This window comes from Micropterus salmoides, unplaced genomic scaffold (genome assembly GCF_014851395.1).
Source record: "Micropterus salmoides isolate LMB-PRFRI ecotype aquatic unplaced genomic scaffold, ASM1485139v1 Ms_hic_scaffold_2, whole genome shotgun sequence".
In the NCBI taxonomy this organism is placed as follows: Eukaryota; Metazoa; Chordata; class Actinopteri; order Centrarchiformes; family Centrarchidae; genus Micropterus; species Micropterus salmoides.
In genome coordinates, this window is record NW_024041150.1 from 24,864,738 (window position 1) to 25,147,686 (window position 282,949).

General features: G+C 40.9%; 19 protein-coding genes and 5 long non-coding RNA genes across 40 annotated transcripts; 10 read left to right on the plus strand and 14 right to left on the minus strand.

The window, feature by feature from the left end:
* Positions 1-2,582: 2,582 nt before the first annotated feature.
* On the minus strand, positions 2,583-13,614 carry LOC119913110 (carboxypeptidase Z-like). 4 transcript variants are annotated; one of them, XM_038732439.1, is made up of 11 exons: positions 13,596-13,614; positions 11,145-11,174; positions 10,211-10,585; positions 6,621-6,848; positions 6,302-6,534; positions 5,585-5,746; positions 5,282-5,440; positions 4,782-4,917; positions 4,453-4,592; positions 3,983-4,082; positions 2,583-3,561 (listed from the first exon to the last, which is right to left on the minus strand). In XM_038732439.1, the coding sequence occupies exons 3-11, from the start codon at positions 10,545-10,547 to the stop codon at positions 3,194-3,196; spliced, it is 1,863 nt and encodes a 620-aa protein (XP_038588367.1). In that variant the 5' UTR covers positions 10,548-10,585; positions 11,145-11,174; positions 13,596-13,614; the 3' UTR covers positions 2,583-3,193. The 4 variants fall into 4 exon arrangements, with proteins under 4 accessions (XP_038588367.1, XP_038588366.1, XP_038588365.1 ...); XM_038732438.1 differs by lacking the exon at positions 13,596-13,614 and adding an exon at positions 11,631-12,114 and having other exon boundaries at positions 6,621-6,845; XM_038732437.1 differs by lacking the exon at positions 13,596-13,614 and adding an exon at positions 11,631-12,058.
* Positions 13,615-13,709: 95 nt separating this feature from the next.
* Positions 13,710-23,550, minus strand: LOC119913111. Its single transcript, XR_005446374.1, has 8 exons — positions 22,156-23,550; positions 19,793-19,867; positions 19,638-19,676; positions 15,580-15,731; positions 14,660-14,753; positions 14,246-14,370; positions 13,925-13,971; positions 13,710-13,741 (listed from the first exon to the last, which is right to left on the minus strand). It is a non-coding gene; the product is annotated as an uncharacterized LOC119913111 (long non-coding RNA).
* A 4,372-nt stretch (positions 23,551-27,922) lies between these two features.
* gpr78b (G protein-coupled receptor 78b) lies at positions 27,923-34,727 on the minus strand. The gene is made up of 3 exons (XM_038732913.1): positions 32,962-34,727; positions 32,731-32,844; positions 27,923-30,952 (listed from the first exon to the last, which is right to left on the minus strand). Exons 1-3 carry the CDS (start codon positions 33,630-33,632, stop codon positions 30,715-30,717), a joined length of 1,023 nt encoding a protein of 340 aa, XP_038588841.1. The 5' UTR covers positions 33,633-34,727; the 3' UTR covers positions 27,923-30,714.
* Positions 34,728-56,697: 21,970 nt separating this feature from the next.
* Positions 56,698-73,022, minus strand: trmt44 (tRNA methyltransferase 44 homolog). The gene is made up of 11 exons (XM_038731722.1): positions 72,459-73,022; positions 72,258-72,375; positions 70,368-70,587; positions 70,191-70,259; positions 69,697-69,804; positions 68,207-68,278; positions 66,426-66,532; positions 65,911-66,094; positions 63,718-64,066; positions 58,434-58,550; positions 56,698-57,332 (listed from the first exon to the last, which is right to left on the minus strand). Exons 1-11 carry the CDS (start codon positions 72,793-72,795, stop codon positions 57,097-57,099), a joined length of 1,917 nt encoding a protein of 638 aa, XP_038587650.1. The 5' UTR covers positions 72,796-73,022; the 3' UTR covers positions 56,698-57,096.
* Positions 73,023-74,729: 1,707 nt separating this feature from the next.
* tnk1 (tyrosine kinase, non-receptor, 1) lies at positions 74,730-90,068 on the plus strand. Of its 3 annotated transcripts, none has more exons than XM_038731528.1 (13): positions 74,730-74,871; positions 78,484-78,684; positions 79,750-79,937; positions 81,922-82,074; positions 82,208-82,485; positions 82,597-82,723; positions 82,896-83,042; positions 83,167-83,261; positions 85,817-86,050; positions 86,822-86,886; positions 87,802-88,280; positions 88,366-88,461; positions 89,569-90,068. In XM_038731528.1, the coding sequence occupies exons 2-13, from the start codon at positions 78,528-78,530 to the stop codon at positions 89,743-89,745; spliced, it is 2,196 nt and encodes a 731-aa protein (XP_038587456.1). In that variant the 5' UTR covers positions 74,730-74,871; positions 78,484-78,527; the 3' UTR covers positions 89,746-90,068. The 3 variants fall into 3 exon arrangements, with proteins under 3 accessions (XP_038587456.1, XP_038587457.1, XP_038587455.1); XM_038731529.1 differs by having other exon boundaries at positions 74,808-74,937; XM_038731527.1 differs by lacking the exon at positions 74,730-74,871 and adding an exon at positions 75,791-76,223.
* Positions 90,069-92,626: 2,558 nt separating this feature from the next.
* On the minus strand, positions 92,627-103,082 carry LOC119912262 (phospholipid scramblase 2-like). 2 transcript variants are annotated; one of them, XM_038731371.1, is made up of 8 exons: positions 102,925-103,082; positions 102,141-102,238; positions 98,799-99,100; positions 98,033-98,075; positions 97,581-97,801; positions 95,766-95,927; positions 94,548-94,709; positions 92,627-94,417 (listed from the first exon to the last, which is right to left on the minus strand). In XM_038731371.1, exons 2-8 carry the CDS (start codon positions 102,151-102,153, stop codon positions 94,358-94,360), a joined length of 963 nt encoding a protein of 320 aa, XP_038587299.1. In that variant the 5' UTR covers positions 102,154-102,238; positions 102,925-103,082; the 3' UTR covers positions 92,627-94,357. The 2 variants fall into 2 exon arrangements, with proteins under 2 accessions (XP_038587299.1, XP_038587300.1); XM_038731372.1 differs by lacking the exon at positions 102,925-103,082 and adding an exon at positions 102,364-102,481.
* Positions 103,083-112,173: 9,091 nt separating this feature from the next.
* On the minus strand, positions 112,174-116,865 carry phf23b (PHD finger protein 23b). Its single transcript, XM_038731045.1, has 5 exons — positions 116,322-116,865; positions 114,986-115,017; positions 114,776-114,868; positions 114,054-114,669; positions 112,174-113,868 (listed from the first exon to the last, which is right to left on the minus strand). The coding sequence occupies exons 1-5, from the start codon at positions 116,347-116,349 to the stop codon at positions 113,675-113,677; spliced, it is 963 nt and encodes a 320-aa protein (XP_038586973.1). The 5' UTR covers positions 116,350-116,865; the 3' UTR covers positions 112,174-113,674.
* Positions 116,866-117,047: 182 nt separating this feature from the next.
* On the plus strand, positions 117,048-119,546 carry elp5 (elongator acetyltransferase complex subunit 5). The gene is given in 9 exon segments (XM_038731046.1): positions 117,048-117,320; positions 117,323-117,340; positions 117,445-117,505; positions 117,613-117,693; positions 118,091-118,302; positions 118,553-118,728; positions 118,819-118,914; positions 119,008-119,108; positions 119,229-119,546. Coding segments are annotated over 9 exon segments (888 nt in total). The 5' UTR covers positions 117,048-117,286; the 3' UTR covers positions 119,338-119,546.
* Positions 119,547-120,601: 1,055 nt separating this feature from the next.
* Positions 120,602-135,042, plus strand: LOC119912072 (CTD nuclear envelope phosphatase 1A). Its single transcript, XM_038731047.1, has 8 exons — positions 120,602-121,327; positions 124,398-124,464; positions 129,872-129,990; positions 130,085-130,156; positions 130,492-130,608; positions 130,710-130,821; positions 131,559-131,643; positions 133,762-135,042. The coding sequence occupies exons 1-8, from the start codon at positions 121,223-121,225 to the stop codon at positions 133,820-133,822; spliced, it is 738 nt and encodes a 245-aa protein (XP_038586975.1). The 5' UTR covers positions 120,602-121,222; the 3' UTR covers positions 133,823-135,042.
* A 3,493-nt stretch (positions 135,043-138,535) lies between these two features.
* On the plus strand, positions 138,536-141,586 carry gabarapa (GABA(A) receptor-associated protein a). The gene is made up of 4 exons (XM_038731051.1): positions 138,536-138,754; positions 140,177-140,255; positions 140,356-140,474; positions 140,589-141,586. Exons 1-4 carry the CDS (start codon positions 138,665-138,667, stop codon positions 140,667-140,669), a joined length of 369 nt encoding a protein of 122 aa, XP_038586979.1. The 5' UTR covers positions 138,536-138,664; the 3' UTR covers positions 140,670-141,586.
* A 741-nt stretch (positions 141,587-142,327) lies between these two features.
* gps2 (G protein pathway suppressor 2) lies at positions 142,328-153,808 on the plus strand. 5 transcript variants are annotated; one of them, XM_038731040.1, is made up of 12 exons: positions 142,331-142,500; positions 142,896-143,013; positions 144,375-144,545; positions 145,061-145,170; positions 145,289-145,404; positions 145,540-145,619; positions 145,732-145,811; positions 145,975-146,146; positions 146,414-146,491; positions 146,637-146,713; positions 147,184-147,279; positions 147,595-148,769. In XM_038731040.1, the coding sequence occupies exons 2-12, from the start codon at positions 142,920-142,922 to the stop codon at positions 147,685-147,687; spliced, it is 1,167 nt and encodes a 388-aa protein (XP_038586968.1). In that variant the 5' UTR covers positions 142,331-142,500; positions 142,896-142,919; the 3' UTR covers positions 147,688-148,769. The 5 variants fall into 5 exon arrangements, with proteins under 5 accessions (XP_038586972.1, XP_038586968.1, XP_038586969.1 ...); XM_038731041.1 differs by having other exon boundaries at positions 142,332-142,500; positions 145,289-145,401; XM_038731044.1 differs by lacking the exons at positions 147,184-147,279; positions 147,595-148,769 and adding an exon at positions 152,619-153,808 and having other exon boundaries at positions 142,328-142,500.
* LOC119912073 (eukaryotic translation initiation factor 5A-1) lies at positions 149,292-157,378 on the minus strand. Of its 2 annotated transcripts, none has more exons than XM_038731050.1 (6): positions 157,014-157,378; positions 154,773-154,942; positions 154,163-154,267; positions 152,653-152,784; positions 150,482-150,554; positions 149,292-149,528 (listed from the first exon to the last, which is right to left on the minus strand). In XM_038731050.1, exons 2-5 carry the CDS (start codon positions 154,938-154,940, stop codon positions 150,492-150,494), a joined length of 468 nt encoding a protein of 155 aa, XP_038586978.1. In that variant the 5' UTR covers positions 154,941-154,942; positions 157,014-157,378; the 3' UTR covers positions 149,292-149,528; positions 150,482-150,491. The 2 variants fall into 2 exon arrangements, with proteins under 2 accessions (XP_038586978.1, XP_038586977.1); XM_038731049.1 differs by having other exon boundaries at positions 154,773-154,945; positions 157,014-157,377.
* Positions 157,379-161,265: 3,887 nt separating this feature from the next.
* LOC119912351 (Y-box-binding protein 2-A-like) lies at positions 161,266-165,383 on the plus strand. 2 transcript variants are annotated; one of them, XM_038731499.1, is made up of 10 exons: positions 161,266-161,419; positions 162,403-162,466; positions 162,604-162,637; positions 162,714-162,803; positions 162,899-163,141; positions 163,375-163,463; positions 163,555-163,756; positions 164,093-164,229; positions 164,329-164,402; positions 164,782-165,383. In XM_038731499.1, the coding sequence occupies exons 1-9, from the start codon at positions 161,341-161,343 to the stop codon at positions 164,387-164,389; spliced, it is 999 nt and encodes a 332-aa protein (XP_038587427.1). In that variant the 5' UTR covers positions 161,266-161,340; the 3' UTR covers positions 164,390-164,402; positions 164,782-165,383. The 2 variants fall into 2 exon arrangements, with proteins under 2 accessions (XP_038587427.1, XP_038587428.1); XM_038731500.1 differs by having other exon boundaries at positions 161,267-161,419; positions 164,093-164,224.
* A 684-nt stretch (positions 165,384-166,067) lies between these two features.
* On the minus strand, positions 166,068-177,945 carry LOC119912349 (solute carrier family 2, facilitated glucose transporter member 4-like). The gene is given in 12 exon segments (XM_038731498.1): positions 166,068-168,012; positions 168,123-168,181; positions 168,184-168,325; positions 168,415-168,516; positions 169,428-169,532; positions 169,672-169,859; positions 170,641-170,803; positions 171,059-171,174; positions 171,309-171,433; positions 173,064-173,224; positions 175,545-175,640; positions 177,616-177,945. Coding segments are annotated over 12 exon segments (1,509 nt in total). The 5' UTR covers positions 177,649-177,945; the 3' UTR covers positions 166,068-167,793.
* On the plus strand, positions 169,404-173,052 carry LOC119912352. Of its 2 annotated transcripts, none has more exons than XR_005446140.1 (3): positions 169,404-169,544; positions 169,686-169,897; positions 172,552-173,052. It is a non-coding gene; the product is annotated as an uncharacterized LOC119912352 (long non-coding RNA). The 2 variants fall into 2 exon arrangements; XR_005446139.1 differs by lacking the exon at positions 172,552-173,052 and adding an exon at positions 171,011-171,141.
* Positions 177,946-180,347: 2,402 nt separating the features above from the next.
* LOC119911877 lies at positions 180,348-183,830 on the minus strand. Its single transcript, XR_005446060.1, has 2 exons — positions 183,694-183,830; positions 180,348-181,176 (listed from the first exon to the last, which is right to left on the minus strand). It is a non-coding gene; the product is annotated as an uncharacterized LOC119911877 (long non-coding RNA).
* tp53 (tumor protein p53) lies at positions 183,717-190,110 on the plus strand. Of its 2 annotated transcripts, XR_005446058.1 has the most exons (11): positions 183,717-183,859; positions 183,954-184,038; positions 184,160-184,345; positions 185,734-185,908; positions 186,035-186,147; positions 186,821-186,930; positions 187,108-187,232; positions 187,316-187,404; positions 187,495-187,565; positions 188,631-188,804; positions 189,113-190,110. XR_005446058.1 is itself a non-coding variant. In XM_038730857.1 (10 exons), the coding sequence occupies exons 1-10, from the start codon at positions 183,774-183,776 to the stop codon at positions 188,725-188,727; spliced, it is 1,137 nt and encodes a 378-aa protein (XP_038586785.1). In that variant the 5' UTR covers positions 183,717-183,773; the 3' UTR covers positions 188,728-189,109. The 2 variants fall into 2 exon arrangements, 1 of the variants encoding a protein (XP_038586785.1); XM_038730857.1 differs by lacking the exon at positions 189,113-190,110 and having other exon boundaries at positions 188,631-189,109.
* A 267-nt stretch (positions 190,111-190,377) lies between these two features.
* LOC119911874 (receptor-type tyrosine-protein phosphatase eta-like) lies at positions 190,378-212,220 on the plus strand. The gene is made up of 15 exons (XM_038730855.1): positions 190,378-190,606; positions 191,777-191,865; positions 193,720-194,269; positions 195,701-195,949; positions 196,093-196,350; positions 196,706-196,829; positions 200,720-200,859; positions 200,990-201,244; positions 202,538-202,795; positions 206,033-206,156; positions 206,779-206,918; positions 207,049-207,303; positions 207,965-208,228; positions 210,798-210,895; positions 211,589-212,220. Exons 1-15 carry the CDS (start codon positions 190,561-190,563, stop codon positions 211,661-211,663), a joined length of 2,925 nt encoding a protein of 974 aa, XP_038586783.1. The 5' UTR covers positions 190,378-190,560; the 3' UTR covers positions 211,664-212,220.
* On the minus strand, positions 192,155-193,920 carry LOC119911876. The gene is made up of 2 exons (XR_005446059.1): positions 193,785-193,920; positions 192,155-192,888 (listed from the first exon to the last, which is right to left on the minus strand). It is a non-coding gene; the product is annotated as an uncharacterized LOC119911876 (long non-coding RNA).
* Positions 212,221-214,167: 1,947 nt separating the features above from the next.
* si:dkey-219e21.2 (nuclear factor 7, ovary) lies at positions 214,168-220,289 on the minus strand. The gene is made up of 10 exons (XM_038732721.1): positions 220,163-220,289; positions 219,683-219,732; positions 219,294-219,448; positions 219,060-219,158; positions 218,069-218,194; positions 217,750-217,881; positions 217,337-217,465; positions 216,410-216,488; positions 216,057-216,083; positions 214,168-215,939 (listed from the first exon to the last, which is right to left on the minus strand). The coding sequence occupies exons 2-10, from the start codon at positions 219,714-219,716 to the stop codon at positions 215,407-215,409; spliced, it is 1,314 nt and encodes a 437-aa protein (XP_038588649.1). The 5' UTR covers positions 219,717-219,732; positions 220,163-220,289; the 3' UTR covers positions 214,168-215,406.
* Positions 220,290-224,621: 4,332 nt separating this feature from the next.
* On the minus strand, positions 224,622-237,318 carry capgb (capping protein (actin filament), gelsolin-like b). Its single transcript, XM_038732692.1, has 9 exons — positions 237,171-237,318; positions 232,077-232,270; positions 229,832-229,986; positions 228,843-229,001; positions 228,577-228,726; positions 226,134-226,220; positions 225,895-226,027; positions 225,184-225,275; positions 224,622-224,992 (listed from the first exon to the last, which is right to left on the minus strand). Exons 1-9 carry the CDS (start codon positions 237,287-237,289, stop codon positions 224,927-224,929), a joined length of 1,155 nt encoding a protein of 384 aa, XP_038588620.1. The 5' UTR covers positions 237,290-237,318; the 3' UTR covers positions 224,622-224,926.
* Positions 237,319-240,513: 3,195 nt separating this feature from the next.
* On the minus strand, positions 240,514-254,218 carry polr2a (RNA polymerase II subunit A). Its single transcript, XM_038732691.1, has 29 exons — positions 254,132-254,218; positions 253,260-253,392; positions 253,013-253,149; positions 252,716-252,889; positions 252,315-252,596; positions 252,066-252,227; positions 251,667-251,887; positions 251,419-251,551; positions 251,174-251,298; positions 250,731-250,941; positions 250,439-250,648; positions 250,181-250,349; positions 249,968-250,062; positions 249,640-249,843; positions 249,318-249,540; positions 249,053-249,236; positions 248,674-248,845; positions 248,470-248,575; positions 247,784-247,989; positions 247,407-247,670; positions 247,098-247,305; positions 246,893-246,993; positions 246,683-246,787; positions 246,375-246,557; positions 246,063-246,266; positions 245,770-245,956; positions 245,548-245,661; positions 245,289-245,438; positions 240,514-244,127 (listed from the first exon to the last, which is right to left on the minus strand). The coding sequence occupies exons 1-29, from the start codon at positions 254,216-254,218 to the stop codon at positions 242,977-242,979; spliced, it is 5,901 nt and encodes a 1,966-aa protein (XP_038588619.1). The 3' UTR covers positions 240,514-242,976.
* Positions 254,219-256,920: 2,702 nt separating this feature from the next.
* Positions 256,921-261,152, minus strand: LOC119913296. The gene is made up of 2 exons (XR_005446432.1): positions 260,775-261,152; positions 256,921-260,685 (listed from the first exon to the last, which is right to left on the minus strand). It is a non-coding gene; the product is annotated as an uncharacterized LOC119913296 (long non-coding RNA).
* A 2,945-nt stretch (positions 261,153-264,097) lies between these two features.
* zbtb4 (zinc finger and BTB domain containing 4) lies at positions 264,098-282,389 on the plus strand. Of its 3 annotated transcripts, none has more exons than XM_038732696.1 (2): positions 264,098-264,250; positions 273,802-282,389. In XM_038732696.1, exon 2 carries the CDS (start codon positions 273,818-273,820, stop codon positions 279,299-279,301), a length of 5,484 nt encoding a protein of 1,827 aa, XP_038588624.1. In that variant the 5' UTR covers positions 264,098-264,250; positions 273,802-273,817; the 3' UTR covers positions 279,302-282,389. The 3 variants fall into 3 exon arrangements, with proteins under 3 accessions (XP_038588624.1, XP_038588622.1, XP_038588623.1); XM_038732694.1 differs by lacking the exon at positions 264,098-264,250 and adding an exon at positions 267,977-268,133; XM_038732695.1 differs by lacking the exon at positions 264,098-264,250 and adding an exon at positions 268,140-268,282.
* Positions 282,390-282,949: the final 560 nt, after the last annotated feature.

The following is a 282,949-nucleotide window of genomic DNA, read 5'->3' on the forward strand; positions in this document are numbered from 1 at the left end:
CAACTTCAGGATCTTTTGATACCAGATGTATGCTCACAGCATTAGACAGCACATAATATGTTCACTTCATTTTTAAGAGCATTTCTTCAAACTGAGGCAAATGGCGATGGCATTTAAATCAAGAGTAAATCCTGTTCGTTCCTCTCATGTAATCACTGTCTTTACATTTGAGACTTCTGAACTGATGATTACAAATGAGTCAGATCTAAGTTGTCTAAACTGTGAATCAATGTGCAAAATGTTGTGAGTAAATGTTGGGCTGATCTGTAAAATGACCATGTGCAAAGATAACATCTGGTTGTAACCTAAAAACAGTGTCCTAAATTTCCAATAAATATCTCAACCTTCTAACTTTAACTTACTCCTCACCTGTACAGACTCTATATATCATGTCCTGTGTTAGGTATGTGAACAGACACTACTGAGAAAGAAAACGCAAAACAATGGACCTAGATACTGTAAGAAAAACATCTATCCCTGCTACTATACAGTGAGCGATCTACCTACATATAGCCTACTCTACACTGTCAGCTCAGCCTAGTACTCTGTGCCAACTTGCATTTCCCAATCTGGCCTTTTCAAACGGCCCAACCTACACCTGTACCACACTTCAAACTTAAAGTTGCACCTCATCAAGTCTCACCTGTAAAACCACTTTGGTCATACAGTTGATTCTGAAGGTTCAATCTTCAGCTTGAAAAAAAACAAAAACAAAACTCAACACAAGTTGTTACTTGTTGTTTCCAGATCTTTGAGCCACATCTTGTGTCTTTCCTCCGTGGAAAGAGACGCTTTGTTGTCATGTAGATGGGGTTACTAATCAGAGTTTACTCTCACCCCATACGCAACTTGTGTACTGTCATACTTTGGTCACATGATAACACACCAACTCAGTAAGCTGAGGAAGACCACAAGATACACTGAAAGCTCCAGAAGCTAAAGTAAATTAAAAAGCTATATTCCTAAACCGTTGATTTATTTTATATTTTGTTTTATTAAATACTGTAGGAATTGCTCCTTGATCAAAGAAGAGATATTAATTTGTCAGTGCAAGGTGTAGTTTACCATTCAACTTGACAGGGAACCTTTGTACCTTTTTATATTCCCTCCATTGCTTCACACTGAATACTAATACGGACACTGTCCTCTCAGCCATGACAATACTAATTTTAAAGGCACTACGATGCCTGTGCAGTATATAATGAATAGTAGTATTTGAAACATACTTGTTTCTCATGGAAATTGAACAATGTTGGTGCCATCTGACAGTCCAGAGTGGGTTGTCTGTTACTGGGACAATGTACAGTGTTTTCCAGATCTACTGTAGACGGAGGTCTCTCTTCCGCTATTTGGCTGCCAGATTTTGATGCCAAATCACGTGTTTGTGTTTTGTAAATCCCCTGAGAAGCCTGGTATTTTTTCACTGACTTGTCATGGGTCAACTAGCTCACTAAGCAGAGTTTTTTCTATGGATTCTGTAATAGTATTCCTCGGCCTTTATGCAGGGGTAGTTTGCTTTTCCCATGCTTCTTTCATGACCTTACATAAAACATTCTTAAGAGCTGTTTTGTTTAAAAGATTTGGGACCTTACTTGACCCTGGGGCTGGAAATGCTCTTGCACGCTTTACTCCATTTTGTACTTTTCATTGTTGTGATCTCATCTACATTTGGTGCTTTATTACGGTGAATTTGTCTTGTCGTGGTGGTGTATTTTCAAAATGTGACAATTTGCCTCAGCTTTTTATACTTTCCTTTATTATTTCAGTTACAAGCAGTTCCTCGAGTTTGGTTGCAATACAACACACTCACACCCTCTTTTTCACCGAATTGGCCAGGTCTCCATTGCTGCTGAACTGCTTTTTCAACTGCACAGCTCTTCTTTTCACACTAATGCCTTGACTTGGCGGCTGTTCCGCCAGTGTATGAATGTGTGTGACTGGTGAATGCAGATGTAGCGTAAAAGCGCTTTGAGTGGTCAAAAAGACTAGAAAGGCGCTATACAAATACGGAGCATTTACATTTGTTAAGGCTTTCAAAATAGACCTATTCTACTTAATCATATTTTATATCCCAGCGTTTTGTATTTAGTTCCTTTCTTGTCTGTTATTCTATAGATGACATGGGTTTAAGGCTATAGAAGGATCATAGAAAGTCGAAACATGCCACATGAGCTCCATGGCAGGAAGTATTTAATAAGGCATAGATTAGCTCCAACTGACTGTTGGAAGACAGAAATTAAGTTTAATTTAAACATCCTTCCTGCTTAGGTGTGTGGGAAGTGGGTGTGTAATGATATACTGTGAAAAGGTTTGGTGATTGTCCTGGATTAATCAGGCCATAAAGGGATCGATGCTGAGTGCAAGTTGTAGCTGCTTTAAAAAGGAATTCAAAAATCTGTAGTTCCCAACCTGGTGGTCGGGACCCCTCTAAGCAGTCACAGGATGAAGGTGAGATAAAGTTGTTTTGTTTTCCAATCTTTGTTTTGTGGAACAACTGCATGCTTATACATCTCCAAGACTCTAAAAAGAATCAAAAATAAAACATTCAGTGAAAGGATGACTCTTCGATTGGACTACTCACAGGTTATTGACATGTCACATTTATTTCAACATTCAACACTGCAGTAACTTAGACCAGAAGTTGATTCAGCCTGCCCCCTAGTGGCCACCTGGTTTCATTACTTACTAAAAAAGTAATAACTGAACCAATATTACATATGGGATATACATTATCTGAGTACTGTTTTTTCAACATATCTATTTTCCTTTTTATTGTATTTTTTAAGTGTTGTTCTGATGCATTTCTTGTTTGAAAGTTGCTGTACAAATAACATGCCTTGCGTGCTTCGGTGCAGCTGTAAGGACTCACATTGTGACTATAAATCCCAATAATTTTTATTGACAAAAAGCTGTTTTTCCTGCAGTAAAAATTGTAATAAAAGTATTTAACAAACTTTCATTTCATCATGGTCATGAATTGAAGTTCTTTCATGTCAAGGCTGTGAGGTGCTTACATTATAATTTCAAATTCGGCCTTGGGACCAAACAGACATGTAGGTAAAAGCATGAAAGCTAACATGAAGGCCAGCCAGCTAGCTGTGACACTTTACTGCAGCAATAAAAAGCAGCACATTCATTACATGACAGCTCGGTTTGTATGTATACTGTAGAAAGAGATAATTCCGTTTTCCCATTAAAAGCTGTAATGGTGTTTGAGTAGCCAGGTTGGCGCGGGTCCTCCCGGCAGGACAAAGTAGTTCCACCACCAGGGCTTCTCTGCTCTCTCCTCACGGTTCTGGCTCAAATCGGCCATCAGGGTGTAGCGCTCGTACTGGTTATAAGGGTCAAAGCGCTCATAGGTTCCCATGGACGGGATGGTGTCATCCTCCTCTTGCATGTCAGGCTCCAGCGCAGCTTTCTGCAGCACGAAGTCCACCCGGCCTGCTGTGAGCATTCGAGGAGGCAGGTGGACTTTCTTCATAGCTCGGGTGTAGCCCGGGGCCGAGGCGGTCACGATGTGGATGCCAGGGGTGAGAAGGCGCCAGTAGTCTCCGCCTTCAGCTGGGCAGGGAGAAGGATGCTGAGCGTTTGGAATTATAACATTACATGATTATATCTCTGAAGCACTGCAGGTGTTTGTTTTTTTTTTTTGTTTTTTTTTTGAACGGGCACTCCACCAACTTTACACATGAACATCAGTTTACTCAGCACGAGGGGAAGACAGTGGTACAAACGGGGGCAACACAGATGTGTACTGTACCAGGCAGGCAGGGTCTAATGCACCTTTCATGACATATAGGATGATGCTAAATGGCTGGAGCGTCCCTTAACAGAACAAAATATGGCCACAAGAACTTGGAAAGTAGACAAGAAAACAAAACTAATGCCATAGCTTTGGCTAAAGCTTAGCTTGTTATACAATTGACAACAAGACTTCATCTGTGAAAAATGGAACATGTTGTTAGCAGATGGTATTTATTACCTGTGGTAACATCGTGCCGTATTCCTCTGACTGATATTCGTACACCTTTGATTGCATTTCCCTCCACGTCTTTTACAAGACCTTTGATGCCTCTATGGCCCTGAGGAACAACACAAGACAAGTTGTTTACTCAGAATAATACTCATCCCAACTAAAAGTTTACCTAATAATGACAGAGGATCAGTCATCATCCACTCATGGTTTTGTGCACCTCCATGTAGCCAAACTAGGGGTACAGTGGATGTATTTATGTCACTACATAAGTAGTAACTGATAGCTTCCACTTGTGGTTAAGAGGTGATGTGTTTGTAGTTTGTGTGTGTTTTAAAATGTGGTTAAAAAAAAAAAATCCAAACACTGGCATTGGATCGGTACTCATAAGAGAAAAGGTCAGCTCAGTGCATCCCTGAGCCAAAACACCACGCTATCAACAAGAACACAGACACATATAAGCATGATCATGTTCTTACTGCTTCCATAAATGCAATCAAAGCCTCAAGGTTCTCATGCCAGCCGAGAAACAGTTCCTCTTCAGGGGGGAATTTATCACAGCCCAGCTCCACGGTCACCTCAAAGCAGTTGGTGTGAAGATAGTTGAAGTCTTGCATGCCTGACCAGAGACAAAAACAAAACTGCTTTACCCAGATATCCTCGACCTTTCCCCTACACCTCTCTGAGGTTCAACCTCACTGCTTCTGGGCTTACAGCGACCTCTAGTGGCACCATCCAACGTTTCCTTTTTTTTATTTCAGAGTCAGATACCACAACTTTGACTGAGGAACAAATGTTTTAAACTCACTGCCTGCTATGCTGGACCACTGTGCCCCATTAATGATTCCTTTCTGACTGTGAGTACGAGATGATCCACACCGGGCATTTTCATTGGACATTCTTTCATGGGCACTGGCGTATGTTCTTGCGAGAAACTTGAAAACCTTCAGAATAAAAATCGGAGGGTTATTGTTCTCTTCTTTAAGTTCATTACAGATGAGACGATGACCATCAATTAACATTAAATTTTGAAATTTGTCCAAAAACTGGAGGAGGCACGGAAAATAAATATGACTGTACATGCCTTAGGTATGTTTTATATGTAATCATTTATATAATATATTCACTTTTATTCTATTTTTGCTATTGTTTACAGCTATTATTCATTACAGATTATCAAGGCAAAATTATGTAATCTTTTTCTTCTTTTATTTTGTGGATTCAGTACATTTTTGACTGATGACAAATGACACTTAAAATCAATATTTTTCTCTTCCAGAGGTGAAGTGTTTCAAGGAGCCCGTTCACCTGATCGTCCGGTGTTGGGGAGAACATGCTACGCTCCAGCGGGTGTTTGGACAGGTCGTAGGGGTAGGACACCACCAGGTCCCCGCCGTGGAAGTTAGCAGAGAGCACAAACGGGATGGAGCGGATCCATTTCATGACAGCGTAAGTCTCTGGTGCAACCTGTATTGCAGCATTAAGAGTTATTCAGACCAAGAAATGAGTTTATTCAATGTCAAGTGGAGAGGTTCTTCATTAATATGACCCATTAGGCTGAAAATTATCATTCACTCACATGACATATATGGATAAAGATTCATACTGTACCTTACCAAACCAGTAATAGTCTGGGATTGGGACGTGGTCGGTGCGGTAGCCCTTTTGTCTCCGTCTGCTGTAAACAACGGACGTCAAATCGGGGAAGTTTCTGTTCAGATCGGTGTTCTGAGCATTGTTTCTGCCCATGTTCCAAGCATCATGTCTTTGACCCTGTGTAATTCACAAATTTGATGTTTTTCGAAATTTTACAATGACAAATATTATTTATTAAAGTAATCATGTAAATTGATATGAGTTTTTATTTTAAACAGCATTTTCCAGCTTGCTAGGGCTTTCAAAACACTATTAAATCTCAGCACACTGCCTCGCTAACTGCTAGTGTGTCATTACTCCCACATCTACATTTTAATCTTCTTATTCTTTGGATTAGTGGGAATGACAAAGAAATCAGATCACATTTTAGGCACATTTACGAGTGTCCTTTTATTGTGGCCAGCCTAAGGCACACCTGTGCAATACCCATGCTGTCTGATCAGCATCTTGATATGCCACACCTGTGAGGTGGATGGATTATCTCGGCAAAGGAGAAGTGCTCACTGACACAGATTTTGACAGATTTGTGAATAATATTTGAGAGAAATAGGCCTTTTGTCTACATAGAGAAAGTCTTAGATCTGTGAGTTCGGCTCATGGTGAATGTGAGCAAAAACAAAAGTGTTGCGTGTATAATTTTGTTCAGTGTATATGTAACTGTGGAGAACTGACCTCCCCCTCATCATCCCCGTAGTTATTGTCTTGGACTCCAGAAGAAGCCATCTCGTATCCGTCAGGGTTCATGGAGGGCAGAATGTGGACGCGGGTGGTGTTGATGAGGGTCTGGATGCGCTCGTTCCCCAGCAGATACTCTGAGCACAGGTACTGAGCCAAGTAGATCAACAGCTGGCGGCCCAGGACTTCATTTCCATGCATGTTGCCGACGTACTTTATCTCCGGCTCGACTACAGAGGGCCACATTTACAGTAATTAGTCTAACTTCCTTGATAATGAAAAAGGATGCAGACTATCTACACAGAGTTTTACTTACGTAATTCATGTTCGCCGGGGTTGTTTGAGAACTCAATCACGAGCAGCTCCCTGCCTTCCATACTGCGGCCAATGCTGTAGGTTCTTGCTATGTCAGAGCATCGTTCCTCAGTTTTCTTCAAGACACTGATCATCTGAGCGTTGGAATGGTAGGTGAACTTTATCGTGGTAGCAGCCTCCTCTGGAGAAAGAACTTCCATGCTGTCAACCGTCTCTGCATTCTGCTCTGCTGTAAAGAAAAAACAGCATGTCTTATCAGCTTCGATCAAGAGGGCTTTTAGCTCTAACGGGTCACATTTTAGATCTATCAAAACAAAAAATGTTGTCTCCATTCTTGTTTGGCTGCCAGGCCATGAATACGAAAAGTCCGGTATGTACATCAGAAACAAAAAACAGAGCGTGGAACATACTCATCCTGTTAAACAGGCTGATGTCTTCCCTTATTTTATATTCACATTTATCAATAGCTCCAAAATCACATGAAAGACACATTAAACCTTCATGCTGCACATGGAAGACTATCTGTCAAAACCATCACTACTAGTTTAAATGCATACATGTTTTGTACAAAATTATTATAGGTTCAATCTTCATCTTTAATAAGATCTTACATGTACAGGTGCATCTCAAACATTTGAATATCACGTAATAGTTTTTTTTCCTTCCATAATTTAATCCAATAAGTGAATATTTCATATATTACACATACAGTGAAATAATCTAAGCCTTTTTTATTATAAATGTAGGTGATTGCGGTGTACACCTACAAAAAACTCCAAGGGTTTTTTTCTAATACAGAAATGTCTATCTGAGAAGAGCTTTAATCAGCTAATTAAGTCAAAACACCTGCAAAGGTTTCCCGAGCCTTTAATCTCTCAGTCTGGTTGTGGTGCTAACAATGAATTTTACCACAATTTTCAAATTTTTGGAGATGCACCTGTATACGTGTATGCGACCCCTTCACATTTAACAGGATTTACTCTGCACACTCTAGTATATGGAGGCAGCAAACAAACCCCTCTTCATATTTTATAGATCTCCAAGACACAACGAATCTAAGGGATGACACATTAAAGCAGCATTAATGGTCATTTTCTGGCCACTTGGGGGCAGCAGAATAAGCTGTAACCACACCATCGTCAGTTCGACTCCAGCCGAACTCTCGCTCGCTCTCCCTCCCCCCATTTCTTGTCTGGCTCTTGACTCTCACTCTGCCCAATAAAGGCGGAAAAATACTCAAAAATATATTTTAAAAAAACTAAAACATCTGACTCTTTATCAGCTAAATGCTCAAAAGTAAGCGACGGGCTATTGAGCATATACTGCTAGTAGCTAACCTTGTCTGTCATTTGGTGCTGGGCAGGTAGCGTAAAAGGTGAGGGCCATAAAACCAAAACAATCAGCTTAAAGAGGCTAAAATGCTCCAAGGAGCTGAGGGGAACTGCAGAGGTGGTTAATAATTCTCTGTGGGTTTGTCACTATGAGTGACCCCTTTCACGCAGTCCTTTGTATATACTGTAAACATTGATTAGTGCAGCTTTAAAGTGAGATTATTTTTTTGGGTCCCAAGATGTTAAAAACCAAGCCAGACAAAAAAAGATAAACAATAGAAATCTTTAAAACCCAAATTAACACACAAAAAAAATCTATAGTAAAGTGCTAAAAAACAATAACAAATATCTAACTGATGTAATAGTGTCAAGCTGACATAAGTTTATTATTTTCATTATTGATTAATCTGCCAATTATTCTGGTCTTTAAAATAATAAATAATTTTTAAAAAAAGGTCAATATCCCGGAAACCCATAGTGACATGTCCAAATTGCTAGTTTTGTGTGAATAACTCCAAAGATATTCAGTTTACTTTCAAGTAAGACTGGAAGAGAATGGAAGCACACATTTCAAACGCTGGAAGCAGAGAATTTGGGGTATTTTTGTTTGAAAATCGACATAGACCAGTGGTTCTCAAAGTGGTGTCCAGGGGTCCTTGAGGGGGTTCCAGGGGGTCCCCAGCAAAAAGGGAAATCATTCATTTTTACTATAATTCCATCCATAAGTAAGATAGTGACTGAATGTATAACTATTTCGGTCATGGATTTCACACACTTTTTGGAATAAAATCCGATCAGATGGGCGATTCTGGGACAAAATCTTATCAAATGGGTGTCCGTGGTCTAATTTGTGTCAGTTTAGGGGTCCTTGACATGAAAGTTTGAGAACCACTGACATAGACAATCAAAATAGTTGCTGATTATAAATTATTAATGGTGATTGTTGCTAACAGCTTGATATTTAATGAAAGGCTGCTATACAGTGTGGCAAAACATTTCACACATTTCACTAAATTGCCTTTTGCCACATGTGACGGCAGAAAATTGTTTTCTTCTTTACTTATCTTTTATACAAGTACTTATAAGATTTTTCTCTCTCTCTCTCTCTCTCTAACCTGTTCCTTTTATTATTATTCTCATCATTCTAGTCTGTCCACATGTTTAGGGTTTAGGTCAGGGATGTGGAGTTGTTTTAGAGTGTACTTACTAGCTGTTCCTCTCCTTGCTTTGACTGGGACCAGTCAGGCCGGAGAGAGGATCTTTTGTTGCCCAAAACATAGAAACCCATACTTTGTAAATGATCATGCAGCCCTTTGCTCAGGGCCAGACGTTAGTGATTGTCCTAGGAGACAGAACCTCTGGTCCAGCTGATTTGTGTTGTAGAACTTCTCTGTTTATTCTCTTTTGTTAAATAAATTCTTCAAAGACAACAGTTGTAACTTAATTATTTGCTCAACCCCTCACCAGGAATATAATTCCTACAACACTACATATGTACATACTGTATAGCAGCCCAAGTTATGTCCAGATTGAGGTCACATCACATCAAAACATGAACATTAGTTTGAAATGATCATGAATAATCACACGCGGCCGACCTGCAGCTAGACATCTAATCCTCATTCTACATGGCAGAAAATGTTTTGCCTGACAATAAAGAGTGAGACACTGATAAAGCATTACAGATTAAGAAGGTGTAGTTTGTTCATTGGTTGACTTTTAAGACTTTTATGACCGTGTACACATTTCACTCCACACAAATGCTAAATATGACTAAATGCTCAAAATCAGTTCCTCCTGTTCATGCTCTCATATGTCTCACACATGATTTCTGTTGTAAGCGGCAGCAGAATATCTATTATCTATCTTTGGAAACCTGTTTTTGAGAAGCATTTATAACAGTTTTAAGAAAATACTGTCAGACAATGTGTGCATTTCTGTGGTGCATGACGCTGTTTATAAGGACTGGCTGCTTAAGAAACTAGCCACAGGACCCGTGTAAGTGAGGGTTTATGTGAGGAAATAAGGCGTTCCAGTTGGATTTTATTGTGCAGTGAGCCACATGAGCATGTGTGTGAACCAGATGCACCACATGAAAATGCCCTATTGAAACTCAATGGAATAGTCTTACTCTTGAAGATGAAAACAAAAGGGCAGAAACCAAAATGTCACATATCAATATGGACATGATTAGTAACAGCCAAAACTAAGGTCAGATCACTAAGGTTACAATACAGATGATGTTGTACTTAGCTCTCACCTCTGAGGCCCTCCAGAGGGTCATAACATCCCTCTTCGACACTGACAAAGAAGCGGTCACAGTCCAGGAAGTAGGGCCAAGCCATCTCTATCGCTTCGAAAGCGTGGATGCATCTTTTACGCACCGCCTCACAGGTGACGCGGCAGGGCTTCAGCACCGTCTCCTTCTCGCAGCGCGGAGCCAACACAGAGCAGCCCAGCATTCGGATTTCAGGGTTGCACTCTCCCCTGAGCAGGGACTCAACCACACTCATGAGGAGGTACTCGGTGCCAGCCTCGGCATCTTCGCGGGTCTTGTGGCCGAGGATGTTCGGGAACATGGTCTGAGTGTAGGCCATGTCGTCGCAGTAGGACAGCAACACATCCGTGCATTTGGCTGAGGCAAAAAGAACATTGAGATAGGTTAGGAACATTTTAGAAACAAACGGTTACTCAAATTGATTAGAGAAAAGTGCAGGAACCAGTAGGGAACAGTTATTCACACCAACAGCCAATAACTAACTTTATAAATCTTATTTCGAGGGTTCAAGACTTAATCATGAGCCTCACTGTGCCGTCTTCAATCATCTGGCCCTAAATGTTTCTATTATCTCTGGAAATTAGAATTTGAATATTTCATAGCGCCATTGATCATCTAAAAATACACACGAGGGTCTTATGGCTTTCGGGGCCAGATTCCATTAAGACTACGCCCAGTGTGACTTATGATCTCATCCTTTCTGTTGTTAAAAACACTGACTCAAATCAAATCCACGGCGATGTAACTATACAAACACTCAAGGGCAGTTTGGAGTCTGATCTGATGTGAAAATGTGTTTTTTTAGGCTCAAAAAGTCAAAGAAAAGCTACCACTTATGAGTTAAACAGTGCAGAGAGGCGATCAGCTGCTACAATATGAGCTAGATGTGCTTCCTCCAGGCCCAAAGGGTACTTACGTTTTTCTTCCACTGTTGGCTTGCACAGTCCTGCAAGACACATCAGTATGTCATTAGCTGACACTGTGGCTGACACTAGATGGCAGAGTGGTTTCTGTAAATGTGGCTTACAAAACACTCTGGTCAACCTTTCTAACCTTTATAAAATGCCTGTCTGTCTATAAAGTATCATTAAGTCACTAGAGGTTACACATTTTTTTACAGGATTACAAATCTTAATCATTAAAATTGAACGGCATCCTTTCATCTGGAATAGTAATACCATTTCAGAAGCTATAAGCCAAAAGCTAATCATTCCCAGTCATTTTGTGGTTTTAAGTTTCTAAAAGTTACATAAAAAGCATTTTTCACAAGTTTTACAACACGTGAGTCAGCTGCTGGGTCTAGAAAACTAGAGTCTGCACATGAAAATATGCCATGACTAATTCATGGAGCAGGTCCGGATGCACGTCTAATAAGTATTCAGATGAAGCTGAAAAACTTTACCCCGAAATCCTGGGTCACACCGTTGAGGAGCACACGAAGCAAGGACCAACAACTGCAGCAGGAACAGCAGCATGATGCGCATTTTCCGCGGTTTATATTCCACTTCGATGTGGCACCTCACACACGCAGCCAGAGGGTGTGTGCGACTTTAAGCGACTTTATTAGACGTATTACGGTCAACGATCAGGTTACAGAGGAAATGGCTCTGAAGTGAAGTAGGGACGCGAGCATTAACATACGACGGTAGATTTTGCCGATATGATGCTCATTTACGAATATTTAAGTTAACAAGGCAGCGTGCAGGTAGCCTATATGTTTCCTCACTTTTGAGTTTAGTCATTGATATTTGTTCCAGGAAGGTTTTGACTCTGTATTGCACACTAAAGTGTAAGTACCACCTTAGATTTATAATATCATATTCTGGCCTTTCTCAATTGAAGACTGGTCCCTCGCCTTCTCCTTTAGTCACATGACCATGATTGGCCAATAGTGCGCGTTGCAGGTCCTTAATTGGCAGGAGAACAATGATTGGCACCACACCACGTCTAACCACTTCACTTCAAAATGTCTTATAGATCATACTTAAGAAAACTAGAGATAGAATTTAACTGTTGTAAAGTAGTGAGGTGCGATACCACTTAATTCCTTTACAATCCAATACCAAGTAATACCCAGGCTGGTATTGATAGCGATACCAATACTTTTAACATATTTTATTTCTAGTTTAAAGTCACCTCCCTCCTCCCGTTTCTGTATTTGAGAGAAATAAGGAGTTGGCTGTAGCCTTACCAATTCAAAATAATAGCTGCATAATTACAAGACATCAAACTACTGTCATATTCTTTAATTATAATAAAAATTTCCTGCTCAGAACTGACGCTCCATAACATCATCATATTATTTTGACTTAATCTCAGATGTTTAGCAAAGTTTGCAATGTTGCCAAAGTATTTCACTGTCAAGTCACATTATTACCTTCACAGCTAAAATATAGCCAGACATGGAAATGGCTGCAGTGAATCACTTCAAAGAAGCTCCGTCACAGAGCCGTAGCGCAAGCATGACTCTGACAGGCGGAAGGAAAAGTAGTTCTTATCAACCAAGTAGCCTATAATTAGACCATCCTGGCGACAGTAAGATACTTATGATAAAACACACACTCACTCCAAATTACTGATTTTAGATATCAACCCTTTTATATGAGTATCGATCCTAGAGCAGGAGACATTGGTATCAGAAATATCAATACTTTAGGATCGATCCGCACATCACTATTGTAAAGCTAATCTAGAAGGTTTAACCTTAAAGCAACTTCAAATATACACTCACCGGCCACTTTATTAGGGACACCTGTTCAATTGCTTGTTAACACGAATAGCTAATCAGCCAATCACATGGCAGCAACTCAATGCATTTAGGCATGTAGACGTGGTCAAGACAACTGGATAAAGTTAAAACCGAGCATCAGAATGGGGAAGAATAGAGATTTAAGTGACTTTGAGCGTAGCATGGTTGTTAGTGCCAGATGGGCTGGTCTGAGTATTTCAGAAACTGCAGATCTACTGGGATTTTCATGCACAACCATCTTACAGAGAATGGTTCAAAAAAGAGCAGCAATTGTGTGGACGGTTGGCTACAGATGGGCTACAGCAGCAGAAGACTACACTGGGTGCCACTCCTGTCAGAGCTGTAAGAACAGGAAACTGCTACAATTAACACAGGCTCACCAAAACTGGGCAATGGAAGATTGTAAAAACGTTGCCTGGTCTGATGAGTCTCGATTTCAGCTGCGACATTCAGATGGGTAGGGTCAAAATTTTGTGTTAACATGAAAGCATGGATCCATCCTGCATTGTATCAACAGTTCAGAATGGTGGTGGTGGTGTATTGGTGTGGGGATTATTTTCTTGGCACACTTTGGGCCCCTTAGTACCAAATGAGCATCGTTTAAACACAACAGCCTACCTGAGTATTGTTGCTGACCATTTCATCCCTTAATGACCACAGTGTACCCATCTTCTGATGGCTACTTCCAGCAGGAAGAACATGACAATGCGTTCACTGTACTCCAATGGCTTCCACAGTCACCAGATCTCAATCCAATAGAGCACCTTTGGGATGGGGTGGAACAGGAGACTTGCATCATGGATGTGCAGCCAACAAATCTGCAACAACTCCCCTAATTGTGACCTTAACTTTGCTGACAAACACTAACTACAGTCCGATCCTGACCTCTGCGTATATTGCCACACAGCATTCCCTATACAAACCTTTGGAGAAAACTTTTGTTTTACCTGTTATCCAGCACCAAGATGCGACTCAAAAGATATCTTCTATATGCCTGGAAACATAATGTAAAATGTTTGCTGTGGGTGAAACAAACATTAACGTCCTGCACAACAGACTTAACGTAAGTTACAGCGAAGAAGAGCAGCAGAAAGCAGACATCTGTGTGATGCCATAGCCATAAGAAAAGGTCATTTAACTGAATCACATAGTAATGTTCAAATGGGACTAAGCTTATAATAACTGTTATAAGTCTGTCCGTCTTTGCCCAAAGATATGTGCAGATTTTATGTGCAGACAAACTATAACCCAAGTTCAGTAAGACATACTTATATTATGCATTGTAGATAGGTTGAAGTTTTTTCTTATACTGTGTGTTCAGGTGCGTATGGACTTGGGAGGCTTAGTCTGGGAATCCTCGTACTCCTCCGCCAGGGCGAACAGGTCGCTGAACCTGCAGGAGGAGGAAGTGATTATCAGCCGCCGCAGTGATGTCACAGAAAAAAAATAAAATTTTTCATGAAAGGAGAAGAGTGGGTTTGTTCCTAATTAAGAACAATTTGGCCATGCCTATGAAGGGGATGCTAATAGCCAACAATAACCTTATCACTGTACACATCATATTTTAGCATTTTTCTGAGATAGACTACAAAAACCCCCACAAATAGTACATTTCATTACATTAACATTTCATATTACTTGTTGTTGATATTGACATTTCTGTGAGTACACTGAGTACTTACATTGCAGGTTTTGAAGACATCCGTCATCCGCTGGCAGGTTCACTGGGAGGTCACGGAGGGCCGGATAGCATCTCATGTGTACCTCGTGTTGTTCCTAGATTGACAATCAGAATTAATTATTATTATTCAAATATTTTTACAGCAAATCCAGCCATAAAGTGTAACAGTTCTACCAATGTAATTCTAAAATAATAATAATGATGGCAATAACAACAAATCCATCCAGCTGCAACTACTAGAAGACAAGTCAAATTTAAACAAACACAGTGACTCAAACAATGGGTGAGAAATAGAAGCTAACTATAACCTTAAACATGACAATAGAAGACATTTGGAAGCCAGTGCAGTACGGCTGGACCCAAATATTCGACTATTCATTGGGTTGGTATTCAGTTTTCAATTTTGGGATGTGGAGATTCGCACAAGCACCTACAGTTCTGTCCCGCACAATGCTGCACATGCACCAGCTTGCACCACCCTTTTCAGTTTCTTTGTTGCTGTATCATACAGCAACAGACACATACAGGCTGCTATCTGTCCGCTTTCAACTTCCATTGTCAGACGTATGTTTTACTGCACAAAAACACAGCTCGCGTTTTGAACTTTTTCACACATGATTCTGTGCTAACAATCGCAGGTGTGCTGCTTGTGGAGAAGGCCTACAGTACATCTCTCTCTGTTTGCATCTCTGCAACTGTCATGTACCGGAAAACTTACAAAATTAAATGCAAATGAGAAATGACAATTGAAAGTAGATGAGAGTGTAGATTTTATCCAAAGTGACTTACAATTGCTATACATGTCAGAGGTTGCACACCTCTGGAGCAACGAGGGGTTAAGTGTCTTGCTCAGGGACACAATGGTGACTGACCATTATGTGATTAACATTGTTGCTACGGCAAAGGTAATCTTAAACTCACCTGAAGGTCATAAATCCTGAGGATCTCTGCAGGGCCTCTGCTCTCTTGGCCTTCTGCCTGTACAGGGCAATCAGTTGTGGTATGTAGCTCTCAAGCTCGCAGTAGAATTGGTTGCATAGGTTCAACCTTTGTAAAACAAACTCAGGAAACACCTGCAAACACATAAATGTATGCAGATTAATGGTTTCCAACTTGGGCCTTGCGAGAAAAACATAATGCATCAATTAATTGTTTTAATCTCCTAAGACTTGAGCTTTGATTCTGTGTGCATTTTTAATTTCTCTTGGTTATTTGGGATAAGTAGGACCTAATAAGTATAAAAAACTAAACATCGACTTTGAACAGGAAGTACTTTTTGAAAAAAAATTATGTCCTCGTATGGGACATTGGGTCTATTTTACTACAAAATGCAATAAAGTCACCAATGTGTAATACAGTAGAAAACTGTTTATTTCAACAGAAACATGTTTCCAATCACAAAAGAACATGGCTGTGCAAAATTGCAAACAGTATGAGTTTGAACGTGTATGTTTTCTGATTTGCGGGTAAGGCAAAATTAAAATAAAATTGATGCAAAAAAAGTTATACATTTCATCAACTGTAGCGTTGAGAGACTGTTTGCAAGGGACACAGCATTTGTACAGTTCGAAAGAACTTATATGAGTGTCCATGTACTGTTCTACATAGTCCAATGGTTGCCAATTTTGGACCTCATGCAGCCTTTCATCTTCAGCCTTAAATGGAACCACGTCTGGACCGAATTGAGCAGATTTACAGCGCTGTCCATGCTTATGTTTGCACACAGGTCTGCTGGATCTCTGCATTTTCAACATTGCTTTGCTCTTCACTTCTTTGCTTTCTCTTCTCTTCATTGCTTTGCTCTGATCATTTTTGCTCTCCATTGCTTTGCTCTTCTCTCTTCACAAACTACACACAGAACGTGACGTGGGCTGGTTCATAAGGGGAATATCACTAGAAAGATCCAACCTTTACATGTTACATGGGCTCGCCCCCACTTCACTGTGAAGAGCTTTGAGTTTCCATGATAAAACGCTATATAAATGTAATGCATTGTTATTATTATTATTACTACTACACTTGGTAAGGGTAGTAGTCAAACACACTAAGAGACAGTGAGTTGCAAGCATTTCACAAATGTGTGAAAACGCAACCCACATACAGTGGGGAAAGACAAGTATTTGATACACTGCTGATTTTGCAGGTTTTCCTACTTACAAAGCATGTAGGGGTCTGTAATTCTTATCATAGGTACACTTCAACTGTGAGAGACGGAATCTAAAACAAAAATCCAGAAAATCACATTGTATGTTTTTTAAATAATTAATTTTCATTTTATTGCATGACATAAGTATTTGATCACCTACCAACCAGTAAGAATTCTGGCTCTCACAGACCTGTTAGTTGTTCTTTAAGAAGCCCTCCTTTTCTCCACTCATTGCCTGTATTAACTGCACCTGTTTGAACTCGTTACCTGTATAAAAGACACCAGTCCACACACTCAATCAAACAGACTCCAACCTCTCCACAATGGCCAAGACCAGATCGCTGTGTAAGGAGATCAGGGATAACATTGCAGACCTGCACAAGGCTGGGATGGGCTACAGGGCAATAGGCAAGCAGCTTGGTGAGAAGGCAACAACTGTTGGCGCAATTATTAGAAAATGGAAGAAGTTCAAGATGACGGTCAATCTCCCTCAGTCTGGGGCTCCATGCAAGATCTCACCTCGTGGTGCATCAATGATCATGAGGAAGGTGAGGGATCAGCCCAGAACTACACGGCAGGACCTGGTCAATGACCTGAAGAGAGCTGGGACCACAGTCTCAAGAAGAGCCATTAGTAACACATTACGCCGTCATGGATTAAAATCCTGCAGCGCACGCAAGGTCCCCCTGCTCAAGCCAGCGCATGTCCAGGCCCGTCTGAAGTTTGTCAATGACCATTTGGATGATCCAGAGGAGGAACGGGAGAAGGTCATGTGGTCTGATGAGTCAAAAATAGAGCTTTATGGTTAACGCCACTCACCGTGTTTGGAGGAAGAAGAAGGATGAGTACAACCCCAAGAACACCATCCCAACTGTGAAGCATGGAGGTGGAAACATCATTCTTTGGGGATCCCTGCTGCAGTGTGTGCAAACCTGGTCAAGAACTACAGTAAACGTATGATCTCTGTAATTGCAAACAACGGTTTCTGTACCAAATTAAGTTCTGCTTTTCTGATGTATCAAATACTCATGTCATGCAATAAAATAAATATAAATTAATTATTTAAAAATCATACACTGAGATTTTCTGGGTTTTTGTTTTAGATTCTGTCTCTCACAGTTGATATGATAAAAATTACAGAACTCTACATGCTTTGTAAGTTGTACTCCCCACTGTAGGCTAACTATAGTATATAGCACTTAGAGCACAATATAGTGTATATATAGAGTACTCCCTAATTAACAGCATCTTCGCTTGTTACTTTTAAAAAAGTTTTTGAAAAAACAAGTTCCAACCATAAAATTTTATTAGGATTTTTACCTTTTCCACTTTGCTGCAGAAGGTATTTGTTATTGACGCGATCTTGTTTTTCCACGAATTAGTGTATTTTGGTTTTGCTACCACTAGATGGCACAGGCAACTGTCCACTAAAGTGCAATTTATACTTCTGCGTCAAATCGATGGCGTAGATGACAGCGTAGGCTGCGGGGCTACGCCGTCGCCTGACGTGCACCTCCACCAAAATGTAACTACACGTCGAGTCAACGCAGACCATAAGCTCTGTGATTGGTCGGCTGGGTAGCCTTGCAATGCCTCCGAGCCGACCGGAAGTACCCCGTGCTTTGAAGTAACATTTACTAGCGGCCAAAACGGCGGCTGTAACACAGTGAATCAATATATTAGACCGCCGCAACCCGAGCGAAATGACTCGTTTCGCTATCAGAATGTGATCCATTTGGTCGGTAACATTTGAAAAGACTACACCAGCCGCACGTATACAATTTTACCCCCATTTACGTTAACGGAGCGCCTGCTCGGCCGGCAAAAGTCCACTGTGTTGACAGTGGATGCTATAGCGCTACTGCCGACTAGCGTTTGGGGGTGTAATTGCAGAATGACGGACACACCTACGCACAAGTATAAATGCATGGCTACGTGCATAGCCTATGGCGTAGGTACGCACATAGACCCTACGCAGGAGTATAAATGGGCCTTAAGAAGGAGTATAGGTCTCAGTAGCTGAATTAAGTATAAAGTGCAGGGATCCCAAGATCTAATATCCCCATATGAGGACACAGGGTCTCATGAGCAGCATGGCTGGCTAAATGGCAAAAACAATAGTTTTTACCTGAGAAATTAACATTGACCACTGCATTGACAAGAAAAGAAAATGCAGGGTCATTCTGCAAATTTCTTTAACATAACTTTTTTTTTGTTTTTTCGTTTTGCTGCATCAAAGTGAAAGATTATGTTGCTAAGAAATGAGTTAGCAATCAAATATATTTTAAACTAGACTAACTGTATAATATTTCATCATTTAGCTTCTATCTGAAGCAACATTCCCACACCAACACAGACCCTTGTGTTTTTTTTCTCAACAGTGCCATTTTTGGTCTGAACAGGGTTGAGACAGAATTTCAGTCAGGTACTAAATAGTTTAAGAACCATAAAGGAGTCATTTAACCATCTCATCATAAGTTTATAACAGCCTTTAACAGAGCTTACACTTAATGATGTAATAGATCTACAGTTTTCTCGGCTTTTGATCACTGCCAATCATTTCTGGAAGAAATCTGAGAATTTTAAATTGCTAAATATACATATTCATTATAAAATCTCACAGTCATAGCTGGACTAATGCACTTTTCTAAAACAGTACAATATCCCTCCTACGTCTCAAGTCAGGGCTAAAATATCTTCTTTCATGTTAAAATGTCATCCACTGTGAAATGTTGCTGGCTCCAATTCTAGCAGTGTAGTATTTTTTATATCCTCAGTATGTCTGATTAGCAAGCCAGCAATTGACGCAGAAATATGCAAATTGATAACATACCTTGGATAGCTGTAGTGCCACTCAATACTGTGTTTGATTCTGTGAGAGCAAATATAACAAACAATATAAAGATTTCCCATTAGCCAGTCAACAAGAACATCATCAAATGCTGATTTTCTTAAAAAATACAATATTTTATAATTTATCTGACTCACAAATATCAGAGCTGCTTTCGCAAGTCAGGTGATTATGGACATGATGAAATTCCTTCAGCAGCACTCTCTACAGTCCTTAATGTTCACACAAAATATGAACACCAACTTTTGATTAGTTTACAAAATAAAGGCCATGTAAACACTTCTCACAAACATGTGATATGGACAGAGTTTATTGTTGTGATAAATGTATTTAGTCTTTAAGACTTAGTTACCAGTTTATTTGGTACATCTAGCTAAATTTAAAGCAGTCTAATCCAACATTTCTGCAATAAATCCTCCCTTCATAAAAATGTCTTGTTCAGTTTTTGTTGCAACTGTATGATCGTTTTGGATCACATGGACTGGTGTTTCTGATATTTTGTCTATATTTATATCAGTGAGGCCATGCTAAATAAAAGAGACTCAGCTGTTTATAACACAATACAGTACAGACCACAAACTAAATCTACCAAAATGAACAAATAATAATATTAGATTTAAATAAAAACTGAACATTCCTCAGCAACTTTCATTACCACAGTGGAAAAATATTCCTTTACAAATACATATTACAGCCACTTCAGATGAGGCAACTTGTGTCTGCAATTGAAGGGCTGAGCGGTTTATTAGGTTCCCCGCTGACAAAATAAAACATTCAGCCATGCGTCAACACTATATCAGGATACGTCTTACAGAAATGTCTTTGAAGCTCGAGGAAACACAGCGCTCAGGTTTACTTGACTTTTGGTCTATTTAAACAGATTACAACAGATATAAGTTAAATATAAAACATATTAAATACTTATCATACAAACATAATTACACAGTTCCAACTGATCTGACTTGAAAATCTCCCAACTGGAGGGGTTTTCATATCAAATTTAACCTATATCAGTGAAAGTAGGTGTAGAGTTATCTGGGGTGTGGCTTCAGTGATTGCCTTAAACTCGAAAAAGGCTTAGGAGATGACAGAGGACACTTTGACAACTCGTTCCTTAAAATCTTCTTTCTTTGCATTTATTTAGTTTTCCACAACCATCAGTTGTGATTCATTCATTATCAATGGAGTTTAATAGGTTGATAACCTTTAAATGCAACCAGAAAAAATAAATAAATAAATAATATTCCAATTGTACACCGTCAGCATTTGTGACTCAAATTAAACACATGATCAATAATAAATGTATTAATCACATCCAAATAAATAAAGCAGTTCTTCTAAGAATAAAGATTAATCCAAATAAAAATTCAACTTTAAACACAGCTCTTAAATAAACAAGTTAATTATGCTTCTCCAAGTATAACCACTATATCGACTACTAACTTAATTGAATCATGTTCACATTTCCACTCTGAATGACGTAATAATGTAAAGAAACAATATCCTCCGCTATCATGACTCACGACCACCAAGCACATTAAACAGTCACTTAAACTAATGTTGTTAAATCAAAGCAGACAAAATAAACAAGCACACAGCACGATCCCAAAAGCGTCACACTAATCTTTTTAAACAAACCATTATATCTTGCCGCATTCAAATCATTAAAAAATACCGGAGTCCAAATACACTTAAAAAAGAGATCATTCGCATACCAATAGCATCTCTGAGATCTCCTGCACACTTTTGCACCCTCAGCTGTTAATCTTCGTTTCCTTCTCTTTCTTTGTCTAACTCGACCACATTTGCCGGAAACAGACCATGCTTGTGGGTCATATGCATGCGCAGAAACCCTAAGTAGCACATCTCGATAGGTAGCATAAATCGACAGAACACCTGCCCTAATTCTGGCTGCAGCGGAAACACCTCCGTGAACCTTCACCTCACACGAACTTCTCAGCTCAGGACTTCCCCTCCAGGTGATCTCCCAATCAATCAATGCCGCTATTGGTATTCGAGGAAATAATTTAATAATTAAGCTACGAAAAAATGAAACCTGAATCAGTTTAATATTTGACATTCGTCTCAACAGTCAGTATTGTTCCACGTTATTATGTTTTTACTTTTTGAGGAACCATAAATCTTACTACAAACACTGCGTTCAGAAACAGTTTGTCAGCTCTCAGCCGGCCTGCAGATTTTCAATCCCCCTCTCTGCCTGGCCCTCTCCACACAACGCTCTGAAGCCTCAGTGACATACGGACAATCTCAACACCAATAGGCTATCGCGATTCAGCGTCATGTGTCTTCTTCCTTAGCGTTGCCTTCGTGTCGCTGGCCCCGCCCCCTTACTAGTAACGTTAATTAAAGTAACGTTAACTAAGTTACAGCAGTTCAGTGCAAAGTGAACGTTAATGTTACCCCAGCTAACTTCAAGTAACATTAACATTAGCCTTTCTGTTAACATTACTACGCCTTAAAACAGAACTTTTTCACTTACCAGACCAGAGCGCATGTAACAAGGAGCAGCCCCAGATGAAAAATCATAAGTGTTGACGACTGTCTGGAAAGGTTTCAGCCACTGCTGATAAGGTACGTTAGCTTACGCTAGCTAACGGTTGCTAACGTTAAGGAATGAGGCAAAAAGCTGGGTTCTCTTGAACTTTGTAAATGAGTTATTAATTAACAGTTTTTCAGTCAACATTGTGCAATGTCGGGCAACATGTGTGTGCAGCAGGTGATGATATCCCTTCCTCCTCCTGCAGGTTCAGCGACCTGTTCGCCCTGGCGGTACAAGGATTCCCAGTCCAAGCCTCCTAAGTCCCGCCGTAAGGCTCTGGCCTCCTGCAGCGCCTTAGTACATAGCCCCACCTCCACCTGCTCCTCTGTGTGAGGACAACCTGAATTTGCATCTCGTTCTTTGATTGGTCCGTTTCAAAACCACAACGGAAATTAGATATTTAATGTGTCTGATTTGTGAAACCAGGAAGCAGCTTTGTGTCTTCACCAAGAAGGAAACGCCAGGTTTGTAAAGTGAAGCCTCAAACCTGCATTCTCTGTAACAGCCAGCAGGGAGAGTCTCCACTGGATCGTATATGGTCTCTTCAACACAGCGTGATGTTCATTTAGAGGAAAAAAGACCAGAAAGCAGGGGAGGCTTTAGGGCGGGGCTACCTTGTGATTGTCGCTATGTGACCCAAATATTACCATAATGGATGTTCAGTCTATGTTCAAGACAGAGCTGAACACCTGGAGTAGGCTGGAATAAAATACAGCTGCTCGTTACTTTCTATAAATTGAACAAAAAAATGTTCTGTTAGCTTCCTGCTCAGCTTCCAGTCTGAAGGGGAGATGTTTGTTTTCCTGCTTCACTCTTCCAGCCGTTTGGGAAAAGACTTTTGTTTTGTGAAGCTGAAGCATTTATTACCTGACACACCAACACCGTACTTTTACTGCCAGAATATTTTCCTCCTCTGAGATTCAGTAACTTCCTGTCACTCGGACAATCAAACACTGAGACCTCCAGATTAAAGGAGCTGCTCTGATAACAGCACCTGTCAGGTAGACATCCTCCTGGGTTTCGGCGGGGTCTTTCAAAATCAAAATTTATGGCCTTAAAGTCCTAAATTCGCTGAAGTTTCTGTTCTAGGTCTTAGATCATTTTAAACGGGTTATTTTTGTTTTTTCAACGTCCATGTAACGCAACCTCTAATGCTCATTGAAATACCCCCGCAGCGCTCAAGAATTGTTTGTTGTGTTTTGTTTTTTTCCTCCCGTGGTGTTGTAGTTGTTTGTCGCTAGTCCAAATCGGTCCAAATATTCGCTGTATTACAACTACAAAGACTAATGGTGCTTTCAGACCAAAAGCGAAGCGAGCGTTCGGGGCGGTGAGTTTACATACAAAGTCGATGCAAAGACGCGTAGAGCCGCGATTTCCTGTTGGGCGGCGCCAGCAACCTGAAGGCAACGCTAAGGAAGAAGTCACATGACGCTGAATCGCGATAGCCTATTGGTGTTGAGATTGTCCGTACGTCACTGAGGCTTCAGAGCGTTGTGTGGAGAGGGCCAGGCAGGGAGCAGCGCTGCAACCTTTGGACAAATAAACCCCCGCAGTCGGCCAGATTCTGGTCTGACAGCTACGCCGATTACTGGGAGGAGCTCGGAGTTAACAGCTTTTATTAAATTAGCTTTTCACTTTAGTTTTTGGGATTTCAACGTTGATTTATCTTCACTGGAGCTTCTCAGCAGCTACCTTCCGTGCACATACGGTTCAAGTGTTGTTGTTAGCGTCGTTAGCTCTGTCAGACTACGACTTCATATTTATATAAAAACTGGACATTGCTGGGAGAAAAGAAAGCGAGGAGGTTGAACTACCTAGTGCGTTCAGAAAACATGTGTCTGTAACTTTATTCCAGCTATCATTGTACTTTACTGTGACCAAGTTAGCATAGCATAGCCCTGATCGATCCAAACTCCATTCAGAAAACAAACATTTTAGAAGTTGTTGTCCTGCTGTCTTGCTGACAGACCTGACAAAGCATGAATTCATATGTTTAACAAATCTGTTTCATATTGTAGTTATTTTGGCATCAGTTTAATCTGTTTTATTGCTATTTAATCACAGCAAAATGTTTACTTTGGGTTCAAACAGTTGTAGTAATGGCGAGTTGTGTTTATTCACATTATCGCGTTAAAATCGCTTTCTCGCGTTGTGTGCGAAAGCACCATAACAGGCAGCTTTCGTGTTATTGCCGCAAGTCTTCCGGATTGTACCACAGATATAAAACAGATTTATTCTTCTGCTTCTGCTAACCCTACTCTGCAAGTAATTTTGTGACTGCATTCCCTTTGTGCGTTTCTTTTTTTTAGTCATAATATAGTTTTTAAATTTAATTCCTAATGGTCTTAAATTTGACCAGGTGAAACCTGCAGAAATCCTGATACTGTTCCTTTACCACGTCTACCTGAATTAAAAATTTGCATAGTGTGGGACTTCTTATTTTAAAAAATCTTTATTTGCTTATGATTCCATAAAACTACACATTAAAGCTCCCTTTTATATTATTTCAGTAAAAGTGCTGCTCATGGAATAAAGTCGTTTTTTCCACAAAACCAGTTCTTGAAGTGGGGCGGGACAGCTTCTCCCAAGCTGCCGGTACTCTTCTCTGCCCTCTCCATATCAGAAGCTCTGGGCGCTTCGTGACGCTCACCTGTTCCCGTTATCTCCTGCCTGCTAAACTCATTTCAAGAGATGAGGGAGCTCGTTGCACAATGTAGCTCGTCAATGCCACTTGTCATGAACCGACCAATCACAGTCTGGATGGGGCGGGACATTTAAATATATTAACTGAAATATATTAACTGAAAAGTGTCATTTGAACTGGGGACGCTGAAAGTTTTTTGGGAGTACTGGCACCTATTTTTGTCCACTTCAAGCACAAAACACAGTAAAGTAAGTAGTAAAAGGAAATTTTATTAAGCTCAAGATTCAAATTATCATCGCTTAATACCAAAAAAATCTCATTAAGAATCTGGAAATAGAGAATGTTCAACATTATTGCGAAAAAGAATGAAAACAAATTGATTATCAAAATTGTTGCTGGTTAATTATCTGATCAAGCAGTCAATTACTTAGTCTATTCAGCTTTATGCAAGATGTGCCTTATTTTGTGTCAAATGTAGAAGATGTGAGAAGATGATACTAATAAAGAGAACTTGAATTGTAATAATGGAGTTGTATTCGTATTTTTCAGGACTATCTGAAATGGGCATTTTGTAAATTTTAAGGTGACTAGTAGTAATTTTGTTGAGTGAGTTTCCATTAGTATTTGAGTCTAGCATACTAAGCATCAGTGAATTCAATGTAATTTAGTATGCAGAAATTACATGTTATTTAAAAATGTATTATATTTAAGTTAAGGTTTACTCAAAAATATTATTACCACTACTATCAAAGTTTGAGGTAATCACAAATATTTTGAGTATTCTGAACTTTGGGTTTACAGTGGTATTATAGTATTTTAATTATCTTACTGTTATTGTGAATTGTCTCCGTAAAAAATGCGCATATATTTGAATATTTTTAAATGCAAATTTGCAAGATGCATCTAATTCATTGATATTAATTAATTTTGTAATATAATCCTATTGTTGAAATTTTATTCACCGCCACATGATTACACACCTTTTCTGATGACAAAATGTGCTTAAATTGTAAAACACAGAATTCAGAAAACATTCAGCATTTGGGAAAAATTTAAACAGAATTCATAGCGCTGTATCGATGGTTTCGTCGCCCTAATATCTGAATGTAGCAATGGAGCTATGATTCTCAGATAGGCATAAGATGGATCAAAACCTTTGATTGTCTCAAGAGGAGACTTAATTTGCATCAAGACACAGAGGAGGTGATTGCTACCTGACCTGATTTCTGTTCAAATGCGCAAAGAGGGGGAAAAAATCCTTGGGACTATTACACACAGAAGATTTTGTCACGGCTACTTACATTTTCTAAGTGAGCTTGTTTTACTCATTCAGCTAATTGTAGGGTCTTCTCTCCTTTAAGCTGAGCTGATCTGAATTAGCATAATGGGAAGCATAATTATTCATCATGAAAACAGGCGCAGGGCCCCTGGGTTGAAGACTGAATAGAGTATCCTGAGATCGAGTGTGGCCCTGCGGCTGTAATGGGTGGAGTGAGCAGGGTGGTGTGAGCAAGAGTAAAAAAATAGAAATACTACTGTATCCTTCAGCTAAATCAGGAATATGAATTAGATCCTTAATGTGGTCATTTATTATGCAGATTATTGCCCAGCCCAGTGAATGGACATGAAGCCTTCTGGGAGAGATGACACCCTGTGGGAGTGAGTTTCATCAGATTTCTCTGCAAAAACTGATACAGGTTTTTTATAATAAAAAAAATTGTTAAAACAAAAAAATTTAATAATAATAGAAAGATTACACAATCATAAGCCTGGCAAATAATAAAAGCGCACTGATCTTTGTGCAAGCTGAATGACTGAAGAGCACCCAGAGAGAAAGCATGCAGACACAGGGAGAACATGCAAACTCCACACAGAAAAGCCTGGGACGACAAAGGTTCAAACCCAAGACCTTCTTGCTGTGACGTGACAGTGCTTGTGGGCATAAATGCCTTCACATTCAGTCTGTAAAGGTTAGGAAACTTTATGCTATGCTATATTTCTAGTCACTTTAGCAGCAAAAAAATACATATCTATTGGATGGATCACTGTGAAATTTCATTCCTGGTCCCCAGAGGTTACAACTGACATAATGATGAATGCATTGATGGATACATTTCCATCAAACTTGGTAAAGATCTCCTCAGGATAAATTATAATAAAATTAGTGTTTAAGCTGCTGTTAGCAATATTTTTGTACTAACAATGTATCAAATGACAATGTGAAAACAATGCAACATGTGAAAGGGGCCTATTCGTAGTGATGAACCTGTAATTATCACGCAACTTTACTGTTTTGTTCACTCTCCTAGCACCAGTTGTGGCCGCAGTAGGCAGCTGTTTTCAGTAAAGAAGCTCTGAACACTTCCCACTGTGAACTCAGTGGAGCATTTTCCCCTGGTGTGGAGTGGTAGAGAACAAAAACAGAGCTAAACATCCACATGTTGTCATTCTAACATTTGCTAACATTAGCATATAGCTCAAAGCACTGCTGCGTCTACGTACAGACCCTTAGAAACACTAGCATGGCCGTCTTTGTTTTATTCCTTGCAAAAGGATGATGATACAAGATGTCATCTTCAGTAGGCTACTTGCAGACTGGGGCATGTTCCTCTGAAGTGAACTATGTTTAAATTCTCCTTGAGCTCATCATAAGTTTATACTGAAGTATGAAGTAAGAGTGTCAGAAGAGTCACAGAGAAAATATAGTTTGAAGAGTGGTTTGACACTCTTTGAACTCACTCAGTTGACTTAGTTCTTCAACATGTTTTGCTCAGCATACATTTTCATTTCATAATCACCAGTTTCTGATGATTGTGGTTAATTAGATGATGTTTTAATATAGCCAATTTCACTAACAAGGACAACAATCAACAGATACGATTAAATGATTTATTGATGAGCAAAACAGAAAGATGAACAAGGCTTGCGGTTGCTGAATAGATTTTCGAAAGCACGATAGGGAAATCTGCCGTAGCACCCGGGCACGGACTCCCCTATGGTCGCCCTATGGAGAGGAAGAAGGAGATGAGGAGACCAAAAATTATATTTGACCTGTCTGTTTAATTGCACTTGGCAATAATGCTGCTGAAACAAAGATTGCTCATGTGACACCACAGTCAATTTTTATTCCATGTATCATCTGCGATATAATTAGGGCCACGGGGCAGATGGATGCAAAACAATGTAATGCAGAAAGAGGTGTGTAGCTGGTGGTAAACAAGGAACCAAAACAGTTTTATTTCAGGATAATTATGTTTCCTTACCTGTATCCATCAATTTCATCTACTGAATATTGCCTATAATCTTCCCATAATCCTAATAAAACTATTTCCCACTTAGTGTCCTAGACTTCTAACTGTACTGCTTGAATTGGATTTACAGACTTACAAAAGAAATTGAAGGCCATTATCTAGATTCACTGACATTACTGTGAAAACATTAATATCTTTAATAGCTTTATAATTGACAGATTTTATTGCACAGATTCCACTAATAGCTAATCACACTGCCAAAGAACAGCAAGTGGCTCACAGCAGGAGAAATACATGTGCATAAAGTACATCCACAGATAATAAAGCAGCTATTCTGGTTAAAGTATAGAACAGCTGGAGTCACATATTCAAATCTGGCACAAACACAAAACGGTGTATTCACTAGCAAGGACCACGCCACAACAATGTGTGATTTAGAGGTATATGCAAATATGGAGGATGAATTAATGCATGTAGAGGGGAAGGGTGATGGTGGAAGAAGGATGTCGTCTGATAGGCTGGTCTGAGAGGGTGTACAGGAGACCGGTCATAGAGACTCAGTGTGGGGGTTCCGTCTCGGAGGTGTTTTCGCCCAAGCTTATTTCAAGCCCCCCAGACAGTACCTAGATGAGACATGAGAGAGCTGCACCCTGATTGAACAGGAAGAAATGAGGGGATGAAAGGATGTGGGGGTGAAGGGATGAGGGGATAAGGGAACAGAAGATGAGCGGATGTGTGTAGGGATGAATAGATGAAGGGAAGGGAAAGGGAGGGTGGGTCGAGTGATCTGAAACAGCGTGCTGTTGAGCGTGGATCATTGTCTGTCTTGAGTCGAGCAACCTGTAAACAAGTGGAGCAGGCTGAGCAGTATATGTAGCCTGACACGTGATTGGAGGTGTGGTTGAGGCGTGGCCCCGCTCCCGAACCTAAGTTAACAAATTAACTTCATTTTAAAGCACTTTGAAAGCATTCCTATGCTACATCACATTGCTCCCCCTTTATCTAGACAAAAAGGTGTTCCTGGACAATGCAAAATATATAATAACATCATGTAAATATCCATAGAAAGACTTTCTCCAGTCCACTGGCAAAACAAACAGCAGTTGTACAAACGCATTTCAGTCAAAAGTGGGCTATCTCTAGTACATTCAGTTACAATCTGACACTTTAAAGGATAAGTCGGGTGATATTCTGTGTTTTCCTTATTGTCATCAAATTCCATGAAAAGAACAACACCAATAATGAATGGATCCTACTGACAAGTATGTGTAGCCACCGATCCCAATCTTCAAATAAATTCTCAATCACATCATCCCTTCCTCCTAGACTCAGGGGTGCGCTGGTTTAATTCACAAGAGAGTTGGATTTAATTAAATGAAACAAGCGTGAAAACAAAGATGCTTTGCAGACTAAGTGGCGTAGACCAGACATTCAAAAGTTCTGTTTTATATACTCTGTACTGCTGTTATAAATACTCACCTGTGCACCAAAATGTTTAATAATCTGTTTCAGAAACTGGTCCCCAAAAAATGCACAGTTTGAGTAGCATTTGCTAAAAACTACAGTATGTGTCCAAGTCTGTTGTCCTGTCTGTATTTCTACTGTCAGTCTCAAATAAAGGCAAAAAATATACATAAAAAAATAAAACACACTAATCTTCAGTAGGAGCCAATGGGCTTGGAGAAATCAGGAAGTATTGTGTAACACATTGTCGATTTAGTTTTTTTTCAAAGTGTGTTGGCAATAACATCAAACAAAAATACAGAACATCACCAACCTTATCATTTATTATCAAGGTGTAAATGTTATTTGCCGTTGGCTCCCGTTACTAAAGTAGCTCTGAGAGACTTAGACAAAGTGCATCAATACTCAGTGACTGTCGTGAAACTGCAAAGTAGTCTAACATAGTCAATACAGAACATGGCAATTATGTGCTGCAGTGGAGTCTCCACGCATTTAGTAAGAGTACATCAAGTCTCTGAAGCAGGAACAAACAGTCTTTCCCTTCTTCATATCTTCACGCCACTGCCTATCGACCATCAGCGTGTAGCTCTGTCCCCGCGTTTTGTGGCGGCACAAAGGTCACTACATGTGGATTTGCCAAAATCATTAGAAAGTGGTTGGTACAACACAAAAGGCCACTTTATCCATGTCTCTCTAAGCGAAGAAAGGGCCCCATCTCCAGCAGTGTGGGCCTTCAGTTTGAGATTAATCTGAACCCATGACTTATTCGATGAAATTGATTTGTCTGATTTGTGTGGTTTTGTCTGTTTTGCCATCGGCGATGAATCACAGATCCCTTGTTTACCAATGCTGTCTGAGGCAAACGTCTTCCACATCAGACCTGTCGCTCCCTATCTATCGGCCCCTTCGCCCGTTCATCCTCCCCCTCATTGCTGTCTTCTCATTCTCCTCCACCCACTCTGTTCCTTATCCCCCCCCCGCCCACAATCTGTCCCCTCTATCGGCTCTCTTTTCCCTTCCTAACAATATCCTGCCCTCATCGTCTCTCTCCTCATTTCTCTTCCTCCACCCACTTTCTTCCAAGATGCAACCTTTATTTTTGGCCTGCAGTGTGTATCTGTCATGTCCGCGCGATTGCCATTAGCTGATCCTCTGGAGACAGTAGTCGTTCTCTGTGTCTAAAGAGCTGTTGTGGCCAGACGAGGGGTACAGGTCGCGGCGGAGCAGCCTGTTGACGACAGTGACCAGGACTTTCTTGTACTGCTGACGTAGGAGGGAGTAGGCGAAGGGGTCGGACGCAGCCTTGCTGTATGTCAGGCACTTACTGATGATTCCCCAGTGGCGGTTGATGTCCACGAAGGGTAGAAGCTCGGCCAACCTGAAGGGGCGGCAGCAGAAACATGACTGAACAAAGTACATTTCAGTCCAATTGCCATTCAGAACTCTTTTGTTCTTCAGTTTTTCAAATGTTCAAGAAGATGATTAGGTAAGACTGAGCCTATAGAGCTTTTAACACATTAGGGACAGCATGAAAATTATTAGGGGTGCCATGTGGACAATATCCACACAGAAAATTCACATAAATCACTGCTCCACTAACAAAATGGTACTCTATTTCAAATCGTTTATGCACCTTGTTTATGATTAGTTAGTATGGAAGATTCTAAGTGCCTACATAAAAACAAACCAAAGAAAGTTCAGTGACATACAAGTCACATTGTAATATGTATTTCCCTTATAAGTTTCCATTCACTATGACATAATTGAATGAAAAACATTACTTAAAAGGACACTTATTAGCTCTTTGTTTCTAATAACTGAATGAATTGTATTTCATTGTGACATGAATTTTCAATGTCACCTTAAAATCACAGAAAACAAGGTGAAGAGGTGTACTGCATTTCATTGTTGTCCAGCAGAGAACATCTTTAACCTGCACATTAAATGCGCAGCACTATCATTTGTTTTCACAGGGAGGTGCAGGGGAGCTTCTTTTTTTTTTGAGATAGCATTTTAAATCTTTCTCAGAGAATACATAAAAAGGAAATACCTTTAGCTTAATACCTTTAGCGAAATACCTTTAGCGATGCCTACTGCATTTCACTTTATTTCTTTGATTTGTTGGTATAAAGGCATTTCAAGTCTTATCCATCAAACTTGGAAAAAGATCTCCTCAGGAGAAATTATAATAAAATTAGTGTTTAAGCTGATATTAGCAACATTTTTGTACTAACATCTTATTCAACACTGTTATATATGTGTTTTATATGTTTTAGGGAAGAGAGTGCTACAGTTTTCTTAAGTCCAGAGGAAGATTAATAGAAAATGTTAATAAGGCTGCAGAGGGCTTTGCCTTTTAAAAAATGTAACCCATCAATTCACATTCCAATAATTTACATACAGCACCTTGTGTTCTGCTAATTAAAGTAACATTATGAAACAAAAATGTCATGGAAGCACAGAGTCAGCAAATGATGTGTATAAATGCTCATTTCAAAGCAGAACAGATACATGAGTAGGAATTATCATAATTAGTCATTCAGGATGCTTCCAGTGGGTAGGACTGGTCATGAGGCTGCTCCAATTTCTCAGACACTTTTTCCTTGTTAATGTGTCTTGCCTACTCCCTCCCACAAGTGCACGTATCACAAATATCAAAGTGATGGATCATCTGCATTCTGCACCACATCTGGCTGACAACAAACAGATTTGTGGGCCCCTGAGTCTTTTCCTCTTTTCTCTAGGAGCCACTGTTTGTTCCCTGTACTGTATCTATTGTCTTAAAACTGTATTGTGTGTGTATTTCAGTGGAAGCAGCATGGCAAGCCACCTGTTCTGGCTATCTCCTGGTTCAGAGAAATTAAAATAATTAAAATGATCAGGTGAAAATGTGCAGTGTGGTGTTAGCCAGCTGTTATGGGACTGTGCACTCCAGGTGTTGAATTGTCTCTAATCAGATCTTGTGGTGTGACAGGTTTGCATCTTACTGGTCTGCAGAGGACGACAACTCCCGTGAGTCTGGATGCAGAGATGATATTCAGGCTAGTTTTAAGCTCATCAGGCCACTCAATTGCTCAGGCTGTATTGTTATGAACAAAAGTTGTTGCACAGGAGTTTTGCAGTAAATTAAATGATTTATGAGTGAATTCCACTTACCTTGTAATTACATAAGGAGCAAAGCAGATGATGAATGAGCCGATGAAGATGCTGATCTTCTTTGTGGCTCTCTGCTTTCTGCTCTTTTGCTCAGCTAAACATCTTTGTTTCACGCTGAAACAGCAAAAGGCTTTCAGGCTTTTTTTTTCTTTCAAAATACTGACAAGACAATGAATTATACAGTGAAAAGGAAACATGCGTATATATATATAAATGCATTATGTGACCTACCTTGGGTGAATGTCGACCAGTAGGAAAATAGTCTGCATGGTGATGATGTCAATCCTCTTGCAGTGAAACCTGGCGACTTTCAACACCTTCAAGTAGGTGAAGCACAGGATGAGCAGGGAGAGCATGAAACTAGTGGCGTGGAAAACGACTGTGAAGATTGTGAACTTAATCCTGTCGCTGCCTTCCTCGCTCGGCTGCAAGGTGCAGGACGCGTAAACGTCGCTGTAGTCGACCCAGGAGAAGAGCAGCGCCGTCAGGGAGAAGGTGAAGGAGTGGAGCCAGGAGTAGCACACCATGATCAGCGCGTCCTTGTAGCGCATTTTAGTGGAGTAACTGAGCGGGAAGACCACCGCTATCCACCGGTCTATGCTGAGGGCTGCCATACTCAACATGGTGTTTGCGGTCAGAAAAGTCTCCAGAAAGCTCACCGTGTGGCAAACGCAGTCGCCAAAAGGCTGCTGGTTCCTGATAATCCCCACCAAAGTGGCCGGCATGTTCAAAACGGTGATGAGTATGTTGCAGAAGGACAGGTTCATGGTGAAAACACCGGGCACCTGCCGGCGTATCTCGGTGCTGTGGACGAAACATAGCAGCACCAACAAGTTTGACAACAGCGAGACGACCGCGACCACGACGATGAACAAAGCGAAAATGATTTCAGCAAAGTCCATGTCTCACTCCAGAAAGTCCACCCTCGGGTTACCTGCGCCTGTTGTCGACGATGAGCACTTACAATCAACCATGGTCACCCGTCGCTCATCCCTCCAGAGGCTCCCAAAATTCATTTCACTTAAATCCCCGCGTGTCCGCGCGCCGTCGTCCTCTCCAACTTCCACGAGCGCTGTCCAGCGTGCTGAACGGAGCATCCGCCGCCACCATCTCCCTCATCAAACTTGCTGATTAATTCCCATTAACGTCCGACAAGTGCACGAGTGAAGCTTTGAGAAGTGAAGCAAGTAAGGCGTGCGTGGCAAAAAGAGCGCAGGCTACCCCGCTCATCAGAGACAGGTCTATAGGGGACTGAGGAAAGCAGCATGCCAATCCTGTTGCTGATCCTTTTTACATATGACGTGAAGAATCACAGCTAGAGGCAAGAGAACAACTTGTCCTACAATCACAGAAGCATTTAAAGTCTCACCTTATTCCCTACATATTGGAGTACTTCTATGATGAGATGTTTCTCTCTGCCCGTTGTTTGATTTCCTTGCGGAAACTTGTCAATCATCCCGCATGAGTTATTCACGTGCGAGTTTCTGGCGTCGTGCGCATTGATCACACCTTGCCTAAAAATCAATGTGGATCTGGAGGCGAGAGGGCGCAGAGAAATCCAGGGGTGTGCAACTGGATAATTAGAGACGCTTCTGCCGTGACCAAATGGCACCAGGTGGACCCGCGCGCCTGAGAGGCACGGGGGCAAATAGATCCTTTTCCTGAAATGAATTATTCATAGACCCACGGCTACTGTAGATTCACAGGGTGCTATAATAATTTGTGTTTGGTATGCAAAAATATATAACAGGACTGGCATTTAAAAGATAACCTGCTGTTGGTAGACTATGACTGAAATCAGAGTAGGTTTGTATTTTTAAAATATGATATAAATAGGCTATGAGTTTGTGCTCATGAAGACTAAAATGTCTGGGAGATTTTCAGAAAGCAGAAACACAGTATGTTCTAATAGGGAAACTTAGATGTCTTGTTTTATATTTCTACCTAAATTTCTACACTGAGACTGATCAGTGCCACAGCCAACTTAAATCCCCGTATTTTCTAAGATTCCTGGTTTACTAATTTGTTGAACAATCAAGCAAATCACCAATCAACAAAACGACAAATTCACATAGCAACACCCGATCTCATATTGCCGCCCCTGAAATAAACTAAATAGTTAACAGGGGGGAAAAGCGCGTTTTAGAGTTTTGTCTTTATTTCTTTCTTTTTTTTTCAAGTTACTCATAGAAAGAACATTTGAGCACAACGTCTTTCACGTCCACTGGTCCATCCGTCCATGAACCAAAAGCCTTGTGGTAGAAGTAGATGCATTTAACATTGTAGCTGATATTTATTAAAATATTAGTGAAACGGTGTTTTAGTGTCACATTTTGTCAAGATAAGAATCACTGGATCTTTACTCATTTATTAGGTTTTTTTTGCAGGAGTACCAGCCACAATGTATGTGCTTCTCCAGGAGGAGGAAGTAAGTTGGAAAACACCTTTGTACTTTTTCACAAAAAAATAGAAGCTGGATTAAATTTATCATGTTTTATAGATCAAATATAAGCTATTAGCAAGAAGAAGTTTGGAGTTGCCTGGTTGTGAATAATCACTGTGTTTGGTTTTTAATCCTTTCTGCTGTATTTGGTAATAACACAATTATACATTTTGTTAATCCATTAATAAATGCTCATGAGTTTCTCACTTTCTAATAAGCCATCATGTCAGTAGTGGTAAATGTGGGCAATTCACTAATGACCACTTTTTACAATAACCCAGTTAGTAAGCTGTTGGATTTTGATCCAAACCTTTCCCAGAAGCTAAGGGATCTAACAGTTCTTGTTAATAACTGTAAAGCATTAGTAAAGCATAGGTGAATTATTTATTAACCATTAATAATTATAATAATAACGCCTCTACTTACTACTTATTTACCCTTTATAAAGGTTAATCTATCAGATAGTGGACCCCCACACACACATTCTTCCTTTCTATGTCGATCTTTTTTCTCCTTTGAGAAAGTAAGAACATGTTGCAACTATGTCCAAATAAGCTACCACCTTGAGGTAATAAGACTAAAACATAAAGGATTGCATTATAAAAACAAATTTGCTCTAGGAATTGAAAACCATCGGTGTTTGTTTTAATACAAGGCATTAAAATGGTACCTACTCCAAATTGGAGCTGCATACTGTAGCCAGCAACAAAAGTGCACTTCAGAAATGTTTGTGCTCGTTACTGAGTCATGCCCGATTCTGGAGAAGCTCGTGTAGACAGTGACTCACTGGGGTCAGACACAGCCTGCAGGGGGTTTGTATATCTTTTCTCGTTTTCATTCGCTTCATACTCCCACTTGTTATGAGGCTTGTGCTGGGCTGAATCCCCTTCCCCTCCAATTATGTGCACTATTTTATGTATTGAAGCGCGATACAGTATCAGAGAATTCACTTTACTCAGACCTGCCTCGCTCGTGGCACTGATAGTTGAGTATTTAAAGTGATTAGGTGAGTCATCATTAAATGTAGTTTAGGGAAACCCTCAGGCGAACTGTATTCTAGCAGTAATGAAGCTATTACAGCACTGAGGGTGTGTTTGTGCCAGTATGTGTTTCAATGCGCATGTGTTTTTTTGTGTGTGCAGGAGTCAGAAAGTCAGACAGACAAAGCAGCAGTGGGTGATGTCAGTCACCTACAAACAAGTGATCAAATGCCCGAGAGAAAGCTACAGCTGGGCTCCTGGGGGACAAGTGCAAAGCTATTTATAGGCCTGATGCGGTGTCACCTCCAATATAACTCTTAGTGCCGGTGTATTACCTAACCGAGGTATCAGAGCGAAGCACTGAACACAGCTTTAGAACCGCAAATGAGATTGCTTTTACAGGATGCTTTGATGTGTGTTGAGTAACCAGCCAATGCAGTTTAGGTATCCACTAAAATGCCTCAAGGAAGTATAGCAGTTTAACAAATTCATTCGAACACTGCGACTGCAAAACAATTATTTGGACTTACAATATCTGTGAATTGTTTAGTACATTAAATGCCAGTGAAGAGTGAGAAATAGCCCATGGCAATTCCCCAGAGCTAAAAGGTGTCACATTTAATTTGCATTTTATTTCGGACCAATATTCCAAAACACAAACACACTCAATTTACAAGGCAAATCCAAACATTTCAGAAGCTGGAAGCAGCAAATATTCTAACTGATCAGGCTGTACATCAAAGTGTTGGTCAACTCACCTATAGTGCTGAAAAGATAAGTAAACAAGAGTCTACAACCATGCTAGCAGCTCTGCAAGACTGTACGCAGGCAAGGTGGCATATCAGCATGCTAATATGCTCACAATGACAATGCTAACATGCCAGAGTTTAGCAAGTATAATGATTACCATCCTAGTTTAGTGCGTTACCATGCTAACAGAATAAGTCAAAACTGAAAGATAGTGGCTCTGTGAGACCGTACTTGTTAATGCTAACATCAGCATGCTAATATGCTTCTTGTGATGGACAATTGTTTTTACTATTTTCTGAAAATTTGCAGACTAAAGTTATTGATTAATATTGAAAATAATCGTTAGTTGCAGGCTGACTTATCTACTTGAAGATGAAAAAAAACAGGCTTATATTAGACAACTCAGATTGTTAAATTAAAGTGAATCATTGAGTGTACAGTGCACAAATAGAGCAGCACAATGAGTGTCATGTTTTTGCAGCAAGGGCCAGACTGGAACAGAGCACACTGAGAGCAAAATGGATCTTTGTGGGCACCTCACGACCTCAGCCTTATAACAAAGACTGTTCTGAAAGCTTTCAACTTGCCATTCCAACCAGAGATCTTACATAACAGCATCTGACCTTCATCCAAACCAACATCCTGATCGCCTTCAGGCAGCAAGAGAAGTGCCTTAGATGTTCAGAAAAAGTGTGATCTCAGCACAGTAACAAACCCTCCCCGCGGCCCTCCTTCCTACCTGGAATGTCACTTGGAGCTTGTACCTTTTTTAATTCACTGCCTTTACAGTGTCCCAAGAGCACAGAGTACCACCTCAGGCCAGGAAGGAGGGGGTGCAGGGGTGATCACAGGTCATGCATTAGGTAGCTTGGCGGTTGGTATGTCTTGTCTCTGAGTCACAGCACAAGATACAGTAGTGGGTAACATGATGCCTTTGGACATACTCAGAAGCAGTGTGCAAATCCTAACAAGACTTTATCATGCGCTAGTCAACCACTAAATCATTCATAGATGAGACTTTTTTTCTGCATATTTTAGCCCATTTACTAATTGTATGTACTAATTGAATTTTTGATTGATTTCCCATCTTTAAGATACTAAGATAATCCAACAAAGTGAGCTTTTAGTCATCTTCATTTAGTTAGACTTTATTTATAAGAGATGTTGTTATTGGGTGATAGTAAAATTGGACAATGATGCGCTAAAAAAATAAGATGCACTAAGTGAGTGGGGACTTCTTGAAAAAGAAAAATGAAACTGTACTTGTGCTCTGTTTTCGAAGACTTGTGTCTTTGGTGGGAACCAAGCTGTAACTCCAGATCTGAAAAAGGGAAGCCAATGCCGAAGTGTCTGAAATCTGCATTTTTTCTAATGGCTGGCAGGGGGCGACTTCACTGGTTGCAAAAAAAGGTCAGACTCTATAGAAAGCTGATGATACACAGGGCAACTTTTTGAGCAATATTGCTGGGCAATCTTGCAGGTGGCAAGTCCGACTATGTTGCGAACAGATAGCGGCGGGGCGGGGAAGTGCATTTTGTTTTTTAAGCCTGTTTTCACTAGCCAAAATTAGCATCCCTGTTAAAATCACAGCTAACGTGAATTAGGATGCACCTTGCTAACCAAGCTAGCTGGCGCCACTCTCTCGTCCAAATATGGTCACATCCGTTTCCAAAAAACAAAGATCTTGACCGTCAAACTGCTAAACTCCAGGCTTCAAAACGGTGGTCCGCAAACCAGTGAGTGACATCACAGTAGGTACGGCCACTTCTTTTATACAGTCTATACTAGAAACAGGCTTGGAGCTGAGAAGCACAGAAAGGGAAGCAAAGATGTGATGTATTGACATTAGGACTAACACATTGTCGGTTTTGGTCTTTTTGGAGGGATTTATGGACAATAATAAATAAATGAAATAGCATCAGCTTCATGCTTTTAAGTCTTTATTGTTGCAGTTTCCCACAAGTAACGCACCTCTAACAACTGCATTACAATGTCTGGATAACATAACTTTGCTAGAATACTAAAAGTAACTGATGTGATGGATTGTCTGTTTCAAGCAAGTTTCAGTTCTGTGCAAGTTGATTTCCCATCATATGGAAATTAATTTAACCACAGGTTGCCCTGAAGGTAGGATATCAATTTAAAATCTATTCATAATGCGTTGGAAAATGAACTAAAACATGCAAAACCACCATTTCCTAATTCAGCACACACTTTGTCAGCTTGTCTCTCTGCTCGGTTGCCTCCAGGTTTGCATATAAATAACTTACAAAAATAACTAAACGTCAGTCTGCAGGTTTGCGAACATATAATCACACTGAATATAATAAAACTTTAAATGTTGTTCCTTCAATCCAAAGACAACCAAATACTGTCTATACATCAGCATGTATATTTTTCAACTTCAAATATTGTGCAGACATATAGTTTTAAAAATAGATTTTACCTATGATATTAAGGACACCAATATGTCTGGCAACAAACTATGTGTAGATCCTTGGATATGTCAGATTGTAGTCTGAGGTTCTAGTTTCTACTGGCTCTTTCCAAAATGTATCAGAGATGCGATCAGGTATTTCTTGCCTATCGCTCAACGTCAGCAAAACCGCATGGCTGATTTTTCATTCTAGGAAAAAGGAGGTGAAGACACACACTCCTGTCTACTTCACTGGAGGTGAGGTGGAGCAGGTGATCAGTTTTAGCTTTCTGGGAGTTACACTCTCCAACCTGGTAAAGAGAGCTCTGGAATGGCTGTATTTTTTAATGAAAAGGAAGTAATGCCCTTTTTCTATATTTTGTAAGTCACTCTTATGACACTGTTTTGTTCCTACATTCATTTTTTGTGCTAAAAAAGTGACATTTTTACTGCTTCTGTTGTGGTTATATGCACATGGTAAGTTGGTGGATCACTGGTAAAAAAAAATGGTGCCTTTTATGGTTGGAAAAATACAGCATGATATAATTTGTTATCTGCTTTTGTGGAGCCAATTATTTGAGACTGTGTTCATGTTACCATAAGTCAGCTCATGCTGAGTCAGTATGGAGATACGAAAAGGGCTTGAAACAAGGTCAGAAGTCATTAACCTTTAAAGCGTTCTGTGGTCAGACTCAATCTGCCTATGATCCATCAGGCACAGATCAATAGCTGATCTTAAGGTTAGTGATACCTTGGAAAAATAGTCCCCAGCAGTAAGCCCACCTGAAGTAACGTACCACAGCTCCTACCTTGCACATCATAATGTAGGACACCTGCCTCAAACAGAGATTTTCTGCAAACTGCTTGAGCTACGATTTGTACTACATTTTATTTTAACTGAGGCTATGTCTTACCCTCACCAGAGCAGCCTGCCAGGAAGTAACCTAACCATTGAGGATAAAAATACGTGGGCCTGTTGTGAATGACAGCTCAGGATTTTGTTTACAAGGTTAGTAGTGGTGTGATAAATGGGTCTCCTCCACACTTCTCAGTGTACAACAACATATCTACAGCACACAAAAACAAAACTGAGCTTAAACATCTGCCAGGCATTTACTGTGTGTTTCATGTTCTTATATCTTAGTGGATACTTTAGCCTGAATGCACACTAACCGATGTGTGTCGTGTCACCGTGGGGACAAAAAATGAGGACCCCATGGGTAGAGACTGCTTTTTGAGGGCTAAGGCGTGGTTTTAGGGTTCAGGTTAGGGTTAGGGTTAGGCATGTTCGATGGTTAATGTAAGGGTGAGGGGCTAGGGAATGCATTATGTCAATGAGGTGTGTGTGTGTGTGTGTGTGTGTGTGTGTGTGTGTGTGTGTGTGTGTGTGTGTGTGTGTGTGTGTGTGTGTGTTGTATGTTGCACAATCAGAAAAAAATGACAAATAAAAGTATGACATTAAAACCTGTTCTCATATGTAAGGAGATGAATCATCATGTTGTCTTGCTTGATATTATTATTTGCATACATTAGCATAATGTGTTTTAAAAAGCATTTTCGATTAACATCTTGATTTTACCAAAACAGTTAAGTAAGTAAAATTGTGGCAGACAACTTTAAAACCAAGCATACTGTTTAGCTAAACGCCTGTTTGAATAACAGTTCACATGTGAAATGTTGCATAATTGTTTGTAGATGGGTGATGACTCTCTTACTGATAAATGTTTATTAATTATTATGTTTTAAAAACAATCCCATATATTTATTTAGATTTCAGCATATAATGTATTGCAGTCTATGGAGACCCATTCACTCCCATTGTATTTACAATTCAGCACCTGTATACAGCACAAACCTCATTCAAACTCTGAAGTGCTCAGCATTGCACACTGTACAAATACTCACTATGATGAAATGTATATTTTGTTAAAATGTTATAATGCATTAAAGTCTATGGAGACCCATTCACTCCCATTGTATTTATAAATCAATAACTATCTACAGTATCTAAAGTGAGTACAACCCTCACATTTTTGTAAATATTTGTTTATCTCTTTTCATGTGATAACAATGAAGAAATGACTCTTTGCTACAATGTAAAGTAGTGAGTGTACAGCTTGTATAACAGTGTAAATTTGCTGTTCCCTCAAAATGACACATCACACAGGCATTAATGTCGATGCAGACGGTGTCAAGCATGTGTGGCGGCAGCCAGGTGTGTAGTACAAAGACAAGTGTGTCTTGCCTATAGTCAAGCATGGTGGTGGGAGTGTCATGGTAGCATGAGTACTGCCGGTACTGGGGAGCTACAGTTCATTGAGGGAACAATGTAAATGCTCTGTATTTGTATAGCGCCTTTCTAGTCTTTTCGACCACTCAAAGTCACCATTCACTCACATTCATTCACTGGCGGAACGGTGAACAATTCGGGGTTCAGTATCTTTCCCAAGGACACTTCGACATGCAGCCAGGAGGAGCCAGGGATTGAACCGCCGACCTTCCAATTAACAGCCAAACCAGTGTACCTCCTGAGCCACAGCCTGCCAACATGAATGCCAACATGTACCAAGACATACAGAGGAAGATCCCCTCCCTTCGGAGACTGGGCAAGGCAGTATACAACATAACAACCCCGAATACACCTCCAAGACGACCACTGCCTTGCTAAAGAAGCTGAGGGTAAAGATGATGGACTGGCCAAGTATGTCTCCAGACCTAAACCATATTGAGCATCTGTGGGGCATCCTCAAACGGAAGGTAGAGGAGCGCAAGGTCTCTAACATCCAACAGCTCTGTGATGTCGTCTTGGAGGAGTGGAAGAGGACTCCTGTGGCAACCTGTGAAGTTCTGCTGAACTCCATGGCCAAGAGGGTTGAGGCAGTGCTGGAAAATAATGGTGGCCACACAAAATATTGACACTTGGGCCCAATTTGGACATTTTCACTTAGGTGTGTACTCATTTTTGTTGCCAGTGGTTAGACATTAATGGCAGTGTGATGTGTTATTTTGAGGGGACAGCAAATTTACAGTTATCCAAGCTGTACACTCACTACTTTACATTGTAGCAAAGAGTCATTTCTTCAGTGTTGTCACATGAAAATATATAATCATATATTTACAAAAATTTGAGAGATACATTGCAAACAAATTTCCAAACGCTCACTGTTGTGCACTGATAAACTGTATTTAAGCTCATTAGGACGGCATAGAAAGTTTATGAGTTATATATCATATTCTATTAAAGCCATATGCTGAAGTTTAAAGCCTCCATTATCTCCAGTTGAATCAATAACTCAGCCAATACATATACAATAGTCAGTTTTTCATCCAAATTCATTCAAATTAACAATCACATGCATTTTCTTTGGGAATTGCTTCTATGATGTTTTCTGTGTTGTTACTCACACAATCAAGTGACTGAGTCACAGACCCACTCTGTTAAAGCTCAAACTCATGTCCTGAAGTCCACAAAATGTTTTCATAAATATACACGACCTCCTGTGAAAAAAAACCCCAACAACAACTTGCTACAAAAGCCTTTACAGCACCTGTGTTTCATTGCATTTTCTCAGACATCTGATATGATATGTTATTGAAAATTGAGGCTCAGCACTGCTGACTGGCAAACAAAAGGAGCATGAAATAGCTTTCATGGGTACTGTGCAGCTGCCACAGGTAAAGCAGGACGACTTGTGATGAGTCATGTTCCCATAGCAACACCCCACTGCGAAGTTATCGCACCATCTCTGGCAGCACATGCACTCGATGCGGACGTAAATATCATTTACATGGGGGTTGTTATTGCCATCCAGGGAGATTAGGAAGCTTCCATTATCTGCTGTGTTTTAGTTAATTTACACATCAAAATAAGCACAGAAATTGTTTTCTTTTTATGGCATCTCTGCAACTGGAGGAATATTTTGACAGCGTTCAAAGGCTCAAATGCAGATCCTGACGCACTCGTAAGCTGGCAGTGACATTTCTCATGGTCCTTCTTCATCTCTCCCATAACCGAATGGTCTCTCCCACCCTCAGATAGCCCTTGTTTTATCGAACCTGAGCAAACAGAATGGTTCGGTCCGCTGCAGGTGTCCAGAGGTCTGTCAGACCCTTTGCTTTGTTCACAATGAGCTCTCTTTTATCTGGAGACCTATAGGAGTGGCTGGAGAGCTAGCAGGGGTGAGGAGGAAGCATAAATAGATTGCTTTGACCCAATGAGGACAGACCACATAAAGCCGCATTTGAAAGGACTCCTTTAGTGTTTTATTAATGACTCAGTAGGCTATGCCCAGCCTATTTATTGATTTCTTCATCTATCCTTTCATACAGTCAGACATTCTTTATGAAGCCTTGAAATATAAAGAACAATGCAGGAGTTCAGCATTGCAACAAGCTGCTGACTCCAGTATTTGCATTGGATTTAAAGAGCATTCCTCTGATTCAGACCACAGGGTCACAAACACATTGTTATTGCAGAGGGTTCATGACCACAAACTCAGATCATCCAGCGAGCAAACAAACTAGGAAAAGTGTCTTTCTTGGCAGCGGTTGCTCTTGCAGAGAGAGCAGACTGTAACCTGAGTCTGAGTGAAACAGATTGACAGTGAGCCACTAAGCACATTGAGCAGACACACTGCATTCATTATCATTAGGCGACAGGAGCGCTTTGAAGCCAGCCGAGGATCCAGTGGGCAGACAGAGCAGGCCAGCAGGCATGGGATGGAACATTGTAGCTTCTGCAGCAAACTATGAAAAGAGCTTCATAAAGCGTGCAGGCACACTGATGAAGAACACACTACTTCACAAGCCTTTTACAGGGAGGAACAGCCCAGCCCCATAGAAATGATGATGTGCAGAGACCACATCTGCTATCTAAGATTAATGTGCCACTGCATATGAAAGCTTTGATAGTGTTGCAATACATTATTAAAGTAAAACAACAGGCTTCTATTGAAGTTGATGTATCAGTAGGCTGTCTTAAGAGTGTTTGGCAAGAATATTATAAAAGAGCTTTTTGTTATTGAGCATGAAAGGTTATTGTTGACAATATGACTAAGTTTGACAACAATCTTGACTCAACATCCCCTTATTAGCTTTTACCAGAGTTCTCAAACCCTATCTCAGGGTCTTTCTAATTATCTCATCAGTTGTTCATGGCGACTTAGCAAAACTCCATGTCCTGGTGAAGGCCATGAGATGTGGTTGAGAGGACAGTAAGTGGACTTTGAGCTGAATAACTGTGTTGTGAGTGAAATGTTCATTCTCAAATGCTGATTCGAGGAGTTACTTTGTTAAATAAGTTCCAGAAAATGCCATTAAATGGACCTTGAGTTAGGATTTTTCGTATAAATTTAACTTTTGATGTTTTCATGATGCCTATATTTTAATTATATAACCAATTTTCATGAATTCATGGAATTCTTTCCAGTTGTCTAATTTTCTGTAGAGGATATTATTACTATTCTTGAACACTAAACATATAACTTACTCAAATAAGGTGTGACTGTAAGAGAAATAGTTTTGTCAAATTAAATGTGAACATTTCAAGACCTAACAAGCGGTGTTTATCAAGGAAATCAGCTCAAAGGGACCAAACAGAGCAACTGTAATTTTGGCATCCACACATCACTTCCAGTATGAGTGGAGTTCCACCTTATGGTGCCCCGCATTGGGTGCAGAGAGTACTATGCAGAGTACAGTACAGCTTTGTAAATTATCCATCACATCAGAGCCCATCACTGTCACCCATAACAAACCCCCACAGTTTAATGACCCTCTGCAATTACACTGTACTATTACATCATTAGATATTGTGACACAGATGGATTTCATGGTGTGCATTTGAACAGATAAACGTTCATTGTTATTCATTGCAAGAAATATATTGGATGAAAAAAACTGTACATGGGCAATGTTTTGGAACTGAGAAAAAAAATAGGTTTCCTGGTCAATTCAAAAACATACAATGTGTTTTGGGGTTATATAAGTCTATGCTTTGTGAAACTCACTCAGTACTCAGTACAAGTAAAAATTATGACGTTCTCAAACTAAATTTTCACAAAGTGCCATATGAGAATTAATGGTATAGCTTGGCAAACATAACTAGGCCGGCTGGACTGTCTAGCTCTGCATTTTTTTACACGTGAGGCTGCAGTCCGCGCAATGCTCTGGTTATCAATAATTATTTTTTCCCTAAACAAAAACGATATTTGTAAACTGCACATTCAAGAGCAGAAAACCTGAGGTGTAGCACCTCTCTAACCAAGGAGGGCGGACCTTAGCTAACAGTCAGTGGGAACCAGGGTGGATGGCTAATTATTCCCTGTCCTGTCCTATAATAAATTAAATAAAAAAATAACAAAACGTACACATGTTGAATGTTTGTACGTCCTGGCTCTTAAAAATAGTACTTAGCCTAGCTATTTTTCCTGTCTGGCAGCAATGGCTAACCTAGCACTTATGAGTGCTTGAATGTTGTTTTATTAACATCCTAACTCTACCGACAGCGATCTGTTGCTTTTCACTTTCTTCTGACAAATGTACTTGTTGTCACTTTGGATAAAAGCGTCTGCTAAATAATGTCTGTCTCTCTTCACTGTCAACTATCACATAAAGCATAAGAATATTCATACAAGTATGATTTCCCGATTATCCAAGAAAATTAACTCTGAGGCAGAAGAAATGTATTACAAGAGTTTGTGGGTTTTAAAGTTTGTGGAGATGAACAGTTACGGCAGCATTTTCCCTTCTGCCAGTGAATATATTATGAGATCTATAATTTCACCAGCTGTCTCCCGGTTCCCCAGCCCTTTGCTATAGTAAATACATACAAGTGTTGACTCACTCCTCTTTAGCTCTGCCTGTTTTCTCCTCTCGCCCTTGCACAGGCATACATTCAGAGCGAAAGCAGAATCCCCAGTGGTAGCAGTTTGTCCTGCCTGTGCAACTCACAGTACCTCCGCTCTTACTTATTCGTGTCTTAAAGACAAGACTCCCCCAGAACAGGCTGCATTCAAAAACATCTGCTTCGACCGTCCTTCAAGGCATCTTCCAGGCTTGCATGCTCTTAAAGGTGTGGACTGCAGTGTAGTGACTCATGCTAATAAGTCACGGAGGGCTGAACAGGAAAGTAGTCACCACACACACCGCTCTGGGTCAGGACAGCCACTTCAAGCCTTCTGACACAGCAGAGGCACACAGTCATTGGATATTCATAAGGATTTCAAGGCTGCATAGCGGTAGCTTGGATCGGTATGTTAGGTGTACAACAGGAGTGAGCAGTGGAAACATGAAGACTGCAGAAGTCACCGGATTGCACCGCACAAAGGAAGTGTGCTCTCCCTTCCTTGAAAACTACCGTTAACGCACCGCTGAGCGAGCTTCACGGCTCAGTTGTCAGAAGTACAAGACAGTACTTGTACCAGGCAGCCAAGTGTGTGTGTGTATGTGTGTGTAATCTTTCCTTTCTACAACTGCTCCCACTGGCTGTGCCCAAAAACAACTTTGTGTTTTTAGTGAACCTGAAGGTGCTGTCCAGTCTGGGTGAAGAGATGATAGTGCAGTGGGTTTGTTGTTTGTTTGTGTTTATGTCTTCTAGTGTTGTTTGTTTTGGTTTGTGTTGCTTCTTTAAAACAGTATTTTACCTATTTGTTAAGACACAATTAAGCAGTGATAAATTATTATTAATTTGTGAAACAGAAAAAGGCTTTGTATTGTATTTGTATTCATCAGTGTGAAGCTTAAAAATAAAAAGATTATATTTATTTAGTCATTTGGCACCGCCAACCAAAGGACCAAACTACTTTCCAATTTCAAACGATACCCAGCCCTACGGAAGACTTTGTTGAAATAAAATAGCTTGAGGCTGACTAAATAGAAAAGATATCAGGAAAATTCTCTGTTGTTTTTATGGAAATGTGGAAACTGAGTCAAAAGATATACAGTACCAGTGAGCTCCTGCAATCATTCAGTGTGGCAGCAGCGTCGCTTTAGCACTCACTCACAAAACCATCTGACAGTGCTTGAAACAAATACCTGAATTTGGCATAAATTGAGGTCCACCATTTGGACCTTTTCATGGGGGGTTCATCCGTAATTCAGAAACAGTTTGCACAAATCAGTATGAATTAATTGATTTAGCAGCTAATTAATCAATGTCTTGGCAACCTACCAGCTTCAAAGTTTGCGGCCTGTCATGACAGGATTGATTCTGCCACACTGGCAGATGTCATTACTGTTTTAGTGTGGTCCATGCAGTATTAACAAGTGTTACATAACCCTAATCAGAGAAGTAAAGTGAGGCTTTGAGAAACCTCCACACCAGCGAGCAATTTCTCGTTAATCTTTAATTAAGCATAAGGTGCAGCGTCAATTCAACCTTTCTCGACGAGTGCTATTTTCAGCCTGCGTCGCCCACTCTTACTCTCTCTGGGGAGACAGAGGGAGTCGTTAAAAGCAAAGAAGAGGCTACCAAACATTCCTGTCAAGGCGCGATTAGATTGAGGAAACCCATTTTAAAGCAGATGTTTGTTTTGATTGTGGACATACAGGCTGGTCTGAATAATGAAAGCTTCTGCTTTATGTGGCTTTTGGTGTTTGATATCATGCTGAAGATTTAGAGAATCACATTAGCGATGAGGCTGGTGGGTTTTCAATCAAACCTCTACGGTTAAAGTGAAATAGGATGATCTGTTTTGTCGCTTTATTATTTTGATGTTGCCACGGCCACCAAGCTTACATTGTGCACTGAAAAGCCATGTTTACTGTCATTACATGGCCATGTTTCTCACAGTAACATTATGATGACACATAATCATAATACTCTCAAAGACTGCTGCAGTAAATATTTTAGGCCCATTTGTTTCACTACAGCGAAAGTGCCTCGCATAGTACCAAGTAACAGTTGACATGGTCCAACATGAACTAGTCTGATTTAAATCTACCGTAGCTGGAAAAAAATCATATGGCATTAATAATCTGTCTGTAAAAAAAAAATTTAGAAGATCTGCAATTTAGAAGATCTGCACTAGTTTGCATCAGTGAAACTTAAAGGCTTATATGTAGCCTACATATACCAGTACGGTATACGCTAATCATCACAGACTGAAAAGTAAAAGAATAGTTTGACATTTGGGGAAAAATGCTTTTTCACTTATTTGGCAAGCATTACATAAGAAGGGCGATACCTCATCTGTGCATTAAGTGAGGAGCTAGAGCCAGGTAACTCTTAGCTCAGCTTAGCATTAGCTGCAAATGGGAAACTGTTAGCCTGGCTCTGTCCACAAATACGGATGCCAACACGTCTAAAAAAAAGTTTGCTCTACTCAGGCAACTGAGGACAAGCTCTGGTAGGTCACTGAGCTGCACTATTTTTAGCCATCATGTTAAATCGTGTCCCTGTAAAACTACATATTTTCATTTTTACATTTCTTGTTTGTGTACAGATTAAATAAATAGATAAAAATGTCTTATTTGTGAACATTTACAGAGCCAAGCTAGCTGTTTCCCCCTGCTCCTAGTCTTTATGCTATGCTAAGATATGCTAATTGCCTCCTGGCTCTAGCTCCATGCTTATTTTACTGTATGATCTTCTCATCTAACTCTCTGCGAATTCTTTCTTTAAAGGTGGTTATTACTTACTTTGTAGTTGCTTTGATTTAATTCTACTGTAGCACAAAAAGACCTTTAGGCGAATAAAACCCAAATCAAATGTGTGCTCCGGTGGTCAGCTTTAATTAAACAAACAGCACAGCAGCAGCCACATCTGTGTTTTGACACTGTTTGCCCTCCCCTGTGCAGCCACATGTATCTGTTGAACTGTTTAACTTTTCCTTATTGGCTGCCACCGGTGCCTGCCTCCAAGCAAACACAACTACTACAGCGCTGTATTTGGAGAGGCTGTGCTTGATGAAAGGTAATTTAAATGCAGGATTATGTTAATCTGTCATGCAAGAATACAGTTTACCTTCAGTCGAGGTGGGACCATGGTTTGACAGCAGACTTCTGGGTAATGCAGTGTCAGCAGCTTTTTTCTGGGTGATATCAAACAGACTGAGTGTAGCTGTAAAACTACAGTGGTCCAGTAGCCTCAGCTTCTTTTGTGCCACCAGGGTCACCCTGGCCCGTAACCCATAGTAACAACACCCTCTGTCAGGTCTGCCTCTGTGATAACTCCCATTTTCACGTCACATCAGAGCTGCTGCTCTTATGTTGGTCAGACACATTTTCTTTTTTACCTCACGGGGACTGGATGCTCACAGCACTGTAACGTTCTTCACATAATGATCAGCTAAAGGTGTGAATTCATACTAATAGCAAAAAGAGCAGATTTGTGTGTAATACTGCGACATGTTTGCTGGAAACAGAAACAGAAACCAAAATTGAATATACTTGTGTCCAACGAGAATGGTGGCCAAAATCATCTTGAACTACTTAAATGAAATGTGATTGCCAATATGTCTATGTGTGTGATGCCTTGTTTGTTTTTTCTACTGTAATAATGCAATAAATACTTGTTTACTTGTTGAATTTTTTACCTTTACTACCAGCATCTACCCTAAATTCTTCATCTAAATCTGTGAATTTGTAACAGAACCTGTGGGTGAGTGATGAAATGATACAGTGAAAGCTGAACCAACAGTGAAACCATTAGTTTAGCATCTGTCCTGAGCTTCTAAGCTAGCTGTCCTGAGCTAGTGTGAGTTTGTTGTTGTTATGATGATTCGTTGCCTGGGTCACAAAGCGTTTCTTTAACTTGAAGAAAGTTAGAAATAATTGCTTGCTTTGAAACAGCAATCATAGTTTCTGTTTTTTACACAGACAAGACTCTGTGTTCTTATGGAGCATTTTACTTAATGTGAACACCTAAAAGGAAAAACATGTTTAATTCTGTTTCAAAAAATGGAGTTTGAAGCTTTTTACAAATGAAAAATTTGTCATATAAACATGTAACCTCATTACTCAGCATTTTCAAACCTCATTACTCAGCATTTTCAAACTCCCCAGAGACTACAGTTGCTGAGATTGAAACATGCAGCCATTTTAATAGTGCATTAAAAAGAAAATCTTTATTATATTTTTCTATTTCTATATTTTGATAGGATGAGCAGTGGGGGGAGGAAAGGACTGGTAGGGTGGGAATCCACACTCTGTGGGGCATCGCATTTTGTGCAGAACACAGTGTTAGATTAACATCTCATCAAATATTAATTCAGTGAATTGGCTCCCAAGTGACATTTTCAACAAGCAAAAAATATATATTTTGATGCTGTGGATTAATCTGTGGTTAAAAGGTTTTGTGTTCACCGATATTCTGCTGCAAAAGATATCTCCAAGTTCAGGTTTAATAAATGAGACAAATCAGTGACTATATGGTGGATCCGAAAGCTTTACTCTTGCAAGAACTCATAAACTTAGTTCTAATTTTAACTCCATGTAAATCTGAGTGAATTGGGTAGATGCCAAGGCACAGCCCATTGTGTATTTCCATCTCTGTGTCAAGAACAAGCGCCATGCACGCTTGGCAGCTCTCCACTGGTGATGGCACAACGCTAAACTTTTTGAATTTCAAATGAAATGTCAAATGGAAACATTTCGAAAAACAAACCCCCTCCTCCCACGTCTCACTCTTTCAGTCTCTCTGCGGGGGACATTTCATGCAATGCCACAGTGAGAGAGCTCCAGGTGTGACAGCTGGAGAGCCTAACACCTTTATGCGTCACCCAGGTCTGAGTAGGTGATGAGGAAGGTTGAGGCAGAGGGGGTAGGATGGGGAGAGGTGAAGTGGGTAAAAAGGGGTCTCCTGCAGGTACAGGATGACACTTTGTGAGTAGAAAGTAAAGACTGGAAGAGTGTTATCTGCTGTGACCATCCACTTGTAAGCTTTTGAGATAAGCTTTGATCGAGTGCCTGGATGAGAATATATTCCTCGAGTTATCAAAGCTCAAGCAGGAGAGGATTTAAGATGTGTTGTGGACTTTTCTGTGGTTATAAAATCCTCCTAAGAGATCTTCTTTTCAAGTTAAAGAACAAAGTTAGAAAAAGTTTGTATGAGTGTTTTCACTTTATTTTAATAATTTACGTTATTATTGTTATGTATGATTTTATTGTACGTTGTGTTACCACTATCTGCACCATCAAGCCAAAAGCAATTGCATAATGAATGGAAGTTCAGTAAGTGAAAGGTGCGCATGTGTAGCTTTATAGCACAATAACATGTTTACAGCCATTAAGTGCATAGACTCCTTAACAAGGTGCTTGTTTTTACAACTCAACCACCAAAAAAATCAGCAGGACACAGCATTTTTAACCAACTTGTGAAGCTAACGTTAGCCTAATTTAGCTATAGCTAATGAAATCTGATGGCAAACAACACCTAAGAGAAGCCTGCTCCAACGTCTGAAATGAAGGGTTGTTTAGAATATTACAAATAATTTCAAATGGCTAATCTGACTCCGTTTTCATTGCAACAACAAAAACAACTATTCTCGCCACAAAACAAAAATAGAATAAAAAAGTTTTTCTAAAGCAGCAACAGTCAAACAAAAGAATTTACTGCAGTGACAGCTGTCAGCAATGCAGTCCTACATGGCTCGCATTGCTGAGAAAGTCCAAAATAGTGTATTGGAGACGCTACATTACATCTGGCCCCATGGTGCCACAATGAATAAAGCATGAGGGGAACACAGGGAATGTTGTTGGCTTAAGCAAAGAGATGAAGCCACATCTCACTGACCTAGATTTCAGGCATGGGGAGTAATTTTGTCAGTCTGCTGATGTGTTCCCCACTGTCCTGTCTTTTGTTTTTGCGTCTCTACTGAGACTGGAAATCTTCAGAGCTGATGGACGTGATTTAAACATTGTAGGGGAATAGACATGTATATGGGTAAGAAACCTAAAAAAGAAAAAGGTTTTCTGCGTTAGCTATTGCAAGAAATCACTAACATGAGGTACCATTTGCAACTGGAGCTCCTGTTCAGTATCAGACATTGCGTAAGACAGATCCACTTTTAAAGGAAACAGTTTGTTTACATAGTTTTCGACTGGAACAGCAACAGAATCCTAATATTTTGAAACCAATTCCACTGGACTCATAGGAATTCATGTTGTGACATGCAGCTCCTATATCAACAATCTCATGTTACTTCTTATACAACTGTCTTTTTCAGCTAATCGTGACTTATTTATGTATGATGAAGACGGTGTGATATTCATGAAAGCCCCAGAAAAAGCAAGTAACTCTAAGTTGGGATTGTTTTGTCAAACTGACTGGATGAGAGTTCCTAAAAATGTTGTAATGACATAACAGTAGAGGTTGCATGTCAACACACCATGACAACTGAAATCTATCCAATAATGGGGAAGTGATATGGTTGAAAGCTCTGGGAAAAAAAACGAGCAGGTGAATTTTGAGTTGGGATTTTTTTGTCAAAGTGGTGAAGCAGGTTCTTATGATTGGTAATGGTTTGAAGTGGGCGGGGGGAAATGCAACGTCACATACTTCAATGCACTAACCACAATTTAGTCAAAAGTGTCAAACTTTTATAAAATGTTTTGGTTGTTGCTGTTCAACAAGTGGCATTGCACTGTAAAAATAAAAATGTACACAAAATCCTGCTGTTAATGAGTGGAGAGTTTGTAGCAGGCCAAGGTTCCAACTGCAGTAATGTAACATTTACAGTGGATAGAAAAAGTCTACACACCCTGTTAAAATGCAAGGTTCTTATGACGTAAAATAATGAGACAAAGATAAATCATGTCAGAACTTTTTCCACCTTTAATGTGACCTATAATGTGAACAATTAAATTGAAAAACAAACTAAAAATCTTTGAGGGGGAAAAATGAAAAATAAAACCCCTCAAATAACCTGGTTACATAAGAGTGCACACCCTTAGACTAATATTTTGTTGAAGCACCTTTTGATTTTATTACAGCAGTCATGTCTTTTGGGGTAGGATTCTATTAGCAAGGCACATCTTGACGTGGCAATATTTGCCCACTCTTCTTTGCAAAAGCGCTCCAAATCTGTCAGATTGCGAGGACATCGCCTGTGTGCAGCCCTTACCCCACTAACCGATGCCTGAAGGTTTTGTGCCAAAATTGCCTGGTATTTGGAAGTGTTCATAATTCCCTCCACCCTGACTAAGGCCCCAGTTCCAGCTGAAGAAAAACAGCCCCGAAGCATGATGCTGCCACCACCACGCTTCACTGTGGGTATGCTGTTCCTTGGGTAATGTGCAGTGTTGTTTTTGCGCCAAACATACCTTTTGGAATTGGGGCCAAAAAGTTCTACCTTGGTTTCATCAGACCACAACACATTTTCCCACATGCTTCTGGGGGACTTGATGTTTGTTTTTGCAAACTTCAGCCGTGCTTGGATGTTTTTCTTTGTAAGCAAAGGCTTCTGTCTTGCCACCCTACCCCATAGCCCATTCATATGAAGAATACGGGAGATAGTTGTCACATGTAGCACGCAGCCAGTACTTTCCAGTAATTCCTGCAGTTCCTTTAATGTTGCTGTAGGCTTCTTGGAAGCCTTCCTGACCAGTTTTCTTTTTGTCTTTTCATCAATTTTGGAGGGACGTCCAGTTCTTGGTAAAGTCACAGTTGTGCCATATTTTCTCCACTTGATGATGACTGTCCTCACTGTGTTCTAATGCTTTGGAAATTCTTTTGTACCCGTCTCTTGACTTATGTCTTTCAACAATGAGATCTCTCTGATGCTTTGAAAGCTCTCTGCGGACCATGGCTTTTGCTCGGAGATGCAACTAATAAAATCCTACTAGAACAGCTGAACTTTATTTGTGATTAATCAGAGTCACTTTAAATGATGGCAGGGGTGTAATGACTTCTAGTTAACCTGAGTTTGAATGTGATTGGATGATTCTGAACACAGCCACATCCCCAGTTATAAGAGGGTGTGCACACTTATGCAACCAGGTTATTTGAGGGGTTTTATTTTTCATTTTCCCCCCTTGAAGATTTCAGTTTGTTTTTCTATTGAATTGTTCACATTATAGGTCAAATTAAAGGTGGAAAAAGTTCTGACATGATTTATCTTTGTCTCATTATTATGTCATAAGAACCTGGCATTTTAACAGGGTGTGTAGACTTTTTCTATCCACTGTACGCTTGGTTCAGACTACACAATATCAGCCTGACCCGACAGCCGTGATCCTTTTATCCCGTGTGACACTAATGTGTCATAGTAGAAGATGACAACAGACGCCACATCTGGGACGCCTAACTGGAGCTGTGAAGCAGAGGAAAGGTCACGCCATTGCTTGTTTACACTCTTGTTGAAGGAAGTCAGTCCCTAGCGCCTCCTTCCAGATTACCTGATGCAGGTCGTGAAAGATGGCAAGCTATTATTGGCTGGGGACCAACGTGTAGTTGTAATGTAACTTAAAAATCCAGATTTAATTTTATAGTTTTTTTTCCCACCTTCGCTATTTGAAGTCCACCTTCAAGTGTCACAGGAACAGCTTTAGAGAAATGTACTGTATCTACTACAGCTTTAGGTAGCTACATTTCCTCTAATGCGCTGAAGAACACCTGGTCATTTGACTGGTCAAAATGTGAATGGTTAAAGATGTTCAGATTTTGTAAACGTCATTGTTACATGTAATCATTGTTTCAACAGCGTTTTAATGACTATACTTCAATGTGTAACAGGTTCTAACTACATGTTAAAACAGTCGTTGCAATAATGGCTGTATGTATCCTTAACATCTAACAAATATTCCCTTGTCAACCATATAAAACAAGGTTTAACCTGACCAAAAGTAGGCTCCTTACTACATGTATTATTCCCACGTACTGTGCAGAGAAACAGCTTTCTTGTTTGTCAGTTGTTGTTTTTGGCACGATGATGCATTCTTCAGATGGGTGAACAGCAGACCACCTATGATGCGTTTACGTGAGGGCAGGGCGACTCACTCAGCGTGGGCAGAATGGGGAGGGGTGGGTAATTTTACTTGCTCTGGATCTCTGCTTTGGTCTCCAGGGCAGCGGTGAGAGGCAGACATAAACAGAGTCATAATGATGGCTTATCGGACAGCAGTCAGAAGGGGATGGGACCAAAAGGTCATGACAAGAGTGTAGAGTTGGGGATCGGGCAGGTGAATGCCTCCGCTCCCCGGCCACGCCACACTCCTCTGCAGTGAAATGTAGGGCAGCAGGTCAATTGGATTGGATGATCTTTGCAGGAGTATTTTAATGATTTTATTTCTTTGTGGGAAGCATAATGACACATGGGGTGTGGGGGGCAAGAGAGGGAGAAATTATTTAAAAAGGTCATAAAAACCCACACATAGCTGTGCACATTATGACTGAGTACTGCCTGTCTAAACACAACCACAATCACTTTCAGCTCGACTGAAGTTTATGTCCACACAGCTGAAGCATCATTTATGTCAAAATGGCCTTTCATTAATGGTCAATTATCTGTCATCACTCCAAATTATCCAGAAAACAATTAAGATGCTTAACCTCCCTGTGTTGAACCTGTGTTCTGAATGAGTAAATGCAAGTACATCTTCATCAATATTCAGAGACACAGCCATTCAGCTCCAGGGGACGTGGGGGCATCAAGAATCCAAAGTCTTTTTAAGTCAAACAGAAATAACAGAAATTCCACAAGTTACCAGTGGAGATGAGAAATGTTTCACTTTTTGGGCAAACCTTCCCTTCAGTAGCTTCAGTAGTCAATTTGCACATTACTGGATTAATATGGGATTAAAAAGAGAAAACCAAGATATGTAATGTCCAAAAACTGAACACAGCACACTCTTGAGCGACCTGTGTGATAGGTAAAACATGTCGAAAATGATGCCAACAGCAATATTCCAAGTCTTCTTTGTAACTTCCTATTCTTCATCTGTATGTGACTGCAAAATTGAGTAGATTTAAATAGTCTGCCCTTTACTGCATCAGTGGTCTGATTGTTGTCGCTCACACAAACAAACAAACACGGAGGAAGCGCTTCTCATCACCCCGCTGCCGTCCCCGGGTGGGCCTTAGTGTCTTTGACATTTGAGCCACAGGGTGATGGCAAACTGCGCTACAGAGACACAGCAGTGAGCACACATCCAGATGGGATGAGCTCACCCCTCAACTCCTGCCAACAAATAATTCATACCACCAACATTTACTTTGTTCAAACACTGTCCGGTCTTTATCCACCGCCCTGTCTGTGAACCTCAAAGTACCTGTCTGAGGTGAACTAACTGTCGAAGTGAGGGATGTAGTAGAAGCTTTTAAAGTTTTGCCGCAGTGGAGTGAAAAGTTGACAAACACCCTGAGTGCCCGACAAACCCCTCACCGGGATGAAATAAAAGTCCATGAAAGACTTGATAATCTTTAAATAAATAAAAAGATGTAGCTTTAAATACACTTTAATATACAGTAAGTATGCAGTTTTCTGAGCTTTACAAAAGTCCACTTCTTAAAACAAAAAGAAAGACTAAATAATCCTTTGAAATTAAAGTTCAGCAGTCAACATGACCCAGAGATCCAACAGATAAGCTTAAAACTGCACTACGAAACATCGCACAGAAAAGAGAGGGGATACTGTCAAGACCTCAATCCCCTGAAATGATGCAACTCCACATCAATAATATATAACTGCTTGGACCTGAGCTTCTTCCTCATTGTGGCTGCACGGCTGGACGTGGGGACTTTTTACAGCAGGTTCAACCATTGATGGACAGAGTGAATACTGTTAATTAGAAAAGTTATCCCTCAATTTAAAAAAAAACAAAGAAATAAATGAGTTCGGTTAAAGAAAGGCATCGTTTTTTATCCACTTCAGAGGTCTGGTTGAGGGTCGTAGGTCATCAGGTCCGTGTGCGAAGGCGCAGTGTTCAGCCTGCAGGGGGCAGCGCTGAGGGTGGTGGTCGTGAAACCAGCAAGGACGAGTTTTCAGGGCACCAGGGGCAACGGGCTTCCTCTTGGTATCCACTCTGGAGGACTTCTTGTCCCGCCAGTCTCTTATGTACACCCGCCCTCCCTCCACTGAAAGAGAACGAACGAACGACAGAAAGATATAACACCTCTTCAGAATAGAGTGCTCCCTCCGTATGTTATAAATAAATCTGTTCCTGCAGAGGAGCGAAGTGGAGGAGTTATTTCAGGGATGTCCCGAGGTAAACAATCTGTTTATTTTCTGCACACGGTAGACAATAACAGGTGACTGGCAGTTGGAGCACACTAAGGCTTGAAACCGGTTGAATCATCCATACAAAATATGAGTAACTGTGATAGAAAATATCTTACTTTTATGGGGGGGAAGGGAATTTGACTGGAGACAGTAGAGAGATGACAGGAAATGAGAGGAGACTGAGAGGAACGGCAGCAGCAAAGGTCCCTGGCCGGAACCGAACAAGGCCACGGCCAACAGTCAGCTCCCAAAACCCCCGGGGCACAGGCCTCCAGGGCGCCCCATGTCTTAACTTAATATATATGAAAACTTAAAAGGAAAGTATAACTCCCATGATGCATTTCAGCAACAAATGGATGACAGTTTAGACAGTTCACTTTAGGCTTTGCTCACTTTGCTCTCAATTCAATCAACAGAGCATTTTCAACGTGCTACAGCTCTGATTTGTGCCTGCTACTGGCTGCTTCTTCATGGCAACAACAGCCAAGGCTCACGGACCATTCGATACACCAAACTGACGGATTCTGACTTCTCGGAGACCAAGGTGAAATATTTTTACTGATGACCATATATTATTGTTGAATTAACCAAGAAACGTCCTCGTGTCTATGCTGAAGAACACGGAGTACTTGATTAAAAGAAAAAAACTTGCAAATGGAAATTCGAAGTGGGAAAAAATAATTTTCAAACTAGCAGGTTCTCCCATTTCACTAGTGCTGCGTCAAATTGAAGCAATTAAAAGATGTTTTAACATTTCCATCAGAGAAATTTGTTTAAAACCAGCAGAAGTTAGCAAAAAAGGGAACTTTAGGTCAGTAATTATTAGGATTATCTTCTGGATGACATTTAGCCATGTCAGTGCCTTTCCTAATATTTTGCCCATTCAATGAAAAGTTACATTTAAACACATCTGAGAAAAAGCTATGAAGATGTTTATAAGCGTGTAGTCCAACTACCTCTAAAGACTTGGTGGTTGTTCTTGAGCAACGTCTGAAGGCCTCCACATTCCTTCTTCAGGAGCTGCAGGGTTTCCTGCTCCAACAGCCCGGCGACCTCGCTCACGGAGAGGCTGCCTGAGGAGGAGGCAGAAAAGGAGGAAATATAAGAGAAATGATCAGAGCGACAAAGGAGCAGGAGGAGGTGCATGGATATTACATTTATCAGTATGTTAACACACTGCTTCAGGCTTGCACAGATAGAATGTTTCTCCAGCTTTACAGAGTCAGAAAGAAACATCAGCTGACTGGCTTGAGTCAGTGTCACCAGTTGTTACGAGAGAGACTGGCTGCAGTCTAACATCCTCTCAGTGAAAATGGGTGATCAAAGCCATTTATAGAACATTTTACATGGGGGGGTAGCAGAGCACCCCAGTCCTGTCTTTTACCGTTAGTCAGGGCTGTGAGGTGTGCTCAATTAAAGCTGCTCCAAAAAAGCTGTCAGAACAACCAGCATGCATTTCACCGCTGCATCTCCCACCGGCCACGTGAGAGCAGCGTGAGTCATTGTCGTCACTCCCCCACTGGGACAGTAATTTTAGATACCAAACAGGAGGGGGGGACGAGGATATTGGAATACACAAACTCCTCTGCTATGAGTTTAGCGGATAGTAAGCGGGTAAATGACGTACCGCTTTGTGTTCACAACACCTGCCTTTGGGCAGCGTTACATGAGATTTTCGGTATTTCTGGCTTTGCCCTTTTTCTCCCAGAAGAGAATTCAATCAGGGCTGACCTTTGGTTTGTGCAAATGACAATCCCCCTCCTCTTCCTTCTCATATTGGAGAGACACACACCAGAGGATTTCTAATGCCCCTTTTTGCCTTTTCATAACAATGTTTGACCTAAATCTGCCGACATCTTAACGCGATCTCCATCATACTTTTACTCCAAATCCCAGGGGGGCACTTCAGGCAATCCCGGTTGGCTTAGAGATGATTGAATATGAGAGAATTTCGCTGTGAAATATGTTGTCTTTGCCTCATATACAAGTACAGCTGGTCAAAGTTGATATATGTAAACCTACAACTGAATTTAGAGCTATGATGGTTAGCAGTTTTCTAAAACTTATTTTTCCGCCACTGAAAGTCGTGACAAAACATATTGTCCAGCCAAATACGTCCTATATATAGCTGGTCAAATCGCTGAGCTAATAACTAAAATATGCAACACACTCCCACATTCACAGACACTCGCAGGGCCAAACACAGTCCTGTGCTGCAGAATATGAAACTGTGCAGACTGCAGTCCTACAGCCCAGACGCCAGGGAGCTCCAGGCCATAATATAATATCAATACAGCGTTTAGAGCTGCCCTTTACTGCCTACAGTGTTAATGAGGATTAATGGGAGACGGTCAGTATTGACGATGTAGACTCAGTTTGGACTAAGATCAAATAGGCAATTATTAATGGCTTGGCTTGGCGTACAGTTGGACTTTTTTAAGGTTGAAAGACCCCCTGTGCAGAATGTATAAGATGTAAGCGATTGACTTGTGGTGTGGTGTGATTTTTTTTGCTGCTCAGCCCAATTCAGAATCAATCCAAGTGGAGAAAATGAGTTCTAAAACTGCTGAGAGGTGAATAAGACATTTGAAAGGATCACGTTCAGCTACCAGGAGCACAGCTGTAACACAGAAATGTTTTTATCTTTTTTTGCATAATAAGACCTTAAAATCATCAAAGATAGTTTACTATATTTAACTAACCTGCATTTCCGAACTATCCAAAGGGGTCACAAGCCAAAAACATTGGGACAATCCCACTCATTATAATAATAATAATAATCCATCCATTATCTATAAACTCTTATCTGTGCAGGGTTGCGGAAGGGCGTGAGGGAAACCCATCTGCCACTAGGCAAATGCCAGAGTACACCATGAACATCACAGGGCTGACACACAGAGAATCATTCACAGCCATTCACATAATAATAATCGAAAGAAGTGGCTAAATCTACTACCTCTAACTAAATCACTCTATAATGAGAAAACAGGAACAAAACAAACTTTTTTTAAAATTATTAAATTGGTTTGGTCTATAAAATGTCAGGAAATAGTTAAAAAAATAAATAATGAATAAAGCCAGCTGCCGATTTGGCAGGTTGGTTGTAAAACAGCCAAAGCTGGCTGTTAAAAGCTGGCTGTTGTAAAACACCTGTTGCTGATTAACTGTCTGTTGACCATCTAATCGATAAATGGGCTAATCGGTGCAGCCCTAATTTTATGAACAAGGTGTAATCTTATCCTAAGTGCGGGTGTGAAGGATGAGGATGATTTAAGGTTAACTACATAACTACATGAGCCCAGTCAGCAGTACAGCAAGCATGAATTAATAACTTGACAGTAGCCAGCCAGTGCTTCTGTCTCCACCACCAAATATCTGTTTGAAAATCTACATAAGGTGCCCATAAAGGTGGCAGGCTGTTTTTTTTAAAAATACACTGAAGAGATGAGTTTGTCCTTGGTAGTTTGTTAGCTAAACGTGTTTTATTGAGATATGTAGTTGCTATTTTTATCTTAAAATAACAGCTTCAAAATCATTTTGATGGTACGCTGACTTCCAATAGGGTGAATGGCACCTGCTATTACGCTGTCACATTGGAATCCCGGGCAGGAAATCTATCACAAGAACGATGAAATGTTTTACAGCACCACATCACACCAACAAACTGTTCCGCAAGCAAAAAACTAGAGTGACTGAGCTAAAGCGAGCGAACAAGAGTGAATGTCGGACTAGCTTTTACTCGTTGGCGTTAGCTAAAAAAGCTAAAAGGATGCAGGACAGATGCCGAGCTGGCCTTCTTGCTGTTGGACAATTCAGAAATAACTTATTAACTGGCTTGCTATGTCTAGTGTTGAAAATCAGCCAGACGTTTTACAGACAGAGGTTTAGCGGCTAGTTATAAGTTATAGTTATAGTTAGTTGTTGCACTTGCTTGATGTTTGGCCATTGTTGACAAGCTAGTTTTGATCATAAGTAACGTACTCATAACAAATACACATGTACTGCTGTCCTTATTTACGACAACGGTGAGTTACACTGAAATTGTAGGGGCACCATATCGTACAAAAAAACAAATCTTACATAATGTTGCTTTAAATGTCAGATAGATAGATAGATAGATAGATAGATAGATAGATAGATAGATAGATAGATAGATAGATAGATAGATAGATAGATAGATAGATAGATAGATAGATAGATAGATAGATAGATAGATAGATAGATAGATAGATAGATAGATAGATAGATAGATAGATAGATAGATAGATAGATAGATAGATAGATAGAGAGAGATGTATAGATATAGATAGATATTGATATCGATATCTATCTATCGATATGTATATATCTATATATAGATATAGATATATATTATCCTCTTACTCTTTGAAGATGCATTAAAAATGGAAAGAAACTGGATCTCTTCAATATAGGCTGGCTCACCCTGAATTTACCCTTTGTTCTTACACAGCAGATAACTGGTAGGAATACCTCAATACAAATGCATACTCATGCATAAATCATAGACAGTGGTGCATTATTCATCCAGTCATCTCTATACAGAGTCACAGACTCCCTTTATTCGCTCTCCCTTATATTTTCCACCTCTAATATCAGCACTGACATCCTGACGGAGAGTTTTCTGTTATAATCACAGTATTCCTCGTGTCCTTATCGCATTCACATTGTGTGTCTATGTGGCAGCGGGGGTGCTGAGGCTTGACAAAGGTGATGCGTGGGCGGTGTGTGTGCGTGTGTGTGTGTGAGAGAAACTGTGTGTATATGTGTGTGATGCGTGTGTGGCACTCTATCATGCGGTGCAGGAAGTGGCTGGCGTAGGGAAGAGATACAGAGTTCAAAATGGCATTGCTCTGTGTCACGAAGGTCCAGTCAACTAATGACGAGAGAGGAGGAGGGTTAGATAGGATGATTGGGGGAGGGGGGGGTTAGACGAGAGGTTCAGGCTGCAGAAGCTGCCGTGACACTTAGCACCTAGAAATATATTTTACAACAACCTCTTGACAAGAAATGTGAAGTGATTCATTCGTGTTGTTTTGGAGGTATGCAGGTTACAGATATAGCTGCCCTACAAAAGCAAACACAGTGACTAACTCCATTTACACTAAATGTGTCAAGAAATAGTTTTGAATATGCTAATTAGTTTTCTGGAGGAGAGATAGATCAGATATCAGCTAGTTAGCTTAGCACAAAAACTAGAAACAGGGAAACTGCCTGACTGTCCAAAGGTAACAAATCCACTTGCCAGCACGTCTAAAGCTCACATTTTATATCTCGTGCTTAAATTTCACAAAAAGAGAAGTTTAAAATACAACTGTCGGCCAGGCTAGCCGTTTCCCCTTTTCCGGTCTTTATGCTAAGCTAAGCTAAGCTGTTTTAGCTGTAGCCTTATAATTAACATACGAGTTTGATCATCTTAGTCATCTCCCCACCAGAAAGCGAATAAGCCTTTTCCCCATAATGTCAAACTACTCCTTTAAGACCTGAATCTCACTTTTTGACAAATGTGTTCTCCGAAAAATCAAGCCAAACCACAGTAACTGTACTTTACCTTGGCTGAATGCAGTCACGATCCTGCTAAAGCTAACGTCACTAGCCTAGCAGATCAGCTTTTGACTCTAGTGAAATTCATGCCATTTCAGCTTTAAATCACATATAACGTGTTAAATTGTAAATATATTTTTATATTTATTTCAATATTAATGGTAGGAGGACAAACACCTAAGAAAACAATTAAAAATTAATGAAATAATCAAAATAAGTTTTTCTTAAGCAAACAAAGCTAAATGAACACATTCAGTCAGCAGATCCTACATTTTCCCCTCGCAGACTGTAGTATCTGCATTTTTAAATATTATGTTGGTTCTAAGGCTATTCTTTTTTTTTTTAGGGGTAAAAAATACCCCAAAAAAGGCATAAAATGAAGGCACAACCTTTGTAACTGTTACACATTTTGCAAGCCAGCCTAAATACTTCCTTTGTTCTCAACTTCACTCCTTCCGTAGAAACTAATCTCATCATTTGCAGTATTGCTAACGGATATTACAAAGTAATTAATTCAGAAACTCCCAAAGTACACAATAATGAGACACAATCAGTGAGCTTCACAGATACTCTGGATTTAACCTGAACCTGTTCATCACTTTGGTGGCAGCTGGTGTCCAGGGAGACTTGTGTGATTTGTTTGTTTATCTCACGTGTTTTGTGGCTGTTGCCGTTTACCTCCTCGGTTCCAGCCACAGGACGACCCCCCGCCGTCATCCTCAGTCATTCCTAGAAGAAAATTAGCCACCCGCAGGACAACACCGTCAACAAAGTCCCGCGGGAGAGCAGCACAGTTTCGAACCGTTTCAACCCTGTCTCTGGGCTGGAACCCAGCTCCCCAGCTGCTCCCGGGGGTCCTGTCAATTCCTTTGTTCCCAGGGCAACAGTCTACGTCATTTCTGACATCTGATTCTTGAACTGTGACCCCAGAGACGGTTTGGCGGCCCTGGATGTAATGAGCTCTTTGCTGCTCAGCCTCGGCCTCATCAGATAGCTGGTAGTTTCTTGACTTCCCCACCAGACACACCTGCAGAAAGAGGAGCTGAATGTCAAGGCGACTCCCAGGGGTGCTGAGGCTCAAAACTGTAAAACCAGAAACTCGCAAGTAGAAATGACAATACAAATCCTCATCATCCTGTACCGAACTATTGGTAAGCTTTTGCTTTTATGAACAAACTGATTATGACTGATTCCAGTACATAAAAAGTAAAAATACGAACAGTAAATAAGGCTTTATTTATTTCTGTCCATCTGTACAAAACAAGGCTCAGAGAAAGCAGGGATCCCAAGCTGTACCTGTTTGAAGAACATGAATACATTTCATGATAATGTTGCAGAGAGATCTAATGACCCCCATGCAAGACGGTCTTCTTGATTAGAAAGTCACAGTGAAGAAAGATTGGGAAACTCAAGAGACGAAGTAAGAGGTGACGTGCGACAAAAGTCAGGAGCTCATCTGCGACTTCATCTGTATGAGATACGTGCGCATTAGCTAATCAAAAAAACAGCGTGCTGCTGAACTTTTTACCACCCTCTGATTCCATCTGCGTAGTCTTTTTACACACTGACAGTACTGTGAAAAGTTACGTATGAACGTGCAGAACATATATCAACTGATTAGACCTATCTTTTTTATCACTGTGCTCATTGCTAAGAGGTTGCCTGTCCAGGTACAATGCATGATACAGTTTCCAACTGAAACCTTAATTATGTGGTGTTTTCTATGTTTCTACTGACAAACAATGTAATAAATCCTTGTAAAACTATCAAAAAGTCCATTTGTTTTATTATTTAGGCAGCCAATGCTACTGGTAAAGTGTTAAACGAGCACTCTACTAATTTTATACATGAAGTTTTATTTGTCTTGTACTACTTATCCTGGGAACAGTTGTATATTGTCTTCTGTGGTTTTGGAGGGAGCTTGAGAAAAGAACCCTTAAACTGTGTCAACTTAGTTTCAGCTTGAGGCCAAGACCAAGTCGGTGTTACAAACTGGGCGTGTGGAGTGTAAAAGATACACTCACTGGCCACTTTATTAGGTACACCTTGCTAGTACACTTTTGTCCTCAGAACTGCCTTAATTCTTCGTGGCTTTCAACAAGATGTTGGAGACATTTCACAGAGACTTTGGTTTAGTTGAGATGATTGCTGCAGATTTGTCGGCTGCACATCCATGATGCGAATCTCCCGTTTCACCACATCCCAAAGGTGCTCTGTTGGATTGAGATCTGGTGACTGTGGAGGCCATTGGAGTACTGGCCTACAGCAGCAGAAGATCTGCTTCAAGGTTCAACGTGTTGTGAGTTCAGAGATGGTATTCTTTCATATCTTGGTTGTAACGAGTGGTTGTTTGAGTTACTGTTACTGACTTTTTGTCATAGAAGTAGAATCCAGGATCTTTTGCAGATAGTCAGGATATGTTGGGCTCTAACAAGCCCCTCAACTTTATGGAAGTGCAATACTAAATTGATAGGGTAACCTTTTAAAAGGATCTCTGTCTTTATTTCTTTCTGGTTATTTGATAGTTGTCAGTGGAGACGGACAGGAAATATGGGGAGAGTGTGAGATGACGTGCAACAAGGTCACCATCCATAATCAACCAGGGCAGCTGCAATCACATTTTACTGATCTTAGACACACGGACGGTCAGGTTAAACAGAGTTAAAGTTATAAATTAGTTATAAGTATTTAGGAAAAACCTTAAACAGAGCTTGGTAAGTTGTTATAGAGCATAGATTTAAAGGAATTAAAAAGATGTCAGCCACACAATATTACAAATGTTTTCAGATAAGACAAGTCTACTAAAATCTACATAGTCAAACACACATACGCTGTAGAGTACAGTTCTGACTCTGGATTGCGTCAGCCTACCCGTTTGGTGGATGGTATTCTCAGGCAGTCCTCTTCTGTGTTGAAGCCACTGATTTGACTGACCTCAGTGATGAAGTCGATGTATTCCTTATACTGAGACTTCTTACACTGCCGCCGCTGGTATTTTCCATAGAAGTCAAAGAAACAACAGGGGAGGACGAAGTACCGGCAGGAGTAAGAAGACCTGCAGTGAGAGTAAAAGACAAGTTCCTACCCAGTGTGCCAAAGAAAAGGATGATTATAAATATTCTGTGGTAAATGTAGAGTTTTTGTAGAGTGTGAAACTGTTCAACAGACAGGAAACAACCATCCATGACTTGAGATTATCATCGGTCACGTTAGAGAAAAGACAATTTTGCAGACTGAGGCTCAACATCGCCATCAGGTGGACACAGATAAAGGATCAAACATGCACGTATTCACACATCCTCCCTCTGCCCATAATGTTATTCCCAATTGGAGAGATCAGCTGGCACTTGAGCTGCTGAGTGAGATTGTGTCTGCTGATGACTCGCCTGGCTGCTATAACGGGGATCCACGGTGTGAGCTCGTCTGAGTGGTTCCCAATCAGCCAGTCCGTACCCGGGAATAAGAAGCTCTCACTGGGGGTAATTGCGTTTTCCTGAAATAGCAAAGACCCACAAATCACAAGAGGCCCTCAGAGGAGAGAAGATGCATGCCGGCGTGATTTGACACTAAATCACTTTATGGAAACTGTCTAAAAGGGAAACTTTTATTAACTTTTATTATATCATAGAACACCTGTCAATATGTGTGAACACTCTTTGTTCAGACTGCAGGCAAATCAGAGCTTTAAGACAGACTATCACTCACTGTTGTTTGCAAGTGATCAGATTGGATTTCTGTGTTCAGACATCACCAACCTGCTGAGACACATCTGTAGAAATGTGATTGGAATCGCCTTTCAAACCACCTCTAAATGTGGCTTGGAGCCGATTAGCAAACATTTTGATTTGGTTTTTCCATGAGTTCCATGTGTAAACTTGCTAAAATCACTCTGGGTATGCCAAAAAAAAAGGATTTGGGCTGGCAGTCTTAACAAGGCCATTGGGCTGGTCAGTTGTGTGGAACTACTTTCTCAGTTGATACACTCAGAAACAATGAAATATAGGTGCAAATATATAGGTGCAAAATAACACAAATCCAGCTGAAAATGTATATATCTGCCCATTTCAACAGGCAGGCCTATCACCACCACCACAACAACTGATGTAGGTTAAGGGCACCGAGGCCTGTGAGGTTCAGAAGAGCTTCTAAATGAAGATCCAGGACTGAGTACAGCACCCCTCGGGGCTCCAGAAAGATTGGTCTGCCCCGTCTGCTCTGCAAAAATCAGTCAATAATAGATGACCTGCAATGGAAGCAGTCAGCAGCTTATTGTCAAATGAATGACTGAAGCTAGGAGGCAGACAGAAAAGTGCTGTGTTTATTTGGGGGGCAGGTTTCCCTGCAAATGTGTGTCTGAAGTCAGCGTTAGTCCCTGGGCAGTAGAAGTGTTTGTAGAGATCATTACAAGAAGAGTCTAACACTGCCTGTTCCGTGGAAAAACATCACTGTTCATTAAAAGGTACAACTGAAAATAAATCTGTAAATATATCATCATTTTTGTATTATTGGATGTCTATTCTATTTGCAGCTCAAACTGAACTCTCAGTGTTTGAAACATGAAAAGAACGAGTTTCAAAGTTAAATCTCAACCCTTGAAATATCTGTTGACAAAACTATTTCCCCCCCAGCTCCATTAGCAGCTGTTCTTGAGCTTTCCATCATATCACGTGATCTTCATCAGCAGACGGCGTTTGCAGCGTACTGTCTCCAAGTTCAAGACTGAACTTTGAAACTCAAAGCCAACATGGACGAGAGAAATTTGAACATTTCCATGACTAAAGGGCAAACTCCATTGGCAGATGAAGATCATGTGATAAAATCGAAATCTCCACAACAACAATTAAGTGGACCTTGAGGTAAGTTTTGTGAGCAACCTGATTCACATTTTGTGCTTTAATAGAAAAGATTTTCTCGTTCTATCAATCTAAACTGTGTATCTAACTCCTACTAACAGGAGAATAAATCGTTCAACCTGTTCTCTCCATTGAGCACAAAAACGCAGCAGCAGCAGCAGCAGCAGCAGAGAGTGAGGGGGCGACGCCAGCTGAAAAGACACCTACAGCATGTGATATGGACTCCACTTTTCATGTGAAAAGATAATAGCACTCATTACAAAACCCACATACAATTACAATGAATCTGCCTTCTTCGTGCTCAGCTCGCTCACCTCTAGCAGAGTCTGGGGGCCGTACATCTCCCAGATCTTCCTCTTCCGAACATCGATGCCTTTTCCAGGATGCTGCAACACAAGACGGCGTGACGGTCAGTTGCTAATCGCTCTCAGGGACATTCACATTCTGACTATCGACCGCTGTGCGTAATTTCAATTACACCTGTCCTAGTTTGTGATTGAACATTAAGGTGGCATGGTAGATTATGGAGCTAGAGTCCCCTTCGACTCCCCGCACCATGTCATTGATTAAGATACCAGTGAAGATTTGGCTAACTGAAAGACCTCTGCTTTGAGGGGCCAGTGCTAATCTTTAAAGATGGTCACGTCAACCAACAGTAAATTCAACAGCAATTCATTATACATCTGTTATTTCTTCCTGATTCAAAAATCAGGTAAATGCATATTAGAAGGGTGCAATGAGTTTTAGACAGTTAAGCTAGTAGCATGGCTCATGCGATTAACTGATTAGCTGGTCGATAGAAAATTCACCGGCAACTATTTTGATAATCGATTCATTGTTTTTTTTTTTCTTCCAAGTAAAAGAAGCCAAATATATGCTGAAATGAAACTCTGAGGGTTTTGCAGCTCATTCTTATCAGATATGAAGAACTTAAATATTTTCGGTTAGTCTGCCAAAACAATTTTGATAAACTAAACAATTTAACGATTAACCAGGAAGCTAATCGGCTGATTAATCAGTAATGAAAATACTAGTTAGTTGCAGCCCTAGTCTAGACTGAAACATTTCAACATCTATTGGACGGACTGCCATGAACATTCATGTTCACCTCAGGATCAATTGTAATCACTTTGTGGGTCCCTTAACTTTTCCACTAGTGCCATCATGAGGTGCAAGCAGAAGTTTAATACTCTCATTTATTACCTACAAAGCGAATGACATTCCCATCAGACTCAGTTGGTTTACTGCTCGTTAACACGTTAGCTTTGTCATTCTAAGCACATGAACATGTCTCAGTCTAGTTAAAATAAATGTCTTATAATGATTTCAAGTCATTTCCACAGTGAACTGCCATGACTAGCAAACTATATATTTATATATGTATTGTTATAAGTTATTAAGTGATTCTTTTGTCAAACTGTTCAAATATGAATTATTAAAGTCTGTGTTAAGGTATTATTAGGCATGATACAATCTGTTTGGTATTGTAGGTGCTCTATTTGTTTTAATCTAAAAAACTGCATCCCCGCACATTAAAAGATTGTTTGGTCGTTCATAGCACTGACGTTAAGGCACTGCTTCTGAGTGCCCTTCATTCAGTTTCTAACCAAATTCAGCCTGTTGCAGGTTGAAATGTTGCACTCAGTTCAGTACAAAACTGGGCCTCTATATAACCACCACTGTTTCTAATGTTATCAGGTCACAAACAACCTGTCTACATCAGATTTTGTCACCAGTGAGAGGAGCTCCAATGCAAAAACAAAACAAGAGATTGAGCTTCAAGACAGTGTTAAACCTAATTTACCCCTTCATTGGCCAGAATGTGAACCAGGAGGCCATTTCCACAGCCCAGGTCCACAAAGGACTGTCTGGCGGTGAGACCTTTCTCTGCTCGCTCCTCAGCCCACAGCACCTGCAGTACAGCAACAGAGACTCGCTACTAGTGTGCGTTTGTAAGAGCTTTCAATCAGCTGCAGTGTGACACCTGCACGCCTGCATCTGACTTTAAATTGATTTACTGGGTCAAAGCCATTTTTCACACTCACACGCACTTTGGTTGTGTGACCCGACAACACGACGACAACAGATGAAAAAAGGTGTTTCAACTGGACACACGTGTACGGGAGTCAGACATTTTTGAGTTTGAGTTAAAATACAAGTGCAAAGAAAGACACTTGATGCATGAGGACTATTCTTCAGTTCACATATCAATCTTCAGGACCAAATTCAAGTCATCACCGATCAACCAACCATGGATTTTGGCATTTAAACAAAAATAAAAACCAGGTTTGAACCCACAAGGAGATACGTAGCAATGGCAACATCCTCATAGACAAACTTCTCAGGATCTGTAACCTCAGGCCAAACCTGGAGAGCATATGGAAAGAAAGTATCAGCACTCGGCAATAAAGATCAATCAGCATTAAACCAAAGGTTTGAATACAAAACAACAGCCTTACACTGAGCTGACTCTACCTTCACCATGGCCTTGTACTTCTCCTTCAGCTGCTGGTACATGAGGCTGTACTTCTCCACCGGCAGCAGAGACAAGGTGCTCCTGAACTCGCTGCTCTTGCACTCGGCAGCCCAGCGCACCAGTTTGGGTAGCAGATCAGTGGAGAGCCAGGGCAGCTTTGGGTACGCCACGCCATCAGAGAACCACGCATCTGGAGTCAGCGCACGCAGCTCCAAGGCCCTGCAGATAAAAGGCAGAGCCATCTGGATTGTTTTATTTTTCCTTTTTAATGCCAACTCATTTTCCATGTCACAACATAGCAACCGGGCAAAGCGGGCAACTGAGCTCTAAGTGCCCAGAAAGCTCCCGGCGTACTGCGGGTCAACTGGTCTGTGCTAGTTTAGATGACAATTTGTTGGGAAGTATGTGCTACTAAAGCAAAGATAAGAGCCCCTAATCTTAAAGGGCCTGCTCCTTAGGAGTCCCTGTGTCAAAATCAAGTAGGAAGATCTTCAGTAGTTAAAAATTTGTGATTTAATGTTGCATATTCCAAAATGAATATGTTTAATCGCAACAAATATGGACCCCGCAGTGTTCTAGCACAGAGTGGGAGTTAACGGAGCTAATTTTTGCTCCCCTAGCAGGTAAATCAGGACATGATGATAAAGACTGCTGAACAATCCGTTTCTTTTCCCCTTCTCACTACATCAATTTCTGTTTATCTACCAAACAGATTTCTTACAGGCTTACATGTTTAATGTTTTTCTCAGCTCTCTGTTCTGCCCACACTGTCCTGTTTTAATCCATCAGATTTCATCAGAAATCTGCAAAACTTTCCACAAACCCCTGAGCATCAAGGACTAAAAGAAATGTTCCGGCAGAGGAAGAAAGACAAGAGTCATCACTGTTACTTAAATCAACCTCCGCCTTCTCATCTTACTATCTTCATCTTGTAATACATGATAATACAGATCATGTTCTCCACACTTAAGAATATCTGTTCCAATTATAATATAATTGGTACTCTGGTATATAAATATGCAATGCTCTTGTTCTCCAACAACCACACTTTAAAAACGCTGATATCTCAACATAAATTCATACTATATATCACTACTACTACTACTACTACTAGTGATACAAACAACACAGCACCTCCATCCCATGTTAGGGCTGTGCACAAGATTGTATGCGGTTCAAACATTCCTAAATACTAAATATTTCACTGTGATAGAAGAACGCATTTTCTTCTGTATGTGTCAGCTTTCATCCATGTTAAATTGTCATGAATCTCTGTCCCATTTCGTTTTTCACCATTAGTAATATTTTATTTTAGTCCACATGAAGGCATAAAATACTTTAATACCAATACCGGAGGAGCATTCAGTAGACTTTCCACGTTGTTCAAAATGATTAAATGTACTGTGAGGAAAAACAAAGTGTATAAGAACTCTTTCAGAAGCACATGGTGATACACTGATACAATATTTACAGTTTGTTATGAGACTAGATATCATCTTGAATTTTGGTTATTGTATCATCATTGTATTGCTGACTTTTTGCCCCTTGGGCTTCAAGGCGGCTTTGCAATTAGTCCTTTTTCTAACTAATCAGCTTGTTAACAAAGAACGCTGATTGGATTTATTCAATATTTCTTTAAAATGTTGTTGGATATCATCTTGACTTTGGTGGACTGTGAAAAACACAGAGGAAAACGATGGAAATGGAAATAAAACTCGTTCTATCCCTGAAAAAAAAAAAGTGTTATATTTTATGTTACTAATAAACCAAACAGACAAAGAAAATTGAGAGGTATACTGTAAGTATTTCTGTGTCCTTGCATGCATTCATCAGTTAATATTAGGACCAAAACTATTAGCTGGAAAGATTGTGCACAGTCAGTCACTCACCATCCCTCACGGTCCTGATGGAGCAGCTGAAACTGATAAATGTTGCCTCTCTTTAGAGACACCTGCCCTTCTGAATCCTCTTCAAATGGAAGAAACGTGACTTGTTGTCTGCCAAAGTCTTGAACACACAAAGAAAACGTTTAAAAAACCTATTACAGAGAAGAGAGTTTGGCAGAGCCTTTCATTCAAGTCAACTCTTACCTTTGAGTATAACCTCTTTATGCCGGGTTGTCCCGTAAGAGTTTACTTTCGGGATAATTGTTCTGACACTGGAAGACCAGGGTTTTTCCTTGTCGTGGGTCTGTGCCGGTGAAGGGCCGCTGGTCAGGAAGGACAACACATCCTGAGAGAGTTCAGGATCATCCAGCAGGAAAGGCAGAGCCTCTCTGCCCACATCTTCACTCTCCGTCTCTCTACTTCCGCAAAGACGCTTGTTTACAACGTGAGGTTTCTTTATCCACACGTCTACGGCTGACCAAAAGCCCTCGGGAAGAGTCGTACATTCCCCTGGAAACTTTATATCGAGGAGTTTTGGCATAATTGAGTTTCAGACGCGACAACGAGCCATGTGTTTACAAACGGAGAAACGACTTCCTGCGACTTTTTATTTTTTAAATTGCTTTAAGATAAAATTTGCATGTAAAATTAGTTCGCATAATTTACCAAATCACATCATAGCATCAAAAAATAAATGTTGAGCGTTATTATCAACATTACCATAAGAAGACATATGTTGTCGCATTATGATGACGTTTCCACAGTGGACACGTTCCCGTTATTACGGTGATACAGCAGAGGGCGGTGTTTCTCTTTGTCTGGACATGATCACCAACCAATATGTGATAACATCGATCCTTTATTAGAGAAGGATACATTTTATATTAGTACTCTTTTTTTCCTAACCAATAAACAAATTACTAACAACATTAGCAGGATATTTACTATTGTGATCAGGATGATTATTACTTTTTCAGGCTGCACCATCACTGATGTCTACAGTTGTCACTATTTGGAGTCCAAATTAATAATAATAACATTAATAATATCAACTATCAGTAATTAAGTGACATGTAAACTCAGATTGAAAAACATCATAAACGCAATAGTCACATTATTTTCACATTATGTGTGATTATAGCTCATAAAAATACAAATTTATATAAAAGTGTGTATTTAATGTGTATCTGCTATGTCACATTGACATTTGACATTGGTCTAGGTGTGATGTATGTGCTCTGTATAACTTTTTATATTTATTTCAATATGTTTTTTTCTACTTATCTGTATCATGTTTTTACTTACCTTTCCTAAATTTCCCCTAATGGGATCAATAAAGTTTCATCTTGGCTTGTCTTATCTTATTCTCATCACTTTGCCTGCTCATGACATACATTTTGAGAATTACAGCATTAGCTCAGCTTAAATAATGTTTACAGAGGGTCAAATATTCTTAAAATCTTTGTTTGTTTGTTTTTAATGGCTAAAAATGTGGCTTTCAACAGTGTTTGACTGCACAACATGTGCATTTAATGACTAACCCCTAGCTAGCTCAATGAAGTTTAAGGGGTTACCTCCTTTCCTATAAATCCAAAACAGTCTCAGTATAAGCTTTTATGTTAAAATTAAAGGTTAGGTTAAGTATATGACAACTGACACTTGACCTTTTTGGCAAATAATGCAAACAGATGGATCAACTTGCCTAAGAAATGTTCACCCTTTGTTCCTCTGTCATATGTCATGTATCAAATTTCTTGTCCACAATTTGAATTTCTGACTGTTTTGTCAGTAACGTCCCATTCCTTTGACATTGTTGGTTCTTACCTCTCTCATACATATATGAACAAGACAACTGTAATATCATATTTCTCATTCTCAGTATTGCCTCTGCTCAAAACAATACTGCATTTTCCCAGCAGTGATGTTTCCTCATCAGCCAGGCATGTCTCTCAGTGACAAGAAACATGACAGAGAGGGCTTCCCACACAGAAAATGATACTATACTTCAGCATCACACAGCAAAAGGAGAGTAAGCATTTATCCCACACACTCCTTGTTAGCCCTGAAGACTCAATTGCTCAGAAAATCCTGGAAATGACAGCTTGTCAGGTGGGTTAAGGATGAGTTGCTTAAGTTGTGAATTTTTCAGAGGCTTTAATTCGTCACCCTGTAGTCATTTGTGTTTGTAATTTTTGTATTGTTAAGCTCATGGGTGTAGTATTAAGTAAGTAAGTAAAAAAAAACTTGTGACAAAAACAGTATAGTCTATAGGAGTGAAAAGTGATAGTCATAAACTGCTGATTAAAAACCTAAATTTATTTCTGCAATAGGTCGTTCAATCTGTCTCTTAATCTTGTTGGAAGTGCATGAAAGTGGTGTAAAGAGATCTTTACAGTAGCTCCGGTTTGCAATGTCACTTGAATGGTTGATCCACTGAAATCTATTGTGTGTGTGTTATGTAATTCAGGAAGGCAGGCGGGAGGAGCGACTATGGGAGATACTGTACCAGGAAGTGCAAAGTACAAGCAGGTCCTCCAGAGTTCTGCCTGGTTTGCATTCAAATTAACAGACACATGGCAGACTAAAAAATCCTGTCGAACGTGTTCGGCAACAACAGGTATGAAAGAGAGAAAGACTGGGACAGAAAACCACACAAGTTTCTTCATCTGACTCTTACGTCATGGCAAGTTTCGTTAAGCTTTAACATGACCAATGGAGAGACTTAATAGTGTTGTGTATGGTTATAATTACACTTCAGCCATGACTAATAGGAAGTTTTAGGCTAGGCTACGTCATATGTGGCAGTTAAAAGGTGTTGTTGTTGTTCTCTGATCAATTAAGACAAACACACTGCATCATAACAAATTAGGCTGGATAGTCACAGGATAACCAACTTTTTTTTATTGCTTTAAAATTTCCATTTTATTACACTCAGTTTCCAGTTTATTATGTATACCTAGCTAAAACTAATGCCATCTAAAATAACAACCCTGCAATAAATCCTACCTTCATAAAGGTTAATGATCACTTTTTATTGAAACTGTTTTATACAGAGTTGATTCAACTTTATTCTCGTTTAGAGGCAGTTTACATTTGTATTGCTGTTGACTGAGGTGTTTCTAGTCTTCCAACATTAATATGAATATAGTAAGAAAAAAAAACATAGAGCCTCCAAAATCATCATGAAGTTGAATTAACCTGATAACTGTTTCAAAGATTAAACATAACGTTTATGAAGGGATGACCTATTTATTTAGTAAAATTAAAACTAAAGCAGGCGTTGGGTGTACCCAATCAACTAGCATTTAGTTTTAGCTTGGTAAGTTGGGAAGACAACACTGGTATAACTAAAGTTAGGTGTAATTGAAAAAAAAATAAGTTTTAGCTAGTCACAGCAAGTTGAAACTATTCTAGCTAGGTGTAACTAAAAATAGATTTTGCCAGGTAAATTAGCTGCAACTATTAGCTATAACTTGAGTCCACTTTATTGTATGACTATGTTGAAAATATGAATCCACTTTCCAGATAAACCACATTGCCACGTGGTTATTGGTAATTAGTGACCTGAATTGATTGCTTGTGGCAATTATCAGGCTAGATATGTGCAGGTAATCTCATGCTGTCTGGGGTTTTGTTTTAAAAGCTCAGGTGAGAAAAGTCAGGAAGGAAGGGGTGTGGTCTGAAGAGGCAGAGAAAAGATCGGGGGGGAAAACAGGTAGATCACAAATTGATCGCTCATTGATGGTATCATTAAAACACAGAATATAATAGACTACAATCTTTGCCGATGCCGGTCAGATGGTGAATTATTGAGAGGTAGTTTAAGATTCAGAGAAGAGGTGTGATTTTGTGGAAAAGTCCTCCGTCGACGTCTGTTTCAATGTCAACATGGATCATTTGTCTCGGGTCGTTGGTGGTTAAGAAAAGCTTCCAGCTACGGGAGTAGTTACTGAGTTATTTTGATAAACGGTAAGTATCAGAGGTTATATCTGTGACCGGGTTTATGGGACGCTGCAGTCTGGGGAAATGTCTGAACTGTGTATGAAATAATCACAATCTAATGAAGTTCTAATGTTAAAAATTGCACGTTTTATTTTAAACATTGACAAAATGGACATTTAATCGTGTTTAGCCTACAGGGATTTTGACCTTAATGTTTCGCCATTTCACAGAATTAATGAGAATAATGTCAAATATCCGAGATTGCTTATTTTGTCTCTTTAGTACTCAAGTAGGCTACTGTACTTTTTAAGGTACTTGTACTTCTACTGTACAAGTTAAATTTTATGCTTTTATTGTTTTCAGATTCAGGTTATTTATACAAAACATGGGATCATTTAAATATCATGCATTATTGCATATAAATAAAACCAACAATTTTATAAAGTAGACCATAGACCTTCAAATGCTGCTCACACATTACTCAATCAATGATAACAATCCAATTATATATAACACCACACTGAGAGGGGCTTATACAAATAATACTTGTACATTTGGCTGATAATAGCCATGTCATTTTAGTTTTAGTAAGATTTTGAATGCAGGAAACATTTTACGTTGCAGTATTGCTATATTGGCTTAAGTAAAATATCTGTCAAATAATACTTCTTCCACTACTTCTCCTGACTGTAGTCATTTGGTCTGTACTTCTTTGATAATAGATTAGAATATTAGTGGCATCCAATATTATAGTTGTGACTGGAAATATGCACCTTTTCTCGGCAAATGGAGCTTTCGTCAGAGCTGCTCTGCCAATGAGGGTGTCAAGTGTGTGACTTTGGTTTGACAATGTTCTTAGGCTCAGCAGGAAGAAGCCAGCATCACCAGTGTAAATAAATGCTCTCCAGCAGAAGTGCTGGATCAACAAAGCTGTTGGCCATTTGACGCTGCAGATAGTGGCTTGCAAGAAAGAAACCTCAGAAGTAGTTGAACACTTCGCGCATGCCATCAGGCCGAGAGGATATTTTTTTTAGCAGCTGGGCAGGTTAAAGATTGATCACTCTGTACATAGAGATAATGATCACAGAGCTGTCTTTGTTTAGCAGTGTGTATCTCTGTGTGAGTGTTTTCTGTTTGAATTTGAATGTGACTTGCAGAGAAATTTGCTCATGTTCACTCAAGCTAGGTGCAAATTAATTGGGAGTTTCCCCTGGAAATTAATGCAAGCCCGGGCTAGTGCCCTCATGCAGTGGTTTTTGAAGCATCAGTTGCCTCATTACTTAAAACAGTGTAGCTCTGCTAGTTGTTCAGTGTTAATTATTTTCCCAGGGTAGCTGACAAGGGGATATTGAAGGCCTTCCCTGACTCATACCTGCTGGGCTTGGTGTGCTGATAAGCAGGTGATTAATGGCTGCACAGCCCTCTTGTAATATTGAGAGCACAAGCCAGACGTTACATCCAACAAAAGAAGAATTTGCTGCGTTTTAACTTTATTTTATTGGCAATAAGGAAGTTATGCAATCTTAAACATCCTTGTTATTGCACTCATAGCTCAGGACACTGTTGCACTTGCTTAACTGTCAAGAAAACATTCAACAGATGCATGCCCCAATCAGTCTTCAAAAAGAGCTGATTCAATGTCATGTTGCTGTCAACACATGGTGCACTATGTGAACTAGATCCCGTCCGACAGGTCTCCCTCACCCACCAACAAGTTTGTGTTTCCACCTCTCAGTATTTCACATTGCTTCAGGACTCCCTGCAGGATCGCTGTCTCTGAGGTTCAAAATGAGTCACACAGCCTGTATTTTGTTGTTTTTTTCCTGTCCACCTATTCCTCTTTGTGGGCCTTCACTTCTATGCTTCTTGTGTCATATTTCACCATTCACCTTGTTTGATTTTACACTCATTTGGGTAGCTAACTGCCTGTTTGGACATGTGAGCATATGTAAATGACACTGCTGCCTGTTTTTCTGCGTTATAAAAAGCTGAATGTTGTACTTGTCTGTCCGTTGATATAGTAAACATGATTAGCAGAAAGTTAATTAGTTGCCAGAATGAGATCCCTAAGGACAAGCTGGCACACAGCTAAAAGCTGAACAATCCCCCTTCGGCATCTCACACCAAGGGCTTTTGGTTAGGTCTCCATGGTAACCTCACAAGACCTGATTGGGAGCAAAGTTAACGTTTAAACAGGCATTTTAATGAGGTGAGAGAGTCAGATGAACTGAATTTAGATGCCCAGGAAAACTAACCAAAACTGTATAAATTCTCTTTGACCCTGAAGGGAGGTTGGCCGTGTCATGCTGATGGACCAGGACCTGTCCCTCCATGGCTGAAGACACTCAGTGGCTGTACCAACTCCTGGCCGACGTCCAGTTGGAAAAGTTTTACCTGCACGTCAGAGATGGCCTCAACATCACCCGCATCGAGCACTTCTCTTACGTTAAGGAGAGCGACCTGGAGCAGATAGGAATCAGCAAACCTGGTGAGCCTGATCGTTCCTTTGATCATCCACGCTGGGTATAAATCAACACATATGTATCTTCTCAGACAGGGAGGATTTCCCCTTTTGCTCAGTTACTGATCTTTGATTCATCACAAGACAAAGATAGGTTAAAAGGACTTCTTCTGTTTTCCAACAGTAGAGCTAAGTAAAAAAAGAAGTGTGTGTGTCTTTTAAATGCCTTCAATCTTTGGATTTACAGTATTGATGGATATTAGAATAAATGAACTATTGTTTGACAAAAAAATCTTATTGCAATTTCCACTTACTTGTTTAATGCAAAGCTTTCAGCAACATCTCATGACATTCGTCAGCAGATCAGAATTTACTCAATATAAAAAAGGTAAGTGTTCATTTTAAGGGACGGCACTATTTTCTTGTGCACATTAATCATATACTCATGAGGAAATTATGAGATTAATTGTAGGCGCATAATTCATCAAAGATGTACAGTGTAGATTTAAAGCTCCCATGAAAATCAGAAATACCTTTAATGCTGCCTTGTATCATGGTGTGTTGCTACTTTGTGTATAGAGAAATGCATTTTCATATATTTATGTACTAAAACACTGTCAGTTATTGGATGCAGCTTTATTTTGATCTAACAGAGAGTAAAAACCACAGATCAGAACAAGTAATATTGAGCTCACCACACAGGTGGTTGTCTTCTGCCTGATTACAAATCAATCTGGTAGATTAGATTAGTTAAAAAAAGGAGCTACAGTGCATATCTTTTGTCCGAATCCCACCCGTTTCCTGCAAAGCACTGAAGTATTATTCGTTGACACACTGAACGCTCATGGACGGGTTTAAAAATGTCATCCAGTGGCATGTGATCGTATCTTTAGGGGCGACTCAGCAGCACAATATAAAACCTTTGCCTTTAAGCAAATTTGCGCTAGCAGCAGTAGGAAGTGCACACTGTGTTTGTGAGCGTGTGATATCAACGGCAGCTCTGCCCACTGCTAAGGCTTCACTAAAGGGATAAAAACTTATGTGTAACGCTAAGTATCATTCTATTTTCTTTTTTTCCCTCTTTTCTTCCAGCACAGAGAAGATTATGGGACGCTCTGAAATGCCACAAGATAAATTCCCGATCACGGATGCAGGAGAGTGGTGGCCGGACTCTTCCTTGTCTGATCCAGGACAACGAGCTGCTTCTGGGAGAGAAGCTGGGCTCCGGGTCCTTCGGGGTGGTGAAGAAGGGAGAGTGGCACACGCCCGCTGGGAGAGTGGTAAGGGACTATTTTACAAGTAATTTTTTTTTCTTCTCACAGCTGCTGTTATCATTTGCTATTTCAACAACAGATCCCCAAAACAATCAGCATGTACTATAACATAGATGGTACATTCTACTTTTGATTGCTGAGTATATACGTGCAAATCAGAAACATTTATCTAGGGAGATGTTTATTTTACTTTACTACACATTATGTGATTTTGAACCCACCATGAAAAGTGTGTGTGTGTGTGTGTGTGTGTGTGTGTGTGTGTGTGTGTGTGAACAGCAAGATGGAACTTAAAGTTGCTATAATAAATATTTTATATCAACAACAGATTAATTTACATGTATGCGAGAGGGGTCACTTACCCACTTTGGACATCCCCTCATGTCTACGTAGCATTTTAGCTTCTTTCAGTTAATTGTTTTGGTTTTACTGCCCACAGCGTTACTGTTTTGGTTCACTCTCACTTCACTTTTAGTAGCAGCCGGCAGCTGTGTTTGGCTAAAAAGCTCTGATGTACATACACAGTCAGGGGCAAAGATACATCAAAATGTATTTTAAAATAAGAAGATACCAAATATTTGAAGTGTATCAAAATACAGCAGCCACACCATGTACGCAAAATAAACTACTCTATTTTTGTATTTCAAACATATTAATACTTTTCCAAGGAACAATAAAATCACTTCTCAAATCTTCCATCAGTCTATTTGATCTATCATTTCACCAGTGCACTGACTCAGTTGATTAACTGTTTGAGAGCAACAGCTTTTCTCTGCCTAATGAGTCATGCGATAAACCTGTTAACAGATCAAATATTGACATATCCCTTTAATCACCCAGATAAAGGTAGAAACCAACAGTTTAACGCTTTGCTAATGACTCATAATTTCAATTATGGAAAATGTCGATCGGTGTTTCCCAAAGCTCAAGATGACGTCCTCAGATATGTTGGTTTGTCCACAACCCTAAGATATTCAGTTTCCTGTCATATATGTTCAGAAATCATACAAAACATATTTTGAGAAGCTGGAATCAAATCCTTTTTATTTAAAAACTCAAATAGTTGACGATTAATTTAAAATTCGACAACTAATCGATTGTTCGATTAATCGTTGCAGTAAGTAACAAGCTAACGATAACTGTGAGGGATCCTACTCGGGTCAAATAGTTAGCAAGAATATTACATAAATTGGTAAACGATTTAGCTTAGGCTACTAAAACTAAACCGTTAAGAATAGTTAACATTTATGCTAAAAATTTATGGAAAGCTGGCGACCTACGTGTTTCTCACCTCGATCATCTTCTTCAGGTCTGGATCAATTTTCTGCTATGATCTCACCAAGTCTGAGCAAATTACTGAGTAGGCACCAATCAGAGGCAGCGTTTTTTATGTCATCACATAAACTTCTCATTGAGTATTTTTAAACCACAAAATATGAAACCATTTTCATTGACTCTATCAAATAAAAATGACAAAATCCTATTTTGTATTTGATACATGTATTTAAAATAATCCCTCCCCTGCCCTCAGCATACTCACTGCTCAACACCAAACAGCAGACAGAAAGTAGTGTAGAATTTAGCAGCTAAAGAGCCAGATGTTTCCCTCAGGAGTTGGTGGAGACTAAAACAGAGCCACAGAGGAGAGTGAATATTGGACTCAAATCCATCAGGTGGCCAGTAACACGACTCCACATGAATGCCAATGTCGATCTGTTTCTATTGAATATGTAAAAAGGCGACAGTTTGCTTAAAACATCGTTATCTCAACTCTTTAAGGTGATAATATGTCGATGGTGTCTTTATAGCTTGTTTCTGCTGCAGCCAAGTGGCCAAGGAAATCAAGCCACTGCACCACTTTCCTCCATTCGTGCTTCTTAATAGGTTACTGAAGACTGTCAAGTCAGCACTGGTGTAGACTTGCTGTCAGAGGGTTTTACTTCCTTAAACACTACACACACTCTTTTTATTTTTATTTTTCTCCTCTCAGGTGCCTGTAGCAGTAAAGTCACTAAGGAGCAGCATGTCCAGGCAGACGGACACACTGACGGACTTCCTCCAAGAGGTTACCACCATGCAGTCACTGGACCACCCGAACATCATCCGACTTTATGGCGTGGTGCTCACACAGCCCCTCAAGATGGTAAGATGTTTTGTTGTATTTTGACGTTTGAGCATTGCGAGCAGGGCCTAATTTGGGATAACGTATGGATTCATTTAAACTAAGATGCGTTTAGGAGATGGAATACACAATGACCTATTGTTCCCTCCTCTAGGTAACAGAGCTGGCCCCCATGGGCTCACTGTATGACACCCTGCGCTCACGTCAGTATCAGTACCCTCTGGCCCGCCTCTGGCTCTTTGCTAACCAGATCGTGGCAGGTATGGATTACCTCGAGACCAGGAGATTCATCCACAGAGACCTGGCTGCGAGGAATGTGCTGCTAGCATCCAGGGAGATGGTGAAGATCGGGGACTTTGGCCTGATGAGAGGCCTGAGCCAAGAGACGGACCACTATGTGATGGGAGCACACAGAAGGATCCCGTTTGCATGGTGAGTGCTGTTGGGGGGGGGGAATTCAAAGATGGAGGAGGATAATAAAATTGTAAAATTACTCACTAATTACTCCTTTCGCTGTGGTCCACCTACCTGTTTCTCCTCCAGGTGTGCTCCAGAGAGCCTTCGTATCGGCTCCTTCTCCCATTCCTCCGACGTGTGGATGTTTGGCGTCACCCTGTGGGAGATGTTCACCTACTGTGAGGAGCCCTGGTTCGGTCTGTCAGGCAGACAGGTACACGCTACAACAACTCGCTTTGTGCTTTCAGTGTTTGTCTCCATGCCAATCAGCGTGTTTGTCTTCATGTTTGGAATGTGTGTCCCCGCCCTGATACCCTGTTTGCTTTCGTGATATGCTCTGTGAGTCAGAGGTTTAATATCTCTGACATTCACTCTCTTACATCCAGATTTTGTATCGCGTAGAACGGGAGGGTGAGCGTCTAGAGAAACCTCCGGATTGCCCCCAAGAACTGTACGCTGTCATGAGGAAGTGCTGGGCCTGCAATCCTGCTGAAAGACCCAGCTTCGCTCAGCTCACAACAATAGTGGCAGAGGTCTGCAACATAATGTGAAGCTTTTAATGTCCCTGGTGATTATATCAGAAGAGGGACTATTGATCAAGAATGATTTTTCAGTAAATCTGTGTAATTTTCTCCTCACTTCTTTCTGCCTTTGCAGGCTAAACCAGCAGAGGTGCAAGCAACAAGAGACTTTGCTGAACCCAGAAAGCTTGTACTTGTGGCCGGTGACCCTGTGACCGTCATAGACCATGGGTGGGTGAAAGAAAGGAGGGTGGGAGTTAAGGAGAAACTTTGACCAACACAATGGGCCTTTTGTTTAGATGAAACGGGTTTAAATGGGCCAGCTCTCAAAAGCGCATTCCAGCCGTGATCTCATGGAGTCCTCGAATGCATTTTGCTTTGTTTGTTTGAACAAGTGTAGCAGCTGTGACACTGTCTTCATAGCTTCATTCCATAACAGATCCATTGTCAGCGTGATTTGTTGAGTCACTGTTTGCATTTTTTAAAATGTCTTAATCAACAAAAAATGCACCTAAATCCATACAAATCAACAGAATATAGATTGGTTCTTCCTTGAGAATTTATATCTGATAAAATAAAAAGTGAAATACACTGAAAATACAGCAATAATAATTTATAATAAATTTTAATTATAGGCGCCTTTCTGAACACAAGGTCACCACACAAAACATAATAAAACAGTACAGCAATAAATTGATAAAATTAACAACTATAATTACAGTGCATAAAATCAGGGTACATAACTGGAAACAAAGATTGCTGTGACCTGATAAATAGTGATCACTTGGGTTGGGGATATGCCAGTTTAAAAATAGGTGTTTTCAGGCAGCATTTAAAAATGGAAAGTGAGTCAGTGTTGCGGATGTCTGGTGGAAGAGAGTTCCAGAGACGAGGGGCAGAGCGGCTGAAGCCTCTGGACCCCATGGTGGTCAAACGAGCAGGAGGAATAGTGAGGTGAATAGAAGAAGACCTAAGAGCACGGGTGGGTGTGTTAATATGAAGGAGGTCAGTGAGGTACAGAGGAGCGAGGTTATGAATGGCCTTGAAGGTCAGAAGCAGAGTTCTGAAATCAATGTGGTATTTAACTGGAAGCCAATGAAGCTGCTGAAGGACAGGAGTAATATGATTAATAGAAGGGGTTCTGGTGATGATCCGGGCAGCAGAGTTCTGAACCAGTTGAAGTTTATGTATGGATTTGAGAGGAAGACCAATGAGAAGAGAATAACAATAATCAATGCGGGATGTGACCAGTGTGTGAACGAGAATGGCTGTACTAGTGGGTGAGAGAGACGGTCAGAGGAGATTAATGTTACGTAAATTAATTAATGTGAGCTTGAAATGAAAGTTTGCTGTTGAGGATCACATTAAGACTCTTGACCTGAGGGGAGGGGGAAACTGGGGAGTTTTCAATGGTAAGAGAAAAACTGTCAAATTTAGTCAAAGTGGATTTGGTACCTATGGGGAGAACCTTGTTTTTGTCACTGTTTAAGTTTTTAAGGAAGTTGCAAGAGAACCAGGATTTGATTTCCGTTGGGCAATCAGAGAGGGAGTTGGGTGGGAGGGATGTGGTAGGTTTGGCAGACAGGTAGAGCTGGGTGTCATCCGCATAGCAGTGGAAATGGATGATAAATTTATGAAAGATATGGCCAAGAGGAAGCAGATAGATGATGAACAGAAGGGGCCCCAAGACAGAGCCCTGGGGAACACCAGTAGTGACAGGGTTATAGCTCTGATTTGAAATGTTAGAGTTGGATGAACTGAGTGCGGCCAAAGAGATATGATTTAAACCAGTCCAAGGGTGTGTCAGTGAAACCAGTAGAGACTAATCTGTCAAGGAGGATGTTATGAGAGATCGTGTCAAAGGCTGCACTCAGATCCAGGAGGATGAGAATAGTTAGTCGTCCGGAATCAACTGCCATGAGAAGATCATTGGTGATTTTTACCAGCGCTGTTTCTGTGCTATGGCAGGGACGGAAACCAGATTGGAATTGTTCATAGAGGTTATTGACAGACATGTGCGCATGGACCTGATATGCAACTGTTTTATCAAGGATTTTAGAAAGAAAAGGTAGGTTAGAAATAGTTGTTGAAATTGTTGGGGTCTGCACCAGGTTTCTTAAGTATAGGAATTATTGCAGCTCATTTTAGAGATGAGGGAACAATACCAGAGGTGAGAGAGGAATGTATAATGGTAGTTATTTGGGAAGAGAGAGTAGTATATTTTGCATTTCATTAATTAATCATAATATATACATATATATTTTTAGCATAACGTTTATCCTTGACCTTTGGTAACAGTAGATGTAATCTAAGTTTAAAGGTCCATTTATCAGCTTTCCAGAGCTTACAACCACATCTCATGGTCTTCTTCAGCCAGTGTAGCTTCAGATGTTATTTAGACTTTAACTTATTTACCTTTCTGTTCAGTTTACAGACAGTAAAACAGTAAAGATCAGAGAAAACAAAAGTATGGTAACTCCTAACTACTTACTTACTGTACAGTATATGCTGCCAGTAACCAGTTTCTATAAGTGAAAGCGAGACCATCAACTTTCAAAAGAAAAAATAACGCCTTCTTCCTCATATAAATGAAAAGTTTAATTCATAAGCAGTCAAATGCATCACTGACCAATTCCATCAATGTTTTGGTTTTGCAGCTGCAGTATGACTTGGTCTGGTATGATCAGTAGCATATGGTGGCTAATGTTAGCTAACTTTACAGGTAGTTATTTCTGTATAAAGGCTCACAACTCACTGACTGAAATGTTCTTCTTCTCTCTGTGCAGTCTGGAGCTTTGTGAGTGGAGGGGCCAGAACCAAAGGACGCTGATGGTCGGCTGGTTTCCTGCTAGCCTCACTGTGCCGTCACTCCCTCCTAATGCCACTGCCGGCAACTCCGGGCCCAGCCCTGCTTCTAGCTCAGCTTACATCTCTTCCCCGCTGAAGGGCAGCCTGCAACACGTAGCGCATGGAGACATCAAACCTGAGCGCACCTGGGGAATACCTGAGAGCGTGGACGAGTCAGTGCTACAGCTCATTATTGCCTCTCTGTCTTACTTAGGTTCTTTGGTATTTGCTGTTTCTATGATAATCTGACCTGCGTGATGGTTAAATATTGGTGCAAATTCTGGAAAAAAAAACTCTTAACAAAACCTACCCATGGTTGTTTTTAGTGGACAAAGTTGTCTGCTGTCTATTGAAGCTGAAGTAAACGTATCCTCACACAGAGCCATATATTTATAGATTTGGCTGCAGGGATAAAAACAAGCGTGCCATAAACCAAAACTTGTATGGCAGTAAAATGAGAAATTACCATTTACGGACTGCGCTAAATACCAAGTGATAAAGAAGTCAGGCTGTATCTCACAATGGCTCGTTTTCAGTTGCGTATACAGTGACTTGTATTACCTGCAGCTAAAAATACACAATCAAAAAAAAGAACAGGCCCAGAGATACAAAGTTGATCTGCAGTGGCTGTTTTTCACTCTGTTATAGTGTTATAGGATGGGTGTCTCTTTTATTGTCTTGTAGCCTTTGCTGATTTTCTCCTAATTTGTTGATCTTATAGAGTACTGCAAAGCAAAGAATGGGAGTTGTTAATTGTGATTATCCAAATGACAAGTTTCCCATTTTTCTCGTTTTCTGCCAATATCACGTAAAACCATGTAAACGTCCATCTCAGGCCCCTGTGTTACTGAGCATTATTGCAGAATACTTTCTGCAGTACAGCACTGAACGTTTGTGAGCCGTAGCTCTCCGACTGATGTGTTTTACAATTCTGACCTGTGCAGCACTGTCAGCCGGAGGTGGGGCCCTGCCAGGGAGAAGGAGGGCTCCAATCTGCAGAAAATGGCAGGTAAGAACTAAAAATACAAACCAGCTGCAGAATGTAGTGAGTTAAACTGCAACATGTACTTTTATATCAGGGTAATGTCAACATCATGATATGACTAGATGTCATGCTGGATTTTTCTTTTCCTGGTCTGAGGGCAGAAAGTGAAATAACTGAACATCTTGGACAGTTTAACCAAGTAAAAGGGACAATGGAGGCTGCCCTCTGCTTCATCACACCCTCATTACTAAAATGATATCTTTATTTCTTTGTTTCCATCCCCATTAGTCTCCACAAAGTATTTGCTAGTCTTTCTAAGGCCCACTAATGATTGTATTCTTCATGTCATCTACCATTACTACACACTCTAATGGGTAAAACCATCATAAGTAAAAAATATTGTGATATTTGATTTCATCTAAATAATCTGTAATAAGCTAAAGAGTTGAGGGCAGAAGCTCAAGAGCTTTTTACTGGAACAATGTCTGCCACTTTTCTTTTTTTTTTTTTTTACCTGCTATTGTTCATACTTTTGATATAGTGCGCTCACTGCTCCAAATTCATCATGCAGTCTAGAGGGTGCGGATCCTGAAAATGTTAAGGTCTTAAAATGTTTTGCTTAGACAGTAGCTAAATAAAGCTATTTGTCCATTTATTTCTTCACAAATTCTATTTTAAAATGCACCTTATCCATCCAGGAAGTAACTCATGTTGTCATTTACTCTCACTAATTTGCTTGTTTACTCACAGTTCATCAGTCTGCCCTCTAGTGGCTTTATTAGGCTATCCTTGCAGTGTCTACACGCACTCATCCAGGGTCACTTGCTCTGTTAAACTGCAGGCTGCATCATGCCTATAATTCATTAATTTCAGTTGACAGACTAATGTCATATTTAACTGTACATTGTGCATTAAAAAAGGCCTCTTCTGTGTCTTCAGGTATGTCTCGGAGCCTGGAGTCAGTTTTGAGCGGACCCCGGCCTAGGGCTCACACGGTAGGGGTGGTCAGAGTGGATCAGCAGGGCAGACTCATGCCCCCTGTGTTGGCAGCTCATAGCGTGGTGATGCAGCAGGACCCACGCCGGTTCAGCGAGGCCAGCATCGTCCCTCCTCCGCGGCCGCCACTGCCCAACCTGAAACGCCTGAACATGAAAGTCCAGAGGAGGCCCGCAGTCCAGCCGGCCCCAGGCACCTCATGGCCTCTGCAGATGGTCCTGTCCCCTCCAGCGCAGACACAGCCTCAACAACAGCCTCAGCAGGGCAACGGAGGCTCCAACCTGCCTAAAATGGCCCACATGGCAAACTCAACCCCGCAGCTGGATGAGTACACAGACACCAGAGAGAGAGAGAGGGAACGAATCAGGGAGCGAGAGAAGATCCTATACGTGCAGAACATGAGAGACAGTCTCACGGCGCAGGTAAGAGACTCATTTATTATTGCTCTTTGGATGAAAACTTGTTCGATGGATTCAAATACAAGCTTTGTTGCTCTGCTCCTCTCAGGTGATGGAGGCAGTACATGGAGTGACCACTGAAGAGGTTCAAAATGCTCTTCAACGTAATGACTGGAACCCAGTGCGAGCTGAGCAACAACTCAAGGTCAGACCATGAAATGAGTGTCAATGAAAAAACACCGCATCTACCTGTGTGTTGCAGCGAGCCATATTGTACTTTGTAAAAGTGTCACTTGCCAGTGATTTGTATTAATGCCATAAAAAGGCTTTAAAGACACGATTCAAAAGCAATATGAAAAGACACAAATAGCATTGTGCTTAATTAAAATATAAAACAGAATAAACAAAATTACATTGCATTGAGCAATAACAAATAGTCCCAGGTTAACTTAATAAAATGCAGTGTCAAACAGAGAAGTCAGAGAACAGAGGGTCATTAGCTAATCTTGTGGCCCTGTCATGTAGCTAGGCCTTGTGTTAAAAGCTAGTTTTAAGGCCAATATTATTTATATTGTGCTCACATGGTGCAAATTTCTAACTAATGTTGGGTTTAATCAAATAACCACAAACTAAATTACACATGCATCCAGTAAACGTGGGTCAAAGTTAGTTAAAGGAGTTAATCTAGTATAGGAGTAGGTTGCCGAACATGTAATGAAGCTGCGATGTGTAACCTGCTGTTTGCACTGTATTTAGTGCAAACGTGAAGGCCACAGGGCAGTAGGGTGGGGGTGGTTGTTTAACATAGCCCCAACAGCAAATTTGTTCCTTGAGGTGCACTAACAGCATGATGTTCCTACAAATATTGAATAAGGTCTTGACCGAGCAGAGATCAAGTCAAATTTGAAAACTAATTTTCATTCAGAAAAATAGAGCAAATCCACAGTGTGTGAAAAAGTTGGATTTGGTTGCCGATCTTTAATGTAGATCTACCTGATAATATAAACTAATATGTTTTTTTGTCTAAAATGAGGCCCAGTGCAGTTTTAATCAATCATCAATGCTAAAAATATTTTTTGAACACTTCTTAAAAAGGTAATTCAACTCTGAGTCACAGTTCAGAAAATTGCAGGTTGTTATGCAATAAACCAGGAAGCATGTTGCACTACAGGTCCCTCAACACTGATGTCACAGGTGATTTGAACAACTGCTTTAATGTGTGGACAGGGGTGCAACTTGCCTGAAATAACCAGCAGTTTTCTGACATGGAGTTTTTGTCTGATTCCTGTCTTATTGTTTGCCGTCTTCTCAGCTGGAGCAGCTGTACTCGCTAAGCATCTGCTCCAAAGAGGAATGTCTGAAGATCCTCTCCAAATACCAGTGGAACCTGCAGATGGCTAGCCGCTACCTGTTCCGCTGGTCACGGGACGACAGGCTCGGCCCCGGCGATAGGGAGCGACCTCAAGTCAGCACAGAAAGACGAGTCTGAAGTGACGTTTTCAGCACACTGACGCTCTGACACTGGAAGCCGCCCAGTACCTTGAAATGGGAACAGATGAGAGGCCCAGTGCATAAAAATAGAACAATGAAAATGGTTGAATGTAAATAGGAAAAATATTCTGAAACAGGAATGTAGCACAAAGACAATGTTTCTGAGTACTGTTTTTTTTGTTGTTTTTTTGTTTTTTTATACTTTTAATGAGACGCTATTCAGCACATTGTATTTTTTGAAAATAGTTTTTTGTATCTTAATGAATCTGTATAGAAATGAATGTTTATTGAATAAAATCGATGATCTGGTGTCAACGCTGAGCTGCCATGTGATTATATGAGCAGTTTATTCAGGTGATTCGCTGCAAACGTGCACCATAATTACTGACATTACATTATATGTTTTAAAGTCCATGTAACAAGTGTAGTAGACACATGTCATATAGTTATATCAAACATTTACAGGTTTTCGGGAGCATATGTGAAAGAAGTTACAAATAAGTGTTTTGAGTCAGCATCAGTCGCTGAAGACTACAAGTTTAAAAGTGAAAAATGGCTAACAACTAGAGGCTACATTAGCTGCTACTAGCATAACACATCTGAATCTCTGACAGAACCTTTGGTGGTTGAGATGCATTGTGGGTAACGTGGGTACCTGGCACCTGTAAGTAAAGGTGCCAGGTTTTGATAAGAAAATGTGTGAAATAAAAAATAAATAAAAATAAGACTTTATCTCTGCTGCTGCATCTTTTAGTTTTCACAGTACCCACAACGATGAGCTGCTTTATGACTGTATAACACTCTTTAATCTAATAGGAAATTTGATGCCTGCTGGTCTTCAGGAAGATTGTGTCTTGAAATGTCATACATTATTTAAATCCCCAGCCTTACCTTGTCCTGAATGCAGGGTCAAAGCTTTGTGAGCTTTACATTTCTATTTTAAGAGAGAGGTCGTGGATTCTTGTGCTGACTGAGACATCAGATGGGGTGAATTGCCCTAATGTGGGATATTTTTTGTTTTTCAGACTTCTGTGGCAATGTATTAAATCAACACCCAATACCATTTTAGAAACCTCAGGATGTATCCTAATCAAATCAAAAGAGAAAATACAGATAACACATTCCTAAAGGAAATGACAGACATATTGGTGCTCTTCGTGCAAATTCTTTGAGACAATTGGAGACTTCATAATGTGGGACAGGTGTATCCCTAATGTGGGACACTGAAAGTATATTGTAAAAAATAACCTTAATTCATGTAGAATATTAAAAAAACTTCAGTTAGTAACTCTTAGTTATGGATGAATGAAACATTGATAACTGAACATCAACATGATATATATAATATGATATGTATATCATATTATATGATAATTTTGATGCAATTATGACACAGACATTAAGCAACTGTTAACCCAGGCCTGTGTAATATTATGCAGATAGAAAAGAGTTAAATGCACAATTGGAATTCCTGACTCTAGTTTATTTTACTTCAAAACAAACACAAACAATGTCTTTTATCCTGCCTTTTCTCTCATCCTTTCCCTGATTCTGCCTCTCGCTCTGCATCTGAAAAGTGTCTTTCTCTGCTTTGCCATCGTGATTTGAAATACATTTAAATGAATTAATCGTTAGATGCATACAAGTAAGTGTATTGGCTTTATTAGTTTTTAAATTAACACACACACAACCACAAAAAGCCTTCAAACCGCCATCCCCCAAAGTATAACAATTTCCCATGACCTTAAACATGTAGTAAAGCATTCTAATAGTGTATAAGACCACTAAAACCCTGTAAAAACATTTTTGTCCCACAAACCATGCCCCACTTGATTTGATAATAATATAAAATATATAGTTTAAACATGCAAAGTTACATTATTTTTTGATGGACAAACATTTTATAAGCACAATAGATAGCAGGGTTGTTTATTTAAATTGACCTTATACTCCTTAATAACAAATTTGGCAAAACTCTATGCAACTGACAATTGGGTGGTCTTTACACAAGGTGCCTCCTGTTTGATGATTGCTCCACCCTCATATGTGACTGGACATTTGAGAAGTTACATGATTTTGATCACATGACACCATAGCTTTGGCTAACCAATAGTTTCACTGGTATTCCTGTATTTATGGGGGACCTACAAACACAGACCTTAAGTGTCCCACATTAGGGCAATCCACCCTATACAGTATTCTGTTGGTTTGGTAATTTCCATGTTTACGTTACAGAACATATTTGTCTGTTGCCTTCTTCTTAACGGGATGCAACTTAAGAAAACCTACACTGTGTAAATAAACATACAGTGTAAATGTTTTCACAGCAACAGCATGCAGAATTTAAGGCGAACTTGAACTACAAGTTGCTAAGCCTTTGAATTGTTGATTCCTATATAGCAACAACCATAAGATTAAATATTATGACTTATTTCCCAGGAGTACTGAGGTTGGATGGATGTGCAGATAAGTTCCCATAAATACTCTGCCTGTATTTCCTACTTGTTGCCGGTAGGTGGAGCATGATATTCAGTATGAGACAGAGGGGAGTGGTCTCCTTTAATTGCATCTGAAGGCCATTGATGTAGACAGTCAACTGAAAGCAGATGGATAAAGGAAGCTGCTAGACACATAAAATGGATTTTGTATTGATAAAGTTAACCTGTAACTAAAGCAGAGCTGAGTTTTAGAGCAACTGGACTTTGGCTCATTTAGTGCCAGGAAATGAGAGACTGGATTTCCCTCCGAAGCAGTGATCATTTTTTCCAAATGAAAGCAGATGTTCCACATTTAGACTTAAGGTTTCCGAGGGCCTTCCCAAAAACTTTCCTGGACAATCACTGGAGCAGATGAACACAAAACAAGAGTGTACCAATGGCTTAATATGATATTCGTTTTATTTCTGAACTACAGGGTATTTCTTTGTATGTGTAAAAAAAAAAAATAATAATAAAAAAAAAGGAATTCACAATCACAAAAAATAGTTTTGATAGAAACACAGAAAGGCGATAGAAGGTTCAACAGATTGTATTAAATGTACTGTACATCCTTTGGCTACTTAATCTTTCCTTATCAGAGGTCAGATTGCACAAAGGCAATATGGAAATCTATACAAGTATATATTGATAATAAGACACATTAAGCTACTGACAGTGTGATAGAGAGCTGCAATCTGGATTAGAGAGCACTAGTGGCAACCAAGCCTCACAGGAGACACACCCATGTTATCTCAGGATTATTATTACATACAGAGGAGAGAGCTGCATTCAACAGGCACCAATTGGAAACATTAACCTGCCATTAATTGTATTCTTTCTAAAGCACAGCAATCAAATGAGCTAAAGAGACACACTTTTTGCTAGAAAAACTACAGTTCAGGTGTTTCCTTAAAGCGGTTGCTGGCAGGAGGGTTTCCAACATCTGAGGTCAGATTAATCTCAATTACTGCTTTTTACTTTCTTTCTATTCCCCTTTTATCCAGATTGTCCCTTCTATTCAAACTTCCTACGTTCTCTGTCTCCTGTATCATCATTACACAGGCACATGTTCAACCCAGTGGTATCTAGAGAAATTGGAGGGCGAGGTTTGGCTGCGACATCAGTCTCCACTGACAACCACTAAACTACAGAGGGACTGTGAGAGCACTTACACCGTAGCCTGCACTACAGTTTTGTTAGAGTATGTACACATGGAGGGCTTCGAGGAAGAGTAAGGCAGCTGAGGTAAAGACAGAGCGCTTTGTTAAATACGGTCAGCTTGTGTCAACTCTTGTGTTCACAACTACGACTAAAATGAAAAAAAAAAATAAAACATTCTCCCACTCCTCTTGCTAACACAATCACCACTCCCCTATAGAAGCTAAATAATGACAGCCTGTGGCTAATGTTCAGGCTTTATATAAAGCTTTTGTTAATTTCCAGGAGTTGAAATCTGCAGCTATGCTAGCAGCTCTGTGAGGCTGTACTTAAAACAAGCTCACAACCCTAACTCTGGCACTGCCATCTGCTAGCAGCTAGCATGGTTAAAAAAGAAACAACAAGGAAATTAATTCTGCTTCTACATCACTAACAGTATTGCACTTATACTAACTCTATTGGGATATTACTTCATAAAACATGAATAACTGTGATATACGTCGATAAACATACATAAACATATATGTCATGTTAATGCCGGTGTAGCATAAAGCACATTCAGACGTGTGTTGATATCTACTCTTGTTCTATGTGTGGACACTGAAAAAGACATTGAGGGTAATGTTGACTTTCTTTGGCAGGGATTAAATCTCAGCTGGAGGTAAGTTCACTCACTTAAAATAGATAAAGGCCTACAGACTGTACAGAGTATAAGTAGCACTGAAAACATGGCAGCCTGTATCGATCACGGAGTTTGGATACATTTAAAAAACAATCCTTGCATCTGGAATTGAGAGTTCGTTAGCGGATATTGGTCTGTGTGTATAAAAAGGCGGCACCATATTGGCTGGAATCTGGTGAAGGATTTACAAAACGAATAGAAAAACACAGTTCATGAACAGAGAATGTCTAACGGGAGGAAGTCCTTGCTCTCATGCTGTTGTTTAATCTTCTCCCCTCCCATCTGTTTTTCTCTTATGAAAACACCGTGCTGCGCTGGTTGGCATCCCCGACTTTCTCGAAGAACATGAAATCCTGCAAAGTGACAACAAAGAAGGAAAATTAATTAATTCCCTGGTCAGTCCTAGGCATCAAGTACACAAAAAAACCTGGTGATATTCAAAGAGGAAAGACTCTAATATGAAAAATAAGAATTTTGCATTACAATGAGGAAGCAGGCGCCCATGAGCACAGCTTTCATCTTCACATCCAGGTCCAGCGGGAACTGGATGCCAAAGTTGTCCGTGTCTGTGAAGACTTCCTTCAAAAGGCCGCTCCACTGCTTGCTGATGCGACCAATGGGCTTCTCGCCACCTTTGCTCTTCAGCTGCAGAGCAATAAGGACAGAAATGTCTACAAGAAGCTTTACCAAGCAAAATATACCGGGAGTTTATCATAGAGAGGAGAGAAAAAATGGCTGGAAAAAGTCTATCCAGATGTTGAGGTGTTTCCAAAAAATGCTAGACTTGGACTGAAACGGATTAAAGCAACTGGGAAATATGCTTGTGGGAGAATTTATATGGAATTTGTGTGTGAAGATGTATTGTTTTACAAGGAGGTGCCACGGACCCCTTTGGGTTAGGTTGTTTTGGGGTTAGAAGGGCCAGATGGCTGGAGCTACAGATAAGAGGGACCTTGAGAGAGTCTCCAGACTTCCCTCATAGTGAAGAACAAAGACAACCATTGAGACACTCCTGATGATGATATAGGGTAACTCGTGTTTGTTCCTCCCTCTTTGTTACAAGAAATAGGTGCTTTGTATCTTTAAGTTGTGTTATGACTATGAGAGTTAGATGAGAAGATTGATACCACTCTCGTGTCTGAAGGATAAATATGAAGCTACAGCCAGCAGGCAGTTAGCTTAGCATAAAGACTGAAAACAGAGGGAAACTGCTAGCCTGGCTCTGTCCAAAGGCAACAAAATCCATCTTCTATTAGCTCTAAAGCTCACTTTATTATTATTATATCTCGTTTATTTAATTAACAGGGTGTGGTGACTTCCTAGAGTCGTTACCGTGACAGAGCGCTTTGGTAAATACTGTCAGCTTGTGTCAACTCTTGTGTTCACAAGAGTTGACTCCGAGCCAATAAATAATCATGCACGTTACCTTCCATAAAACAACAATTTGTCGTTTCTTTACATTTTTGTTTTTGTACGGGGTAAACAAATGAGATGTAACGCGTTAAATGGTGACCTTTGAGGTGCTGGTTGGTGGATTTTGCTACCTTTGGACAGAGCCAGGCTAGCTGTTCCCACCGGTTTCCAGCCTTTGTGCTAAGCTAAGCCACTGTAGCTGTAAGGAAGGTCTCGGCTGGCTGAGCCACATGAAATTCACCAAAAGGAGGAGAGTTTCACCCACAAACACAATAATCCTGACTTCACCTCAAAGTTGACGTCCCCACAGCAGTTGCAGGCAAAGCAGGGCCCCTCCAGTTTCATCACGGTCTCCTTGTTGGCTCCCTGGATAGAAAACCGTGGCAGGAAGGGGTGCCAGTCCTGTTTGACGTAGCCTATGGTGGTGCCCGGTGGTGCCTGGACCTCCATCTGTAGGTCACATAACATAGTTGCATATACATGCTAACGTCATACAACTTTGAAACGTTATACCAGACATCCTTAAAATTTGACCTCATGCCTTGACACTGACGCTATAAATAAAACATCACGGGGTTGTATGTCACACGGGACAGCAGGAATGATAAGTGAGCCTCTGACTACTCCATTGTGGTACCACATAACAAAGGTAACACATCTCACATGGCTCCAGTCGGGCCAGTAAACAGAACTGCAGTATGTGAGAGCGTAGCAGCTTGGGTTCGGGCCAATGGGAATGTACAGCAGCCAGGCTGCCAACGATGTGATTAAACAGATGTGATTAAACGGAGACAGTGGGAGAAAGGTCTCAGAGGTGGAGGGATGGCAGAGGATCGGGGGAGTCTAGCAGTTAGTTTGGACAGACAAAGGGCCATTCATAGACTTACCAACCCCTGCCTGAGCAGAGGGTTGCACAAAGACACTGAAGCATCACTCAACCGAATCATAAAGCAAAGCGAGGAAAAGACGCCTCTGAATGTTAGCTGCTTACTTTTACCGGTCGTTATCTGGACATGCAAATAGTTTTAGATTTAATAGCCTACATTTGACATATCCATCTCAACAACATCAGAAGTAATGTGGGAGATGGATATCTCAAAATCTGAACAAATAAAACCAAGAAGTGACTCTTTAGTTAAGGATAAGGATAATGAATAATAATAATGAAATGCCAAAACCACAAAATGTGTTCCTCTGTCTCTCAGTACTTCCCTAACGCGTACGTGGCAGTCAGCCCCAAGCCCACTCGTTCCTACTACAAGACAATATTCAAAAAAAACAACAAAAAAAAACAGGTCACAAATATATAGTCTTCACTTAAGTTATAGTTTCAGTAATTTTCCAAAACAGCTGGGCACTGTAGTTTTTAGGAGATTTTACTCATATAGGAGTAAATGGTGCATTCGTTGGGGACTATTTTCATTTATTCATTTAGCTGATGCTTTTATCCAAAGCAACTTACAATTCTTACAAGTCGCACGCCTCTGGAGCAACGAGGGGTTAAGTGTCTTGCTCAGGGACACAATGGTGGATGTGTTGCAGTGGGAATTGAACCCAGGTCTCCCACACCAAAGGCAAGAATCTTATCTATGCGCCATCCCATTAATACACATTTAAAGCTCTAGTGAGGTTTTACAGGACGTTGTATGTGGAATTGACCACAAATAAACTATAATGCCCATGTTTTCCTTTAACTCTTAACTATTCCGTTTCTGCTGTCAACTTACTTTTTATTGCTGCTTCATAACATTTTAATTTAGCACTTCCATTTGTTGCTTTGGTTGTTTTTATTATTTCCTGGTTTTGCGTGTCACAAAATTATTTGTTACATCTTAACCACAAAAGCTAAACTTTGAATCAACTGCTTCAACGAGATAGTCAATTCTTCTCTATCAGCAACAATAAATACGGTTAAATATTAACAACATTAATAATGGCCCACGGTATCTTGGAACACTTAGGGCAAACAGAGTGTTTATCCCTAGCTGGAGTGAGGGCTCAGGGCAATTTGATGTTGAATTAACTATTGAACTGGTGCAATATTGGTCTTGGTGTGGTAAATCAATATAATATGAGGCTATTAAAACACCCCCACACACAGACCTCTTGCAGGCAGCAGGGACACCAGCAGGAGACGCAGCGGAAAGGCCGTATGAGACGGATGACTTCACGGTCCATGTTGTCCTTGATCTTCATGTCGAAGCTGCGCAACGAGCCGCAGCAGTTCCTGGTGCAGCAGTCGTTCTTCTCTTTGGCATGGTAGATCTTTTGTCCCAGACTGTTCTTTATCTCATACTGGTTGTTGGTCTCAAACCCAATGAATACTGGGTGGGGTTTGAAGGAGAGGGGAGAAAGGAAAAAAGGTGGAAATACTGACTAACAAAGTGTAGATAAGTAAAGAACTCCAAGGACAGGCATCACTTTATCATTATGATTGATGATGAGAGGGTTGAAGCTCACAAGTGCACCAAGAACTGACACACTGCAGCTGATTATTTGCTGCTTTCAAAGTGGGAAGTGTCAACCTGACTGGCTGAAAAAGTGATGCACCTTACCTTCTAAGAGTTCCACTTTTTGATGGATCAGGATCTGGTCAATCTGAAATCATCAGAGCGCGCGATGTAAGTTAAGAGTTAACAGTTCAAAATATATCCATCAGTCTGACAGTGTTATTCCTCTTAAAACAAGGGGAAAAGCTGCGAGCATGGAAGTTTCACTTATTTGCAATGCAAAGCAACTTCCGCCATGAATTTGAATAAAAACCACATTTTAATACTAGTTGTTTTTTTTGTCTGAGTACATGAAGAGCTATTTGCTGTAGAACCATAAAAGCAAGTCAGTTTGTTTAACTCAAATTGAACAAATCCGTTTCTTGCTGAGACTGGTTTTAGAGAGAACAATGGTGGGTGTGAGCTTTACAAATTCAAAAGGTTGTGAGGTCATACTACTTTAAAACTGGATTTTAAAAAGGAACAAAGTTAAAAAAAAAAAAAAAAAAGTGTACTTTCACTGACTTTCCAATGTAATACGCTCCAATTTTTGAAGCAGAATCTTTTAGTATGTAATGGATTTGATTTCAGCTCTAGAGAAACACTGTTTCCAGAAAAACACAGAATCTTTGTCCACATTTTATGGCTACTTACACATGTGGCTCTTTATTTAACAAAATGCCCAGTGAGATTTATTTATTCATGCTGCTGATCCGTCTTTGTGCAAGATGAAGACACTTCTAAGAGAACAGCTTACTTTCCTCTCATCTTAAGGAATTTCAAGAACCAAACCTGTGTTTTTGAAGATGTTTTTTTGATTTCTCGGTCCTACCTGTGTGAGGTACTCGAGCCCCGGCGGGACCCCAACAGGAACCGCAACTGGAGCTCCAACCGGGGCCGGGGAGAATGCTCCCGGAGGGCCGCCATACTCCGGTGCTGGAACTGTGCCTGGGCCCACCGGACCAGGCTGATACATGACAGGAGGTGGGCCTGGATTGTAGCCCATGTTGAAGCCTGGTGGTGGGGCTTGACCGGGCTCTCCGTATCCCCCCGGAGCATATGGATAGGGGGCTACAGAGGCACCGCTGGGTTGAGGCATGGGGTAGGGTGGCTGGTTGGGAGAGCCTGGGTAAACTGCGGAAAAGACAATGATATTAGTTCAAACATCATCTTCTACATGTTTATTCTTCTGTTTGTTATAATTGACACACACACACACACACGACTAGTAATAATGCAGAAACATTCAGACCATCACTGCAGCAGAGTGACGTCAGCGGAGGAAGTCATGATCTGTGTGTGTCTGGCTGATGGCAGCTGCCCGGTGCTCATTAAGCGTGTGAGCAAGTGTGTGTGTGTTTACTGTAGATCATCCTGCTTTTCCCTCCTGGGACAGCAGAGCCAATAAGCTACTTATTAGCAGAGCTACAGAGCAGACAGCAAGCACTCACGAGGGGAGTAAATAAACAGCCAGTACTAGATATGATTAAGAGTAACAGCCCTTGTGGTTTTCATTTGTCCCTGCCTGGATGCTTCGGATCGTCTCATAAGAAGAAAGTCTTTATTTAAACACGATGATTGTCAGTCTGTCTCTCTGTCCCTCCTCTCCAGGCACTTTCCTGTTTTCCCAGGTCCTCTCATTACCATTTTCCATCTGTCCACCAGATGCGGTCAGGCTTTCCGTCCTTTCCACATCACCTGACTGCCCAACCCCCTTACACACCTGTTTCCACTTCTCTTGTCAGCCCTGAAGTTTCCTGACCTTCCCTGCACACCTGTTGCCACGCTCCAGGCCGGACTGTCCTATGTTATATTGCTGTGTGTGTGTCATGTCTTGGGTCTGCCTTACCTGTGTTTTGCACTTTATTGCCTGACCACTGGACTTTTAATTCTTGTCTGCGCCTTGTTTTTATCCGTTTTCCTGTTTGGACTGCTTCTCTGGTTAAGCCCCTTGTCTGCCTCACCGTCCCGTATGACTGTCTTCCTCCATTTGTGTATTAAGTTACTAAACTACATCAGGCGTCTGCGTTTGGGTGTTACCCCTGTACTCCTGTTACCCTGCTCACATCAGCTTTGACAACAGTGTACATCGCATCAATATACGTCCTCTAAACATGTTTATGAAAAGCTAATAAAAGACTTTGTGGTTTAAGAGTCCAATTACTCAACGCACAGTCAAACATGGTTTATATGAGCCCCAATTAAAGTGGATCACAGGGAATTTAAGAGCTTAAATGGGAATCTAAAAGATGTGCAAATGCATGAGGATGTCTATTTAATTAAGTGGAAGGCTGACTGTCATGTGTTCGCTCACTATCAGATTGTCTGCAATGTCATGTCACCACAGGATTACTGCTCAATGGTATCAGCCACACCTTTCGTTTTGTTCAACCAAAACAACATATGATTTTCTCACTTGACCAGAAGAGGTACCAACAATGGCTTTGATGCGGTTCCTTGCTAGTGGTTCCTTTGCTAAATGCTTGCAAGAGGAATCATTCAATTTTAACTGGGTGCACTGCCTCAAAAAAGCAACTGCAATGCTCGTTTCCCAAAACTAATTGAAGCAATTAAAAAATGTCACCTAATGTTTTGATGGTGTTGCTGAATGTGTTTCAGCTAATAGGCTGACAAGTGCAAGTTTTGTCTTTTTAATGTAGCGTGTTAAAAAGAATTTGTACTAGCATACTTCTTCTGATTCTCTTCTTGTGACATCTGTTATTAACGTAACACTGACATGATTTGTCAATTCACTAATTAGTTGAGACAGAAGTTAATTGACTTTGATAATCTACTGAACCATTTTTCAAAAAATGCCAAACTCTCTGTTTGCAGTTTCTCAAATGTGAGACATGTCTGCTTTACATTGTTAACTGAATATGTCTGGCATACGAATTACAGTCTCAGAAATTATTAATATCCTTTCAGGATTTTCTGTTTCATTTTACAGTTCACTGGCTCTCAGTGTAATACAGAATCATTTTCAAGTCTTTAAAGCAAATGTCACTGACAACAGTCCTGTCTGGCCCTGAAGGGTTTCTATCGGTCTCCTAATATGATTTAGATCTATTGAGGGTGTTTTATTCTTACTTTTGGTTTCTGATGACTTGAGATCTGTCACAATGGTTTAAGAAAATGTGTCTATATTCTCATGCTTGTGGTAGTTAAGTGTAAATGTGTCTGGACACGTCTGTGGAGTAGGTGTGAGCTTGTTTTCTGTGGGTGTTTTTTTTTCTCTTGTATCCTATCCCTCTGTGTGTGCCACTTGCTGCTGTTTGCACTTAAATGTAAAGCTCATTCAGTTCTTATGACTAAATAAAATGCCCATCCCTTGCTTAACAAAACAAATAGTGCCAATAAACAGCACGTCATCGGTGTCGAATTAAGATGGATGTGTGTGGTATGTCCATTGCGTAATTTGTACCACAGCTGACCAAGCTGGTTTGTTGGCATGGCAGGACAGTCCAACTACGGCCTTAATCAGCTAAACAGTTCACTTGACCACTGGCACACAGTTTGAAAGCTGAATTCATGTTAGTAAAACTCAAAAAGAAATGCAGATTAAAGTCAGAAAGCAACTGCTGCCTCTCTAACAAGGGCCTGAAATCAAAAAGCAGCATGACTAACACGTCCTGTGAACTTTGAGGCTTGCTGTTGCTCCACCTCCTTCCACATTCCTTTCTCTACTTGCAGGAAACAAAAAAAACAACATTTAAAGCAGCGTGTTTGCAGGAAAGGCTGCCTTCATGTTGACAGAGGGAAACACAACGGTGCCTTTCACCTCCTAAACTAATCTCCCGAAACTGAGAGGAGTATGCTGGACCAACAGGCAAAATCACAAGTGTTTTCACTTCAGCGTTCATGCCAAGCATTCGAGGAATTTCTTTAAAATTTCACCACCTTGGGGAGGATAAAGTTTTTCAAGGGCAGTGGCGGTTTCTGGGGGAACCACAGGGTTTCAATTCATAATGACGCACAGACGAAAGTTTTCTACAGGAAAGTCTAACAGAAACTTTCATGCAGAGCCTAATCATTTCACAATGGCAGCAAAATGGAGTAAGCCAGTAAGGAAGTGCTAAAGCCAGTCCACTGTTGTCATTATTATAGTATGATTCCTCTAGATTTCTGTGTAAAAAACTAAACACTTTTCTAGGTGCAGCATTACGCCACTTACCAGGAGTGGACATGGCGAGGAGAGGGCAGAAACTTTTCTGTGCGCGGAGTGAAAGGAGGTCACACTTCCCAGTCCCCTTTCAGGGTCTCTATAGGAAACTGGAGGAATGAAAGGGAAAGGGAGGGGGAGGTTAATGAAAAACATAACTGAGGGGGGGGGTTCACAGAAACAGACGATGACAAAAAGCATCCAACTCCAGCAACATTCAGCCTTTTTCACTCACACAACTACGCCGCTCGTGTAATCATGTGCCTTGTTAATCATCCCACCACCATGATTTAATAATATCGGTTTAAAACCATCATAATATAGTCCAGAAGTCCAGAAAAATCATGTGATGCAGTGAAAAAATAAAAAGGCCAACAGTTCTTTTGTATGCATATGTTTGCTATCTGAGATGCATGAAACATAAGTGGGTGTGACCTGTTTTAGCAGAGGGAGGAGGGCTGGTATTTATATTTTTCCACTGAGTGGGATCAGCCATGACCTCTGCTGCTCCACAATCTTTTATTTTGCTACCATTACCATTAGGAATGACTAGATGAAGCCTAATTTCCGGTTTAGACAAGGTTGAATCACAAACAAATCCCTCATAAAAAAGGTCATCAGAGTTAATTTTTCTGATAACACTTTATAACTTGTCACAGCATAGCCTACCTACACGGCCATCCTCCCTGGCTTTATCTCTGCCACACACACACACACACACCCAGGCTGGTGGAAGCCAGATTGAAAAAAAAACATATTAATAAGACAAAAACATGTATGAACGCAGGAATCTCACCTCTCTGGTAGCTGGTTTGTTCTCAGTCCCTGCTAGAGAAGTGACAGTGAAAAGAAATCAATTGAATGTGGAGAAGAAAAACAGCCCGATCCACGAAGCCAAGAGGCGCTTTTTTAAATCGTCTTGAAACCTGTTCCTCATCGCTGCGCTGCTGCTCCCTCCCATTATAATTATTCTCCGCCCCTTTCCGGCCCATACTGCCTTAAGAAGACAACGTGCCGTGTCATAAAAGTGGAAACATGTTATTATACCATGGCACGCAGCAGGGAGGAGGGTCCGTTTCACACGGTGTTAATGACAACCAGCCGAGGGCGCTAATACCTCAGTAATGACAGGCACAGTCCACAGACAAATATTTCAGGAAAACAACTCCAGTGATTTCACGTTCTTTGCATACCACACTGTAAAAATACTCCACCACAAGTACTTGTTATTATATAGTATGATCAGCAAAATGTATTCAACGTATCAAAGTTCATTATGCAGAAAAATATATAGCCTCTGCACTGTTCATTTTTTAAATTAGTTATTATAAGCTGCTGGCCATAGTTTGGTTGCCTACCTGACAATAACTAATATATGTTGCTCTCCCTTAAATGTTTTTTTTAAGTGTAGCCAAATAAAAACTACAGTATTTCCCTCTGAAATGTTAACGTTAGTGAATCACTAGTAGTGATTGGTAGTAGTCGTAGTACTTGAAAAAGGTACTTATGTACTCAAGTACTTTCCACTACTGACTCCAAGTAAAATAAACTCTTCTAAAACAAATTACCTGTAGTCAACTAAACTGAATTTAAGTAGCCAAAATGCTACATTAGCTAACTGACATCCTGCCATGTTTCCACTGAACATTGTTAAACTAAACTAAACCTGAATTAACCAACCTATACTGTTAAACTAATACAACTAAATTAAATTTAGAATTAATTAAAATCTGCACTGTATTTTAAGACTGAGTCAAATGATTATGTGAAATGTGGAAGGGGTTGCTAGCAGCAGACTCACGAACCAACAGAGAATTATCACCCGACTCTGGAGCTTTTTAGCATCTTTAGCTCATTGTCTTAATTTTACAGCCACATTTAACCCAAATTCGCTGCACACTACGTTACCAGTTAAACAAAATCCCTTTTAAACTCAATGTACTCAACCTCCCCGGCACAAAGTTAGCCACTAGCAAGTCAAACATCTAGCAGCTAACTAGCTTAACGATTTAGACTGATTTAGATTGCTTCTCACAAGTTAGTGGAGACCAAAACAAAGCTGAAAGGACAGTGAACATTGGACTTTCATTTGGCAGGTGGCCAGAAACAAAATAAATGCTAAGGACAATCTGACACACATTTTGTTGATTGATGTGTGTGTCTGTTGTATTTATATTTGGCACCTGCTGCAATGCCTGGTAGTTTATAGGGCACTGGACCTGGCATGAGAGAGAACACACACACACACACACACACACATACACCTCATTTCTAAACCTTAACTGTAGGCTTAACTAAAAACTGTAATCCTAAATAAATTTTCAATGGAAAAATTAGCAGGGATTTTTTCCAGAGCTCTGTTTTTTTTACTAGTGTCCATAAACAAGTTACAACTCTCACCAAACAGGTAGCAGGCCGATGAACAACAAAGGCAGTCCCACAGCAGTAATGACACCCAAGAAACCTCACCCTTACACTACTTTCCCACCTGGCATATAGGCTACACCTGTGGTTTCTACCAGCACCATCATCAAGTCAAGGGCACATAGGTACTCCCACAACAACTGTAAAATATATTTACAATTTAACCTTACCAATATTTCTAAAATACTAATGATTATGTTGCCTAATACAGATGATATTTAACTTCCTGCACTAGTCTGGTTTACAGTCCACTACTCCACTACCTTAAAAATACATTCAAAACAGAATGATGACAGACTGAAATATATAGAAAATCTTAGCAGACTATTTGCGGTAAAGTTTATGCTTACGTCTATGGAGAGCTGTGTGAAGTGTTTTGAATGTGGGTTAGAACTGTAATCTGAGTGTAAAGCAGGAAATGTGCTTGTATTTTAGCAGAATTGGCTCAGGGGGTTGGTACAAGATTTACAGGTTGTGGTTATTGTGTCTCAGTACCAGTGTTACAGGGTTTTCAAAGCGTGCAGTGTCACTCATATCACACTGACATAAAAAACAACAACACTAACAATGGGGAGCATTACACATAAATGATGCATTTGTATGTTTGAGTATTTTATTATAGAAAAAGAAAAATTCATTTTCACTGTATTGACTATGTAAAAAGAAAAAAACAGAAATGCAGACATTTGCTTCAATATTCTGTACAGCATTTTTTTCATTGCATTTAGTAAATGACTCGAAATACAAAAAGTTGAAAATAAAAACTAATTTCGGAAATTTCAGTGCAGCAGTTTTTTTCACTTGTTTCCACAGTAACACTGGCACTGAGACACAATGACCACAACCTGTAAAATATGTACCAACCTCCTGAGCCAATTCTGCTAAAATACAGTCACATTTCCTGCTTTACACTCATCAGCTTGCAATTCTAGCCCACATTCAAAACACTTCACACAGCTCTCTACGCACATAGACGTAAACTATGCAAACATAAACTTTACTTTAAATATTCTGCTAAGATTTTCTGTATCTTTCAGTCTGGTAACTTCAGAAATGCAGGACATTTAAGCCTACCATCATTCTGTTTTGAATGTGTTTTTAACAGTTTTGGACACAGTGTGTTAGAATTTGAAAAATTAGCTTCAGATATATAGTGTTTTGCAGGTGGTGAAGTAATGAGAAAAGAGTTCACAGATTTTGGAGAAAGTAATCATTGAATTAATGTTGAAAAATATTGAAAAATATGAAAAATATTTCACAGTGATTTTGACAATGTGACTTTTTGTGTGAGTTTTGACCAATGCATGTTAGCAACTGAAAAAACTTTAGTAAATAGTATTGTAAATTACTATAGGCATGATATAGAAAAAATAAAGGCTTTAGAAGCAAATTTCTGCATTTCATCTTTGTTACATTAAACTTTGGTACAGTCAGTACAGTGAAAATATGCTCTTCTTCTATAATGAAATACTGATTTATGTGACAAATCATTCAAACTTCAAAGATACAAATACATCAGTTATGTGTAATGATACCTGTTGTTTGTGTTTCGTAGGTTAGTGTCTCATGTACGCTTTCTGAGAGAGAATTGTTGCCAGTGTTTGGCTAAACAAGTTTATGTTGAGACACGATGAAGTGTTTTGGTGTTTTTGAGTGAGTTTTGGAGGTGAGATTAACTGTTTGGCCAAGATGCATGTTGGTAATGCAGACTGTTTGAAGAGTTTTGAAAAAGTGGCTGTAAGACACTATTCATTTGTATTGAAGTGTTTTTTGTACTAATGGGTAATATTTTATCCATGTACTTTGTGTATACTTAATCTTTTAGAAAACTATTGATAAACATTCAATACGCTATAAATACATGTTTAATAAAACCTGTAAATATACATGAAATAGTATTTTGAGTATGCTTGAGTTAGAGTTCAAGTTAAGTACAAAACTTGTACTTAAATACAATCAGGTAAAAATCTACGTTTTCTCAAAAAAGTGTAATCAAGTGCAGTTAGAGGAATAGTTTGACACTGCTTATTCGCTTTCTTGCCTAGAGTGAGAACAATACCACTCTCATGTTTGTCCACTACTAAAGGAGATCACTGCTCCAGGCCAAGAAATAGCCCGGCACATAACACCGCCTTAACGCTGCAACTTTTGAACAGATACAGCATGTCAATGAGTTTTAAGCGACATCCACACTGGAGCTGCTACTAAGCGGATTTTGTTACCTTTGGAGAGGGCCAGGCTAGCTGTTTCCCCTGTTTCGTGTCTTTATGCTAAGCTAAGTGTCTGTGGGCTTTAGCTTCATATTTATCATACAGACATGAGAGTGGTTTCGCTCTTCTCATCTTCCTCTCGGGAAAAAAAAAAGTATTTTTCCCAAAGTCAAAGTCAAACTTCAAGCATAGTCAAGAATATTTTAAGTAAGTACTATTTACAAATCTTTAATACACTAAGTACAAAATTATAATGTTGAATATAGAACAGTTTATGTACATAAATCAAAGCATACTTTGGAGTTTAACACTGTAATTAAACACTATATATATTTTTTATAAACACAACACAAGTTCTTGTAGCATCCATTTATCTCAGACCTAAACCTAATCCTAACTCTACAACTAAACTGAAGCCCAAACCCTAAACTAACCCTCACAAAAGCAAGGGCCAGGGAGTATCTTAAGTTTACATCATCGGGAGGAGATCTGGTCCTGTATTGCAATAAAAGAACAAACACACACCCAGTCAGAGGCCCCTAATGAGGCCTGTCCCTGATAATGGAGGTAATCAGTGCAGCCTATCTGGCCTCTGCCCCTGCTGACATGCTGCCATGCCTTGTTTTGGTTTATTTATACACGCCTGATCTATCAGCACCAGCTCTATGTTTGGTGGGCCACAGCATCCCAAAATAGAAATAATTAGGACAGGGCGGGAAAAGAGGAAAAGTGAAAACGTGTCTGAATGCGCATATGCTGACCCCCACCCGCCCCATCCCCTGCCAATCTCTCCATCCGTCCCTGCTACACTGTCTCTGTTTTGCTTTGCATAGACAGAGGCTGCAGGCTGGCAGAGGAGGGGTGGGGACTGTTGTGTGTGGTCTGGATTGGGTGGAAATCCGCCGATGAAGTCGGGCGAAGCAGAGTGATCTAGTTTTCCAGATTACCACACACACTGGGGTCCTGATACGATCTCTGAACTCTGTGTCTCTGTGTGTCTCTTTCAAACCCCAAACACAGTGAATCAGTGCAGATCTGAATCGTGCATTCATTGATTAGTTCATTGGCTTCCATTTCCACTGTCAATTAATGGTTTGGATTTATCTTTTGTATTGTTTAAGTATAAATTCTAAATAGTTGCTTGCTTTCCTTAGTTTCATGGTTTTTATGGTTATTAAGTAGTTTAAATACTTACTTAATACACTTCTGGGTCTGATTTGATGGCATCTGTCATTATTTTGTACATTTAATAGATTAGTTAATCAAAAAAGCTTACTTATTGCTAAATCATAATGACAGATAGGGTTGGGCAATGATTACAGATCATTGCAAATCAATTTTAATGGAAGTGCACTGTGTCAAGTATTTTTTTGTTTATTACTGAGCCCTAAACAATTGTTTTCTGCCAGTGTATTTGTGGCATCAGCATCTTGAAAGACAACAGAATAAAGTAACTTTCTGCCAGTGGTGGGCAGTAACTACGTACATTTACTCAAGTACTGTACTCAAGTACAAATTACAGGTATTTGTACTTTACTTGAGTATTTTCTTTTCATGCCACTTTCTACTTCTACTCCACTACATCTAAAAGGGAAATATTGTACTTTTTAATTTACTACATTCATATGGCAGCTTCAGTTACTAGTTACTTTACAGAGGGAGATTTTTACGGTCAAAACACATGAAGAGCTTAAAAAATATGATGCTTTGTAATAAATTAACAGCAGTTAACTCAACACTTTATAAAAGTAGAGCCGGTACATTTCTTGATTGACAGACATTTAATTGGCAACTATTTTGATAATCGTTCAAAAACATTTCATGGTTGCAGCTTCACAAATGTGAACATTTGCTTCTTTTCCTTTTGATTATTCAAATGGTTTTTTAAATCATTTTGAGGTTTAGACTGACAAAAAAAGCATTGTGAAGGTGTCACTTTGGGCTCTGGGCAATTGTGAAAACATGTTTCACTATTTGGAGAATTTATACTATCGATCGAATCAATAGAGAAAATAATCAGCAGATTAATCCATAACGAAATTTTTATTAATTGCAGTCTGATACAAAATAGTTGAACCTCAAACAACTACAACAGTAAAATCCTGCTTTTACATTAATGCATGAGTAACAATAATCTAATGATATAATATATAATAGTACAACAGTGGACATTATTATTCTGCATTGAATACTTTTACTGTTTTTTTCCTGATTATACTTACTTACTTTTAGTTATATTTTCAATGTGGTACTTTTACTCGTAGCAGTATTTTTACAGCGAGGTATTAGTAAACAATCTGAATACCTCATTAACCACTACTTTCTGCACTAGAATCATGAAAAGTGACAAACAGGATTTCTTTCTGCACCGGCTAGCCTACATGTTGCAGTTATCTCACAGCACTGGCTGAGTTTGTCTTTTCTCTTGACTTATGAGACTTTATGAAAATTTTACTATGTTGTGCTGTTTACCTTTATGATTCTAAGCAAACTGTAGGCCAAATTAAAACTAAGCAAAATTAGTTATTAAGGTCTTTGTTTTTAGATGTGTTACAAGGTTTTCATGGAACACAGTTTGATAATATGATAATACACAATGCATAAAAATAAAATCAGTATTATTACATTATTGAGCCTGAAAAGTCCTTAATTCTTAAAACAACAACAAAATCTGCCAGTGTTGTAAGATTAGTACTAAGATCAATAAAAGAAAAGGTTTGAGTGTCTGTGTCTTAAAAACAGAATAAGGCAACTTATTATATAGCAACACCTTTAGGACTCAACGATAAACAAAACATTTTGGCAGTGTTTTCTAAAATTGTTAAACATTTAATATGTTAAAAGTTACAATTATTTTACAGAACAAGAAGATATTTATCCTTGTTTTGTTGAAATAAGACCTTTGGGACTCAGTATAGACAACTTTTACTTAATAAGATGGTTACTGTATGTGTCATTGCTTTACAAAATTCTCTCCAAATAAACGATTAAATGCAAGTACACTTAGGTTAGGTTTGTGTTTTACATGGATGAAGATATGTATCTTATGTATCAGAACAGTAGAATTTGTGCACCCATTTAGCATATCATGAAACATACCAGTATTAGTAAAAAATCTTATTATCATGATATTGATTTCAGGCATTTTGCCCAGAACAGTTGCGTCTATCCCTTTATCGAGAGCTGAAACCAGCCTGAGGATCATTTAGCCTGTAAACAGCAGTCCTCAACATCCCCAACAATGACCTTATCTCGCTCCCATCTTCTCCTCACATCGCCTGCAGGGAAAATGGAAGAGGGCGTGTGGGTGGGACGATGTGTATGTGATCATGTATGCACGTGTGTCGAGGCATGTTGTCAGCACTTCAGATCTCTATCTCCATCAGAGCGGCTGCAGAGGTTTGACACTAATGATGACAATGCCAGGCGGCAGGGCGGCAGATGTAATTGGCATGTCTGAAGTCACATAGTCACACAAGCTCCCTTAGCCTAAACAAGCCCTCGATGCCAGCCCCATAATATAAACCCACCCTAGATGCACGGCTACAAATACCCTGCACGCTGGCTCGACAGCTCAGAAGACACAGAGCTGCGACCATCGCCATCAGCCCCAAGGACAGAAACCAGAAGAGAAACCAGAAGATTTAAGGTAAGCATGTGGTTTCTTTTCAAATCCATCTTCTTGTGTGTTGATGTCACTGACTCTGGCTGTCTTGCTCTGCCCAGATGCTTTGCTCCAGGTTTGTGCTACCTGTCCTGGCAGTGTACCTGTTGCTGGAGGAGATATCTGCTGCTGTTTTGCCAAGCAGATTCAGAAACAAAAGGGTAGGCCTTTACACACAACATCCATGTCCCCTGTCGGACAAATCAAATACCTTCAGGCACGTAATCCTCTGCAGTCTATTTGTCTTTTTTGATAATCTGATTATTGTCCTCAGGAAGTCAACTGGCAGGACCGAGAGCTCTTCCCCCGCCCGCCTGATCGCTTAGATCAGGGGGACCTCTCCGTGGGCGAAGCTGAGACTTTCCTCGTCCCAACAGAGCACTTTCCTCTTCAATACCGGAACCAGAACCAGAACCAGAACCAGTACCAGTATCAGCGTAAAGCCAATGAAAAGAGGTGGGGACAAAATAAGCCTTATCACAGTTTCAATGGCTTTTATAAAATCAGTGAGGATGACAAAATGTGATTTGATGGTAAATGGAAATGTCATAATATAAATAACTTCAGCCATCATCGAAATCAGTGTAATTAAATCTGAAATTCTTTTTTTGATCTATAGTGACAAATGTGTAGATATTTCTGAATCATGTTTTCTGTCATTACAAATACATTTTAAACATAATCTAACTTTAAGACGTCTTGGCTGTTGTTGCTTTTGTGCTTTTTAAATCAAATGAGTTTAAAGTTTTTTTAAGAGCTGAATGATTTTGAAAAAATATCTAATTACGATTTTTTTGACCGATATTGCAATACGATTTGTGATATTACGGGAAATTATCAGTTTTACATAATTATTTTCATTTTCATTGAAAAAACATATTTCAGTGATTATGGTGAGACTTTTCCAAGGATCCGTATCAAACAAAGATGTGTGATCTGTGTAGTCTGTAGAATATGATGTGTAGGCCAGGGCATCTCTGCAGCATGACAAACTCTAATTTAAAATGGTATTTTGACACACTTTTCACATTCAACAAATATTGCACCTCCGATTAATTGTTCAGCACAAGTTTGTTTTAGGAATGCGTGGTGCCGAGATAAAGAGTATGAATAAAAAGTATAAATTATAGTCATGGCACAATGAAGTGTTTTGGCCTGAGCTTGTCTTCCTTTTGCTGCTGTGTCTACAGAAGGAAGGTGGCGCCACTGGACTCTATTGGCGGCTTTCAAATGTCCACTTTCCGAACCCGAAAGGTGAGTGGTCTCTGTATTTCTTGAATACTCAAGTCACTTGTTTCCAATGCAAATCAGCCTGCATCACAATGCTATTTAAATGCCACCTGCTCTACTCACAATGTTTCTTCATATCTGGTGCAGACCTATATGACTCTGCTTTTGTCAGATTAAAACACTGAGCGTTTCTATGATTGTGTTACAGGATGAACCTGACCTCCACTGGGAAGAGTACAGGGACTAGAGACCAACTCCAATAACTGAGCTCACATTTTGTCTGCGCTTTTCCACATGTGAACCTTGTACAATATGTTCCATATTTATTCATGGACTGCTATTTAACGCGCTGCCTCACTAACAGGTGAGATGCCTGTCGACCCACTCCCTCTAGTGGTACAAGACACGAACATGACAAACACTGCTGTGTGCTAAAATAATAAATGTGACAAAACAACTGTTTCAAAGTATTTTTATGTGTCCTTTGAGTATAAAATAATCAAAAATACCACCAAACTTTATGTTCCCAAAGACTTTTATTTTTCAAGCTACGATTAAAGAAAACATCAGACTGCAGAAAATATAGATTTTGCTTGGGTATTTTCTCTCTTCACTTTCACATATGTACAGTTGTCAAAGAACAGAATATGTACACAGAATAGAAGTTGTAGAGAGAGTGCAACTGCTACTGGAGACTTACCAAGAAACTCCCACCAACAAAAGAAAAAAAACAAACAAAAAAAAAAAAGCACATGGTAAAACCAAACATAAACAAATGCCACAACCTAGGCAGCGTCAACTTATTTTCTGTACACTACAACTTTGTTCTCGATGTGAGACAATCTTATGTCCATTCTCTGATGCGGGCGCATCCCTAATCCCGCTTCTCAGAAAGCTAAGAAATAAACATATCACATGAAAACAGAAAAAAAAACTAATATTTTACAACCATTCATAAAACGAGCCTCAGAGCCACTTTGACATAGTAAAGCACTGCCAAACCATTCGTCTATCGGCAACATTAACCCCTCATATCAGATGAGTTTTTAACATGAAACAAAAACAACCCCACATGAAACGAAAACATAAAAATTTAACAGCTTTCAATGTAAATGTTGTTCATGGTAAATGGCTATCAATGATTGATTAGCAAGCCAGACAGGGAGAAACATTAAGCGCTCATTCATGAACGTACGCAGCTACATGCCAAGTACAGATTTAATTAGCCGGAGCTCCTCGTATTCCAGATACCACCCATATATGCAGCTGAAATGGTATTTGGATCTATATTTTAAAAAGTGCACTGGCAAAGGAATTGTCTGTGTGCAATTTGAAATGTAGAAATTTAGATGCAAAACAGTAAATGTTCTCAGATTGTATGAATTCAAAGATCACTTATTCTAGTAGGAGTGAGAGCTCTACATTTTAAAGTTCAGTGATCATCACTGACAACCCAAAACTAAAATGCAAACTCAGAAACGACTCGCCAAAATATGATCAGAACTAATACGAGCTGCCCACCTAGCATTATGACACACTTCTAAACAAATAACAGGAGTGACATTTTGCATCCCTTCAGCTATAAATGTTATGAATGTGTAAAACTAATGGAAATTTTTCACTCATTTGTTGATATCCTCAAGAAATCATTTATGTCAAAATGTCTTCCCAGTTAATATGAGTACACGTGAAAATATGTGTGCACATCACCAGCACAGTATACAACAATAAAGCCAATTAATGAAGGAATTAATTAGTAACAAATAAATGATTCTCCACTGTCACTTCTGTCCAGTTCTTCACAGTAGCCAAAGACAAAACAAAAAGTAAGAAAGAACAAAAAAAAAGTGAGGGATAAATAAGAATGGTTGTGATTGTCAAAAGAAATCCTACAAAAGTGACAATACAGTTGCCATCCAGGTGATAATTCAGGCTGTTTTGGCTGTAGGCATCAAAGAAAACAAGTGTCAAGAGGACAGCAAAACAGGGTGGGTGCTGCTCGTCCCCTCCCATCCTCTCTAGGGGTCTTTTTTGTGTCCTGACCGCCGCACGTCCCTGCACTTGTGGCAGTAAAAGATGTCGGGAACGTTAGACTTCTTGATCTTCGCACACGACAAGTGCACCCATATGCCGCACTGGTTGCACTCGATCATTGGCCGCCCTGCAAATGGCTTCCCGCAGTAACAGGTGATCAAGTCCCACGAGTCATCCCCTATGATGAGAAAGAGAACAGAGTTAAAAGGATATTACAGCTGATTAAAAAGTCGACAATCTGTACATTTAGAGAATCATTACCAGAATTAGACAGTCTGGTGTTAAAACATTTTCTTATTAGATACAGACAGATCATCTTAACAAATGGAAGTTACTTTGAAGGACAAACGCATAATGTCATACCCGACTCCACCATAATGTCTTCATCGGCGATCCAGGTCTCCCCCTCACTGGAGCTCATCTCCGCTTCCCTGATGGAGTCGTCTGGCTGCATCTTCTCCAGGTCCTGCGTGCTTGGGGTGGAGCCCCCATGCGCCGCCAGCTCCTCTCTGAGGGGTCGTACCTCTGTATGTGTATGCCGTGCCTCAGAGTCTGTCTCGCTTTGAGCAGTCGAACTTTTGAGCTTCTTAGCTTTGGGCGGTTTTGAGTTTTTGCTGCGCTTAATCCGGGCTCTTTTCTCGCCTTCACTGCTGCCACTATCTGCCGCCGTCATGGCAGAACCCAGTGACAACTTTTTCAGTTTTTTGTCTTTCTTGCGCTCTGCCTTAGAGCTGGCCTGGCTGTCATACAGGGAGTCTTTAAGGCGCATCTTGTCCAGCAAACTGCTATCAGAGTGCATGCGGCGAATAGTTTTGCCCTTATTTGCTCGAGCTTTACGGACAAACGTATGGATGGTGTGAATGTCGGAGCTTCCATCTGCCCAAGTATTGCCCGTGGAGCTGCTACCTCCACCACCAACATCTGCCGACAACCCTGAACTGTGTGCAGAGCTGGATGATGTTGGGGACCACGAACTTTCCTACAAGACAACAAGAAGAAAAAAACATTTTGGTATTGCTTCACAACTGGAGGGAGGCAGGCAATGACAGTCATTTCTAATAACTGTGACATTCATAGCAGCTTACCTCTTTTGGACTGGGGATGTAGCCAGCATAGGCCAGGACAAAGCTGCAGAACTTGTTGAAGTCCTCAACAGTCCTCTTTTTCCTCTCTGTGGGCTATAGAAAGCACACACACCTTTGTTTAAGAAAGTGAATCTAATCTGAACAAGCTCCAACAACTCAAAAAAAAAGGTACATAATAAACTACTCAAAGTAACATTTAAAAGTACTCACCAGAGGTTCAGTTTTGCACGTTAACAGTGAATCTGGTGGAGATAAAAAAAAAAAACCACAAGTATGTAAGTTACAAGTGAAGCAGTACTGACTCTTATTTTCACAGAAACATCTTATATACAGAATAACCAAGCACACAGTTGCCTGAGGGTGTGATGCCACACATGTGGACTAACGCTAGCATTAGCTTGCTAATACGGCTCAATAACTTAATCAGGGTTATTAGTGATGAGCACGTTGAGCTTATTTAGGAACCGTGCTTGTTTAGACACGTTAAATTGACCGACGGAGTTTACGGATGACCGTTTGAGCGGAACGTTATCAAGTCAGTTATCGGCTGTTAACGTTGGTTGGCTGCAAACAACCGCAACCGGTGTCACAATCTCAACTTCACACAAAGTCTGGATATTTCGGCATCAGCCACGATTAAATGTTAAATCTATTCGACGTAAAAACAAATGACGTTACGTTAGTTGATTTTTGGGAAAGCGAAGCTAAAAAGCTCAGATTGTTGGCTGCCAAGCTTTAAACCTGTCATTTTGTATTGTCCTGATGCTACATGCTAACGTTAGCTGAGATTCAGGTTGGAGGAAAAGCTAGCACAACACGCTAACTTTATGCCGTTTGCAGCAATAACGGCAAAGACGGCTTCGACTTGTGAATGTTTTTAAGGTCCGATATGTTTATCGAGTTGTATTTAAACTTGACATTGCTCACGGCCATTACTGATTTTTATAAGTCAACTTGTGCTAACAATTAGCCACTTGGTCAGCTAGCCAATCGCGCTAGCGCTCTTGAACTCGTAGTTAGCTTGGCGTTAGCAAGGTGTAACGTTTAATCGGCCGTGTTGTCAGCGCTGGAGTTTGAGCCTGTGTTAAAAAATAGTATTTTTCGTGGCTAACAAGTGAGCTAATTTAACTTAAAAATCGACCAATTAGGGTGTGTGTTTCAGTTAGATTGTAGGGTAACGTTAGCTATCCAGCTATTAACGTTAAGCTAGACGGATCGGCGCGTTAACCAACAAGCTAACTTAACTGTGCAAGGAAACCGTTAACACTGTTAGCTACGTAAATCGTAACAGAACATAAGATATTCACTTTAACACAACTTTCATGGCGTTTTGACCACAAAACACAAGCTGGTCAAGGGAAAGTCGTGTTATTAATAACGTACAGCTTACGCAATCAAACATAACGTTTGGCATAACTTACGTAGGGTTAAGTTAGCCATCTAACGTTATGTCCGCAAAACACGACAGATTTAAACACTAGACAGATTCACATCACACGAGGGACAGTTTGTTTAATGTTTCTGCACTGATGCTGGTGAAACGTACCTTGGTGCTCAGACATTATGTCAAGCATTGTCGCCTCACCGACAAGGCCTCGATCCAAGAACCAGAAGCAGCAGCCGAGCTAGCCGGAGAGTAGCGGCCGTCGCGCTGCGCCTTCCACCGGCGTGGCTGCACCGTTCCGCCGGGCAACTTTAGCAGCAGCAAGCCGATGGCGCGGAACACCGAAGACACTAAAAACACTGTACTGTAGGCCGAATTTGTGATATGTCCTCGCTGGGGGGATCCGTTACAACAGCTAAGGTTAGCGTAGTGTCGCCACACTAACGTTATTAGCCTGACAAAATACTAATTCCTCTGTCGTTTAACGTCCTGCACTTATAGCTCCTTTTTCTTCGCCATTGCATTTATAACAATCGGTACTGAAATGTGGAACAACGGTTAAAAACTCCTTAGCTAAACGCGAGTGCTAGTGAACGTAGGTCCATAATGAGAACTTCTCCGATTAAGTTTTGTCGTTCTTCGCTGTATGCACACAAAACGACCGGAGTTTTGACTTTATTCCGCACGGTCTTCTCCGTGCGCGGCAGAAACCTCTTGAGGCTGCCAGCGCAGTGTTTCCTGTGGTGCATGCTGGGTAACGTAGTTCGCGCAGTCGTTCACCCCCCTAACACAAGCACGGGTATGTAAATGTTGTCGAACTACATCCCCCACATATGAACAACAGCACAAGGAAGGGAACTCTGGGATGTGACGTTTTTTAAGGTACAATCTAAACAGGCTTCTCGTAGCTATTAGCGAAACATGCTGGACTCGGATTGAGCAGAACAAGCTTTATATTTATTTTCAGGTGTCGCCATTCTGAACTTTGATGGGTGTTGTTCTTCTGCCGTTAAATTACCGAGTTGTCCGGGTTTTTTTAATTATATACGTTTAAATAGGGGGTTTAATCAGAAGCATGCTAACTAGCTGAAGCTACCTTGTACAATTTCCTTTTATATATTAGTACCATGTTGACTGAGTTATTGCAAGGCACTGATGCTGGTTTTTTTTGATAATTCAAGGTAAATGCCTGAAAGTCAACACTGCGAACGATAACGTAAAACTGCTATGTGAAACTAAGCAAAAACACACAGTAAAGTCATGTAATTTATACTTTCATTGGTAGATACTGCTAGTTGTTCTGGTCGACACCTCCTGAAGAGCTTCATCAATGCTGTGTTGAACAGGTATCTATAACAAATGCATTATGACGATTGTTTAGTTATGTATGTGCTGTAACTTGTGAATGTTTCTAAATTATGTATGTAACCTGTCTGGACTGTTATTAATGTAGGGAGGAAGCTGTCCATGTCCTTGGCTTTGAAGTTAGTGAGGAAGAGCTGAAAGATGGGTTGAAAGGATCACCCATTCAGAGGTAACTAACTAAGATTAGTGCTGAAGAGATTAGTCCGTCAGCAGAACATTAATAGCCACTTACTTTGAGACTTGTTTATAGTCATTTATTAAGTAAAATGCAAGAATCACAGGTTCCATTTTAAGTGTGAGCATGTTTTGCTTTTTGTCTGTTTTAAATCTTTGTAAATTGAATTTTAAACTATTGATCAAACACAATAAGACGTTTGAATACAGCATCTTGAATTATTTGAACTGATGATGGGCATCAGTTCTCATCATTTTCTGATATTTTATAGACTAAATGATTGGAAAAAAATAATCAGTAGATTACTCGGTAATGAAAAGTATAGTTTCCTGCAGCCCCTTTTTTATTAGGCATCTTAATTAACCTGTAACCAAACTTTTTGTCACTTCAGGCTACACTTTCACAATGCTTATACAAACCCCCTTGGCTGGACCGATCACCCAGCTTTCAAAGTTCACCAGTTCTGTTTGGTGGAACTTGCACATCTGGTCAAGCAAACATCTCACCCCAAACCACCTACCTTAGTGATCGACTCCCTTTCATGGATTTTGAGACACCTCAGTCCACCCGCTGTCTGCAAGACTCTTCAACAACTTAGAAAAGGTGATAAATTATCTACTTAATGTCTGTGTGTCAGTGCAATGTCACAGGTTTTTTGTAGTGAATGAAGCTGTGATATCCAGGCTGTAGGTGTAATTGTAAAACATTTGTCTTTAATGATCTTTTAATAGAAATTTAACAGAAATATTTATTAAAAGCGTATCTAAGCATGGTCAAACAAGGAGTAAAGTGGAACTTTAAGACCACACAGTAATTCCACCATTTAAGGGTCTCTCTCTGTGTTTTTCATTAGGGGGAGCTGTGAGAGCTGTTATTGGTCTGCTGCATGCTGATATGCATCAGAGGGGTACTGTGGGAAGTGTGTGCCATTTGGCTACTTCTGTCATCACTGTAGCGCCTGGGATAAGGGGAGACGAAGCAGTGGCAAGGATAACAAAGCGGTCAAAATCGGGGAAAGTTATGCAAGATGTAAGCAATTCTTCCTTTTGGATGACTATTTTGTGTTCCTACACTATTTCGAAAAATATTGATAACTTGTTTTTGCTTTTTTGTCCTCAGGAGGAGGTTTTCAGCATCAAAGAGGATCTTAAAGTCATAGTACAGGGCAAACCCAGCCAACTTGGACCTAAACAGACTGACCCTGAAGAACAGGAGGTGCAAAATAACACCTTCCTACCATATGCAGATAAATAGGATAAAGATAGTGCTCAGATATGACTGTTAAGTGTCCTTTTTGTGTTTCTGTAGACGGACCCTACAGCCAACTTGACCTTCAACCTTCGACTATCTGATACAGAGCGCGAGGCCAAGCAGAAGCTTGCACTTCCTTTTGTCTTCAGCAAAGAGAAGTGAGACACTTTTCCGCAATCGTTATATTATTCAGTTATTACGTTTCATATTCTGTTATTTTCCTTAAATTACTTTTTTTTCAAACAACCAAAAAACGCTGCGCCCTTTTCCTTTCACAGGAAAACGGCTCTGCTCCACTCAGGCCCAGGTTCAGGACGAATTCTTTATGAGCCTGATGCCAACGACGACTATGACCAGGAGGACCCTGATGATGATCTGGATGTGTAGGACATAAAACCCACTGAATGATGATGATGTTTCATGTCTTCATTGCCATTAAAAGACACTTGAGTTGATTTCAGTAGTGCAGATTCAAAGCCATACCACCAGCTCATGGAGCCTTGAAGATATAAAATAATACTTAATAATACAATATGTCTATAAAAAATATGTATTGCTTATTAAATTGTTTAATCTAAGAGTGTTTACTAATATTATTGATTAACTTAATTTTTCTTAAATTTCACTTGTTTTCTTATTGAATACATTTGTTTTTTAAGTTTTGTACCATGTTGGTTTTTCATAAAAATTTAATGTTGAACATATAGTGTACAATTAGTCATCCAACGGACTCTTTGACATAATTTAGTGCAGTGGTTCTCAATAAAACTAAATATGGGGGTGGTTCAAAAGAGGATTTAAGTGACTAAAGAAAAACACATTGTGTTGTATAATTATATTTTGCTAATTCCTTGTAAAATACTGGATACTTCTTCCTTTCTTTTCCAGAGCCTCTAAAATCCTACAGTACAAAAGATAGAATCCAAGAGGGCAACAGTAATGCTCACAACCATCCATATCACAGCCCTAAAATGTGATCAGGGTCACAAGTAAATGTGTCATTGCCAAACATAATCACTAAAGTTTATTCAGACCTCTATACATGAAGTGGAAGTAATATTTAAGAGATCAATTACTATGATTGCAGACTTTACTTAATGATTTTCATGTTGACCATTTGGATTCTGTAAAGCCCAGGTCTATTTGCACCAAATGATAATTAATTTACAGTAAATAATTTTAAATAACATCACTTAATCGATAGTCCTATTTGCTTGGCAGTGTGAGAGGGGATTGTGGATTAGTTTTAAGTAATTAGGTGTAGTAAAACTTATTCTGGGTTATCTGGCAAAGGTGTCTGCTGACCAACTGTAAAAGCTGCCCTTCCAAATATATGAGTAGTGTCTATAAAAAGTACTCACCAATGCTCAGTGAATTTTTCAAGTACTGTTTTACAGCTTCGAATCACAGCTGGCATAATGAGGTTTATTGACACCAATCAAGCCTCTGTCAAAATGAAAGTAAAACTTTACGGATGAACACTGTTCGTGTCAAACAGCACCACAGCCGCCAAGAGGAAAAGCTGAAAAATACATTAAAACTGGTAACAAACTTGTTTAACCTCAACAGACTTTAATCAGGCCCTCGCTCGTTCACGTCTGTTTATTTTCTTTCCACGTGGACGTGCTGCGCGTAACCACAGGAGTCCTCGCGGAAGTGACGGAAAGGCGGCGATGGCGGCTCGCAGTTTCATTCCGGATTTGCACTGGACTACAAACTGATTTTAACCGGACCGGTCACACTTTGGGGAACTTTTGTGAAGCTGTCTCTCGTCGGACGCCGCACAGAGTGAAGTCGCACTGCATCGGCACTTGACAACGAGCGGCCCCACAGCTTTTTGGGGGGTACTTTTGTCCTGGGTTCAAGGTGGTCACCCTGTCGAGCTAACGTTAGCTTGGTGGCTAGCAGCTAACGTTACTGGGTACACAGCTAGCACCTGAGCTAGCTTGTCAACGAGCTGCGTGCTAAGGTCCATACAGCAGCAGCACCTTGTCGTCTGACCACGTCTTGTCTTTCAGACTTACAATGAAAATATCCTCTGTTTAACGCTAATTGTGCCACAAGTGTGCAGAGCGAGGTCCTCACACACGTTTGCGTGGCCCTATTTTGAATTGCTAGTTTGGCGGCTGTGGCTAAAGACGGATTTTGACTTTAGATTCATCACTAGCCCTAGCAGGTTCCTTGCCAGTAATTGTCCCGACAACTTCGGGCAAAAGGCGTGCTATCAGCTGAGAATTGAAGTTGCTGTGGGGGTCTTTGCGTGCTCGTCAACATGCTGAAGACCCGGCAGTGTTTACTTGGCATCCGCACTTTTCTCGGCGTAACGTCGAGAATATGGGGCTTCATCATGTACATCCTCAGGAAGCACCTACGAACGGTGAGAAGGGATTTGAAAGATGTGTGGCACTTGAGCATGTCGTGTTTCTGTGACAAGTGAGCAAAGTATTTACCTTTCCATGGTTCTCATGTGCCAGAGCACAGGTCAAACCCGCTTTATACAGTCTACGGCCAAACCACGTCCACCTGGAGATGCTCAGTTGGCTCCTTCCTCACCCGTGCTGTACATTTCTGTCTCACTATGTGCATCCATCAGGACGATTATTATGTGTGAACAAATCCCACTGTCTTAGTTGCCTCAACATCCCATATAGGCTCTATAACGTCAGTGTTCAATGTACTGCTATATCATCCAGCATGAAGATAGCCAGGAGTATCTAAAACTTAATTTTAAAGAGCATAAACACAGGTGCAAGATAATAAGTACATAAAGTGCTGCGCAGGATGTTTTAGTTCACCAAAGTATATGTACAACTAGTAACTTTTGAAATCTATGTTCAAACTAGTTGATTAACCGTTTAGACTATAAAATGTCAGAAAATAGTGAAAAGTGTCTGTCACGTTTTTAAATAGTTAATTTTGCCAAACTATAATTCCAAAATCAAAGGATATTAAAAAATGTATTGATTTAACAGTGATATAAAACAGAGAAACATTTGTGAATCTTTTGAGTGGCATTTTTCTCTTGATAAATGAATGATTTGACAATGATCAAAATTGTTGCAGATTAATTTTTGGTTGGTCAGAGATTATGCTAGTTGTTTCGGCTCTTAAACATTGTATCTAGGTGTCTGTTTCTGTCTGATGAGATAGTGTGAATGAATGGCTCATTCAGCTCCAGTGCGAAGAGGAAACCTCCCACATCCAAACACCTAAATTTGAGGAGCAGCCAGTGCAAGCCTGCAGGTCACCTTCAATTGCTTACAAATGCCTCCACAATAAACACGGCATTTAGCGTGGCAGAAGCCGCCTGCCTGGAACTCGGACACACACAGGTGTTGTTGAGGCGTTAATAGACGTGCATATGTGGTGTAACATGAGTGGACTTCGACTCTGGCTCTGTGTCAATCAGAATCGGCTTTTTTTTTTGCCAGGTATGTATACACATACGAGGAACACGAGCCAACAAAGCTTGGAGAAGTGCCCTATGTGCTGTAATCATCTTGCTGTTCAAGGTTTGTCTGCAGTGTATTGTGCGGCAGTAACACTTGCAGGGTTGTCAACAGGCCCCGAGAGTGAGTAGTCCAGTCCATGTTGTGGCCTGAAGTGAGAGGGATTATGTCAGCACAGAGAGCGTACTGTTCTCTCTCTCTTTCCCTCCCTCTGTTTCTCTCATTCTCACTCACAGTTTAGCTCTGTTGTTTACTTTACGTGATGCACTGGAACAATGTCAGGATCCAGCGACAAGCAGTGTAACGTGGGTGATCCTATAGGTGGCAATTAAGTAAACCATGACCGGTGATTTGATGAAAAATACTTGAGGCTAGGATGGAAAGTCCTAATCCATTTATTACATTTAAAACAAGGGTATTAATATACATGAGTGTCCCAGTTTGTTGGGACTATAATAACCCCTTTTGTAAATCTAATAATCCCGTCGGAAGGTGTTTCTGTCTGAGAAGACCACAATGCATTAAGCGGCCTCATTCAAAAATTTGGATCAATAAGAGCTCTATTGGATTATAAATATTTTAGGACCAGGTCATAATCCCATGCATGCTGCTCTGTGTCAACAGATGATAAGATAGTTTATTAATCAACAACGTTGGGTAGAGGGTCCGCTTATTATCTCCTGCATGAGACTATGAAGGTGTGTAGCAGAGTGTGGAAACGTTTAACTAATCAACACAAAACTCCCAACTTTAAACCGTTGATAGTAGAACTGAAATAATTAGGTAGTCAACAGAAAATTAATCTAATCATTTATGTCATTTTTTTGAGCGAACAATGCCCCAAATTGTCTGGTTTCAGCTTGTCCTCTACAATAGTAAATGTAATATATTCGGGCTATGGGTCGGCTAAAACAAATCGTTTCAACACATAAGCTTGGGCTTGGTAACCAAATCATTTAACGATTAATTAAGAAAAAGTTCTCAGTTTATTTGTAGGTAGTACAATTTCCAGTATCCTGGTTACAGAGAGATACAAATGCAAGGGCTAGCTGCTTTTCTCCGTTACATATAATCACTAACTAGTTTTTTTGCTGTTGGTCAGGTTAACAGTGCAAGATGAATTGAAATGTTAGATGTAGCCCCCAGTCTGGAGTCAAAGGACTCAGTCTGAGTTTACAGGCCTTGGGTCCAGATGGACGCTCTTGGAGGTGCAGAGAGCTGAGTCAAGGGTGAGGTCCCCCTGTGGTGCCCAGCAGCTGCTGGCACCAATAGGCTTCCCCCTAGCTTCCTCTGCCAAGCGGCAGTGGGAGGGGACACAGAGGGATGTCCTGTCCAAGGCTTAGGTACTAAGCAGCCCAGGCTCAGCCAAAGTCACCCTGCAAGTCTCCCTTTCTGTGTGTGCCCCATACTCCGCTGACACCCGCCGACAGCTGGGGGGGGTAAAAATAGCCCTGAGAAGAGAAGTGAAGAGCCCCCGGGGGCGAGAGCAGCACTGGAAAGTATCCTCTCTGTAGTCGCACTGACCCAAGCAGAGCAAGGAAGTTAGAGCGGAGTCGTCCTGGGGTGGGCACAACTGAGTCCATTTCAGCACTGGGTCTTCTGTTCTCTGAGCCGATTTCCCAAGAAAGTGTTGTCTGAAAGCTCAAATATAAGTTTGAAAGTTTTAAGACCTTCATAGAGAGCCTAACATCAGATCTAAATCACCCTGATCTCAGACTGCAGCTATTAAGATGACATAAATCCACTTTCCTTTATGCCCCAAAGGACTCTGAAAACACTTAACACAGGTCTTCTGTGAGATATCACACGATGTTGTATCATTGGAAACGTGGACCAACACATTTTAAGAGTAGAAAATGGAAACATTGGAGCCTTCAGTGTATCAAATGTAGTCTTTTCATCTATAATAAAAACAACACATATTTGAAACTTATCCATGGTGCAGTTAGCTTATTAAGGCGCAGTGTATGTTTTGTTAACGGTCTGTTTTATTTGCAGATAATCCAGTATCAGACGGTGCGATACGACACTTTGCCTCTGTCACCTATTTCCAGAAACAGACTGAGTGAGTACACGATTTTCATGATATGACTGCTCAACAAAATGTTTGGGGCCCTTATTTAAGACTGTCAGGACTTGTAAACCTAGAAAAGTACACCTAATACTGCTCTTTGTTAATGCATGCTTTTGCCTGGGCACATTAGTTGTTGTTGTTGTTGTTGTTTTTTGTGTGATTCTAAGTAGAGCGGAGGTGGTTTTACAACATAGTTGTAATGTGGAAATTAAAGTAGAAGTTAAACCAGTCTGTCAAGAAAGAAGGGATTGTGATGAAAAAGCCTTCATAACACACCGGTACACCTTCCTCACCTCAGAGTAGAGATGAAACTGTATGACAATTTAATTTCACGATTATAGTGACAAAAATGATCAGTTATCAGTATTATTGCGGTATTGTTAAAATGTGCTGAAAAGTTAAAAAAGTACTGATATACACACTGAAACTATTTCAACAAGTTTTATATTAAAAACTACAAATAAAATTAGCAGCACTTTCTGTTTGCATTAATATAAAAATAGTAACGTAGCCAATACCTTTTTGTAAACTTATGAAAAATCAAATGTGCATAAAGATGTAAAGTATATGCAAAGACCCCATGCACATGTTTACATAATTACAAATGAGTCTAAAAAGAAGTGATAGCAATTGCAATGAGCCCAATAATTAGGACATACAGAGGAGTCTGCAGAGTTTCTCCTGTTTAAAACACTTTTTTACAATAAATTCGGCTGCCGGATTTTAAATGAACAAAACATGTTGGTTGGATGACTAAAGTACATACGTGTTATCATGTGCAATGGGCAAATAGAGTTTGCAGACACACAACACATACAGCGGCAGAACAACATGTAGTGTTTTCACAAGAGTAGGCTCACAAGAGCTTCAGTTTGCAAGCTGTTAACAAGTAAGACAAACTATCACATGTTCCCTCATTCTAGGGCTGAGCAATATGGACCAAATATATCTGAATTCCAATATGCTTTGTATGTATCGTATTTTCTACGAAGTGGGCTAAATATTCAATTGTACATTGAAGCCAAATTTGAATTCAGTTGACAGGCAACAGCTCTGGTGGACATTCCTGCAGTCAGCATGCCAATTGCGCGCTCCCTCAAAACATGCGACATCTGTGGCATTGTGCTGTGATGGAACTGCACATTTTTGAGTGGCCTTTTATTGTGGCCAGCCTAAGGCACATGGATGGATTATCTCTGTAAAGGAGAAGTGCTCACTAACACAGATTTTGACAGATATGTGAACAGTATTTGAGAGAAATAGGCCTTAGATTTTGAGTTCAGCTCATGTTAAATTGGGGCAAAAACAAAAATGTTGCGTTTATAATTTTGTTCAATGTATTTATTAAGTTGGATCAGATGGCTTGAGGCAACCCACTGTTAACCTTCTCAATTGTTTCAGTAAACCTGTTGTGTACGTTGGTCAGTTATTGTGTGCTCCTGTGACTTTATAATAGCCTACCAACAAAGAAAGCCAGCAACATTTATTTATGTAGCATCTTTCATAGCAATCAGTCAAGTACTATACAGTCAAAGAAATATAAAATGTAATAAAATAAACAAAGCTTAATAATAAACAAAATAAAAAGAGGAACAGACATAAGACACAAGTTAAAACATTAAATATCCCATGCTACCTAAATGCTTATCTGAACAGTAGCTGCTTTTGAGAGCGTCCACAGAGCCCAAAGACATATTCTTATCGGTAGACTCTCCCAAAGCTTGGGGGCTGCCGATTGGGAAGCACGATCTCTCAAGTTTTACAACCTGTCCGACGTACACTTAGAAAACCCTGTCCAGAGGACCGAAGAGCTCTGCTTGCGGTGTGTAGATTGCGGAGCCTGACCAGGTAGGGCTCTAATAAGTGAGCACCAAAATATTTAATGGATCTAAAATGAACAGGAAGCCAGTGCAGAAAGGTATAAATAGGTGTAATATGTCTGTCGGAACATGTTCAGTTATGACCTGGCAGTCCGCACCAAGATCCGAACCAAAGTTCATTTTTTGATACATTTGGTTAGTTTTGGTTTCACACTGCAATTCTGCAAGCGCACTAAAGAACTTTACTTGACAGACTTGCGTCCTGTAGTCATCTTCTATAGTTGACTTTGATTGATAGGTTTGTAAACAGTTCCGTGGGGAGCTTAGATGAGAATGAATGAATGAGGGATGAACAGTTGCATATTGTTGCCACTATATTATTATGGCATTACTACCTGCAGCACCAACTATACTCAAGGCTAGTTCAAATTCGCCAAATGAACGTCCTCATGTGAACATTGTCGCCGGCAAGAAATGAGAAGACAGCAAACAATCCTTCTGCACCTCCGTTTGAAGAGAGACCAACGAGATGAGTGGCAGTTTGCTTCCATAGCGGCCGTCAGTTTCAAAAGATGAGCTGTCACAGGAGATTCCTAATGGGTCCTTTTTTCAACGCATTTCTCTGTGCATTCGTTTGTATCCGGTTTACACAAGAATCGCTGAACTTCCTGTAAATAGACTAAAAGTTCAGACCATACAAAAAATGCTTTCACACTAGAAACAAACCATCAATTTGATCTGGACCGAGACCACCTGTTTTCGTCAGACCATATTATGTCTGTTTGGTCTGGACTGTTGTCGGGGGGGAGGTTTCACACCTGTAATTGTGGTCCAGATCAAACTGGAAAGACCGGACCAAACGAGGTAGGTGTGATAGCTGCCTTAGACAGTTTCTAAACGGTGTAAGGAAGCTTTATTAAGGCTTGTAAAAAGAGAGTTACGGTAGTCCAAACAGGATTGAGTCAGTGTCCTGATGTGAGATTCGAAACTCAAGATTGGTCAAAGCTCACACCAAGATAATGCAGACTAGACTGAGAAGATGAGGATACGGCACCATGGTTGTGCCTGATCGCTCAGTGAGGCTTATCAGGATCAGTAATACAGACTTCAGTTTTATCTGCATATAGCTGCAGACAGTTACCATTCAACAAAGACTGACTTTGCATGTGAGGCATTTGGCGGTCCCACAGCAGTACAGTGAGATGATATTCTTACATCAGTACAGTTGAAAGCTAAACAAGCAGAAAGTATATAAGAAGTGAATTTGCCAACAGTAGGCTTGAATTTCCCGTAGACGACATCACCATTTAAAAGGAAATGTCACGCCTGCTGCACAGCTGTAAATGTGTAGTGAGAAATGAGATCATTACGTGTCAATAGAGGAAAGGCAGACCCCCAAAAGCACAGCTTAATAATAATAATAATTAAATAATAATAATAAACATTCATGCTTTTTATTTAATAAGCTAAAGTAAAATACCAAGACTGTACCACCAATGCTGCATAATGTAAATAATCTTTACATGATAAATTACTCTGCACACCAGGCCTTTATTAATAAGGAGGCAAAATGTTTCTCAAGACCTGCAACGAGAATGCTAAGACTGCCTAATGTGGGTATAAAAGGTTAGCCACTGTGCTAAGGTAAACAGCCATTGTACCACAAAACAGTTTGGCATGGTGCCCAAAACAACCAAATAAATGTAGTTTCTTGCCCCGGGAGAGAAAATACAAAACGTTACAGGCAGTGTTTTTCACCAGCATGGACTGGTGTTTGCAGTATGAATGAGCTTCCCTTCTGCCCTTAGAGAGCTCATTGAAAAGCACACTCTTGACTTAGAGGAAGGATTGTATTTCAGTTCCCACTTCACTGGCCTCTCAGTCACTACAGCGACCTCGGCCGGAGATCCACGTGAATGAGTTGACATTTGTTTCGCAGTCAGTGGCTGGTATTTCTGCTGGCAATGACAATACTGTAGACAGAATTAAAGTAACTGTAACTCACACTGCTCTCTCATACCTAACAGAATTAGGTCAGCAGAAAAATATTTTAAGAGGTGGTTTCAAGAGCAGCCTTTTCTTGAACGCAGCATATTCTACTGCATATTATGGCGCCGCTATCTGGAAATGAAGTAGTCTGAGATGGCAGGATGGCACTAGACTTAGCTGAGAGACTGCTTCTGTGTTTTTAATGGTTTGTTATCATTGTTTTAATTAATGGACTCCCTGGAAAGCGGTATTGATACGGGGTGTTTTGTGTTTTTATATATATATATATATATATATATATATATAGTAATTTGACTTGAATTAGCTGTGGTGTGCCACAACAGCTGATTATGTTGTAAGAAATCCATCAAGTATGTTAATTACTCAGCCAGCCCCAAAAGACAAGAAATAGAGCATACCGTCATGAATCCAAATGGAGATTAGCTGAAAAATGGAATGGCTCCAGACATGGACCTTAATTACCCATCATCGTCATCCATGATAAATCAGTGAACCTTTTTCACTGCGTTATTTTCCAGGAATATCGCTGCACTGTATGAAAGGTACGGAGCCGGAAAGGGGGTTCCGGTTTGATCCGCATCTGAGCCGGGAACGTTGATAGTAACAGAGCATTGTCTGTGTAGAAAGCCACAGCCGACATGTCGCTGTTGTGTTACATGTAACGGTCTTTTTCTACGCCGCTGGTTCCAGAAAAACCGGACCGCTTTGTGAAAGCACACATGGTTGCAAGATTATGCCGCAAACGTTGGTTTAGTATTAATGAGCCAATGCGGTATATTGGCGGATATTCTTTGCATGTTTATTGAGGGCTCTATATGAAAACGGCTAGTATTACCGACGCCCCTTAGTTCTTCTAGTTAAAGCTTTCTCCTGAATACAAAAATGTAAATATGTGTGTGGTACTTTTCCATTACCATTTGATACCGGGTCCCTCTATGTTAACTTAAGTTTCATGTGAAGTACAGTACATCCCTTCCAGCAGTATGCGTTATGGGCACTCTGGTTTTCCAAGCTGGCAGAGAGTTTTCTAATGTGTCTCAGTAAGTATGTTTACATGCACTTAATTTACTGGATTTCAGTCGGCTTCCTGTAGTAACTACATTTATTCAAGTCATGTAATTGAGAAACCAGATGTCCTTTAGTCAGGTTTTGTGCTTGTGCATGACAAATACCTAAGACAGTCAAAGAATCACAGCAGTGCGACAGGAGTAAAGGAAAGATCATTACACAAACGGATGCTGTGTTGTATTTAAAATAATCCATTTTAAATAGTTTTAATCTTAAGACATCATTTCCACACTAAAATAGTCACTAATACACATAAAATAAGCAAGTCGTGTTTTCAAAAACAAATTGGGTGGTTAGGGGAGAAGTCTGATTACTGATCTGCTGCAGGTACATGCAGATTTTACAGTAATTATGTTACTACAGGGCATGTAAACGTGACTTCCTGTGTAACCTCATTTCTCCCAGGAACCTGTTTGGTTTTTTTTTTTTTTTTTTTTTTTCTTCCCGTGCATGTAAATAAACAGAGAATCTAAGTGTCTATGTTCTATGATGAACTCCAGATGCAGTAAAGAGGAAGATTCTGGTTCTGGACCTGGACGAGACCCTGATCCACTCTCACCATGACGGGGTCCTCAGACCCACAGTGAGACCTGGCACGCCGCCAGACTTCATCCTCAAAGTATGAGCATTCAAGACACACATGAATACGTTTGAACACACGCGCATTCGAGCTTAAAACCTAAATGAACGTGGTTCTTTCTTTCTCTATGCAGGTCGTCATTGACAAGCACCCAGTCAGATTCTTCGTACATAAAAGGCCACATGTTGATTTCTTTTTAGAAGTGGTGAGTGTTTCTGTGTGTGAGTGTTTCTGTGTGTGTTCTGTGTGTGTGTGTGTGTGTGTGTGTGTGTGTGTGTGTGCGTGTGTGTGTGTGTGTGTGTGTGTGTGCGTGTGCACGCTAGATTAGCATGAAAGGGGAAAATACAGCACAGTGTGAACTTGAAACATCAATCCTCGGGTCACGTTTTTGTCTGTCATCTTTGCCATCACTCTCCTTTGAGCTGCACTCTCACACAACCCGATGACATAAAACTATATTTGTTTTGGATAATGGTCCTGACTTACTGTAACTTGTGTACTTACACTGTTGTGTGCTCTGTACTCTGTGTATGTACACAGGTGAGCCAGTGGTACGAGCTGGTGGTTTTCACAGCCAGTATGGAGATCTACGGCTCAGCGGTGGCAGACAAGCTGGACAACAACAGGAATATCCTGAAACGCAGATACTACAGACAGGTACTGCTCTAAACTGATGTTAAACAGCATGTTTTAAAGCTGATACTGCTTACTCTCTCTTTTTTTGATGGTGTTTTTTGTGTTTTTGTTTCTTCTGCCAGCATTGTACATTGGATTTAGGTAGTTATATTAAAGACCTGTCTGTAGTACACGATGACCTGTCCAGTATTGTCATCCTGGACAACTCGCCTGGTGCTTATCGTAGCCATCCAGGTAAGACTCACGGCTTCATGGAGTCACCTCCAACTGCTGTACATCCGTCTATTCCTTGATGTTTTACCCTCATGTCCAAAGAAAAAGTGTGGCTAGATACATAAAAAAAACTGTATATGTATGTTCATGTATTGTACCGCACACATAACTGCACAAACGTCAGTGGTTCTCAAACCTGAAGCATTGTTACCGATAGTAGTTCCACCTGTGCTTTTGCTATGAACAGCTAACACGTCTGCTTCGAAAACGGTTGAAATGATTTTCTACTCTAAAAAGAGAGCATGATGTCAAAAGTTTGAGACTCACGTGGACTTTCAATTTCCAGCGACGTAAAATTGTGCTCTTAAACAGAGTCAAGTTCTGCTTTGTTCGTTGTAGTTTTCGTATGTTTTGTGTGTCACTGGAGAGTTGAGTGAGAGAGTTATAGCTTTAAGTTATTCAGATTGGTACCAGGTTGAAGTGTGTATTTAGGTGCTTGTATTATGTGTACATTGATCTTTAACATACAGAATGAAGTGAGGATTCATCCTATACAGATCAACCTTGTGATGAGGCAGGAAGAGGACAAATAACTGAGCAGCTTATTCCCACTACAAGGCTTGTACTGTAAATGACTTAACATTACATTCAATCTGCAGCTCCGCTAACACTCACTGGCCTCTTTAACAGAGCAGCATAAAAATCACAACCATGTCTGTTTCTCTGACACGACTGACTGGCTGTTTTCTGCCCTCCAGACAATGCAATACCCATCAAGTCCTGGTTCAGCGACCCTAGTGACACAGCACTTCTTAACTTGCTGCCTATGCTGGATGCACTAAGGTAAAAGGCATAATAAAGTTGGCATGAAAGCAAACAGACAACGCAAACACTCATGCATTCTCTCTTCAGTCAAATGGACTGTGGTCGTGCAAGCTAACGGCTGCAACTGGAGTACAGGAGTTTTTTTTACACGTTAACACCTGTCACATTCATATTTGGCTGCAGGTAAATAAGATGAAATAAGACAGTAATTCAATAAAGCTGTTGACAAAAGTTGTTGCTTATAACATGTTCATATTCCCATCGATATGGTGTGTTGCACAGCCGATTAATGACTAAAGGTGCTCCATCTACGCTATCTACAACCATACCTGTCTGTCAGGTCGCAGCCACAGTATACTTTGAAGGCTATCTTGGAGCAAACTTAACAAAATGCTGTGAGAGATTCTTGGGAGTAGTTCAGTATTTTGGGAAATAGGCTTATTTGCTTTCTTTATGAGAGTAAGATGAGAAAGACCCTTGGCAGCAGCTTAAGAACAAAAATGGAGTTAGCCTAGATTAACATAAAGACTAAAAGCAGAGTGAAACGCCTAGCCTGGCTTTGTTCAAAGTTAAAAATAGCCACGGATGAAAGCTGCATGTTAACAGAGCAGCAGCAGCAACTTTGGTCCTCTTCCCTCTGTGTCTACACAGGATGCATTCAGGCACAGTTTGAGCATAGGTCACCTGCATTTTGGTGATGCTCACTGAGCCCACTCACTGTAAACAGAAGAAAATAGACATGATGCGTACAAATATGCCTCAGGTTGCTTTACCTCACACAGCGCAAGTAAAGCGTAGACCATAATGCTGCCATTGAAGCGCATGTGTTCAGTGACATGCTTGTGAAACAGACAAATACCCCGTGTGAAATGCTTCCTGTGTTGCTCACTAACACATTGTATCTAATTTGTTTAATACATACATAATCTGAGACAGTGAAATGTCTCTGCAGCTTGACGGATTGTTTAACTGTTGTTTGTCAAGTAAGTTATCACGAGTAACCCACCCTAAAACAAGTTTGTTTTTCTGCTTATGTGTAGACTAAGTAAAGGAGATATAATGGGTGTATTAGTAAGCTTTAGTCGGCATCGTTTTTCACTTTGAACTAGGGCTGAACAATTAATTGCATTTGCGATATTATCACGATGTAATAAATCGCAAAGGCTGCGATTACACTCTGGTCACATGACACCCAAGAGGAAAGCAGTCTGACGTTACGCTGTACCTTGCCGCCTTGTTGTTGTACACTGGCCTTAAGCTTGACAGAAGCGGTCAATACATAAACTTTAGTGTCACACAGGGAATGAAAGATCTTCGGGCCATCCGCTGCTTTGACAGACAGGAAAAATGCACCACAGAAAGACACATGTAGTAAGGTAAGCGTATTGTGGCGATGGGCGCCTGCATCACGCACACGCCACCAGTTAGAAAGAGGCCCAGTCTGTCCCGAGTTACAGCCAGTGCACCGCTTATCAGCATCGCAGGCTGCAGGGGAACTCCGGTGTTGTTGGAGAATTACTAAGTTTGTCTAATAAACACAAGAGGTGTCAAGTTTTGGCATTTTCAGGTATTTTTTGTTTGCTTACTGCCATACAGAAAGGTGGACTCCTGGGAGACTTGAACTGAGATAAGGATGCATTAATTGGTGGTTGAACTGTGGGTTTTGTATTGACCGCTCCGTGAACTTAGTTTTTCTTGTGGTCTGTAGGTTGGCCAACCTGATGATATTATTTAATGCCATGACTTGACTCAAATTGTCTTTCTCATATTATTATAATTTGATACTTCTTCTCCACCCTGCGATGGACTGGCGACCTGTCCAGGGTGTACCCCGCCTTTCGCCCGATGTCATCTGGGATTGGCTCCAGCCCCAAAACAAATCGCAATTAGATTATTTTCCAAAATCGTTCAGCCCTACTATAGGACAGAGTCAGGCTAGGTGTTGCAACCTGACTGTAGTCGTTATGTTGAGCTAATCTAAACACATTGGACTCCAGCTTCATACTTAGAGCCACAATGGGTATCACTCTTCTCATCTCACACTCAGAAAGAAAGCAAATACGCACATTTCACGTTGAACGATTCCTGTTAATGGCTGAGATAGGTGCTTTCATTGCCTCTCTCTCCATCTCTTAGGTTCACTGCTGATGTCCGCTCCGTCCTCAGTCGAAACCTCCACCAGCACCGGCTCTGGTGATTGGCTGATTTGAGAGAGGCGGGGCTTGTTGACCAGCCTCTTCCTCTCTGCCGGCTTCCATCCTGCCCTCCATTCCCACACAGACGACCCACCAGCCCTCTCTGAGCCTCTCAGACGTGTCCTGGGGAGATGAGGGTTGGGGTGACCGCCTAACACGGGATGAACAGTATGGGATCACCAGAGCCCAGAAACTACTGAGGAGGGGAGGGGGGGGGCCAGCTTGTTTTGTTTTTTTTCCTCTCTTTTTTTTCTTGATTCTTTAGTTGTATTTTTTTTTTTCCAAAACAAAACGGAGCCTCTCTGCCTTATCGCTCCAGATACTGTGTGCGTATGGAGGTGAGCTTGTGTACATGAGTCGGAGTATGCTTGATGAGTTTGTCAGTCCTTTTTAAACTTTTTTGACAACCGGGAGGGGGGAAAGAGGAGGATCAGCTAAGCTACAAAGACAATTCTACATTATTATTTCTTCTTCTTCTCCATCGTCACCAGACATTGCACTTAAGCAGACAACTCATCAATTTACTGTCTTAACCTCTCGGGGCAACAGAGTAGGGTAAAATAGAAAAACGCCCCTTTTTAGGTCAACATCAAACTCCAAGGGTGATTCATTTATTCCTGAGGTATGTTTTTTTCCTAAAGAAGAATGGATCAACTTAAACGGTGTAATTGATGGACTTTTGCTTGCAACATACCATCCACAGGTATTTTTCTGGACAAATAGCCACGCAGCCTGATTTTTTTGTTTGTTTTTGTTTTTTTCTTGTCCCTTCAGCCATAACCATCACTCTTTCCCCAAAGCTCCTCATGGAACTCTGTGATAAAGACAACTGAGAAATTGTTAGAGGAAAAAAAAAGAATGGCTTGTGACGATATGTGGACTGCCGTGCCACCTTTCCATATCTGATTGTTTCTCTATTATAATATATGATAATATGACATTTTGCTCGGCCCCTTTTGCCATTTGATGCCATCCTGATTACATCTAATAGGAATTCCTCCCTTCTGTTTTTTGTTGCAGTCGGTTTTGTATTTGATTCAAATTTGCAGACCCCTTTCAGTTTTCACCCACTCCGCTTACTGTATGGGTTCAACTATTAGACCCTCCGTCTTTAAATGCCTTCTGAACAATGTCAGTCTTGTCAAGGCTCACAGCGGCTTCTTATTGGCTCTGTCTCCAGGTCTGTGTTACTAATAAAACACTTGTCAGTATCGACCAGTAACTATTCAGCTTGTTTTCTTTTAATCCACTTTGTACTGTAATCTAAGTCGTACTTAAGGCGTTTTTACACCTTCTTAACGTTGCTGGGGCGATGGATTCACAGTTTCTGCTTGAGGCAAAAATGTTTTGCTAATCTGCTGCCATCATGTGGTGTGACTGGAAACTGCACTGGTCCACTTAGTATTCCTACCCTGCTCCAGAGACATACAAAATGTAATTTTGGGTTCATGCATACCAACAATACTCTGGTACCAAATTAGAAATTGTCTCCCATAATGATGCCTTCTTGGCCTACAAATGAAAGAAACCGACGCCATATTGTTTAAGAGCTTTATCGTGTCATGCGTGGCACTTAACAGCTTGTCGTTTCTGTGTGTATGTACTGATACACAGTCAGCTGCCAGTTTGTTAGGATCACCTTAAACTAATGTAGTCTTATAAAAAGTCCTGCAATAAACCCTGCCTTCATGGTTTAAGAATATGAGAGAGAGGTGTTGATTCAACTGTGTGATCATTTTGGAGTCTTACGCTGACGGGTGCTAGTGATATTTATACCCCGTTTCTATCTGTGATTGTGGCTCTCTAAAACAGTTTTAACACAAACTCAGCATTATAACCTTTATAACCTTTGGTGGCAGGATTTATAACAAGACTGTTGTATTAGACTGCATTCGTTTCAGGTAGGTGTTCCTAATAAACTGGCAACTGAGTGTGTATACATGGTGTGATAAATGTAGGCAAATGTCACTTTTTAAGGATTCATGTGCAAATTTAGTGTCATTCTGTTATTCCATGCAGCTACTGTATGTATTTATTGCCTTTTCAGCAGTGCTAATTTTATCAGTTAGCAACCTTACTTAAAACTGAATTTTGTTGTGGATTTGCCACAACAATGTGATTTTTCAGCCCTCTTAGTCAGAGCTTACAGGTATGTTCCTGAACTTCAGTGCAGAGGTAGGCCACTATACTGTGGCGGGCCCAGAGTATACTGGCATAAATTATCTGTTGTTTTTCCCAACACCTCTACCTCATCCTGATGATGGGTTTAAAGGTAAAACCAAAAACTTGAAACAGCAAACATGTTTCTGTAATTGTTTAGAGTAACTTTACTCTTGCAGGAGTTCCAGCCAGCCACCATGTGACGTCTCACCTCTGTTGTGTTTGTCAGCGGTTCCTAGGAGAGGGGACTTCCAGGGAGGACTGCTTTCTTTTTTCCGTCACTTCCTAGATGTCACTTCCTAAGTATTGGGCATGAGCTGCCCATTACTCTGGAGGCTAACAGTGTGAGGAATGTAATCTCACAAACGAATGCTTTCATCCCAAGTGACCTGAGTGAAGCAATAATTCAGCATAGTATGAAAACGAGTGGTACAACATAACCCGGACTTTTAAAGAATTTAAGTTAGAATTATTCCTCCTATCAATCCAGGTTTGCACCACTGGAGGAATGAGGTGGAGAATGGGCAGGTGGACTAACAGCAGTGCTTTGAATTAGAGGTGAACAGCCAGTGAAGCGCAGAGAGAGGAGGGAGACAGGGAGGACTGTTGCTTCCTGGATAGCTGCCGCAGCGCGGAGTCACTGTGCATGGAGTTGGAGATGACCGGACTGATAAGGCATGACTGAGCTGTAGCTGCTGAGTAGGCCTTGTGGGAGAGTTGGTGGTTGGGGATCATAACTTCATGGTTTGCGGTGGAAGGCAGTAGGTATTACTATGTCCCTCTGTTATGCAGAACTCTGAAGAGTCAAAAGGAGGAGAGGAGGGATCAATGGAAACGGGAGTCAGTTATTTAAACTTTTTACACCTTTGACATCATAGTGGAAGTAAGTCCCACACTAAGCCTAATCGTTAGGCTCAAGTTTTATTGTAGGCCTAAAGCTCTGGAAAACAGTCCCGTCCACAAGTGACTCACCACATTACCTACAGCGCTAGAGCCGAGTAAAACCTACAATCCCTACAAAGTCACTGACATGGAGGAGATGAGATGAGCCCGGATGTTGAAAACATGACCTAAAATTATCTGTTAACGTTCTACTTGGAAGACAAAGGGTTGGTTTTGCTGTCTCCATTGTTTAAGAGAAGTGTGTAAACACACGAGGGACTTTTTAGATTAATGCAGTCTGTCGGGTTATCAGAGCACACAGAACAAACCACCATAAGACCATGAAGCACAGATGTCACATGAGCCAGTAGAGTGAGTCATAGAGATGTGGGACAGTTGCGCAATAGACAGGTTAACAACTTTTGCCGTGAGTGTTTCAGGAAACTGGAAGGCAAACTGTTACTCTCAGACTTCATCTACTTAGTAAATGTTCTGTATAAAATAACCATCTGTATCATTTTTCTGAATAAACTTGCTGCTTTACTGTTAAAATTAAGTGACTGATTTGGTCAATGAGTAGTGTATTCTTCTAAATTCCCAAAACTAGTAAAGGAGTTGTCTTAAAACCAGTATTCACCACCATAACATTACACTCCATTAAAGGTATATTTAAAAAAAGTTAGTGGCCAACTAGAAAATCTACTCCTTTTGATAAAATGCTCATAAATTTTAGGGGGAGACTTTTACTGTATCTAATGTATTTTCTTCATCAGTTTAGATCTATGTGAGTCTAAGCTTAACCAATTTTGATGGCAGCCTGAAAGTCATTGCATTTAATGGGTCACAACATACCACCCACCCAAAAGTGGGCAACTACCCAAGAATTTGAGCGGCCCCACAAACCTCCAATGTGTTGTAATAATGGTCAATCAGCTCATGTTTCTCCATGTAGAGCACAACCAAGTTAATCTGGCCATGTGAAAAGGTAGGGTATTATGATTAGACCCTATGGGATGTCAGCTTCAGGTGCAGATCAGCACTACTGAAGCTGGAAGGGGTTCCTGCTCAGTGGCACTTAAGCAGGGTTAATTATTTTTCCTTTTATTTTGCGGGTTCAGGGGTCGAATAATGATCTCTTTCGTATTTTTATTACGTGTTTGTCTGATGTGGCAACAATGGAAATTGCTAAACTTGCCAAATTAGTCGTTATCGAGCCCTATGTTCGGATTATGAGTAAACAGACAATAACTTATTTTTATTAGGACCTGCTGAATGTCCGTGGGCCCATATTTACAGCACCGTTGATCTAGACAGTTAAAAATAATTTAATATCGCATGTTTTTGAGTTTCCTCTCCCTAGCTGCTAACTGCTGGGCCTCGGTCATATGACAAGGACAGCTGCCGATTCACCGGTCTGCCCTACGTGTTTGAGCGCAGCGGTTGATCAAAATAAAATAGTTCCACAGAAAATTGCATCATAGATTTTAAATCACGTCAAAAATGATTAATTTCGAAGAAAGGTATTTTACTCGAATAAACACCGATTGTCTCTTTCCAATTAAAGTTAACCTGACCTGGGATCGTGTGAAGTACAGCCCTGCGAACTAGACTCTCTGCTACGTCATGTTGTTATTGTATCCCTCCGCCGCAGTCGCACTAGGAAAACAGCTGTGGCGAGCTAACAGCTAGTTAGCATCATTTGTTTTCGTCGTGTGTGTCAGCGACTTGGGTCAGTTCCGTGAGCAAACCGCTACCGTACGACCTCGGAGTGACTGACTTGTTGTCTGTCATCTCTTTTCAAGATGAAGTTTCAGTACAAAGAAGAGCACCCTTTTGAGAAAAGGCGGTCCGAGGGCGAGAAAATAAGGAAGAAGTATCCGGACAGGGTACCAGTAAGTAGCTAACGTTAGCTCGGTAGCTTGACCCAGCGCTATGTTGTTAGCACTTTCACTGGGAGCTATGCTAGATTGCTCACGCCAAACTCAACCAACTGCAACACTAGCGCTGTTTAGCTTATTGCTTGTGATACGTACATAAAAATAACTATAATTACCTGGTTCATTTACAGCTACACACCAGTTCCCGTATTTATATCCATAGTTAAATGCCACGCCAGTAAGCTAACAAAGCTAGAGGTTAACCGAAAATGACTTCGGCCGCAGTGAACAGGCCAGGTACTGAGAGCTACGTGTAATCCTTCCGGGTGTGTTTTTATTTTAAGCTAATATTTGCAAATTACAAATACAGGCCCCTTTTATATCAAAGGTTATACCGGCTGTGGAGGCCATTAGAGCGAAAGACGGACAGTGTGAACAGGCTGATCGGTGAGCTGGGTGTAGTTCAGGCTGTTATGTTGAAAAGGCAGCAGCAACGCACCTTAAAATAGTCAACTTGTTTACGTCGATCTGGCTCTTGTAGATTGCAGATTTATCTGCTCCGGACTCTGTGATGAATGACGAGCTTGAATTGTCCCTACAATAGAAAATTTACTACATCTCTTCTCTCGGTCATAGATTGCAGCTAACGACTTATTGCCATTATCGAAAAATCAAGTCAGTTAATCGAACAGTCTAATGTCAGTAAATGGTATATAAAAAAAACAGCACATCACAAGTGCCCAAAGTAGAAGAGGCCAAATTCAAATGCCTTGTTTTGATGAAATTATATTAATTTTACTGTCATAGAAGACTAAGGAAGAATTGGGTTTATTGCCAGTTACATTTTTAGAATAGGAGGAATTTGCCCTGGTATATATTGGTGCTTAACAAAGACATTAACATAAATATAGAAAAAGTAAAGAGATCAAAATGTACAAGTATACAGAATAATACTAATATGAAAAATATACAGGATAATTAACAAGGAATGTTCAAAAATTCCCCCAAAATACCTTGGTTAAAAAGAAATTCTTGCTGATAGATTTTCTGTCTGTTGACTAATTGTTTAAGGTCTACAATGACTGGTGTGTGTGCAGACAGTATTTTACAAGTCCTATTTTTAGACCTAAGAGGAGAAACTTAAAAATAGTCCTAAATCCTAGGTCTGAATTGTAAATATATAAATGAACTGTTTTCTTTTCTAATTGACCCGCTATAAAATACTTCGGTAGTTCAAATAATATATATAATCAACCATTAGATCTGGGCTAAATGTATTTCAGTCCTCGCTTGACTGACAATTTAATGCATTCTCAGATCCCTTTTCTGAGAACGGTGAAACGCTCTATTAATGTACTTCTCACAGCCTTTGTTCAGTGGAAAATGTACTTGATTTATTTGCGTAGGACGTGCTGTGTAATGGTTCTTCTGTTTCAGGTAATTGTGGAGAAAGCCCCCAAAGCCAGAATAGGAGATCTGGACAAGAAGAAATACCTTGTCCCCTCTGACCTGACAGGTTGTCATTGCATTATGTGTCAAGTCCCTGCACAATATTTAAAACACACTAGTATGTTAAAGCTAAAATATTGTGAATCTTGTATGTGAATTTTTATTAGTGGGCCAGTTTTACTTCCTCATCCGGAAAAGAATCCACTTGCGAGCTGAGGATGCTCTCTTCTTCTTTGTAAACAACGTCATTCCACCCACCTCAGCTACCATGGGACTGTTGTACCAGGCAAGAGTTATTTTTTACCTCACTATTATTGCCTTGTTTTTTTCCCCTACTTATACTAAAGTGAGCCTCCCCCTACAATATTTAACGTCTTTTTTTCCTTACTGTCTTTCTCAGGAGCATCATGAAGAGGACTTTTTCCTCTACATTGCCTACAGTGATGAGAGTGTGTACGGGAGCAGCCAAAGGGAAATCTGATCCCACTACCAACCACTACCCACCTTTCTGAGACCTCCACCATTCATTCATTTAAATATTAAAATCCAGCTCAGCAGTCTAGAGTTCACAGAGTAAATATGTCAAATGCACTTTCACCACCCATACATTACCCATCTCCCCATCCATTTATGTCTTTATTATTCTGCAGTCTGAATTGTATTTGCCTCCACTTTCCTTTTCAATAGCCACTTAGGTTACGTGGTCTTATGGCCAGTTATTTTTCTAGTGTCATAATAGAGCGTACTTAACTTTAAACACTGAGAAAGAATAACAGAATAATTTGAGAACTAGGCCTTATCATAGTTACCGCAGGGTTAAGGGAAGAAAGGCATAGTATGTGAGTTCAAATCAGCTTTTGCTGACAATGAAAGTTATTGGTTGTCCACTTTTGTTGGCTTGCAGGAGGATAAAGTGTGTTTTGTGTTTAGGGTAGTAATTTAATAGCCTCGTACTAGTTGAAGACAGGTTATTTTCTCTGTCAGAGTAAAGGATAACTGTTTTGCAGCAGTTCTTTTCCTAGAAAAAACTGAAGTGGCTAGGTAAAAAAAAAAAAAATCACCAGGCTCTAAAGTCTTTGAATGAAATTTAGTGTGCTGCCACGCATCTGACCTAAGCAAGGAGTATAATATAATTCAGACTAAACAAGCATCCTCTGCTTTCAGTGGTGAGACTATTATGTTGACTGCTTCTATGATTACTGTTGTTATTATTGTTAATTTTAGATGGCTTAAATTCTAAAGGTCTTGTAAAGCTGAGTGCAATTTTCTCCTTTTTTTTTAAGTTTGTGTCCTTTTTTAAAAAAAAAAAAAAAAAAGATTTGAACTCTGTATACAGCTGCATTACTGGCTCTTTCTCTCCACTCATGACCATACATGATAAAATGTGATGAAAAGCTATCTGTGTTTCTAGTCTTTATTGAATATGATAGGTCATATTTGATACAGGATCATAAATAAATGCACCATCTTTTTAGTACTGACCCCCTTGAGTGACCAGATAGATCAGTCTTCAGTTATCACGGAAGTTAAGTCAATTTTATTCATATAAACCAAAGTCACGTTTGTGTTAGAGGGTGTTACAATCTGTACAACATGCAACAACCTGAACTGGTGATATGGTTCAGCGTAGTTCCTGTATTTGCCTTATCATATCAACAAATGTGGCAACTCAAATAATGTGTGCCTTTCCAAGTTGTGCAAGGCCACAACATAGTCTGTTTTTATTATTTATTCCATCGTTGTATTTCAAGAATTACAAGGATATACAGAAAAGGAGAGGAAAAATGAGATATCCACATATACTGTAGGCAGGGGAATGAGCAAGGCAAAGTAATTTTGATATATCACTATACAGGGTTCCAGCAAGTGAGTGTCCAGGTTATTTTTAAAAAAAGACTGTCAAGATATGTAAACGGAAGGGGACATTTTTCAACATCTACTGTAATGCGTTTGGTCTGAAATATTGTGACAGCGTGTCCATACACAATATATGCGTATTGGTAAAAAAGGGGAATTTGGAACTTTATTAGTTTAATTAGACAGGGGAATTTTGAGGTATCTGCCCAAAACAGGAAAAACTATAATTCCCACAATGCCGTTCGGAGAGGGGGGGGGCGGACGGACGTCGTCCTTGGCACCGGAAGTGCATCTTTTTATTACCCGGGCCGAGAACCTCTCCGTCTGTTTATATTTTGGGTGGCTGGAAGTTTTGAGTTTTTCTTGGTTAACTGTTGTAGACGCAGTCCAGTCGCCTCAAATTGAAAACCGCAACACGGTTAGGTTCTCAGTAAACGACGCACAAAGCAACAAAAGTAAGATCTGTTTGTCCTGTATCACACCGCCGCAGTAAAATAACTGGAAAATATGCGGTGAAATACGTCAGTGCTAATCTGCTAGCTAACTCCAGTTAACGTTTGTCCTCGGGCATGTTTAAAAAATAAAATGTGTTACGGCTGGTTTACACGTTTCAGCTCCGTATATCTTTATTTAAACTATACCGCGCCAGTTAATATATTATACTGAAATATCCTGTCAGGTAACCGCTAACAATGCTAACTGTTAGCCGAATAGCTGCTAGGCCCTTAACAGTTTCACGCGTGGTATTATCGCTGCTGGTTACACTACAAGTGAGACGTACATAATTAACGCCGTTAAACATACTTCGGGTGTGTCTTGTAACGTTTCACAACATGTTGTCCACACCTAGCTGGCCCCTCCACTGCCTGTCACCATGCCCGCCCTGCTGGAGAGACCCAAGCTGTCCAACGCGATGGCCAGAGCCCTCCACAAACACATCATGAGGGAGCGGGAGCGCAAGAGACAAGGTGCGCAAATATACTGTGATTTAAACCCGTCTCCTCAGAGAGGGCACTGACCCAACTGGAGAGGAACAAGTGTACAAGTTACGTACTTGTACTCACTTGTAATTGGGACTGCAAATAATCCGTTTCGCTGTAAAATAATGTCTTCGTGTTTCACGAGTTCCAATTTAGTATTTAATCTATTACTTGTTGAAAAGAAAATAACGACAGCTATAACAAATCTGAATCCTGTCTGCCATCTTCAGAATATACCCCAGAATAATATGCAGCTTTTTCTACCCACCCAGAAATATTATTATATATTGTTCTATGTGTCATGTTGATGTCTATCATTACATTTATTAAGCTGATGCTTTTATCTGAAACGGCTTGCAAAAACGTGCATTCAACCAGGTGGATACAACCCAAAAATTGCAAGTACATGAACTTAATCAAATATGCTGAACTGAAGTTAGAAACAATATAAGAGTAAAAATGTAATGGGAAAACATGCATCTGATGAGTTTTCAGCTTGTGACAGAAAATGTGTATTGTTTCTGCTGTCCTGATGTTAATGGAGAGCTTGCACCACCATTGTGGAGCCAAGACAGCAAACAATTGTGATTTTTAGGTTTTGGGGAACAGCAAGCTGTTTGGCAGGCCGGGGGAAAACACAGAATTAGTTGAGTGTCATCTGCATAGCTGTATTAGGAAAAGTGAAACTACACAAAAAAAAAGGTCCAGCAGGATGATGACGGAGGAGGAGGAGGCAAGGAGGGCAGACTCAGTTGAGGGGCCTGGTTTGAAACCAAACAGATGGGTGGTTGAGGGGGTTGTTCTGGTGAACTTGTGCAGAAAGTTGAGTGAAGACAACACACTCAAGTGTTTTAGAAAAAAAAGTGGATGAGGAGAGACTTTTTACATGAGAAGTGTTGAGTGTGAGTTTCTTTAAAAGAGGGTTCATTCTCGCTGCTTTTAGTATTAGGAAAACGGCAAGTTGTTAAAGAGGTAATGATGAGGAGAGAAAGGAGGTCAGAAGCAGAAGACTGTAACTTATCGGATAGAGGAGTGACAAGGAAGTTACAATCGGAGTTGAAGAGGTTGACAATAGGACAGGTGGTGTCAGTAGGCAGGCAGGGTAATCAGCTTATGTAATCTTTTTTACAATGTTGTTAGTAGTTACGTCCCTCGGTAGATGGGAGGAGAGGGGATCAAGGAGGGTGGAGGAGATAGAAAAAAGTATTTTGGGGTTGGAGAAGGAAGATTGAATGTTGCATTTAAAGAAAAGATTTTAGCTGCAGGTAAGGAGACGGAGAAAGAGGAGAGAAGAGATTGACAGGCAAGGACGTCCTCAGAGTGCTTGGATTTCCACCATTTTCTTTCAGTTGCCCGTAGGGTGGTTCTGTCAGCACGCAGTGAGTCAGACAACCACGGAGCTGGAGGGGTCGGGCGAGCCTGCCGAGAGGTGAGAGGACACAGAGAGGCCAGGGAAGAGGACAAAGAGGAGAGGAGAGTGTCCGTGGCAGAGTCGGGAGGCATGAGTGAGAGAGAGTCAGGTGAGGGGAGAGCTGATCGGACAGATGAGGCAAGAGAGGAGGGAGACGGGGGCGAAGGTTGCGGCGGATAGGTGGCAGTACGCGTAGAGGAGAGAGGTTTGAGAGAGGGGAGGGGAGTAGGATATGAAGGAGTGGTCAGAGACATGAAGAGAAGTTGCAGAAAGGTTAGTGATAGAGCAGTTCCTTGTGAGTATAAGGTATGTAAGCAGCTACGAGAAATGCTGCAGACAACTTCACAACCCTAAAACAAGACTAGATTAAGATTTGTGGAGTGCCTTATTAACTGTACTCTAAGATATATATATATATATATATATATATATATAAAATTAACAGTTTACTCTCTGAAGGCCCTGCAGAATGAGAACCTTTTTATACCTAAGTAGATTTTATTTCTAATAATACTTACTCATTGAGAAATATTCTACATTGTTGTTCTGCATTGTTGCTTTTGTTTTTTTAAGTAAGGTATTTGAATGTGTTTTCCACTACTGAACATGAATACCATTTTTCAGAGGAGGAGGAGGTGGACAAAATGATGGAGCAGAAGATGAAGGAGGAGGAAGAGAGGAAGAGGACAAAAGAAATAGAGGAGAGGATGTCTTTGGAGGAAACTAAAGAACAGGTTGGAAAAGTGCTAAAAACACTTACTATACTCCAGATGGCTTTGTCGTCTTACCTCAGTGTTGGGACATATAACACAGCGCTTAATATATGGCAACATGTTGTCTTTTAAACTTCAGGTAATGAAGATGGGGGAGAAACTTCAGGGGCTCCAAGAAGAGAAACACCAGCTCTTCTTACAACTTAAGAAAGTACTTCATGAAGAAGAAAAGAGGCGCAGAAAGGAGCAGAGGTAGTAAGGATAACAGCGCTTTTGTTTTCTAATTCAGTTCACAAAAGGTATGACAGAAATTACATTATTAAGCCCAGAAGTTTAGGTCTAAGTATTTTTGGTATTCAGTTGCATGTTTGTGCTTCCCGTCCTTTATAGTGACATCACAACATTGACTTCAGCCAGCTACCAATCCAGCCTTCCCATGCATGCAGGGCAGCACCTCCTCAGCATTCAAGGTAAGGCAGTTTTCAAGCATGCCTGACCTTGTCTGGGTTATCAGGAAAGTTGTCAATGTCCTCCTGAAATGATTAGTATTAGCCAATTGATCCTTCTCCTTGCCTCTCTCAGGCAATCCAGTCAGCCACAGTCGACCTGGTGCGCTGCTTGGAGAACGTAGCAAACAGCTATTCCCAGCTACTGTGATTCCAGTGAGTAAAGGGGATTTTCATGAAAATATCTGACGTCTATTTGATTTTGCCAGCTTTATACCATTTAATCTGGGTCTTTTAGGAGATACTGATGTGCTTTAAGAGAGGGAAATGTCGACACCAGTATAGCATATTAAACTGCTTACGCCTCCTCCTCTTCTAGGCACGTCACTATCAGACATCTGGGTTCAGCTCGGGCTCAGCAGAGCACGGGCAGTTCAGTGGCAGCCAGGGGGTCCATGAGCCCTACGGGGTCGCTCAGGCCCAGCATCCCTCTACCTACGCCCCTGGACCATCTGTACCTGTCAGTTTCCCAAGCAGCTCTCAGATCAGAGGTAAAGGACATGTGTCTGTTTAAGTGGCAGAGATATACCTGGTGACCTGGGATATAGGAAAACATGAAATAATTTCATTTCAGTAATATAGTGCATACAGTTCTGAATGAGTTTTGTAATCTGAAAATTAATTCCCTAGGTCAAAAGACTTTTCATCTGGCTTCCATTGTCCTTTGTGTTTGTTGTGGATTACTCAGATCAACAGTTTGAACCACATGAAAGTGGGATGTTGTGGTTGTAGCAAGAATAAGTTTTCTTCTCCCACAGGTGCGTCTGCGTTTCAAGCCATGCAGTACCTCCCCCAGCCTGGCTACCCCGTCCACAGTCATTTCACCTCCCAGCCAGGTCAGTTCCTCTGTTGTCATCGTCCTTGTTTCCCTCCCAGAGACTTCTTAATAACAGTCAACCATAGCTGAAATGAAATGCAGCATGGTTTGTTTGATGTAAATGGTCATTGGATGATAAATTGTCATCTCTGTATCTTGTGCAGGATACATTCCTGGAGCAGGAATACCCCTCCAGAAGCAGCTGGAACATGCCAACCAACAGTCAGGCTTTACCGACGCAGTAAGATCATTTAAAATGTAGATGCTTTAGGGTAATCTTGCTGAACATAAAACACTAAAATGTATCAGTCTTCATCACAAGCTTTCATAAATTGAGCATTTTGATACGCTAATGTCGCTTTTATCCAAAGCTACTTACAGTTGCTATATATGTCAGAGGTCACTGGAGCAACTAGGGGTTAAGTGTTTTGCTCAGGGACACAATGGTGTCTCACTGTGGATTTGAACTCGAGTCTCTCGCACCAAAGGCACGTGTCTTATCCACCGCACCATCACCACCCCATAATAATAATCTATATCTAATTTGGATGTATCAGACAGAAAATAAAAACAATAATTGTTTAGACGCAAACATTTCCAAACACGCCCGGATGTCTACATGGTGGAAGCAGCGAGCATAACCTCCGTTCAAGGCATCGCTTCCTTATCTGATCGCACATTTTTTAGTTCTTTGTCTCGATGTTCTCACAGGGCGCCTTAAGGCCCATGCATCCACCAGCCATGCATCCTTCTGCTCCAGGACTGCTGCCCACACCATCGATGGCGGTCCCGATTCCCACTGCAAAGGTGAATCCCCGAAACACACTCCATTACTGAGCCTGTGACACGGGTGTGCATGTTTTTAGACATCCAACAGTTTAGCTTTGTGGTGCATCATGCAGCATTACAGCTTCACAGGGGTTGAGCCTAGGTCTAACATTTTAACGTTAGTGCATCCAATCAGAGTATGAGATTATAATGTGTTGTCATAGAGCTGCTCCCTGCCCTGGTTTTGCTATATTACATTAATTACAAACCTTTTATTGTAAAAATGCTTCTTAAATCTTTAGTCTGAGAAAATAATTTTAGCAGCGAACTCTGACCGTTGTTTTTCATCGTCAGTCCCCGTTCCAGAGCTCTCCCCAGAGTGCTCCTCGCCACGGCTTCCTCCCCCACAGCCAGAGTGGGCAGAGGTTCTACCACCATGGCAAGTAACTCGCGGCCACCTTCACCTTCACCGCGGCTGAGATTTCACAGCTTCACTCAAGATCCTGTAGAACCTTTCGGACGAGGACGTGGCTCGACTTCTTCAGACAAAGTGATTAGGCCGGATTATGCCATATGATCTGTGTTTTTATTTCCTGTAAAGCATCTTGTTTTGACTTTGTCCTCATGCTTATGTGCTTTTGTAAACAGTCAACTTTGATTTTTTACATAACTTCAAATGATGTTAATTTGTAAAATAGATTATTATTTTATTTACACTGTATAGTGATTTTGGAGGTGCACACGTGCACTGAAATGTTGATATCTTGTACAGAGCAAAGCTGCATGAACCAGAGCTTATTCTTTATAAACTAATATTCTTAATTTCAACATCATTGGAGGGTTCAGTGCCTCCGCAGAGAAATAGCAAACAGAGTAGAGGACAATATCAGGGCTGCAACGTTTAATAGAATAATCGATTAGTTGTCAACTGTTAAATTAATCACTAACTATTTTGATAATCATTTAAAAAAATTCATAAAAAAATCTTAATCTGGTTTCATTACTCTTCTATGACAGTAAAGTGAATATGTTTGGGTTGTGGACAAAACAAGACATTTGAGAACGTCATCTTGGGCTTTGGGAAACACTGATCGACATATTTTACAATTTTCTGACATTTTATAGACCAAACAACTAATCGATTAATTGAGGAAATAATCATCAGATTAATCAACAATCCAAATAATCGTTAGTTGCTGTCCTAGTAAATATTCAGCAACACTTAGTAGTAGAATTTAGAGCAAGTGGATTAAATAAACATGTCTCTGCTAAGGTCACACGCGCACACATGTGAACACTACTGCAGCTGAAACACATTGGCATAACAGACTCTGTTTCATTGTGCTGCTGACTTCTGGTTGATCACATTAGACCCATTAGGGTTGGTCACCACAAATTAAGACAAGATGACAATTTTTCTGACAAACTTCCAGTGTTGTGCGTTGTTCTCCTCTACAGTGTAAATTAAGTTTAAGTCTCTGCTGTTTTAAAGCTTTCATGTCGCTAAATAAAACGATAAGCAAACGCCAGCGTCCAACAGTTTGTGTCATCTTTATTTGTTCTGCCATGGAGACCTTCTGCACAGTTTGGACTTGCTGTATGAACAGTAGGTTAAGGATACCAAACCGCCACAACTTCTCTGCCTCCTGAAGCCTCGCTCAAAGTTTGAGAGCACGCCAAATAATACGCCACTCATTTCTGCAAAGGGCTCAGTGTGAAGGCCCCGCTCTGGGGGTCACTTAAATAGAGGCTGAAGGACTTTTTAACAGGTGAGAATTTGTACGTTCTTTGAGCAGGGTTTTGTTTCCTTTTGACACTTTGAGCTCCTTGAGACAAAAAGAAACTGAACCTTGGTGTGCCATGTTGGTAACCTTTGATAGAGAAGTTTCAGGTTATAAATTAAACAAGGAAAGGCTTGAACCGCCAGAAGAAAACTGCTGTACACAAAAGACATTCAATCCTGTATGGCACAAGCTGAACAAGCCACAGCAAAAGCAGCTACTGATGATTTGTACACCTACTCAATCATTAATGCGAGACCTTCCTCTACATGTTTTTACATCTGTATGTCTTGACTCAGATCTGGTTTTATTATGTGTATATACATAGAGAATGTTTACAGTTTCCAATTATTTATTAAAGGTCTTTCATATTTGAACCCAAAGAAAACAGAGTGAGGGAGGGAGAGTATGAAAAACAAAGACAAAAAGAAAGAAACAAGAGGGAGAATAGCATTGACGAGGCAATGACCCCTCCTTTTCCCCAGGTCCAGTGCATCCCGCTTGCCCCTGAAACAGAATTACAAGGGGGAGGAATGAGAAGAGGAAAGAAAAGTCAGAGGGGGAAGAAATAAAAGAAACACACAAGAAACTTTTTAATGAGACAGTGTTTTAAGTAGCCTCGGCAGAGGAAACATTGCACAACCAACAGTTTTAAACAATTTTTTTGTGGACACTTCATTCTACAGCCCACAAGTCTGCAGGTGAGAAAGTGCAAGAAAGAAAAGTGCATTAAACAGTTTGACCCGACGGTTACAACAATAATACACGCTGTTTTTAAGGGACGTGGGGGGATACAGGAAGTAACTGGCTCGACCAGGATGTAAAATTAAGTTCAACCCACAGAAAATAAAAATAAAAACTTTGCTCCAAAATACAATATTTCAATATTCCATTCGCTTTCATTTGAATGATACAAATGCTCGTAATAGTGTTAACATGAAACAAAAAGTGCATTAAGGGGTAGGCAAATCTGCAGAGGTGCATAGCTCATCACGCATGAATACACTGAAGTTAGTTGAATTATTCATCAATTAGAAATCTGTCAATTTCAGCTCGATCACTGTTTTCCAGTTCAAACAAATATATACACAAAATAGTCAATATGCAAAATAATATGGAAAAATGTATGCATACTTGTAACATTTTATATTGACATCTCTCGCCTATTCATTTTAACACCAAAGATAAAATCAAACCTCGGATCTTATTGAGTGGAGTTGCCTTCCCCTTTGCCTACTGATGAAGAATAAACTGTATGTGCACATGACATCACACACACTTGCACAGGCATGGCACATGCTGGTGGCTTGTGATGTAAGACCCAAACACACACACTTTAGTAATTTACATCATACACACAGACACTCCTCTTCAGGCAGGCGGTAGTTGAGTGGGGTGGGAGTGGGGGGGGGCGGGGGAGAAGACAGCGCATGTTGCTACAGCTGTAGCTCTGTATTTACCTGCAGTGGCTTATTTACCCAGGGCTTTGATACCAACTGCAGCTTCTTCATCCATTGCACTTAGAACGGTGATCTGAAAGAGCACAGAGGGTTTGACTGAAATGGTTTCTTCCTGCTTGCTCCACTTTATCACTTAAGCGCAAGTGTTAAAAGCCAAACAGAAGCTCAAGGACCAAATCTGACCTACAAGGCAATTTTCAAACATGTCTGTTTGATTTCTTTCTTTCTTTTATGTTAAAAGTAATCATTAAACTTTCTGACAAAGCAGCAAAATCAATCAAAGCATAACAATAAATTTGCCCTCTGTTTACTAAGCTGCACCGTACTGTACAACTTATTCAATGGCGGCCTAATATGCTAATTTCCAGCTCTATATTTTTATTTTGAGACTCCACTAGAGTAGCTTTGCATGATTAACGCTGGACTTATGACTAATACTAGCTTTATGCCCTTTATTCTGATTGGCCAACTTCCAGGAAGCCTCATTTTATTGCCATTAGGGCTGGGGGGTATCGTTCAATTTTATCAATTCAGATTACGATTATACTTATCGAATCTAGTTCTTATCAAATCTCGGTTCTGATTCCAACACCTTCAACACAAATCTGGTCACCGCTCACTGACATTCACCGACTTTCTGCTTGCTCCTCTTTCCCTTCGTGGCTAAAGTAAAAGGAGTCTCTGTCTTAGAAGGGCGTCTCTGGGTACTCATTCATCCATCCATCGTCAACCGCTTATCCTGTGTACAGGGTCGCGGGGAGGCTGGAGCCAGTCCCAGCTGACACTGGACGAAAGGCAGGGTACACCCTGGACAGGTCGCCAGTCCATCGCAGGGCCACACATAGACAAACAACCACTCACGCTCACACTCACACCTAAGGACAATTTAGGGTAACCAATCAACCTAGTCCGCATGTCTTTGGATGGTGGGAGGAAGCCGGAGCACCCAGAGAGAACCCACACAGACACAGGGAGAACATGCAAACTCCACACAGAAAGGCCCACGACCGTCTTGCTGTGAGGCAACTGTGCTAACCACTGCACCACCGTGCTGCCCTCTGTGCACTCGTATCTAAGAAAAATATATATTGGCATAATTTGTAGAAATCATTTGTTTACCTTCAATATAAAAGGTGAATGTAAGTTCACCTGTGTTTTGTACCTGAATGTGAGACATTGCCACTGTTAGCGTTAGCTGTATCTGGGGTGTCATTGTAGCTGGGAGAGTACAACACATTGAACACACATTCCTTCAGATTCACGCCGTGTTGAAGTGAATGCTTCATCATACTGGAGCTGCTTCCTCCCTTGCACCAAATTTCCTTACTGCAGGTGTTGCATTTTGCTGTGTTGTTATCTTTTTTAGCGAAGCTAAGCCAAACTTTTGAGCGTCTGCTGCGGTCCGCCATGGTCCAGGACTGTAAACAGCAGTGCTCTCTTCTCGCATGCCTTGTTGACATAATGAATAACAAATGACAAGACGTTAGGTCAGCGTAGCAGGTCCATTATGGAACCGGTTCTCGATACTCTACCCTACTTGCGAGTGTGTGAGTAACATAATTTCTCATTCTTGATTGGAAATGGCAACTTCAATCTTCAAGGCCGACTCTGATCCAGAATACGAATGAAGAGCTAAATAAAGATTACAGCAGGACGTCTCAATTTGGTAAATATTAACGCTCATTACCTACTTATTGTGTGACATTACGGTGGAAAGTGGAAAACATCTGCTGTCAGGAAATAACAAAGGTAACGTAGCTGGTAAAATGTTATTCTGCTGTCGCCAAACGACTGTACGGTATCTCCCTGCAACGTTGGTTATAGTACGCTGAAGTACTTTAGTCGTGTCGACTGTTTTGCGAGAACGTGTACACACACTTACCAAGAAGGTCAAAGTTTAACAGGCTTTTGGCTGGGAATAAACGTGTCACTTGGGCTTGCTGTGTCTGGAGCAGATGACCATATAAAGAAATCTAACGATCTGACATCAGGTTGTCGCAAAAGTAGAAAAAAACAAAAGCAGTCTGAAGCCTGAGCTTTTGACTCACAGGGATTCATTTTACATACCTATGTCTCATCATTTGAAACTTCGGCCATGTTTTAATACAAACATCTGACATTGTCACATTTGTTTCAGAAAAATGCAGTGTGACGTGAGGTGAAGCACTGACCAGGATCTCCTCTCCGGCGTCGTACTTGCTCTCTATCTCCTTGCCCAGGTCCCCCTCAGGAATCTTCAGGTCCTCTCTCAGCTCCCCGCTGTCCTGGAGCAGGGACAGGTAGCCTTCTTGGATCCCAATCAGCTGGGAGAGGGGAACAATGGAAAACATTATTTTGATCCATGCATCGTTATTTTTTTCCTCTTTCTGTTCTTTATTTCTTTTATACAATGTATGTGCACTGAACTTACCGGTGGTTTCTAAGTATGCACGTGTGATTCATACTCTTAATGCACAAGCAAGTTTATTTCATGCACAAACATTTCAGTTTGAATTATTTACATGACATATAGCCCAGCATCATTAGGAACTGTTTCCCCTATTGTACTTCAAAGAGTTATCCTGACATGAAGGTACAGGAGCCTGAGGCTGCATGGTTTCACCTCTACAGGAAACCCTACACTATTTGCTCTTCAGTCTGGCGAGCTGTGGCCATTCCACTACACTGAACATGTTTTAACCCAACCGGTTTGATCAGATGTGTAACATATCAGGTTTGCAGTCTTTCCACAAATAGAACGTAATCAGGAGGAAGCGGGCCTGCTTAGACGTTTCTGAAATATGAAATTCATTTGTATCGTTCCCTATAAATTACACGACGAGTTTGAGGTGAAATTACAGAAGTTCGGAGGTGGTAAAACCTGCATTAACTGACTTTTGCTGCAAAATTCTCCACTATGTTCACCAGCAAGTCGCTAACTTTGTCTGTCTCATTGCTGGGCAGGTAGCACACGGTAGATTTATCGGAGCTTTTCAGCTGAAAACGACGCTGACGAGAGCTGCGAGACTGAAACACAATGGTAGCAAAACAAGGAGCTGAAAGACACTAAGCTCCCTTCATGTGTTCTGCTGCACCAGACTAAATGTGTGTTTCTAACAGTCATTTATAGATAAACCGTACAATTTTAAAAAGTTACCAGGATTGTTCTCTGACATCAGTACTAGTTGTTTCTCTTTCTTTCTTTGTGTGTTTTGTCTGCAAAGCTGTTCTCACTAAAGAGATTCTTAGGTGAGTAATAATCATGGGTCTTTTTCAAATAACCGCTTATTGTGCCCCAGCAGCCTCTGAAACTATGTTGCTTATTAAAGACCAAAGCATATTTGTGTATATTGCTGTGATAACAGAGACGTGACTATTCACTCAACTCATTCTCCCTCCGCAGACCATTACAAAAATCAGTCATCAACTCAAAATTACTTACTTACAAAAAGGAGGCAGCCCTAGTGTCGATTCAGTGGTTTTGAGTGCCTCCAGACCAAGCTTTGAGGAAAGTAATGTCACATAATCTGACTTTTTACTAAGAAAAAACTCACTTGGGAGTGTGTAAGGTGTTCACCTGGTCAAATGTGACTGCTAGTATGAAACAGACTCACAGGTACAGGTCATACTGTACAATATGCTACATAACAAGCTACTGTAACATCAACTCAGGACCTCAATTCAGTCCTCCAGCGGTCTCACCTGATAATCAATTCTCTTGATGTTGGGGACGTCCATGTTGTGGGTGGAAGGGCAGATATCTTCATACTTCTTACCAGAGAAGATGTCGATACCAACCAAGTGGACCTACACGAGCACAAATCCCACAGAAAATAAGGAACTATCAGCTTTCTAACTGAAGTGTTGCTATCCTTTAAAAAAGGGTAATTGGCCATGAATAAGTATGCCACGTGTATAACGTTTAAACATCATTTATAATACATTTGCTATCCCAAATACTGCATATTGTTTCAATAATGTAAACTTTAACCCCAAGGGGCGCACGTTATTGTTCTTGAACAGACTGAAAGTCCATTATTGTGCATTAATATTAATATTAATGACCATGACTTTGTGTTTATTCCAGAGATAAATGGATAGATAGGAGAGTTATAATTCATGGTCACAAGTCTGTAATCTCCCTCATGGGTAAAGTGAGTCCACATTGGAAAAAAACTGTTGTCTCAACTATTTTGACATTTCAGTTATTTGTTGGAGTCCCTGCAAAAATGACCTTTAGCTTCGTTAGCTTGAAAACATTTTGCTGCTTAAATTTGGCCACCAGTGTCACAGCACCTCAGGACTCTCTGACCTTAGCGTGGCCGTGCTTGCCGGTCTTGGAGGTGGACATCTCGACGATCTTGCAGGGTCGGCCTTTCAGCACAACAAAGCCATTTTTACGCAGGGCCGAGCACTGCATGGGGATGGTAGTGGATGCCCCAGCATCACCTGTCTGGAAGTCCAGCTCTGCATCTGCCATGCCTGCTGCGGGAGGCCAAAACATGTGATGCCGACGTTAATATATGTGTTAATAAGTGATTCAGGAAAATAATAGCATTCACAGTATTTTTTTAAAACATTTTTACTAAGACTGGGTATCTTGATACTAGTGTGGATAGGACCTTTATTTTGGTATGACGCCAACACAATACTTTTTCCATAACCTATTATGAGAAATATAAACATGTTTTTCTATGAAGTTCTTTTTTTCATTAAACAAAAAAAGCAGAAGTTCTCACACCTTAAATGCTGTCTAAACACAAACAACCATCTGAGAATAAAATTGTGATTACAAAACTGTAAATAACTGATTTAAGGATAAGTTAACAAGACTACAAATCTGACATTCAATTCCAACTTGACAGTTTTTGAAACACTGCAACGGTATCGAAAAATAATTCAGGATTCAATACCCAGACATATCACAATTAATTTAAATATAGATTTAACAACCACACAGTAAATATTGTAAAACATATTGTATTGTATTGTTTGATCTAATGATTATATTCACACTCTCTTCACTTATGTTTACATGGGCTGATAAAACTGTTTAATGTCAGGTCAGGCCCAACTTTATGTGGTACACACACTGGATGTGCACTTAAATTTCAACAGAGTACTTAGTTTTTATGTAAGTTGGTCCATGAGTAAAGAAAAGCAGCCAGTGCTGCCTGGTGAATATCTGTCAATATGTCAGCAGAAAAAGATGGAAATGTGAGAGTTGGCTGGTGATACCACTTAAAACGTGGGGGTGTGGAGAGGACACTTTCATTTATTGCTGCTGAGCAGCGGGCTGACAGACAGGGCTAAATAAAGCAACAGAAACATGGCACCTGTCAGCCAAACCAGGCCCAGTCCTACTGGAACGTTACAAAGTAATTATAAAATTGTCTCAAATTAAAAGTTATAATTTGAGTCAAATATAAAGCTGCAATTTTAGTCATTAGTGCTTGTGGCAAACTATGCGTAATTTACTAAGTTAAACTTTTTGAGCAGCCGTGGTGTGCAGGTAGTGCCACGAGTCGGCTAAAACACAACTGACAGTCAACAAGAACTTTAGGGACTAACTCGCAATATTCTTAGAATTAAACATATTCCTAAAAAATATAATTCAGGAAAACAAATGAAAGACATTTGTTATGTGCTTTCTTGGCTCAATTAAGAGCGGCTGGTGGTCACCGGGTTAAACGTCAAACCAGGGCCGCTAATCCGCGCTAATGACCCATAAATCAAATTTCAAGCAAGCGTGACTTATTTAACCACCTCTCGCGGTGTAAACTCAACATAAAGCGTTAAATAGTGAAATATATCGGCAGTGACACGCCGGGGCAGTGGGTTGTCCAGTATGTCCGCAGTGTTGGACAGAAGAGGCTGACTGCGGCCTAGAGACCGTACCGCGGCCCGCTGTCGGTCACAGCGGCCGGTGTCCCCGCATCCATGCGCACTGACTGCACTCAGGCCGAGGCCCGTCTGATAAAGACACAACGCAAAATGACAACCTGCCTGTCGCGACATTAATGTAGACTTTTATATGAACAACCCGTGTTGTTTTAATCCTGCGTCGCCCGTTCACACGGCCACAGATATGGAAATCAATTGAATTTTGTCCCGCTTGTGTAACTTACAGTAATGACTAAGCTAATACTCGCGAGGGCTGCGGCGTGCACCAGCACATTGATTAGTCCGCATCCGATAGTTCAATCATGTTGTGTCCGGAGTTAGAGGCGGTGGCATGTGGTGTGAAAGCAATAAAAGTGTGAAATTCAGACAAGTCCCGCAGGATTTGCAAACTTAAAACGATAAAAAGGGCTAACGAGCCATTGGGGGGCGAGGGGGTTAAATCCATTTTAGCTTCAAGTCAGACTGAAGCTCCCGTTTGGATGGAAGTTAGCTCAATCTGCTGTGGTCCTCAGACCGCTGCTTCTACTTCATGGGGGCGTTTAAAGGGAATATATCACAAAACAGCTTCAGACAGACATGTGCAAAGGATATCTCATCTGCTCAGGCGCAAACACGCCCCGTCTATTGGATGTTTTGATAAGGAACTTACCCTAGTGATAATGGCTCTCCTCTCTTGGTATTTATCAGTCTTTCTCCCTTTAATTCCTCCTCCTCTTTGCCTCCCTGTGTCCGTGCTAACGGGGTCTGTCTCCTCCTCGGCTGCTCGTTTGCAGTGTCGCTACCCTTTTCTTTAGCTATCAGCTATCTCTTTTTTTATGATTCCTCTTTCATTCCCGTCGTCCCCACTGTCCACTCTTCTCCTGTAGATCCAGATTGTGGTTCACCTCGTGCAGAGGCAACAGTTACACAACCGGGCCGAGAAGAATCAGAGCCCCGAATCTCGCAATGTCTGTAACGTTACTGTCTGTACCATACACTCCACCTTCTCTGTCTCTCCCTCATCCAGCGTCTCGCCACTGTCAGAACATACAACACATATAAACACGCGACTTCCCGCTGGAACTGTCAGAATAAAATACGTTATTACAATATTATTATAGAGTCACAACAGCCTTCCCTGCAAAAAAAATAATTTTTACTATAAAACTAAAATCTGACAAACAACAACAACAACCACTTACTAGCTTTTTGTAGAGCTTTCAACTTCATCTCATGGTTTTCATCAGAGGAAGGAGCTGGCACAGTTGTGATGGAGATAGCAATTATCATCAGGTGATCACATCAGTAGGTTGTTACATTGTGCTAGAATGTAATGTTATATTTCATAATGTACAATACAATGTTATTTTAATAATGCTTAAATACTCTCCAGACGTACATTCCAAAACATGTTATATAACCTATTGTTTTATTTGATTTATTTTATATGTTACCATGTTTTAATGCACATTTAGTTATCTGTTAAGTTCTGTGTGTGTAGCATGAAGGGACTACAAACTTTCAATCATACAATGCATGCAATTGCTGACTTAGGTTTAGGCACACGCCCCTGTGATGGTTACGGTAAGGGTAAGGGGGTTTGGGAAGCTGTCAACGCCTTTTATACTAACAAAGCTACTAGCCCTTCCAGTCTAGACAGGGTGTCACAGAAAGAAGCGAAATACTATGATCAAATAACGCTTTGTCAGCCTTTCTGAAGGCCTCAGTATTTGACGTCCTGAGATGAGAACAGACAACAACACATGAGTAATTATGAACAGGCAAATTGTGGTAACCTTCTTTGACAGACAGGACCACTTTTGCGCATGTGCAGATAGGGATCCAGCAGGCAGCACGGATTTGGCACTGACGTTACATGGTATTCTAGAATGCAGATGGTACATGGTATTCTAGAATGCAGATCTAGAATGCAGATGTTACATGGTATTCTAGAATGCAGATGTTACATGGTATTCTAGAATGCAGATGTTACATGGTATTCTAGAATGCAGATGTTACATGGTATTCTAGAATGCAGATAGTATGCTAGATGCAGATCTAGAATGCAGATGTTACATGGTATTCTAGAATGTAGTTTCAAAGCATGTCTGCAGTGTATGCTGGAATTAATTAATATTTTGAGACGTTCCATCTATTAATACCAGATTTTTATCCTTATCAGATAGCTAACACTATGGGAAGAACAAAACAAACAAATAAGTGAAAATCTTATGCATATTTTTGATTATGCAGATTTTTTATGCATACATCTTTGTGATATGGGAAATGTATTGGCTCTCTGACCCTGTTCTGTTTCTGTATGTATCTGACTGTTTTTGTAATTTATAATAAATAAAGTTGCAGCAATCAGAGCAATCCTTGCCACCAAGTATGTGGCCCTGTGTCACAACCTGAGGGACAGCAAGTGACTCAGCTAATTATTGCACTTAACATTCGCTGCATGGCAGGTTAAATCTTGTTCATTTTACATTCTATCTGTATTTGCTGTTTTTGTTTTTTTGTAATTTATAACTTGCTAAATTGAATGGTTTTCATTGGATTAATCTGCTATGTCATATTTAAATGTACACTTTTTTGATATTGTTGCAAAATGCTTTTGGTAACATTGTTTAAATTAAACATTCATGCCAATAAAGCACACTGAACTCAAGTGAATAGAGCCTGATCGATACTGGATTTCTGAGACATTTGAGAGTTTAAAAAAAGTTGCATCAGAGTGTTGAGTAATGGCCAATATATCTGTTACAAATAATATAATACAAACATATTATAAACAAACGTTCTTGATAAGGAACCCTTATTATTAAAGAATCGGGAACAAAATATAATGTACAGTTGAAAAATAAACTTGTCAGCACTCTCTTGTGGACCAGTTATGTAACACGGACACTGTTCTATCTTTACATATCGTTGGCATTTATGTACATAAGTTTTTTGTTACTTATTGGCCGACATAATATGCAGTGATTGCAAAAGAGCTCTAATGATCAAAAATTTGATGATAATATTGACCATGCCATTACATTAGTCATGCTCTGGAGTGTGATGTGACACAACATAATTTGAAGAGGATGACTGGGAGCTCTCACTATCAGGTGCACATCTGATTTGCATAAACTGTCATAAAGCTGACAGAAAGCTTCTTATGATTGTGACCTACTTCTCATAGTTTTGGATATGTTTATACTTTACATATTTTAAGTACATGAAGTGCATGTCTCTTAAGAAACCGTAAAAGCTGTTTATGCAAGAATACAGTATTAAACATATAGTCAGTAGTTCAATATATTGTCATTTAATTTGGGCATACCCTTGACGCATTTGTGTTCAAAAGTAGGGGTGGAATGGAAAGACATTAATTTACATTTCTTCAATTAGCTGATGTTGTTATTCAAAGCGACTTACAATTGCTATCCATGTCAGAGGTCGCACGCCTCTGGAGCAACTAGGGGTTAAGTATCTTGCTCAGGGACACAATGGTGGATGGGTCACACTGGGGGATTGAACCCAGGTGTCTCACACCAAAGGCACAGTCTTATCCATCACCACCCCACATTCTTAAATATTGTGGAAAAAATCAGTATAGGATGAATTGGTTAGTGTATTTTTTTTATTGAAACATATTTAAATGTATTAACATGCCAATAATTAAAATGTGAAAAATAGGTGAGGCTATTTCTTCTTTCCCATCGCTCACACACTTTTACACTGAAGGTGAAGTTGCACCTCTTCCGGTCTTGTCTTGGCTAACTTCAAGCGGCTTGATGCTGCTTTCATCCCAATGCCCACGAATTTGCTCGGCAATGTGGCATATGCTGCGCATGCGTTGCTTTTTTTTCAAGCGCTGCATGGACCACTCTGCTCTTCTTCTGGAGTTATTCACTTCCCATCGAGCTCTAAGAACATGAACACAACGACAACTGAATGTGGAGATCGACCCACGCATTTTTGTATATTAGATATATATTTTACAGGTTTCTATGATGAACGTTTTTAAATTGTTAAACTCTATTATTATTTGTAATATTTTCATTTAATTTATATTGTTTATTCCCCAAATAAGCTGGGTTTTGCAGCCATATTACGCCACAGACTCAGTGAAAGAGTAAAACATTTCTCATCAGTACAAGGCATAGATCTGGAATTTCCATTCACTAAACACACGTTTATTAAATGAGATCCACGTATTAATTTTTTAATCCGCAGTAAAAGTGCTGCCGTCCTGTCAGAGTGCTCCTCCGCTGGCTGTAATTCCCTCTGCTGCTAATAATTACACTTCTAATTAGAGCCTTTTTTATCCGTCCAGAGACCCATGGCTTCTGTGCACAGTGAATGGTTTCATTGAACTTGGCAGTTCTGTGAGCTGCTGAGTTAAATTTAGTGCTGTGAAACTGGAGTCCTATGACCTATCTGCTGAGGGCTGTAGTTAAAGACATAGTTACTGTAACCCCAAAATGTCAAATAAACCTGTTCAAATTAGTGTGGGGAAAAGCAAAGTGTGGACCAGATCATGACCAGTGGCAACAGTTTTGGATACACTCAATTTAAAATAAATTTTAAAAAGTAGGTATGGTAATAAGTAGGGAAAATCACAAAAAGCAGACTGAGAATTGGACACAGCTACCCAGACATCGAACAAGTCTTTGTGATCAGTGTCATGAACAAAATACAGTGGCTCATATATAGTTACATGCAGGAAATATGTAGAAAAAAGACACCAAATAACGTGAAAAGTAAAGGTTAGTGTAAAAAGTATGTTAGAGCGTGGAGACAGAACATGGCTGTTTGGTTTTGGTAGAGCTGCTGGACTAATTTGAGGAGATCAAGGAAGACTAACATCCAGGAGGAGGCAGTAATGCGACGCCAAGGATGCCAACTGCCGTAAAACCTCAAAGAAGAAGAAGAAGAAGAAAAGTTTCGGGAAGAGCAGGAGGGAGGGGATTCCGGAGTGGAAGTGTAGTAATCCGACAGCGAGCATGACCGACGCCGAGGCGCAGAGCGCTCCACCATCGGCACCTGTGGAAGACAAGCCACAGCCTGAGAGGAAAGTCATAGGTGAGTGTAGAAAGTGATTATGGTGCACACATGCGTGTGGTTAGTCCGCCAGGAATCTTTTTAAAAGCGACCAAATATAGTTTTATTTTAAGTGCATCTTGTGGAAATGAGTGAAATAAACAGACCCCTTAAAGTTTGTGCGCATTGATGACACACTAATGTGAAAACAAGCTTTTCATGTGTGTTAAATATGTTGGGTGTCAGCTTCAGCAAAGTGGTTCCACTTAAGCTAAATCAGTAAATTAACGGTTAGTCATTTCTGTCTTTGAGACCGCGGTGTTTTTCGTTTTTAGGAGCAGCACGTGTCCACATTTTTATTAAATGTTGTTACACAGGAAATTATTCATACGAACATATAATTTGAAGCCAAATATCGCTAAAGAGCTTTAACTAGCGGGGGGGGGGGAGTTTAATATATAGTTAATCCCAAAATAGTCTGGTTCTACATTTATACACTTTGGCAGCTTCCTTCTTGTTTAGTCTGTATTAATAAGGGAAAACAATGAAGCCAGACTATGTGTGTTTTTAAGTTTCTGTTAACAGTATGAACACATGACCTAAAATCCCTCTTTATCAGCTGTCGCGCGGTCCAACCTGGACGTGCGCGCGCGTGCCCTCACAGGTGCAAATCATTTTACTGAGAAGTTAACGTGGCAATTACACGCGATTAGGTGGTTTTCAAACGAAACCGGTCGCCGCTTGTTCTCACGGGGGCGACTTTTTTTTTCTTTTCTTTTTTTGTCTTGATTTTGACATGAGGAACACACAGCCTTGCTGTTTAGCAGCCCTCCCTCTTGACCTGGTTTCAAAGTCTTACTGTTTAATGATTGACACCCTGAGCTCCCATTTCTTGTTGTAAGCAAGGCTGCCATGGATATAAGCATGATAACAGTGTATTGTGTTCTTTGAAGGGCTGTAAAACAATGTATCTCTATGTGAAATGTTACTGGGATACACATTTAATCATGTGCTACTTGTTGTAGCCACCTTGGTCCAAGGCACAGTGAAATGGTTCAATGTGCGGAATGGATATGGCTTCATAAACAGGTACTGCATTTCCTCTACATTACTTTCATCACTGCAATTTTAGTACATTTTGAAGTGTTTCAGTGTTAATATTCTAATTAAATCTAATTCATAGCCCCATGGGTCAATTTTGCTAACCAGGTTTTAATTTGGTACAGGAATGACACTAAAGAAGATGTGTTTGTTCACCAGGTAAGGCAAAGGGAGTCTTCTTGAATTAATGTTTTTATGTGTTGTTTGAACTCTGATGATAAATTTGGCTCCTCAGACTGCTATCAAGAAGAACAATCCTAGGAAATTCCTCCGCAGTGTGGGAGATGGGGAGGTCGTAGAGTTTGACGTGATTGAAGCAACCAAGGTAAGAATCAGAGTTGATTCGATAGTGTTGTGTTGTATAACAGTTGTCTGCTAGTTTTATATTTCTCATTCCTGCTCCTCTTTGGTGTCTCTCAGGGCTCAGAAGCAGCCAATGTAACCGGTCCAGGCGGCGTTCCAGTCAAAGGCAGCCGCTACGCACCCAACAAACGCCGCTTCCGTCGGCGGTTCTTCCCCCGCAGCCCTAGGCCTGGTGAACAGGGCAAACCAGCTGATGGCGAAGCCCCAGCTGCTGAGGGCGAGGGCGAAGGGGAGAATGGTGGAACGAGACCTCCGCAGCGGCGCCGTAGGCCCCGCAGACCACGACCGGATGCACAAGAAGTAAGCTGAAGAAGGAAGGGAAACGGCCTTCACTGTATTTACCTGAGATGGAGTGAAAGGAAGTTTGAGAGGGGGTGATTCACTAGAACCCAGAGTTAAATAAGACTGAAGCATGTTTTGGATTTTGAAAAAGTTGCTGTATAACACTGTACGTAGTGGTCATTTGGAAGATTTAAACACTCGGGCAACCTTTCTGAAGTTTGAAGCTTTGATTTGTCCGCTTTATCTGTAAGGGTGAGGCAGCAGAGCAAAAGAACGACGTAGCAGAGGGCGACCAAACGCAACGGCAGCCACAGCGTAGATTCTGGCGCCCATACCGCAGGTGACATGACATCGCCTATATTTTGTGCTCATATTTCTGCTCCTAAATTACACAAATGCGGAGCTGATTTCCTGTGCCTTGGGATTCACAGACCGTTCCGCCCTCGCCCGCCTCCTGATCAGGCTGCAGACGACCAGCAGGCTGCTTCAGAAGAGAGCCAGGAGCAAAGCGGGGTGAAGCAGACGGAGGCATCCGAGGGCCCCCCCACCAACGGAGAAGTAGCAGAGGGCCAGAAACCTCGCCGCCAGTCTAGACGCCGCAGGCAAAGGAACTCTGAATCCTCTACCTTGAAAGTGAGTGTGATTATCATTTGTGGTTGGTAAACTGCATCAGGTGCTCCATGAGTGACAGATGACAGCTACTTGGGCCACTTCCCAAATACAACTCAAGACACAAAGTGCAGACTATCTTGAGGTTTTGTTATCTTTCATTTGGAGATGGATTATATTATACTGTCCAGCTTACCTGAAGTCTAACAAAGTTGCAGCCCTGAAACAGGATGTGATGTCAGTGGTCTGATATAGGTAGCCAGGAAATACTGCCCAGAGTGCTCATGAATATAAGATGGCAAGTATGTTGTGCTCACTGTCATGGTTTACTATTGATACACTTGCACATATAACTTGCAGAACGATACAGAGAGGTCTGCATCAGAGCCTGGTACCCCCCCTCCGACCTCAAAACCAGCTGACCTTAAATCCACGTCAAAATCACCAAAGGGCTCCCCCAAAACCTCTCCTAAAACATCGAAATCACCCGAGGTAAGGTACTAAAACTGCCATCTTCTACTGTTTGGTTTTATTTATTTTAACCTGATTTGTTGCTGTTGACACGAGTGTCTCAACTGCCCCTCTCCCCACACCAGGCAGCTGCCACAATGGTCCCGGCACCAACAGAGTGACTCTAGAGAGAGGACAGTCACGTGACCCTTGGCAAGAGGTGGGACCCCACACTGAAGTGGTCAAGCGCGGGTGGGAGACGTGGGGGTGTAGCATTGCACTTCTTGGGCTACAGGTTGGCTGTCACAGAGGGCAAGTGATGGACATTAATGAGCTGTTGAGTGAGGTGCATTAAAGAGATGACAAGATTTGTATGCAGAGTCTTCAAGGACTTGTCCCCTTACGCTTGGAGTCTTTTGTTTAAATACAGGGAACAAGTTAAGTGAAAGCTCGAACTCTAGGGACCTGGATTTCAGATTAATAATCCCTTTTTCAGGATTAGACGTGCGATTTCTTTTGTTTCTGTGCGGTTCGTCTCTCTCAATCCCTGTGTCTCCCTTGCATTTTTATTTTCCTCATTTTGTCTTTTGTTCTTGTAGGTCCTAGGGTTGGAGGACTGGACCTATTTCAGAACACATGCACTGCTCCCCCCCCCTCCCCATCCTCCAACCCACCCCGTCCTGTTGTCCCTCTTGCCCGCTCCCCTCTCATCTTGTGTTGTCCTGTCTAGACACTGATGTTTGGAGAGGGATGAGGTAGGGAAGAAGGGGATACAGATGGGTGGTGGGTGCATTTTTAGAAATTATAAGTACATCTTTAAAGGAAAAAACAGGAAAGAATGGACAATCTGCTTGGTAGCCCAGTTATTCCAACCCCCCTGTAAATGTTTTGTCTTTAATTTCCTAGATGGGACTCATCAAGTAGTTTATAGAGGAATCAGCCTTGATTTTTGTTCAACTTTTTTAATTTGGTTGAAGAGGGGGAAAACCAAGCAAGTGTGAGGTTGGTGGTGCATTATGGGAGTCAGTTTAGTTCTGTTATCACCTCAGTAAATTCATACTACTCCCTTTGTCTCCTCAGTTGAGGATAGATTGCTGAAAAAAAACTTTTGTTTTACTTATTTGTGTGCTTTTCTTTGGAGGGGATTATGTGCAATGTCAGTACTTAAAATGCTAATTAATAAATGTTTGCAAAACTGAAATGAGGTTTCAGTCCATATTTCTTCACGTCTGACGATGACTGCTGATTAGAAGACTGCTTTTTGACCGTATTTGTATTAATTACAAATGAATGGAAGCATTCTCAGGTGTTTTTCAGTAACATTATTTAGTCTCTGCATCCTTTTAGTCACATGACCACAGCACCAACATCGACTCTACACATATTACAGGTCCTCTCTGAACATCCTCAATACAAATCTCCAGAAGGTAGTGATACACTCCTTTTTAAAGAATAGACGGCAAACAGCACACATGAGACGCCAAGAAAAATACACAAACAATTCCTGTGGTTTTAAAAAAGAAGCCCTTTTGATTGCACATCTTGCTCTAGTGTGTTGGACTTCTGTTTACTAAACCAAACGGCTACTGGAGTACAAGAATAGAAACCCTTTGACCCTCAATACACACCATATAAACATGAAGTACTAAACTAGATTTTGTTTCTTTAAAAGTAACTTTTCTGCAGGTTGTGCAATGGTCAAAAAAAACTCTGCTAGCTTTAGCTGGGAACACACTACATGACAAGGCCAGTTTGGTAATGAAGACTTTGAGGCTCTCTTTTGTCTGAAAGCTTTAATAGTCCGGGTAAATTAGAGGGACACCATGTCAGTTACTGTTAGCGTTGGGTACTTAACCTTGCGTTAAACACATTACAACTGTATCACTTTTACAACTTTAAGAGCATGATCCTGTAGTTGAAGTTAATGGTAAAAATATGAATGCTGTATGCTAGTCTGACTTAAATCTCAGTTAAATGTGTTTCAATCAGTTGGATTTACACCTAGCGTGTTCCCAGCTTTAGTACAAAATAGGCAAGTATACTTAGCTCAGTGGCTGTTTTATACTAGTTTTTTTTTTTTTTTTTTAACCTCCAAACTGCAAACTCTGGATGTCTTTTTAGATAAAGTGCAGGAATTCCAAAGTCTCGCCACCTCTTGTCTGTCAATATTGCAACTGAGTGCATCATTATGGAATAAATACAGACCATATTGGCAGTCAATGCCTGAACAGTCCAAACGCTTTGTTCTTATGTGCATCTTATTCCTTGAAACTACAGTAGTCGACTCTTACTTCATAGGTTTTTTTTGCCTTTTGTCAAGGCTCAATTTGTAACCACTAATCTCATATTGTAGTGGTACCAGCAATGGATAATTCCACAACACACCTTCAACACTGCTTCGGCACCACATGCTATATGAATACAACAACTGACCTCAATATACAGTACTGTGCAAATGTTTTAGGTGGGTGTGAAAAAAAGAATGCTGTACAGTAAGGATGCTTTAAAAAATAGAAATGTCAATAGATTATATTTATTAACAAAATGCAAAGTGACTGAAAAGAAGAAAAATCAAATCAACATTTGGTGTGACCACACCATCACTTTCAGGACTCCTTGTTTTTTACGCTGAAGATAGTTCTAAATGACTTATGCTGTATGTTTGGGGTTGTTGTTGAGCTGTAGAGTAAACTTTGTGGCCAATCAGATGTCTCTCTGATGGTATTGCATGACGAGTAATTATCTGCCTGTACTTCTTAGCATTTAGGAGAGACCATTCATTCTGACCAAATCTCCAACTCCCTTTGCAGAAATGCAGCCCCAAATTTGCAAGGAATCTCCTCCCTGCTTCACTGTTGCCTGAAGATACTGATTCTTGTACTGCTTTCGGAAAAAAAGTGCTTTCTGCTGCAGCCAAATATTTTACATTTTGACTCATCAGTCCAGAAAACCTGCTGCCATTTCTTTGAACCCTAGCTCCTGTGTTTCCGTGCATAGTTGAGTGAGTTGGCCTTGTTTCCATATCGGAGGTATGGCCTTTTGGCTGTAAGACTTCCTTGAAGGCCACTTCTGACTAGACATCTCCAGACAGTAGATATGTGTACCAGGGTCCAACTGTTTTCTGCAGCTCTGAGCGGATTGCACTGCTGGACACCTTCCGATTGGGAAGGGAAGTAAGCATGATGTTTCTGTCATCTGCTGCAGTAAGATTTTTTGGCCGACCACTGCGTATTGAACAAGTGATCATTAGTACCTTTTTGGTATAATTGTTTGATCATAACCCTGACGATATGCCTGCAAAAACAGTGACTTTGTGCAAGTGTACCTAGAAGAATTGATGCTTGTTGATGTTTTAAAGGCATGGTGGTCATGTCAAAAATTTATGTGTTTTAGATTTGTCTTTTGTTCATTCACACTGCATTTTGTTAATTTATAAATGTTCTATTAACATGTCTATATTTGAAGGCATTCTTATTTTACAGCAGTTTTTCAGCACCTGCCTAAAACTTTTGCACAGTACGGTACATGTCAGAAAATAAAAGTTTGCAGTCCCATAAACACAGTTCATCCCAAGCTGTACTCAGTTCCATCTCTCTTCAGGCAGGGACACTTCAGTTGATGATTTCCTCCCCTAAGAAGTCCATCTCAGTGCTGGGCTTGTCCAGGTCCATGTCCATGTCCATCATTCCTCCCACTGAGCGCTGTTGGAAGCTTACTGAGATCTGGTCGAAGGTCTTGCCCCGGGTCTCTGGCACCCGGAAGAATGTAAAGATGAGGAAGAAGAGGAGGAGTGCTGCGAAGATCAGGAAGACGTATGGCCCACAAAGGTCCTAGGGAAGGATGAGATCAGATTAAACAAACATGAGACAGGGAGCATCATGTTTGGGCTACTTATTGAGTAGAACATCCACAACATCTACTGAAGTTAAAAAATACTCACAGCAACATATTGGAAGGACATGCCGATGATAAAGTTGGCTGTCCAGTTGGAGAAGCCGCCACAGCCATGGCAGCTGGCCTTGGACCCTGAGAGAACAGCTCAGCTACAAAGAACCAGGGGATGGGACCTGGACCAATCTCAAAGAAGGCCACAAAGCCAAAGATGGAAAGCATGCTGATGTAGCTCATCCAAGGAACACTGTCCTGTTAGGCGGGAGGAAAAAAAGGTTTCAGAGTTTTGTAGGTAAAATATCCAGAACACTACAGGATACGGACATCTTTGGAAGACTGACCAATAAAGCAAGAGCCATGGTCATGATGATGGCACAGATGCACATCCCACCAAGTCCTAGCATGTGGAGCGTCCGTCGACCCATCCTCTCTATCAGGAAGAGCTGTATTAAGAACAAACGGAGACAGAGAGGTTTTTATCCTCAGTAGGCAATTGGAGCTAAAACTTGCGTATTCTACTTTTGTTGCTAAAGTTAGCTTTTCGTGTAGTCTGTACTGAAATATATGATTCATCTAGCAGCTCTGTGGGGCAGACCTAGACACAGAAGTGCTTTGAGTCAACTGCTAATAGCAGCAGCAGCAACAGTGACAGTGCTTACATGCTTGTTTTTAGCTGGTAAAATTTTGACCCTGTTAGTTTAGTGTGTTAGCATGTACAGCAGCGGCTGAAGGGAATGCCATTAGTTTTAGTTTTAAAACTTTGACCTAATAAGGGCGCTAGATGAAATGTCAGGGGATCAACAAAGTTTTCAGTTAATTACAGTTAATCTTGAGCATGACATGAATGTTTGAATCATATAACATGGCTATCTATTCAATAGCTTTGGAGGCATTTGACTTAAAACCACAAATGTCAACCTCATGGTGGCGCTAAATGAAATAACAGGATCTCCAAAGTTGGTAGCATTTATATTCTAGACATAAATTATATATTTTAGTGGTTGACAGACCGACGTGGCCATCCCAAGAACCACGCTGCTAGCATAGCTAAAAATCAGGTTTCTTGAACCATTTAAAAGTCTTGACCTGCCGAACCAAACTTGGCCTATTTGAATGCAGGAATGTTTGAGCGGCAGGCACAAGAGAAAGGGTGACCAACCTGCTGTGTTATCTTATTTGCTCTTTGATAACAATGTTAAACAGTAATAGAGACACACTGCTACACATAGCAGGACAGTTATCTGCATAACACTAAATTAAAAAAAGATTGAACATTTAGAGTTAAATTCTTTAATGAGGAAGGAGGAGACACATCAAAAAGCTGTGATGAAGGCATGTTGGTTTGGTTACTGACCGAGACCACAGTGAAGGCACAGTTTACCACGCCTGCTCCTATGGTGGCATAGACTGGACTCTGGACTCCTGCCTTCATGAAGATACTGGTGGAGTAGTAGAAAATCTAGTCAGAGGGGTAAACAGATTAAGATTACGTCAACATTATACTGCACTGATTTACTTTTTTAAAGATGATCTTTTTGGGGATGTTGTGGAAGGTGTAATGATATCACAGGACACTGAATACGTTTCCCTTGACTCACCGCATTGACCCCAGACAGCTGCTGGGAGAGCTGCAGGAGGATGGAAATGATGATAGGCTGGCGGTAGAGTGGCGAGCGAAAGAGCTCCAGGATGGACACCTTCCTCTCCATGTCCATCCTTCTCTTCTCCTCCTTCATCTCTGCCAGCATGTCGCCCACCTCCTGCCTGCCCGTCAACCTCCTCAGGCCTGCACAAAGGAGACGTGTAAAGAGTGAGAACTGAGAGGTGTGTAAGTTGTATTAGAGTCTCCTCCACTATTTCTTTAAGGACAAATGCTTGACACCACAGCGGCTCTGTTGCAACAATCTAAGATGTTATATACAATACAGAGACAAATCTATAACATTAAGCCTAATAAATGTTATGTAGGGTGACCCGAGAGAACTTAAATAACAAGATAGTGTACAGTAATTGACTAGACAGTGTAATAAACCTGACAATCCTTTTCTTTACACAGGCTATTAGTAAGATCTGCCCAATATTCCTCAGCTACAGTTTAAGACGGAAGGACTTCACCCAAAATAAAAAATTCAGTCTTCAGGTCACTTAAATGTCCTCTCAGGTTTTTAGGACCCACAAACACACACAGGTGTTTATTGTGGTCATATTTCAACAGCAACAAATATACACAAAACATAAATAAAATGTCCAACAATTGTAGCCAAATCCACAGAAACAAGCAATCAGGAATACATGTTGTACATGTTGTGGACCAGATAGATAGATATCCTGAAAGTATGGCATCATTATAGTTTTGAAGAAGGTGGCTGTTGTACTTCTGAGTACTGTTCCAGTTTTGAGGATGAAGACGATGACTTCAGTCATACTTGTCTTAATTCCCCATCACACGTTTGGGTTTTAGATCTAACTTCACAAAAATAAAATGATGTTGAAATTGATCGCAACCTTTTTATATATATGTAAAAACATGTCCTAAGACCAGTCTGGAGTTCTCAAGCCCCGCTTACCTCTCTTGGCCTGGTGCTCCTGGCAGCGGATAATGTAGAGGAAGCGGGGGCTCTCGGGGCAGAAAGGCAGAAGTGCCATCTGAAGTACAGTCGGCACAACAGTTAAACCCAACAGAACTGGCCATAAGTCCTCGCTGCCCAGTAACACGTCCAAGCCCAGGATCTGCACAGGGAGAGGGATCAGATGTGAGGGCTTAAGATTTAAAAAGATGAAAAGACATTTTAAGAAAAGGCTATTACAAAATAATAATAGAAAACATTAAAGTATTACATGGTGGTTCACCTTATAACATTTTCTCACAAGTGTTTTAAGAGTCAGAATCTTAAATGGCCATGTGATTTTCACAAATTATCCTTGTTTTTTATACAGAACAGGTTTTATGATCTGCAACATCACTGTCACAGTGTGCTGTCATACCTGCGCTATGAGAATACCAGTAACTATAGCCAGTTGGTGCAGCGTGCCCAGTGCCCCTCGCAGACTTGTAGGAGCTATCTCACCCACATACATCGGTGTCAGACCTGATGCCAAACCTGCACACAGGAAAAGTTGAATGAGAGACAGAAACTTTCTATCAGGTGTGAAGGCGATGCAAGATTGTTATACAGAAGAAACTTTCAAATACATTTCCTGGGATTTTAAAATAACAGAACCGTGGACCACTCACCACAGTAGGCACCGATGATAAGGCGGCCGAGGATCATCATTTCAAAGGAGCGGCAGAGCTTGGACAACCCCATTAGACTTCCACCGATGAAAGCAAACAAGTTGTTTATGAGCATGGCTTTCCTCCTGGAAAAAACACAGACAAGCATCTTTGTAGTAATTCAGTTCTCAAATGTTACATATTGTCACTTTAAATCTAATAAAATCTAAATTTGACCTGTTTCATCATTGAAGAGTCCAAGCCAATAGTCTTAATTCATCATCCAGAACATTAAGAGTAAATTTAAACTTGTTTGACTATTTGACAGATTTCATTGCTGGGCGACTGGAAAAATAACACACATTCTTATAAAATCATAAAATTATGGTCAGCATACAAATTACTGTTGGTACTGTAAGTGTTAGGGCAACACAATGCTTTTACTTACTGGAGTGATGACTTTGAGGTGAAAGCATTCCTCCAAAAATATATATATGTAGAATACTAAAAGTACACTCTTTAGTATCAAAATAATGAACATTATATTTGTCTGTAGTCTGAATTAGACAGACGCCTACAATCACATACTGTACTTTGATAGGTAGGTAAGAGACCAGTGTGTTGAGGGTGAGCATATCTGACAATTATACATTTCTCTTCACAGATTTTACAGATTACTTAAACAGGATTTTGTCTGGCTCCATGTTGTACCTTAGATGTGCTAGTGATATCTTCCTGCCTCCAGAGGGCAGTGTTGTACAACAGGTTTAGGTTTAGTTAGTTAGTTGCTTAATCTGTGACTGAAAGTATAGGTTATTCTTGCATAACTTTAAAAAAAAGTTTGGCATTGTTCCATTTCATTTAAAGTTATTTTTAGACCAATGTCAGCTGGGATTGGCTCCAGCTCCCCCGCAACTCTGTAGGCAGGATAAGCGGTTGATGATAGATGGATGGACCATTACAAGTCATTCCAAAAGGCTATGTTTCCCACTGATCTTCCTCCAATGCTGTGTAGCAACATGACCAGAGCATAGGTGACAGAGTCAGGCGTTTTGGTCAAACTAGGGGACACATATACTGAAAAGCTAAACAATCAACATTTATAGTTTAAAGATCCCGCCAGGCGTGTTTTAAGACATACTGTATATAAATACTCTGCTTTGAAAAGTAATTTGAGTCTGATTTGGTCTTCTGGTGTGAAACTCTGCATGCACACAGTGAAGGTCAGATATCCAAGTGAAGTAAGTCTTTTTTTTTATTTAAGGAAGACCTTGTCCTGAATGCACCCAAGCTGAATGATGCCACCCCTCGACCCGCACCTCCTCCGCACACCCCTCCTGACACAGTGCTGCAAGCTCTGCTAAGATCCACTTTCCCGCTGTGGAAGCTGTGGGCTGCAGTCCAGTTGGCATCCGGGATGCATTTTGTAGTTTGGTTAAAACTATACAGTATGTATGCTGTATAATATGCCGTTATATGGCAATTAAGATTTTGTATGTGTGATACAGTGCATAGGATTTTCTGCTTCTATTGTTCTTGCACAAGTTAATCAAATTGTGATATGTATGTAAACTCTATAGTGTCTGAGTATTGGACTGTCACTACCGAAAAGTGTGAAACCACTGACATAGCTGGAAATACGCACCTGGACCTAAAAATTCACATAGTAGTCGGTTTAAATAAGCTTAGGTTGATGTGACATGACACAGGCAAAATGTAAACTTCAAGTACTAATACCTAAATTAAGAGTGTGTGGCATCCAGGTGGGTTTCCTACCTGCCCAGCCACTCAGAGACGAATCCCACACAGAAGGAAGACATCATGCCGCCAATTGAGAAGATAGCCACGGACAGAGACCAGAGGGAAGTGAGGGTGCCTGTCGGGATGGGCTCTCCATGCCGATGCAGCCATGTCGCATTATAGTCCTCCTCAATCATCTGCGCAGGGCACAGAGGTGACAGTATGAGATGTGTTAAGCAACGGACCATAATCATAAGATATACAATACATGTAAGGTAAATGTTTAAAGATTTCACATCTCTGGGATAGCCCGCACGGCTTGTGACCCTAATAACTAGAATTTAAAATCAGTTGTAGTATTAGACAAGGATACAGATACGGTACAAATCAAGTTGTAGTTTACATCCATGTCTGTCCAGATTCATATAATGTATGTGTGAATACTTTTTTTTTTTGGCTAAATAGAAGTTATCCCTATATTGATGATACATATAGAGCCAGTCTTACCCTCCCTGGGGCAAACTTCTGCTATGGGGCCCTCCTTCCTAACTTCTGAGCCATGTAGACATTTTGCCATTGCTGCACAGTCACACTTGACACCTCTCTGACTACAATCCTCCCACATTTAACAGTCTGTCTCTGTAATAAGCCTGAATGGAAATGGATCAACTGTGCTTGTACTGACAAACTTACCCTGTATGTTACAGATAACAATACTTGAGAGATATTAATGTTAGAGATACTGAGATGAATCCATATTGCCCAGTCTGCCCTGTTAATCAGTCCTCTAATCAAAGTTGTAAAAATTGACACGAGAGTGAGGCGGGGCCTTACACAACGTGCATGCGGAGCGTAAAGAATGGTCCGGCTCAGGATACATATGATTCCACTGAATATTGTTGAATGATTAATGAAGGATTATCATAGATGTATTGGCTAAACCGGTAAGACACAATGACTACAATTTAGAAAAGGAATAGCTACAAAAAATGTGGTGCTTTTGTTTATTTTGAGGTCACAATGCCCTTTGACCTTTGAGTCAAAAGTGTCACCTATTCAGTGTCTGACCAACTGTGAAATATGGTCACGGCCTCCCCTTCTGTTCCTGAGGTATGGTATGTTTTTCCAGGACATTATGATGTCACATTCAAGTAGACCTTCGACCTTTAGGTTAAGAAATGTCAGCACTACACTACAATTAAACATCTGTGTGAAATGTTGTCATAATTAAAACATTAATTCTTTTTTGTTTTTGTAGTTTTGTGAGGTCACCATGATCTTTGAGTTTTGACCACCAAATTCTTATCAGTTCATCCTTTTCCATCAGAGGAAGATATATTTATTTTTCTGAATTTAACCTATTTGATTCAAGCTTCAGTAATTTTTTGGTAGCAGCTAAAGTGTGTCAGTAGCGCTGAGTCTTTAAAGCTGACATTTTCAAATGATGTGCAGCCCTGTTCACACTTAGAAGTTGACCAGTGTTAGGGTTTAACTATTGGCTCATGAGCTGAAACTACATTAATATAAATGTAAAGGAGTTATCAACACAGAAAAGTAAAAACAAGTCCATATGGAGGATGCCCAGTGCATAAATTAAAGGATAACCTACAGGTAATAAACTATAAATTGAGGGTTTACAGCCTGAATGAAAAGGTATTTCCTGTATAGTTAAAAAAAACTTTCTTTATGTAATGTCCAACAAAACTGTATCAAAATGTCCCAGCAGCTCAGCTTCTATTCTGGTATTAGTGTCTCTCTGAAACTAATTTGTTCTGCAGTGCATTTGTTTAGTAACTTCATATCCCAGTCCTGATTAAAGAGTAGGATCCATGCATACAGTAAGCCATACAATACTATACGCATTTCTCACGTGCAGAACCGACGCATGCCTTCATCCTGGAACACCAGATGTGGCTGCAATATGAGCAGGAACATATTTTATGGTCCGGAGCAAGTCAGTTTTCAAAAACCATGTGCCTCTATCTATATATACTGTGCAGACAGTGTTTGTATTTGAAGGCTTCAGAAGTACGGACAGCACAATGTTGCCCTCTGGATGTGACAGAAACCTAATCATCCTCATGAAACAGACAGAAATATCCTCTCTTTCCCATCACACCAGAGGCAGACATGTTATGGCATTGCTGTGTTTCCGTACAACTAAGACCTTCCTCTCCTGTCTCCCCACTTTAAGTGTTCATCTGACTCCCATAATTTCCTTTGTATCAGATGACTTCACAGCGTCACGTGTCTGGGATTGTTTCCCTGTTACAGGTTTATTTTCTACACACCATCGGCACCGTTTGAAGCAGCGCGACAGGATGTTGTGGAGTCAAACCCACTGCACTTCAGGTAATATGAGAAACAGCTTATTATGACATCTTGTTAATAAATGTCACTGTCTTACATCAGCACTTCTTTTAACGCACTTCCATTCTTTGATGCACATTGGAACCTGTTTGGCACTTTGATGGGGTTTTATTGGCGCCATCTTTGAAATGGGTGCTTTGTGTTTACCTTCTGAGGTGCATTGATGACGCCGATGTTGTATCCAAACTGCAGAGAGCCCAGGATGGCAGTGAAGACTGAGAGAACAAAGGTTCCCGTCACTGTCTGCAGTAGAAAGACACAAAGAAACACACATAGAGAGAAAAAAAACATTAAAAACTGTATAATTTACAGAACAGTGTGTAATACTGGAAGACTTGTTTGTAAATATAATAATGGCAAATAATAAGAAAGCTTAAGCAGACACTGAAATTTGTTTCATCCCTACACCACCAACACCTATATACACTTTGTATAACTGGGATTCTGATGAGAGACAATCTCTTCAGCACTGTTTGTGACTTCACAGGCTAGTTTTACTGTTGACGCCTGACATTTAAATTTCCCTCCAGTTTCCCCATCAGGCCACAGGCACCTGTCTCCACTGTGACAGATGAGAGGGCCTCGGAGAGATGAGGTCTTCCCCTCCAACAAAGTGTGTTCAAGTCTCAAAGAGCCACTTCATATTGTAACTGGCAGACTAGTCACCTAGCAAGGAAGTGATGACTTTCATGGTGATTTTATATACTTTTAGAAGTCTTTCGAGACCTGCTGGTCGTGCTAACAAGGCTTTCTGAAAAGTTAACATTTTTGATGATGTGGGCCACCTGACAGCAACAATATAATGTGACTTTAAGCTAATCATCTACAGTTTGAACAGAATAATGTTTTTAATGTGCATAAAACTGTTCATACACCTGGCAAATGTTCAACAGAGTTTTGAGTTTGCATGTAGTTTGATTCAGTAGTGTGTGTAGGAAGTGTGCGTCTGTAACACTGTGTTATGACCTTGCTGTGTTGAGTCTCCAGATAAGTGTTGTTTAGTATTCATGAACCAAAGCAAAAGGTTGTGTGTCTGTGTGTGTGTGTGTGTCCTTGCAGCCAGGTATACTCTATTACACTTCATGTTAAGTGCATTTCATGAAAAATTGCCTCACACAGTTGGATGCTCAGTGGTTCATTTACTTTTTACTCATCACAAATGAATCTGTGGCGGCTTTTTTAACTAATTCTTAATCCTCTTGTGCAGTTTAATACTGTTTTAAAACTTTGACTAAGTCTTCTGCCACCTATTTGTTAGTTCTAAAAGGAGGAAATCATACAGTGCCTTTGCTTTTTTTGCCTGTGTTGAGTGCTAAAGGGATTTATTTCATATTGAAGCCAAAACATCCGAACTAATAGAAGTTCCCACACCCTTGGACCATCAACCTGCCCAGTTAAAGACAGTGTTCACACCATCTCTTGCTTCTTTAAGCAAGAGATGGTGGTGAAGCACCTTCAGGAGTTCTTTTCTTTGTGGTGTCACAGGTAACAGTCCACTCTCTCTTGCTTCAAGATTATGGAGAGATTAAACTGCCCAGAATCAGAGTAACACTGATTCACACGTCTATTACTCAAACGTAGCCGGAGGGATCATACACATCACAGGCACAGTTTATGAGCTATGTGAAAAGGAAACAGTCAAACTAGGTGGCCTTTAACAAACCGGCAGCACTAAGCTCTGACCTGTAAACTAGTCAAGGTCACTGCTCAGGACTAAATAAGGGCCAAAGCTCGTTCAGATCAGGGCTGATTTATCAGGGTTTCCTCCCAGCTGAAACGTTTTTTGGAGTTACTGGTTGTTGCAAAGGACGTTATTATTATATCATTATTCTTAATTTGTTATCATTTTATCCTCTACATAAAGGACACTATAGGCAATTGCTTTACATATTTACCATTAATATTCTACATGAATTTTAGAGCTAAGAGAAAATTGACAAATCATGTTTATATCATTTCAATTTTCAGATTATTTTTGCCGACCAGCCAACGAGTTTGTGTTTATTTATTGGATTATAGGAGGTAAACTAGAGTTAGGCACAGCAAAGCACGCATTTTCTCTCAAGTGTTGTGTACGACGGTGACAAACTCGTGCGTAAAATCTCTCCAAAAACAATACGCACCGAATAGTGAATTGCGCACGGAGTAAGACAAAAGCAACGGCTTTTCCTTCAGCCTCCTAAATTGTCCAAAGCTCTCGTGATTTTTTTTTTCTTACCTCCCCTCCAAGTTGCTGAAACCCGGTCGGCATGATTTTGGCAGTTCCAGACACCTAGTTGCAGTAGATGGCAGATGCGCCTGGTGCCAAATGACACGTGAAACTCCTCCAAAAGGACAACAAGCCCCGACTTAAATCTTTAGCACTTTAGCGTCAGAAAAGTAAGATAGTAAGAAAAATCCAAAAGAGAAGCGTCCTGTGTTGTAGGGTGTCCTCTCTTCTTTGAACGTTGTGTTGTGTCCCTCCAGCTGGGATAGAGTGACACCCACGTGCACGCCTCTCTCCGTATGGGGTGGGGGTCGGGGGCTACTCCGGTCCAGCCCAGTGGGCTGATGGCAGAGGTCGAAACGCAAGCAGGAAGATCACTTGACATTAACTACTATTGGCTGAAGGCGAGAGGGGACAGAGGATGTGTAAGGACCGAAGAACATGCTGTGCAACGGAAAATTTGTCTTAAAGACAAGGGGGTCTGGTTTTCATTTTGGTGCAAGAGATGAAACAAAGAAAGAGAGAGAGAGAGAGAGAGAGAGAGAGAGAGAGAGAGAGAGAGAGAGAGAGAGAGAGAGAGAGAGAGCTGTGATTACATTTCAAGATCACTTTTTTTAATCAACAATAATTGATATATATATGATTATATATAATTTATATTTAGCTTGAGACTGGGAGAGTTGCTGAGGGCCAAATTTGGTCTTAGGGCACACTTTTATTTACCCTTAATGTTGACTGGCCTTTTAAAGAATTACAAACTCTCTAACTGTAAAAAAGAACCATGTGCATCTTACTCTTTCCTTCGCTCATCAGGTGCAACATTTGCAATATTAAATTACATAATCTGATGGTTTGACATTCAAATCTCTCAAGCATCATTTATAGATGGTAAAATAATGGAGGTTACATGGTTGCACAGGTGTTGGACCTTAGAAGAACCAGAGTCAGGGTCCATCACGCCGCCAGCTATGACTCAACATTTCTCATTATCAGCAAAGAGGGGCTCGTCTTTGACAGCCTGGCTGTCATTGTCTGTCTTCCCAACAGCCATAAATCCCTTTCTATTTCAGATCACATGCCAAAGGGGTCACATACCATAGCTCCCCCTCTGTTGCATGAAACAAAGCTTAATCCTCCTCCAGCAGGCAACAGCTGGGACCTAAATTTGAGTTAGCAGTGTAGGTGTGGTTAGGGGAAGTTTGGCCATGGGGTGAAGGTGTGTCCAAGACGCGGATTAGAGGGTGTGTTGTGGGAAGGCTGCACTGGGCGGGAAAAGTACAGATCTGCCTGAGCTCAGTGGAAGAATATCTGCTCTAGATCTCTCAGTCAAATGAATAATCTTTTCCCACCCCTTGCAGACACACCCCCACCTCATGCCACTCTCCTTGGAGCTGGCAACCTTTGAATTTTCCTTTTCCTACCCTCATAGTCACATTGAGAAAGAGAGGAAGAACCTGACACCCTTCATCCAAAGCCAGGGGCCCCCAGCACAACTCATGTGTGTGTGACGCTGACTAAATGTAGAGAAACTTTACACCATCAGAACAGTGGCACAGAGCCCCAAGAACATAGTTTAAGGGTTCATGTGCGCAACCAGGGCCAGACAGAAAACATGGCGCTGCGTTTCCAAAAAGTATCACATGCATTCATACAGAGACAGCCAAGAACAGCACTACTCCACCTGTGTTGTCCCCACATGGAGCTGCCAGTCAGTGTGTGTTTCACTGTTATCTTAAACAAAAAGTCACTCCACCACATGGACTCTGTGATGTGAAGAAACAGCCCTTGTAAATACTGTTAATCCTTATCATGACGTGTGTGTGTGGTCCGTGGGGGTCAGCTGGTTCAAAATCATGTTACAGTAAACTGAGTCGTGTGATGGATGGCAGGTGTTGCACTGTATGGTAAGTGGCGGTGTGTGACAGGCAACAACATTCACAGCAAACTGTACGTGAGTCCCGTCATTTGCTGGGCTATGAGTTAAAGTGTCACACCTATGGGCCTATAAGCTACACAAAAACATATGTAAATCATGGATTATAAACTGTACAAAATTAGACTCAAGTACAGATTACCAAACATGATTTCACAAAGATAAAAAAGAGCAGAAGACCGGAGTACCATTTTCCTTGAATGACCAAATTGTAATTAGCAATAAAAATGTGAGCAAAAGCAGTAAATCCAAACAAGTATCTCAAAATCTAACCCAAAGTAGGGCCTTGCTGTGAACAGTTACTATATGGAATCCCCCATACCACATGAGCCACATGTAAAGTCTAAAGGTGCAGGTAGGTGAATTTTGTTACCTTTGGAAAAAATAGACTCGCTTTGACTTGCTTCCAGTCTTTATGCTAAGCTAACAACAAACTGCTAACTGACATATTTACCAAACAGACGTGTGTGAGAGGTATCCATCTTCTCATCAACGGCAAATTTACAAAAACTATGGTGGTTATACATCTCTAATGCTAACCACACCTCATGCGCAGTGAAGAGGAACTATTTTACTATTTTCTCTTTATTTCACTGCTATTTTACTCATCTCTCTCTTCGCGTGTATATGTTAGAAAAACCTCAACTCTACTGTTTTTATTTCACACTTGCTTTGGTATTGTAAACGTCTGTTTCCCTTGTCAATAAAGCCCCATTGAATTTAATTAAATTGACCAGGGCCCAGCCTACTTTCTGCAGTGATTCTCCTTGCTGTAAGTGAGAAAGACAGGAATATACCAAACTACATTTAATTTTTTTAATATCTTTAATAATGGGAAAGATTGTTGATCAGTTGGTTCGTCAATTGTAATATGATTTCATTGATTGGAAACAGAAAGAAACCCCACTAATAAAGAATGGCTTAAAAGCAACTATTAAAACAATAATTTAGGCTGGACCGGTAAATAGACAAATGCTGCAGTGAATAATACAGGCCACATACCGTAGTCACTCCTACAAAAGCATTATGACAGCACACTGGTGCTAAAGCCTGCATGCAGCTCAGGCTTTATCATGGCCCTGGCTGGCCTGGCCTTAAACGTCTACAGCATACAGCTCAGTGTAGCTCTCTGCTGTGCGCCTGCAGTCATTGTGGTCTGTACCCTTGCGGCCTTGGTAATCACTGGAAAGAATTCAAAACGTACACACACACACACACAGTCTCTTGGCCTTCCTCATGACACGCTACGAGACAATATCAAATTACACACAACAGTTTCTGCTGCGACATTAATCATGCAAATTCTCTTTTCCTCCTCCACCCTGGTCCTGTTCTGTTAGACCTCACTTTTGTATGCAGTGCCAGTGGGATCGAGTTCTTAGTGGACTCACTGGCACCATCAACACATTCACTCAAAGGTCAAATAGCCAAATAAGCCCCAGAGTGGCATCAAGAGCCGCCGTGCACCCAGAGAGATGGACGAGAACCGTGTGTACTCTCTGCATGTGACTCTTGGCAGTTCAGGACAAGATGCCAGCAGCATGCCACGTTTCTCTGCAGCTCAGCCCCCCAGTGGTGTCGACGTTTATCTAATCATCAAAAGGACATTTGAAGGGTGATGAGAGGTGACGTCATCCAGCCTGTGTGTTAAAGTGTGAAATTAACATATTTAAACTAGTTACAAACACAACCGTATAAAGGTAGGACTGACAGTCTGATGAGTAAGACAGTAGCTGACCTCTCCAGGGACGCTGATTCAAAGTTATACTGTAATACTTTGGAACATGTCATAATGGACCACAATAAAATGTAATGGCCAGTAGCCCACTGGGCACAAATAGTTTTTAAGGGACTACTTGTGCATCTTTTTAAAATTTCAAGACATGCAGAGGATTGCGAGAGCAGTATAATATATATAAATGTATATTTGTACATTCAGAATGCATGCGTGTTTTGATTTTGAGTGTACAACTTAGGTGAATGAATGCTTTTGCTACTTCAAAGCACAAAAATTGGGAGAAGTATACCCTGAAGTATCAAAGCACTGTGTCAACATACGTTTTGTCACATGTAATAGCACCTTCAGATGTTCAGGGTGTAAACATGACCCATAAGGCGATACTTTTACCATTGCAAAGTACATACCTAGATGTTTTATATATATTTTACCTGAACAGTTGGAGCAGTTTCCTGTTAGTGCACAGAAAACAGCACAATTTCTATTATCTTGGACAGTCTGGTATTTTTGGCACGTGTGGTACATAACAATAGTTTCTTTAACAAACTGAGGGATTTTCAAATAGCTTGTTTACAATATAATACTTGACAAAATTCATTTAATAAATCTAATTTAACTTTCACGAACAGACTGTTGAATACAAAATCACAGTTTACCTTTCCGCGTTTGTGTTTAGAAAGAAATTCCGATAAACTGAGACTGCAAGAAAAAACACACATGATCTGTTGTTCACCTTCTGGATAGGAATGAGAACCTGGACAGGATGTAGAGTACCGTGGCTATCAGAGTAGGTCAGGTTGTTTTTTGCCCCTTTTACAGCCATGTAGGCTACTACACTCTGAAATTATGTGTTTACATTACATTGTAAAATAAACATTAAACTGCTGTTGTTGTCCTATACAAGAGAACCTGCTTCTGTATGGCTACTTTATATTGGGACTGCAAGAATATCTTGTAGGCCTAGTCCAATTCTTGATATTGTAACTGTGATTGTAATTTCGATTTTAATGGAACTGCTGTTGTGCTAAAAATCTATGTTGTGTAGGTCTATTCTTTCAACTGGATGTGGACATTAAAATTCACCTGCTGGCTACTTACTGAAATAATGATACAGCCATGACATACATGCAAGCACAACTTTGTGTTGTTGAGCTATCATATTTCCGACTGTCTTGAACGCAGCAGCAGCATAGAGCAGCAGTAGCATTTCGCGATGTTGCGTTTACTGGCGTCAGGAGAGCAGAGCGCTCTGTGATTGGACGCGGCCACCAGCCGCCCCTCCCCCTCCTCTCTGTGGGAATCCCCGACAACAACAACGTGCTCTGATTTACCCCAAAATATTTGGACCTGTTCGGCTGTTTATACCCAGCTGCTGAACACTGTGACTCATCTCACTCGGGCACTAGTCGCGGGACATACAAGGTAGCTGTGTGGTGAACTTATGTCTCATTTATTAAAGCGGGAGTGCGGAGAGCCTATTGTTTTATCGAAAAAGAAAGTTTTTCTGCACTTTAGGTAGTCGGTCCGATTCCTGAACGTAGCGCCAACGTAATTAGCTAGTTGAGCTAATGCTAAGCTCACTAGCAAGACACCGAAATTATTGTGTGCTGTAACGTTACTTGCGAGCAGCCAACTTGTTATACACTCGAGATATATATATATATATATATATATATATATATACACTTATCGTCTGAGCACATTTAAGTGTTTAGTAAAGGTGTTTCCATCGAGTTATTGTGAAAATGTCGACTCGGTGTCCGAATCGAGCTAGCTTCATTCAGTTTGTGTGGCCTGCAGGAAACAACGGTGCAGCTATTAGCTAACTACAGCAGGTTGAATACGTTTTTGTGGTGTTTTGTTTTGGGGAGGCTGCCGATCGTGAAGTCAGATAACTGGGTTTTATATTTTGTAAAATATGGCCGGGATATTTGTGTGTTTGTGTTAAGCAGTAACCTTAGCCAGGTCAAACATGCTAACGTTAGTCAGCAGAAGGCCTAACGTTCGTTACTTTAAACTTCAGGTGTGGTAGTAACAAAGATTAGTCATTTTAGCATTCATTCATTCGCATGGATTACGGTAAATAACGTGTTCCTCGGTGTTATTTTCACTTTAAAGTGGTCCACACACAACTTACACCGACTCTGTCCTGGTATTTGTATGTTTGTTATAAGTTAAATGGTGTTAAGCGATTAGTCGGCCACAGAACAATATGCTAAAACATTTTGTGTTAAAGTAATTTAACAAATTATGCAGATTTGTAGGTTTTATATCATTTTCAATCTAAATTGTTTGGATGATTGTGACTCAAACAAAACGAACGAAAGTATAATCAATAAGTATTCCCCTAAATGTTTGTTTCGTGCTGCTTGATAAGTGTGTTTGTTTTGATAGAGGCAGAGTTGTCACATAAACTTACTTCCTGTTGATCCCCACAGCACTCCTGCATCTTGGCTCTTCCTCATTTTCTCTCAGCCAGGAAAGGAGAGGAAATAAATCATGGAAGAGCAAGGTTTCGACAGTCTCTCCTTGAGCCAGAATCTGCCGCTGAGCCAGGATTCCTTTAGACAGCTGTGGGAGAGTGTGTAAGTTGTGTTTTGATAGTACGTTCAAAAATGTCAGCTTGCATCGGGGAAAAACAAGTTTACCAGTTTGTGTGATGAATGATTATTTTTGCAGAGCCACACCCTCCATCTCCACCATACCAACAGCGACTGATGGGGATATTGGATCATGGAGGACGGACGGTAATGCTTATATGCTGGTAAGCGTCGCCCTGGTTTAAAAACAATAAATTGAATTGCTGCAGGAGAAAGATTTCTGTGAAGATATTTGTCAAATTCATCTGATGGTAACTTCAATCTAAATGTTTTTATTTATGGTAGCCGAGTGACTCTCTGCTGCCTGACGAGTTTGATGAGAAACTGTTTGACAGTTTCACAGAGATTTCCGCTACAGACAGTGTTACTCCCCCGTCCTCCACCGTCCCGGTTACAACTGATTACCCAGGGGAGAATGGCCTCCAGCTTCGCTTTCAGAAGTCTGGCACAGCAAAGTCCGTCACCTCCACTGTAAGTAATCTCAGACTTGCATTGTCAAAATGTAGAGGTTGTTCTTATTTGTTGCTTTATCGTATTTTTAAAAATAATTTGACAGGCTACTTTCGACCTCAGCAACAGAAATCTGTACTTACTGTTCATATGAAATTTTAATGGAGTTACACAGAATTTAAATGTTAGACCAAATGTTAAAATTCATTGGGACTTGGCGCAGATTTTTCTGCAACCAAACGTGACAAGAAGCTGACATTTTTTGTTTGAGCTCTCCTTGGAGAACAAAAGTGATTTAAACAGCTGCTCAGTTTCGAATCAACATTCTTCATCTAAGTTTCTTCCAGCCATAGTGTAGTTTTATATCCAGAAACTGTGCTCCTGTTGCAATTTTTTTATTAAATCCTGTGTATAAATTATAACTAATGCACAGGATTTTCCCATTTTGAGTTTTAGAAGTTAGTTTTTCACTGTGGTTTCTGAAGTTTTTATCTCTCACTATACCATCCCCATTATTTAAAGTGTGTAAAACAAGTTTTTTGGGGGAAAAATAAAATAAAAATTCTTACCATGGCATCGTGTTTAAAAAAATCCATTCTTTCAAATCTCTCACGGTGGCATTCATGTGGAATCTCATTCATTGTGACGATTCGCTAAATTTTAAGGTCTGGAGTCAGGCACTCTGTTTGGAGAGCCTATGGCGTTAATGTTTCCACGGTGACTCACCCAGCAGCGTGCTGCAGTTGGCTGGTTTAGTTGAGGTTAGGGTGGTCTTCCCTGAAACCCCCGCCCCCTGCGACTTGTGCTCTGGTCTATGGGAGAGGTGCAGTCCGATCATAAAGCACAGCTCTGACATGACGGGACATGTTCCTGCGCTGTCTTCCTCTGGCACAGAAAGGGTTAAAAATGGACGGAAAGCAAGGTAAAGATTGTCTTTTGATTGGCTACTTCTCACTTGGATAACTTAACATGAAGTTTGTTTTTGATCCTTAAGAGAAGAAAGTAGTTTCACTTACTTTTTTTTGATACTTTATAAAACTTTAAGAATAGTCAAAGTCTTAAGCTGATGATACACAGGACAACTTTTTGAGCAGTTTTGCTGGGCAATCTTGCTAGTGGCAAGTCCGACTATGTTTTGGACAGATAGCGGCGGTGGGTGGCGGAGTGGTGGGGGAAAGCGGATTACGGTAGTAATCTTTACTCATTACCATTGACGGCAACGTTGCCCTGCATGATTGCTCAAAAAGTTGCTCTGTGTATCATCAGCTTTAGTCTTTATAAAAGTGCACTGAGAAAGATCTCAGACCAGTGCTTGGCATTCGAGTCCTCATAGATTTACTCAGAGCTCTGCTCTTTCAGAAGTTCACAGATAATAACGTGCATGGCTTTCTCTCTGTGCTTTCCATCAGTTTTCGGAGCTTCTGAACAAGCTGTATTGCCAGCTGGCAAAAACCACTCCAATTGAAATACACGTCACCAAGGAGCCTCCTGCGGGTGCTGTCCTGAGGGCCACAGCGGTCTACAAGAAGACAGAGCACGTAGCGGATGTGGTCCGAAGGTGTCCACACCACCAGAACGAAGACAGTAAGTTTCTGTTTCTGAGAAATTGCTTTGAATGTCTTTGTGAGAAGATTCATAATTGGTGAGCATTGTAGATCTGAGGCGATTAAAGATTTTTTTTTTTTTTTTTTACATCTGTTTTCATTCCAGCCGCTGAGCATCGCAGCCATTTGATCCGAGTGGAGGGAAGCCAGAGAGCTTTGTATTTTGAAGATCCACACACAAAGAGGCAAAGTGTGACTGTCCCGTACGAGCCTCCACAGGTACAACCGCCCCGCTCGATCTGTCTGAGGGGGAACATGTCTACTCTTTCTACAGCAGTTAGTTTACCGATTCACAGATCCTAATGTGTGACCTTCAATCATCTTCTATGTGAGTATATGAACAAACAACGGTGTCTCTCAATCTGAAATCACATTTTAGCCTGAAAATACAATGTACATAAAGTACTGTGTAATTGTGAAACAGTCCAGGAATGTATCTCCCAAATCAATAAATTGGCTGTATCTATGACACCCAGAAGAGTCGATAAGGAGTTAAGAACAATACATTTGTAGCGGTATCTGTACTTTATTAACACAACTGTGAACCGTGGAACATTTCACTGATGGGGCTCCTGGGATTACAAACAAGTGTTAAGTGCTGAAAACACTTCTCATCACGATGCCTTTTTCTTTCTCTCATTAAGACTTGGTATGTTATGGTTTAGTTGCGTTTTTTCTTTTTTCTTTTTATGACGCTTTTATCCAAAGCGACTTACAGCAGCTATACATGTCAGAGGTCGCACGCCTCTGGAACAACTAGGGGTTAAGTGTCTTGCTCAGGGACACAGTGGTGGATGGGTCACAGTGTGGGATTGAACACTTTCCCCTTTCCCCGTAATTATACAACTTCAACCAGCAGTGACTCAAAATTGTTATGCTCATCCTGTTTCAGTTGGGGTCGGAGATGACGACTATCTTGCTGAGCTTTATGTGCAATAGTTCCTGCATGGGGGGCATGAACCGAAGACCTATACTCACCATCCTAACCCTCGAGACTCCAGAGTAAGTGTTGCTTTGGTTGTGAGGGGGCCGGTAAGAGTGTTTATGTATACTCTGGGTATAGATAACATTTTCACCCATCTTAAAGTCATTGCTAAGGGTGACCCAGTTAAAGTCTGCATGACTGTTCTGCAGTCTAGGAAAGCATTTGACTCTGACTGCTGTCCATCTCCTTCCTAGGGGTCTTGTTCTGGGCCGGAGGTGCTTCGAGGTACGTGTCTGTGCATGTCCAGGCAGGGACCGCAAAACTGAGGAGGATAATAGCGCCAAGTTGCAGAACGGGACTAAACAAACAAAGAAACGGAGTATGTTTTTCCTGTGTTTCATTAGATTTAAGTTTTTCGTCCCTGCTTGCTGTTCCTCGCTAACCTCACTTTTGTTTCCTCAGAGAGCGCTCCACCTCCTGACACATCTTTAAAGAAGACCAAGTCTGCCTCCAGTGCAGAGGAGGAGGACAAGGAAGTGTTTACTTTGCGTGTAAGTAAGGATACGTACTGTTAGAAAGCTGGATATCTTTACAAAACTTTGCGTGCTATTTGATTAATTTCCCTCTGAACTGTCCTGCAGGTTCATGGTCGCGAACGCTACGAAATGTTAAAGAAAATCAACGATGGTCTGGAGTTGCTGGACAAAGAGAGGTAAGAAGTGCATCCTTCAACATTCCAAACCACCTTAATCACTTTCACTGCACTAAATGTCTAATTTAATTTTTCAAGAATATCCCTGTCGTTAGCTTGGCTGAGTTTAAACCCTCGTTGTCTACTAACTGGAGCCTAAACTCCTACTCTCTCTTGTAGAGATCACTCTAGGTCACTAGATGTCACTGTGTTGAATGTTTACGTCAACCGAGGTTTAGGAAACATTTTTATTACATAAATCACAGAGGCATCTCAGAATATGAATATTTTTTACTATGCATAATGTAATTTTTTGTTTTTTTGCATTTTTGCTACAGTATTTTCTCACAGACAACTGCATTCACTTATATTCTGATTGCCTATAGGGGTGTGCTGTATTTTGGTGGACATTTTAATCCGTATTAGGGTTGGGCCGATAGATGATGCCATCGTCCATTGGCGATGGTTGGCAGACATAACGACGTTGAGACGGCATCGTGATTGTAAAACCCCCATTTTATAAAGTCGCCTAAAGGACTGAACTCGTCTTTTTTCCGTAGACTTTCACCCGCGATTCATTATCACGGGAGTAGTTGAGCCTCACTTTGTTAATGATGCAGCCTATCAAACTGAAACCAACAACTGCACCCTGCGTGTTCACTGTTGCTTTACCTGGGCCATGCGTAAAATATCCACCGCAACTTGTAACATAAGTTAATACTCTACGTGAGAGAAGTCTGCGAGAACACATGCACATAAGGCGACTGCTGCCCACCCGCGCACCCCATGACATCGTCGATCCTGATATTTCATTGTAGACGTCGTCGGATGAAAATTGTCGACATCACCCAACCATAATCCATATGCACTTCAAACGCCTGTAAACACTCTATAGCCACACAAAATATAAGGAACCGTTCATTTGCCCACTGAATAGATGCTCCCCAAAAAGATTTGAGTAAAGCTTTTCTTAAACATTTTTCCAGAATTGTACAACCTTTGTTTACATCTGCACCCAAATTAACCAAATCTGTCACATCTGCCTCGACTCACTCACTGAGTTTGTCCTGCCTTCTCTCTCCACAGCAAAAGCAAGACCAAGGTGTCTGTGAAACACGAGCTTCCTCTGCCATCAAGCGGGAAGAGACTCCTGCAAAGAGGAGACCGAAGCGACAGTGATTAAGAAGCTCGTCGCTTTGAGCTTCCATTAGAAAACAACTTTCGTCTCTTTCTCCCTCCAAGCCAGCGGGTTTATTTCAGGTTTATATTAGCTATTGGAACCCCAAATCACTGCCTGCCTCAGTTCGCCAGAACTTTATCCAATACCTGTACTGCCTGACCCTTCACTGTTCTCTAAGTACTGCTACTGCTTGTTTTTCGGGGTGGGACTTGTGAGGGACTGCATTTTAAACAGTGTTAATCTTGGCAGGGATTTTAATGGCGCCATTTTAAAAAAATGTATGTCCAATACATGTCATTTATAATGAATTAGTTTTAGTCGATGAAAACTGAAGTAATTGTTTCTTTGTCTTTTGAATGACTTTTTTTTTTTTTTTTTTTTTTTTCAGGATCTGTCTGAAAAGTTGCCTACCCCAGATTTAATTACTCAAGAAGCTGTTCGGTCAGATTTCTTGTCACACGTGTGATTCCAACAGATCATAATTGTATGAGTCGCTGCCGTTGGGTTTGAAAAGGTGCAAACTTGTAAAACTTGAATGGATATTTTACCTCCATTAAGGTTGCTGTATTACTGTACCACAGCCCATGCAAATTATAGCATTTACATTCTGTCAAACTCTGTCTGTGAGGAGGAAGTTCTGCAACCCTCTTACTGGTTCTGCTGTCAAACCAGATGTAAAAATGATTTAAGGCCAGATTAATGAATGCACAGGCTTGTCTGCATGTCAATTTGTTTTTTCTCTGTTTATTTAGGTTTGTTTTCATCACTAACAGCTGTGAATACATCTTAGCCCTGTTAATTTCCTTGGATCTGTATATTCAGGCCTCCTCTTGGATGGTGATGATTGTGCTCGCAGGGAACATGTTATAGTCACGATTTCTGTTAAAATTAACAGTAGATTTGAAAGATGAAGGGCTGGCTGGATCACCCACAAAAACTAATCAACTTTTAGTATTTGTAACTTTTTTATATAGCAGAGAGCAGGAATTATTGGTAGGTGGGGGAAAAAAAAATAGGAGTGTCATGAAAACACAGGAACGGTACACACAGGGACATTACAACAAGGGAACAAAAAAAAGCCACTTTTTTTTTGTTTCCAGTTTTGCCTCCCAGCCGCAGACTGTGTGCTATTTCACAATTAACCAGCACTTCAGTGTGATGCGACTAATCAGTCAGTAAAACCACTTTTTTACACTGCCAAAAAATATAAAAGGCATTTCTTTGTTTTATTTCTGTATCTTTTATGGTTTATTTTGGGAACATACTTTTTTATAAGAGGTTGATCTTTCTATATTTTTCATTGTTGTTTTTTTTCATGGCTTTTTTTGTACTAATTTGCGTTTTGTTACTCCAAGCTTGAAGCCAAAATAAATGCATAATGTTAAACCGTGTTCTTGTATTCTGTTATACAACATGCATAATATCTATCTTTGCATGTTTGTTTCCTGCCAGTTTATTGCACCACATCACCCTCTTGCTGCTTTTATATTTAGGACTTTGCATGTTTGGGAGATGGATGCAAAACCAGGAGCATCTAAAGGTGTCCGTCCTGCCTGAGTAGAAGGGAGCTTTTTGTTGCCAGTCAAATATGCAGTTTATTCCCTGTTGACCTATGAAAAAGGTGGTTTTTATGAACACCTCATACTCAGATCACTTCCTCTTTCAGCTCACAGGATGCATGTGTAGCCTGGTTGAGTAGTTTGTTATACTTAATTTCTGTTTACAGTATTTTCTTTGGTTTCTACTTTTTAATTTATATTTAAATTTTGCAGTAGCTGTCATCCAGTGAAATGTTAATGAAGATTCCCTGATTTTAGGATCCACAGAAATCTCAACATGGGAAACTCTCAAAAGGATAAAGTCTTTATTTTAATTTGTTTGGGTGAGTGCTGCTTTCTCAACGGTATTTATTTGTATCCTGTAGACTTATTATTTTAAAGTCACTGTAAAAGAGTTTAAGCTGCAGCTGATGAGTGTTATCGGGTTAATATGCCAAATATTTTTTTGGGGGGGGGGTTGATTGCTCAGCCTGTGAAGTGACAGAGTAGCGATATATTTCTGTCTAAAAACATTTCAATTTAAAGTGATCTCGAACAGAAAAGGAGCAAATTCCTGAAATGGAAGCCTCCACAGTTTGGCTTGATAAATGAACTGATAACATTTTCTGTTAATAGACTAATTGTTTCAGCACCAAAAGTGTTAAAGATTAAAAGGTATCCCTTAATAATTCATAAAAATATATATACTAATACGTAGGCCTGTGTGTGTGTATACATTGATCTGAAGTTTACTTGCAACTGTATCTAAACTATGACTGAAAACCTAAACTAGTGTCGTTCACTGAAGTTACTACTGTTGAGATATTTTCAGAATAATGCGGCGTGCTAATTTCACAATCTGAAACTAACAACTGGGTTGTATGTAGAGAATTGATTGGTTGATTGAAAGAAAATTTATCTGTAATTATTATACAATGCATTTTGATCGCTTTAGTCAATTTGCAAGCAAAAACACCACGCATTCTCTCATCCCACCACTCAAATGTAAGGATACGCTGTTTTATATCATAATGAATTTGGGTTTTGGTCAGTTGGTTGGGGAAAAAAAACAAGGAATTTAAAGATCACTGTGGGCTCTGAGAAATTATAATGGCACGTTTTCACCACTATTTTGTAGACTAAACAATCATGGCAATATTTGGCAGATTAATGAAAGTAACCAGAGTTAACTAGGAATGCACTGAGCTGACTTCAGTTACAATATCAATTCTGGTGCCTGAAATACAGGAACTTACTGATCTGATCATCAAAATCATTGCACCTCATTGTGTGGCCTTCATCTTTATGCAAGTGATCTTAGTTGAGGGACTTCTGTGGGACTAAAAACTAAGTCAGCTGTGATGTAATAAATGTAATTAAATGTTGTTAATTGTGGATTTGTCTTGTTTGGCTGATCTGCTAATTAAGGTCATTACCAGTACCAGATCATTACTTGAAACCTGTGTTGACAAACATTAGATATATTTTCCTCCTGTCTGTGTGTTTTGTCTCAGCTCTGATGTTGGTGTGCAGCACTGCAGAGCAAGAGTACTTCTTTCATTCAGAAAACCTCAGCTGGGCCGATGCCAGGAACCACTGCCAGGTACGACGTGACCTCAGTTTAAATGCACAAAAAGAGCTCCAGATTAACTTTTTCCACTGGTGCTCTCATCTGAAACGTTTAGGAGCACAAGCTCAAAATTTAGGAGCACCACTTAAATCGACATGCAATTCCCTGGTGCCCTAAGCAAAATTATGCAAAGGAGCCCTCCTACCTGACCCCTGAACCATTTTCCATTGCCACACAGTCGCACCCGACACCACAATGCTCCCTCCTTTATGACAGTTTGCTCCATCTATCGGTCTAAGAATATGTAGACCTCAACAGAATGTGGCATAAACAAACAATATTTATACATAGAATATTTTTGCAAGAATTGTAGGTAAAGTCAATATAAACCGAAATGAGACACTTGAGAAAAAATAAAATGTAGAAAATACAAATGACAATAAAATAACAAATTGAATATTTGAATGTTGTTGAATTCAACAAGAAAAGGTCTTTCAGAGATTTGTCGTTATATCAATCAGAAATTTACAAATTGATTCTCCTCCTGTCTGCTGATAGAATGCTGGAAATCACGAGTTGTATTTCAGTCATACAGTCTCATGCCTCAGAACATTTGTTTCTCTTAGGGTTGTTTCTCTTAACCCTTAGAAACTAACATTTGACCCATAATTCATATACAGCTGTCCAACTGCACAACTGTCCATTCATAGCTGCATCTATCGTGAGATAAATGATCTGCCTTTTTATGCTGAGTCACCCGACAATGACACTCAGCAACTGTTGGGAAAGGTACCTTGAACACTATCACACAAAGATAGCAGAATCAAAGGATCACCATATGTTCTCAGCTGAAGGACACGGTGCTCATACATGAAACAACAAGGTTTATAATAAGAGATTAGCAAACTATGAAATCATATAAAATAATAGAGTACAATACAATTAAATTACCATCACCAATACAAATTAAACATTATGTTCCTTATGTTCCTTGGTTTTTCTTTCCTGCTTCTTGAGTTGCCAGAAAATCATGTCCCTCAACAGCTTGTTGAACTGCTGAAAAACACATGAAGATAAAGAAAGCTGTTAATGGCACAACTTTGGGATTAGCACATTCATGTACTCAAAACAAATGTCAAGAAGCACTGTGTGTTCTGACACCTTTCTATCAGAACCAGCATCAACCTTTTCAGCAGTTTGACCTTCAGTTGCTCATCTGTTGGATCAGACCACACGTGCATCAATGAGCATCGGCCACAAAATTTGTCCGTTCTTTGGACCACTTTTGATGGGTACTGACCACTGCAGTCCGTTTTGGAGATGTTCTAGCTATCACAATTCTACCCTTGTCAAAGTTGCTCAGATCCTTCCGCTTGCCCATTTTTCCTGCTTCTAACACATCAACTTTAAGGAAAATATGTTCACCTAATTATATCCCAACAACTGACAGATGCCATGATAAAATAATCAGCGTTATTCACTTCACCTGTCAGTGGTCATAGTGTGCAGTCTGGAGCCCTGGGTTGTGACTTTTAATTAATAAGGCACATGTCTTTAAAGCAGCATTTAATGATACAACAGAGTTTGGATTTATTTATCAACAGCTGTTCATTTATTAACAATTTTGTTAAATAATCAGCCCTGACTGACAGACTTAGTGATATATTTTCTTAATAACTCTACATGCCATGGTCTGGTAATGACCACTGACAAAACATTAAGAGCATCTGGGGTTGAATTCTAATAACAATTTCCATTTTTTCATCCCAGCCTATACATTTTATAAATGTGCTTACATTGTTAAAGAAAACCATCTTAACATCACAGCTCGGACAAAAACCAGATCTACTGAAAAAGATTGACTGTAGCCTTTTCGCATACTTTCAGGCCTGTTACAAAGACCTGGTGACACTGACTCCTCAAAACATCCAAAGCGTCCACCGGAAACTCACCTCTGACTGCTGGGTCGGCCTCCGCAAAAACTTCTCCTCCACCACTAACTCCACCACCATGACTTGGCCTGGCTGGACCCGCTGGGCCAACGGGGATCCCCTCGTCTTCCAGAACTGGTATCCTGGCTGGCCTGTGTTGAAATCCTCCTTACCGAAAAGCTACTGCTGCAGCTGCTCCTGCACCTGCCCAGCGACGCCAACCCCTACCATGACCGGTTTCACAGAATTCACAAGCTCAAATATGACGAGCTTCACCAGCGTCACAGACCAAAGTTGGACAAATTCCAGTGGACTTAATGAAACCAACTCTGCGCCCATGACCACGGCGTTGCCAAGAGCAGCAGCATGTGATCGATCACCTATGCTGCCGGACATCCCTAATATTGATGAAAATTATATTGAAGACTCTTGTGTGGCCATGCTCAGCTTTGGGGCTTGGGTTGAAAAGAACTGCTCGGAGCTTCTGCCTTCTATATGTTATGAAGGTACGACTCATTTAAAGCCTCTTTGTGGTTGGTTGCCCCTGTGATTTCAGATCTCGCACAGTTGAAAAATAACTACTATATTTAAATATATATAGGACTTGTGCAGGGTTGTTGTAACGTTTTTTTTTTCTTCTGTGAATTGTACCCCGGACTAATGTATGTTGCAGTAAACGGTTTTGAGTTGCTCAGTAAATCTATCCCATCCCATTGTTTATTAAAAAAAATTCTTAATTATTATTAAATACTTCCCAGTAATTACTCCACAATTTCACCACACATAATAATAAGATCTTGTTTTGCAGATACAATTTTATTTATAACTAACTATTTTTGGTAATGATCAATGATGAGAAACTTTAAGATACACTAAAAATATACAGAATAAAATATATACAGCAGAGTACTAATAAAATGAGGGGCAAATCAAAAATATACACTATGGCAAACATATAAACAGGTTAATTGTAAGGCTCATTCTTGGTGAGATTTAAAGGACGTGACCCATTTTTCAAAATTATATTTTTAATTCAGCCGAGTGATTTATTTTCGTTATTTAATCTAGATAAAAATAAGATTTTTGTGTGTTAGTCTCTGTAATGTATAAATAAGATTTACATTAATATACTTGTTTTTATTGACAGGAAATGTTTGGTCCTCCATATGTAAAAAGATACAAACTCAAAACAGATGACGACATTCTAACTCACACCTACCCAAAAACCCTCCAAAAGCGACAGATTAAAACACACAAGGCAGCTTACTAGGGTTTGTGACAAAACAAAGCCTGAATACATCCATCCAGCATATTAATGAAGTTCCTGAGCAATGAGATTCTTTCAACAATAAAAAAAGGAAAAACACATGAAGACTACAAACCCTCAAAAGAAAAACAAATGATCTAGTGCAAAATCCATTCAGCATCACCATTTGAATAAATCTGGATAAATGCTCACAACTGAACTTGAAATGTTTAATATTGTACTTATTGATCAAAAACATTATATTGTTGAAGGAGCACTTTTACTTCTAAGGTTACAAAATGAATTTCAAAGACACTAGCAAGGACTAAAATTAACCTCAGTGTCTAACATAGCTTCATTAAAAGAATAAATAGTTTAGCTAACCCTAACATGTTTTCATCCTGCCTTAATACATGCATAAATGTTCTGTCTTTGCTTTTACATCTGGGACAATGGGGGGAATTATTTTGTGCGATCTTATGCATCCTTACTGGATTTGGCCTCACACTAATTTAAAAACGAGAGGATAACAAATATAGTAATTTATAGTCTAATTTGAACTCTGGTTTATTCTGATTTATACACCGCTTTTTTGCACCATTTTCCTTTTCAGTGCATTTTTTAAATCTCTCTGGATATCTTCTTTGCTAGTCAACAGTCTTCAGTCTTCACTTCTTATTTCCTACTACAGATATTTTCCATGGCCAAGTCAACGTGACCTATGTGACTAAAGAGAGCGCTAATCTCACATGGCTACCTGGACCTGGCAACATTAGCAGTTACCGTTTAGAGGTTAAAGGCGGCATACTGCCGACCTATAATCTGACAAATTTGACCTATGACCTTGTCAACCTGACAGCAGGCACCTACTACTCAGTCCGGGTATTCCCCGTTAAATGCGAGAGAGACCTCAACCCACAGGTGGTGTCCTTCTACACCGGTGAGTTTTCTTATTTTGTAACTGCTTTAAAATAATGTTTTAATAATGTTAGATGCATTTAAAACTGTTAGCGTCAACAAACAGATCCGCTGTGTTTACTCTATAGTTTCGTAACCCTGATTTTATCTCTCCTATTTTTTCAGTACCTAACAAAGTCGAAATCCTCAACGTCACAATGGTGACAGAAACCTCTGTCTCCCTGAGCTGGGACAAACCAGCTGGGGGAACGGTTTCCTATATTATTAATGTCCAGGGAGAGAAGAATCAGAACATTCAGACCAATCTAACAAGTTACACAGTCAACAGTTTGATACCTGGAAACCTTTACACATTCACTGTCACCTCAGAGGTTGAGGACAAGTCCCAACGGAGTGAAGGATTCAACATCACGAAATACACCAGTGAGTTTATATCACATAAAACCTTACTAACATAAAATAACTGTAATCACTGATGTAGCTCAGTAAGATGTGTGTTTCAACTTATTTAAACTTTATATATGTTTTTAAATGTTAGAGCATTTTAACAGGAAGTACACTGCGTGGTGGAGACCAGTGAAAGCACATCAAAAGCTTGTTCAGGTTTAAATGAGGAAGAAGTTTCCAGCTGGTCATTTCTTGCTCATATAATATGAAATTTAAATCAGCAAAGGCAAATTAGAGCCACATCTGACGCCTGTGAGATTGTAACTGGAGTCGTTGTCTGTAAACAGTGATGTTGCGTCTGTTTCATAGTTATCTTCTTTCTCTCTTTCAGAGCCCTCCAAAGTGTCCAACCTGCGGGTGTCTGATATTACCAACACCTCGCTGCTGCTTACATGGGCACCACCTATAGGAAACGCCACAAGTTACAAAGTGAAGGCTGTGAATGACAGTAATTAGTACGTATTTGTGGATAGATTTATATTGATAATTTATTTACTTATATAAATTCAGGTATATTTAAAGGGATGTCTGTCTTAAGCCGGGCTGGCTCTAAGTATGGCAATGTTTAGTGCTAATTAGCAAATGTAAGCATGCTAACAAGCTGAACTAAGATGATGAACATGGTAAGTATCATACCTCATCAGCAGGTTAGCATTGTCATTGTGAGCGTGTTAGCATGTTCATGTTAGCATTTAATTCAAATTGTCGATATCCCTAAGTGCAGCCTCGCAGAGCATCTAGCAAGGCTTGAGACACTTAGTCTTGTTCTTTTATGTTGCAACATATGGTCAATTATGTGAAAAACTGAAATTTTATTGTTACTCAGGAATATAGAAATACATCTGTAACACAGTTTAGCTTTATTCTAAAACACCACCAATGCAAAGAAACATTTTAGAATCTTTGAATTCACGTAAAGGTCTTAAAAAGCTGAAATCTTCATAGTCACTACAATATATTTAAAGAGGCTTTGTATTTAAAATGCTGAAATATATAATTTAGACACAATTTCCTTTTATCTAACTTTTAAATAATATTTTATTTATAAAATAATTTGCTCATTTGGCCCAGATGACTCTCAAGTACTGACACTTCCAACAACTAACCATGATCTAAACCCCTTATTTGGAGGTAAAACTGTGAAAGTTAACACACCTGAAATGTTGTAATCAATCCCTCATTACAAAGAAAAATGCCTTCTGGAGGTCAAATTTGAACCAGGGAGTCGTTATGTAAAGTGTGATGGATATTTTTACCTTTTGCTCTTCTTTTCCAAATAAGTCTCTCTAACCTGTTTTTTTTTTTAAGGAGATCTATTATGCTTTTCCAAATTTTATGACTTATCTACAATGTTACAATGTTGGATGTTCATGTTAAACATGGCCAAAGCTTCAAATGATGAGGTAAAAGTGTTTAAAAGAAATCCCTGTGAGCCAAAACCTCAGATTTCCTCCTGTTGTGAACGCTCTGTTTTCAACATCTTTTTCTACTAACGGCTCCGTTTGACGACACGCGGAGCTAGACGGAGACGGTATTCCATATATGGTCGTTTGCTCCGCACAGCTACGCTCAAGTGTGATTTATACTTCTGTGTCGAATCGACAGCGTAGCCTCTGCATAGCCTGACGTGCACCTTCTCAAAAATATAACTACACGTCGGGATGACGTGGACCGTAAGCACTGTGATTGATCAGCTGGGTAGCCTCGCAATGCCTCCGAGCCAACAGGAAGTGACCCGTGCTTTGAAGTAAATTTTATTAGCGGCCAAATCAGCGGCTGTAATAAGGTGGATGAATATATGTGAGCCTCACAACCCGAGCGAAATGACTCGTTTCACTATCAGACTGTGATCCATTCGGTCGATAACATTTGAAAAGACTACACCTGCACGTATATAATTGTACCCCCAGTGAAGTTAGTGGAGGGCAAAAACGATGCACACACCGACACACAAGCATAAATGCATGACTAGACTCAACGCGGAAGTATAAATCGCGCTTCAGTCTGTACCACTCAGCGGCAACAACAGCCTGGTAACATGCTTCAGGTCTTGGCCAATCAAAAGGCAGTGGGCTTTGAGAGGGGGGCCTTAAAGAGACAGGACGCTGAAATGAAGAGTCAGTATAAGATAGAAAATAATTTTTTTGAACTTTGAATCATGCAAAGCTGCCATGCAGGAGTCACAGAACAACAACATAGTAGTATAATAGGTCTACTTTAAAACCTGTTTCATCATCTGACTGCTCTCGTTTCTTCCGCATCTGACATTTGAATTGCAATGCGGCTGCATTAGAATAGGAATGATGTCCTAAATTATGCAAAAAAAGACTCAAGTTGTAATGTAAATATTTTCTTTTAATTTCTGGCAACTAGTCACTCTGGAGATGCACATTTTCTTCTGCTAACAGCAGTTTGACTAAAGTAATTGTTTCTCTTCCTAACAGTATGTTGTTTGATAATAGCACGGAGAAGCAAACAAATGTGACAGTAACAGGGCTGCCAGCAGGCACCAAGATAATCCTCAGTGTAGCAGCACTGGTCAATGACACTGAGGAAGGAAACACCGTGACCATCATCAGCTACACTGGTAACTCTGGGTTAAACAATGACTGCTAGTTGTTGAGCGGATGTTAAAATACATTATTTTGTTTGCTAGCTACTGCAGCCTATGAGCTAAAGGGCACATGTAGCTTTATATGATCAAAGCAGTCTCTGTAGTCGTTAAATAAATAATAAATTAAACAACAGTGTGTACGACGTGCACTGTTTTCATAATCCAGTTGTCATGCAGATTATCTTTAAATTACCAGCCTTGTTTTACATTTTAAAATATACACTGATAAATTAATACACAGACTAGTAATAAAGCAAACACTTTGCTTGTAACCCTGATTTTATCTCTCCTTTTTTTTCAGTACCTAACAAAGTCGAAATCCTCAACGTCACAATGGTGACAGAAACCTCTGTCTCCCTGAGCTGGGACAAACCAGCTGGGGGAACGGTTTCCTATATTATTAATGTCCAGGGAGAGAAGAATCAGAACATTCAGACCAATCTAACAAGTTACACAGTCAACAGTTTGATACCTGGAAACTTTACACATTCACTGTCACCTCAGAGGTTGAGGACAAGTCCCAACGGAGTGACGAATCCATCTATCCATCCATCCGTGTCAACCGACTATCTTGTGTACATGGTGGTGGGGGAGCCTGAGTGAAGGATTCAACATCACGAAATACACCAGTGAGTTTATATCACATAAAACCTTACTAACATAAAATAACTGTAATCACTGATATAGCTCAGTAAGATGTGTGTTTCAACTTATTTAAACTTTATATATGTTTTTAAATGTTAGAGCATTTTAACAGGAAGTACACTGCGTGGTGGAGACCAGTGAAAGCACATCAAAAGCTTGTTCAGGTTTAAATGAGGAAGAAGTTTCCAGCTGGTCATTTCTTGCTCATATAATATGAAATTTAAATCAGCAAAGGCAAATTAGAGCCACATCTGACGCCTGTGAGATTGTAACTGGAGTCGTTGTCTGTAAACAGTGATGTTGCGTCTGTTTCATAGTTATCTTCTTTCTCTCTTTCAGAGCCCTCCAAAGTGTCCAACCTGCAGGTGTCTGATATTACCAACACCTCGCTGCTGCTTACATGGGCACCACCTATAGGAAACGCCACAAGTTACAAAGTGAAGGCTGTGAATGACAGTAATTAGTACGTATTTGTCGCTGTCCCTAAGTGCGGGCACAGACTGTCCAGGTGGTAAACATGTGAATTTGACGGCCAATTTGTCTTCTTTCTGCCTTAATGTCTGACTTCCGCAGGCCTCAAAATTTGGCTCCTGTTTTTGTAGTTTGGGCATCTGTTTTGATGATCTTGCTGAGATTTGGGAACACAACAACACTGCTGCAACAAAATCCTAAAGAGTGAGAAACACAAGTAGTCAGACATATTGTAAATAAGTATTTAACCATCATCCAAACCCCTTTACTTGAAGGTAAAACTGAAAGTTAGTGCACCTAAAATGTTGCAAAGAAAAATTCCTTTAGTAGTTTAAAGTTGAACCAGGGAGTCGTTATGTAAAGTGTGATGGATATTTTTACCTTTTGCTCTTCTTTTCCAAATAAGTCTCTCTAACCTGGGGTTTGTTTAAAACCTGTATCATCACCTGACTGCTCATGTTTCTCATTAGAATAGGAATGATGTCCCAAACTACGCAAACTCAAGTTGTAATGTAAACATTTTCTTTTAATTTCTGGCAACTAGTCACTCTGGAGATGCACAGTTTCTTCTGCCAGCAGCAGTTTGACTAAAGTAATTGTTTCTCTTCCTAACAGTATGTTTGATAATTGCACGGTGAAGCAAACAAATGTGAATGTAACAAACCTGCCAGCGGGCACCAAGATAACCCTCAGTGTGGCAGCAATGGTCAATGACACGGAGGAAGGAGACTATGTGACCACCGTCAACTACACTGGTAACTCTGGGTGTAGTCGTCGACTGCTAGATGTTGATCAGTAGAAAAATCCATGATTCATGTAAACAGAACAGAAACTATGTCCTGCTGTGTTTAATGTCATCAATCTGATTTTGTGATTCCTACATAGCTCCTAATCCAATTTCAAACCTGAATTTGGTCCCAACAAATGTCTCCCTCAATGCCAACTGGGACCCTCCTGTGGGTAATTATTCATCGTTCAAGATTGTGCTCCAGCTGGATGGCCAAACTCTTAATACAAAAAACAGCGAAACACCTCGGATGTACTTTGACAACCTGACGGCTGCAGTCAAATACACAGTCACTGTCTACAGCGTTGGTGGAAATCTCAGCAGCACCCCAGTGACTCTCTCCAAGTTCACCTGTGAGTCACTTTGCCCCTGTTGTATTTTCCCTGTTTGTGTGTTATTATAATCCCTATGTGGTTGATTTGGCGACACGTGTGGTAACAGCAAGTGTGTTTTAATACTAGAGCAAACGCTCCTTAAGCAGCTACTTTGTTAGAAATACAACAGGAGATCAGCTGGTGCGTCCGCTTACAGTGCAGCCAAACAAACTCATGTTGTTTTGATAATCAGGTCTCACAGTAATCAGTCTTTTTCCATCATACCAGGAGCAAATCATCTAACAGCTCACTGTGCCGCTGCTTCTTGTTCTGTTACGTTCAGCAATATTTAAAAATATGTTGTCTTGTGTTTTGCCAGTTCTACACTTTTAATGTGAAGGAGTAGGAAATGTTCGGTTAGCATTAGTAAGAGAATAAATAAATAAATAATTTATAAATTAGGGATTTCACATACATTTTTTGGTAGATTAATATTAAATAAAAATTATTTACTCTATAATTTTGTTTGCTAGATGCTGCGACCTACGAGCTAAAGGTCAAGTGTGGATTTATGATATAGAATTAGGCAGTTTGATTAGATAAATGTAGATGCCTCTGAGTTTAGGATGAGTAATAAAAAATAATTTAAAGTTTTAAAAGAGAAGTATGTGAACATAAAAACACTCAAATGTTTTTTTAAAAGTATTTGTCAATTGGCATGCTGACAATTAACAAAGGGAAATTTATTTAGTAGCTAGAAGTGAAGAGCAATTTGTCCATTTTGGACATTTTCCATTAGGGGTGTACTCACTTTTGCCAGCGGTTTAGACATTAACGGCTGTGTGATGTATTATTTTGAGGGGACAGCAAATTTACAGCTATACAAGCTCCACACTCACTACTTTACATTGTAGCAAAGTGTCATTTCTGCAGTGTTGTCACATGAAAAGAGATAAACAACTATTTACAAAAATGTGGGGGTTGTACTCACTTTTGGGAGATACTGTACATCATTGTTATCCAGATGTCATGTATCAAACCTTGTTTATTTTCTGCTGTAAGAGGACACTGATCTCCACTATTTATGGTAAACAAGAAAGAGAAAACAGGAAGAAAATGGAAAAAAGTTGTCTCTCTGGTTAAGTTAAATAATAAATTAAACAACAGTGTGTACGATGTGCACTGTTTTCATAATCCAGTTGTCATGCAGATTATTTTAAATTACCAGCCTTGTTTTACATTTTAAAATATACACTGATAAATTAATACACAGATTAGTAATGTAGCAAATACTTTGCTTGTAACCCTGATTTTATCTCTCCTTTTTTTCAGTACCTAACAAAGTTGAAATCCTCAACGTCACAATGGTGACAGAAACCTCTGTCTCCCTGAGCTGGGACAAACCAGCTGGGGGAACGGTTTCCTATATTATTAATGTCCAGGGAGAGAAGAATCAGAACATTCAGACCAATCTAACAAGTTACACAGTCAACAGTTTGATACCTGGAAACCTTTACACATTCACTGTCACCTCAGAGGTTGAGGACAAGTCCCAACGGAGCGAAGGATTCAACATCATGAAATACACCAGTGAGTTTATATCACATAAAACCTTACTAACATAAAATAACTGTAATCACTGATGTAGCTCAGTAAGATGTGTGTTTCAACTTATTTAAAGGGGTCATATTATGCTGTTTGCCTTTTTCCCTCTCCTTTATTGAGTTATATATCTTTATTGTGCATTTAATAGGTTTGCAAAGTGAAAAAGCCAAAGTCCACCTCAAAGGGAGTTCCCATCTCCCACAGAAAACTTGCTCTGAACTGCCTGAAAACAGCTCGTTTTAGTCCAGCCTTTTCTTCCACTTTCTTGTCACATCACAGCGAAACAGGCGTCATAATGCTCGCCCAGCAGCTAGTCAGACATGCCCTTAAAAACACCAGTGGAAAAACACACTGAGCTGCAGCACACAGTGAAAAGACGTCCGCCTGCTGCCTCTCACCTCCCTTCCAAACACAAGCTACCCTCCAGGCAGTCAATGGACACAAAGTTGTTACTGTGATGTAGAGCTCAGAGCTCAGTTATAAATTTATGGATGAAAGATACGTTTGTTACAGATAAATAGCTCACCACTCTGAAACTCTTGCTCCAGTCAATGTTGCTAAGCTGGTAAGGGAAACATATCCAGCAGAACCTAAGTCTGTTTACCAGCTTCTCACAGCCCACCCTACTCTGCTTCTGATTGGCTTGTAGTTCTTAACTAGGATCTGCATGTGCAACTCCCAACAAAGATCATGTAGAGGCAAGATGTTTCACTCCATAGCTAATAAAACCAAAAACAAAGCCTTCAACACAGGGTGAAAAGAGGAGCTGCATACGGAAGCGCATTGCATTCACCAAAGAAAAAAAAATAGGAAGCCTTATCTCATAATTACGAGATCAGGATGTCGTAATTATGAGAAAAGATCTCGTTATTATGAGAAAAGATCTCGTAATTAGGGATGACTGGAAAGGTGCCATTTATTACTGAGTTCAGTAAAGTTGGAAACAGATTCACAGATTTGAGCTTCCGGGATCAATAACTCGTAAGCAAAACGTGTTTAAAACACAAACGACGCCTCTTTATTATCGTAGTTAAGTAGACAACGAGCTACAAGTACATTTTCACATAAATGAGTCTTCCTAGGAGCAGAACAAATGACATTGGTCTCTACGTGCAGCCGGCTGTGAGAGGAGTGCGCAGGGACCGTCTACAAAGTGCAACACCGAAAACACATTCTGCAGAGATATTCAATAACTTCACACTTACACAATATAGTGCCCCCAAAATCACCTTACACATTAATGATATACTGCTGGTTATACTACAACACTTGCTGTTGTCTGTAAACAGTGATGTTGCGTCTGTTTCATAGTTATCTTCTTTCTCTCTTTCAGAGCCCTCCAAAGTGTCCAACCTGCGGGTGTCTAATATTACCACCACCTCGCTACAGCTTACATGGGCACCACCTATAGGAAACGCCACAAGTTACAAGTGAAGGCTGTGAATGACAGTAATCAGTACGTATTGTGGATAGATTTATATTGATAATAATTTATTTACTTATATAAATTCAGGTATATTTAAAGGGATGTCTGTCTTAAGCCGGGCTGGCTCTAAGTATGGCAATGTTTAGTGCTAATTAGCAAATGTAAGCATGCTAACAAGCTGAACTAAGATGATGAACATCGTTAGCATCATACCTGTTAAACATCAGCAGGTTAGCAATGTAAAAATTTTCTTTTAATTTCTGGCAACTAGTCACTCTGGAGATGCACATTTTCTTCTGCCAGCAGCAGTTTGACTAAAGTAATTGTTTCTCTTACTAACAGTATGTTTGATAATTGCACGGAGAAGCAAACAAATGTGACAGTAACAAACCTGCCAGCGGGCACCAAGATAACCCTCAGTGTGGCAGCACTGGTCAATGACACGGAGGAAGGAGACTATGTGACCACCGTCAACTACACTGGTAACTCTGGGTTAAACAATGACTACTAGTTGTTGAGTAGATGTTAAAAATATATAATTTTGTTTGCTAGCTACTGCAGCCTATGAGCTAAAGGGCACATGTAGTTTTATATGATGAGAAGGATTAGTTAGTTTTATTAGATAATGTAGATACCACTGAGCTCAGAATGAGTCATCAAAAATAACTTAATGTTTTACAAGAGAAAAGAGAAGTATGTGAACATACTCAAAAATATTTTTTATTACATATATTTGACAAATCGAAATATAGACAATTGACAAAAGGAAACTTATTTAGTGGTGTAGTAGTGTAATATTCACTTTTTACACATTTTCAACAAGACATATACAGACCAACATGAATTATATCATCCATGATTTTTATCCAGATTTCATGGATACAAAACAATTTTTTTCCTTCTGTAAGAGGACACTGATCTCCATTTTCATAATTTTATGGTAAATAAGGAAAACAGGAAGAAAATGGAAAAAAGTTGTCTCTCTGGTTAAGTTAAATAATAAATTAAACAACAGTGTGTACGATGTGCACTGTTTTCATAATCCAGTTGTCATGCAGATTATTTTTAAATTACCAGCCTTGTTTTACATTTTAAAATATACACTGATAAATTAATACACAGACTAGTAATAAAGCAAACACTTTGCTTGTAACCCTGATTTTATCTCTCCTTTTTTTTCAGTACCTAACAAAGTCGAAATCCTCAACGTCAAAATGGTGACAGAAACCTCTGTCTCCCTGAGCTGGGACAAACCAGATGGGGGAACGGTTTCCTATATTATTAATGTCCAGGGAGAGAAGAATCAGAACATTCAGACCAATCTAACAAGTTACACAGTCAACAGTTTGATACCTGGAAACTTTTTACACATTCACTGTCACCTCAGAGGTTGAGGACAAGTCCCAACGGAGTGAAGGATTCAACATCATGAAATACACCAGTGAGTTTATATCACATAAAACCTTACTAACATAAAATAACTGTAATCACTGATGTAGCTCAGTAAGATGTGTGTTTCAACTTATTTAAACTTTATATATGTTTTTAAATGTTAGAGCATTTTAACAGGAAGTACACTGCGTGGTGGAGACCAGTGAAAGCACATCAAAAGCTTGTTCAGGTTTAAATGAGGAAGAAGTTTCCAGCTGGTCATTTCTTGCTCATATAATATGAAATTTAAATCAGCAAAGGCAAATTAGAGCCACATCTGACGCCTGTGAGATTGTAACTGGAGTCGTTGTCTGTAAACAGTGATGTTGCGTCTGTTTCATAGTTATCTTCTTTCTCTCTTTCAGAGCCCTCCAAAGTGTCCAACCTGCAGGTGTCTGATATTACCAACAACTCGCTACAGCTTACATGGGCACCACCTATAGGAAACGCCACAAGTTACAAAGTGAAGGCTGTGAATGACAGTAATTAGTACGTATTTGTCGCTGTCCCTAAGTGCGGGCACAGACTGTCCAGGTGGTAAACGTGTGAATTTGACGGCCAATTTGTCTTCTTTCTGCCTTAATGTCTGACTTCCGCAGGCCTCAAAATTTGGCTCCTGTTTTTGTAGTTTGGGCATCTGTTTTGATGATCTTGCTGAGATTTGGGAACACAACAACACTGCTGCAACAAAATCCTAAAGAGTGAGAAACACAAGTAGTCAGACATATTGTAAATAAGTATTTAACCATCATCCAAACCCCTTTACTTGAAGGTAAAACTGAAAGTTAAACCACCTAAAATTTGCAAAGAAAAATTCCTTTAGTAGTTTAAAGTTGAACCAGGGAGTCGTTATGTAAAGTGTGATGGATATTTTTACCTTTTGCTCTTCTTTTCCAAATAAGTCTCTCTAACCTGGGGTTTGTTTAAAACCTGTATCATCACCTGACTGCTCATGTTTCTCATTAGAATAGGAATGATGTCCCAAACTACGCAAACTCAAGTTGTAATGTAAACATTTTCTTTTAATTTCTGGCAACTAGTCACTCTGGAGATGCACAGTTTCTTCTGCCAGCAGCAGTTTGACTAAAGTAATTGTTTCTCTTCCTAACAGTATGTTTGATAATTGCACGGTGAAGCAAACAAATGTGAATGTAACAAACCTGCCAGCGGGCACCAAGATAACCCTCAGTGTGGCAGCAATGGTCAATGACACGGAGGAAGGAGACTATGTGACCACCGTCAACCACACTGGTAACTCTGGGTGTAGTCGTCGACTGCTAGATGTTGATCAGTAGAAAAATCCATGATTCATGTAAACAGAACAGAAACTATGTCCTGCTGTGTTTAATGTCATCAATCTGATTTTGTGATTCCTACATAGCTCCTAATCCAATTTCAAACCTGAATTTGGTCCCAACAAATGTCTCCCTCAATGCCAACTGGGACCCTCCTGTGGGTAATTATTCATCGTTCAAGATTGTGCTCCAGCTGGATGGCCAAACTCTTAATACAACAACCAGCGAAACACCTCGGATGTACTTTCACAACCTGACGGCTGCAGCCAAATACACAGTCACTGTCTACAGCGTTGGTGGAAATCTCAGCAGCACCCCAGTGACTCTCTCCAAGTTCACCTGTGAGTCACTTTGCCCCTGTTGTATTTTCCCTGTTTGTGTGTAATTATAATCCCGATGTGGTTGATTTGGTAACACATGTGGTAACAGCAAGTGTGTTTTAATACTAGAGCAAACGCTCCTTAAGCAGCTACTTTGTCAGAAATACAACAGGAGATCAGCTGGTGCGTCTGCTTACAGTGCAGCCAAACAAACTCATGTTGTTTTGATAATCAGGTCGGACAGTAATCAGTCTTTTTCCATCATACCAGGAGCAAATCATCTAACAGCTCACTGTGCCGCTGCTTCTTGTTCTGTTACGTTCAGCAATATTTAAAAATATGTTGTCTTGTGTTTTGCCAGTTGAACACTTTTAATGTGAAGGAGTAGGAAATGTTCGGTTAGCATTAGTAACAGTAAACAGTGAGGCTGATGTCAGTGAGATAAAGAATACCATTGGAATAAGTGCTGCATAGTTTACTGTGAAACCATCGTTCATGTAAAGCCAATTTGAACCCTGCAGGGGATTGCAGACTCTACCACTAACTATGAAAACTACCATATAGAAAGTTTATCACAAAGTTTAAGTACTCTGAAGGCAGCTGAAAAATGCCGACCAAAAAAGACTGAAAGATACTCTGATGAATCACCGCCTCATTTTCTCTCTCTTCACTTTTATTTCAGTGCCATCGCCACCTACTGATATCACAGCCACTTCCAGCAATAAAAGCATCACATTCAGTTGGAAAGCTCCTGTCAACTCACATACAGTCAACTACAGTGTCACAATCGACTCCAGCTTCTGGGTCTCCACCGAGTCTCATCTTTTGAATGACCAAACCAGCTACACATTTAGTAACTTGAAGTCAGGGACCAAGTACAACTTTACAGTGAAATCAGTGGCCCATGACTTGTCAAGTGATCCAACAAGTGCGTCATATTCTACAGGTGAGACTCTCAGACCTAAAAGACTCTGCTTTCAAACTGTAACAGTAACAAACTGTGCATACTTTACTTTGCTGTCACATTTTTCTAAGAATACCATACGTTGCTAGGGGGTTTCTGTTTTTACTTTCAGGCAGCTGTCAGTTTCACTTGAAACTGGCAAAGAAAAAAATGAGAAAAAATACTTTGGTGCATTTAAGAAAACTCCCAACGTGTGAGGTTTGAGAGGAGGTACTTCAAAAGCATGGTGTTCACAAGTTGTGTGAAGGTTGCAGTTTGGCAGCAAACTCTTAAATCTGCGAGCTTATGGAGCTTCCTTTAATGCAGCAAACATTTATAAGAGGAGCACCTGCTTGCAACAATATTGTACATTGACTGTTTTTGAACAGAAACACACAACACAGATCTGAGATCCATTAAACTTGGTTATTTAGGAACGTGACCATGGTAATGGAGTGAGTGAGACATTTAAAAAAAACCAACCTCAAACATACTGTCTCTTTAGCGTTTCTCTACTGTCATTTCTACTTCTCAGTTGACATTTACACGCCAATACTGATCTATCTGTGGCAAGTCAAGTATTTTTGTATCACAGCAACAAGATTAACATGCTTCTGTTTTAATTTCTTTTTACTTTCTATATTATACACCATAACACACACAGTATGCTGCTTATTTAGATGGATTTAATAGTTATTATCTTTTGAATTCATGTTAAAATCATAAATCTACTATAAACTAGAGTGTTGCAGATCTTGGAAGAAACTATTTTTCACTTCTCTCACAAGGCAGTAACTCTAGCTTTTGTGTATGTACAGTATGTAGTAGTAGATGTGGTTGCGGGCTGCTAGGAGACGCCCTACATCTATAAACTACAAGTGACTCTATGCTGCTGGAGACGGTTCAGTCTTTTCTGTAGAGGTTCTGTCAGCATCATTAGAAAACAGCAGCTACTGTAGGAAGTTCACTGTCTCAAGTGTAAATTTTAACAACTTAAATTTAAAAAAATTAGTTAATCCATCCTTTTTCTGCCACTTATCTGTATCCAAGTTGAGTTAATTGATTAATCATATCACTAAGATTTAATGTTGTACAGTGGTGTGAGGAAAGTGTTTGCCTCCTTCCTGATTTCTTATTTTGTTTACATGTTTGTCACAATGAAATGTTTCAGATCATCAAACAAATTCAAATAGTAGACAAAGATAACACAAGTAAATATAAAATGCAGTTTTTAAATTAAGGTTTTTATTATTAAGGGGGGGGGAGGGGGGGTCCAAACCTACATGGCCCTGTGTGAAAAAGTGATTGCCCCCCCGTTAAAACATAAATGAACTGTGGTTTATCTTTGGAAAGCTGAGTTCAATTTCTCTTGCCACACCCAGGCCTGATTACTGCCACACCTGTTCTCAAACAAGAAATCACTTATAGGACCTGCCTGACAAAGTGAAGTTGACCAAAATATTCTCAAAAGTTAGATGACATGCTGTAAGAAATTCAGGAACATATGAGAAACAGAGTAATTGAGATTTATCAGTTTGGAAAAGGTTGTAAAGCCATTTTTAAAGCTTTGGGAGTCCAGAGAACCACAGTGAGAGCCATTATGCACAAATGGTGAAAACATGGATGAGTGGTGAACTTTCCCAGGAGTGGCCGGCTGACCAAAATTAGCCCAAGAGCGCAGCGACGACTCATCCAAGAGGTCACAGCAGCTGTTTTGCTGCTTCAGGACCTGGAAGACTTGCTGTGGTAAATGGAACCATGAATTCTGCTGTCTACCAAAAAATCCTGAAGGGGAGTGTCCGGCCATCTGTTTGTGACGTCAAGCTGAAGTGCACCTGGATTCTGCAGCAGGACAATGATCCAGAACACACCAGCAAGTCCACCTCTGAATGGCTTAAGAAAAGCAAAATGAAGACTATAGAGTGGCCTGGTCAAAGTCCTGACCTGAATCTGATTGAGATGTTGAGGCATGACCTTTAAAAAAGCAGTTAAGGCTCAAACCCTCCAACGTGGCTGAATTAAAACAATTCGGCAAAGATGAGGAGGGGGCCACAATTCCTCCAAAGTGCTGTAAAAGTTACCTTAAACACTTGATTGCGATTGTTGCTGCTCAGGGTGGCCCGACCAGTTATAAGGTTTAGGGGGCCATCGCTTATTCACACAGGGCCATGCAGGTTTGGATCCCCTTTTCACACATTCTCAGTCTGTTTGAGTTTGACAGTTTCACACCAGCACAAATGAACCAAATCAAACTGCGCAGAGAAATACAAGATTAGGCATAAAATCACCCTAACAAATATATCTAGAAATGCATGTTAAGTTTTTAAGCAGTAATGTCAACGACATTTGTAGTGGAAAAATGCCAAATAAATTAAAGGAAATTATTTGGACATCCATACTGTGTGTGTATAACTGGTCATTTAGGTGACAAAACAAACTGAGAATTATTTGCTAGCAGTGTCTGAAGACAGTGGACATTATTTATTTGTCCACATGAAGATTTTACAGCATGAATGAGAGTGTGCTTCCTTGTTCTAGCTTCCTCTTTACACACTCTCTGTTTGTTCCCCAGTTCCAGTGAGTAAGACAGTCAGTCTGTCTATGTTGTGCTCCTCAGCAGAACGTCTCTACTGTGATAAAAGCACCACAAGGGAAATGGTTTTTCAACAGGTATGTGTGTCACCACATGGACAAAAACAAATACAGGGTTTGGGAGCAAAAGGTGATATTTTTATTCTACGAAATACACTAGAAATAATTTGGAGATGTTCAGTAATTCTTTGAACATTTGTATGTGTGGTAGGTATAGAATAGAACAGTCTCATAAGTGTTGGCAAATAAATGTAGAAAAACGTAACTCTTAAAACAATGCACAATGAGTGATTTGTATCTGTATATCAATCAACTTAGTATTTTTCAATGGTAATATATTTATAAATCTCCACCTATTTGTGTGGATTGTTTTGAGACTCTTCTGCCGTGTTGTTTCACACAAAATCCCCAAATTGTGAAAATATCGCATTACTTGTGTCTGTAAAACACAGTGCACAAGTGTTTGAGATTTGTATCCGTAGATCTGGATCTGTCCCAGAGTGATTTGTATATAAAAATCATTTGTACATCACAAATGATGATACAGGTTGTAAATTAAGAGGCACAAATCCAGATTTACAGATACAAATCACTCTACATGTATGTGTGCATTTTGCATGTTACAGATCTTGACATTTGTTTGTGAATACATGTGAGACTGTTCTAATCCCATAGTTAAGGAATGGCTCAGTTTTATGTTTTAAATATAAAGTTGGTACAAAGCTGTATGTCCATTAACAGTTTTCTTTATTTGCATGTGTTGTGTTGCAGCTGAAAAAACATTTCACCACCAACTGGGGGGACAGGATTGTCTGGCATCTCGAGCAGCAGAAAAGTGAAAACTAAGACATTTAATGTTTTCTTTTTCAATTAGTTACTTAGTGTATTGGTAGAGGTACTTTACACTAATGATTTCTAGCTTGTGTTCTTTTTTTGGAAATGTGTTCATGTTAAAAGCTTTTGTTATATGCTGCAACCTACTTCTGTCCAGGAAATCAAATATTAAGCTGCTGTGTGTGATATTAAGTCAGAAGAATTGAGAGGAATTTTATCTTGTGATTTTTAAAACGGTACAATTCTTAAAATGTATTGTATTCAGAATTTAAATTAACCCAAATGTTTTTTGGTGTTGTACAGCTCACTCAAAGATGGAAGTCGCGATAAAAATAGTTAGTGTGGTAAAAAGAATCCTATGTAAATCAAAATTATAAGAAAGAATAATAATAAACACATGTTCACAAACTTACAAGATAGAAGTCAAATTAGCTTAACGTAATAATTTTAGTTTGAATCATGTTTTACTTTTAATCCTTTTTTTCTGGTGGAAGTGGGTCATCCAAATGTCTGTTAATAAATAAAAAGATCTTGTTTCTGTGTTCAGTAAAGTTTTCCAGCTGACTACACATCACGGTGACCTTTTTTAAAGCCTCCATTGAACAGAAGATTCAATACTGTTACACTAATACTGATGTTTGTGAAAGGTGGACTGAGAATTACTGCTTCCTCCAAGGACTGTGGTTAAATAATAGTAGTGCATAAGGTATTAAGTATTTTGGTGACTGGATGATGCACTCTCCCACACAGAGCTGCCTCTACGCCTGTATGCCTGAAGGACCAACTGTATCAAAATCTTACATCTGCAACCAAATTAGTTTGAAAGAAAATGCGGCAATAATTCGAATTACACATGTAGTACTATTTTGAGCTTCCATGCTGAAGAGAACTGACGTAATATGAGGAAGAGGTGGGCTGGTCGCAGTTTTTTCAGTTAAATGCTGAAAGGTGTAAATAACAAACTTGTGAAACGAAGTAAAACAACAAAGAGCATCAAAGATGGATTTGAGAAACCAAGAGGAAGAGGTTGAGAGGGAAACACCTGCAGGTTAGTTACAAAGAGCATCTCCTTTAAACTACACTTTTGTGTAATTTTATTTTATATAACCAAAGAGAGAACTTTAAAAATACACTTTATTGATGACTCTTATACTGGTTAACTTGCCAACTGATGTTGCAGTTACAACAATACAGTTTCTTCTGATTTCAAAGTCCCAAGTTTACTTTCACTGTTTTATCTTGAAGAGCCAAAAGGTGAAAAAATCATAAAATACTTTAAAATGAATATGTGGATTAATCATTGGTAAACATTTTCCCTGATTCTCCACATTTAGAGGATTTGAATCTATATTAACCCGAAGAATGTGACATGCTGTTGAAAAGTATCTCAATAAGTGATGCAATGGCGTTCTTGATTGTTTTTGCGTTGATGCAGGATGCTGTCCAACGTGTCAGCTTACAGCTCATATTGCCGTTGCTATGGCAACCACAATCCTGGTCTTCTTTTGTGTTTGTTATTATTTGGTATCTATAAATATAAGATAATACATTTGATAGATTTTACTTTATTTTACACAGTTTTCGGTTTCAGTGGGATCAAAGATTCTGCAAAGATGGTAACTTTGTGAAGTTGAAGATTTAGTTCACATTGACTCAATCACAGATGTAGATTTAACTGCAAGAGCTCTGTCTGGTAAAAGTCCAACACATCAAAAAAGTAATTAAAACAAAAACTTAAACCTGCTGCTTTGATAGCCACAGCTTTCTATAAGCTTTTTGTGATCTTTAATTAAAACCTTTATCAACTTGATTTTGAACATTGACGTCAAATGACAAATTTGCCTTAAAGGGCTTTTCAAACTATACAACAAAAAAACACTTTTGGGGCGAAGAAGTGTACCAATTGAAATCTATGCATCTACAGTATTTTACTTAAATTAGTTTTAAATTACATAATTATTCCAAGGAAACATCCTAGGAAATTCTTAAAAACCACGGACCTGTAAAATAAAAGTTACCAAAAAATGTAATAATGAAATTTTAAAATAAAAGCTGAGACTAGAGACTAATAGAACCATAATATGTATGTATTTGATTTCCTTGAAAATTAACACACACACCTTGTAAAGTTTTAGTTTGCTTTTATTGCAACAATATAATACATATAAATACATAGACACACAGTTTATACATTGACATACATACAACTTGTATGTAAAATTGTATCTTTCTACATCTAAGTATTTCACTCATATATTGAATACACATTTTATTACTATGTTGTGAGGTGTCCTTCCTCTTGTGTGTGTGTGTGTGTGTGTGTGTGTGTGTGTTTTGAAGTGTGATGGTGGAGTGGGATGTTGATCATAGGGACTGTGCCGACCTGAGGGGAGGTGGGCGTCTCTTCGCTGACAACTGTAAGGCTTATGGACCCTGGGCTTGTAAGAGAAACTCCTGACAGGCAGCACACACGTTATATTTCTTTATGTACAACGTGCAGGAAGAATTGAGGGAAATGTGTGTCAAAATACCTTTATTGAAGAGCTTTACAAATGTAAAGATACATACAGTTGATGTGTGGGAAACAAAGAAGATTTTTCTCTCAGATTGTGAAATTTTTGTGGGGAATATATCAAAGATAAGTACAGTATCAAAAACATGATATGCATGTAAAACATTTGTGCATATCTGATGGTGCATTATAAAGTGTGTGCTTGTAAGTAGATGCAGACATTTCTACACATAAATCTTAATGTTGTAGATATCTGAGTGACATTTTTCAATATACACAGTATACAGCTGTTCGCTTTATTTTGTGACAGACTCAACCTAGCTTATTCTTTAAAAAAAACATTTTTTAAAAGAGGTGTTGTTAAGCTTTTTGCCTTTTCCCCTCTCCTTTATTGAGTTATAAACCTTTTTTATGCATGTAATAGGTTTGCAAAGTGAAAGCCAGCCCAAAGGGAGTTCCTATCTCCCACAGAAAACCCTGCTCTGAACTCTCTGAAAACAGCTCGTTTGTAGTCCAGCCGCTTCAAAATGCTCGTCATGTAACGCTCGCCAAGTGGCTAGTCCGACACGCCCCCAAAAACACTTTTGTACTATATACTTTTGTTACAGATTAATAACTCACCACTCTGAAACTCTTGCTCCAGTCCATGTTGTTTACCGGCTTCCCACTAACCTGCCCTTCTCTGCTTCTGATTGGCTACTTGTCCTTAACTAGGAAGTGTGCATGTGCAACTCTCAAAAAAGACAAGATGTATCTTTCCATTGCTAAAATTAAAAAATTCGTTCAACACACATGGTGAAAAGAGGAGTCGCAGCAATGTGCATGTCGACACAAATATGGTGTTTTTTGAAAATTTTATCTTTAAATAAATATTTTAGTTTTTACTCAAAGTTGAGTTTTCAAAGTTTGTGTTTCTCGAGGTCAAAACTATAATCAGGTACATCTATTAACCTTCTCTATTAACAGTATAATTTAGCACTGTGTTCATGTGGCTATCCATTCAAAGCCAGTTTTAAACTGAAGAGATTTTAAATTCCATTCAAAGAGAAATTGACAAATATATGTAAAGTAACATTTAGTGAAGGCACATTCATGTGAAAGTCAGAGCTTGTGCTTTTCAATAAATTTCCAACTATAACTGATGACACTACCTTTAAAAAAATCATCTTTGTGCAAATTTAGTTTTCTGTATTTTTTGGTGAATTCTTCCAAGTGTCCAACAAGAGTTGTTAAGGTTCATCTCTCAGTTTACTGAGATTTTATGTGGTGGGATGATTCTAATGAGTGTGCGTCCATCCAGCGGGGCGAACAGAGGGTACAGCTTCCCTTTGAAGGTTCCAGTGAAGGTGTAGATGTGGGACTTTGTTTCTGCGTTGTAGAAGGAGATCTGGCCTTCTTCATAGTCCAAGTAGATACCCAGGCGTCGAGGCACGAGGTCGATGGGCAGCAGTGTCTCCGGCTTGGTGCAGACTTGGAACTGGTTCGTGCTGCGCCACAGGGCCCAGTATCTGTGCTTTGGGGTCATGGGGAACCGGCCTTGACGCTTTGAGTCGGCAGTGGTCATTCCCACACGCCAGTATCCGTTGTTGGCTATGTCCACCTCCCAGTAGTGGCGGCCGCTGCTGTAGCCCTCCCATCCCAACACGCAGGGCCAACTGTCAAAGCGCTGGGAGCTGAAAGGCAGGTCGGACGGTGAGAGGCCCTCCTGAACCATACGCTGGTCGTCTGACAGCAGCAGCCAGGGGTGGTTGGTCATGGAGTCAAGAACCACATCAGCTGATAGGACAAAGAGAGAGTGTCGGCACAATTGAGCTTTTACGTACTGTGAATGTGATGTTTGCTTCTTGTCTGTTCGATGTGAGATAAGATTAACAAAGTTGAGATCGATCTTACCTGCTGCGCTGCAAATCCAACTCCAAACTGAAAATAGAGACACGGACCTTATATTAAAGTTGCAGTGGATAAACAATGGAAATTTTTATTGCACATGGTCTAAACCAGTGATTCCAGGGGTTGGGACAAGGGTCACAAAATAGATCTAAAGTGTGAGACAATTACCAGGATGGGAAATTGGACAAAAAATATTCTTATACAAAAAATTACTTTGTGGTTGGGAACCACTGGTGTAAATAACAAAAAGTTATGAGCTTTAATTGTTCTTCTACTTTGGGCAAATCAGTGACACTTAAAGCTTAAAAAAAGCATAGATTAAGACATCAGTTGCATCTAACTTTAACAATGCACACCTGAGTTGGGGATGTATCTTGGAATTCCAGCTTTCCAGGTCCTTTGCTTTGCCAGTAACCATAACTGTGGAATCATCATCTGAAAAGGAAAAGAAAGATAAAATGAAGAGAGGTTGCCTCTCAACAGCATTTTCACGTGGTGATTCCTGATACTGCCTTCCTTTATCACCATGCGCTTTGCAAATATAATCATGAGCAGTAAATCTTGTATATACTGTGTGAACCTTCCAGGAAACTCTTTCTCCTCAGAGCAAAGACCAGTTTATTGTTATTGCACAAACTGCTGAAAGTCGCATAAGTATGCATGCCTTAACTCCACATGAATTAAAGTAAAACCAAAGCAGAGTTTAAATTGAGAACATTGCTATATAAACCACAGCATCATCTGCAGATGTGATGAGTTTACACAGTTATCGAGGATATTAATATAGTTGCTTATCAGTTTATCAGAGGCAGGTCAGGGATATAAACTGAATCACTGTAAAAGTCCTGCACTTCATTTATTGATGCTCAGCACGCATTCAAAGAGCATGGTTCACTCAAATCACATGTTACATAAAGCCGTTTCATAACCCGGTAATGTCTGCACTGTGTGGCAGTGAGCCTTGTCTCTGTTTAGATTTTTGAGTTCAAGCCAATACTTTATTTTAACATCTAAATGATGGTTTATTTGTGCGCTTTCAGAGCAATTAAAATGTTTATCTTTGAATTCAAGAGACTTAACAATGGTGTCTTTTTCATTTTGACCTCTGAGGAGCCCAAGTTGTTACACAATTTTATGGTTTACCTTGGGATGTATACCTTTATTGTTTTATTCTAGATACAACTGACCTAGTTATAGTAGTATTTCATAGTCGTATAATATTATATGTGTAGAATAGTCGATTTTGTAGAAATATTAATTTGTGTGACTCAGCGCTTCCTCACCGTGCTGTCTTCTTTGAGCAGAGACCAGGTGATGAACTCCAGCAGAGGCAGCAGGTTGACCAGCCGTTTCTTCTTCAGGCCCAGCAGACGCAACACTTTACCCAACTCGTCGCTCTGCACACCACAATTCTGCAAACATAAATATTCATTTCAAGATTTGGCACTGTTTTCTCCTTAAAAGAAAACATCTGACAAAACGTTTCCTGGCCTGAGAGTAAACAATGTTATTTTCCTTCATGTGCTGCCATAAACTCTGTCCTACTGGAGTTTTATAAAAAACAGACAAAGCCCTTACGATTCTTAACTGAGCCACACTTGGTAAATGTTCATTTCTGTTGACAATAACGAGAACTGAAACTTTTCCACAGGTTATATTTGGACTTTCGCTTTTAGGTTTAGTAGCTATTCCTCACCTCAGTCGCCTTCTGCAGCTCCGTTGCCCATTCCATGATCCTCAGTTGTGCCTTCTCGTTATCCTCAGCATCCTTATCTTCTTTATTTTCATGTTCTTGACTCTCAGATGCCCAGGGGGTCTCCTTCAGGAGCTGAGGGCGCAAAATCAGTAAGTTAAGATTGGTGTTTTTGTTTTGTTTTTATTTTAGAATACATTTTCTTTCACAACTAAAGCTTTTACAAAGATGGCACCTGCGATCTGTAATTGATAGTTACAGTATAGTCTCTTTAAGCACCCCAATACTCTCGCATCACCCATGCGCGTAGCCGCGTACCGACCTTGTCGACATGGTGGAGTTCGTCAGCCCACTCCAGGATCAGTTTCCTGCTCTGCTCAAGACTGCGCTCAGTACGCAGGTCTGAACCCTCTTTCTTACTGGTGCCCTCCTCTGGATCGCCACTGCCCTGCGAAAACAACACACCATACACTGTCAGACAACATCCTACACTGTTTAAAACATAAATTGTGCATTATTATGACAACTAGATGGACAGATAACAGCCACCTCATGTTGACAGTAATGCATGGAAATCCGGGCACTGATTGTTTATATTGACACCACCTGTGTTTCAGAGGTTATCACCTGCAGCTATATCTGCGTTAAATAAGTCATGTGGAAGGTTTTCCATTTACAGATGTCAAAAGGGCCAGGTCATATAAGCCCCTTGTAAAAAGATTAATGCACTTCTTACAGTAAGTGTTGATGCCCACCATACATGTCCCTGCCCCGTGTCTCAATGCAGAGGTTCATGTAACTGGGCTGTAAAAGAGTCAATAAACGCGCATCGTATCAGTCTCCACCCACCCAATTAACTCAGTCATCACTGCATGAACGGGCAACAATAATTGTCTCCTGTAGCAACGCTTATCAATCCCTGAAGTCAGTATGCACAGAATAAGGCATTGAATCTTGTGGGAGAGCAGTGAGGGTGAAACTCTGAGAAACAGGGTGAAATGATCGATCACATGAGCCCGTTTTCAAATTTTCCTGTCAGAATGAAAAAGGCGCTCATGTATTTTGTCAGCTTATTTCCTGAGCTGGCAAACGTCCTACAGTGGCCTCTTAAAATGTGGCCAAGCAAACCTATAACATCACCACTTCCTTATCTTGTTCCTCAAGTCTACAGTTCGCATGCAACACATTCAGTCACACACTGTAGTTTCTGTGTTGCCTGTTTGTTGCACTAACGAATTTTCACCGGCTGCTGTTAATGTGTAATAACATTGACGTGTGCGTTCTATCTTTTCCCTCCTTCCTTGATGTCCTACCTTGCAGACTTGGTCCACTTGCTCCTTCCAGTGATTGATGAACTGCACACACTCCTGCAGGCTGCGCAGGTCCTTCAGGCCGTTCTGGCGTGGATGTTGCTGCAGAAAACACAACAGGTCAAATTTAAATGTGTATTCCTACAGTCCAAAAGCCATAAAAAACCATACATCCATACATTAAAAAAGAAAATGACCTCAACCTCAAGGTAAAACCTCATCGATGTTTTTTCGTACCTGTGAGTGTTTGGTGAGGCTGCTGGTGGCGCCGGGTCTGCTGGGGGCTGAGCTGTGAGCCTGGACGCTCTCCTCAGGCAGGCTCCAGCGTACGGCCCCGATAGAGCTGCTCTGGGTGGTGCTGCTGTCCTCCGCCTTCAGCAGTATCCTTACCCCTACGGGGAGGGGGTGAGATTCTGGATTAAACATGGTGGGACTTTTGAGTCTAGGTTAATATCACTTTACACAACAAAAACGTCCAGCAGACAGTGAGGGGAAAAGGAAGTTAATCAACATAATATCAGGTATTGATACTTCCAAATAGCCAACAAAGGTGAACAAATGATTAGCCTTATTAGCAGAAGGTGGCATTCTTAGGCAGTGATAGAATAGTATTCATAAAAACCTACTTTTATCAGTTTTCATTATGCTCTTCATCTCCATGTTGGTGTCCTCACTCCTGTGGAGCGCAGAACACATTAATTTAATGTTTGGTTAACAGTCGTGGAAGAAGTAAAAGAAGCGATATAAAAATACTCCGTTAACAAGTAAAAGTCCTGCACTGAAACTGTAAACTTGTAAGGAATATGAGCAAAATGTGCTTTAAGTATCAAAAGTAGAAGTATTCAAAATTAAGAGAAGTGGCCCCTGTGAGTTTTATACTATTAATTGTGTTATTGGATTATTTTCACCGATTCATTAATGTGTTGCTATTTTTTAAATATTGCAAGATTTACATTCTCTTTATTAAGAAAACTCAAAATATCATATTTCAGTGGAAACATGAAACAGCTACAATATGTTGAGTAACAGAATATTTATGTAAATGTAGCATGCAGATGTGATTCAAGCTTTAAATTTGCTTATTAATTTCGTCGTAGGTTACCTACCTTTAGTCTGAGGGAGCGTTGGTGCAGCTTTGCTGGTGGAGAAGAATGGACAGCCACTGCGCTCTAATCAGAGTATTTGTTCCTCCCTGCGTCTCCTTGATCTTTGGACTTTTTTATGGTCTCTGAGTTGGCAAGGGAAACTTTCCGCAGAGCTCTCTGACACGAAATCCTCTCAGCTTCCCAGCAGCTGCTGGTACGTTTACAGTAAGGGCAAAAGGCGTCACAGTTATCTGGATATCACGCAGAGTGACGCACATGCTTTGATTTTGATGAACGCCTTTAAAACAAGGTTGTTGCTAATATATTTATATATAGTGGGAGCTGAGCTATGACTGGCAGTGTGAGGGTTTTTAAAACAGATGAATATATAATAGACTTCAATTACTGTGTAACATAGTTCAAGAGGCCTTAAGGTGTAAACATGATCTGTGAAGCACATTTGCAATATCTTACCACATGTACCACTGCTTTTACGTAACACTTCATGCCAATAACAGTTGTATATCTTTGCTACATAATAATGACTGGAAGTAGCCTAATTTTTGTTTATTGTTATTTAATGTAATCAGTCTTATCTCCTCTCCAACATAAACTGTCATAAAATATTGATCTGAAATTTGTCCATTCTGGACGTTGAATGGGAGGAGGAGGTAAAAGGACAGACCCATAAGAAAGGTTTGATCATTATCTTATTTCAAGTGTAAATTATTATAAAAGTGATCGTCTGGGGGCAGTTTTAAAGCACACATTTTTAGTTATGTTTTAACACCATGCCTTTTAGACATTCTCCACTTTTGCTTAATTTCTCTTGATTCTGGTTTTGTGACTCACAGTAATTTACTCAAATTTTGACCAGGACTTTATTAAATGCAAGTCATATTTTCAAGATAAGAGAGACAATCCTGGTTCAATAACGGTCAAATAAAATCATATAACGTAGAGAGAGAGAGAGAAAGTAGTGGTTTGAAAGCAGGATTCAAACAAAATGCTTGCCGTTTTAAACTTTACATGTTTACCTGTTTACTTTCTGATCAGCTACAAGAAGACAGGTCAGAGTAAAACTGTTACTTCATGCTCCTAGCCCACATGCTCCTTCACCATCCTGCTCTTTTTGACCTGGATTCATCAGACTAATAGGCCATAAATACATCACACTGGACCATTTATTACATTTGGTGGCAGTTAAAGCAGCAGTAACATGAATGTTTAAGTCAGCTGGAGTCTTATGAGCATGCAGTTGCAGCATTAAGCTGTAGCACTTTTAAAGGACAAGGCAACTGAAAGTTACATTAGGGCATTATGCAAGATAGGTAGGTAGGTTTACTGTCACAACGTAACAAGTTATAGAGTGAAATTGAGTTTTGTAACTCCCGTCTGCTTCATAGCAGACAATAAATATTAATAAAGAATCAATTTTAAAAAATGGTAACAGAAGTAAACTATTATCACTGGAGCAGTGCTGAGGATGAATTAGAGTTTAAGAGTCTGATAGCTTGGGGGAAAAGCTGCTCTGCAGTCTGGTGGTGCGGCAGCAGAAACTTCTATATCTCTTCCCAGAAGGCAGCAGGGTGAACAGGCTGTGGCTGGGTGGGTACTGTCCTTTAGTATCCTTTGGGCTCTGCGTAGGCACCTCACCTCACTGAGATCACTGATGCTCGGGAGATGGGTACCAATGATCTTCTGAGCAGTTTTAATCACCCGCTGCAGAGCCCTCCAGTCCTGGGCCGTGCACATCCCATGCCAGTTAGTGATGTTTCCAGTCAGGATGCTTTATATTGCTCCTCTGTAAAAGCTGACAAGAACTTGGCACGAGAATTTGGCCTTCTTAAGCTTCCTCAAGAAATACAGTCGTTTCTGAGCTTTCTTCACCAGCGTGGAGATGTGAGACGAACATGTCAGGTACTCTGTGATGCTGATTCCCAGGAACCTGAAACTGTTCACTGACTTCACCTCAGCACCACTGATGTAGACAGGAGTGTGTGTCTTTATTTCTTTCTACCTAAAATCAATGATTAGCTCCTTAGTTTTGCTGACGTTGAGCAGTAGGTTGTTCTCTGAGCACCACTGTACAGGATTATGAATTTCCTCCCGAGATAAATTCTCATCATTGTTTGAAATCCGGTGGTGGTGTCATCTGCAAACTTCACAACAGAGTTCTCTCCATGTTGGGGATGCAGTCGTGGGTTTACAGTGTGAACAGGAGGGGGCTGAGCATACAGCCCTGGGTGGCTCCGGTGTTGAGCACTAGAGTAGAGGAGGTGAGTCCGCTAATCTGAACTGACTGGGGTCTGTTTGTGAGTAAGTCCAATATCCAGTTGCAGAGTGTTGTATTTAAACCCAGAGTGCTGAGTTTGCCGATCAGCTTCATGGAGGAGATTGTATTGAATGCTGATCTGAAATCCACAAACAGCATCCTGATGTAGGTGTTGTTTTTTTTGTGTGAGAGCTGAGTAAAGGGCAGTGGAGATGCATCCTCTGTGGATATGTTTGTTCTGAAAGCAAACTGGTGAGGGTCCAGGCTGGCTGGGACGTTGTTTTTAATGTGCTGAATTTCTCAAACCACTTCATCAGAATGAGGGTGAGAGCCACAGGGCGGTAGTCGTTCAGACTAGACACTGCAGACTTTTTAGGTACAGGAAGGATGGTGGCTGTCTTGAAGCAGGTGGGAAACCTCTCCTGAGACAGTGAGATGTTGAAAATGTCAGTAATAACATCAACTAGCTGATTGGCAGGTTTTTAGTACACGGCCAGGAATGTTTTCAGGCCCAGCTGATTTACTCATATTCACTCACACACATCTGCTGTGGATACTGACAGTGGCCGGTCCTCTGGAGGAGGAGTAGACTTTACAGCTGACTCCTCGTTGAGGAGATCAAAGCGAGCATAAAAGGTGTTAAATTCATCTGGTAATTTGGCCTCACACATGATAGGGGAGCTCCTGCTTTTGTAGCCTGTGATGTTTTTGATGACCTGCCACATATCTTTGGTGTTGTATGTGTTGAGCTCTCTCCAGTCTCTGCTGATGTCTCCGCTTTGCCTTCTTGATGCCAGCTTTCAGTCTCGCTCTAGCGGTGCTGTAAGCTTCTTTGTCACCCAACCGAAAAGCAGCCTTTTCTGGTTCTGGATAGAGCCCCATCTCCATCCATCCAGGCCTCCTGATTGGGGAATGATTTTATCGTCTTAGTGATCACCACATGATCAATAAATTTGCTGATATACAAAAAGTAAAGGCAAACCCAGAGTCCTGACACAACTCTCCACAGCGATTCGAATTATCCACGCAACACATTCACTATTTTTCAGTAATGCAGAGAATTTAAAAGAATAAAATAAAAGCAAAATAAGTTAAAAAGAATATAATAAGTGAAGAAAGGCAATAGTTTAAGCTTTGATTTAAAAGAAGGAAAACAATTTTATTAAAATTAAGGGAAAACATTTTTATTAAAATTAAGGGAAAACATTTTTATTAAAATTAAGGGCAATTAAGGGAAAACATTTTTTATTTGTTTATTTAAAATTTTTGGACCAAGTCAGAATCCTGCAAGTGTTGCAGCCAATTGTCCCACTTTTCAAAACATATCAAAACTACAAAAACATTTCTAAATTATAACGCTACCAATTGTTCTTTGAGTGGGATCATTTAACTGGACTGAATTTAGCCAAAATCATCATGCGGTTCTCTCACTGCGTGGTTCTCTTGTGTCCATGAGCAAAGCACTGAACTCCAAGTTGCTTCAGATATTTGTTTATAAGGGAAAAGGGAAGTAGCTTTGGACAAAACCATCTGCCAAATGAATGAAATGTAACATAATTTCACTAATCTAGTGCAACCAATGAACCACTGTGCTTTAACCTGGAGCAGTGTTTGTTTTTTGTTCTTAATAGTAAGTTTAACATTAATTTAAAAATGTTTTACTACTGATGTAAATTGTTCATCCAGACTGAACTTACTGTCAGTGGAAGAATTATTTAGATCCTTTACTTAAGTAGAAGTAGCAACTCAACAGTGTCAAATACTTTGAAGTGAAAAATACTTAATTACAAGTAAAAGTCATTCAAAACGTATGTTACGTTCAGCACAAAGTACTCTGTTTGAATGGCCCCTGTGAGTGAAATATTTAACATGTATACATTATTTGATTATTATTTCTCATGCATCAATAGTACGCAGCATTTACTGATGTAGTAATCGAGGTGGAGCTAATCGGAACAACTTTATATACTGTTGGGTAATTTAATCTATATCATTGCATCATAGTCTGTAGACCAAAAAAGTAAAAGTAAACAAGACTACTATGTAACATAATTAAAATGAATGATTATGTTACTGTGTGCAGGTAACTTTCGTGACTACAGAGGGCATAGTTTAAACAGTGTTCATGCCTCAGCACATTTCAAAGTAAACCTGAAACCCCCGGCAACATGTGTTGACAGGAAGAAAGAAAATCAAACCACTTCCTCTACAAGTAGATTCAGATTTATTTTTCAAATGCAGGAAAACCTGTGACACTAGAACAAATGTAAAAAAAAACCCAATCCAAACTCATTTACCCTAAGGTTTTCTTATATATCTCTTTATGTCTTTATAATCTCACCAGAAGACACTTGTTTGCATATATAAAAGTCTGAAACAAGCTACAGTGTGCTCCATCAGCACGGTACCTTACAAATATATATGTATTTTGTATCAGATGTTGTCTGTTTGTCAGATGTGCAGCTTCTTCTAATCGAGTGCAGGATTTGTCAAGTGTTTGCGTGAAATGTTTAGTTCCAGTTCTTGAAGAACTGCTTGAATATGATGGTCTCCTTCCCTTGTGGCAGTATCTCCACCTGCAGCACAGGGAACATAAACCTTTACTGCTTATTGCTCACATAAAGACGTTGCAGTCAGTGCACTTTACAGAGGTGTTAATAATTCTTTAAAAGCATAACAAGCTGGTTGATCCACTTTGAGAGCAGCTATATTAACATTTATAGTAAGCATTAGATGTTGTGTTTAATTTAAGAGGCACGAGCACTACCTGTGTTTTCATCCTGGGGTAGTTCATTTGTTCAATGAAGTTATCCGCCATCTGTAGGGCCACCTGCTTCTCCGCAGCATTCGCTCCGTTACCTGCCAGTCGAGAGTTAATGTGAGTGACGTTAATAACATATGTAACTATGCATTAAAATAGGATTACAAACACCTCACTAACCTTCTGGCCAAAAACCAAAGATAAGGTCTTTTTATTTTTTTATTGTCATATATTTATTCAGTCAGCTGTTGAAGCGCCGCCACCTGACTAGAGTCACGTTGCACGACCCGTGGCATTATGGGAGATGTAGTTTTGTTTATGGTTTTACATGCCCTGAACTTGCCACACACATCTCAGTAATCATGGAGACTTCATTAATTTAGATTTGTACATTTTTTATGTTTATCTGCATTTCATTGTGTGTTTTCTTCAGCTTTGAAATTAAAGTGTCTACCTGGAAATACACTCTTAAAATATGCCATCTTAGAAAACATTATTGTAAAATATATCTTTTTCATTCAGACGCTGTCTGTTAATATTTGTATATAATGCACAGTGAATAATGAAATCAGACAGTACGGGGCTGTACAGTAACTTTAAATACCTCCTGTGAAAACTGTAACTGTTATTTTTCACAATGCTCATTCAAATTTGATTCAGTATATATGCATTTTTGGCGGCACGAGTTTGCTGGTTCGGGGTCAAGTATTTCCTCACCTTTCCAGACAAAGATCTTTCCGTTGGCGCCGTTGTCCAGAATGAAGCAGTCGTCGCGAACCAGCGTCTCCTTTGCAAACGGGCTCTTCTCCGACACTTTGGTCATCGTCATGGAACCCGTCGCATCAGACACCTGTTGGGTAAATGTACACAGTCTTATGCTGTGCTTAATAAAAACCAGATGTAAACGGCAGTTTTATATATCGGTGCGTTTTTTAAAGCCCTGCAGATGAGGTCACCTTGTAGAGGGACGCAGTATTTGAAACGTCCGCTTTGCTGTCCTCTTCTGGCGTGCTCTCTGCCAGCGCTGGCACCGGTCCCAGGACCTGCCCCGCAACATAAGAGGAAGCTCAGAAAACAGAAACACCACAAGTTCTTTTCAGGACTCAGCATTGTTAAAGGAAGAGTTCCACAATATGGGGAATCTGCTTATTAGCTTTCTTGCAGAGAGTTAGATGAGCAGATTGATACCTCTCGCATGTCTATGAAGCTACAGCCAGCAGTTGTTTAGCTTAGCTTAGCATAAAAACCGAGACACAGTTAGCCTGGCACAGAGCAAAAGGTAATAAAATTAGCCTACCAGTACCTCTAAAGCTCACTAATAAGATGTTATATCTTGTTTAATTTGCTTCATATTTAAAGTTCAAACGAGGTTACAATTTTACGAGTAAATGCATTTCCAAAATGTCAAACTATTCCTTTAACATGATTTATGTCCTTTTTCTCTTAGTCCACCTCATAGATGTCATTTACACTGGGGACGATGGGGACATGTCCCCACCACTTTTTGAAATTGCTGACTTTGTCCCCACCACTTTTTAAAGCCTAAATTGTTAAAGAAATGTTCTACACTGTAAAAATTATCTAGGTGGTTCAACTTAAAAACTTAAGTTCAATTGCTGCCTTAAAAATGTGAGTAAATTCAACTTTAAGAAAAGCTTTGTTTCAACTCATGATGTTACGTTATCCAATTTGTTTAATTAATGATAATTTATTGTTTGAACTTAATACTGTGAGTTAAAACAACTATCTATATTACATTGTCCATTCAAGGAAACTTGCTTTCACTTGTCTAACAAACATACAATTCTACACCCTTTCAACTCACATTTTTAAGTTCAGATAACTCAACTTGAAGATTGCCTTTGTTTCAACTCATAAATTTAAGTTCATAAAGTGGATATAACTACAGTGTTCTAGTTGTCCCAATGTTATTTAAATGAACAAGTGTGAGTTATTCTACCTCCATTTCAAGTTAAGGGATTTAAATTCCAAATTTGTTTCAGTTTACATCTATAAAGGGCCTTGAAGACAGACCACAACAACAGCACCACTGTGCTATTATCTTCAATGACTTGTGACGGGGCAGGGAAGTATGCTGGTGCGCCTGTGCACGCCGCAGTCAAAGTTCAAAATAGCAGCAGGTGTCACCTCCTTTCTGAAAGGGGCTTAAGGCCGTTGTCTGGAACCCTTTCCACCGGTGGCACTAGTCTTGTTTACCACAGAAGTGTCTATATTTTGGTTGGAATTTGAATATATGACTTATCTGCAGTGTATAATTAGCAGGGGTGAGCAAGAACACCAAATCTTCTGTATCTGTGCTCAGAATGAGCGGGGCTTAATCTATAAGTGGGCGGTATTAACTGGAAGTTATTTAAGCCTGAAATTTCAGAACTTGCTATATTTATTAGAAAACCATTTACTGAACAGCCTCAGAATTGAGCTTCAGAGAGCTTCAGAGAATAGTAATTGATTTTTAAAAAAAGATTAATATATTTATAGTTTATAACAAAACAGATATTGACACATTTTACTCTGATGATAGTCATAAAAAGTATCTGTACCGGATACTCGTTTCAACCAAGTACTTGCTAAACCCTAATTAACATAAAGTTGATTATGTATATGTTTTTCTCAAACTCAAAAGACGCAGCACCTAGGCAATCCTCGTACTCTCGCCTTTTTTTCAACTGATAAGTTTAATCAACACTACAAAAGTGTCAAATAGTCAACACAATGAATTAATGCAAGTTTAACATTCTAAAACTCATACAGTTGAGTTCAAAATCCAAAACTTGTCACAGCTATTTGAGTTAAAAAGAAGAAGTAAGTTGACATAACTAAATGGGTCTATGATTTTTTTCAGTGTATAGATTGCAGTTAAATAACAAATGAAAATGCCTTTCGAATGGTTTATTTGCACATTAAGAAAACATGCAACGCGATTAAAATATAGAAGAAGCAAATGTGCATTAGTAACTTATAACTTAAGCTAAAAAGAAAACAAAAAAGCTACTGATTATAAAATGGCCCAAAAACGTGCACCTAAAACACTCATGTTATTAGCCTATATATTTTGAAATGTCATGTGCTATCGGAATTTTGTGTTTCCTTTTTCCTAAATAAAAAACTTTTTTTTTTAAAGATCCCCCCAGAGTCCCCACTTATATATCTCGGCATTGAGGACATCTTTAAAACACTCGTCTCATTCACCTAATATCACCTAATGTGGCATATCGGTATGTCTTGCGAGTCTCTTCACGCCGCTAATCTGAGGCCCTATGTCCCCACCACTTTTCATCACAAAGTGACGCCCTTGGTCCACCTTAATCTTACTAATATCTTGTGACTAAAACCACTTACAGGATGAAACATAATTACCTAGTAAAAGTGCGCATTTACCTTGAGCATCTCCTCCGGCTCCTCCCCCTCGCTGGTGTCCACAATCCGGGCTTTGCCGTGTCTGTCGGTGTCACGAATCAGCGAGGCGATCTCACGCACTTTCTGCTTCTCGAACATGTTGGCCTGCGACCCGATCCATGACACAATGGTCTGAAGGGCCAAAGAGTCACAACAAACTTTATTTTGGATTGGAGCAGTAGGCTATTATGAGAAACTGGATTATGAAAGCTGGCAGAGGTTTGAGCTGTTATGGTTTTTGTCCTCACATCTCCGAGGTCAAGGATGAAGCAGTCTCCTTTGTTGAAGCTGCTCCACGACAGCTCCACCTCCTTGGCACGGATGTTGCGTTTCCCTTTGATCTGGTACAACCTTTGCACGGTCCCAGAACCCTGAGGCCTCCTGAAGCCCGACTCCACACCGCCCGCCTGTGAGGGATGGGAAATGTCGCTGAGATTTCAGATTTAACTCTTGGTTTCTTTTAACAAGCTTGGCGTACTTGCAAACAGAGTGACATGAATGAACTTTGGCACAAAGGCCATAATATCCAGGGCGCTATACAATGGATTAAACCAGCAATAAAAAGATGCTCAATAAAATGAGATGATATGTCAAAAGGCAATTTTGCTTTTAGTTTCTTGTTAATTGAAAAATAATTTTTTTTTATAATAATTTTTTTTTATTTCGATTGCAAGTGAACAAAGGATACATTTTAAATTTTGAAGCCATCTTGCACTAGTAATATTAAACCTTGTATCTCTAAAATGTCCACTTTTATGGAACTAAGAAATGTATGCTTGTGTTTAGCTGATAATGCTTCTGTAACTTCCAAATACTTTCCAAGACTTTGTTACTAATTAAAGGGAAAGCAGCAAAAACAGGGTTCAATTGGGGCACATAGTCAACTCCAAGTAATTGCTGTTGTCAGTTCATAGCTGCAGGTCCACAGGAAAGAATACAATTCAACATATTTGAACAGTTACATTTCTATGAATATATTTTTACCCTATGATTCTATCTTAATCTTTTTAAATTTGCATTTAAAATGTATTGAACATTTGCCTGAGGTTATTTATAATTAGTACCAAATTACGATTCTCTCCAGGAAACTTTTTAGGAAATTACCCATAAAACCCATAAAAGAAACTGAAATGTAACTGTGCAGCTGAAGTAAAAAATGTCTTTGCTTGACAATAGAGATATCTGTGCAGTTTTTAGAGCATCTGAGCATCCAGAGTCAGGTCTCTCCCTCCCTCACCTTGTAGCTGACCCCCCTGGGGAAGAGGACCATGAACTCCGGGGACTCGTAACCCTGAACCTGCCTGTGCTGAACGGGGTCACCACCCAGAAAGTGGTCCAGCTGGGTGGCCAGCATGGCACACGCCACCTGCTCGTCCCGAGACGACTTCTCACCTACAACAGAGAAAGGATTAAATATCAAGTTTAAAAAAATTTCACACACACGTTTCTTCATGCATAATACATGTGGGCGACATTTAGACTTTTTGTTCACTGTTTTCCTATCAATATTATATTAATATATATTAGTTTATGAATGAATAGCATGGTTAAAAAAAATGCTTAAAGCTTTGTAAACAACAACTAGAATTTAAATTGGGATCTCGTCTGTTTCCTAGGTCAAGTTACACCTAAAAGTGCTTTGGATGAAACCATAACTGAGCTTGCATGTCGACAAAATCATGTCCCAAAAACTAGTGGATGGACCTAGAGCTGAGATTGTTTTGTCAAACAAAATTATCCGTTAAAAATTAAAATGAAGTCGACTTATGTGACTTTAGTATTTTAACACTTTCTTTCCAAGTAAAGCTGAAAAGAAAAACAGAAATGCAGTAGAAGTGAGAGAACATCGCAATAAGAAAATTAATTAAGAAATGAGGTCCGAAAGGTTAAGATGTAACAAGATGAGGAACAAAAGAGCTGCTGAGAGAGGTGATGGGTCTAAAGAGATGAGGAGCCAACAGTGTGTCAGATAGCGGACGCACAAACATAACACTGCGGTCATCGGTTGTAAACAAGGGGAGGAGAGAGGGCAGCATCAGAGAGACGCATGCTTGAGCACAGAGCCCTCTTCAAGCTGTGACAATCAGCTTAGTGTTACCTAAGCACCGGATACATGCTGGAAACAACAACCACATTTGAGTACTGTAACAATCCTCCTGCATTTTTAATGGACCCTGCTCAAAAACCATCCCAGTTTCCCTTTGGGACTTCTTCTCCCCTTATTCTCTCATCATCCCTCCGGCCTCTCTCCTCGCACAATGATGCAGCAGGTCAGCGCTGTGTCTCATGTGTCATCACCATTACCGGGAGGGTTATTAGCTTTTCTACCGCACGCAGCACACGGCCAGGGTTAGGTGTGTAGTAAGCACTGGACAATGGTTAGTGCTTTATTGGATGGAGTACAATAGAAATAGGAGATGTATCGTTTCTCTTTAAGTCAGGACAACACATTTAAGTATAAGTGTGTCTGTCCTGGCTTTTCTGCAGACCGACAGAAGCTTCCGGCTCCAGTGAGCTGCACAGTTGTCACCATCTGTTTTTTCCAGAGCATAGTGTGATACAGTATGTGTAGTATGTTGCACTGTATGTTGTTCTGTACACACGTGTCTTTTAACCCCTGTGTTGTGTTTGTACATTTGGTCTTTTCCCGCATTATAGTCAACAAGTCAAATTTCAGTCCATCATTTACTTTGGTGAAAGAAGTGATTCTGATACAGAAACTGATGCTGATTTAGCCTGATGATCACACTGAAATGTCATTTTGTTTCACTACGTTTTTCAATCTCTTCATGTTTGCCTTTCTCTGTGATTATTTTCCTAAACATTTTTTGTTTGTTGGTGTGTTTTGTTTTGCCCTGGCCAATCAACAGAGGGTGACACAGGCCCATCCATCCTGCCAATCTCGGCCTTCGGTAGACAACATTATTTTGACAAAAAAGATGGTATTTCTGTATGTTGACAAGAACCTGCACTACTGATGCTTGGCCAGGTATCTCTTGCAAAAGAGACTTGCCTCCTTAAAGAAAGGTTAAGTAAAAGAAAATGAGTGAGAACTATTTTTCAGTTTAAAAAAAAATATACAATTCATAGGTCTGGAAATGGCCAACTGTTTTGATGATGTCTCCTAACTCCCCGTTTACATCATATTTGGTGTTTCTTGCTCAGAGGGAATAGTATTCATCTTGAATAAATAAATGAAGCTGACTTGATTAAATAGTGGTCTGACATTACTGATTGATTTTGTCCTGAAATGAGATGCCATCATTGTGAATGTGCCACCTACTCAGACTCATTGGAAGCCTTTAGTCTAGAGTCAGATTGCATAGGGGCATGCTACATAAACCCATTGTGTTGTCCTTTGCTAAGGACATGTGCAGCAACACATTTGATGTGACTGCCCTCTCATTCAGACTCATGTTATTTTAACAAGCACGTAGCAATGGAACACATTATCTAACCCAGATGTTTCTCCAGTGTCTCACCTATCCACATGTGGAGGTCGGCTCCCTGTTGACCACGGTTCTCCAGCACCAGGTACGAGTCCCCGTTGAAAAAGGCTCCCACCTCGGAGGGATCCAGCGGGACTGCCTTCATTTTCTCCACCCTCCACACACGGAGGCCCGGCTCCCGGACCTCTGGACCAAACTGACCTGGTGCTGCCTGGCAGGTGAGCATACTGTAAGGAGGAAAGGGGATGAAAAGATGAGTGAGACAGGAAGGAAGAAGACGTATGGACAAACGCAGGCTCCAACAGTCACCAAATAGGATTTTTACAATATATATCAGTCAAATGGTGCATTGAGTCATACAATGGAACCTGCCAGCTGGTGGTCTATGTAAATCCTCTCCCACAGAAGGGGAAGAAGCTGGCTGAAACAGGAAGTGTAAATACAAGGTGTTGTGTCATGGTTTCCATGTGGAAAGGGATGCTCGGATTTACTTGGAGTAAGGAGAAGTAAAAGCAGAAGACAAGCCCACAATGCACTGACACATGAAGGAAGTACACAGCTTGTCACAACCAGGAGACCAGTGGCTATTGTTAGACTTTTTTAACTGAATTTTTAGCTAAACTTTACTGTTCTCCACACTGACTGAAAAGAAGTGTTAAACTGCAGACGCCTCCAAACCACAATCAGATAGAGAGAGACAGAGAGAGAGTGTGTGGAGGATGTGGTTGATGTGACAAGCACTGTTGCGCTTACACTCGACTCAAAATGAAGGCTTGTGTTGCTGCTTGATGACCACGAGCTACATTATATCACTTTTATGCAACACAACACCAAGGTAGGCTGCACTAACACAACACAAGTTCGCAAAAAAAGGTGTTGCTATATACAAGCTGGATCATGTCACAGGTGAGAGGTGTGCCAGGTATGGACTTTTGGTTTGGGTCACTCTAATGTACACCTTTCTCTACCTTACAGTTTTTCTGACCCTTGTTATGACCTGGCTCAAAAGGCCACAACAAAAGGGAGACACACCATGGTAAACGGTTAACATATGTTTATTTAACAAAAATAAGCCTAATCAATAGTTACTTCAAATTAACATAATTACTGTTTGAGGTATGTAGTCTGTGGTTTCAGTAGTGTCTGTGCAGGATGATGGTTGCATGAATGTATTTGTGAAGGTGTTGTAATATGCAAAAACAAGAAAAAACAGATGTTAATATCCTAAGTATTAGTGAATGAGTGAAAGAAGATGAGGTTTGTAGAGAGAGAAGAGTTACTGCTACTGCACCGTTCCTCTTATCTCTCCCTTTGTCCCACAATGTTGTGATGTGGCAAAAGCTGCCTCAAAAATTTAGACACATTCAACGTTCACAGTTTGGCCCCTTTATCAAAAATGCAATGTCATGATTTTCAGGTATTAGATTGAAGGATCAAAACATGTTAAAGCTAAATGTGAGGAATTCAGAGATGGCATACATGTCAAAGAAAGAGGAAACCACTGTTGCCAAGAACAAACCGTAAAACAAAATATTTATTGGTGATGTAAATAGTTGTATTAGAATGCATAGGTTTAAGCTAGGGGTCCCTAATAAACTGGATATAGGTCTGCAACCAACAAATATTTTAATTATTGTTTAATCTCAAGATCATATTTCTGATTTAAAGGATTAATTGTTTAATCCAAAAAAAGTTTTGTTTGACCAACAGTCCAAAACAAAAAATATTCAGTTTACAACGATATACCGTAAAACAGATAAAGATAGCAAATGTACACATTTAAGAAGTGGGAACCAGTGACTGCTGGTTAAATAAATGATAAAACAATAACCTCATTTAAAATAAAAGTCCACTTACTAGCTTTTTCCTGAGTTTTCAACTTTCTCAAAGCACCAGCAAATCATCACTTATTTTAATTTGACTGATTAATTGATTAATTGACTTCAGCACTAATGTGTGCCTATTTGTAAAATCCAGTATTTAAAAAGGTATCTCATGCATTATAATAGTGTTAGATATTTGAAGGCTTTTCCTGGATGATAACACACACAAACATTTGAAACCTTATCAAACCCGTGTGGAGGCAGAGGTTTCCGCTGTTTTGATAAGGAAAGCCCTGCAGCTTTATGGGGGTTGGGTCATTTTCAAATTAAACTCTACCAACATTTCACATTCATATAAATATTGCTGTATTAAAATAAAAATACCTTATTATCCTTATAATAGTCAGTAAGGAGTAGTCAATTTAGCTGCTAGACAGGCGCTAGGTGGCAGCCATAAGTGATAAAGTAGGACTGGAAAACTAACAATTAGCATGATAGTGATTAGAGTTAGCTGAGGACACTGTAGCATGTAAGATACTGCCTCCAACTCTCCTATATTATCTGTTAAAAACAACTCATGATGCAGCAGAAAAAGATTAAACTGTTAGCGCTAATTATCAGAATTTTGATCAGTCAAACAGGAAGTCATCAGCAGCTCCGCCCCTTTCGGGTTTTTTTTTTAGCTTGAAAGATAGTTTTTATGACTTTTGACTCTCCTGGTATCTGCTATCAGCTAACACTTTTACATCTCTCAACATTTGAACAATTTGTGATTAAGAAACAGCTTCTGTTTACTGGCCAAAACAAGCCAGATGGAGAGACGCTGCTGTGGATAACAGTAGGGTTGTGGAGCAGAGGAGGTTAGGGAGTGAGGAGAGAGAGAGAGGGCCTGAGGCAGCACATGTGGGGGCCCCGGGTTAAAGTTACAATGCCCGGACAGCCGCTCCAAGAATAAATAAGGAGGCAGAGAAAAAGGGCCGGTCCACTTAACTGTATGATCTCCTCTGGTACCTCCGGCATGCTGTCTGACTCCGGCTCCATTCTGTGTGTCCACTGGAGTGTGTGAGAACCGGTATGTGTGTGTGAGGTTGTAAGGGATGGAGAGGTCTAGCGAGGAAAAGCGTTTTGCGCTCACCTGGCCTGGATAGCTTATATGTGGGAGGTAACTGGAGCCGGTGTGATGAAAGCCTACCTGCGGCCTGTGGATAGGACGCCTTGTGTGTGTGTGGTTACTAGAGTCGGGTTCCTGGTTCCTGGCTAAAGCTAAACACCAAGCGGATAATTACTGGGAGAGCAAACTGCTAGCTCCTCCATCTTTCCACTCTTCCCTTCTCCTCTGACTCCAGCTCTTCCTCCTCCTCTACCCTGTCCCTGTATACCCTCCTCCTTCAGACTTTTTCAATTCTACGGCTTGGATCAGCATAAAATTCTCCTGGTCGAACCATTGGTATAAAACATGAAAAACTGTGTTAGAAAATTTCTGGTAAGTCAATAAAAAGTCAAAAAGGTACCAGCCTGTGAGCTTAAAAAATCTGGTGATAAGTTAACTACAACTCTCAAGGTGCATTCAAGTAAAAGACATCCAATCACGGAGCTATATAATCGTGTTATGTTTGCAGCTAATGCCAAGTAGACGCTAAAGAAAACTGATCACACAGTCTGCACCTTAACTTAATTCAGGTTCACATTCTGATACGGTTCTGAAGAAACTGTGAAGAAGTAACTTGTATGTAAATCCTGGCCAGTTGTGTCATGATGTACAAATTAATTTAAAAAAGCCATTTGTGCCTTTTCACATCAGCCTCCTCAATAAGAGTCAGTTACAGACTTAACATAGTCTATGTGCAACATACCACTACCTTCCTGTGTAAAAAGGTTAGGAGCGCAATAAAGGATTTCAGCAATACGATGACATGGGCAGTATGTGGCCATGTGTACATTGCAAAATGTTTTTTAGATGTCTGTTTGTCTGTTGATTAAAAACTACTCATTGTTTGTATTGTATAATATCGTACAAAATGAATTAATTATATCGTATCGTATCGTGTGTTGTCATTTCAGTTGTTTTCATTCATTATTTTGTTTCCTCTTCCCAGATAGACAATCTGGGGAGTTTATTGCAGGCCAGTTATGTGTCCTATATTTTGGGCTTGAACTACAGTCATGTAATGGTGAACGGCAGCAATATGCTACAGTCTAGACTGCTGATATTCATCAGTATTGATTTTGACCTCACATAATACCTTTGTTTGCCATGCTAAAGCAATGTAGGCATTAAGGTGTTATTGTATTCTAATCAGTTACATTGAGGAAACAACGAAAGAAAATAAGTGAGGAATAAATTCAGGAGTGAGTCGGTCTATAATGTTACCAAAGAGAAGACGTTAAAAGACAGAAATGTGCCCTCGGCTACTGAAGTGGTCAGAGGTGTCTGGTTAGACGGCGGAGACATGGAGATGGAAAGAGAGAGACGGAGTGAACAGAGGGGTTCAGATGGAGACACAAGGTCACAGATAGGCTACAGGGGTCACTGACTCAATCAGTCATTCATGCATTGGTAACCAGACAGAAATATGAGAGCAGACAATATGCAGGCGGACAGGGCAGCCGGCGTGGAGAGATCTGAGAGCAATCTGGCAATTGACGGTGAGTGTATACAGTGTGTGTGTGTGTGTGTGTGTGTGTGCATTTGTGTGGGTGCACTGTATATTTTTGAGACTGAAATCAAGACAGAGTGAAGTAGACGGGGAGAAACTGAGAGGACCAGAGAACAAAGAAGAATGAGAAAGGAATTAAAGTATATATGAATGTTATGTTGAGATTTTACAGCTGCAGGAAAATGTGTTTTTAAAGACTTGTGTTATTAAAAAACTACTTTTCTCAACTATGTCACATGATCTGTTGCCTCTTCAGTACCCCACCCTAACTTTAAGGAAGTTGTGAATCAGCAGCAAAAGACATCAGTATTATGTGTAGGAAGACAGGGACAGACTGGGAAAGCAAATTAAAAGGTGTGGTTTCCCCCAAGCTCGTAAAGGAAAAGTGGAGCAGAGAATATTCGCAGACTTTGAATGGAAAGATGGATGCCAGAGAGACAGAGTCTCACTGAAAGTAGACTAAAGATTCATTGTCTGTTGTGAGATCCATCAGCTGATTTCAGGGGAAGGGTGTGGGAGGAAAAATAGAAAAAAGATTCAGGGTGAAAACTAAGTGAGAAAAAGACCAAGTATGGAAAGAAAGAATAAATCAGAGACTGCAGTTGTTCAGTAAAAGGTGCACAAATAAACAAAAAGTTGAGACTTACCTTGGAGAGTGAGTTGGTGGTGGCACACAACACGTCTGAACAGGAGTGTGGAGAGAAAAGCAATCATGCAAGGAGAAACACGTCTCTGAACACACAAATTCTCTCTCTCTGACACACATTAGATATTTCCTGCCTCTGGCAGCCTTAGCCCTGCCCTCTGACTCGACCACAAAAGAAGCTAAAAGTGCGAAAACTTGATTGAATCAGGAGGTGAAGTTCCCAAATTCAAATGCAAACAAGGCGTACGTGACAAAATTCTGAAACAGCTCATTGTTTCACTCAAACTTCATCAGACTTTATTTCTTTAAGAAAGGTGATACAAAACACACACAAAAAGACACTTCATGGAGTCCCTTCCTCAGCTTTCTACAGTTCTGAAGAGTAAGTACATTTACTCAAGTACTGTAAAGTTGAGGTAGGTAACACTGGAGAAACTAGCAAGAGACAGCTAGGTTTTAAAAGTTAAAAAAAAATCCCAACCCCTCCCTTCAGGCCTGCCTCCAAAGCCTCCCTCCCCCATTGAAACACGTGTTAATGCACAATGAGTGCACAGGCAGAGTGCAGGGGTAAGCCAGTGCTTATTACAGTCTTGCGACCGCCACAGATACAGGACTTTTTTATTTTTGTGTCAGAGCATTTGAATTATTGATTGCTGTTGGGATGTAAAGAGAATTTCCACAAATATAACAAAACCATCCATCCATCGTCAACCGCTTATCATGTATACGGGGTCGCGGGGAATATAACAAAACATGCATCTGAAATAAATTCCTTTTACCCCAACTTTTCAGTAGTTTTGAGGTACTTGTGCTTTAGGATTTCCATTTTAAGATACTTTATACCTGAACTTGACTACACATTGAACTCGATTACTACACCTGACAGCTGCAGTTACTGGTTACTTTTCAGACTAAGATTTACATTAAAAAACATACATACAAGTTTATAAAATACAATGTATCTAGTCTCCTTGAACATAATGTTTAACAAAATATCCCTTTTTAAAATATAAACTCTTCTTTTGACAGATGCCCTCTCATTAATGACGTCAAGGTCTCCACAGTTGTTAAATATCCCCACAGCAACCGATCCAAACACACTTACTAGTCATGCATTGATTCCCCCAGTCAAACACGCCCATGTGTAGGAAGCTTCATTATATGATCAACACATCACCTCTGATTCATCATTTCCACAGGTGAAGATTACTACTGTAGGCTGAAGGCTACACTTACAGAAAGATCATATTATCCCCAGAGGGGCGTGAACAAACAAGGTGTACTTTTACCAAAGAATTTGACCTATCTAAAAAGTGCAAATTTCATTTAATTTCAAACTTAAATTTTTGTAAAGTCACGTTGTTTAAGTTCACAAGAAATTACTTCAGTTGTTACCATTAAGTATTAATATTTTGAGTCTTACTAACTTCCAATTTGGCATCATCTTGTTAATTTTGGGTTGATTAGGTGTAACTGTGTTGACGATTTAAGGAAGTGTCTGAGATTTGAATGTACCACTGAATCAGTTATATTACAAAGGACAATCCAAGTAAAAGTTGGTTGAAATAAAAATTCAAACAAGAACCCCCCCCCAAAAAGCAATATTTACGGATTAAAATTATTGAATAAATAACATTAGATACATAATAAATATTATTAGATAAATCAAATAAAAAGAGTTTTTTTTATTTATCCCGTGTTACGGTGCAGTTGTGGCAGACAGGCGGGCCACACTATCTTATACCCATCGTTTATCTTATGGAAGCTGAATTTAACCTTTTACCCCTTTGGTGAGTCAGCCTTTACAAATTCGTGTTGTGCAGCTCAACATTGTTCAAGCCCTCAAAGCTTTATTCTAGATTTAAGTAGGATTTTGTGAAAATGCGTATGAAATTAAGCACAAGACATTTAAAAATATTTGATGACGCTGCTGTGGTTTCTAGTGTTAATATTATAAAGCTTTAATTAGGAGCAGCAACAAGCCAAGTAACATATATGTTACTGTCACGCAGTGTGAAATATGATGAGGGGGGAAACTGTATGTGAAAGGGTTATTGATTACATTTATTAGTGGAACAACCATCTGTATTTTGTTAGGCCTGGTCTGGGGGGAAAAAACACATCCAGGTGAGGTCCAAACTTTTCCGTGCATGTGGCAGATGCCCAAGGGAGAGCCCTCTCTCCATCTGGTGGCCAGGCTGGGCAACATCCTGCACACTAGTCTGCTCATCAACTGATTTTAAGGCCTTTTGTATTTTAAAATATTATATATTAGAGGTGTAAAAAGTGCAGTCACACACTATTTTGGGGTAGCACATGATATAAACATTTAACAGCTGTTTATTTTGAGCTAGCTGTGGTTTGGCTGCGTTTGTAAGGTGAGTAAGGTCAACTGGTGAGGTACAGCAGCAAATTACATCCCTAATAACAGCCTCAACTGCAATAAATTAAATTTACCATGTAGCTGACGTTATTGCTCAAAACAGGCGACTAAACAGACAGACTAGCCTTCATTGGTCAAAATTTACCAGTTGCTTTTGAAATTCTCTCACTAATCGCTCTTGTTTTGTTACGTGGCCTCACCTGTTCTGGTTAACTTCCTGTCAGCGAGCAGGTGAGTTCACAGCGAGACGAGCGCGCCCCCAAGAGGAAGGCGCGTGTAAGCTTTCATAGACAGAGCTGTTGTGTGGTCACGTGGTTTACTGGCACAGGTGGTAGGTGTGGATGATTTTTCTGTCAATATATATTTAGGGCAAGTCATTAACATGTGTTATTAACTGCAGCTTCATAACATAAGTCTGTTCTGTGGTTATAAACTATAAACGAGGTGGTGTTCATATATAAGTAAAACAATGCAAAGGTCCTGTATTGAAATTGACATCTGAAAGTATATAATGTTAGCGAAATTTATTTTAAACCATCCAAAGTAGAAGTAGCCATTATGAAGAATTGTTACATTAGGCTGTTATATATTGTTATTTAAGTATTACTGGGTCATTGCTGTTGCAGCAACATTTAATGTTATAGCTGGTCATTATGGAGCCAATTTTATACACTGTAGGATGGTTTAATTTAAATAAGTGATAATGCATTATATTTCTTTAAAACAGTTACACGATTCTCAAACTGACCTGAAGTACAGTACTTGAGTGTTCTATATGCATTGAATGAATTAACAAAAAAGGATACTATATACTAATATCTGTCTCCATAATTACTAAATGCAACTGTAGTATTTGTATCCAAATGTAGTATTTGTTGCACAAAACTGGCTTCATCAGCAAAACAGTGTGCTAACTTTACAGCTGTAGTAGGGTGACCAAAAAGGGAAAAAAGGACAGACATGTAGTAAAACTTTTATTAATTTTTTCCCCAAGTCAAAAAAACAAACAAACAAACTGAACGAAGATACAGAGAATGAGATAATGAATCAATTTCTATACAGTGGCAATTTCAAGTTAAACCTTCCTTTGCCCAGACATGAAGTATTTTCCTCAGTTTGAAATCCTGTCTCGGCCTCGGATACACATGCGCGCGCGCACACACACACACACACACACACACACACGCCGGGAGTCCTGATGTTCTGAATTGACTGGACAGCACACAGTTAAGACAACAGGATTAGATGCAAGCATAGTGGACAAAATATCACAATGTCTGGGACTTAGATCCACCACAATATTTTACTAAGTGCAATTACCAAACCTGCTTTATCTCAAAAGCCAGAAGACGCAGTCCTTTCAATTCAAGACCATCTTATAAGCAATGTTTCACAAAATCTGACAAATCATTTAAACATTTTCAGAACAGAATGTTAAAATATTACTGGTTGCATTTTATCTCCTCAGGACTCCCAGTCAGATCCAACACGCTTCCCTCCCTCCCCACGATTCCCCTCATCACAGGTACATATACTGGTAGGAAAAAAAAGGAAACACTGATTTCAGAAATGAGGATCACTTGTGGATGAAGAGGGAAGAGACCAGAGACCCAGCTAGTCCAACAAGTTCTGAAACCGCGTCGAGTGAATATATGGAACGAGGAGGAAAAGAAAATATTTTTTTCCATTGTCATCAGGCGTACAGACGGTTCCCTAACACAGTCAAACTACTTTGTGTCTTGTGAGAAAGCACCCATATTCACAAAAAAAAAATAGGGGGGGGGGGGGGGGGGGGGTCACACTAATGTAGTGGGTATAGTTTTTTTTAATAGAGGCCCAAAAGTGCAGTTTCTTTGGACAATCTCTGCTTAAAAGAAAATAAACTGTTCCACGCTGCTGTGTAGAAAAAAAGCCAACAGGACGACAAATGTTGCCCTCTGGCGTCCCGAGAAGTACAAAACACTGAACCTTTTGCCCTCCTACCTTTAACTGAAGCAGCCTGGTGACCGCATTTAACTGTTAGCGACAAGACTGGCAAAACACAAAACTTGGACTGTTGGGGAGACTGGGGGCGGAAAAATAGAAGCACTCCCCTCCCTCCGTCCCCTGCCCCTTCATCCACAGTACAGGAACATAAACCTCCTGCAAACAGGTTTACAAAGTCACTAAAAGCAAACAAGAAAAAAGCCAAAACGTTTTTTAAATTCTTATTTCTCCTCTATTCATATTCACACAGAATAGTAGTTAACTTTTCTTAAATAAATTGAATAGTCCAAATAAACCTGTGTGTAAATGTCAGCTATCAGAAAATGGGACGAAGATTAGCAAGTGGGAGGGATTTGAAAATAATTTCAACCTAAAGCTTGATTAAAATGTATTAACATGTGCTACTCATGCAAACAATGACAAAAGCAGCAACGCCAAACTAGTATCCCTCGTCCACGTGTGCCCCATTTCCTCCTAGAATCAAAATTAAAGACAGAATATTCATTCTGATTATTTCTTTCATATAAATCTTTAAATTCCCAGAGTCAAGGGAAGAATATTATCTGGAAAAGTTTTTTTTTTTTTTGTCTCGATGCACAACTCTCCAAAATGGTCAGGAGGACAAGAGGATGCTGGTGGGTGTTTTCATGACATCTTTCAGGTTTTGTCTTTGGGGTGTGAAAGAGGAAGAGGGGAGGCGATGGGTACATACACCTATGTAGTCGATGATGTTCAAGAGCAAATCCCCCCCCCTGCAAGCCAGTTTCTCTCTCCTATCATGTATTCCTGCTGATCATCCATCCTTCTGTAGATAATCAGACCCAGCCATTTTAATATATATCAAACACCTAAAGCTCCATCTTTGATCCACAAAATGCCCCCAAAACTGGCAGCAAGTATACTTTTACAAAAGCAGCAAAAGGTCTAACAAGATACACCTCGGTGAAATATGCAGTAAACAAAATCTAAACCTTACATCCTTGATTTTCTTTAGAGCTTCTGCTTAAGTGATGAATACAATCCACTTTTCAAAAGGCTTTTGGCAATATGTACGTTCTCCACAACTACACACCCAATGTTTAGAGAATGAGAGAGAGACTGGATGCAGTACACTATAAAGTTAAAAAGGGACATTTCTCCCTGTTACGTGTTCACCACATCTTCCTCTCCTTTTAATTCCCTCTCAGGATTTGCAGTTTTGCCAACACCCCATGTGAAAATTAAAAAAAACTATTTCAAAAGGCAGCCTTTTTTTCCTTCAGGCAAAGCAGTTCAAGTCTTTCAATTTCTTGTGGTAAAGGGGGGCCTCAGATGGTCAAGACTGGAGCATAACAGAAGTCCCAAAGGAGAGATTTCCAACTGGTAAAAGGGTGCTGTCCTTCGGGTGTCCACCATGACGGGGTCTCTTCAGCTGCCTCCCCTTCTCCTCTGCGGCTCATCAGTTGTTCTCCTCGTCGCTGTCGTCTGGGCTGATGGCCGGGCTGTAGGTGGGAGAGGTGGGGCTGTATCCAGGGGAGGTGGGGCTGTACGTGGAGCCTTTAGGACTAGTTGGCGAGTACGTAGGAGACGTGGGCGAGTACTTGGGTGAAGTTGGGGAGTAAGTAGGGGAGGTAGGGGAGTATTTGGGGCTGGTGGGAGTGTAGGTGGGGGAGGTGGGAGAGTAGGTAGGAGAGGTGGGGCTGTATTTTGGAGTCGTCGGGGAGTAGGTGGGAGAGGTGGGCGAGTACTTCGGCGATGTAGGGGAGTACTTTGGAGAGGTGGGGGAGTATTTGGGAGAGGTGGGGGTGTACTCCGGGGAGCTTGGGCTGTATGATGGTGAGGTTGGGGTGTATTTGGGGGAGGTGGGGGAATAGGAGGGGGAGCTGGGGCTGTATGAGGGGGAACTGGGTGTGTAGGTTGGCGACTGTGGGGTGTAACGTGGACTGGAGGGCGAGTAAGATGGAGAGGTGGGGGAGTACGAGGGAGAAGTGGGGGAGTAGTTGGGGCTGGTCGGGGTGTAGTTGGGGGAGGTTGGGGAGTAAGAGGGTGATGTAGGGGAGTAGGAGGGAGAGGTCGGGGAGTAACTGGGTGAGGTGGGCGTGTAGTTTGGCGATGTGGGGCTGTAGCTCGGGCTGGTCGGCGAGTAAGAAGGAGAGGTGGGGGAGTAGGACGGGGAGGTGGGGGAGTAAGAGGGGGAGGTGGGGGAGTAAGAGGGGGAGGTGGGGGAGTAAGAGGGGGAGGTGGGGGAATAGCTGGGTGACGTCGGGCTGTAGCTCGGCGATGTCGGGCTGTAGCTCGGTGAGGTGGGAGAGTAGGAGGGGGATGTGGGGGAGTAGGACGGAGAGGTAGGGGAGTAGGAGGGGGAGGTCGGGGAGTAAGATGGAGACGTTGGGGAATAGGATGGGGAGGTTGGGGAGTAACTGGGCGAGGTGGGTGAGTAGGAAGGAGATGTCGGGCTGTAGTTGGGGCTGGTGGGGGAGTAAGAGGGAGAAGTGGGAGAGTAGGAGGGTGATGTTGGGGAGTAGCCGGGGCTCTGTGGGGTGTAGCCTCCGGGGGAGCGGGGCTCGTAGGCCGGGGAGGTGGGTGAGTAATTGGGTGACATGGCTCCACCTAAAGGGGAAAAACAGAAAAACTTTTAAGGGCGGGGGAGAACTCGAGGAGTGCCTCAGGGATCAAGCCGTGGGCCACTGTTATTTCCTATTTAATAAATGAATCGGTGTCCAACATAGTTTCTCCTACGGCTGCAACTAACAGATTATTTCATTGATTAATCTGCCAATCACTTCATCAATTAATCATTTGGTCTATAAAACATCAGAAAACCCATCACAATTTCCTTGAGCCCAAAAATGTGTCAAACACCCCAAAGATTTTTAATTTCCTATAATGTCAGAAACAGCAGTACATTTTCCCATTTGAGAAGCTGAAACCATTCAATGTTTGGCATTTTAAATGATTAATCGATTATCCAATTTAACTGATGATTGTATGCCAATTGAGTATTTGTTGCAGCTCTAGACAACACTGGTTCTTCCACATTAACATTTTGATTCATTGATTAATTAAACAGATTTATTTGCTCATTTTGTTCAATTAAAAAATGATGCGATATTAAAACATGATCTCACTCAAGAATCCTGAAATGTCTCAAATCTCAACTACAAAATCCCGAAGAGTATCTCAATTTGAGTTTGGGATAACGCATTACTTAAGTCAGTAAAAGTTAACTAAATCTGTTATTATGAAAGTAATATTTTGTTGGTCATAATTTACAATGCAACATAATGCGTACTTTTTCTACAACCATCATAAATGTTTCCTTTGTTAAAAACATTAATAGAATGGTAACTTACTCATTTCCCTGCATCCCAATAATCAATCTCTTTCAGAAAATTTTACAATTTAAAATTAATGTGTAACCAACTCACAGATTCACTAATTCTTTCCAAATATCTTGTGAGATTTGTTTAAAATGACCTTTTCCTTTAAGTCATACAGAACATGTTAAAACATTTAAATATCTGGTTATATAATAATATAGTTTTTTAATGTCGTCCTTACATAATCAAGTAAATATTGTTTTATATATGTTCAACAAAAGTACTGAAATTATTCATTTTGTGTTTCCCCCCTCCTCTCCCTACACATTACTTTCCATTGTCCAAGAGTCAAAAACACTGTAACATAAATTTCTACAATTTTTTTTTATTAAAAAAATAAATAAATAAATATCAACTGTAACCTAAAAGAAAGATTTCTGTAGTGTCTAACCTGGAGATGGGATGTACGGGCTGGCAGGTCCTGGAGATCCTGGAGATCCAGGAGTGGGAGACCAGGCCGGGGAGTAGCCTGGAGAGAAGCCACTTGCGTCTGATGCTGCACTGGGAGAGAAACCTGCTGCTCCAGGGGTCATGCCGCTTCCTGGAAGAAGGAAAAAAACCCAAACATATTCAGTGAATGAAACCCCCCAAAAAAAATTACAGAAAGAGAAGCGCTGAAGCAGCCTGGGCGTGCGCACACACACACTCACCAACACTGGGGGACCAGGCACCGTAGGCCGGTGTTGCTCCCGTGTTCCATGGAGTCATGGCAGGTGACATACCACTCATGGGACTCGGCACGGTGCCAAAGAACATGCCAGTGGCTGCAATAGGACGGATAAAGAACGTAAGTATCACAGCTCTTACAATGTATCTACTATACCACTATATCAGTTCTGCATGATATCAAACAAAGAGGTCTCGCCACTTACGTCCAGCCACGCTGATGCCAGGTATGTTTGTAGGGATCTCCATGCCGTATTTACACTTCTCAGCATCCAACAGCAGGTCAAAGCATCCCGTACCAGCCGGGGCGAGCTGGCCGAGCATGATGTTCTCGGACACACCCTTCATGGGGTCACTCTCACCGTGGGAGGACGCCTCCATCAACACATCCACCTGGAAAGTACCAGGAAAAATTACCATTATTTAAACAGTCCTTTAAAATTACTTTTATGATAAAGTTTCTTCTGATGACTTGGACTAAAATTATTCTTGGTCTTACCGTCTCCTCAAAGGAACACTTCATGAGAGGTCCCGTGTCTTGACGGTTGATGCCGTGACGTGTGATGGCCATCAGGTGACCGCGGCATGTCATGGTGTCACAGAGCAGAGCCAAGTGACGGTAGTTGACGTAGGAACCGTCGAAGGAGATGACGTGGTACAACTCCCTCTCCAGAGCCTTTCGCACAGCCTCAATTCCCAAGACCTACGGAAGAGAGATTGAGTATAAGGGGGAGAGAAAAAAAAAATCACTTTTTTTTAAAAAATCCAACATAATACTGTTGAAATAAAAAACATATTTATGCCTTCGTACCGTGAAGATCTCCACAATGTCATTGGACGTGGTCCTGACGGGGTCGACGTCCTTCTCGCTGAGGACCCTCATGAGGCTCACGCCATCCGTCTCAAGGATCCACTCCTGCAGAGCCTTGAACTCACCATCCTCTGTGATGATTATCTTCTTCTTATTGTCAGTCTGGGGCAAGTGCATGTACACCTAGAGGAGAAGAGCATGACCTTAGACTTGGAGCCACAGGCAGGTATACACACACACACACACACACACTTTTGTTACTGATGGAAAGTCCCTATGAGACGTCCAGATGATGTTCACTATGTTACCTTGCTGATCTGCTCGATGCCTTGTAGGGTCATGTCTGTCAGCATGTTGGACTCGATGCACCTCAAGAACACGTCGTCATCCATTTTGTCCACCACCTCCTCATCCTAGACGAGGAAAAAAAAAAAAAAAAAAAAAAGAAGTTATTTATGATTACTATGGAAACTGACACCAGTGTGTTTATTGTTATTTAATACAACATGAGTGCTAACCTCTTGGAACTTGTTCTCGTCGCTGTTCATGATCCTGATTCGCAGGACGAGCTTCTCAGCGTTGTCGTCATTGAAAATACAGTTCAGGTCATCTCCAAAACCTTTCAGGAAAAAAAAAAACAAAAATAAACAAGAGAGTCATTAGGGGGAAACCCGCCCTGTTTCTGTTAAAAGCACTGAACGAGAACATGTGCACGCTGATCACCTGCATTGATCTTCTCTGCAATCTGCTCCATAGTCAGCTTGCGATCAGTCATGTGCTTGCGGTCGAGCTCGATGCGCAGCAGCCACGGTGAAATGCGCGTCACATCGAAGTCGGGCATCTCATAGTAGACGTTCACCCACTCCTGGTCCTCGGCCACCACCGTGTTCTGGGGGTTGGGGTCGTAGTAGATGGCGGTGTTGGCCGTCACCTGTTAAAGTTAACACTTGTGTTTATATGACATTATTGGACATGGAATGGCGAAGTAAGAAGGAGTGTTTATTAAAAATAAATATATTTTCTCTCTCACACCTTTCGCAGTGTGGTGTGCTCCAGTCGACAGAGGATGTCCTTGGCCCTCTCAGCGTCACGTGCCGCCTGGCCCAGCAGGAAAACAGTCAGCGAGGGCGTTTTGGGCCTCTTGGAGATGTTGATCAACTCCTTTAGACGAGGCACACCCAGTGTTACGTTCTTGGCCGACACACCGGCGTAGTGGAAAGTGTTGAGGGTCATCTGGGTGGCTGGCTCTCCCAGCGACTGAGCAGCCAGAGCGCCAACCATTTCACCCGGGTGGGCCTGGGAACGGAGGACAACGTGGCATTAATAAAGAAAAAACATTGCATGATTAAAGTTCGCTGTTTAATGGTCTAGCAGAGATCACGCTAAACACAACAATGTGCTAAACTCACAATGGACTGATTGAATTTGGTCTCGATCTCTCCTAGCAGCCAGTCGAAAGCCTCGGTGGAAAGGCGGAACTCCTCCGTCATGCGTTTGGAGCAGAGTGTGGAGCGCAGGTGGATGTTGAAGAGCAGAGTGGCGTTCTGCTGGGCCTGTCTGCTAAGCGGGTCGTCACCGTTCACAATCACCAGCTTTTTGCTCAGCTCGTGAACACCTAGGGATCCAAACGCACACCCAAAGATCGAGATTTATTAGGCTTTATGGTGTAGTTTTGTATTCTCTAAAAACTCTTTTTTTTAAAAAGTTTTATGAAAGTTAACACTTTCAATTTAGGGAGAATAAACATTTTTCCAGACATATTTTACAGATTCTTGTTACTGTGATGCTATAAATGATCATATTCTCTTTTTAGCAGAAAGGGTAACTAGAACTTGAGCTGTTTTACTTGTTATGCAACAGGTGGCGTTAACACGGCTTTAAGGAGCACCTGAGGACAGGCCACGGCCTCCTCGTTCTAATTCTAGAGCCCGTGATTCTTCCACATGGCTCACAAGATCCTGTAACTAAATATGTGGTGAAGAAAGCGTCCGAGTGGCAATCTGGCCGTATGTGTTAACAGCTAATTTTACAGGAAGAAGAGTAACTGGTGATATACTATTCTTCAGTTGATGAGGTTTGTTGTTTTCGAGCTTACCGTCGACCACCCTAAGAGGATTGAGGTCCGTCGGGGTTCGAGTGTTGATGCGGAAGATCTTCTGGGCGTTCCAGATCATCCTGGCCAAGTTGCAGGGCAGCACCACCTGCAGGCGAGGAGGAACATTGCAGCATATGAGTATGTTTGATTGCACATGGCAGGCCAAGTGAGCATTCAAGAGCGTCAACAAATGTGACCACGCACCTTACTGTCCCCAGTGGGGAAAATGGCTCGGAGGACATCCCTGTCCTCCTTCATCTTCTCAAACTCCCTCTCCAAGGCACTCTGCACATGGGCATTGGTCAGCACATCTTTTACTACGTCCTCCTGCAGCATCCGCCTCAGCGCTCGCTCGTTGGTGCAATCAAACTTAAACCTAGATAGATGGGACAATATGAGAAAAGCGTTAAACCACTGATTCTATACTATTTACAAATATTGAGGGGAGTAGAGTTACAGCATGTTCAGGACTTGAACTTCCTTCAAGTTATCACAAATCCTTACAAAAGGTACTGGAAAGCCGCTTTCACGTCAGATTTATAAAAGAAAATCTCAATAAATGAAGGGTTATAGTGCGACTTACTTCTTTTCAAAAGCCTTGTGTGAGGGTTTGAGAGTTGCCACGTTTTGGAACTCGACGTTCTCTCCTGCCAGGCCGTCCTCACCATAACGTAGCTGGACCACCTGGTTGATTGAGTTACGCACCGTGCCGTCGTACTTCACCATCACAGACTCCATGGACTTGATCAGACGACGCTGGATGTAACCTGGTGGGGTAGAACAGATTTTTGAAACACATCCCGTCTCATTTCTTCCGACCATTCTCTCGCCCAGACGCCTGGACTTACCAGTCTCAGCAGTCTTGACAGCTGTGTCGATCAGACCCTCTCTGCCTCCCATGGCGTGGAAGAAGAACTCTGTTGGAGTCAGGCCAGCCAGGTAGGAGTTCTCCACGAAGCCTCTGCTCTCAGGGCCGTAGTCATCCTTAATGAAGTGAGGCAGCGTGCGGTGTTTGAAGCCGAAGGGGATTCGTTTACCCTCCACGTTCTGCTGCCCCACCACAGCAATAACCTGAATAAAAGGAGGGAAGATAAGACATGCCGGTGTCAGAGATAATGTGAATCAAGCATTCGTCTATTGTTTGGTAATGACCGGTGGATGTTATTTTACCTGCGAGATGTTAATCTTTGAGCCCTTGGAACCTGCCACCACCATGGACTTGAAGTTGTTGTACTCAGACAGAGACTTCTGGGCTGAGGATCCCGTTTTGTCACGAGCGTCGTTGAGGATACGATTCACCTGGTTCTCAAAGGTCTGCCTCAGTGTGTTACCAGGGGTCGGCTCCAACTCGTTGTTGTGGGCCTTCTCAATGACCTGCCAGACAAAAAGCAAAAAGGAAAAAAATGTAGCTTTTTCGGATATATAATTTCTGCTGAAAAAACAAAATTTGAATTGTTCTTTGGGTTTCAGAGATGCTGGTGACCACACAAATACTTACTTCTATCACATCCTGTTTGGCTTTCTTGATGGTATTCTGGATGTCAAGGTAGGTCTTGGCATCAGCAATGGAGTCACCGATACCAATGGAATGACCTGAAGAAAACATCATGAGCAAACTTGCAAATATTAAGACAAAACAACGGCAAACAATTATAAAGTTGTAAAAACACTAAAAATCTATTTAGGTATGTGCATGTCACTGCTTCCTTACCCTCGATGAGCAGCCAGTTGTTGACCACAGTCTGAATGTTGGAGTAGAAAAGTCGGGTGATGTCGTGGCCCATCTCCAGGTAGGAGATGTGGACGAGGGAGCCGGCTGAGGTTCCCAGAGATTTCTTACACAGGATGCCCATGATCAACTCACCGTTCTCCACTATGACCTGTGTGAAGGAGTTGAATGCGTGGTGTCACTTGTATTGTCGTTCACTTTCATTGTTTAATCTCTCCATAATTAATCAGGGAATCGTACCTTGGTGTCCCCAGGGGAGATGTGTTTGTAAGGGCCACTGTCTTCATCGTCAGGGTGGGTGCTGTGTGTGCGGATCACATTAATATGTCCAGGAATGATTAGGCTGAAGATCTGCTTGCCTGTCCACAGAGGGCGGGGCTTGAGGATGGCTGGCTGAGGCACCTTCCCATCCCAAGTGGAGAGGAACATGAGGAGGTTCATCACTTCACCCTGTGGTGGAGAAACGCACAGTGTTAGACCCTTTCAGACCAGATAAGGCAGCTGCTGGTGACCCCGTTAACAAAATCCTTACTCTCTCTAAGAAGACGTCTCTTTTGGTGAATTTGCGGACAGCTGTGAGGGTGTCCTGCACAATACCCATGACGGGCCTGTTGGACTGGGGTGTGACGATCATACGCGGAACCATGGCCAGCTCCTGAATCTCTGCCCTCGTCTCGAGGGACTGAGGCAGGTGGAGGTTCATCTCATCCCCGTCAAAGTCAGCGTTGTATGGGGTGGTGACACTGGAGGGAGACAAGAGCATGGCATGTTAGAGCTGCTACACCACAAAGATAACTCATTTCAGTCAGGGATAATACAACAGCGAAGGGAATTTGCATAAAGACCAAATTCACACAGTCAAAAATAATATGCTTGATTACCAAATAAATTATCTGTATCAAAAGTTTCGCCCATTTCATATGAAACACATGTACAAAAAAGAAAAGCCAGCGAGGTGTGATCTTCATTTGGTACCTGAGGTTAAGTCGAAACGTGGACCACGGCAGAATCCGAACTCTGTGCCCCATCATGGACATTTTATGTAGTGTAGGCTGTCGGTTGAAGATGACGATGTCGCCGTCACACATGTGTCTTTCCACCTACACAGAGAAAAATATCAGTTTACTTCAGGGTAAAAAAAAAAATATTTTAAAACATCTAACAAAAGAGAGTCTTAGGAGACATTGCTTTATCACTGCTTATAATTATTTTAATCTTGCCTTGTAGCCAATCTGCAGATGAAGGTCACTTGGTTTTGGGTGGAATCGCAGGTCAATTCTGTCTCCATTGTCACGGATGATGTATTTGGCGCCTGGGTACTGGCTGTTGCCTCTCCGCACCAGCTCTTGTAATCTGGGATGGTCACCAGAATGAATTAGCTGACGTCACATTTCATAAAAATGGTTTTGAAACACAGGTTTTTTTTACGCATTACAGAAAGCTGAATCAGCTGACTAGTCAGCAGTACCTGTCAATGTTAAAGGGTGTGACAATTTCTGGGAAGGTCATGTTGGCTGCGATGGATCGTGGTACGCCCACTTGGTCGATTTGCAGGTTGGGGTCTGGGGTGATGACAGTTCGGGCGGAGAAGTCCACACGCTTGCCCATCAGGTTACCTCGGACTCGCCCCTCCTTCCCCTTTAGACGCTGCTTTATGGATTTGAGAGGGCGGCCGGACTTTTGCATTGCCTGTGGAATAAAACAATAATTGTCATTTAAGCGCCATTAAACACACTGTGCAAAAATGTAACAGAAAACTGTGAAAGCAGCTGAGAGCGGGCTCACATTAGTGTGTGTTCAGACTATGTTCCATTGAATCGTGCCGAGTAGAAATCTAACTATATTAAATGCATCAGGAAGTGCATACCCTTGGCAGGCCTGGCAATTCGTTGTCCACCATGGTGGCTACATGAAACTGAAGCAGCTTGACATCCTCAGCTATGACGTGAGCTGCCGCACCACTCTGCTCGTTTCTCCTCAGCTGGTTGTTGATTTTGACAATGTCAGCCAGCTTGTGCGTCAAGTCATCCTTTAAAAACAAAAGATCATCGTCAGGTCTCCACAGCTTAAAGACATGCGGGAACAAAACATCCAGTCCGGGATCCTGTTACTTTACCTGGTTACGGGCAGAGCCCTGCATGACTACAGCAGGCCTGACAGCCAGCGGAGGCACGGGCAACACAGTAACAATCATCCATTCTGGTCGGGCAAACTTGGGGTCCATGCCCAAGATGATGTCCTCTTCATCCGAGATGCGTTTGAAGATCTCATGCACACGCTCTGGACTCAGCAGGATTTTCTTCTCCTGCGAATCCTCATTAACGTGCTTCCACTCGGCATACAGTTCCAAGCCAGAGCGTCTGATGCGTGGCTGGTAGCGCCCACAGCCACCGTGGCCCTGCGAAGGTCACACAGTGGGAGTGAAGGGAAAGTGTGAGAAAGAAAATATGTTGAGTGGTGAATGTCGAGAGCTGGAAATGCACTTTGACTATGGAGGAAAAGAATCCAACCAAATACCTTCTCCTTGGTAATGTCCTCCTCAGTCTCCTGCTGCTCCATTCCAAATTTGTTGTCCATCTCCTCACCTCCTTCACAGATGTTTTTTCCTTTGCACAACTCGTACACGTGTGTCAAACGCTTCCTGGGCTGCCCTTTAGATTTTATCAGGATGTCTTTGATCTTTGGATTGTTCTAGACGTAGCCGCAATGAGAGCAAGTTAAACATCAACATTGCAAAATGCTATGAAATAGACTGAAATTATACTCTTAGTGGATTTTTATTATGATGTACTGTAAAATGCTGAATACACTTACAGAGTCCACTAATAGCTTAGAGCAAAAGAAGCAGACACATCGAAGAACCTTCATTATCTTTGTCACAAAGCCAACATGGAAAACTGGCTTTGCCAGTTCTATGTGTCCAAAGTGGCCAGGGCATTCTGTCATGTTGCCTGAGGAAACAAATTCATGTATATGACATTAAGACATGAATTCAGATAGGGACAACATTAAACTGATCAATAATATACTTTAGAATTAAAAGACTGACATGGCACTGTACCTGCACATGTCTGACATCTTCCAGTTCGTTCTATGACCCCTTGTCTTGGGTCCATAAGGCCACCAAGTTTAGGACGTCCTCCTTCTGTTGTTTCGGGGTATTTGATTCCCCCTTCTGTAACGGACATCCGTTTCTGTGGAGAAAGACCATATATATATATTTAAGTTAATGCTACAATAGTCAGCAATTGATTATGTGCTAGAATACAAAAATATCAATAACACCACCATTAATGCTCATAGGAGCTAGAATCAATTTCTAGAAACCTATTCAGTGCTAAAATTACTTAAATTAACAGGAAAGTGTGAAACATTTGCTACATTTGGCAACTTTTACTATGATCTGTAACATTATGCTAAATTACATAAACAATTTTTTTTTTAAATGTAGTATTCATTCATCTTTATAACCACTACATCCTGAGTTAAAGAAATCATGCATATCTGACTTTGTTCAAGTACCCTTTTATTCATTTATTGTGAGAAAACGTTACATAGCAACCAGTGGTTAAACCAGACGAGCCGAGTCCATAACGAGTAGTACAAAAATAACCAACATCTCTACATACTGGTGGGCCTACAAGGTACACTGGGTGAATAAAATGGGGGTTTAATTCATGTGATAGCATGGTTCCTTTTTGATAATGTTGTGCTTAAAGTTTTTCAAACTTCCTGCAACGTGCTAGTTAGCACTAGCTTCACCAGCCTGACACAGCTAGGCTAGGCTAATAGCAAGCATTTTGTAAACACAACCATGTCTGTGCCACATATGTTACACTACAAGATACGTCAAGAAACTAAAAGAGTGGTGAGTGTGTGATCTGTCCGAGAATCAATAAAATACCCCACTCCCCCCTCAAAAAGAAAACCTACAAGTTCATCTGGGCTGATGATGCCGAATTGAACTCTCTTGATCGTGCGCAATGGGCATGCGCTGTCGCCGGAGGGCGGTCCGTGCATCCTGTCTATTCAAAGAGACGCGTCCTTCCTCGGCACGCCGCTTTGTGAGCAGGAACAGGCTTTAAATTGTCACCACGACTCTGGTCAGGCCGCCAACGGTGACCGGAAAGTCTCCGAAGGCGATATCCCAGGGACCTCTGCTGTCGGTTGCCTTTATAGCCTAATTATTTGTATTTTGGTCCTAAGTAAGATGGCCACCGACTGCTCCCTTCCCTTTTCCTGATCTACACTGTGGAGCGCTCTGAGCGCTTCTGAGCATGAAGCTGCTCAACGCTTGCCTTTATAGACCGACTGCATACTACGGGGTTTCACACTCACTAACACAGGGGCTGCCTCTTCGGGAGGTGGGACATGGATCGCCGTAGTAAAACGCTCATTGGCCATTCAAGACAGTTACGCGAATACTTAATTTTATCACACGTACAGCCAATCAGAGAGCGCGTTTATTTTTGTTAACAAATCCAAACTAAAGGCGGGCGTTGATTGAATCTAAACTCATCCTGATTGGCTTTATTAAAAAACAGTAGGCGGTGCGGAGACTGTTTTGCATGCAATATATGAATATTCAATTTAAATCCTCCCGATTCGCCCGTTTTGCTGTTACTATTGAGTAGTAGTAAAGAGAGGACCAATGGCTATTAAGAAATGCACCCTCTTAGAATAATTTCAACAAAACCCACCCTACTTCCGATATTTGCCGATCGTGTCCGATGTGAATTTCTTCCCTCAGAGCAAAAATAAAAAAAATCTCTGTTCTCCCGTTCGTCTCGCTCTAGATCAACCTGGGCTCTAAGAAAAGAGGCTCAGGGCTGAGGCCTGGTAATACCCCTCATTAAAGACGGGAGAATTGTCGAAATACATTATATTTTTATCTGGAAACAATGTGATATGGATTATTTTTCGAGCTAATTTAGAAACACATTGTTTTGTCGTTTTTTCTCCTTTGTATTTTTGGATCGCTGGGACTTTGTAACAAGCCTCGGACCCGCCTGCGAGTGATGGCCGGCCAGCGGACTCGATTTTCCGCACGCCCTACAGGAAAACCTGGGAGAAGCCTTAAGTGGTTTTTTTAACGTTTGCTTCTTCAACTGTTTTCACAATTTTTACACACAGGTGTTCTGTGTGTGATTTATATGATATTAGATTGTCAGATAGTCTTGACGTTTTTAATAATTTTGTTAAAATGTTAAACATTGTCGTAGGCCACGTTTCAAAAGCACTCTGAAATGCCGTAATTTTGGCGGTTAAGCAAGTAACATTAACGTTAGTTCGCTATTTATTTAATTGATCATTAACTTGAATTACGTAAAGGTGTAGTTTCTATAACCGATCTTACATTTAAATACCAACGTTAAAATTGATTTCTTAGCATTGCCGCCGGTGATCTGGTTATTTTACTACGACGACTACTTTGTCGATAAGGACGGATTGTTCTCTGCTGTTTGTCTGTTAACTTAAATTATCAACATTTAACGTGTAACGTTAGTCTCGCTTTGTGGCAATGTGTGTGTATATATAACGTATTTAAGAATTTATAAGCTCAGAAGATGTCTTTATATAAGCTAAAGTATCATGATGGTTTAACTTAGCTTTGCATTGAACGTTACGGGACAACACGTTAAGCTAGCTAACTTATCTGCTTAGCAGTTAGTCATTTGTTAATTAAATCCCTAACTTGAGAGCCAGTTTTTGTGTTAGTGTTAATGCTGTAGTAGACGAGTGTTGTTTGTAGTGGGGGTATCTATTGTATTAAAACGTTAACTACCTTGCTTGAAGACTAACATAAAGGCTGTTGTAGCTAGCATACAGTTTGTCTCCATTAGTGCCCAACATGGCGGTGTCTGATATGCTTCTTGTTGTGAACGGGAAAGATGGAGTCCGGAATATTCTTGTTGGCTAACTTGGCCGGTAACCTAGCTGCGCATTTTCAATAAAAGAAAGTGGAGCTCCGTGGCAAAGGACAGACAATTTGATCGTTTTATCTGACTATGTTTAACGCGATAGGATTTCAAGAGCAGAAACAGCTTAATAGTTTGCTAGACAGTATTTCAGTAGTCCTGACTCTACGTCGGTGTCGAAGTTGAAGCCATTTTGCTAGCTAAGTACGTGCATAGTAGTCTGTTATTGTAAGGGAAAGCTTAGTTTAGTCTATAATACGTTTCACAGCACACTTTGATTATGGCATAGCAGGTATTCCCCCCCTTTTACTCAATCTTTGGATTACTTAAAGTTAAGCTGTTATAGTGTAAGTATTAATCTTGTCTTCAGGGACTAGGAAATGCCATTAGCTTGTTACACAATAGATTTATCCGGTTAACTCTCGTTAGTTGTACCCAAGGGAGGAGAACAAGTACCGTCTGACCGGTGTTGATGACCATCTAAATGTTGAAAAGCAAAACGATACACTGTTTATGCATGTTCCTTTGAGAGCCATAAATCTCCATTGTCTCATTCAAGCAGTGTTGTGGTAATTGCATAAGGATGCTCAGTTGACCCATGTCTCATTTTGTCTAAAGACATTAAACGAAGTGGAAGTAAAATCTACACATTGTTTGAACCACCTCAATATCTCAGTACTATATCATAATATCAGACTGATGTATTGTTTATTACATGTAATGTCCATGTAACAGTGCCCAAAACATCTTGTTACAATTTCTGTATTTCTCTTTGTTTTAAATAAAGACACTGAACCAACATGATGGACTGTGGTATTATTTTATTCTCTGATAATTACACAAAGCTAATTTTAACATACCGTAGTCATGTTAAAATGTAACATTCATGTCAAGCGGGACAGCCTAGTGTTTTATGTGGTGCTACCTCTCTGCCATCATTTCTTTTTGGCAGGTCCAGCAGAAGGAGGCATCATTGAAGCCCTGAAGCAAGGATAGATGTCCATATCTACAGTATCCTTATGGAGTAAAATAATATGTTTTATGTGAATAAGCCGGAAACAGAAACCCGTGCAAGCCACGTCTGAAATGCACAGAAGAATGTGACAGTAAATCACTTTGTTCCCCATGTGCCATGCTATACCATGACTATACAAAGGATTCATTATTGACCAGCTGGCTCCCTCCTCTGGCTCGTATTGAGAATGATCAGCGGTGCGAAGACATTGCACAACCACATTTTCAAAGCGGAAGTGAGTCCCACACGGCTGTCAGTCGTGCTCCCTCTACTGCTCCAAGGAGGTTAGTGCACGTAGGTCTGGTGATGTCTGGTCTGTAGTTTGATAGGAAGCGTTTTCAATTGTAAAATGTGATTATTATAGCAGTTTGTAAAGCCTCTCCACAACATGTTACCATGATATCAGAAGCAGTTACCTCCCCTTTGACATTGCAATGATTACAAGTGACATTTATACAAATTGATTTTGGTGTGCTTGTAAATGGCATATAATGTGATTTAAACATGTAGCTTACTTTAAACTAAATGTGTAAAATTATGACTTCGCAGGCCCTGAATGCTTTTGAACACAGTTTAATCATTCAGTCAGAAACCCACTGTAAATTCGGATACGATTAGATTTACCTTAAATTTTCAGTTGGTTTTTTTTTTCTGACTGGTTGTCATTTGCCACATGATCTGTATGGATGGGTGGCTGTAGGTTGTTCACAGTGGTTTTCTCTTTGAGCATTCATTAATACACAGTGATGTAGTGTAAAGAGAAACAAAACTAGTTGAAATAGGTATCTAACTTTTTGTTCCTACCTTGGCAGTTCATATATTTGTATATTTACAGTCGCAGGAAAAAGTATGTGAACCCTTTGGATTTGAACCCTTATCTGGATTTCTGCATAAATTGGTCATGAAATGTGATCTGATTTTCAGAGTCACAAAAGAAACACAGTCTGCTTAAACTAACTCCAAACAAACAATTACATGTTTTCATGTTTAATTGAACACACTGAGTAAACAGTCACGGTGCAGGGTGGAAAAAGTATGTGAACCCTTTGGCTAATGAGTTCTCCAAAAGCTCATTGGAGTCAGAAGTCAGCCAACCTGAAGTCTAATCAATGAGATGAAATTTGAGGTGTTGGTTAGAGCTGCCCTGCCCTATATAAAAACACGATCACTTTTAATTTTGCTATTCTCATGAAGCATTGCCTGATGTGAACCATGCCTCGACAAAAAGCTTTCAGAAGACCTAAGATTAAGAATTATTGACTTACATGAAGCTGGAAAGGGTTACAGAAGTATCTCTAAAAGTCTTGATGTCCACAGTAAGACAAACTGTCTATAAATGGAAAAAGTTCAGCACTGTTGCTACTCTCCCTAGGAGTGGCTGTCCTGCAAAGATGACGAGCACAGAGCCGAATGCTCAGTGAGGGTAAGAAGGATCCTACAGTGTCAGCTGAAGACTCACAGAAATCTGCTAACATCTCTGTTGACGACTCCATGATACATAAACACTAAACAAGAATGGAGTTCATGGGAGGACACCACAGAGGAAGCCACTGCTGTCCAAAATGGAAAACAAACAAACACTGCTGCACGTCTGCAAAAGAGCGCCTGGATGTTCCACGGCACAACTGGCAAAATATTCTGTGGACAGATGAAACCAAAGTTGAGTTGTTTGGAAGGAACACACAACGCTATGTGTGTAGAAAAACAGGCACAGCACACCAAAATTAAAACCTCATCCCAGCTGTGAGTTATGGTGGAGGGGTCATCATGATTTGGGGCTGCTTCACTGCCTTAGGGCCTGGAAGGGTTGCTATTATCAACGCAAACATTTATTCCAAAGTTTATCAAGACATTTTGCAGGAGTATATACAGGTCATCTGTCCGCCAGTTGAAGCTCAACAGGAGATGGGTGATGCAACAGGACAACGACCCAAAGCACAGAAGTAAATCAACAACAGAAAGGCTTCAGCAGAAGAAAACGCATCCTTCTGGAGTGGCCCAGTCAGACTCCTGACCTCAGCCCGACTGAGATGCTGTGGCATGACCTCAAGAGATTGATTCACACCACACATCCCTGATCTGCAACTACAGGAAATGTTTGGTTGAGGTTATTGCTGCCAAGGAGGGCCAACCAGTTAATAAATCCAAGGGTTCACATGGAAAGATATAATTGTTCGTGTGGAGTTAGTTTAAGCACACTGTGTTTGTCTGTAGTTGTGACTTAGATGAAAATCAGATCACATTTTATGACCAATTTATGCAGAAATCTAGGTAATTCCAAAGGGTTCACATACTTTTTCCTACAACTGTATATATGTAGCAGTATGTGTTTGCTTTCCAGACACATTCATTCCTGGAAGGGGTGAGGATTCGTGTATCTAGGGGGAGCTCTTGTCTGGTGTTGTCAAAGCCTGACCGAGTGTGTTGTCAGGGCTTGGTGGGGAGTTAGGGAAGGAGGGAGCTTTGTAGCACAATGAAGTAGGCGAATAAGGAAAGAGGGAGGGAGAGCAAGACGAACAGATGCAGAAGCACGGGGGGGAGGAGCAGACTGTTTTTTTTTTCAATCTGATTTACAATTAAAAAGTTTAACTAAACCTGCCCCGTAGTTACTCCAGAAAAACGACAACCTCATTAGATGTAATAATCAGCTGGTGAGCCGTTGCTCCTGAAGCACCACAACACAGTATACACCTGTGTTGTCTGAAACAATTCACACACTGTTTATGAGCATGGATAGCTTTCTCCAGAAAACAAAAAAAAACAAGGCAACATATTCTGAAGGCTTTGGTGCTTGTTCTTTGGATAAAACATCCCTGCTGAGCATAAAATGGAGATTTTGTGGGCCATAGTAAAATTTGTGAATCAGATTCTGGGTGTTGATTGCTGTAAAAAAAGAATAAAAATAGACAAAAAAACTGCTAGGACATGAGAGTGAATCGTGTGTTATTATATGAACAAGAAATAATCTGTTTTAGGCTGCGTTTCCCCTTAAGTTATGCACCAGGATGTTGTTTTGTAATGAAAGCGGGTGACGCAGGGTCGGAGGCATGCTCTCGCTGAGAGCCCTTTGGAAAAGGCCGGCCCATTTTTGTCCGTAAGAGAATGTCCTGTTCTTTGGGTGTTTGTTTTGGCTCATGTCAGCCCCTGCCAAGCGTCTTCATCTTTCTTTTATCCTTCCTTTTATCATCCACACACCCTTTCAGACCTTCCAAATTCTCGTCTGCTCTCTTTTACACGGGATTCTTTGTAGGCAGCTCATTTGTGGAGGACAGACAGAAGCAGGAATGTTAAGTCAGATTGTATTTGACTCAGAGGATACACGGGAGTTTTGCAGGAGATCTGCGTTTTGTTAAGGTTCTTTCAGCCTCTTCCTGGAACTATCTGGGTGCTAAATTAATTGCTCTTGATCCCACCTCGCGTTGCAATCGGCTTAGTGCTAATCTGGGGTTCCCACAGTGCAGCCAAGTCTCGTCCGAGGCAATGCTGCTGCACGGAGCGGTCCACTGCCTTCTTCTCCAAAGGTTTTGACCTCTGGCACAGTCGTCCACGCTCCCCTTTGACCACACACAATTTTTTCATTTTTTTTTCATTTGTTAGGCGTTTGGGAAGTCTAATTTTTCATTGCGAATCAACTTTGCCTTACCTCTTTTCTGTACAGGCCACCCTTGTAGTCACATGATTGCTTTTCCTCCCTCACAGAACCGTCTCCTTAATTGTGTGAACCTCCCACTTCCCACACTCACGTTCCTTCTTCATATTTCCTCTGACTCTCTCTTCTCACCTCCCATCCCTCCCTGCATTTACTCCGTCCCTCTCTCTTGCACACCAAGCCTCAGAGATGGCCTCATGCTGCCTGCAGTGGCTCTGTCCTGGCTGTACCAATTGCCCTGCCTCCTTTCCTCTTTTCTTTCTTTTTGTGTTCTCTGCTGTGCTGCTGTTTTGTTTCCCCTGGCTCCATGCCATTGCCTCTGACCATCTGCCTCACTTTTTTTTCTCTTTTCCCCCTTTACTGCTGCCCTTTTCCTTTCCTTCTGATGTCAGTACAACTATATATATTTTATTTGTGGTCACATTGTCATTGCCCCCCCCCCCCCCGTTTCTTTCTTTCTGTTTGCAAGACTTCCTTAGCTCCCCATCTTTCCGAGAGGTTCTGATTGAAGTGTCTGCATGCTATTTAAAGAGGCGTGCAGAAAAGCAGGGTTGTTTACAGTGCCCTCAAAATACAGGCTGTCTAGAAACAGGAAGTACCATCGCCCCGAAGTGCAGCAGCACACAGCGTTAGGCAGCCACTTCCTCGTCATGGCTGAACAGAGGCTCCAGCAAAACAACCCTCATGCTTATCAGAGAATTATGCACCCCTCCCCTCCGCCGCCCGTCCTCCTGAATGGCGCACATACACAGCTTTCTCCCATTCTCTTCTTCCCCCCTCCCAGACCGTCTCTCTTCACCAGTACGGCATGCCTGAGTAGCTGCCTGGAGATGAAGGAGCTAATTAATTTGATTTAGCCGTCCTCGCTCTCTGGCAGTGGAAAAACCAGCCGCCCGTCCCCCCTCCCTCCTCCGCACCGTATCAGGCACCCCTCCCAGATGATTTTCCACCTATCCTTTCCAGTCTCCTTTGGCAACGTCCACACTGCGAAGCCTCTCTTCCTCTTCTCCTTTGCTTTTTTTTCTTTCCTGTTACACAACCATATTTTGCCAGCGGTTTATTGCGTGTCAAACTGACTGTAAATTGCATGTTAACTGCAACTCTCTTGTGCGACCTACACACATCTTAATTCCTTTTTTTAGCATTTTATCTCTTGTGTGTGTCCGGGGGCAGTTTGTGTGACTCAGCAGCTTACACAAACATGCTTGTTATAGCTCAGTGCGTCTGCTTCATGGATCTGAAGCATGTCCACTGAGTATATTAACAAGTCTAGGACAACAATATAACCGTCTAATATCACATGTCAATATAATTCTATGAATACCTTCCTGTGCTTTTTGTCCTGTAGCATGCAGATTGTGGACATCTGCTCGGGATAGCCTCCGTGTGATGTGTGTGTGTGTGTGTTTTAAGTGCTTCAGGCAAGGGGTGGTGCAGTATTGAACCAGCTAAAAAGTTTCAGGCAGTTTCTCCCCTCCGCTGAAACTTTAAAAAAAAGCTGGAAATGTCTGAAAATTTTGTCAGCTGCTGAGGAAATAGAGTTTTTGTTAAGCTGCAGAGCTTTATGCTAAAGGTGACAGAGGACATGGGCAAATGTTTGCCTCTTCCTTTTTCATGTGATCACAGGAACATTATTTCTCAATCTCAACGTAATGGACTAGAAGTCAGTAAATATTCCTGTGACACCAGTAGTTTTTGTTATTTTGTGAGAGTGGTCCCCTACCTTTTTGGCTAGTGGCCGCTTAAATTGAAGCAGGGTCTATTTTCGAGCCCTCATCACCTGTTGCACAAGTCTCCTGATTGTGACCAGTTAAACCAAAGAGTGAATTTCCTTTTACTTGTTTGATTTTAGAGTACTGCATTCCTATCCTGTTAATCATCTGAGAACCCCTCAGATTTATCTTGCATCCCCTTGTGTAGCTGGGTAAGACTGCACTGTGTGTTGGTGTTACTTGCATGCAATTAATATTAGATGCACAGTTTTCATATCTGAGAAGCAAACTCTTTCTAGCTAAAAAAAACCTAGTAGCCTGTCAGGACGTAAGAAAACATTTTACTTGGTTGCTACTGTTGAAGGTATTTAGCTTGAATTATCTATCCTAATCTAGCTTTAAAGAGTAATTAATTGCACACTAAATGTTTTGTGACATGTTCAGGTTACTTTATTTGTGCCTCTAGGTAAATTTGTTGACAAAAAGGCATTGTTGCACTGGCCTCTAGATGGAAAGTTTCAACTCTGCTGCTGCTCTGACCATGGGATTCATGTGTGTTTCCACATAGGCAACGATATCAGGGCAGATGTATAATATTTAAATTTGTATTACATTTTCACTGGCTGGTTGCAATCCTCTTCACCCGGGCCAAGTTGAAGCCCGGTAGCCTCAAAATCTTGTTTGATTAGAAGGGTTTTCTGCATACCATAATGCTTCAGGAAAAGATTTAGACACTTAAGTGGAAAAGTAAAAGTCTTGCACGCAATATACAGTGAGGTAACACAGCAAGACACCCAGGGAACCAAGATAGGAACATAGAAAAGTAATCTGACCTTTTAAAGGCTGCATACATGATAGATTAAATGTATTGATTCTGTTATCATAGACAAGTGGGTATATATAATATATAATATAATGCTCAACAAATATAGATTAGAGGATATCAATATTATTTTTGCTGGTTTTGTAAAAACATAACATCTGCGCACTAAGTTACGTGAAAGTAGCAAGAAAAATATTAACATTACTCTGCACTTTTGCCCATAAAGGCTTTCATTAGATCCTTGTTTTGAGAGTGGGCCTTCAATTGTGTATACAGCCTACGTTTCGATTAATATTTAATTTACAGCATCAAATTTTAGGCTTTTTTAAAATTTGTTTTTTATTGGTGCTTAAGATGGTGGTTCTCTGTGTGTGTTGCCTTTAAGGCTTTCTCAAATTTCTTATTTAATTATTGAACATTATGCTGTAGCTCTGAGTAGTCTGATTTGCTTGAATGTCACTTCTGCAGTGATGGTTCTTCATATGGGAGCTGCTTGGTGTGTGTATTTTCTGTTCCGTATTGTTGGATTGCTGCTTCTGCTGTTTGTTATTGTAAACGGCAGAGACGTGTTGGCTACGTGCTCCAGCACGCTCATGTTTCCCTATTTCAAGGGAGGTTTCATCAAGTTACCCACTGCACCGCCCATGTCTGCAAGGCAATGCTGAGGCTTTAAACACCCTTTCATCTGTGTGCGTGTGTGTCTGCAAATGTAAACATCTGTCATGCTTATCTCTGCACCCATGTACTTGCAGAAAATGTATGTGACGTGGTGTCATTCCACCGCTCTGGCCTACATGCCTAACAGCAGAAAAAGGAATTGCTGCGTCGTCCTTGTAAAGCCACTGCTTCCTCTTTAAGAAATCACCGACATTTGAACTCATCGAACGTCGTTTGACTTCCCACTTTGATCTCAGTCCAAGTCAGCTGGAAGGCAGGTTAGTCATCCCTTCTTTGAGATCACTGAGGCTGTTTACTAACCACTGAGCATGCCTGAAGATACATTCACACACACATCAGTAGGAATTCAGCCTGAATTTAAGGACAATTAAATACAGTTGGTTCCTGCTCTGTTACTGTTTTTATACTGTATTTATACTGAAGTAACAATCTACCAAATGAAAACCAAACTAAAGAGTTGATACTTGAGATGCATGGCAAACAAAGGCTGTACTGAATTTAACCCATTCAGTGCTCAGTTGCACTAAAACCAGAACAGCCTAACCGCAGGTGTGACTCTGCATTTTGGTAATTGACAGGGATGTTGAACTTTACCTTTCCTGTCAGATATACGATGACTGACTCACAAACTGCAAAGCACATTTATTAGGTCAAAGTTACCCTTGTGGAGTTTTCATTGTAAGCAGACACAAGTTTTTAGCTAACATGCGTTGTGTGTCTCATTAAAGTGGCTAAAATCAATATATTTATATTAATGGTTAAAATTAGTGCCCAGCACCAAGCAGCAGACAGACACAATTAGCAATCTGGTGAACATAGTGGAAACTTTAGCAGTTAAAAAGCCAGATCTCTCCTTCATCGGTTAGTGGAGACCTACATTCCGCCGGAGGTAAATAAATGAGAATGTTTCTCCATAACCGCTGAATGTGTACATAGGCAACAGTTTGCTATATCAACTTAAAAGGTGATAATGTGTCAGTGTTATATTCACGGCTGGTTGCTGCTATCCCAGCATGGACCAAAAAATAGATAATTGCAGCTTTAAGGCCTAACAAACATGTTGAATGAATTTTCTAGATGTTTTGCAATGTGCTTTGTTCAATTTTGCTTTGTCAACCGTTACTTCCCCTTGGTTCAGTCAGCACAAATATTTTTCATGTAACCCCCATCGTATGAGCATCGTGTGTCCTTGTGCACATCCAATACAAGGACTCACTTATCACAACATTGCTGTTACAGTACAGTGATACCACAGTCTTTGGTACCTTTACCTACTTAACTGTGTGTGTGTGTGTGTGTTTAGAAAGATTTTCATTGTTTTATTCTTCTTGTTTTATTCTTTTAGGAATATCATTTTTCGGACCACATCTTTTATATATATATATATAATGTATGTTAGTCTCCAGAACAAATACATTTATGCCAGAATGTTGATTAGCACCTCGTGAAGGTGCTGGATTTAACACTGATCTTGAGACTTTTTTCCTTTTTTGCTTAAACGGTTAAATATTGAAAGTACTTGCGAGATAATGGTTTTGATTTTCCACCAAGATGGCTTCCGGAGCTCCTTCATCTTTGTGTATTCAGATGTGTGTCGCTTGGTAGCACAGCATGAAAAGCTATGATCACGTTTGGTCAAACATCCATGAAAAGGGACGGCTGGACAACGGGGTTGCCTCTGAATACAGAGTTTGTGACAGGGACTATACCAGCACAAATGTGTGGACCAAGCGGCCACACTCCTGGGACACACATACACACACTATTGTCTATTGCCAACGGGCTATCTGCCTCAGACCTATGCCTCATACACACAGCCTCTCTTTCTTTCGCTCCATCTTTTCACATGTTACTTATAGTTGAAATTTTATTGTCCTCCTGTCCCGGAGCCACTCACAACTGCTGTCTTGTGTCCCTCCGCACACACCCAGCGTGCTTTGAAAACGTGCGGGAGTGCATGAGAGAGGACGGGGAAGGGAGGAAAAAAAAGTTAGTCCAACTCCAAGAGCCAGAGAGGTCACAGGAACAACACCCAATCCCAGAGCGGTTCCCATGGAGACAAGGGTGGCAGTGTACAATGAGGACGAGAGAGAGTGATGAAAGAGAGGGAGAGAGGGAAAGGGCAGGGGAAGAGTAGGAGGAGGGCGGGTAGTTGGCGTCAAGGTTCAGTTGGTGGACTGGGGGGGGGGGGTCAGAAGGGTAGCAGCTCCGCTCAAAAGGACAGTGGGACGTATGATGGTGTTGCAGCATAACGGTACTGGAACATTCTTCCTCCCCTCCTCTCGTTCTACTGCCCTCTTGTTCCAGTTAATAGAATCCCGATCTAAGACCGCTGAGTGGCTTGTGGCCAATAGAGGCAGAACAGAGATATGTGTAATTTCCACTGACCATGACGTGCGTGGCCGAGAGCGACCAGAAGGAAGAGGGTTGTTGTGAGGCATTTTGCATGGCCACGGATGAATCAGGAGTGATATCCAGCTGCCGGCCTTTATGCTGGTGCTGTGGCGCCGTTGAGGGGAGTGCGGCGTTTTAGTTGAACAGTGAAACAAATTGGTGAGCTTGTCACCAGTAGTTTTACTTTAGCCATACGTGTCAAGACAGAGATATACACACTGACCTGAAAGCAGTTAATTGACACGACTGGCATCGTCAGTGAGCACTTGAACCCTTTTGGATGGGGGCATGGACAATAACAGAGTCTGCCCCAGTTTCTGTCCCTGTCTGTCCACCTTTTAAAGAAGCACTCCACTGCTATTTCACATGAAGATCAGTTTACACGCCATGGGGAGTACTACTCCGCCTGTGAAAGCAGTTGTATAACGCCTGGACGGAGCTTTCTAAAGTCTGAGAAAACTGTGTTCTGGTCGCCATTTTGGGACCAAGGCGTTGGTACAGTAGCAGAGGGCTCCTGCAAAGAAACTTGATCCTAGGGCCTGTTTCACCACATTTGCAACAAGAGATCATTTCATTCATGTGATGTGATGCCACCGCCATTTGCGTTATGTGTGTAAGCAGTGTTCGCCATTCGCTTCTGTGAAATGGGTAAGTATTTTGGGTCTGGATGTCCTTCAGTGTTAGAAACTGAGGAAGTGGAAGTTTGAAAGACATGGGCATTTGCCAGGCGGGGAAAGTCTAATTAAAGTTGCATTATGGGAAGTGTAGGATCCAGCATTTCTTGATCGTGGCCCATTCTAGACTAGACTTTCAGTCGAGATATCTCGGCCTTTGTTGCATCGATTTTGACCATCCATTTTTTAATTTGTCTCTCATCAGCCCCTAAACTTCATCAAAGTGCAGTGTTAAATCGTCGGAGTGCCCCTTTAATGCCTTCATTTCCCCCTCAACTTCACTTGAGTGTTCCCATCCGCCATTTGACTACCGCCAGTTTGTCCTCTCGTTGTCTCCCTTTCTCACTCTCCTCTCACTCCCCGTCCGCGCATCTGTCCGTCCGTCCTTGTGCCCAGGTTTTTTGAGTTGGCGTGGTTCCTGTTTGTTTTCAGCCATTTTGGGGACTTGCAGTGCTCGTAACAAACTGCTTAAATGGCGTCCTCTTGCTTGCTTGCTCTCCCACTCTGTCTCCCTCTGCCTCTCCCTCCCTCTCCCTATCACTGGGCTTTGTGTATATAAAGTAGTGTGTTCATGTGCGTGTGTAGAGAGAGAGGGAACAACACTTCCAAATAAAAAGAAGATTGGATTCAGTGGGGGGGATTGGTTGGTTGGAGCGGGTGCAGAGAGGTAGGGGTGTTCACTTGCTGGAGAAAAAGAGCAAAAACACTGAGAATCGTGTGTCAGAGGCAAAAACTGGAGTGAGAGAGGACCAGGAGAGCAAGAAAGGGGGAGTGAGTGAGAGAGAGCAAGCAAGTTAGAGTGTGAGAATCGCTCCTGCCCTCTGTCTTCACACACTGCTGCCTGTATGTGTGTGTGTGTGTGTGTGTGTGTGTGTGTGTGTGTGTGCACCGCCTCTCCCTGCACTCTCTCTCTCTCGCTCTCTCTCTCGCGCTCTCTCTCCCTCCCTCCCTCTCTCACACACACTCAGACGTGCGCATACACAGACCAAGGGGGAGAGAGAGCGAGAGAGGGAGAGGGAGTGTGAGGGGAGAGAACACATCGCAGCAGAGATGCAGCAGGAGGTTTTCCGAGGTACGTTCTCTTGTATGCTTGCCTTCCTGAGAGACAGCCAGAGAGAATAAGAGGAAGAGAGGCTGAATTCTGGTGTTTTTCCTGCTTGTTTTTCTGCTTCACTCCGCTGCTGTGGCGGTGGTTGCTCCGCGCGTGAAGAGGAGGAAAAGGTTTTTATTTTACTGTGCGTGTGTTGGGGCGTGAGTGTTGGTGGGTGTGTGTGTATTTATGCAGTGTGTGTTTGTGGAAGCGTATTTATGAGTGTGAGTGTGTGGGTGCCTGTGCTGGGTCTGTCTGTCTGTGTGTGTGCGTGTGTGCCTGTAACAGGCCTTGTCTCCCTCATCCTCCCCTCTGTTGCTGGCGCACCACGCAGTTCTTTTTCAAGAGCGATGAATCGTTTTCAGATTGTGATGAAACTTTTAATTTATCGAAGCCTCTTGCGTCTCTGTGATTCACCACAGACGTTTGTGTGTGTGTGTGTGTGTGTGTAGGTGTTGGGGGGGGGGGGGTCCAGCGCACACGTCAGAACAGATGTGAGCTTTGTTGTTGGGGGTCTTAACATGGTGGGCCAGTCTCCCACCCCATGCCCATCAACTTATTACCAACATGAGAGGAAGTGTTTTGGGGGAAAAACTTGCATGTAGGCGACGATAAACATTTCTTGTTCCACCGACTGGTTCTGTCTCTTGAGTCGGCCGTGGGCCGCCCAGTTTGTCATCCATTTTACCAGCCTACCAGCCTGTTGTTTTGCTGGAGGTTGTCGCTCGTAGAGCAGCAGAGGGCATATTGATGTCACCAACCCTGTTGCAGCCTTTTTTCTTTTTCTTCCAAAACAAGAGAGCATCTGCTGCCAAACTTCTCCACATTCCTGGTGTTCATGGAGGCCAAGCCCCTGTGCTCAATGTATGGAATATATGAGCCACAGGGTTAGGGGTCATAGGTCAGAAAATAAGGAAGTGTAGTGTCTGGCCACTCTGGTGTCACACGGATGATGTTGTCATAGCAGGTGGCATCCTTTTTATTTAGTTTATTTTTTTGTTTGGGTCACACATGCCTTTTTCTGCTCATGGGCAAATAAAGAGCTAACATGCAAGTCTTGCGGATTGCAAGACCGCATAGATTTACTTTGCTTGATTATGCAGCAATTTTTTATAATTATTTTTTTAACACCACAAACATAAAGGATGTGGACGCATTCAGGAAACTGGTGCAGCACTTCATCTGATACTTGCAGTTTATGGTGGCTGTTGTAACATGCCGCTCTGGCTCAGCCTTGCTAATACTCAAATGTTTCTTGTTATTTTGAGATGGAGGACTCCAATGGGGCTTTCACACCCCCCTTCAGCAGGGACTGCGCGTGAAATTGAAAATGATTTTGGGAAAATTACCTCAAAAAGGTCACCGGTGTAGTGTTACTGCTCTCCAGGGGTACTTTTTTTGGCCTTGCTGTTTCCTAATGCCTCCCATGATTCTGTTGCAGCGAGCAGAATTATGGGAATTACGTGCTGGGCTGAGAGCTAACAGAGCGTGCAGACTATGGCGTTTTAGTCATGGGCAGGTTTGCTGGTGCGTGGAGTGGCATGAGAAAACACCATGATACGACAGTTTACATGTGGGGAGGGGGAGATAAGGGGGGAGATGAAGATGCATGCAGTTAGTCATGCTGAGGGGGATCTGAAAGACAGGGAAACCATGACATGTGAACATAAGAGAGACGTGTTTGAAGTTACCCCTACCTCCCCCTCTCACACCACCACAAGCACCGCTACCACCTCCGCTCAACCACTCCCCGACCCATACCAACTTCCCTTCCCCATTTCTCCTCCCTCCCTCTCTCTATCCCATCTGGCTGGCTCCACCACGCTCTCTTGGCCGGGGGGTTGTGCAGAGTTCAGTAGCTGTTCTTGCTAACGATGCCCCTCTCCATCCACCCACCCACACACACCCTCATGCACACACATACACCCTTCTCTTTACAGACCAACTGCTGCTCAGATAGTTGGGCCCCTCTGGCTGCCCCTCACTGGGGAGAAAGCCCAACCGGCACCTTCCTCTTCCCACATGCTCCTCGCCGCTGGCTCACCGGCTGGAACACCGAGGCCCCCCACATTCTGCTTTGCAGGCACTCCCTTTAACCCCTCACACACAGACAAACATACATACGGTGATGGCACATCACTGGAAAAGATATATATTTATAGGATAATTCTGGTTTATTACTACTTGGTTCTTATTTTCGTCTCACTATTGCTGATAACTGTGAATGGGTGTTATTGCCACAATAGAAGAAATGCACAAATTACAGACCATCTTCCTCTTTGACCTGCAGTACTTGTGGCCTTGTGCACACACACACAGGTTCCCTGTGCAATGAAAGATTATTACCAACATTACGGATGTCCTCACTGTCAGGTTTATCTGAAAATTATGTGATTTAGATCATCTCTAAACTGTTAAATCATTTACAACATGAACTTTTTTCTCGCCCCATCGTATTATGCCTTAGCGACGTTGCTGGCCATGAGTATGGCCACAACTATGGAAATAAGACCCAAGTGGTAATCAACCAGAATTGTCCTTTAATAGTGAGAGTACTGGGAAAGCAGAGATGACTTGATTGAATTTTAGCTGTACTCTATTAAATAAATGTTAATGATGCTTGGGTACAAATGTTACGTTCTTACATTCATCTTCAAATGTGAAAGTAAATTAAGTGGCACTAAAAAGTATTTAAAATCTAATTTGCTACATTCAGACTTTCAGTCTTCAATTATAAGACATATTGGACCAAATAGCTTAAAACAGTTTACTTTACTTTAGAGCCAAATTTAGTTTTAGTTTGCGTGCATTTTCTTTTTGAACTGCACAGCTTCACAATACCTGTGGTTAGATATTTGAGGCCTTTCCTTGATGGAAGATGGCAGGAAGTAAACCAAAAAAAACAAGCATTCTGAGCTAGCGGTTATTTGTGTGTCAGCTCAAGTACCAGTTTCAGTGTGGAATAAACAGATTGCTAAACGGCTGGTTCAAGGCCTTGAGCTGCCGTACCAGCCTTATGTTATGCAAGTCCACTTTAGCGGTAAAGTTCCTAATGGCTCATTTTCCGTTTAAATTCACTGGATTAGTAACTAATGGTTTCCAAGGTAATAAAGTCATGTTTTTCAGATGCTGGTGTCAAAGTATCTCTGAATCAAATAGTAAAACCTCTGCTGTTTTGAATTGGTCCAAAAATGCAAGCAGACAATATGTTAGGATTATTGAGCCAAACAACACTTTTAATTTTAAGAGGTATGAAGCAACGAATTTCCCAGAATCAAAAGCCAGCAGTGTAAACTTTTGCCTCGCATTTGTGATTTGATATGGAATACAAATTGAATCAGTGCGTGGCTCAAAGTCTGCCTCGTTGCCTCTGCCTGTCAGTGAAGAGTCCCTGTTGTATGACAGGCTATGCGTTTGGTATAATGTGTTTCATGCGAGTCTAGTTTGTAATTTATCAGCTGAGAACCCGTTCGTGCTATGCGGTTTTGTTGTGCCACAAGCGTAAATAGGTTTCACAGGCTAACCAACATGTTTGCTAGTGCAGAACATCCTGTTGCAGAGAGGTGTAGGAAGACGATTGCTGTTTATTTTGATTGTGCTTTAGAGTCCTTGCCACATTCACGGCCACATTTGTTTGTGTGCCTGTGAGTTGTACAGAAGGATTTATGAGTTTTATGTGTGTATCCAATCATCCGCACAGACAAGAAAGAGGTAAAAGTGTTTTTCAGTATGTCCTCTGTGTCTCTGTGTGTATGAGTAAATCTAGTACATTTAAAGCGTGTTAAAAGCTGCCTGTCACAGTCAGACAGCGTGTCGTGCAGGCTCTGCTTGTGCAGCGGCTGTGTGCGTCACAGGGAGGGGGCGTCATACGCATTTTCCTGTCCGCGGCACAAGATTCAGATGAGATGGTGAAATTTTTAGCCTTAGTGCTGTCTCTCAGTGTGTCCGCCCACTTGTAGCAGGCTGCCGCTTACCATAAGGGATTTCCTGCACAACATCTATCGCTCAGCAAATGTGAGTGACAATGACGGCCTGTTCCAATACAGAGCAACAAAATATGGCAAGACTGGCGAGACAGGATTGTGCATCCTTGTGTTCCTCCTGAATAGGCATGAACTGGTTGGTTGCCCCGTACAGCAAAAAGCATGTGCCACTGCTTGCACTACATACGTCACTGATAGACTCTTCTGTTTTCCTTTTGTTGACATACTTCATTCCACCTGTACCTTCAGTCTCAGTGCCGTGTTGCACTCAGGTTCACCTTTTGGTTTTGAATGTCATTTACAAGTGGGCCCGTCCATGTTGAGCTGCTTTGTTTATGCCGGTCTGTCTTGCCTGTGGGCATGTATGAGTGTATGTAAAGTGCTCTGTACACATGTATGTTTGATCTGTGAGAGTATATGCGTGTGATTATATGTTTGTCTATGTGCTGGTTGTTTTTGTGTGTGTGTTAGTGTTTGCCTGGGCTCCTGTCTGTCTGACAGTGCAGTGTGTCTGACTGTTCCTGTTTCAGAGCACCCCCCCCCCCCCCCCCCCCCTCTCCCCTTCTCTCCTCTCTGTCTCTTGCTCTCTCACTAACCCTCACTCTCTCTCCCTTTTTCTATCACCCTTTCACCCCCCCCCCCCCCCCCCCCCCCCCCCCCCCCCCCCCTCCTCCTCTTCCCTCTGCAATAACAGTGCTGACCTAGTTTCTGCCTGTTCAGTGCTGCCTGTGGAATTTTACAGCGGCCTGCCTTCCTGGCTGCTTTGCTGCTTGAAAACGCAGGCAGAAAAGCATGACTGAGGATTTTTATTCTCGTCGCATCATTATGGCCTTATACTGTCTCTGTTCTGCTCCCACATCGGCAGACCTAAACAAATGGACCCATTTTAAATAAGTAATAACAGCAAATTGTCTGTCACATGTAAAGCTATCATATATGGAGAAATTGCAGGAGGACTGCATCTGCCACCATGGCAGTCGAATTTGAATGGAAATGAGACTAGCTTGTCACTCATCTTCTACAGCTTAGCTGAGATTGTACCGGATGCAGAGGGCGGAAAAACACCCCTTCTCTGTGCACATGCATGCAATCTCCCTCCCTCTTCCCCTCTTTCCTTCCCTCCCGCCTTTGCCTTCACAAATAAATGGTTAGAGTCATGCCCGGCAAATACTAGCCACTGCCAGGAATGGCTAACAAGGCTCTTGCTCAAATAGCAAGAGAGAGGGACTATTTTTATGTGCATCGGGGCCATGGATCTAAGTCAACGCTCTATTCTGAGGGAATCTTGATTAAATCTGAACGGCTTCCAATTAGGCATAGGGATTGTTGTGTCACAGCCGAGAGAGATGGATCTCTGGAATGCCTTTCTGAAGGCTTGGTTGTGGCACGCTGAAATCTAAACCAGTGCTGCCACAGATTCATTCCTTCCCCCTACCCTCTCCCTCCTTTCACTCACCATTCCTGGCTGAGCTGATGGAGCTCAGCATTGCTGGGGCATTTAGTTTTCTTTTCCGTTTCTCAAAAGTGTTCCACAAACGTCATGACTGCTACTGCAAAAGCTTTGGTGTAATGTTAAGGCTTTGCTATATGTTGATGTCAATTTTTGTGTTGTACATAAATCTTAGATGCTTATAACGCTAATACATTCTTTTTGATTTCTCTTTCAGATTTCGGGGGCTGGTCATGGTGTCCGGTGAGAAGGTGTGGGACCCCCTCCATGCGGGCCCTATTCAGTCACGTCTGAGTGAACAACACCTGGCTGTTGGGCTAACTTCGCTCTGCAACCTCACACATAGTGCAACGAAGGACTCCACGTGCCACCAGAGTCGGCGGTTGGCACCCTTGTCTTCCCCGCCACTGTCATTAGTGGCTGACACCCTTCACCCAGTTCGAGCCTCGTCACCGTCACACCTGCCTATCAATTTCTGCGGCTCGGGCAAGATCGAAGGGCTACACAAACCAGTCCACTGTCTTGGAGTGGCATCCCAGTCTGAAGAGGAGGAGGAGGAGGAAGGGGAAGCTGAGCAGTTGGAGATGAAGGGTAAAAGGCATGGAGGCCGGGGAGAGGCCATGATGGAGGATAGGCTGGAGGACATGACTGATGGACCTAAAAATGCAAAAATCACCCTAAGCTTCCCACTTAGTGCTGCCCCCCTCCCAGCCTCTCTGACATCTCCAAACCCCTGTCGTAGCTCCTCCTCATCCTCCCCTTCCCCTCACCGACGGCGGCCCTCCTCCAAGAGCTCAGATGAGGCGTCGCTGTGGAAACTGGATGCTACCATGGACGTAAAGCACAGACCTTTTAAGCCCCCGAGGCACGACAGCTCTCCGTCCTCTTCACCATCCTCCTCCTCATCTCCTATGACGGTTCATGCACTTGTCAGGAAGGATATAAAATCCCCGCCTCCTCTGAAGTGCTCCAAACTCAATCCAGAGACTCAGTTTCACAAGTCGCCCCCAAGATCCTCCAGCGGGTCTTTAGGGGGCTGCTATGGTGGCGATGGATGGGATGAGAGGCACAGGCTGGCCAACGGTACAGCCTCACCCTCTCATACAGCCCAGATCCTCTTCAGTCTGGGCACGTCAGCCTATCAGAGAGGTGGGGATGCAGAGAGGAGAGAGAAAATAACAGGAAGACCAGCTGGGAAAGTGGGAAGCCCTCATGGACCAAGTCTTCACCCACCCACCCTCCACCTCCCTCCCCCCTTACCACCACCTCCTCCTCCCCCATCTGAGGGTCTTACCGCACCCCCTCACTCGTCCTCTTATTCCCCTACCGACAGCCTGAAGCCTGAGCTGATTTGTGGAGTTTGCCATCGGCTTTTCAGCTCAGCCTCCTCCCTTACAGTCCACATGCGGCTGCATCGTGGCAGCCGCGCCCTCAGTTGCCGTTATTGTGGCAAAGTCTTCATCCATAGCAAGAGACTGCAATCCCATGAGGCCTCCTGCAGGGTGCCAGGCCTACCCTCCAACAGCCTGGGCCCTCCTCCTCTCACTGTGCAGCCAAAGGAGGAGCCGCTGGAGGAGGGTGAGGTGAGAGTGGAGGGGGGGGTGATTGTGGGAGAAACAGACATCAGTAAGGCGCGGCCAGGGAAGAAAGCGCGGAGCCTCCTGGCACGTATCCAAGGTGATGATGCAGCAGCCACAGAGCTACTGGAGGGTGATGAGAACCATTTTGTGAAGGTGGTAGATGGCAATGTCATTTACTTCTGCTCTGTGTGTGAGCGTTCCTACATGACCCTATCCAGCCTGAAGCGTCACTCTAATGTACACTCGTGGCGCCGCAGATATCCATGCCATTACTGCGACAAGGTCTTTGCCCTGGCTGAGTACCGCACAAAGCATGAGGTGTGGCACACAGGAGAGCGGCGTTACCAGTGCATCTTCTGCTGGGATGCCTTCGCCACCTACTACAATCTCAAGACACACCAGAAGACCATTCATGGGATTAATCCCAGCCTCATCTCCAGTGAAAAAACAGTTAATGGTGGTTATAAGCAGAAAGCGAATGCCCTCAAGCTGTACCGCCTTCTCCCCATGCGCTCCCAGAAGAGACCCTACAAGACCTACAGTGACAGTTTGCATAATGGCCTGCTACTGCCACAAACTGAAACACCTTCCCTCTCTCTGCCTGGCTTGGGCTGTTCTCTGGACCCTGGGGACCTACAAAGCCTCATCAGTGGGGCCCACCCTCAGACTGTGAAGCCTGACCCAGATGCCTTCCCAGATGACTTCCCTGTTTCTGTGGCTGCTGAGCACCTCTCTGCACTAACATCTCTCCCTCAAACAGATATGCCCCAAGTTAGAAAACATGACAGTGAGGCCCCAGAGTTGGGGCAGGAGAGGGGCAGTTGCAGCTTCAAAATGTCTAGTAGCAGCAAAACCAAAACTCCCAAGACTGGTAGGGGCACAGAAACAAGCATGCCTTCTGTGATAACATATGGCCATACAAAACCCTCTGTCATAGTTCATGGAACAGCAGTATCATCCTCTGTTATTGTGCATAGCAACCAGGTCAACTCTGGAAGTGAAAAAAGCCCAATAAACAGCCCATCCCCTGAAACCAGCAGCAGTCAGACATCACACAAGGGCAGTCCCAGGCCAGTCAAAAAACAAAGGGATAGTGCAGATAACCACAGAAAGAGGTCAAGAGACAGTTCACTTACCACAGAGGAGCGCTCAAGAGGTAGACAGGATGCAGAGACAGGCAGATTATTTCACAAATCACGGAAGTCCCACAGCAAGAGTGATATCTCTAACTCAAAGCAGCTGTCAGTGTCTGTAGGGTCACAGGTCAAAGAAGCAGGGCCACTGTGCCAGATTACTGTACGTATTGGTGAGGAAGCCATAGTAAAGCGCAGCATCTCTGAGACGGACCTTAGGAGAGACAAGAGTCTTTCTCCCCCAAAAACCAAACGGAGTGAAACATCATCTGTGCGGGAGGCCAAGGAACCACGTCACTCCCACTCCCACCATCATCACCATAAACACCGCCTCCACCGCAGAGCCAGCCTGGAAGCAGATTGTGATAAGGAAGGAGGAGATTGTGAGGAGGAGGTCAGGAAAAAGAACTCCAAATCCCCTGATGAAGTGAGGGAGTACTACTTCCGTCAGGAGGTGCGTGAGCAGGACAGTGACCATGACACAGAGGATAATTTATGGCGGCCTTACTACTCCTACAAGCCTAAGAGAAAGGCCCAAGCACACCTACAGAGGGTCAAGAGCTGGCAGAGGAAACTGAAGTTCAAGCGCTCCATCCGTCTGAAGAGGAGAACAGAGAGGCTCAAGAACCATGTGAATAAAGAAACAGATAAAGAAGAGGATGGGAAGATTGAGGAAGCCAAAAAACTCTCAAAAGCTAAAAGAGACAAGGTAGAGGGGAAAAAGAAAGACTATGTCTCTGCCCCCTTAAAGGAGAAAAACAAAGATACGGAAGAAATTAAGGAGGCCCCCCATGAAGTTTCCACTCCTCCTCTGCATTCTCCAAAGCCTCCTCTGTCTACCTCCGCGGCTCCTATGGGAATAAAGAGGCGACCTTGGACTAATGGGAATGCAGCAGAGTGTGGTACATGTGGCCGCTGGTTCTCAAGCCCCAGGAAGCGAGACAAACACGAGCTGAGCCATCTGCTGGAGTTTGTATGCCTCTTCTGCCGAGCCACTTTCCCCTCAAGGGATAAGTTGGAAGATCACCAGAGAGCCCAGCATCCCAAGCCTACTGAGGCACCCTCTGTGCCCCCTAAAGTGGCACTTGGCGAACAAGTTGAAGGGGTGGGGGTTAAAGCTTTGCCAGAGATTGCAAAGTTGGATGAAGAAAAAGGGGGACAAGTAGGCTTAGTAGGGAGCAATTCTAGTCCAAGTCGCCTAAGCAGAAGAGCATTGTCACGACACACCTGTCCACAGTGTCATAAGGTGTGCAAGACATCTTCAGCACTAACTCGCCATATCAGACGCCACGAGTTAAGCAGTTCCCCAGAGAGAGAAAAGGAAGATAAAGACCCAAAGCCAAAAACAACAGAGACAGTTGTTAACACTGTTAGCAGAGACCTAGAGACTGAAAAAGGACAGGTTCCCAGTGCTCTCTCTGTTTCAGTGATCAGCTATTCAACACCAGACCCACCCAGCAGTGGTGACTGTTTGGTATCACAGCAGCATGAAGACCATGTCTGTGAACTGACAGATGAACATCAGATGTCAGAATCCAGTGACAAACCTGAACTGGTTGAGCCCACACATCCAGCTCCAGAGAGAGAGCCAAGCCCACAGATTGCAGACCCTCCATTAGAAAGCCCAGTTAACCTTACACCCACTAAACATGAATTCCCACCTGCCACACCCTCTACGCTCCAGAGTGTGCTAGTCATGAATGGACCTGAATGTCTGGACTACCGCACCCCCAGCAAAAAGAACCTAGACAGCCACATTCACAGAATACCCAGCCCGGCGCACATCGTGGCATCCACCAACACCTCTTCAATCGTGCCCATGACATCACAGACTAGAATAACCACTGCTGCTCCTCCTGTTTCCATGACAACAGCTCCCAGCTCTGAGGGGGGATTCATGAAACGGGATGGGGTCATTATGGACAGAGAGAGGCTGGGTGGGAGTGGTATATTTCTACATGCAGGCTATGAGGAACCACCTCTGGTCCAAGATCTCAGAGTTCAATCCCTGTCCAGGAGTCCCTCTCCCACTGAAGCACAAGACCTGACCATGTCCTCTATTCTAGCTAGAGAGAGGGAGATAGAGAGGCTAAGAGAGAAAGAGAGGGAGTTCGAGAGACAGAGGGTAAGGGAGAGGGACAAAGAAATGTTGAAAGAGAGAGAAAAAGAGATAGAGAGGGCGCAGCAAATGAGTAGAGTTGTACACGCCCCAGAGGACCAGATTTCTCTGTTGGTCCCCAAAGAAGAGCCCTTGAGCCCTGTGCCATCCCCCCAGCATATCCCCACTCAAACCACTATGAATGGACCCTCCTCACGCAGGCACACTCCCAAGTCCCCCTGTCGGTCCCCCTCAGCTATTGGACTCTTAGCTCAAGCCAACCGCCAGGTCCACTCCAGTTCACAAGGACTTGACAGGCTCCCACTGGCCACTGGAGCAGCTGGTGCCGGTGACCGCCCCTCTGCCCATGCTTTGCTTCTCCCCCGAGCCCCTCAACCACCTGAGCCGGAGCACCAGGACACTGTTTCTTCCAGAGATTCCCAGCCGGGGGACGCCACCCCACTGGGCTACCCTGCCCAGAACTATCCCCTACCCCTTATTGTGCCGGAAAGCTACAGCTCTGGTAAGAAGCAGGAGGAAAACCTGCTTATGTCCTCCTATCCCGCTGGAGCTTTTCCCTTTGGCCCACTGGGAAAAATGATGGTCCCTAATGGCGGGGACCTGGCTAAGCTGCCATTTTATCCGGACCCTTACCAGCTGCTCTATGGGCCCCAGCTGCTGGCCTACCCCTATAACCTGGCGGCTCTTCCTGTGGCTCTGAATATGATGGCACCTGGAGGGGACAAGGTGGAGCCTCTGCCTTTCCTACCCGCCATCTTCAACTACGCAGCCACTGCTGGGCCTTACATGGGCGCAGCCCCTCACCCCCTTGTGGCAAATCCTGGCCTTTACAGCAACAGCGGCAGCAGCAGCAAGAAGCAACGAGACAGCAGCAGCAAACCGTAGGACACAGAAGCACTATAAGGAATATATTTCAATGGGGACGGCCTGGCCTGTTTAGGATGGGAGCGGCAGGGGTGCGTGCTCACTGGGTCACTGAGTACACTCGCACAGTACCCCTGCCTCTCTTTTATTCAGTAGAGATCAGTGCTAGGCATTAAATCTGGAGTAGGTTGAAGGGAGGAGAATGAGCAAAGAAACGGGGAGAGAGGCCGATATTATAGTGACGTATCATTACTCCCCTCTCTTTACTCTTGCTCACCTTTCTCCGTGTCTCTCCTGTCTTGCTGTAGTGTGTCGTAGTTCTAGAGCTTGATTAATCTTCCTCTCTGACTCATTATATTATCTATAAGAATAAGAACTGCTAACAGGGTGTGTGTTGTGTGAAAAATTAGTTCAGTATGCTTCCCTTTATAGTCACCGCATAACGAGGATAAACGCTCTTCAGGGAAGGCTTGTGTGGGCAAGGATAAGGAATGAGACTGAAGAGTCCTTACTCAACTCAGCTGGAGGTGGCGCATTAAGCAACTCAAACCTTGCATATGTTTGTATGAGCAAATCAGAATGCAGGTGTATCCTGTTGTTAAACTGTCCATGAAAGTTATATATGAGCATGTACATGCACATGTACGCAGGGATTTGTGCATGCAGAGGGGGGCTTAAGCAGGTATTACTGCATATGTGTGAAAGTGAGTGTGTGTGTTTGTGAGTGATGAAGTATGTGCGTGAATGACTAGATCATTCCATGTGAGTCGCACACAGCATTGCTACTCTAGTTGGAATAGCTACTGTAGGTTAATGTGTAGAAGTGCATTTAGAAGTGAATCCTCATATCCAAATCACTAAGAAGTCAATGCTATGGCTGGACGCAAGTCTATGACAATGACAGATCATCTGAGCTTCTAATGTCTCAACTAAACTGGCGACTTTTTGGCCGGATGACACTGTAGGATCTGTATAGCATTCACCATAGTTTAAACCTTATGTGCACAAAATAGAGAAGTAGTGATCACTTAAAGGGGACACTTGTAGCTGCTTTGGATATGTAGCTGGCCAATGGGTAAGAATTAAAGGCTGGTAGACCGTTGCACTTCCATTTCTCATCTCATTTCCTTCACATAAAAAAGGAAAAGAATAAAAACCAGTCCACCTTCATCTTGCGTAGCCTTTTCCTCTTTGATTGGAAGAAAAGAAGGCTCCAGTTCCTAAGCCAGGAAGAAGACAGCGATAGCAAGGAAGGAAAAAGAAAAATGGATTCAGGGTGTTGTTTCTGGATAGGAAATGAAATATGTGGGCACAAAACTGTGGGACTCTGAGTCAGAAGGACCCACAGAAATGACTTTGGGGACAAAATACATAGTCCGGCTTCCCAACTGAGGGGAGATTGGAGATAGCCTGAACTATTTCCCCTCCTGCCCTGTGTCATTTACTAAGAGGTAGAAAAAGGCTGAGCTTAGCAGCCAAAGTGGTGGCCGAAACTCCCCAGGTGGCCTGGGGCCTTTTTGTTATGTGTAATGTTATCTCTATATGTTTGTTTTGTTAAACGATGCTGTTGTTTATGTTGTTTAGCCCTCTTACCAGATGGACATGGCTTCAGTAAAAAAGGGGGAGTAAACTTAAAAATATGAATGTAAATTTAGTCATGAGGTTAATGAAGTACAGCTGCATTAATTATAGAGTTGGTTTCAGTTCCGTTTTGTTTTCTGTTTTGACACAAATAACCTGTTAAAGAACCGTATAACGTCTGGTATGCATATATACAGTAGTCCTAGGAACATGTCAGTAAACTTGGGTTCTGTATCCACAAAGCATGAGCAACACTTGCTTCCTAACCGTTTATATCCTCAGCAAATCTGGCATCGTGCGCACAGCTTTTGTTTCTGTTCCCTTCTATATTTTCTGGCCTTTTCATCTTCCATATCTCTGTTAATATATATGTATTTTTTTTACGCATTATAGACCGCAGTTTGGAAATATTCCACAAAACTAGCTGCCACATTTATGTCTCACAGTCACTATTTAGGAGCTGGAGTTGAATTCTCCCTCCTCCCCCAAGCCTACACCCGCGCTCTGCACCTCCTCTGAATGAAGTACGTGTGTGTGTGTGTGTGTGTGTGTGCGTGTGCGCGTGCGCATGTGTTTGTGATGGTACTGGGGCACCTTTTGGTTCAAACGGGAGTGTTAAAACACATGTGACCAACTGCAGGGGCGCACAAGCCATCCCCTTGGGTGTGGTTACAAGCCTTTTGCGTGCAGGCGTACGTGGTTTGTGTACGAGAGTGAGTGACTGTGTGAAGAAGAAAACCAAAATACTGTAAATCTGCCTGAGCAGCATATCCCTTGGCAGTATATGGGCTACCTGTTATTTTTTTTTTGTTCTTTGACACTTTTCCTGTGGGTTAGTTTCAGTGTAAAAAAGCCTTGCTGTCTCCAATTCACTATCTCAAGCCATTCCTGTAGATGGACATGTTTGTGTTTTTGGACCATTTCTTATGCCATAGTTTGCCATCACGGTTATCATACAGACCAAAAGCATGCAAATCGACGTATTGTAGTGACTGGACTGGAATCTGGTGGTAATATACAAATATTTACTGTATGTTTTAGTTTAAATGAATGTGCCTCTGCTTTGATATTTAAGTAATTATCTATAGTAAGATGTGGATCTGCCAGATTTCAACTGATAAGGTGCCTTGATATGGCATAAGAAATTTAAATAGTAAATGAACATTTTTCTTGAGAAATGACAATTTGGAGATAGATTTCATGGCTTTATTTGCTATGAAGCTGTTCATAGACGTAGGGGTGTGGCTAAACTGTTTTGGTATCGTGTACATGTCTAGGGTAATACTGTGCCATATAGAGCCCACAAAATATGTTAATGTTATTTTTAAAAGATGTTTTAATGTTGCCTGATGACTTTGTCTTTAGATTTGATACAAAGGCTTGTAGCCACAGCTCTCCCAAAGTCTGTAGTCTCCTTTTTCCGACATTCTTCTTGTTCTCTCTCTCTCCCCTTGTTTCCGTCTCCCCTTCTTTCTCTTTGCTGCAATCAAACAAAATAAAGTATTAACCTGATGACCCAATGAAATCAGCTCTAGTCTGGCCTCATATTTTTTTAGTTTTAAACGATGTCTCTATTAATCTTTACAAGTTGATCCAGAGTTCTTAATCTGAACCATGTGCAACAACAAGTTGGCGGGTGCCTGTTCTCACATTGTTTGATCCTCCCTGTGAATTCTCCAGCAAAATGTGCATTTAAGATCTAGTCATTTGGTAAAAGCGCAATAAATTGTGAATTTAGCACTTTCTGCACATGGTTTATTGTTTGGTACTTCCCTCACCGTTCTTTCAGTGTCAATTTAATGTCTTCTGTGTTTCCACAGTGCACAGTCATGTTTCTCTAAATTTATAAAAATACACTGTGTTCTGTAATTTGTTCCTCACATGTAAACAGACAGGCAGCAGGATTTCTTATCATCCTTGAATGATCACACTCCCACTAGTGACACTTAGTGGTTTAAACAGAAACGGTCGGCTGGGTGACTCGCTCATCTTTGCAGTCCCAGAACATGATGTCAGAGATAATTTCTTTTGACAAAATTGACTGTGAATGAAAGTATTTCAGAAATTGAGTATATTTCTCAAAACATC

Bases quoted from the DNA above. Each gene is read 5' to 3' on its own strand.
- gabarapa (XM_038731051.1), top strand. From the start codon at position 138,665: ATGAAGTTTCAGTACAAAGAAGAGCACCCTTTTGAGAAAAGGCGGTCC. The intron at 138,755-140,176 runs GTAAGTAGCTAA...CTTCTGTTTCAG, and splicing joins AGTATCCGGACAGGGTACCA to GTAATTGTGGAGAAAGCCCC. The intron at 140,256-140,355 runs GTTGTCATTGCA...AATTTTTATTAG, and splicing joins TGTCCCCTCTGACCTGACAG to TGGGCCAGTTTTACTTCCTC.
- LOC119913110 (XM_038732437.1), bottom strand. From the start codon at position 11,712: ATGCGCATCATGCTGCTGTTCCTGCTGCAGTTGTTGGTCCTTGCTTCG. The intron at 11,175-11,630 runs GTAAAGTTTTTC...TGTGTCTTGCAG, and splicing joins GTGTGACCCAGGATTTCGGG to GACTGTGCAAGCCAACAGTG. The intron at 10,586-11,144 runs GTAAGTACCCTT...TTTTTGCCTCAG, and splicing joins GCCAACAGTGGAAGAAAAAC to CCAAATGCACGGATGTGTTG.
- polr2a (XM_038732691.1), bottom strand. From the start codon at position 254,218: ATGCACGGACCGCCCTCCGGCGACAGCGCATGCCCATTGCGCACGATC. The intron at 252,228-252,314 runs GTAAAGTAACAG...TTGTTTTTAAAG, and splicing joins AGGGCTCTGCCCGTAACCAG to GATGACTTGACGCACAAGCT. The intron at 251,299-251,418 runs GCAAGATTAAAA...TTCTCTGTGTAG, and splicing joins ATCTGCAGATTGGCTACAAG to GTGGAAAGACACATGTGTGA.
- LOC119912262 (XM_038731371.1), bottom strand. The intron at 95,928-97,580 runs GTCTGTGTGTGG...TGTGACCTACAG, and splicing joins GTCCCTGCTGCCTGCAAGAG to ATGGAGGTCCAGGCACCACC. The intron at 94,710-95,765 runs GTGAAGTCAGGA...ATTGCTCTGCAG, and splicing joins GTGGGGACGTCAACTTTGAG to CTGAAGAGCAAAGGTGGCGA.
- gpr78b (XM_038732913.1), bottom strand. From the start codon at position 33,632: ATGGACTTTGCTGAAATCATTTTCGCTTTGTTCATCGTCGTGGTCGCG. The intron at 32,845-32,961 runs GTAGGTCACATA...TTGCTGTTTCAG, and splicing joins CTGGTCGACATTCACCCAAG to CGTGAAACAAAGATGTTTAG. The intron at 30,953-32,730 runs GTAAGTGGAATT...CCGCCCCTTCAG, and splicing joins GCTCCTTATGTAATTACAAG to GTTGGCCGAGCTTCTACCCT.
- si:dkey-219e21.2 (XM_038732721.1), bottom strand. From the start codon at position 219,716: ATGGAGATGAAGAGCATAATGAAAACTGATAAAA. The intron at 218,195-219,059 runs GTAGGACATCAA...TTGTTTTCGCAG, and splicing joins AAGTGGACCAAGTCTGCAAG to GGCAGTGGCGATCCAGAGGA. The intron at 216,084-216,409 runs GTGTGCATTGTT...CTCTATTTTCAG, and splicing joins AAGATACATCCCCAACTCAG to TTTGGAGTTGGATTTGCAGC.
- LOC119912351 (XM_038731499.1), top strand. From the start codon at position 161,341: ATGACCGACGCCGAGGCGCAGAGCGCTCCACCATCGGCACCTGTGGAA. The intron at 163,142-163,374 runs GTAAGCTGAAGA...TTTATCTGTAAG, and splicing joins CACGACCGGATGCACAAGAA to GGTGAGGCAGCAGAGCAAAA. The intron at 163,464-163,554 runs GTGACATGACAT...TGGGATTCACAG, and splicing joins TTCTGGCGCCCATACCGCAG to ACCGTTCCGCCCTCGCCCGC.
- LOC119911874 (XM_038730855.1), top strand. From the start codon at position 190,561: ATGGGAAACTCTCAAAAGGATAAAGTCTTTATTTTAATTTGTTTGG. The intron at 190,607-191,776 runs GTGAGTGCTGCT...GTTTTGTCTCAG, and splicing joins CTTTATTTTAATTTGTTTGG to CTCTGATGTTGGTGTGCAGC. The intron at 201,245-202,537 runs GTGAGTCACTTT...CCTTTTTTTCAG, and splicing joins GACTCTCTCCAAGTTCACCT to TACCTAACAAAGTTGAAATC.
- capgb (XM_038732692.1), bottom strand. From the start codon at position 237,289: ATGTGTGTCAGAGAGAGAGAATTTGTGTGTTCAGAGACGTGTTTCTCC. The intron at 229,987-232,076 runs GTGAGACACTGG...TCTCTGTTGTAG, and splicing joins CGACCTCCACATGTGGATAG to GTGAGAAGTCGTCTCGGGAC. The intron at 226,221-228,576 runs GTAAATGCGCAC...GTTGCGGGGCAG, and splicing joins AGCCGGAGGAGATGCTCAAG to GTCCTGGGACCGGTGCCAGC.
- tp53 (XM_038730857.1), top strand. From the start codon at position 183,774: ATGGAAGAGCAAGGTTTCGACAGTCTCTCCTTGAGCCAGAATCTGCCG. The intron at 184,346-185,733 runs GTAAGTAATCTC...GCTTTCCATCAG, and splicing joins CAAAGTCCGTCACCTCCACT to TTTTCGGAGCTTCTGAACAA. The intron at 187,233-187,315 runs GTATGTTTTTCC...TTGTTTCCTCAG, and splicing joins TAAACAAACAAAGAAACGGA to AGAGCGCTCCACCTCCTGAC.
- zbtb4 (XM_038732696.1), top strand. From the start codon at position 273,818: ATGGTGTCCGGTGAGAAGGTGTGGGACCCCCTCCATGCGGGCCCTATT.
- trmt44 (XM_038731722.1), bottom strand. From the start codon at position 72,795: ATGCCAAAACTCCTCGATATAAAGTTTCCAGGGGAATGTACGACTCTT. The intron at 70,260-70,367 runs GTAGAGTCAGCT...TATGCTCTCCAG, and splicing joins AGTACAAGGCCATGGTGAAG to GTTTGGCCTGAGGTTACAGA. The intron at 66,533-68,206 runs GTGAGCGAGCTG...TTGCTATTTCAG, and splicing joins GCCCCCAGACTCTGCTAGAG to GAAAACGCAATTACCCCCAG.
- gps2 (XM_038731040.1), top strand. From the start codon at position 142,920: ATGCCCGCCCTGCTGGAGAGACCCAAGCTGTCCAACGCGATGGCCAGA. The intron at 146,714-147,183 runs GTAAGATCATTT...ATGTTCTCACAG, and splicing joins AGTCAGGCTTTACCGACGCA to GGCGCCTTAAGGCCCATGCA. The intron at 147,280-147,594 runs GTGAATCCCCGA...TTTCATCGTCAG, and splicing joins TCCCGATTCCCACTGCAAAG to TCCCCGTTCCAGAGCTCTCC.
- tnk1 (XM_038731528.1), top strand. From the start codon at position 78,528: ATGGCTGAAGACACTCAGTGGCTGTACCAACTCCTGGCCGACGTCCAG. The intron at 82,075-82,207 runs GTAAGATGTTTT...TCCCTCCTCTAG, and splicing joins TCACACAGCCCCTCAAGATG to GTAACAGAGCTGGCCCCCAT. The intron at 86,887-87,801 runs GTAAGAACTAAA...CTGTGTCTTCAG, and splicing joins CAATCTGCAGAAAATGGCAG to GTATGTCTCGGAGCCTGGAG.
- phf23b (XM_038731045.1), bottom strand. From the start codon at position 116,349: ATGCTTGACATAATGTCTGAGCACCAAG. The intron at 114,869-114,985 runs GTGAGTACTTTT...TGCTTTCTATAG, and splicing joins CGTGCAAAACTGAACCTCTG to CCCACAGAGAGGAAAAAGAG. The intron at 113,869-114,053 runs GTATGACATTAT...TTCTCATCATAG, and splicing joins AGACATTATGGTGGAGTCGG to GGGATGACTCGTGGGACTTG.
- LOC119912073 (XM_038731050.1), bottom strand. From the start codon at position 154,940: ATGGCAGATGCAGAGCTGGACTTCCAGACAGGTGATGCTGGGGCATCC. The intron at 154,268-154,772 runs GTCAGAGAGTCC...GTGCTCGTGTAG, and splicing joins GCAAGCACGGCCACGCTAAG to GTCCACTTGGTTGGTATCGA. The intron at 152,785-154,162 runs GTGAGACCGCTG...CCCCTCTCCCAG, and splicing joins TCAAGAGAATTGATTATCAG to CTGATTGGGATCCAAGAAGG.
- LOC119912072 (XM_038731047.1), top strand. From the start codon at position 121,223: ATGCTGAAGACCCGGCAGTGTTTACTTGGCATCCGCACTTTTCTCGGC. The intron at 121,328-124,397 runs GTGAGAAGGGAT...TTTTATTTGCAG, and splicing joins TCAGGAAGCACCTACGAACG to ATAATCCAGTATCAGACGGT. The intron at 130,609-130,709 runs GTACTGCTCTAA...TTCTTCTGCCAG, and splicing joins AACGCAGATACTACAGACAG to CATTGTACATTGGATTTAGG.